This window comes from Oryctolagus cuniculus, chromosome 9 (genome assembly GCF_051225735.1).
Source record: "Oryctolagus cuniculus isolate XC-2025 breed Fujian yellow rabbit chromosome 9, ASM5122573v1, whole genome shotgun sequence".
NCBI classification, from domain to species: Eukaryota; Metazoa; Chordata; class Mammalia; order Lagomorpha; family Leporidae; genus Oryctolagus; species Oryctolagus cuniculus.
The window spans coordinates 72,625,234-72,859,677 of NC_142875.1; the positions used below are offsets into that span (position 1 = coordinate 72,625,234).

Consider the following 234,444-nt stretch of genomic DNA (forward strand, 5'->3'; position numbering starts at 1 on the left):
TTGGATGTCTCTTCACTCTGTTGTTTCCTTTGAGGACAGAAGCTTCTGAGTTTGATACAAGCCCATTTTGTTTACTTTTGCTTTTGTTGCCTGCATTTTAGGTCTTACTCAAGGAGTTGTCACCTACTCCATTGCCTCAAAGTGTTTTCCTTGTTTTCTTGTAACAATTTCATAGTCTTAGGTCTTAAATTTAGCTTTTCAATCCAATTGAGTTTTGTATCTGGCAACAGACAGGAACCTAACTTCATTCTATATCCAATTTTGCCATTGCCATTTATTGAAAAGACTATCCTTTCTCTAATGTTATTTTCTGGTCTGGGCACTTTTGTCAAAAATCAGCTGACTGTATTCATGGGGATTAAATTCTGGTCTCTCTATTATGTTTCAGTGATCTATGTGCCTGTTTTTATGCCAGTAGCATGCTGCTTTTATTACTATAGCTTTGTAGTATGCTTTGAAGTCAGACACTGTGATGTCTGCAACTTAATTTTTTCCCCACAATTTCTTTGTCTATTTTGGGACTTTTGTAAAATTCCAAGTGAATTTTTAAGATTTTTTCTTTAAAGAATGTCATTGGTATTTTGATAGGAATTGTGTTCAATCTGTAGATTGCTTTGAGTAGTAAAGATACCTTAATAATATTCTTTCTATCCATGAGCAAGGAACTTGTGTGTCTGTGTATGTGTATTTGTCTGTGTGTGTGTGTATTCATGATTTCTTTTATTTTATAATGTTCATGGTAGAGATTTTTCACTTAATTGTAAAATTATACCTAAATATTTGATTTTTTGATGGCTATTGTGAATGGGACCTTTTTCTTGATTCCTCTTGCCCAGTTCATTACTGATGTGCAAAAATTTACTTTTTTGTGTATTGGCTTTCTAACCTTAGACTGTATTCATTTATCAGGTCAAATGCTTTTTGCTAGAGTGTTTAAGCTTTTCCATGTACAACAACATGTCATCCACGTCAACAGGGATGTTTTGACTTCCTCCTTTGCAATTTCAAAGTTCAATTTCTCTTCCCAAATTGTGTCTCAAACTTCCATTAACAATAAATAAGAGTGATGAAAGTGGGCATCAGAGCAACTGAAGTCTGCCACACTAGCTTTCTTGGTGGAAATACACTACTACTTTCAGGAAGGGCCATGGGTGCTGAAATTGCACTACTATAAGAACTTTTAAAAGGGGGCGGGGGGGACTCCAACTTTTAGGAATTTTTAAAAGACTTATTTATTTGAGAGGCAGTTACAGACACAGGGAAAGGGAGAGAGCGAGCGAGCAAGCACTCCAATCCTCTGGTTCACTCCCCAAATGGCCGCAATGGCCAGAGCTGAACAGATCTAAAGCCAGGAGTCAGGAGCTTCTTCCAGTTCTCCCATGTGGGTGCAGGGGTCCGAGCACTTGGGCAATCTTCCACTGATTTCCAAGGCCTTAAAAGGGGAGCTGGATTGAAACCGAGGCAGCCAGGAATCAAACTGGCACCCATATGGGATACCAGCACTGCAGGCTGAGGCTTAACCTTCTACGCCACAGTCCCAGCCCCAAGATTTATGATTTTGAAATAGATTACAGCAGAGGTTTCTCTTCCCCAACCCTCTGAGATTCATCAAAATTCTGGCAGTTGTGAGTCGCCACACTAGTCTGGGTTTGCTTATATAGAGCACACTTGTTTAGATCTCTCAGGATACTGCGTTCACATGGCCCAAAGTGAACAATTCTTTGAGCAACATGAGAAACTTCAGTGATACTAGTTTTCTTTAACAGAATCTACTAACTTAGAATAGGATTATCCAAAAGTTAATAGCAAGCAATTTAACCACTTTAGAAACACGGAGAGAGATTAGGAGAGTAATCCTACTAGGGCAAGATTCTTAACTGCAGTGTACACACACATACACTTTTGTCACCTATGGTGAGATTACTTTACATGAGGAATTCTTGCAGTAAGTGAAATGCTTCTTGCAATAAAACTACCACCTGGAAACATTACTATACATCACTCTTGACTATTCCTGACTGTTGGTTCTCAGTATGGATACAAAGCACATAAACAAACATCGCCTTAGACTCAAGTAGTAGGTAAATAATTTAATGATAGAACACTCAAATTCTTCAAAACACATTTCTTTAAACACAATATTTTCTTTGGAGTACAGATCTAAAATGGTATAATTGAACCATGAATTTAAAAATAGAATGAAAAAAATCCTCCTGACTGAGATCTCCCGGCCTTACTCCCACTGCCTCAGACTGTTTCTGCTGAGCATGTTTAGGTAAGCCTAGAATAGACAATTTGCAAAGACCCCAAACCAAAAGGGCTGCTCTGCTGAGCTCCTGGGATGGAAGACGCTACAACAATTCACTTCCTGCAGGAAAGCAGCCCCTTCTGCTGTTTTGTTTCCATCCAGGCCCATTCATGGGAAGCACCACTAAGTAGCTACTGATCAGTAAAGTATGGAGAGAAAAGTCAAGTCAAAAATTGGTTTTCTCTTAAAAAGCAAACAGAAAGCAACTTCCAGGCCCACCCCTGGCCCATGTGCCGGCCCCTTCTTGCTTCTAGCACCATGGCTAAGAGCTGCCACTGAGGCCTCAGGGAGAGCAAAAAGCTTAAGGAAACCAGAGGTTTCACATAATGTTTCCATTCTGCCAGGATGGAGGAGATACAGGCAAGGACTGTTTCTGCTGTGTTGGCCTCTGGCTCTCAGCCTCCCAGGCTGCCTAACAACACTTTTTATTGAGAGAGCCTGCTGGTCTTGGAGCAGCAGAGGATGCTGAAGCACACTCCAGTGGTGACGAGAATGACCCTCCTACTCCACATGGCCAAAGAGCAGCTGCCCATCAGCAAGCCTGCGGGGATCAGACTAACAGGCTTGAGTGGTGGTTTTGGTTGATATAACCATACATTTGGCAGGTTTAATAAGGTGCTTCTATGTTCTATTGCTTTATAAAGTCACACCCCACATACAGTCATCATTATAACTTACTGAGAACACTTACCAAATGTAGGCAGCTCTTCACTGGGGACATATGCTGGGGAGTTTCGGACCCAGAGCTAAGCTGCAGGTGGGTCTGCCTATGGGGCAGAAGCCTGTGGTTCTTTCTAGATGACAGGGGAGGAGATCATCCTCCAGTTCTGCCCCTCAGTCACCAGCCAGTAAACAAAGACTTCTCTTGATTTTGGCATTCTTTTCCCTGGAAGGGTTTCCCATCAGTAGAGACAGAGAGGACAGTGGGTGTTTCAGAGTGGATCAACCATCCCAGACAGGCCAACAGGACAGCATGGACCCTACCCAAGCCAGAGGCGGTAGCTAATACCTATGCCAGCCACATGGGTCTTCACCAAAGCACAGCAGCTCACTCCTACCCCAGCGCACTACCACTCCAACCTCCAGCTGGGGGAAGTTCTTTGGGAGAAGGGAATTTGGTGAAGGCCACACTGCTTCCCAAAGGCCCTATCTTCCAGGCCACCTGCTGCAATACAGTTGGAGTATGGGCTGTGGTCCCATCTAGAAAATACATGGCACTAAGGTAGAAGGAGAGCATCTTGGAAAATCCAGGATGACTACTCAGAAATAGCAAGAATGTGGAAACCACACCAGGATGCAGGTTATGCCCTTAGTAATCTACATGGATGTTTTAGTTTTTAACATACCATATGAAAACTTTTGAATAACTTTAACCACTTAGCATAGTATGCAGGTAAAGCAGACTTTAAAAGAGACCCTGTATCTAGAATAGGTTAAGCAATTATTTATAATCATGTTCATGAAAAATAGTCACTTCTGGGTTTTTCTGTTGATAATTGAGATTTAACATTAAACCACACTGTTTCCATTCACTCAATCCCACCCAAACTGCATGTAATGCATCCAGGCTGATGCAAGTGCCCTGACAGAACCACATTCACCTTCGAGGTTGGGAGCAAAGAGCCACCTGTACTCGTACATTCTACCAAGGGCAAGAGCACCAGCTTTTCAATTTCAATACAAATTTTAGATAGAAATTATAGGATGTAAAAATCGAGGTCCTTCCATAAAGTTTAAGACTTAGGGCAGAAGAAAGGAAGACAAAAACAGATTTCCCAAGAAATCAGACTCATTCCACACAGTCTCATCCTCCGCGAAACCCTGAGATGAACTGCAGTCCTCATTCCCTGTGTTTGGATCCAGGCCCACCAAGACACTTCAGTATGCTTCGAACTGGCTCATCATCAACTTCCTGCTGTACTCGTAGGCCAAAAATAGTGCCCCATTGGCAGGAAATGCTCGAATCATAGTAGGTTTCAGTCCAGAATATAAGGCTGCTATTCCTAGAAAACAAAATGGCAGTCAAAGACCATGACAATCCCCTCTGTGGGGATACCCCACACAGTTCAACAACAGGGATCTTTACACTTACGAATACAGAAAACAGCACTGAAAACCAACACGTGATGGAAGGTTTTCCTAAACAAACTGACAGAAATAAGCAAGTATCAGGTCTCCTGGCACAGCGGAGTGATAACGTCTGTGTTACATCAGCTAGGAGGTGTTGACTTCAAAGCATCATCCCCTTTGACAAAATCCACACCTTAAAAACTCTATCCAGGTTACTTAGGCCAAAGAATTGTGCCAGGTCCCTGACCCAGGCACATTATTCTCAAGAATAATGAAAATAAGCTAAAAAATATGGGGAGGGGCGGTTTGGAAACAAAGACATAAACGTGGAGCCACACCCGGCCAGAGAGGGGACGAAGCATAGAGAAAAGAACGCATGTGAGCCAACCTCAGCAGGACTAGCAGAGGTGTGGGTGTCACCCTAGACACTGCTCTATTTCTGCCATTAGCAGACCCACCTTCATTCCTCACAACACTTAGCAAAGTCCCGGTAAATCCCGCTTGTTTGCCAGACATGGACATAACTTGAATTCTGGATTTAATGCAGTCCACTGGGTATACAGCAAGCCAGAGGCAAATCCCACCAACTCCACCACTTAACATCAAAGGCACAGGACCTAGAGAAGAAACACAGCAAATGGTATTTTGTCTTAAGAACAGACATTTCCAGAGGTCAATGGCATAGTGGCTACAGACAGGTGAAGCTAAAATTCCTACCACTGCAAGCACAATATGAGGGCACTGTGGAAGCTGGGTAGTAGGATTTACACAGGGGCTGCCTGGTCGGGAAGCCCTCGTGAGGGTTGTATTTCAGGTGCTCACCTAAGTGCTGGGGCCCCTGCAGCATCCCTGGGGCCCGGGCTAGAAAAACCACAAGCCCCAGCAGCATGGCAGTGCCTTCTCATGGTAGGTGAGAACTGAGGTCACCAAAACACAAAATTTTCTCAACCTGAAGGGTTTTAGTAGTTCAACACCCAAGAGCCCTGATTCTTCCTTTGCAGAAGAACCAAAACAACCAAGTCTGGATGCTCACCTAACCCCAGACAGACCCAACACACTGAAGGGAGACACTGAAGACAAACCCACTCACATGCCTCACACAGTGGTGCCAAGTGGCGGAACAGAAGTTAAAAAAGGACCACACAGCTCAATATTCGGCAACACAAGATGTACAACCCAGTCTTTTTTTTTTTTTTTTTTTTTACAGGCAGAGTGGACAGTGAGAGAGAGAGAGAGAGAGATAAAGGTCTTCCTTTGCCGTTGGTTCACCCTGCAATGGCTGCTGCGGCCAGCGCACCGCGCTGATCCGAAGCCGGGAGCCAGGTGCTTCTCCTGGTCTCCCATGGGGTGCAGGGCCCAAGCACTTGGGCCATCCTCCACTGCACACCCGGGCCACAGCAGAGAGCTGGACTGGAAGAGGGGCAACCGGGACAGAATCCGGCGCCCCGACTGGGACTAGAACCCGGTGTGCCGGCGCCACAAGGTGGAGGATTAGCCTATTGAGCTGTGGCACTGGCACGACCCAATCTTTTAAGCTTATTACAAGAGTCCTTCTAGGGGATCTCCCCACGGAGAGAGGAATCGCTGCTATTTCTTCTCCCCCTAAAATGGATCCAGAGCAATTAACCAATGTTACCGCAGTGAAGAAGTTTGGACCCTGCTGCCTCAGCCATGTCCTGAGGAGGGTGCTAGTGAGCACCTGCCACAGGGCTGCCTTTCACCATCCAGAAACTTCCCAGGGCCACATGGACTTGCCCTCACCAGAGGGCACAGGGAGCAGAGACTCCACCAGGAAGTAGACACCATCCTATCCCACTGCTGTTGATATGAAAGCATTTACCTAGTTCATCCTTTGATCTCCCTGATGCAAAGAATGATCGGCTCAGTTCATAGCCACCAAAGAAGAAGAAATAGCCTGGTACTTCTCGAAGTAAAGTGCTTGAGAGTCCGTGGTAGAAGCCCAAGGGACCATCCTTCCTAAGGATGCTCTTCACGACAGACCAAACCGTGCTAGGAGGAGACACAGAGCAAGAGACACAGTTACAGGGGGTGGGGAAGCCAGCAATCCACCCAAATCCAACCAGCAGCCCCGAGTACGCACTGGAAGGAAGTAGCTGATTTTGCAAAGGGCAGACCAGGAATTCTGAGAACAAAGGCATCCACCTCGGAAGGAGCTCTCTTGGAGAGGCACAGATAGTTATTATACAATGAGTTCTATCACCTAAACTGTTCTTGGTAAAGAACTTTCATGAAAATGGATGCAGACATTTCTAGAAGTCACATCACCAAGCTGTCAATGAGCTGACAGCCATGTCTTCAACAGTGAGTCAGTGAAAACTAACTACAATAAGGAGTTGTCTAAACTCAGCAAGAATAAAACAGAGCAGTATCTGCCCAGTCCTTTATCTTTCTCGGTTCCTAGTAACCTCAACCCTACTGGTGTGTTTTAGGGCCTATGTGTAGGTGTGGAGGGTTTGTTTTCCTTTTAGTGCAGAGAAATGAGCAGAAGAGGAAATGTTAGCTGAGGGCAAAGACAAAAGAAACACTTAGAACTGAACTACAGCTCCTGGGATGCAAAAACACCAAGACAAGGTAGCACCAAGAACGTGGTTCTTGGAGGAAGTGGACAGTGCCCTGTGACCAGGGCAGATCAGAGGCCTGCCTGTACTACAGCCAGAACACAGGACACCTCGTGCTCTCACTCTGCCCCCTCCTGCAGCAGGCACTGCGGCAGGTTTCATCCTGACTAGGAACAAGGCGAGGAATGCACATTCCAGGTGACTCTGTTCTCAGCAGGGCCTCTGCTTGGGGACACACAGAACCAAGCAGCACAAGCGTTTTAAGATCTTCCTCCTTCTGAGCGCTCCAGAGGACCCCATCAGGCCTCCCCCACTGGTCGGGCCTTTCCTGCGCCTCTCCCCCCACCAAACCCAAACGTGACCGAGTCACCCAGTGCAACACAGGGAACTGGCCTTCCCATCCGAGTCGTAACCTGAGCCACAAGTGCTCTTCGGGGTCACTACTGTGCCAGCCAGTGCTCTCTTTTCCTTGCAGGGTGCCTGTGTCCTTCTGGTACACCTCTCAGTCAGCTCCCATACCTGTGTGTGTTCAACCAGTAAGGACAGAAAATACTCTGAAAAAGCATTCTCTGTCCTGAACACATACAGACTCTTGGTCTCATCATTCCTCCCTAAACAAGATCGTGAAATGGCAAGGTATGGAGCATTGCCATAGCGTTAGGTATTGTGCCACCCAGAGGTGATTTAGAGCAACTGAGAGGGTACGTGTAGGCACTATGCAAACACTCTGCCATGTATGTAAGAGCTCAGGAGCACCCCATGACGGGGTCCTGGAACCACTTCCCCACAGATACCTAGGGCTGACTGCACCATCTGCAAATCACTGCCATGGAACCTGAGAGCAGGACCCGCGTGCTGTTAATGTGCTCTCTCTTATTCTGGGCACCAGTTACAAAGTCACATTGCTAGTACTGCACCCTGCGACGGCTGTCTGTGACACTGCGCGCATTCTGTATTGCACTGTTTAAAAGATTTCCACTCTTGGGCTTCCAGGCAATGACAGACAGATTCAAACAGGATGTAATGAATGTCAAGGGTGCAGAAAACAAGGCACCGTGACAAATCCCATTCTTGCTGGGCGAAGACAGACAGCTGTCATTCTGTCTTTTTTTTTCCCAGCAGGCTTCGAGTTAGCCATAGCAATGTCCTCGACCAGAACTTTGGCCAGCCGGATGTCAAGATTATGATTAGGAATGAAATAACAACTTTCTAATTCAGATGTCCTGCTGTGTCTGGCGTGTGCACCCTCGCAAGTGATGAGGGCCCACTCTCAATACTTGAGTTGGGCAGCAACCTGAACACCGGTGAGCTGCTAGACTTTCAAGGTTTTGCTGACTGTGTTCAGAGCTCGGACCCTTTGCAGGTAGGCTGGAAGGCTTGGGGAGGGAGATAAAGCTATGGGATCTGGGGTGCTCAGGCTGAACCCCTCTGTGAAACTTGGGAAAGGGCATGGAATATCCAGCTCAGATTCTAAACTGGCACTTGGGAAGGCTCAGCTCCTCTCTGGTTCAGGATGGTGCCTTAGGCACCGCAGGGGCCGAAAGGGAAACTGAGCTCGTGAATCCCCACTGCCGGGGTGTTAAACATGGGCCTCAGACATTCTAGGGGCTGGGACGGCCCTGAGACAAGCTCTCAGAAAACCATCAACTGGGACTGGGGCGGCAGCATCTAGAGTCAGAGCAGATCAATCTGCTTCCGCATGTGTGATTTCATTTTAGCACAATACAGTGAAAACCACACTGGCTACCCCAAGCAACAGAGCCGGAGTTGGTTCTGGGGGCGGCACTTACTTCTGGCTGTTGACAATCTTCCCTGAAGTCTCCATCTCGTGCATGGCCTGGAGGCGGCACTTCACCAGCTCCGTAGGGCAAAGCACCAGCGCGGCAAAGGCAGAGGCAAAAGACCCAGCGGCCGCGTTCTGCAGGTCGCTGCAAGCCGAAGCACAGGAGGCCTGTTACTCGTTACCCACCCCTCAAGCTCAGATGCACGTCCGGGACCACGGCGTGTGCTGTGGCTCTGATCCCCACCTGGGGACTTGGTGGATGATAGGTGCAGCATTTAAAGTCTCACAGCTACCACGAGGTGGCGCTTGAATCCCAACAGGAGTCCGCCCAATCACCACATCCAGACTCGGAGTTCAACACAGTATAATGGATCTTATGTCCTCGTCCCCCAGCACACTCCCGTGATGAAGCCAACCCCACAGCATGATGGCATTGGGAGATGGCTTTAGGGCAGGCATCAGGTGCAGTGGCCCCTGCATCTGAGGCCCCTCATCCACGATTCAGCCAACCACACACAGAAAATATCCGGGGGTGGGGGGGACTTCATGGCTACTGAGTATGTTGACATTTTTTCTTGTCATCACTCCCTAAGAGTGTTAACAACTATTCACATAATATTTATAGTGTATTAGTTTATTATAAGTAATCTGGAGCTCACTCAAGAGTCCACGGGAGGCTATGTGTGGGTGCTAACCACTTTCTACAAGGGACATGGGCATCCATGGAGTTTGGTATCTACAGGGGTTCTGGAACCAGTCTCCAAGTAACAGCAAGGGAAGGCTGCCTAGCTGAGGTTGTGAAGGTTTGGTGTTTGTTTGTTTGTTTGTTTGTTTTTGCCACAGTGTCTTGGCTTTCCAAGCCTGAAATACTCTCATGGGCTTTTTAGCCAGATCCAAATGCCTTAAGGGCTGATTCTGAGGCCAGAGTGGTTTAGGACATCTGCCATTCTATGAGTCTGCTGTGTATCCTGCTTCCCATGTTGGATTGTTCACTCCTTTTTAATTCTATCAGTTAGTATTAGCAGACACTAGTCTTGTTTATGTGATCCCTTTGACTCTTAGACCTATCAGTGTGATCAATTGTGAACTAAAATTGATCACTTGGACTAGTGAGATGGCATTGGTACATGCCTCCTTAATGGGATTGAATTGGAATCCCCTGGCACATTTCTAACTCTACCATTTGGGGCAAGTCCGATTGAGCATGTCCCATATTGTACCTCTCATCCCTCTCTTATTCCCACTCTTATATTTAACAGAGATCACTTTTCAGTTAAACACCTAAGAATAATTGTGTGTTAATTACAGAGTTCAACCAATAGTATTAAGTAGGACAAAAAAAATACTAAAAAGGATAAAGTATTTTTTTTTTTTTTGACAGGCAGAGTGGACAGTGAGAGAGAGAGACACAGAGAGAAAGGTCTTCCTTTGCCGTTGGTTCACCCTCCAATGGCCGCCGCGGCTGGCGCGCTGCGGCCGGCGCACCGCGCTGATCCGATGGCAGGAGCCAGGAGCCAGGTGCTTTTCCTGGTCTCCCATGGGGTGCAGGGCCCAAGCACCTGGGCCATCCTCCACTGCACTCCCTGGCCACAGCAGAGGGCTGGCCTGGAAGAGGGGCAACCGGGACAGAATCCGGCGCCCCGACCGGGACTAGAACCCGGTGTGCCGGCGCCGCTAGGCGGAGGATTAGCCTAGTGAGCCGCGGCGCCGGCTTAAAAAGGATAAAGTATTAAGTTGTTCATCAACAGTCTGTCCGTTTCACTTCTACAGGTTTCCTTTTTGGTGCTCAGTCAGTTGTCACCGATCAGGGAGAACATATGATATTTGTCCCTTTGGGACTGTGCTTCCTTGATCTTAACATTTCTTAGCTTCCTGAGCTCTAAGAGATGCTTGTTGTTTAGGCCACCAGTCTACAGTGTTTTGTTACAGCAGCCCAGGATAAGATACACACAATGGCAAACAAAATAAAGCCAAAAAAACTGACATATTTTCCCATAGTCCCACCAACACTGCCCCAAAATACACACTGTTCATACTACTGTGTAGTGGCCAGGTAAGATTTAAGTAAAACCAGGTTCTGGAGCAGGCATCGTGGCACAGAGGCTCAAACAACAACTTGGGACCTCCACATTCCATACTGAGGTGTCTGGGATTGAGTCTCACCTCTGCTTCCCATCCAGCTTCCTGCTCATGGCACCCTGGGAGGCAGCAGGTGAGAGCCTAAGTGCTCGAGTCTCTGTCACCCACCTGGGAGACCCAGCACCAGCTCCTGGTTTTGGCCTGGCCCAGCCCTGCTTGTTGCAGATTTGGGAGAGTGAACTAACAAATAGAAGACCTCTCTCTCTCTCTCTCTCTCTCTCTCTCTCTCTCGTGCTCTCATCTCTCTCTTCCCCTGCCACTCTTTCAAATAAGTAAAAAAAAATATGCTTTCAAAAAATAAATAAAATAAGTTCCAAAGCCATTCCTCCATGCCCTAAACCCAACCTGGAGCAACCAGACACATCACAGAACTTCCAGGGTAAATTTTTAACCAGAAAGTCATGGCATTGCAAAGATTCGCTAGTTCAGCCAATGACCTCCTTGACCTCAGCAACACAGAGAAGAAGAGGGTGCAAGGGCCCCAGGGGCAGGTGAAGCAGTGCAAATGTGCACACTCAGTGTTTTGGGTGGAATGGCTAAGCTGCAATCCCAGACTGGACCACAGGGGGGATGCACACACATCCAAGAAGTAGTCATCCTACTCATGTGGGTCACTGCAGACTCTGAACCTGCAGCCCGATGAAGGCTCAAGAGTAAGGAAAAGCCAGGAAGACTTGTCTGAGAGTTCAGGACACTCAGAAGACACACCCCCCACCCCCACCCCAGCCCTGACAGTGTTTCCTCTTCACAGAGCAGTGTCTGCACTTCAGGTGGCCGATCCTTCCCCAAGCAGGAAGACCGGAGCTGGTTCCCTGACCCTTTAAATGCCAGCTTCCTGCTGTTCCTCCTGGACCACCCTTCCAGATTTCCAAAAGCCCCCTGTCTGCCCTATGCAGAGGCCCCCTACCACCTTTCTCCAAACTACGAGCAAAACCACAAAGGGACCTCCCACATTCCAGGGTCCTAAAGGTTCACCAGTGTTGAGTATCAGCAGGAAATCAGGGTGGCCTCCACTCTTGGCCCTGGTTTCCTACTCCCTGGTGGTCTAGGCTCTGTGCCATGGAAGGATGTGAGGGGGGCTGTCCAGGGGCTGAGGCAGACTCTCACACACATGGGTTTCTTAGAAGAGTTGGCTTGTGGGGGAGCTTTCCTGCAGGAGAAAGACACTGTTTGTAACACAGACTTCCTTTTCACTTTAGAGAATCAAACCTAAGACCAGGAAGAGGCAGGAGCCAGCCAGGCACACAGGCGCACCTGCACACAGCTTCCCAGTACACGGACAGCGACCCATGGTTGTCAGTCTACTCCCTGCTCCTCGCTTCACTACTTCTCTTGTTCAAATTGAAGCTTCACGTCCTTTGTGCTGTCTTGCAGTCAGCCTGCTGACAGGCCACAGTCAAGGATGGTCAGGACCCAGATCCTGCAGAGTCTGCCAGAGCAAAGGTGCACCCAGGAAACCACGACAGCTCCTCAACCTAAGACGCAGAAAGTGCTCAGACACCTGACGGAGCACTGGCCTGTTACAGCACAAGGCCAAGGCCAGATCAGGTTGGCAGTGGACTTTGGCTTTCTAATAAATGCTTTCTTCTACCAGGCATACGGTGCACATGCACCTGGTTCTACATGGGGTGTAAATGTATAGAAGTGAAATTTAAATGGCAACAGATGCAGCAGGGGATGTTGGAAGCAGCAACTCTGTGTGTCACCTACTCCACAAACATGACCTGAACGCTCCCACTGTGTGAGACCCCGTCGGGTCAAAGGTCATGGCAGAACACCACGAGGAGCCATGTCAACACCAGGAAGAGACAAATATTTACAGAGTGATTGCAAAAATTCACAAAAGGCCCTCAGCAGCACGGCTCTCTCTTCACCCTCTTCATCACCCTCCTCTCTAGATCGGACCCCTACAAAATCAGCCGGAGCCCTGAGTGTGGGCTGATGGAAAGACCAGGCAGGGGCTCAGGGTGCAAGTTCTTCCACTCAGTTTCCTCATCTGTAGGAGATGGAGATGCCTGCTTTCCTGCCCTCATGGGGTCACAGTGAGGGGTGTGAGACACGACACACGTGCGATGCACACGTCAGAGTGTTGGCAACACAGGGGTGGCAATTCCTCAGCAGGGAACAAGCACACACTGTTCTCCAGGGTAGATGAAAAGTCTTCAGGCTCCAAACAGATCAGCGTGCTGGCTGCGCAACACTCAGCACAACAGCTTCTTCACCGCACAACTCATGGGGGTCTTGGCCGACTGAGTGACACCTACACGATGGGAACTCAATGTGCCAGTGTGATTCCTACAAGGTACCCTAGGTAGTATTCCCCAGCCCGTACTTGGAGACAGCAATTGGGTGTCCTCTGTCCTCTGGCCAGGGGGCTGGCCAGCTCAGAGGGGCAGGCTCGGTCCTTCTCCCAGAACTCAGCGCCACTTACTGTCTCCCTGTCTTCTCTCGCCTTTCTGTCTTTGCTAAGGATGCTAAAGAATTCAACCCCAGGTCTCAAAGACAAGGTCCCTCCCTCTGGTGAGGAAAAAGCTGCAGCCACCTATCATTTTGCCCGTTTGTTGTGGCACACCACCCTCCGTGTCTGGCTCATTTACTCCTTCCCTCCTCCCTGCCAGCACTGTGCTGGACACACAGCACCAGGGCACAGCCCGCCTCGCCTGCTCCACTGTCTCCTTGGGTGACCTTCATCAGTTCCAAGCCATTAAAAAACAAGTTTCAGAGTGCTCTGGGGATGCTTGTGTCCCATACCAGAAAGCCTGGGTCCAAGTCTCGGCTCTGTTCCTGATGCTAGCTTCCTGCTAACAAACACCCTGGGAGACAGCAGGTGATCACTTTGGTCCCTGCCACCCACTGGGGAGAACAAGATTGAGTGGCTGGCTCCTGGTTTCAGCCTGGCCCAACTCCAGATGTTATAGGCATTTGGAGAGTAAAACAGGGGGTGACAGATCTCTGTCTCCCATAAAGAATAAAATAAAAAAAGAAATTCTAAAGGCAATATATGGAGGCCAGCACTATGGCACAGTAGGCCAAGCATCCACCTGCAGTGCCGGCATCCCCTATGGGCAGCAGTTCAAGTCCCAGCTACTCCACTTCTGATCCAGCTCTCTGCTTATGGCCCAGGAAAGCAGCAGAAGAGGCCCAAGTCCTTGCGCCCCTACACCCACGTGGAAGACCCAGAAGAAGCTCCTGGCTCCTGGCTTCAGATCAGCTCAGCTCTGGCCAATGCAGTCATTTGGGGAGTAGACCAGCGGATGGAAGATCTCTCTGTCCCGCATTCTCTGTCTGCAACTCCATCTTTCAAATAAAAATAAATAAATCTTTAAAAAAAGAAAAGGCAACATAAGTTCCACCCATCACATTAGACTCCCTGCACACAAAAGGGCTCATCTTGCCACTCTGGGCTTCTCCTGCTGTGTACAAGGAATCTATTTAGAAGTGTGAGGCCTGCAGGTGCAACAGGGTTTCAAACTCCTACAAGGACCACCCATGAGATTGCCCCCCAGCAACCAGGAAGCTAATATAATAATTTTAAATGATATTGAGTACACCAATCTTCAAAGGAGGAATGGCTAAACATCCCAGTGGTTTCTGAATTCTTCTTAGTCTGCAGGATAAAGACCCAGTGGAAGACCACGCACACGCCCAAGGTTGATGCTTGGGAAGCTCAGCCGAAGAAAGATAGAGTCCCCTGCATCCTCTCAGATGCTTCTACCTTTCCTAGAATTCCAAGTTTCTCCTCAAACCCATGTAGCTCAGGCAACCTCTTCCAATACTGTTTTGCTGATGAAGTGGAAACCAAAACCTGAGTCCTGAGTTGCGCATCTGGTTTAGCCCTGCACTTCTGCCACAAGACCAGCAGCACTGTTACCGGCATTTGAGAAGCCTTCTCCAGAGGGACTGAAGTTAGGGGTGGGGCCCCTTCAGTGGCAGAGTCCCAGAGAGTCTGTTTAATGTGACACATAACACACTTTCCTAGTTTTATACCACCACAATGTATGGCTTTGTAATCAAAAGGCAGCTTATGAAAGAAACATTCTTCTCCTCAAGATATCACTAAAATCATGACCGTAGAGAGGCAGGCATTTGGCACAGTGAGTAAGCTGCCACAGTGCCTGGGTTCAAGTCCCAGCTCCACTGCCAATTCCCCCTTCCTGCTAATGTGCAGCCCAGGAGGCAGCAGGTTGGGTCCCTCAAGGAGCTGGGTCCCTGCCACCCACAAGGAAGACCTGGATTGAGTTCTTGGCTCCCGGGTTTGGCCCAGCCCCACTCTGGCTAGTGAGAGTACTTGGGGGGTGAACCAGCAGATGAGAGCTCTCTCTCTGTACCTTTCAAGTAAGTATTTTTTAAAAATCATGACCATTTAATGGTGTTTCAAATAACCAAAAAAGACAGAGTGAGCGTCCTGACTCACCTGAGCTTTGCCTGCTTGTCCAGTCCCCCCACTTTCCGTACCACCTGCTGGCAGAAGCCGTAGCACATAAAGAGCACCGAGTTCTCTGCGATGTTGGCGATTAGTGCTGGGCTGGTCCCCTTGTAGAAGCCGCGGACGCCCACCTGGGCGTAGGTCTTGAGGCAGCAGTCACTGAGGCCCCGGTACAGGTCAGGGAACGTCTGCATCTTCACCTTCATCGTGTCAAAAGGCTGCCCGGTCAGCACGCAGGCTGTGCCCCCTGGAACCAGGACACGGGACTTGTCGAGCTCCTGTTTTGCTGTGGACACGTGGCCACACCAGAGCTTGCCTCCACTTCCCCCTTAACCTTCCTTCCGGTCCAGTGAACAACTGAAAGCGAGCTCCCACTGTGTCCCGCACCCAAGTCCCGCCCTGGGGGAGCTCCAGCCATGTGCTCAGCTGCCCCAGGCTCAGTGTGTGGCATGTTTGGGGGCCTTGGCAACAGGGTCAGGGGCCCAGGGCTGGAGCCTGGCTTTGCTGTGAGATCCTGAGCTAGCAACGGAACCTAGGAGCCTCAGTTCCTCCCCTGTGCCCACCTCACGAGATGAGGGGAGGACCAAACAGAGATGGAGGAGTCAGGCTCAGCGCAGCACCTGCTACATGAGCGGTTAACAAACAGCAGTTACCGTGCTGGGAGGGAAGTGGAAGGGGAAAGCTGTGGAGAGCACAATGCCCAGTGGTGTCCATGGCTATCAGAAAAATAACAGAGGCCCTGGTGGTAAACATGAGCCTAATTAATCCCTGAAGACCCCAGGGCAAGGCTCCTCAGTTTCTGAGCTCTACCAGTGAATGCTTCATCTGTACACAGAGAAGGCACGTGCTGTCTCTTCATAAACCATCTGCCTACGTCCCCTCCAAGACTCTGCTGGAATCCGAGTGCCACTGAGGTGGTACTGGGAGGTAACTGAGCCCTGAGAGAATCCATGAGGCTCTCTGGGTGTGAGTTCTCACTCGTGCAGGAAGCTGACTGAGACAGCAGGTGCTCTCACCATAAGGCTGCCCCTCACAGTCTGTCACCTTGTGTGCACCTGCCAGCCCTCCTGCTTGCCACCACCCGCTGACGCAGCACAAGGCCCTCACCTGGTCCCCTCGGTCCACCTCAGCAGAGGTGAGAACCTCCAAGCCCTCTGGAGGAATCAACATGGGTTCAGGTGAACAGGGTGGGGAAATGTGTTTCAAAGACAGTCCCATCATAAAGACTTTATGGTGGTGGTGGTGGTGGTGGTGGTGGTGGGGTTGTTTGTTTCTAAGATATATTAGAAAGCAGAGTGATAGAAAGAGGTGAGATGAGGAAACAGAGAGAGAGAGGCAGAGACAGAGAGAGGTATCTTCTATCACTGGTTCACTCTCCAAATGGCCACAACAGCCAGGCTGAAGCCAGAAGCCAAGAACTCCACCCAGATCTTCGACTGGGACCCAGGCAACTGGGCTACCATTCTTTGTCTCCCAGGGACATTAGGAAGTGCTGGGACACGGGCTTCCCAAGCAGCAGCCTATCCTACTGCGCCACAAGGCCTGCCCCCGAGTGGTTTCTGATTGAGAAGAAACTTCACTGATCTACACTACCATATTCCAGCTGCGAAGGCACACTCAGCACAACAAAGTGGTGACTTCCTAACTCCTGCATCACTACCCAGGCTTCTCTGTAAGGCTTTGTAACTTCGCAGATCAGTGCTGCTCTGTTTCAATAATTAGCCAGTCGCCTTAACCACCTTCCGGCCAGACGCCGCACCCAAGCCGGCGAGGGCAAGAGGCCCCTTGCTGGGGCCTTTCCTCAGCAAACACAGATAGGGACAGTGACAACTCCCCGGCCCTTCGGAGCACAGGAACTGCACGAAAAACCTGCCTGCTGGGGGAAGATTTGTTTGAAAGGAAAAGGAGAGACACAAAGAACGCCACGCTTACATTGCACCCAGGTCACCTCAGGCCACAGCCGGCTCTGCCTTACAGACTAATCACTTCCACAGTCGGCTGTGGCCAGAAACCACCTGGGCGCCTCTGCTCCTGGCCACCGCCCACCAAAAGTCCCAACGCCCAGCAGTTTTGCATCAAGGAGTCAGGTCAGAGAGGCGTCAACCTGACCTTCACCTCCAGGGATGCAGAACTAAACCAAAAACAGCAGCAGAACCAGATCCTGGCCCTGTCTAGACACTAGCTTGCTGTGTAACCTACCCTAGAATAAGTCCACAGTCCCTCTCTGGGTCAGTGCGCACCAGAGCAGCAATCTCTAAAGGGTCTTCTACCTCAGATGGCTGGGGCCGGTGCTGAGGCACAGCAGGTGGAGCTGCTGCTGGTTCGAGAGCCAGCTGCTGCACTTCCTATCTAGCTCCTTGCTAATGGCCTGGGAAAAGCAGCACAAGACAGCCCAAGTACTTGGGCTCCTGCCACCCACAGGGAAGACCAGGAAGAAGCTCCTGGCAATGGCCTGGCTCAGCCCTGGCCACTGTGGCCACTTGCAGAGTGAACCAGCAGATGGAAGGTGTCTCTCCCTGTTGCTCTATAATTCTTTCAAAATAAATACATCTAAAAACTAAAACAAATAAAGACTCGGGCCCTCCAAAGTGGGACTACTACTCCTCATTTATGTTTCCACATGCCTTGATGCAGGTGAAGCTGCTAATGGACATCCCTGCCCAGCCCCCGACCACCACACACCTGCACAGAAGCTGGCTGTCAGGGATGTCAGCCCACCCACAGCAGCTGTGCATCAGCGAGGACACCAACCACGCTTACCAGGACAGTGCCAGTACATGCAAGGGCCCTTCAAGTTCACGGAAAATGGAACTGGAAGTGTATTTTGGTGCAAAAAAGTTTTCAAGTTCACACATACTTATAATTTATTCAAAATATGCATGTTCCACAAACTTGGTGAAGCACCCTCTAAAGACCTGATCCATGTTTATAACTGCCAGAGATAAAGAGAGAGAGAGAGAAAGGAAGAAAGGAAACCACCAGCAAATTTCTACCACACCAGGATCCCAACACCACCAGTCAGGTACATTTTAAAACTGACTGTAAATTATGTGTCCAGGGGTGCCCACATGCCCCCAGGCACATCAGCAGGAGAGGGGAAGCCTTTTCACTGTCACTACGGACCCCAGATCTTCCACCGGCTGCCAGGAAGACATTAAATACCAGGAGCTGAGCCCCTCTCGCCTGGTTAAACCCCCTCCTGCTGCAGGATGGAAAGAGGCACCCAGGGGCCAGCAGATGGTGTCGCCATCTGCACATTGGGCATCCCTTGCAGTGTGGCACGTGGTGGGGGGCACAGTGCTCAGGGCTTGGGGCTGCTGCTCTCCCCATGGCCACATAAGGGACTAACCCAAATGCACGCAGTGAGCAAGAGACCAGGTAGGGGCAGGGGCCAGGGTGGGACAGATACTAGGTGGAAGGCAGCCTAGTTCCCTGCTCGTGTGGCTGGGACACTCCTGTGGTCTCTCACCCTGGAGAGGCGCCCTAGCCAGGGCCCCTTATCAGAGTGTAATATGCTCTCTCCAGTCTTCCTCATTAGCCGACCTTTGATTCATGGAAAAATACTTTGTTCGGCTCTGAATGCTTTCTTCTTCGCAACTGGGTGGATGACAGGATGAGGGCAGTGTGGCCCCCAGTCACACTTGATCTGTGGCCCTGGGATAAGAAAGCAGTGGGCGGCAGGCTCTCTGCCACATGGGAGGCCAGGGTAGGGCAGGGTTTCCGTGTGGGAACCCCGAACAAGCCAGCATCCCTGTGACCCTGCAATGACACAGGTCCCTGGAGAACCAGGTTAGCAGCACGCGTGCCCAACTGTGTCACTAGCATCAGGCTGAGCTGCTTGCACTGTGCTGTAACCTCGGTCTCCCCTTGGGCTCAGGCCGCCAGGCTCAGCCTTCACAGAGTGCTCATTCCCTGCAAATCCATGCCCTCTCCCTTCCTGGCTTTATGACACAGTCAAGTATCGGTCTCATTTCTAAAGGCTGTCCTCCTCTCCTTCTCTGTGCTGGTAAGAACTCTAACTGGGGTCTCCCCGGGAAGACAGCAGGGTGTGACTGCTGCACCATGAAGGCCCTGACCATGGTCAGCTTTGGCGTCACCTCCACAACCCAGCCATGTGGACAAGGGACCTTATCTCTCAGCTGAGATGTTTTTTAATACAATAAATACTCTGCCTTCTGCTTTGCTCTCAGCAATATCACACCCCTGTTAAATGGATTCCCTCTGTGAAAGCACACTGCCTCTGGGGTGATGATGGTCAGATTTTCACACCACATCCACTCGATCTTGCGTAAAAGGTAGTGGAGGCACACTGAGAACTGGGGTTTCTCTAGGATTACCTGCAGCCCCGGCTGTGAGGTCAATGGCAGCTTGGATGGCGGGATTGGACTTCATGCTGCTGGTCTCGGTGAAGGGCAACTCCCTGGAGCTTATGACAAGCACCGCATAACCCTGGGAGGAGGCAAGAGCTCACCGTTAGCACAGCCCCCACAGCTCTCGTGCTTGACACCTGTGCGCCCCTCGTGAGGGCTGGGAAACACACCCCCCACTGCCCTAAAGGAAGGGGGCCCAAGGTGTCAGTGTAGCTCAATGATCAACTGCCCCCCCCCAAAAAAAATGACAGATCCAAATTCCTCTGAGCATCAAAGTTCCAGCCCCCAGCAGAACTTCAGTCACTTTCCAAGAACCTTAAAGCTGAGCATCGAATTAGTAACAGCCACACATATCCCAGACCGCAGCAGAAGAGTTTTTCAGGGGCCTACATTGAACTCTGTGTCCACTAGGTTCAGTTCTAAATTCAGACACAGCCCAGGCCAAGTGCCTGAGAAGAGGTCGAGACAGGTGGTCTAGAAAGGAGCACCCAGGCAGCCAGGGCTAGGGGACATGTGCCAGCCAGGTGGCCCCTCAACTGCACTAGGTGAATAATAAAAACATCAGGAGACAAAGGCAATTAGGAACAGCCACTTGTGCCACTGTCACTGTAAACTGCAGGGACGTCCTCTCAACAAAGCAGGAATGGTGCTCTTATCAGCACAGAGCACTCCAGCATCACCTGAGAGTCAGCAGGCTTCAGGGGGCCCCAGAGAAGCCAGGAAGACCTGGCCACAGAGCCACTCTAGAGTGCTACACCTGGGCCTTTACAGCCAAATCTGATAAAAACCACTGAGGGCACTTGTTAAATATGCAAACTGCCAGCATCTCTCCAGAAACTCTTGATTTGGTGGGACTGGGTTGTAACCTAGGAGTCTGAGAAAACTAAAGTCTATTCTCTATCTTTAAAGAAAAATCAACTGTTGTCAAGGAACAGACTTAATATATTTTGACTGGAAAACAAAGGAGGGGGCACAGCAGGCTAAGCTGCCACCTTGAGATGCAGGCATCCCACCTATGTACCAGTTCCAGTCCTGGCTGCCTCACTTCCCATGCAGCTCCCTGCTAATGGCCTGGGAAACACCAGAAAGCGGCCCAGGTACTTGGGCCCCTGCTACCCACACAGGAGATCAGGATGGGGTTCCGGGTGCTCTGGCTGCAGCCTGGCCCAGCCCTGGCTGTGGCAGCCATTTTGGGAGTGAACCAGTGGATAGAAGATCTGACTCTCCCCCTCTCTCTCTGTAACTCCGCCTTCCTAATAAATAAAATTAATTCTGAAAACCAAAAAAGGACAGCTCATTAACAAACATTAAACAACCAATTCTGTTACATGGTTTTCAAATTCTGATATGTATGCCGGCACTGCGGCTCAATAGGCTAATCCTATAGTCCCATTCGGGGCGCCGGATTCTGTCCCGGTTGCTCCTCTTCCAGTCCAGCTCTCTGCTGTGGCCCGGGAATGCAGTGGAGGATGGCCCAAGTCCTTGGGCCCTACACCAGCATGGGAGACCAGGAGAAGCACCTGGCTCCTGTCTTTGGATCAGCGTGGTGCGCCGGCCGGCGCAGCGGCCGTTGGGGGGTGAACCAACGGAAAAGGAAGACCTTTCTCTGTCTCTCTCTCACTGTCCACTCTGCCTGTCAAAAATAAATAAATAAATAAATAAATAAAAAATAAATTCTGATATGTAAGTGACTAACTCATGAACCCAAGGAACAATTTTCATTCCTCGTGACAGGAAGCAGGGGAGTAACCCCAGTGAGGCCACTCAGAGGAGGGGGCTGAGGAGCTTGGTGCTGATCTGACATAAATACCAACGTCCTTCTGAACACTGACGTCATCCTAAACGTCAGCAGAAATTTACAGTGGTCAAGAAGTGTTTCAACCACTAGATACGTTTTGCCAATGACTCAACTCCAAGCCACCAGCAACAAAAGCACAGTACTTCATAAACCAACTAAGAACAATTTACTGTACAAGTCACTGATCTTCTGGTATGGGGAAGCCTAGACACAGAGTATAGTTCACTACTTCGAGTAACCTCGAAGGAGCAACCTCGAGGAGATGGCAGACAGCAGGTATCTTCTTAGAAAAGAATTTCAGGGTCCCGATCCAATCTCCTCTTTCTCCAGAGAAAACTGAGACCAAAGGAAGACAAAGTCTTTTCCAAGGTCAAAAAGAAATGATTCAGCTCAAAAAGTCTCATCTTTCAAAGTCTATGCCTACAAACCAATACTGAATTCCAGAATACGCCAGGATGGAAACAACTGGGTAGCCAGGGGCACGCACAGAAGGTCCCTGGGCCTTCGGATGAATCTCAATGTGCTCATCTCATGAGGGTTGGACGCTTCTTAATTTGGAAGGAAAGGCACATCAGACCCACCCACACGTTCCATTTGACTCCAACCCCCTTCCTTAAGCCACAGGTAAATACAATAAACCCTTCAAATAATTTATCACCGGGTGCTAACTAACCCAGAGGAGGAGTGCAAAACCTCAGATTCTGCGAAGCTAGGGCTTGGACAAGTCAGGGCTTGGCGGCAGCAAGATTGAGCAGCATGCATTACAACTGCTGGTGAGTTGGCTCTACCCCTTGATAGAAAAACAACCCTTTCAACGTCCTTTGCCCCGCTTGCAAACTTCTCCATTGCCCGACTTCTGGAGAGACAGGGGCGCTGGCGACCACGCATGTCTCTGGTCCCTGGGGAAATGAACTGATCAGATGGGAGAACCCGATGAAGCCGTAGTTTCCCACCACGGGGCACGAAGCGCTGCGAGAAGATTCCAGCTTCAGGCCAAAGCTGGGCGCCCCAAGCCCGGCGCTGGGATGCAAACCAATTTGGCCGCTACGGAGCCCAGCGAGGCGCGCGTCCTACGGGGACTGGCGAGGAATAGGTCCAGGAGGCGGCTTCCAGGTCGTACTGCCCGGCAGCCCACTCCGCAGGCGAGAATCTCCATTCAGAAGCGCCGCGGGGCACCCCAGCTGCACCTCCTGGGGGCAGAGGAGGACGACGCTCCCCAGCCAGTTGGCCGCTGAGGGAAGAGCGCCAGGAGCCCAGCGCCTCCGCCGAGTCCGACCGGCCACGCCGGCGCCAGCGCACGGGTCCCGCGGCACGTGTGCAGAGGACTGGCCGCCTCCCCGCCGCCCGGGAAGGTCACGTCGCCGGGAGCCCCGGCCAGCCTAGCGCCCCGCACCCTCCTCACAGCGGACTCCCTGAAGCCGATCGTGCTCACCGCCGCGCCGTCGTGGCCGCGTCCTGCTCGGGCTCCACCGCCAGTGCTAGGCTTCCCCTCCGCGGTCGGGGCGGCCGCTTACACTCGCGATCTTCGCGGCCGGCCCTCCGCCACGCCCTCCCGCACAGTCAAGCCCAGGGAGCGCCCCCGCGGCCGGGGCGGGGCGGGGGGGGCCGCGCCCGGGCCAGGGCCCCTGCAGCCGCCGCCGCCGCCGCCTGGGCCGCCAGCCCGCGCGCGCCCCGCCATGCCCGCGCGCGCCAGGAAAGCGGAAGTCGGCGCGGGGCCACTGCGCGTTCTACGCGACTCTGGGCTCCGCTCCCTGGGAGCAGGACAGTTAGAAGGCCTGGCAGTGGCCTGGGACTGGTTGCCCTTCCTCTGGGTTCCCTGAGGGCCCCTCTGAGGGCAGGCTTTGGGTAACCTCCAGGGCTTGTGGCAGGGCTGGAGGTGTCACTCGAGACTGATCTGGTTATTCTTGCTTGTCCGCTAAGACTTTAATTTTAAATTATGGGTATAATTGAATATCAAAGCGCTGCAGTGATAGTGATTGACAAAGAAATCCAAGGAGCCACCGCTGTAGCATAGAGGGTAAAGCCGCTTCCTGCAGTGCAGGCATCCCATATGGACGCCAGTTCGAGTCCCAGCTGCTCCACTTCCAATCTAGCTCTCTGCTATGGCCTGGGAAAGCAGTAGAAGATGGCCCAAGTCCTTGGGCCCCTGTACCTGCTTGGGAGACCCAGATGAAGCTCCTGGCTCCTGGCTTCGGATTGGCGCCATCTCCAGCCATTGAAGCTATCTGGGGAGTGAACCAACAGGTGGAAGGCCATCTCTCTGCTTCTGCCTCTGTAATTCTGCCTTTCAAATGAATAAATAAATCTTTTTTAAAAAAAAGTCCACTTACTGCAGCAAATAATAGTAACTCCCAATTCCCCTCCCCAGAGGAAATCTTGACACACCAGTGCCATTCCAGAAAGTAGTCTGTTGAAAACTTTAAAGCAAGTTGGCTTTAGTTTCTGTTTTTTTTTTTTTTAAGATTGATTTATTTATTTAAAAGGCAGCGGGAAAGAGAGATATTCCATCTACTAGTTCACTCCCCGAATGGCTAGAAAGCCAGGAGCCTCTTTAGTGGGTCTCTCACATGGGTACAGGGACCCAAGCACTTGGGCCATTCTCCACGGCTTTCCCAGGCACATTAGCAGGGTTCTGGATCAGAATTGGAGCATCTGGGACTCGAACCAGTGTCACAGGCAGGGCTTAACTCACTGCCATAACGCTGGCCCCTCATCATGAATTCTATAGGTGGTAACTACAATTCTTTGGTATTTTATTAAATAACTGAAAATATTTAAGTACACTATTATACACCTGGAATAAACTAATTTATTTCAGTGACCTAGTCCAAAGTGATGCTATGAAGGTGCCATGACCTGATAATGAGGCCCTTATCAGAACCAGTGCTTCAGAATGCAAGCTTCTAGACAGTGGTTGAATTACAGAAATAAGCCAGGGATTTTAGATGCCTTGCCCAGAGTGACATGTGACAAGCTTAAGAGGCAGGGAAGAGGTCTTGCAGCAGAACCTGCATTAATAGCAGCCTGGGGGGCTGAGGGCCTGGCTCTGTGCCCTGGGGCTGTGGCTTTAGCAGGCTAGGAAAAATGAGACTCAAGGAAAATATAACTGAGGATGGCCTCAGTTCTCCTAATATAGGTTAGAACACAAGCCCAGATACTTGTGTAAAAGTCCCTGTGACCTTTAGTGAATCCCTTAACCTTTTGTACATCCCCATCATAGAATAACAACATCAGGGACCCCTCTGAATGACTTTGCTCCGCAAGGCTGCTGTGGCAGCATCTGCAACACCAGCATAGTGGAGCCCCAGTTTGAGGGTTGGCTGCTCTGCTTACGAGCCAGCTCCTTGCTAATGCACCTAGGAAGGCAGCTGGAGATGGTCCAAGTACTTGACCCCCCTGTCTCCTACGTGAGAGACTCAGATGGAGTTCTGAGCTCCTGGCTTCAGCCTGTGCTAGCTCTGGCCTTTGAGGCCTTTTAGGGGCTGAATCAGCAGATGAAAGATCTCTTTTTTTATGTCTCTTAGTTTCTGTCTGTGAAATAAATAAAATAAACATTTAAAAAATAAAAAAAAAAGTGTTGAGGCTGACACTGTGGTATAGTAGGTAAAGTCTACAGCAATAGCATCCCATGTGGGTGCCAGTTCGAGTCCTGGCTGCTCCACTTCTGATCAGCTCCCTGCTAACTGCTAACGTGCCTCGGAAATCAGCAGAGAATAGCCCAGGTAATTGGATCCCTGAACCAAATGGGGGATCTGGAGGAATCTCCTGGTTCCTGGCTTTAGCTTGGCCTACCCCAGCCAGTGTGGCCATTTGGGGAGTGAACCAGTGGATGGAAGATCTCTCTCTGTGTCTCTCCATCTATGTCTTTCTCTCTCTCTCTCTCTCTGTAACTTTAAAATAAATAAATAAATCTTTAAAAAATAAAAAAGAGAGGCCAGCTCTGTGGCGTAGCCAGCAAAGCCACCACCTACAGTGCCAGAATCTCATATGGGCACCAACTCTAGTCCAGGCTGCTCCACTTCCAATCCAGCTCCCTGATAATGTGCCTGGTAAAGCAGAGGAAGACAGACCAGCTCCTTGGGCCCCTGCACCCACATGAGAGACCTGGAAGAAGCTCCAGGCACCTGGCTTTGGATCAGCCCTGCTGTGGTCATTGTGGCCATTTAAGGCATAAACCAGCAGATAGAAGACCTCTCTGTGCCTCTGCCTCTCTGTATCTCTGCCTTTCAAATAAATCTTTAAAAACAATAAAGATAAAGAAGAAAGAAAGAAAGTGTCCACACAACTCTTGTCCTGGGGAAATTATCTAGGAATCTTTGGCCTCTTGAGAACAGCATTTTAGAGACAAATCACTGCTGTTTGTAGAGGTAGGTCAGAGCAATAGTATTCCAGTCTTGGGTTGAAAGCAGCAAACAAGGCAAGACACTGGCATCCCTTCTCCAGGTAGCTGCTTGCTGCACTTGGACTGCACAAGCTAGGGACATCTATGCCACTGGCTCTGTAGTGAGTGGTGACAGAGGTCAGAGGTGAGGGAACAGACAGATTGGGTACGTGGAAAAGTGAGGCTTTGTTATTGCATCAGAATTTCACAATGCTGGTTAATGACATTGAAAAGAGAAATAATTTCACAAAACCATTCCCTGATTCTAATATCATGCAGGTATGCTTCAACAAAGCATATTTCTTGGAGTTGAAATTAAGTCAAAACCATAGAACATCTCTGATTCAAATGTACTTTTAGTTAAAGAAAAAGAAGTGAAAATGGCTACTGGCTAAAAACTTTGACTCCCATTAGTGATCTTGGCTGCTAACATAAGTTTTGTTGAAAACTTGCTCAAATCCTTTTCGGAATCAGGTAGAAATTGTATTTGAAATAAATATAGGTTCTGATTTCTATCTATGTAGCATAAAAGGGGTGATATACAACTAATGAAAGAGTGGCTCAAATGACATTTTAAATAGGGATAACTTTCCTTGGTAGCTTTCAAACATTATGAAGAGAGAAAGAGAAAACGCTTGCTGTGGGGATCGAGAGCCCTTGCTGCCCTTGCAGAAATCCCCAGCAAGGCTTAGTTCAAGTTCTTGTTTTCCTGAATATAGGAATACAACCAGGAGATGTAGGTAGAGCTAGGCAGAAAAGCAGGATTTATTGAAAGCAAAGGGATAGTACACACTCAGACAGGAGTGCAGGGAACTGCAAGAGAGAGAATTTCCCCAAATATAAATATAGTCCAAAATATAAATCCCAAAGGAAGGCCCCAGGGGTTGAAGTTGACATAACGTCTCCCTAAGGGGGTGGGAAGTGGAGGCTGCAGGCAGCTTTAGAGGGGTAGTAAATGATTTTTAGAGAAACAAATGAGCCAGGAGAACACACATGACCTGGAACAAAGTTCACCCGAGCGCTGGGTGTGGTGTTTGCTGTTTGGTGTCTTCTCGGTGATATGTGCTTCATCGTGCTTGGTTAAGGACATCTGCATAGGAAGATTGGCAGGTGATTGCCCTCCTGTTCAGCAGAACTGGTCTTTAGAAACCTGTCCAGCACTTGTTGCTCCCTGGGTGCTCTTGGTGTGAAGTCTAGATGTATTATTTTCTTCTTCTTTTTAATTAGAAGGCAAGTGAGTGTACTTGCAAAATTTTTTAAAATCTTTTAAATTGTGGATTAACCTGTAATACTTGCACATTTTTAAGAGTATGATGAAACATTTCAACACCTATACACAGCTTAACCCAGCTACACCAGGCAAACAATCTTTGCATCTCTGTATCTTTTCTTTGTGTTTGGAGCCTGAAGTATCATTTTATGAGCCCAATATCGTATTGGGCAGGATGATCACCATCATTTCTGCCTGATAAAATCCCTGCCATCCACCAAGACATAGCCACCTCATAACAGCCTTTCCCATCCCCACTCCTCCCTACAAGTCATTATTCTATAATAACAAACTTTCCTTTAGCACCTACCATGTGGGAGACACTGTGTCAACCTAAACTAAGTCCTTGACATTTAGAAGTGAGAGAAACCACCACCAACCCCAGGGAAATCTCAGTCCAAGCAGAGGAGGAAGAAACCTTTTCTCTTGTTCCTTGATGTCTGTGGGAGTTTGGCTCCAAAACCCACTCCTGGCAGATGCTCCAATCCCTTGTACATAATGCCGTTATTACTTGCACATCCTCCTGTATGATTTAACTCATCTCTAGATGATTTATGGTACCTAATACAATACAAATGCTAAGTTCACAGCTGAGGAACCTGCTGAAATGGCGGGCCAACTGTGATGATAATTCAGGGAATGCCGCATGGAACAAGAAGGGTGTGGGAAGGGCAGCCATCTAGAAGGATACGAAAGATGGTTTCAGAGGAGGCCCGCTGAGGACATCTCTCAATCAGGTGTCAAACACTATTGCCTTCATAGCCCCCACCCCCAGGGCCACCTGAAAGACCAGTTCCAGGAATTCACCTCCCCCTGCTGCCCCCTACCCCCACCTCATCCCAAGCCCTCCTAAAATCTAAAAAGGCCCAGCCCCTGGGAGTCAGAACCTTCTGACATGTGTCCCATCAATGTGCACACAGGCAGTTGGTCACCCACCTCTGCAAATTTGTTTATTTATTAAAGGTATATTTACTTATTTGGAAGTCAGAGTTACACAGAGAGAGGAGAGACAGAGAGAGAAAGGTCTTCCATTCACTGGTTCACTCCCAAATTGGTTGCAATGGCCAGAGCTGCACCGATCTGAAGCCAGGAGCCAGGAGCCAGGAGCTTCTTCTGGGTCTCCTACGTGGATGCAGGGGCCCAAGGACTTGGGCCAACTTCTACTGCTTTCCCAGGCCATAACAGAGAGCTGGATTGGAAGTGAAGCAGCTGGGACTTGAACTGGTACCCATATGGGATGCTGGCACCGCAGGTAGCAGCTTTACCCACTGCGCCACTGCACTGGCCCCTGTGAATTTATTTTCTCTGAATAAATTTGGTCTGGCTGTAAATTCGTACACTGCCTCTGCTCTATTCTACATCTCTTTTCCTAACAATGTCCTTATCACGGAAGGTTTTGCAAGGCACATGGTCCCTTGTTTGGAGCATGATCATCCGCAGGTGCATCACTCAGGATACCTTAGCTGTGATCAGCAGCAGCTAACTCTGCCCACTGACGCAGAAAAAGGGCTGCCTAAAAGAATACTGAGTCACTCTTATCTATGGTCACTGAATGGGGACCTGGGTAGTGTCCTGAAAACAAAGCCCTCCCCAGCCACAGAACTGACTGCTGTGAAAACCACTCCTGCTCCAGCCTCGACAGCTATGCGTTGTACAGGGGGAGCTGCTGCCCCTTGTGTGCAGGGGCCCTGGCCTTGTCACTGGTGTTTTTCCAGAGCAGGAACCTTCATTAGCAGCTTTAGCTGATGGCTGCCTTCCACGTCATAGCCACTGCTGGCTCATGTGGATGTCAGCTGACAGCTGGAGCTTGGACGCCTCCGTGGAGATGTCTGGCTTCCATCTTGGACAGGCACAACTTACTCCTGTAGCAGGAAATTTGCTGAATGTGAACGGAGTTTTGAAACAATGCCCTCAGCCTATATAAAGCATGCCACAGGCCCTCCCCAGACAGAGTGAGTGTTCCAGTCACAGGAAACAGCACGTGTGGGGAACTATAAGTAGTCTGGTGTATTACCGGTCATCGGGGTGTTGCCGGAGTGAGTCCCGTGGGTTCTTTTCCTCAGTTTGGTATAGTAATAAAAAGCCGGAAAACAATTTGCAAAGAGGCAGAAACTTTTATTAGACAGAAAAGAAACTTTTATTTGATTGGCAAGTGACAGAGAAAGCGTCTGGTCATAGAGGAGACCAGGCAGAATGCCCAAGTGGGACACTGGCTTTGAAGAAGTGTCCTGGGTTTTTTTTAAGGTGTTACTATCTGTTCATTGGGTCATCCTATTGTGGGTGCACACGGGACAGGGAGTTTCATATATGTATGTTGACTGGCTTGGGGCTCATGGAGATAGTGAGGGTCTCCTGGAGACTGTCTTTCTCCTTAGGGGCTCAGCCCCCTCCTCTGCTAGCTCTGGGTGGAACATTGCTTGAAGGCATGGTTTAAAACCGCAAGGTCACCCAAGATAACCAGAGCCTCCTGGAGCTGGTCCAGCTCTCCCCAGGTGCTCAGCCCCTTCCCCTGCCAACTGTGGGTGAAAGATTGCACCCACCCTGAAGGTGTGATTTAAAGCTGCAAGGTCACACATGCAATACAAGAAGCTGTTAGTGGGGGAGATGCCAGTTGGTCTAGAGACAGGCTTTCCAGCCACAGCTGACAGCCTGCTTGTGAAGGACATTCTACCTATGTTGTAGTCAGGCATACAGGATAAAATTGAACAGGTTTGTGAGCTGGAAGACCACACTTTCATCACGCCCCTGTGTGACCTCATGCCCCTGTCTGGCCACACCTCTGTGCCCACCTGCCAATCAGGTTAATTAACCACCCCCCTTTGGAAATGGATAAAAGGCCTGGAACACAGTGGGCCCAGCCCTTCTTTTTGGCCTTTTGCCATTTCAGCCCTTGCTGTCCTGTGCCTCCAGGGTGCGTGGCCTTCGGGCTACCCGCCCCTTGCTTTATGGCCTGCATGCTCCTCCACGTGGCTGGCTCCTGGTAGTCGGTATGAATCCAGATTTTCTTCTCTCTTTTAGATAGAGCTCTCACTCTCCTATGTGTTTCTCTCACTAAATAAAAAGCTTAAAATTTATTTTTCAACCTTGTTCATTTATGCCAGTATTTAGAATTCTCTGAATATTAGGCAAGAACCTACACAGGCTTATTAATATTGGGAATTTATTAATAAGCACATGGTGATATCATGGCATCCCATATTCTGATATCACTTTTGTCTGAAGGGCCCGCAGACTCCCAGCTCTACTGGCTGGCCTCCTGGTGTACACAGCAGGTGACTGGGCTGGAGCAGTGGGCAGGCACCACCTGCAGAACTCTCACGGCCCGGTGGTTCCTAACGGCAAGTACTGACTTGTATTTTATTTACCGTCCCCGTGAGGTGCCAGAGCTGTGAATTACTCCTTGCTCTTGCTAGGGCCCTGCCCCTGGTGGGTTTTGTAATAAATCTACTAGATTGTGCTATTGTTGAATTTACTTGTATGAAAGTTGCAAGTGGAGCCTGCGCCCTCTCCCGCCCGCCCGCCCTCCACCGCCCTCCACCGGCCCGGGGTCTCTTTCCCCCTTCCTCCTCCGCCCGCCCGCGGGGCCCCCCTCGCTTTCCCGCCCGCCCCTATTGTTCCACCCCCCCCCCCCGGCCTCCCGCCCTTCCCCTTCCCGCCCGCTTCCCCTTTCCCCCTCAGTCGCCTCGCGCCTGCAGTTTTGGCTTCACCCCCACCAGTGACCAAAGACTTGACCACTCAGAGTCCAGCTCCCAAGAACACCGCTCGAAATGGACACCGGTGTGATTGACGGTGGATTAAATGTCACTCTCACCATCCGGCTACTTATGCATGGCAAGGAAGTTGGTAGTATCATCGGAAAGAAAGGAGAATCTGTTAAGAAGATGCGCGAGGAGAGTGGTGCACGTATCAACATCTCAGAAGGGAATTGTCCTGAGAGAATTATCACTTTGGCTGGACCCACTAATGCCATTTTCAAAGCATTTGCTATGATCATTGACAAACTGGAAGAGGACATCAGCAGCTCTATGACCAATAGCACAGCTGCCAGTAGACCTCTGGTTACCTTGAGGCTGGTGGTTCCTGCTAGTCAGTGTGGCTCTCTCATTGGAAAAGGTGGTTGCAAGATCAAGGAAATAAGAGAGAGTACAGGGGCTCAGGTGCAGGTGGCAGGGGATATGCTCCCCAACTCAACTGAGCGGGCCATCACTATTGCTGGCATCCCGCAATCCATCATTGAGTGTGTCAAACACATCTGCGTGGTCATGTTGGAGTCCCCTCCGAAGGGCGTGACCATCCCGTACCGGCCCAAGCCGTCCAGTTCTCCGGTCATCTTTGCAGGTGGTCAGGACAGGTACAGCACAGGCAGCGACAGTGCGAGCTTTCCCCACACCACCCCGTCCATGTGCCTCAACCCTGACCTGGAGGGACCACCTCTAGAGGCCTATACCATTCAAGGACAGTATGCCATTCCACAGCCAGATTTGACCAAGCTGCACCAGTTGGCAGTGCAACAGTCTCATTTTCCCATGACCCATGGCAACACCGGATTCAGTGGCATTGAATCCAGCTCTCCAGAGGTGAAAGGCTATTGGGCAGGTCTGGATGCATCTGCTCAGACTACTTCTCATGAACTTACCATTCCAAATGATTTGATTGGCTGCATAATTGGGTGTCAAGGCGCCAAAATCAATGAGATCTGTCAGATGTCTGGGGCGCTGATCAAAATTGCGAACACAGTAGAAGGATCTACTGATAGGCAGGTTACCATCACCGGATCTGCTGCCAGCATCAGCCTGGCTCAATACCTAATCAATGTCAGGCTTTCCTCGGAGACGGGTGGCATGGGGAGCAGCTAGAACAATGCAGATTCACCCATAATCCCTTTCTGCTGTTCACCACCACCCATGATCCATCTGTGTAGTTTCTGAACAGTCAGCGATTCCAGGTTTTAAATAGTTTGTAAATTTTCAGTTTCTACACACTTTATCATCCACTCGTGATTTTTTAATTAAAAGTGTTTTAATTCCTTTCTCTGTTCAGCTGTTAATGCTGAGATCCATATTTAGTTTTATAAGCTTCTCCCCGTGGTTTTTTTTTTCTTTTTTTTTTTTTTTGGCTCATGAATTTTTCTGTTTGTCATGGAAATGTAAGAGTGGAATATTAATACATTTCAGTTTAGTTCTGTAATGTCAGGAATTTTTCAAAAAAATTAAAAGATGGACTGGAGCTTTTTCTTTGTGAATAGAAAAAAAAAAAAAAGAAAGTTGCAAGTGTACATGACTGAGCTCCCACCATCACCAGCCAACAGTAGGAGAGGAATTTAGAGGGGTGGAAGATGGTTTGTCATTAGTCATAGACAAGCTGTGGGGAGCTGCATCAAGAGGCCTATTCCAGTGGAAGCTGGGGTGTATTTCCTTAGGAATTTCCAATTTTACCATGAGAATAGCAAGGGAGTGGTGATTTCTCCCAAGCTATAGTTTATTGTGAAAATAAGTCATCCCTTCTGGATGACTGTTGTTTTATCTAGAGCAAGCCAGACTGGACAAAGGATTGCAAATCAGGTCTTTAGAAGGGTTCTGTCCGCATCTAGTGACTGATTGTCAAGGTTTTTTTTTTTTCCAAAATTGTTTAAAAACCCCAGTACCTTCAGCTTCTTCGGGTTTTGCCTTTCTTGGAGCCCCCTCTATGCCACTCTGGCCAAAGGTCTCTGACTCTAATAAATCGTGCTTTTAAACCTTTAAAAAAATAAAGAGGCCTATTCCTTCCCCTTCACAAGATCAAGTTGGGGGGTAGTCACCAAAATCTGGAGGGACATACAGTTGAGCTGTCTCTCAAGATGGACACTTGTGGAGCTATCGCTTGAGCTGCCAGCCCTACAGCCCTCTGGGATGCAGTTACTGCCCCATCAGAGTGGAGCACAACAAGCAGGTGTAGGGAGAATGTGGTGGGGGTCATGGACCAGCCGGAGTACACAGGTCTAGTGTCTGAGGGTGGGCAGGTGCAGGCTGCAGGTGGGAAGGTGTCCTGATGAGGGAGCAGAGTTCTCTGTGGTCTCCAAGCCTGCACGTGAAGGACAATGCTAGCTGCAGGAAGAGAAGGAGTTCCTGGGCTGCCTGAGGAGATGCAGGCGGTGCTCCCCCGCAAAGAGGGGGTTGGGGAAGGCTAATGACTGACAGCCTCGGAGGGCATGCTCAGCCATAGAAGGCACCAGGGTGGTCCTGTACACTAACTCTCCCCTACAAAACTCCAAACCGCCACATCTAAGGGGCTCTCACAGGGTCCAGGACTCCCAGCAACAGGTGGAACCAGAGCCAAGGCCCCCTGTAGTGCCAGGGGCCAGTAGCTGGTGCACTGGGTTAAGCCACCACCTGCAACACCTGCACACCACTTGGAGTCTACCTCCCATCCAACTCCCTGTTAAATGTGCCTGGGAAAGCAGCAGAAGATGGCCCAGCTACTTGGTCCCCTGTCGTCCTGTGGGAGACATGCAGTTCAGGGCTCCTGCCTTCAGCCTAGAATAGCCCCTGCTATTGTGCTCATTTGGGGAGTGAATCAGTGTATATAATAAAGGATCAGAAAACTAAGCATGCTCTGACTACTCTGTTTCAAAATGCAGCCCAGCTAGCCGGCCGCGGCGGCCATTGGAGGGTGAACCAACGGCAAAGGAAGACCTTTCTCTCTGTCTCTCTCTCTCACTCACTGTCCACTCTGCCTGTCAAAAAAAAAAAAAAAAGAGAGAGAGAGAGAGAGAGAACAGGGTCTAGAACCAAGTTGCTCTACCATTAGAAGTTGTGTAGCCTTAGGTAAATTATTTTTCTGGGCCTTGGTTTCTTTATAGATTGGGAATAAGAGTAGTGTGTATCTCTTACAGTCTTATGAAGATCCATGAGTTGACGAAGTTAGGAACATACAGTGGTGCATGGCCAAAGTTCAACATGGCTGAAAGCAACAAGGGACAGGGTGCACTTAATGCTTTCCACTGAGCAGAAATTTGTCAGTCAGTCCATTATAAAAGGGAGGTATAGGAATACGTTTAGATGTTAAGAGTCTTGGAAGTAGCATCTGTTTCTTTATGCCATTCCAGTACAATATGCCTGTGAACCTAAATCCCTACTAAAATAATGCTGATCTATTTTTATTTAAATCGGTTTTTAGAACTCTATAACTTCAAATGTCAAATTCATGAATCAGCTATACTGATTCCACCAACCAGTTTCAGAATTTTGTTCATTGCATGCCCACTCCATGGAAATTGCTGTACCTGGCAATACATTCTTACATTTTGCTGAGGGGGTGAAATGTCCACCTGCAACAATTTGACAAATTCCATGGAACAGGACCTCAGCTTAACCTAGAATATACAAACCAATATTTTTTAAAAAAATTTTTATTTACGTATTTGAAAGGCAGAGTTACAGACAGAGAAGAGAGACAGAGAAAGAGATCTTCCCTCCGCCGGTTCACTCCCTAAATAACTACGATGGCTGGAGCTGGGCCAGTTCGAAGCCAGGAGCCAGGAGCCAGGAGCTTCTTCCAGGTCTCCCACATGGGTGCAAGGACCAAAGCATTTGGGCCATCTTCCATTGCTTTCCTAGGCCATCATCAGGGAGTTGGATGCAGCCGAGACTTGAACTGGTGCCCATATGGGATGCCAGCATTGCAGGCGTAGGCTTAACCTACTACACCACAGCACCAGCCCGTATACAAATCATTATAATGTCATGTCAGCTTCCATGGTTATTTCCTACATCCAAAATATGTTATCATATCATTATGTTACAAGCATTTTTCTCCAGTAAAAAAAAATCTGAATTTAGACACACTGCATTTAAATATTTATATGGCACTCATCACTAGATATTTAACCACTTATAAAATTTTTAAAGGCTTATTTATTTATTTGAAATGCAGAGTTACACAGAGGCAGAGGCAGAGACTGAGAGAGAGAAAGAGAAGTCTTCCATCCACTGGTTCATTCCCCAAATGGCTCCAAAAGCCGGAGCTGGACCACTCCGAAGCCAGGAGGCAGGAGCTTCCTCCAGGTCTCCCACGTGGGTGCAGGGGCTCAAGGATTTGGGCCATCTTCTAATGTTTTCCCAGGCCAGAGCAGAGAGCTGGATAGGAAGTGGAGCAGCTGAATCTCCAACCAGCGCCCATATGGGATGCTGGCACTACAGGCGGCGGCTTTACGTGCTACACCACAGCGCCGACATCCCCAGTTATAAACTTTTAAAAAGTGCTTTCATGGTGGTTAAGGTGCTGCCTGGGATGCTCACATCCCATGTCATAGCACCTGGCACGAGTCCCAGCTCCTTCACTTCTCATCCAGCTTCCCGCTGGTGCACATCCTGGTAGAAAGCACATGATGGCTCAAATACTTGGGTCCCTGCCACCCATGTAGGGGGCCTGGATTAAGTTCTGGGCTCCTGGATTCAGCCTGGCCCAGCCCTGGCTATTGTGAGCATTTGGGGAGTAAACCAGCAGATGGAGGATCTCCCTTTGCCTGTCTGTCTCTTTGTCTCTGTGTCTCTCTGCCTTTCAAATTAAGTGAAAATAAATGATTTTTAAAAATTGATTTCATTAAGTTAATTATTCTGGGAAATCACAGACAGACACAACCACCAAAAGGTCACACAAATAAAAGGCTATGTGTGTTCTTTCAAAGGCCCAGGACACCATAGCCCAGCGATTAGCATACAGGCTCTGGAGTCAGACACCTGCAAGGAAAATCAGCCTCATTGCTGCTCCCAGCTGCATGGAGTAGAAAAGATCCTTTAGGGGAAGGATGAGGAGGGGAGATGGTTCTACCAGCTGATGCTCAGATTGCCATTTTTATGCTCCATATATTTGCACCAATGTGGGCCACATTCTAAAGCTCTTCTCTGCAGTAGGATTCTTTCCCACTTTGCCTAAAGTGGTAAAACATGGCTAATCTTCATGTGAAGAGACATTATTCAAAGTATTTCGTCAACATCTCTGTTCCAAGCTAAGCCCTGGAAATTTGGAGATGGAAAGCAAACTGTCATCTCCCAAGTACCTTATAATGCAGTGAGGGAAGATGGTTTCATTGAGAATCCCAGCGCCACCTTCAGGGTGCCGGGAGTAACAGGAGAGGTCACCCAACCCAGCCTGGAGACCAGAAAAGACTTCTGCAGGGGGTGACGCTGAGCCTTGTGGTAGGAGTAGGAGGTAGGCAGGACAGACAGAGGGAACAAACTGTACAATTGTTAGGAGGGTAAAGAAGGCCTGGCTAAGTCTGGGGGCTGTGTTGGCTCAGTGCAAGCCAGAAGGAGAGGTGTCAGGAGAAGGGTTTGCAAGCAGACAGGGCTGATTTTGAAGGGAGTGTAGTTTATTCAAAGGGCAGTAGGGGAAGCTGTTGAGTCGCATAGACATTCTTTGCGATGTGAACAAGCCTAATGGGAGGTGGCTCAGAGAGGGGTTGAGATTCTGGAGTTGGATCACCCAGCCCCTGAAGCCTGACTCTCCTACTTTTCAGCTTGGTGAAGGTTGAAGCTCCAGTAAGCGTCAAATTCCACAGCTTAAAATGAGAATTTTATGCCGATAACACAGATAAGTACAGATTACAATGTCTAGGCTAGGAAGTAACAAATAAATGCTAGCTACTGTTATTATTGATTATTTGAATAACGGTTTCCTTATTTGTCTCTTTTTAAATAATTGAGCAACGACTAAATGCAATAATTTCATAACCACATAAAGAATTTAAAAAGTTATGCCCTCTGGGGCCGGCGCAGTGTAATAACAGGTTAAGCCACTGCCTGCAGCACCGACATCCCATATGGACACCAGTTTGAGTCACAGCTGCTCCACTTCCGATCCAGCTCCCTGCTAATGGCCTGGGAAAGCAGAAGAAGATGGCTCAAGTGCGTGGGCCCCTGCACCCATGTGGGAGACTTGGAAGAAGTTCCTGGCTCCTGGCTTCAGCCTGGCCCAGTCCTGGCCATTGCATCTATTTGGAGATTAAACCAGTAGATGGAAGATCTTTTTCTCTTTCTCTTCCTCTGTGGTGTGTGTGTGTGTGTGTGTGTGTGTGATCCTCTATATTTAACTCTGCTTTTCAAATAAATTTTATCTTTAAAACAACAAAAAATAAAGTTGTGTCCTCTAATAAAAATATGAGCATTCATTCATTCATTCATTCAGTAAATACTGATTGTGAATGAGGTACCAGGAACTTTTCTAGACTCTAGGAACAAAGAAGTGGACAAGGCTGACCAGCACCTCTTTCCTCAGATAGCTTATATTCTAGGGGAAAGCCGACAGTTAATAAATAAACAAAATGAGTAACAACTGGGCCAGCGCTGGGGTGTAGTGTGTAAAGCAGCTGCCTGTGGCATCAGCATTCCCTATGGGTGCCAATTAGAATCCTGGCTGTTCCACTTCCAATCCAGCTCCCTGCTAATACACCTTGGAAAGCAGTGGAAGCTAGCCCAAGTACTTGGACCCCTACACCCATGTAGGAGACATGGAAGAAGCTCTTGGCTCCTGACTTTGGTTTGGTCCATCTGCAACCTTTGCAACCATTTGGGGAGTGAACCAGTGGATGGAAGACCCTCTCTTTCTTTCTTTTTTTTTTTAAGATTTATTTATTTATTTGAAAGTCAGAGTTACACAGAGAGAGGAGAGGCAGTAAGCTGCTGCCTTACTCCCCCATTGGCTGCAACGACCACAGCTGCGTCGATCCGAAGCCAGGAGGCAGGAGCTTCTTCCTGGTCTCCCACGTGGGTGCAGGGGCCCAAGGATTTGAGCCGTCTTCTATTGCTTTCCCAGGCAGGGAGCTGGATTAGAAGTGGAGCAGCCGGGTCTCGAACTGGCGCCCATATGGGATACTGGCACTTCAGGCCAGAGTTAACCCTCTGTGACACAGCACCAGTCCCAAGACCTCTCTTTCTGTCTCTTCCCCCACTCCACTGTAACTCTGCCTTTCAAATAAATAAATAAATCTTTAACAAAATGAGTAACAAGATCTAGACATTTCATGAGGGCAGGGAATGCATTTGGTCTGTACACTGAAATGCCAAAGTGCATAAAGCAGAGCCTACTATCATGCACTCAGTGAATGAGCTAAGTGGATGGAAAGAGATTATTTCAGACAGTGCTGAATGCCAGGAACAAGGAAACAGGGCAACATGGCAGCATGAAAAGGTTGGCTCCATCAGATATGGGGCACTGCTGAGAAAGTGACTGCAGGGCTAAACTAGAATGACATACATGTGCCAATCATGGGGCAGTCTTTGGGAAGAATATTCCAGGGAAAAGAATATCCCATACTGAAGCTAACAGGCCTAAGGCAGGGCTGTGTGGTGCCTGTACCAAGAACAGAGAGAAGGCCCCAGCTGCTGGAACTTAGTCAGCAAGGGGAGGGGAAAGATAGGACAAGAGGTCAGAGAAATAGCATTGTCACAAAAGGCTGACTGAGTTAATGCGGAATTCCATGAGACATCTAGGTCAAAGTCATGCGTCTGCACCAGGACCAATTTCAGTTCCTTTGCAGCCTTGTCCCAAAAGGTGCTTTGTTTCTAGAAAATGCATGTCAAGGTGGGCACTGGGAGAAAATGACTGGAGAAAGAAAAGCATTTTCCATTTTTAGGCATCATTTTTGTCATTCATAAAGATTGCTCTGGGTAACCCCACAGGTTATGGTTTTACATTTTTTAAAAAAACTATTTATTTATTTGAAAGTCGGAGTTGAGAGGTAGGGAGCTCTTCCATGAGCTGGTTCACTTCCCAGATGGCCACAAAGGCCAGGACTGGACCAGGCTGAAGCCAGGAGCCAGGAGCTTCTGGGTTTTCCATGTGGATGCAGGGACCCAAGCACTCGGGCCGTCTTTTGCTGCTTTCCCAGGCACATTAGCAGGGAGCTGGATCAGAAGTGGAGCAGCTGGGTTGTGGCAGGTGGCTTTCTGATTAGCCCAAGATCAGAGGTTAGCTTTAATTAAAATATGAAACAGAAAGGAGGATGTATTTTCTTTACAGTTGCAGATTAAGGCTAGTTACAAAGTTAGAATGTCAAAAAGGGAAAATTTGTGTTCATTACGGTCACCTTGTCATAACGTATTTTTAAAAAAAACCTCCTTGATGGTCACCAAGCCTTTTGAGAACATAGTGAACTCTGCGGGTCTTTTTCTCCCAAAGCAATGCAAAATAGGGTTAGCTCAGCAGTTTTTGCGCAAGTGATTACTCCCTCAGCTTGCTCACCAGTCCCGCCCAGCTCAGCTCACCCTGCCTGACCTCAGACACCGGCTCCACCTCTGGGACTAAAATAGCCTATAGGGTGGAGTCCTCTGAAAGCTCCGGATGAGGCCGGAACACAGTTACTGGACTCTGTTGCCCTCCGGAGTACGAAAGACGAGGGCTGGGGAACGGAAGGTAGGACGGGGGAAGTGTTTGGCGACGGACGCACTATTCCGGGTGCTCTCTGCTCAATTTCTCTGTCGGCTATGTTCCCTAGGGTCTCGACGTTCCTGCCTCTTCGCCCCCTCACCCGCCTCCCTTTGTCCTGTGGAAGCCCGGAGGCATCTGCGATTGCGGTCGTGCTGCTCGCTGCTCCGCCCGGAACAGTTAGGTACAGTATTTCAGCGCTGTTGGCCACGCGAGTCTTAAGGCAACCCCATCCTCGCCCTCATACCTTCTCCGGCTTCCTGGGGTCCTTGTTGGAACCTGCAGGATCTTAGAAGCCGTTGCGTTAAATCCTATCAAACAGAAATCCCAGAAAGATAAGATGACTTATCCAAGGTCGCGGCGCGTGGGGAACATCTGCTGTCAGGTGCTTTTTTTTTTTTCCCTCCACGCCGTGCTTCAGTCCTCCATTCCTTTCTCAGCCTATTAAATGGATCCCAGAAACGAAGCTGTTTCATTTTCGCCTCCTAAGGCTCCTTTCATGGACTCAGTCCTGCCGCCTTCATTTATATTTTGGTTCATGATTGACAGTGCTTATGGTGTGTCAGTAGGATGTTAACACCCTAATAAGAACCCCCTGGGCCATATAGTTCCACCGAGTAGGTAATTCAAGAAAAATGAACAGCTCAAGTCGTGAGGCGGGCACAGAGTGCTCCATTTATATAACAAGTACTTGCTGGGGAAGCAAATGGGGATTCCTAACCATTGTAGGAGAGATTCTGTAACCTTTGTGCTTGCAGCTGATGGAGACCACTGGTTGGAGTTAGCCAGGACAAAAAGGAGTTGTGGGTAGCATACTTCTTTTGTTGTTTATCCTCTAAGAGCCTCATGACTATGAAAACCCAGTCACTCTGCATATATTCCATGCGAGGCTGTTTGGGGCCCATTTGTGTACATACAGCGCTGAAGCAGGTTGGTAGCAACAGGACTGCAATTATCAGCTGCAGGCAGGAAGAACATTGCACGGGTAGAGTTAGTAAGATGTGACATGATGAGGTGCTGGTGGCGTGGTGGAGAGCGTGTTGGCGTGGTTGGCGATCGTGGAGGAATAGATTTGAGAAAGGTTTTTAAATGTGTCATAGTTTTTAGAGTACAAAACTATCAATTTGTGGTAGAAGGTCCATTCCATACAGATGGTGGAAAATGGCAAATCATTGTGAGAGGAGCTCTTGAATTGGTTTTGCACTTGACAAGCACTTCATGAAAGTGGGGACCATGACATTCTTATTTACCAGTGTACCATCAGTGCCTCGAGGGCCCGGCACAGAGCAAAGTATTCACTATATTTAATGAATGACCTTATAGATTATATCACATTTGTTAGTTTTAAATGTTTTTTAATATGATACCAAAAAAGGGCTTTAATCTCACAGAATAAAATTAGATACTTGGACTGCTTACACAGTCTTTTACATGGTTCAGAAATAGCTGCCATCGTTCATGTTCTTTTTCATAAATGTATTTTACAAAGAGCAGAATGGCAGCCCTGGCCACTGAGTATTCTCTTTTCTGTTCCATTTTAGCTTAGCTTACTGTTGAATAAACTTTTCAGTAGGCCCTGAATTTGGACTGGACACCTACCCCAGGCCCAGCACACCAAACCAATGTCGAGTTTGATCACAGCAATTGAGTGTTTTTTCTTTAAAGACTTAATTATTTATTTATTTGAAAGGCAGAGAGAGAGAGGTCTTCCATCTGTTGGTTCACTCCCTAAATGTCTGCAATGGCCAGAGCTGAGCCTATCGGAAGCCAGAAACCAGGAGCTTCTTCCAGGTCTCCCAAGCAGGTACAGGTGCCCAAGGACCTGGGCCATCCTCCACTGCTTTCCCAGGCCACAGCAGAGAGCTGGGTCAGAAGTGGAACGGCTGGGTCTCAAACTGGTGCCCATATCTAGCTGCAGAAGGAATTATTTTCAGGGTATTTCTTCTTATTTCTTCTTATTGATTGAAAAAAAAAATTTTTTTTTGACAGGCAGAGTGGACAGAGAGAGAGAGACAGAGAGAAAGGTCTTCCCTTTGCCGTTGGTTCACCCTCCAATGGCCGCCACGGCCGGCGCGCTGCAGCCGGCGCACCGCGCTGATCCGATGGCAGGAGCCAGGTGCTTATCCTGGTCTCCCATGGGGTGCAGGGCCCAAGCACTTGGGCCATCCTCCACTGCACTCCCTGGCCGCAGCAGAGAGCTGGCCTGGAAGAGGGGCAACCGGGACAGAATCCGGCACCCCGACCGGGACTAGAACCTGGTGTGCCAGTGCCACAAGGCAGAGGATTAGCCTAGTGAGCTGTGGCACCGGCCTTGAAATTTCTTTATTTCCATATTGTTTCATTATGACCTTTTTGAAGAGGTATTATTGTATCATGTTAAGAACGAGGACTTGGCAGTCAGATTTGGATTCGAGAATAATAAATTATCATTTATTAACCACGGCAAGTGTTTTCCAACCTTTTTGTGTCAGGGAACACGTGGAAAATGGTAGTTGTACTGAATTCTGGCATAAATAGAGAGAGGCAACAGACTTGGGAGCACCAGCAGCCCCTGGTTTCTCCTGGCCATCCAAAGACCAGGTGATCAGTGTCAGCACACCCATCTGCATTTGTGGCACACTGGTGGGGCTTATGTCTCAGTGAGCTCTGCACCACATGACTATGGGCAAGTTACTCCTCTGGTTTTCAGTTTGCTTACAGCAAAATGGGCATAATACCTGTCTGATGTGGGTATGAGAGTGTGTTCAGAAAATATGTAGCACAAGGTTAGTCCCTTAAAGATATGCTAATGGTAAATTGCCAGTGTTATGTCCATTAATAATAATTACAAAAGCAAATAGAAAGGGCTTGAATTAAAAACAGTTTGAAAATGCATAGAAGCATTTTTATGATTTATTGCTTTATTATTTTGTACTATATTTTTCATTTTTTTCTTTAATACATCTTCTAGGGCAAAAACTCATATCCAAAGATATTTCAGCACGAATAATGTAGCCAACAGCAAAAAAGATGAAAAGTCTGTTTCCAGCGACGAGATTTCCAAGACGAATTCAGAGAGCTCTGACAGAACAAAGGAGAACACGAAAAAAGACTTGTTGGATATTATTAAGGATATGAAAGTTGAATTAAGCACAGTGAACGTACAGACAACAAAACCACCCAACCGAAGGTTTCTGGAAGGTGAGGAGGCTGTAATTGGCAAGCTTCAAAGAGCTAAAAAGGATGGCCCAAAGAAGAGGTAAAGTGAATTGCAATTTGAATGTTATTCTTTGGAACCTCAGCTTTTTCTGTTAGTTAAAACTATTTTTTTAAAGATTTATTAATTTATTTGAAAGGCAGGGTTACAGAGAGGCAGAAAGAGAAGTTTTCCATCTGCTCATTTACTCTCCAAATGGCCACAATGGCCAGAACTGGGCCATTCTGAAACCCGGAGCCAGGAGCTTTTTCCAGGTCTCCCATGTGGGTGCAGGGGCCCAGGGACTTGGGCTATCTTCCACTGCTTTCCCAGGCCATAGCAGAGAGCTGAATCAGAAGTGGAGCAGCTGGGACTCATACTGTCGTCCATATGGGATGCTGGCACTGCAGGGGTAGCTTTACCTGCTATGCCACAGCGCTGGCCCCAAAACTATTTTTAATTAGAGTACTTAGGAAGATCTGAATTAATGAAGAAAAGCTATCAACTTGTAAACACAGGGACTCTAATAATCGAGGAGAGGAAGAGTAGTGATCTAATTGAGAGTTCCACGTGTTCCCTTACATATTCATTGATGTTGTTAACTGCCATTTAGTTGCCTCTTGGAACTTTAGTTAATGATATTCTTACATCTTGATTTTAAGGTAGCTTCATGTTTGTCAGGGACTTGCTAAATTTGACATTTTTCATTTTAGGAATTCTTTCTGGGATAGAGTTGTGGCATGTGGATTATAACTTGCAGATGTGTTCCCTTGGCCAGTAATTTTCTGCTTCTTATGCGCTTCCTTAATGGGTACCTTTCTGAGGGTACCTTAGAAAGTTCATGGAAAAATGGAATTAAGATAAGTTTATTTTGGTGCCAGAACCTTGTAACCCAGGCATAGTTTTTTCTTAGTACACATTTTCCATGAACTTTAAAAGATCCCATGTAATTTCTTGTGTTTGTTGAGTATTGGTTCATTCATTCTAAAAGGCAATCAGTGATATCTTAGCTTCATGTTACAGTTTAAATGGCAATGTTTTGATTTAGTGATATATAAAAAGATGTATTTTGATTTGATGACATAATCAATTCAAAAAATAAGGTATGTAGATTTAGGAAACCCTCACTGACTTATCAGAACAAATAGATAATATCAATTCTGGTTTTCAAGAATGATTTAATATTTTTATGGAACTTCATAGTTTCTAACCTATATTAAAAAGTACCTGGGGAAAGTATAATTTGGTGATAGACAGTAAGCTAATTCAGATAGTGAGGACCTGTAATAGATACCTATTCTTCTGTTTAGCAAGAAAACAATTATATATATATATAGGTTTATAGAAATAAATAGGGGGCCGATGCTGTGGCGCAGCGGGTTAAAGCCCTGGCCTGAAGCGCCGGCCTAGGCACTACTTTTAAGAGAGCAAAGACCTAAGATAAAATTAGGGAGAAGAGCATGCACATATCTGAGAGATGATTTCTATTTCAGAAATAAGGGCTAGAACTGCATAGGCTTTGAGTCTGTAGTGTACAGTATCCCTCAAACTTCACATATGTGTTTATTTCATCAGATATTTCTAGAAACAGAATTGCTAGGTCAAAATATTTGCATAGAGTGTGGTTATGTCACCATATTATCTGCCAAAAAGTTGTGCTAATTTAGGTGTCCACTCACTACATGTGCCATTGTCATAAGTGGTGGCTTAACCTGCTGGACCACAATGCTGACCGGCAGTTATATTTTTATTTTTTAAAAAGATTTATTTATTTATTTATTTGAAAGTCAGAGTTATACAGAAAGAGAAGGAGAGGCAGAGAAAGAGAGATCTTCCATTGGCCGGTTCATTCCCCAATTTGCCGCAGTGGCTGGAGCTGCACTGATCTGAAGCCAGGAGCTAGGAGCTTCTTCCAGGTCTCTCACGCGGGCACAGTGGCCCAAGGACTTGGGCCATTCTCTACTGCTTTCCCAAGACATAGCAGAGAGCTGGATCAGAAGTGGAGCAGCCGGGATACGAACTGACACCCATATGGGACGCCAGCCCTGCAGGCGACAGCTTTACCTGCTACACCACAGCACTGGCCCCAGCAGTTACCTTATTTTTATGGCAGAGGCTTAACCACAATTTTTATTAGTTAAAACATTTCCAATTATGAAACCATTTTATTGAATGCATGGTTCTGTAAAATGCTCATCTATAATGGTCTTTGCATATTCTGATCAAATACATGTATTAAAATTTGAAAGTGAACTTCACTAGTAGTTTTTGAAAGAAGTACAGTAGCTTAGAACAGGTTTAAGCTTTATTCACAGATAATAGTTTTGAAAGTAGAGCATTTCTTTTTAATTGCTGTATTTCCCTTTTCTATTTTTCTTTTATTTCTATCAGAATTTGGATCTTCCATATCTTGGCAAAATCCTTGCAGTCTTTATCCAACAACTTCAGGTGTTTGGGAACTTTAATTTACGTGTTAGATAATAATAATAATAATAATAGACCATGACAGAGAAAGACAGGTATAATAATATACAATTTGAATCCCACTGAAGGTGGCATTTCTAAAAAAGGAAGGGAGGCTGGGACTGAGGGAGGGTAAGGTGGGAAGTATTCTGTTCTTAACACTGTACATGTGAAATACATGAAATTCATCCCCCTTATATGAAAAGTTATGAATATTTAAAAAGATGGCAATTCAAAGAGGGTTGAAAAGTTATAAATCTTTTTTTTATTTCTGGATTATTTTCTATTAACTTACTCCAATTTACTTGGGAGTAGTTTTTTAAAAGCTTTTTCTTATGGAAAATTTAAAACATGCGAAGTAAACAAAATCATGCAATCAACCCTTTTTCATCTGTGGCAATGGTACAACACAGTAATAAGCCTTTGCTAATTATCTCTTTCAGAGATAAGCCTCTGAGTCCTGAGTTGGTGGCAGCTGCGACTGCTGTGGCAGATTCTCTCCCTTTTGACAAGCAGAAGACCAAGTCAGACCTGCTCAGGCAGCTCCAGCAGCATGAGGAAGCCTCGTGGGCACAGAAGGACCGACAGAGGCCTAAAATTAGGTCAGTGAATCACAGAGTGTTGTCTGTAAGATTTACATCTCAAGATAGGTGATTTCTTGTCAGTGGTATACATAATATGTACATTTATATATAATGTACTTCATAAATGGAATTTTAGCCATTTGATTTTTAAAAAAACTTGTATCTTAAGTAAGATTATAGCTTTTTTTTTTTTTAGGATTTTATGTATTGATGTGAAAGGCAGAGTTACAGAGAAGCAGAGGCAGAGAGAGAGAGAGCGGGAGGGAGGGAGGGGGTCTTTCATCAGAGAGAGAGAGGGATAGGGAGGGGTATTCCATCCTCTGGCTCACTCCCCAGGTGGCTGCGATGGCCAGAGCTGCACCGGTTCGGAGGCAAGAGCTTCTTCCAGGTCTCCCACGTGGGGACAGGGGCCCAAGGACTTGGGCCATCTTCTACTGCTTTCCCAGGCATTAACAGAGGGCTAGATAGGAAGTGGAGCAACTGGGACTCAAACCCGTGCCTATATGGGATGCTGGCACCGCAGACAGCGGCTCTACCTGCTACACCACAGCGCCGGCCCCAAGATAATAGCTTTAAAAAGATCAATCAAATGGTTAAACTTGTTTTAGGAAGTGTTACAACTTCTTGTCCTCAAAAAAGAAATGTTAGATTAAGTAATTATTATTAAAAATAAGTAAGAAACAACATGATAGCCATTTTGAGAAGATTAATTTTTTTGGTTAGATAAAATCCTGCTTGTATTTTTTATTTATTTATTTATTTATTTTTGTTAAGATTTATTTATTTATTTAAAAGGCAGAGTTACAGAGAGGCAGAGGCAGAGAGAAAAAGAAAGTCTTCTATCCGGTCATTCATTCCCCCAAATGGCCACAATGGCCAGAGCTGGGCTGATCCAAAGCCTGGAGCCAGGAGCTCCTTCTGAGTCTCCCACGTGGGTGCAGGGACCCAAAGACTTGGGCCATCTTCTACTGCTTTCCAAGGCCATAGCAGAGAGCTGGATCAGAAGTGGAGTAGCCGGGACTTGAACTTGTGCCCATATGGAATGCTGCCACTGCAGGCGGTGGCTTTACCTGCTATGCCACATCACTTGCCCCTAAAATCCTGGTTTTATACACACTATGGTAATCTCTAAGCCCGTTTACTTCTCTTTTTCCTTTTGTTCCTGTGTGTGAGCTAACATTTTTCCAGATGCACTGTTTACCACTCAATTCTACCAGGTTATATTAAGTTACATTGTGCTATACATTTGCTGCCCAAATGTAAAAAATGGTGGCACTACTTTGGAGAGTAATCCAGATCAGTCCTTCCCAATGAGTGTTTGTGCTAGATTTACCTCAGGAAGCTAAAAGAAAACATAGAGGGGCCAGCATTGTGGTGTAGCAGGTTAAGCTGCTGCCTGCAATGCCAGTGTCCCATGTGGGCACCTGTTCAAGTCTACTGCTCCATTCCAATCCAGCTACCTGCTAATGGCCTAACAAAAGCAGTGGGAGATGGCCCGAGTACTTCAACCCTTGCCACCCATGTAGGAGAACAGAATGGATTTCCAGGCTCCTGGCTTTGGCCTGGCCCAGCTCTGACTGATGCCACTATTTGGGGAGTGAACCAACAAATAGAATCTCTCTCCCTCTCTTTCTCTCTCTGTAACTCTGCATTTTAAACAAAAATAAGTAAATCTTTAAAGGAAAACATATAGGTAGCTGAAGCGTCAGTTCAGTGACTCATTTTGTTTGTGTTGAACAAATGTAAGGCAACAGGTAAGTGTGGCTAGATTTTATTTTAGTTTAGTGAGGAATCTAGGTGATACACAGATAATGATTGGCTTTCCTATCAGCTTCTCTGGTTGTTTGATAATTTTTCTTTTTCTTTTTTTTTTTTTTTTGACAGGCAGAGTGGATAGTGAGAGAGAGAGACAGAGAGAAAGGTCTTCCTTTTGCCGTTGGTTCACCCTCCAGTGGCCGCCACGGCCGGCGCACTGCGGCTGGCGCACCGCACTGATCCGAAGGCAGGAGCCAGGTGCTTCTCCTGGTCTCCCATGGGGTGCAGGGCCCAAGCACTTGGGCCATCCTCCACTGCACTCCCGGGCCACAGCAGAGAGCTGGCCTGGAAGAGGGGCAACCGGGACAGAACCAGGTGTCCCAGCGCCACTAGGTAGAGGATTAGCCTATTGAGCCGCGGCACTGGCAAATAATTTTTCATAATGACAACTTAGGTTTTGTTTTTTTAATAAGCTCCATCCAGGCCGGCACCGTGGCTCACTAGGCTAATCCTCTGCCTTGCGGCGCCGGCACACCGGGTTCTAGTCCTGGTCGGGGTGCCGGATTCTGTCCCGGTTGCCCCTCTTCCAGGCCAGCTCTCTGCTGTGGCCAGGGAGTGCAGTGGAGGATGGCCCAGGTCCTTGGGCCCTGCACCCCATGGGAGACCAGGATAAGTACCTGACTCCTGCCATCGGATCAGCGCGTGAGCCGGCCGCAGCGGCCATTGGAGGGTGAACCAACGGCAAAGGAAGACCTTTCTCTCTGTCTCTCTCTCTCACTGTCCACTCTGCCTGTCAAAAAAAAAAAAAAAAAAAATAAGCTCCATCCAGTTCAAGACATTTTTTTTCCCCAAAGGCAGAGTGACAGAAAGGAAGAGAGAGAACCATCTGCTGGTTCACTCTCCAAAGGGCCATAATAGCAAAGGCTGGGCCAGACTGAAACCAGGAGCCAGGAAGTCCATCTCAGTCTCCCATGCGGGTGGCAGAGTCCCATATACTTGGAACATTTTCTTCTATCTTCCCAGGCACATTAGCAGGAAGCTAGGTTAGAAGTGGAGCTACTGGCACTCGAATCAGCATCGGAATAGGATGCTAGCATTGCACACTACAGCTTAACTCACTACTACACAACTCTGGCCCTCAATTTATGTTTTAAATTAAGACCTGAAGAACATAAATTCTAATGGTCAGGGCCGGCACTGTGGCACAGCAGGTTAATGCCCTGACCTGAGGCTCCAGCATCCTATATGGGTGCTTCTTTGAGACCTGGATGCTCCACTTCTGATCCAGCTCTCTGCTATGGCCTGGGAAAGCAATGGAAGATGGCCAAGTGCTTGGGCCCCTGCACCCATGGGGGAGACCTAGAGAAAGCTGCTGGTTCCTGGCTTCAGGTCAGCAGAGCTCTGGCCACTGCGGCCAACTGGGGAGTGGACCATTGGATGGAAGACTTCTCTCTCTCTGCCTCTCCTCTCTGTGTAACTCTGACTTTCAAACAAATAAATCTTTTTAAAAAAAATCCTAATGATCTCTGGTATGTGAATGTTAATAAGTCATTTTTTAAAAAATTTAAACCTGTTCTGTTTGAGCACATAAAAGTACAATAAGAATTAAGTAATATGAGTCTGCAATTTAAGAAAGTTTATTACTGTCCTTAGCTAACATTTTTAATGCACTTGACCTTTTTATTATTTCAGTTTCAGGAACATAATTTCAGATATGAAAGTTGCCAGACCTGCTACAGCTAGAGTTCATATAAGACCAGAGCATCAGATTCAGTTTGACGAAGGATCTGACAGTTCCCTTGACCAGAAGACTACTGATCTTAGAAAAAGGTACTCAGGCTTTGCAGTGTGTTGTTTTGTTTGTGTACTTCGTTTGAATGTTACCTGTAGATCAACTTACTGTGTGTACATATCATTGCTGATAGGTACCTGAGCATTGACATCTGTCTCCATACTCTCCATGGACTATTTCCTGGAGCAGGAAAGTGTTCTGAATTTAACAGTTCTGCATTTTTTTTATATGGGCCCTGCCTCACATCTGTGCCTGCTAAATAGTGGTACGCTGATTTAGAATAAATAAAACTGACTGAATTCTGAACAATTGAACATTTTTATAAGAAGCATTATTTTTCATTCTGAATATGTTTGTAACACTGAATATTTATTTACCCTTTATATCACTATAAATGATCATCTTTCCTCATACCTTAAAAATGCTAAACCATGCCTTACATAGTTACTTTATAATTAGAAGTTGTTCTGTATTTATGTGAAGTTTCTGTTCTTTTTTTACTGTAAGCCCAAAAAATGTGATTGGGGTGGAGGAACCAGATCTTGTCATTAGGAAGAGGATATGCTTATAATCGGAGTATTTTCAGTGCATTGTGGTTTTTTTTTTTTTTTTAAGCATCATCTCAGGAGCATGACTTCGCTCTTTCTGGGTGTTAAATTACAGATTTGTACAGGATGATTGGAAAAGGTTGACAACAATCGACACAGGACATTCAGGAGGTTATAATGACTTTAGATTATTATTTGAATAACTAAGTTAAAATGACTTATTACCTATGATGTATTATCAAATAAAATAGAAAATGTACTTAGGGTTTTACTTAAGACCATTTAATTGAATCAGTTAATCCTCAAGCATATTTAGCTGATTCTGTCTTCTTACCATAATTGCATGTGACTTCTTGAAAATGCCATGTTGTAACCTGGCTTCTGATGCTATTAGCTGCCATTAAAAATTAGGAAGCAGCAAGGGAGAAGCTAAAGAGAGGTTTCTGTGCTTATGATCACAGTTTAAAACCACAGGGAGGCCGGCGCCGTGGCTCACTAGGCTAATCCTCCGCCTAGCGGCGCCGGCACACCGGATTCTAGTCCCGGTTGGGGAGCCGGATTCTGTCCCGGTTGCCCCTCTTCCAGGCCAGCTCTCTGCTGTGGCCAGGGAGTGCAGTGGAGGATGGCCCAGGTGCTTGGGCCCTGCACCCCATGGGAGACCAGGAAAAGCACCTGGCTCCTGGCTCCTGCCATCGGATCAGCGCGGTGCGCCGGCCGCAGCGCGCCGGCCGCGGCAGCCATTGGAGGGTGAACCAATGGCAAAGGAAGACCTTTCTCTCTGTCTTTCTCTCTCACTGTCCACTCTGCCTGTCAAAAAAATAAATAAATAAATAAATAAAAAATAAAAAATAAAAAAAAAAAAAAAAAAAAAAACAGGGAGCCAGTACTGTGGCTCAGCATGCTAATGCTGTAGCCTGCACACACTGGTCCATGTGGGGACCGGTGTGTGTCCCGGCTGCTCCTCTTCCAATCCAGCTCTCTGCTATGGCCTGGGAATGTAGTGGAGGATGCCCCAAGTGCTTGGACACCAGCACCTGTGTGGGAGACCCGGAAGAAGTTCCTGGCTCCTGGCTCAGATTAGCCCAGCTCCTGGCTCAGATTAGCCCAGCTCTGGTCATTGCGACCATCTGGGGAGTGAGCTGGTGGATTGAGGGCCTTTCTCTCTGTCCCTCTCTCTGTCAGTGGCCCTACCTCTCAAATAAATAAATAAAATATTAAAAAAAAAATCTAACCACAGGGGACTAAGGGGGAAGCAATGAAGAAATAACAAGTTGTTCATCTTATGACTTAGGTAGGATTGGGGACAGCCCGAGAAAATCCAGACCTAAACTGACACCTTCTATTAGAAGCTGAGGGGCCTGAGTCACAGACTGCTAGCTTAGGAGTCACGCTGGCCTCCCCCAGAGTCTTGGCACTGCCATTAACTAATTCTGTGACTGGGACACAGGAGCTTCCATCAGTCTGTTTCCCAAATATCCATCAAATACTGAAGAGAGAAAAGGATGCAAAGCACTGAGGATGGTTCTGGAGCACAAAGGCCTTTGTTAACAAATACTTGGAGACCTGCTGAAGAAGAACTTACGTGACTTGAGATTACTTTCCCTGAATTTTCACTTTTTCTAGTTTCCTTTAGCAGAAAAAATTTTGATCCATGGAAGAATCTACAGTTTATAGATTGGGTTTTAACCTGTGATTATACTCATATGCATGGATTTCAAAATTTTTTTCCAACAAAATAAACTCATCTTTTAATTCCATTACCATGAACTCTTTTTTTTGCATTTTTTAAAAATTTTGTTTAAAGAATACAACTTTATGTATTTAATACATGCAAATTTGAGAACACAGTGATTCTTTTCCTTTCCCTCCCTTCCTCCCTCCCACCCATATTCCCTCCTTTCTTCCTCCTTCCTCTTCCTTTACCGTTCTTTTTTTTTTTAACTTTTATTTAATAAATATAAATTTCCAAAGTACAACTTTTGGATTATAGCAGCTTTTTCCACCATTCTTATTTTTTTAAAAAGATTTATTTATTTATTTGAAAGTCAGAGTTACACAGAGAGAGAGAGAGAGAGAGAGGTCCTCTATCCACTGGTTCACTCCCCGATTGACCACAAAGGCCAGAGCTGCACCAATCTGAAGCCAGGAGCCAGGAGCTTCTTCTGGGTCTCCCACATGGATGCAGGGGCCCAAGGACTTGAGCCATCTTCTACTACTTTCCCAGGCCATAGCAGAGAGCTGGATCAAAAGTGGAGCAGCCGGGATGCAAATTGGCGCCCATATGGGATGCCGGTGCTTCAGGCCAGGGTGATAATCTGCTGCACCACAGTGACAGCCCCATTCATTCAATTTTTTTTTTTTTTTACAGAGATCAATTTTCAGTTAATTTTTTTTTAATTTTTTATTTGAGAGAGTTACAGACAGTGAGAGGGAGAGACAGAGAGAAAGGTCTTCCTTCCATTGGTTCACTCCCCAAATTTTATACTCATAAGATTAACCCTATACTATATAGAGAGTTCACCGAATAGCATGAACAAAAAAGAAAAGGAACAAAAACAAACAAGAAAAACATTGTTGCTCTACAGTCAAGGCAAGGGCTGTTCAAAATCATTGTATCTCAAGGTATTAGTTTCGCTCCTATAGATTACCTTTTAAGTCTGGCATTAGTTACCACAGATCAGAGTGACCATATGGTATTTGTCTTTTTGTGACTGGCTTATTTCACTAAGTATAATGGTTTCTAGATGCTTCCATTTTGTTTCAAGTGATAGGATTTCATTTTTTTCTGCTGTGTAGTAATCCATAGTGTATATATACCATAATTTTTTTTTTAATCCAGTCTTCAGCTGATGGACATCTGGTTTGATTCCATATCTTAACTGTTGTAAATTCAGCCGAAATGAACATGGGGGTATAGATTGCTCTTTCATATGCTGATTTCATTTCCTTTGGATAAATTCCCAGGAGTGGGATGGCTGGGTCATATGGTAGGTCTATATTTCAGCTTTCTGTTTTTTTTTTTTTTTTTTTAATATTTATTTATTTTATTTGAAAGAGTTACACAGAGAGAAGGAGAGGCAGAGAGAGAGAGGGCCTCCATCCGCTGGTTCACTCCCTAATTGGCCGCAACGGCTAGAGCTGGGCCATTCAGAAGCCAAGAGCTGCTTCCAGGTCTCCCACCCAAGTGCAGGGGCCCAAGGACTTGGGCCATCTTCCACTGCTTTCCCAGGCCATAGCACAGAGCTGGATTGGAAGTGGAGCAGCTGGGACTTGAACCAGCACCCATATGGGATGCTGGCACTGCAGGCAGCAGCTTTACCCACTACACCACAGTGCTGGCCCCTATATTCAGCTTTCTGAGGTATCTCCATACTATCTTCCATAGTGGCTGTACCAGTTTATATTCCCACCAACATTGAATTAGGGTACCCTTCTCCTCACATCCTTGCCAGCATTTGTCATTTGTTGATTTCTGTACGTGAGCCATTCTAAGGGAGATGAGGTGAAACATTGTGATTTTGATTTGCATTTCCCTGATGGCTAATGATCCTGAGCATTTTCTCATGTGTCTATTGGCCATTTAGATTTCCTCTCTTGAAAAATGTCTGTTCAGGTCCTTTGCCCATTTCTTGACTAGATTGTTTGTTTTGTAGTTGTTGACTTGCTTGAGGTCTTTATAGATACTAGAGATCAGTCTTTTATCAGTTGCATAGTTTTTAAATATTTTCTCCCATTCTGTCAGTTGCCTCTTCATTTTGCTGAGTGTTTCTTTTGCAATGCAGAAGCTTCTCAGTTTGGTGTAATTCCACTTGTTAATTTGATTGCCTGTGCTACTGAGGTCTTTTCCAAGAAGTCTTTCCCTATGTCAGTGTCTTATAGGGTTTCCCCAGAGTTCTCTAGCAATTTGATAGTATCACATCGTAAATTTAGGTTTCTGTAAGGTGTAAAGAAGGGATCTTGTTTCATACTTCTGCCTGCAGAAATCCAATTTTCCCAGCACCATTTGTTGAGGAGACTGTGTTGGCTCCAGAGGTTGATTTTTTGCTCCTTTGTCAAAGATAAGTTGATTATATGTGGATTAATTTCTGTAATTTCTATTCCGCTCCATTGGTCTATACGTCTGTTTTTGTGCCAGTACCAGGCTGTTTTGATTATAACTGCCCTGTAGTATGTCTTGAGGTCTGATATTTTGATGCTTCCAGCTTTGTTTTTATTTTTTAAGATGCTTTAGCTATTTGGGGTCTCTGGTTTTCCATATGAATCTTCGCATCATTTATCCTAGATCTGAGAAGAATGTTGTTGATATTTTTATTGGGATTGCATTGAATCTATAAATTGCTTTTGGTAGTATGGACATTTTGATGATGTTGATTCTTCCAGTCCACAAACATGGAACATTTTTCCACTTTTTTATATCTTCTGTTTCTTTAATTTTTTATTATTATTTATTTATTTGACAGGTAGAGTTACAGGCAGTGAGAGAGAGACAGAGAGAAAGGTCTTCCTTCTGTTGGTTCACTCCCCAAATGGCCGCCACAGCCGCCGCTGCGCCTATCCGAAGCCAGAAGCCAGGTGCTTCTTCTGGTCTCCCATGTGGTGCAGGGGCCCAAGCACATGGGCCATCCTCCACTGCCCTCCCAAGCCACAGCAGAGAGCTGGACTGGAAGAGGAACAACCGGGACTAGAACCCGGCGCCCATATGGGACGCTGGTGCTGCAGGCAGAGGATTAACCGAGTGATCCACGGCGCTGGCCCCTATTTCTTTAATGTTTTATAATTTTCATCATAGAGATATTTGACATCCTTTGGTTAAATTTATTGCAAGGTATTTAAATTTTTTTGTAGATATTATGAATGAGATTGATCTTAGAAGTTCTTTCTCAGCTATGGTATTTTCTGTATATACAACGGCTATTGATTTTTGTATATTGATTTTATATGCTGCTACTTTTATGAGTTCCAAACTCTTTATGAGTTCCAGTTTTCTCTTTGTGGAGTCTTTGGGATTCCCTATATATAGAGTCATGTACATCATCAGCAAATAGGGATAGTTTGACTTCTTCCTTCCCTATTTATATCTTTGATTTCTTTTTCTTGCCTGGTGGCTCTGACTAAAATTTTCAAGGCTATGTTAAACAGCAATGGTGAGAGTGGACATCCTTGTCTGGTTCCCGGTCTTACTGGGAATGCCTCCAATCTTTCCCCATTCAGTAGGATGCTGGCTGTGGGTTTGTTAAAAATTGCTTTGATTGTGTTGAGGAATGTTCCTTCTATACCCAATTTGCTTAAAATTTTCATCATAAATGGTTTCAGCGCCAGCCTCAGCGCAGCTCGCTTCACAATTATGCTGGGTGCATAGGAGGGTCCCACAGATGACCATCCCTGTCGGCTGCTTTTGAACTGCCGTGGTTGCCCCAGCTGACTGGGGGGAGGGTGACCTCAGTAGTTGCTGGATGCATGCTCAAAAGCTGGAGCAGCTGCTACTTGGTTATATCCAAAAATGCTACCAACCTTCCACAGCTGGCTGCAGGTCACTGTTGCAGGGGGGAGAAAGGGAGAGAGAGAAAGACACCGCATCTCCCACCCCGCCCCCCTCCCCCGAAGTAGTGAGCAGTCACCCGGTTGCCTTGGGCAGGACTCAAAAACAGTGTAGTTCACTAAGCTCTCCTGCCAGCTGTATCAACAGCAGTGCAGGCCCATCCTATCTCACCTGTTTTGCCAGGGCTGGCACTTTTTACCCCAGATCCAAGCTGCTGTGTTTTTTGTTTTATTGCTCCTTGCTCCTTATCTGCAGCTTCCACACAGGTCCAGGCTGTTTCTAGTGCTTTTGCAGGACCTCCCACTGCAGCTTCCCCTGCGGCTTTACCCTGAGAGTACGCTTTCTCCACTTCTTTTATATTAATTTTGCTTAGCCTAAATCAGACCACCCTGTCGCTATTCTGCCATCTTGGAACCCCTCACAAACTTTTGTAGTACCCTTGTATTTGTTCAAATAAATAAGCGAATTGATGTATAAAGCAGTTGATTGAATTATATCCAAGAAAAGTTATCTATTAACTCTCTGACATTAATTTGAGTAATTAAAAATACAGTACTTTATCTATCAATTTTTATTACTTTTTATAATTTGTAATTAATCATTACAGTGTTTTTAGATTTTAAAGACAAATGTTAAGTTTCAATGGCTTCTACTTTAGCATATTTTACAGCTTTCCAGATTGAGCTTTCTAAAACCTGAATATGAAAGAGATAAAAAAATTAGGGCAATTTAAATTAATCTTTTCCTTTAGGTGTTTAGAAAAGTAAAGTGCTTTAACTGGTTTGTGGTATTGTGAAGCAGAAATTCAAGTGCACTGTTTCCTGTTTTACTTATGAGTCTTCTAACCATGTGGCAGTTTAGCTAAAATGTCTAGTGTGTCAATGGAATTGTTTTAAATTTCTACATAGAATATTTCATGTAAAATTTTTTCTTATAAACATTTTTGTTGATATTTTATAAATATTCCACTAAGATATGTTTTTTCTCTTTTTAGTATTAGAAAAAATTTATTCAAGGGGAAGAGGCTTAATATTTTTGACTCTAAGACACTTACTGAAGAAGCACCTGAAGCAGGTTTGTTAAGAAAAGAATAACACTATTTCTCGTTTGTAGAAACATACAAAGAATGTTCTATGAAATCTTTAACATTTTGGTTGCATCAGAGTTGAGTATTTTAATATTCTGTCTTGCTGTGGCCTGGATTCTGCTTATGAATGTAGTTGTTGACATTGCTAGTCCTGGCCAGCTTTCCCCTTTGAAATGTTGCATTCTCTGAGACAGTGGGAGGCAAGCACCATCAGCCTCATGAGTGAGAGGTAGAGAGTGACTACTCTTTTTTGGATTAGAACTTGAATAAATACCTAGCATTTGCAGTGCAACTCTGTGCTGTTACATGAAGACAAGGAAGCTGGGGTTCCTGCTTTTAGTCAGCTTATGACCTAGAAAAGGGGGCAGCATTCACAGAGCTAGCTTATTGCAGTGATTTAGTGATTGTTCAGGAGATGGGAAGAACAACTGGGGAAATGTATTTAGTAGACTTTTAGTGTGTTTTTCTGAACACTTGGTTAGTCTTTGTCACCTTTTCTTGTTTGGGTAGGAAGTCAAATCCTTCACATTTGCCATTTCAAGTCTAAAAGAGAAAGAGTGCCCTCTTGATTAACATTAAATTTGGCTTATGAATAAGGTAAATGAAGGTCTCCAGCTTATAAGCAATAGGTATTCCTGAAGACTAGAAGTAGGACTGGCATTGCAGCATGGCAGGTTAAGCATGCCGTGCCAGCATCCCATATTGGAGCACTGGTTCAAGTCCTGCTGGCTCCACTCCACATCCAGCTTCCTGCTAATGTGCCTGGGGAAGCAGCAGAAAATGACCCAAGTACTTGGGCCCCTGCATCCCATGTGGGAGACCAGGATGGAGTTCTTGGTTCCTGGCTTAGGTCTGATCTGGACCTGACCCTTGTGGTCATTTGGGAAGTGAACCAGTAGATTGAAGATCTTTCTGTGTCTCCTTCTCTCTCTGTCATTCTGCCTTTCAAATAAATAAATCTCTCTTAAAAAAAGAATGAAAGTTAGCTTTATGGATCTTGGTAGAAATAATATATGTTATTAGGTTCCTAGCCAGCCTCCAATGGCTCATTTAATCTTTTTTTTTTAAATATTTATTTATTTGGAAGGCAGAGCCACAGAGTGGCAGAGGTAGAGAGGAAGAGAGAGAGACAGACAGACAGGCAGACTTCCATTTCCTGGTTTACTCCCCAGATGGCTGCAATGACTGGAGCTGTGCTGATCCGAACCCAGAAGCCAGGAGCTTCCTCCAGGTCTCCATGTGGGTGCAGGGGCCCAAGAACTTGGGACATCCTCCAGTGCTTTCCTAGGCCATGACAGAGAGCTGGATCAGAAGTAGAGCAGCCAGGACTCGAACTGACACCCATGTGGGATGCTGGCACTGCAGACGGCGGCTTTACCCGCTATGCCACGGCACCGGCCCCTCATTTAATCTTATTACCAGCTTCTTACATAAACATCAAAGTCAGACTCCTTGATATTAGGGGCTAGATCTTATTCATATTTGTATATCCTGAAGCACCTAGCCAAATACTTTTAAATAATAAGAATTAGTTATCTTTTTTTATTATTGTTACTTACTTGAAAGAGTTACAGAGAGTAGGAGAGGCAGAGAGAGAAAGAGAAATCTTCCATCCACTGGTTTACTCCCCAGTTGGCCCTAATAGCCGGAGCTGTGCCTATCTAAAGCCAGGAGACAGGAGCCTCCTCCAGGTCTCCAATGCAAGTGCAGGGGTCCAAGGACTTGGGCCATCTTCTACTGCTTTCCCAGGCCATAGCAGAGAGCTAGATTGGAAGTGGAGCAGCCGGGATTCGTACTGGCACCCATATGGGATGCTGGCATCACAGGCAGCAGCTTTACCTGCTATGCCACTGTGCCGGCCCCCAGGAATTAGTTATCTTAAATCCATTTTTTGGGAACAAACTGAGCTGTAAAATATGTATTCCTAGATTAAATTAGCTAATGTTTGTTTGAACTGAAGGTAAAGGAACACCCCTTTCTTGTGTTGTGAAACCTGCACTGTGCTGCGTGTGATTAGAAGGAAATACACATTGCACAGGCATACAGAATGAATCGCCTCCACCCTATTCAAGTGACATCTGTTCTAGTTGCCCTAAAAAGGAATTTGTGGTCAGGGTATCTGCTATGTCCACTGAATGATCAGCCTTGAGTTCCTCAAGGAGCCAGATAACTTTTTATTAAAACTGAAATTAGGGGCCGGTGTTGTGGTGCAGTGAGTCAAGCTGCTGCTTGCAATGCCGACATCCCATATGGGCACTGGGTGGAGTCCTGTCTGCTCCGCTTCTCTGCTAATGTGCCTGGGAAGGCACCAGAAGATAGCCCAAGTGCTTAAGCCCCTGCCACCCACTTGGGAGACCAGATGGAGTTCAGGCTGCCAACTTCAGCTTGGCCTAGCCCTGGCCATTTCGGCCATCTGAGGAGTGAACCATTGGATGGAATTTCTCTGTCTCTGTCTCTGTCTCTGTCTGTCTTGCTCTCTATGTAACTCTGCCTTTTGAATAAATAACCCTTAAAAACAAAACAAAATAAAAAACTAAAATTAGCTGGCAAAAAGCACTAAAGATTTATGTATTTTATAGAGTATCATCAAATGCTTATACTCTGAGGAAAATAATCCAAATTTATGATAATTTAATGAAGGTACTATTTTAATAAGCTGTACTTCAATAAATCTAAAGAATTGTCTTTTGTTCCCAATTAAATATGATAGTAACAGTATTGAAACGTAAATCTAGCAGTTGTGCGCTACTATTTCCCTACAACCTAAGATAACTCTCAAAATATAGTTGGTATTCAATAATCCTTTGTTGATTACCTGAATAAATGAGTTTTTCCATCCTTGAATTCCGGATCTTATCCCTCACTAAATTCCTACTACCGCCACAAAGGATGTAGTCACAAGCCTCACTGATCTTGTAGAGTCCTCTACAAATGATAAGCAGTATAGCTTATTGGGAAAAGATTTGACATGGGCAGATCTGATTTCAGACTCAAATCCTGCCATTCTTAGCTCTGAATATCCCTGTCTCCACCTATGGAAGGGTGGCTACTATGTACATTTTAGGATTAAATGAGATAATATAAGTGTCAGGGTCAGTTCCGACACTACATTAGACATTTTGTAAATGATTACATCTATTACTAAATACAATAATGATAATAATGTGATGGTGATAGAGACATAGGTTGGTCTGTGTCTACCAAGCCCCCCCTCAAAAATCAATCAAGATAATTAAATTAGCTTGATGATTGTGTTTGTTCTGTAAATCCAGTTAACCCTAACTGGGTGATCTTTTCTCTACATCAGGCCAACACACTTAATGTCCATAGGTTGATGTGGCTACATAAAGGCTCAAAGAAAGTTTCAGAAGAAGCAAAATAAGACTTACCTAGATAGAAGAATAAATGAGCTATTTGTTTGGCTGTTTTAGGAGACTTGGCAAAAGTGGATAAAGAGGTAGTCAGAATAAATCATACCTGATCTATGCTTTCAACCCAGAAATTTTGTATGAATATACATGAAAGTGTAACTTCAAGGTTATTCATCATTACAGTGCCAGTCTCCAGGCAACCAACCATTGATCTACTTTGTTTCTAAAGATGGTTTGCATCTCGGGATTTTATATAAATAAAATCATACAGTATGCACATTTTTGCACCTTCTTGCACTCAGTGATTTGAGACTCAAGTTCTTGCATGTAGCAATAATTCATTTTTATTTAAGAGGAGCATATATTGTATAAATATATAACATTTTCTGTCTGCTTACCTGTTTTTTTTTTTAATTTTTTTTTTAATTTTTTTTTTGACAGGCAGAGTGGACAGTGAGAGAGAGAGAAACAGAGAGAAAGGTCTTCCTTTGCCGTTGGTTAACCCTCCAATGGCCGCTGCGGCCGGCTCACGCGCTGATCCGATGGCAGGAGCCAGGTGCTTCTCCTGGTCTCCCATGGGGTGCAGGGCCCAAGCACTTGGGCCATCCTCCACTGCACTCCCGGGCCACAGCAGAGAGCTGGCCTGGAAGAGGGGCAACCGGGACAGAATCCGGCGCCCCGACTGGGACTAGAACCCCGTGTGCTGGCGCCACTAGGCAGAGGATTAGCCTACTGAGCCGCGGCGCCGGCCTTGTCTGCTTACCTGTTAATGGACATTTGAGTTGTTTGCAAATTAGAACCCATGGGGCCGTCACTGTGGTGCAGTGGGTTAAAGCTGTGGCCTGCAGTGCCAGCATCCCATATGGGTGCCAGTTTGTGTCCCAGCTGCTCCACTTCCTTTTTTTTTTTTTTTTTTTTTTTTGACAGGCACAGTGGACAATGAGAGAGAAAGAGACAGAGAGAAAGGTATTCCTTTTGCCGTTGGTTCACCCTCCAATGGTCATTGCGGCTGGCGCACCGCGCTGATCCAAAGCCAGGAGCCAGGTGCTTCTCCTGGTCTCCCATGCGGTTGCAGGGCCCAAGGACTTGGGCCATCCTACACTGCCCTCCTGGGCTACAGCTGAGAGCTGGACTGGAAGAGGGGCAACCGGGACAGAATCCAGCGCCCTTACCGGGACTAGAACCCGGTGTGCTGGTGCCACAAGGCGGAGGATTAGCCTATTGAGCCGCGGCGCCGGCCTAAGCTGCTCCACTTCCAATCCATCTCCCTGCTGATGCACCTAGGAAAGCAGTGGAAGATGGCCTAGCTCTTTGAGCCCCTGCACCGGTGTGGGAGACCCGGAAGAAGCTCCTGGCTCCTGGCTTCAGATCAGCTCAGCTCTGGCCGTTGCAGTCATTTGGGGGAGTGAACCAGCTCATGGAAGACCTCTCTCTCTCTCTCTCTCTCTCTCTGCCTCTGACTCTCTGTAACTCTGTCTTTCAAATAAATAAAATAAAATAAAATAAAATAAAATATTTTTTTAAAAAAAACAAAAAACAACTTAGAATCCGTGTTTGGCTGTTAGAAGTAAAGCATCTAGGAACTTTCATGTGGACATTTGTTATATTTTCTCTTGGTTAAACATCAAGAGAAAATGACTATGTTGAATGATAGGTGTCTTCCTTATTTTTTAAGAAACAGAGAGAGAAGGCTCTCATTCATTGGCTTACCCCCTAAATGCCTGTAATAGCCAAAGCCAGGAGCCAGGAACTCAATCCATGTCTCCCACTTGGATAAGAGGAACCCAAGTATTTGAGTCGTCATCTGATGCCTCCTAGGGTGTATATTAGCAAGAAGCTGTAATAGGAACAAAGCCAGAACTTGAACCTAAGAACCTCAATTTGAAATGGAGCAGTCTTAACCAGTGTGTCAAATGCCTGCCCTAGATAGGTGTATTTTAAAAAAAAAAATTTATTGGGGTCGGTGCTATGGCGTAGTGGGTGAAGCCATCACCTGCAGTGCCGGCATCCCAAATGAGCACCGGTTTGAGATGCAGCTGCTCCACTTCCAGTCCAGCTCTCTGCTGTGGCCTGGGAAAGCAGTAGAGGATGGCCCAAGTCCATGGGCTCCTGTACCCACGTGGGAGACCCGGAAGAGGCTCCTGGCTCCAGATCAGCGCAGCTCTGGTCATTGCAACCATCTGGGGAGTGAACCAGCGGATGGAAGACCTCTCTCTCTCTTTCTCTCTCTCTCTATTTCTCTCCCTCTCTCCCTCTCCCACCCTACCTCTGCCTCTGCCTCTCCTCTCTCTGTGTAACTGTGACTTTCAAGTAAAATAAATCTTTAAAAAAATTATTAATTGATTTTTAAAGATTTATTTATTTGAACAGCAGAGTTAGTAAGAGAGAGAGAGAGGGTGGTGGGGGAGACAGAGAGTGAGCTCTTCCATCTGCTGGTTCACTTCCCAAATGGCTGCAATGGACAAAGCTGAACCAGTCAAAAGCCAGGAGCCAGGAGCTTCTTCTGGATCTCCTACATGGGTGTAGGGGCCCAAGCACTTGGGCCATCTTCCACTGCTTTCCTAGGTGCATCAGCAGGGAGATGGATTGGAAGTGGAGCAGCTGAGACTGGATCCCATGCCCATATGTGATGCTGGCACCACAGGCTGCAGCTTTACCTGCTATGCCATAGTGCCGTTCCCAGGTGTATTCTTTTTAAGAAACTGTCAGACTGTTTTATTCTTTTTTAAAAAACTTTTATTTAATAAATATAAATTTCGAAAGTACAGCTTTTGGATTACAGCGACTCTTCCCCCATAACCTCCCTCCCACCTGCAACCATCCCATCTCCCACTCCCTCCCCCTTCCCATTCTTCATCAAGATTCATTTTCAATTATCTTTATATACAGAAGATCAACTTAGTATATACTAAGGAAAGATTTCAACAGTTTGCAACCATACAGATACACAAAGTATAAAGTACTGTTTGAATACTAGTTTTACCGTTAATTTGCATAGTACAACACATTAAGGACAGAGATGCTACATGGGGAGTAAGTGCACAGTGACTCCTGTTGTTGATTTAACAATTGACACTCTTATTTATAACATCAGTAATCACCCAAGGCTCTTGGCATGATCTGCCAAGGCTATGGAAGCCTTTTGAGTTCACAGACTCTGACCTTATTTAGACAAGGTCATAGTCAAAGTGGAAGTTCTCTCCTCCCTTCAGAGAAAGATACCTCCTTCTTTGATGGCCTGTTCTTTCTGCTGAGATCTCACTCACAGAGATCTTTCATTTAGGTCATTTTTTTTGCCATGGTGTCTTGGCTTTCCATGCCTGAGAAACTCTCATGGGCTTTTAGGTAGATCTGAATGCCTTGAGGGCTGATTCTGAGGCCAGAGTGCTATTTAGGCTATCTGCCATTTTATCTTTTTTTTTTTTTTTTTTTTTTTTTTGACAGGGAGAGTGGACAGTGAGAGAGAGAGACAGAGAGAGAAAGGTCTTCCTTTGCCGCTGGTTCACCCTCCAATGGCCGCCGCTGCAGCCGGCGCACCGCGCTGATCCTGGCAGGAGCCAGGAGCCAGGTGCTTTTTTCCTGGTCTCCCATGGGGTGCAGGGCCCAAGCACCTGGGCCATCCTCCACTGCACTCCCTGGCCATAGCAGAGAGCTGGCCTGGAAGAGGGGCAACCGGGACAGAATCCGGCGCCCCAACCGGGACTAGAACCCGGTGTGCCAGCGCCGCTAGGCGGAGGATTAGCCTATTGAGCCACGGCGCCGGCTCTATCTGCCATTTTATGACAGACTGTTTTCTAAGGAGGTTGAAAGAGCTCTTAAATTTAAAAAACAAAATGGTTGAAAAATGTCATATGATGATGGTAATAATCCACCGTGATATTAGCTTATTCATGAGATTCATTATCAGGATTAAATGAGCTAATGCCCAGAAGTCATTTAGCACATTATTATCATTGCTGTTTAACTGCTTTCATCTTTTTTAACTATTTATTTGAAAGGCAGAGCGGTAGAGAAGGAGGGAGGGAGGAAGAGAGACAGAGACACAGATCTTTTTTTTAAACATTGATTATATTTACTTGAAAGAGTTGCAGAGAGGGAGAGACATGGCCTTTGTCAACTGCTTTCCTAAGCACAATAGCAGGGAGCCAGATCAGAAGTGGAGTAGCTGAGGCTTGAACTGGCACCCATATGGGATGCCATTGCTGTAGACAATGCCTTAACCCGATATGCTACAATGCTGGCCCTTAGGCAGAGATCTTCTGTCTGCTGATTCACTTCCTAAACAGCCACAACAGCCAGGTCTGGGCCAGACCAAAGACAGGAACCAGAAGCTCCATCCTGGTCTCCTACATGGCTGGCAGAAGCCCAAGAACTTGAGCCATCTTTCACAGCCTTCCCAGGCACATTAGCAGGGAGCTAGATTAGAAGCGAAGTAGCCAGGACTATTGTCTTTTATCTCAGTGAGCTTTCATTATACAAACATCCTTCAAAATATTAAAGGGGAAAGGGAATTAAAAGATATATTTGGCCAGCGCCACGGCTCACTAGGCTAATCCTCCGCCTGTGGCGCCGGCACTAAAGGTTCTAATCCCAGTTGGGGCGCCAGTCCTGTCCCAGTTGCTCCTCTTCCAGTCCAGCTCTCTGCTGTGGCCCGGGAGTGCAGTGGAGGGTGGCCCAAGTGCTTGGGCCTTGCACCTGTGTGGGAGACCAGGAGGAGGCACCTGGCTCCTGGCTTCAGGTTGGCACAGCGCACTGCCCGTAGCGGCCATTTGGGGGGTAAACCAATGGAGGGAAGACCTTTCTCTCTGTCTCTCTCTCTGTCTAACACTGTCTGTCAAAAAAAAAAAAAAAAAAAGATACATTTATTGGGGCCAGAACTGTGGTGTAGCAGGTAAAACCGCTGCCTCTGGCACTGACATCCCATATGGGTGCCAGTTCGAGTCCTGTTTCTCCACTTCCGATCCAGCTCCCTGCTAATGCTCCTGGGAAAGCAGTGGAAGATGGCCCGAGTCCTTGGGCCCCTGCACCCACCTGGGAGACCCAGAAGAAGTTCCTGGCTCCTGGCTTCCGATTGGCCCAGCTTTAGCTATTGTGGCCATTTTGGAGTGAGCCAGCAGATAGAAGTGCTCGCTCTCTTGCTCTCTCTCTCTGTCTTTCTTTCTGTATCTTTGCCTTTAAAATAAATAAATTTTTAAAAAATATACATTTGCTATAAAATTTTGAAATCCATGCATAACTTTCATAATTATGTTTTCCATGAACTTTTTGAAGATCATTCATATGCATGCATTTCAAAATTTTTCTGTACCAAAATAAACTTATCTTTTACTTCCCATTTTCCATGAACATTTTGAGGTATGCTTGTATACTTCTTTTTTTTTTGATAGGTAGAGTTATAGACAGTAAGAGAGAGAGACAGAGAGAAAGGGAGGTATGCTTGTATACTTTTTAAGAGTATCAAGATCTACAACATTGGTCTAATTCCAGAGTTATTATAATGTAATAAGAAAAAAGATATTTTGGCTTGTGCTTATTTAAAATGTTTTTGTTACACAGAAACACCACCTTCGCTTTGGGATATTGAATTTGCTAAGCAGTTGGCTGCAGTAAATGAACAGCCCTTTCAGAATGCGTTTGAAGAGATGATCCAGTGGACCAAAGAGGGGAAACTGTGGGAGTTCCCAATTAACAATGAAGCAGGTAAGCATTAGTTTCAGAGGTTTATGAAATTCAGCAGTTGGGATTATCCCTGCCAGATGTTCAGTTTTATAGTCTAGATGTTTACATGAATTTCAGAACATTGTATGAACATCCTCATGGTGTCCTAAAAGAAATTGGACAGTTGTTGAAAAAAAAGAATGTGAGAATTTCACTTAATTCTAGATACTTGATAAGGAAAATGAAGAAGCAAAGTTGTGTGGCAAAAAATGCATCATGGAGGCCAGCGCTGTGGCATAGTGGATAAAGCCGCTGCCTGCAGTGCTGGCATCCCATATGGGCACTGATTCCAGTCCCAACTGCTCCACTTTTTATCCAGCTCTCTGCTATGGCCTGGGAAAGCAGTAGAAGATAGCTGAAGTGCTTGGGCAACTGCACCTGTGTGGGAGACCCAGAGGAAACTCCTGGCTCTTGGCTTCGGATCAGCACAGCTCCAGCCATTGAGGCTATATGGGGAATGACCCAGTGGATGGAAGACCACTCTTTCTCTCTGCCTCTGCCTCTCTGGAACTCTCTGCCTTTCAAATTAAAAAAAAAAAAAAAAAAAAATGCATCATGAGTTAAGATATAAAAGGGCTGGGAACTACAGGTGAAGACAGTTTTCCAGCTGCTGGGCAGGATATTAGTCAATGTGAGCTTATGGTTCATTTTTGGAAACTATTACAACGCTTAAAGTCTTACGTTAGTGTCTTTTTAGTCATAAAACTATTGCATTAATGAGATGAGATGCAAGATACTTGCATATATGTAAGATATTTGAATATGCCACTGGAAGCAAAAATGTTAAGAGGCTTTGGAAGTCTTTGTGGAATGTAGATGCTCTGAACTAACAATGTAATATTATGTAGTTTCTTGGGTATTTTCTGGAGAGGTACCTTTTCCTCAATCAAAAGGAAAACAGTATTACCGTGCTATTTTTTTTTATTATTATTACATCCATGTTGTCATCAAACATGCTAATTGAATTTTACAAATGCATTATTACTTAAAAGAAATGTGTTTCCTTTTTTTAAAAGATTTATTTATTTGAAAGAGTTACAGATATCTTTTTTTTTAAAGAGTTATTTATTTATTTGAAAGGCAGAGTTACACAGAGCGACAAGGAGAGGCAGAGAGAGAGGTCTTCCATCTGCTGGTTCATTCCCCAATTGGTTACAACAGTTGGAGCTGTGCCGATCCAAACCCAGGAGCCAGGAGCTCCTTCCAGGTCTCCCACACGGGTGCATGGTCCCAAGCACTTGCGCCATCTTCTGCTGCTTTCCCAGGCCATAGCAGAGAGCTGGATCAGAAGTGGAGCAGCTGGGATTTGAACCAGCGCCCATATGGTATGCTGGCACTGCAGGCAGCAGCTTTAGCTGCTATGCCAGAGCGCCAGCCCCCAGAGAACTCTTCTGTCCACTAGTTCACTCCCCAAGTAGCCACAAAGGCCGGGGTGGGGCCAGGCTGAAGTCGGGAGCCAGTTGCTTTTTCCAAGTCTTCAACTTGGATGGCAGGGGCCAAGGCACTTGGGCTGTCTTCGGCTGCTTTTCCCAAGCCATTAGCAGGGAGCTGGACATGAGCTATCTCCTATATGGGATGCCAGCATAGCAGATGGTAGTTTTATCTGCTGTGCTGCAATGGTAGATTAGCTAGTTGTCGCAAACATCTAAATAAGTCTTAAGAAAATATAGTTCATGGTTTAAACATCACAGTATTATGGTTTCATAATATCTTCATAAAGTATATTCATAATATGTCTTCATAAAGTACAGTTTTCTATAGGAAAATTTTAGAAACTTACAAATTCTGTAGTATAGTCTCAGTATTTTGTATACAAAATACATTATAGGCTATAACATCATACAGTATAGGCTATAACAAGGTATGCTTTCTTCCATCTATTACTTTAAAGAATACATTTGTGTGGCCAGAGCCCTGGCGCAGTAGGTTGATCCTCTGCCTGTGGTGCCGGCATCCCATATCGGAGCCAGTTCTAGTCCTAGCTGCTTCTCTTCCAATCCAGCTCTCTGCTGTGGCCTGGGAAAGCAGTAGAAGATGGCCCAAGTGCTTGGGCCCCTGCACCCGCGTGGGAGACCAGGAAGAAGCTCCTGGCTCCTAGCTTCAGATCAATGCAGATCCGGCCATTGCGGCCATTTGGGGAGTGAACCAACAGAAGGAAGACCTTTCTCTCTCTGTCACTGTCTGTAACTCTACCTCTCAAATAAATAAAAATCTTTAAAAAAAAAAAAAAAAGAATACTTTTGTTGGAGCCAACGTTTGATGCAGAGGTTAAGGTGCATCCCACATGAAAGTGCCTGGGTTCAAGTCTTGCCTCTGCCACCATTAGCTTCCTGCTAATGTGAATCCTGGGAGGCAGCAGGTGATGGCTTAAGTACTTGAGTCCCTGCCACCCATGTGGGAGACCCAGATTAAGTTCCAGGCTCTTGGCTTCACTTGTCACACCCTGACTGTTGCAGGCATTTGGGAAGTGAACCAACAGATGGAAGATCACTCTCTGTCTCTATCTCTGTCTTTCTGTCTCTCTGCATTTCAAATAAATAAAAATTATTTTAAAAAGAAATATACTTGTCATATATTATGGTTTCTGTATTCTTGAAGGTGTCAGGGTGAGGTAAGAAACAAAGACTTCGTAGTTGTACAAACCTGAGTTCAGGTCACAGCTCTGTCAGTTATTAGCCACTCTTGTTTAGTGCACACATAAGTAGGATCACTGTCTTCCTGGTAGAGCAATCCTTTGTGTCATGTTCCTCTTTCTCCCTAGTAATTTTCTTTTCTCTGAATTCTACTCTGATACTCATTTCTCTACCTTTTTTTTTTAATTTGAAAATCAGAGAGAGAATGAGCTCCCATTCACTGGTCCACTCTCCAAATATCTGCAGTATCTGAGACTGGGGACCAGGCAAAGCGAGTAACCAGGAACTAAATCTGGTCCCTTAACTGAGTGGCAGGGACCTAAGTACTTGAGATATCACCTGCTGCCTCCCAAGGTACACATTAGCAGGAAGCTGGAATCAGGAGCCAACTCAGGCACTCAGATATGAGATGCAGATGCCTCAAGTGATTTTTTAACTACTATATCAAATGTCTGCCTCCATTCATACTTTTTATTTTTTTTTAAAGATTTATTTATTTATTTGAAAGTCAGAGTTACACAGAGAGAGAAAGAGAGGTAGAGAGAGAGAGGTCTTCCATCCACTGGTTAACTTCCCGGATGGCCGCAATGGCCAGAGCTGCACCTATCCAAAGCCAGGAGCCAGGAGATACTTCTGGGTCTCCCATGCAGGTGTAGGGGCCCAAGGACTTGAACCATCTTCTACTGCTTTCCTAGGCCATAGCAGAGAGCTGGATCGGAAGAGGAGCAGCCAGATCTAGAACCAGCACCCATATGGGATGCCGGCACTTCAGGCCAGGACTTTAACTCACTGCGCTACAGCACCGGCCCCCATTCATACTTTTTAAAAAACTAATCTTACCAATTTAAACCTTTTTTTCATCCTGTTTACTTTCAATCTACCTTGTGTTTGAATTGAGTTTGTTGCAGACGGCAAATAATTGGGTCATATTGTAATATTCATTGTATCAAACTTTTGTGTATTTAGACCTTTACATTTCAATTGTTGATTTGTCAGTATTTAAGTCACCCATTTTATTTTTGTTTCTGTTCACTTTCTCTATTTCTCATTTCTCATTCCTCTATTGGTCTTTTCTTGGCTGCCTGTGGGCTACAATTCCATGTTTCACTTAGTTGTTTTAAAATAACAGTTTGTATAGTTTTTAATAGTTTTTAGATATGAAATATTCATTAATAATAATTATATCTACATTTTGAATATTTACAGTATGCAAAGCATTATAAAAGAGCTTTAAATGCTTTGTGTCTATATAATCTTTACTAAAGCTTCTGGAAGATGCTGTTTTATCTTTATTAAGCCTGAGGAGCTAATTAATTTGCCCACAGTCACAATTGATAAATTGATGAGCATACCTAGGACTCCAGAGTTCATGGCTGTAGCCGTAATATTAAATTACATCATTAGTATTAATTTTATGATACAAGCTTTACATTAAAAATTATATTTTTTGTCTCATCCCCTAGGTTTTGATGATGATGGTTCAGAATTTCATGAACATATTTTCTTGGATAAACACCTGGAGGGTTTTCCAAAACAAGGACCAATTCGCCACTTCATGGAGCTGGTGACTTGTGGCCTTTCCAAAAACCCATATCTGAGTGTTAAACAGAAGGTTGAGCATATAGAATGGTTTAGAAATTATTTTAATGAAAAAAGTGACATTCTAAAAGAAAATAACATACAGTTCAATTAAGATGTTGGAAATTTCTCATTGGATACTATAAATAAAATAATTTTACTAGAAATTTTCCTATATCATTGCATCTGATTTGATTGATATGTTTTTTAATATAATGGTACTTGAAAAATATTCTTGCATGAATAAAAATCATCAGCATTTATAGATTCAAAAGAACATCAGAGAACTAATGTTTTAGACAAGTCAGTCCCCTAACCTATTTGTTTCATTCAGGAATCATGCTTCTTTGAAATACAGTAGTTATTAGCCATTTATCTTATGACATCAAAGAGTGCTGTTATAACAATTGAGATGATTTAGTGATAGACTTACATGCATGGAATATGTATGTTTATATATACATGTATTTATATTACCTATTTCTATTTTTTTTTGTATATTTCACACTAAATTAACTTCTCAGTGAGGCAAGTACAAAAATGTTGAGAGAAGTACAATTCAGGGAAGAAAGTGCCTGTGACTTGGAGAACTGAGAAAAGTGGTTTGTTCATGTGATAGGACACTATGGAAGTGAAAATGATGGAAGCAGAGCTGAACACACGAATGTAGATGAATTTCAGAAGCAATGCTGAGTGAAAAAGTTGTCATAGGATGCATACAATATAATACCAGCTTATAGAGTTCAAAAAACAAATTTTAAATATAACTCCTGAGACCTATAAATGTGATCAAGTTCTAAAGGAAAGCATGGGAATGATAAGCACAGCATAGTATTTCAGGAAGATTGGGGGTAGATTTTGTGAACAAGGAGGGACACCTAGGAGCTTCAACAGTAATCTTTCTCATCGTGGCTGATAGGCTCACTGGGGTCAGCTTGCTTGTTTGCTTACTTGCTTGCTTTCTTTCTTTTAAAAAAAAGATTTATTTATTTGGAAGGCAGAAAAAGAAAGAGGGAGGGAGAGACTGATGTAGAAAGATCTTCCATCCACTATTTTACTGCCTAAATGGTCTCAACGTCCAGAACTGGTTCAGACTGAAGCCAGAAGCCTGGAACTCCATCCAGGTCTCTTACATGGGTAGCCCCAGTACTTGGATCATCTTCTGCTGCCTTTCCAGTTATCATTAGGAAGCTGGCTCAGAAGCAAAATAGCCAGGACTGGAACTGGTGCTCCAGTATGAGATGCTGGCATCACTGTAGGAGGTGGTTTATCTGGGTGAGCCATAATGCTGGCTCCTATCCTGCTTTCTAAATCACAGATATTATTTTGTATGTAACATTTCATAATATTTTAAGGAATTAATTGAAATAGGTGCATCATGGGAATATATGCAGAGCTTAGCCAAAAAAAGAATCACCGAATTACTTGATTCCAGGATACTTCCTATACAAAAACAAGCTAACATTCATAGAATGTTATCTAGAATGAAAAGGCCATCTGTATTCTTTTTTTTTTTTAAAGATTTTTATTTATTTATTTGAGAGGTAGAATTACAGACAGTGAGAGGGAGAGAGAGAGAGAGAAAGGTCTTCCCTCCATTGGTTCACCCCCCAAATGGCCACTACGGCTGGAGTTACGTCAATCCAAAGCCAGGAGCCAGGTGCTTCTTTCTGTTCTCCCATGCGGGTGCAGGGGCCCAAACACTTGGGCCATCCTCCACTGCCTTCCTGGGCCACAGCAAAGAGCTGGACTGGAAGAGGAACAACCGCAGCCATATGGGACTCCGGCGCCACAGGCAGAGGATTAGCCAAGTGAGCCACTACACCAGCCCAGGCCATCTGTATTCTAATAAACTGAGATAATCAAATAGGAAATTCCACTTTTAAGGATGGTGTTTGTTATATACTTGGAAGTGGTTTGAAGCGTTAGTTTTTTTTTTCCCAAAGAAATCTTTTATTTAATGAATTCAAATTTCGTAGGTACAACTTTAGGAATATAGTTATTCTTTCCACCGTACTCATCCTCCCACCCATACTCCCACCTCTCCTCCTCCTCCCTCTCCAATTCCCAATCCCATTCTCCATTAAGATTCATTTTCGCCGGCGCCGCGGCTCACTAGGCTAATCCTCCGCCTTGTGGCGCCGGCACACCAGGTTCTAGTCCCGGTCGGGGCGCCGGATTCTGTCCCGGTTGCCCCTCTTCCAGGCCAGCTCTTTGCTGTGGCCAGGGAGTGCAGTGGAGGATGGCCCAGGTGCTTGGGCCCTGCACCCCATGGGAGACCAGGAAAAGCACCTGGCTCCTGCCATCGGATCAGCGCGGTGCGCCAGCAGCGGCCATTGGAGGGTGAACCAACGGCAAAGGAAGACCTTTCTCTCTGTCTCTCTCTCTCACTGTCCACTCTGCCTGTCAAAAAAAAAAAAAAAAAAAAAAGATTCATTTTCAATTAACTTTGTACACAGAAGACCAATTTTATACTAAGTAAAGATTTCAATAATTTGTACACACACACACACGTGCACACACACACAGTGACACCAGTCTGCAACAGCCCAAGCCACAGGCAAAAAAGCTGCAGAAAGAACCTAGAGGTAATCCAGCTTGGAGTCCTGTGGGGGATAGTGTTACTGCCAAAGCTAGAGGAGGAAAAACAAAGTGAGGAGGTGCACATTTTCTCTCTCCCCGATCACCCTGCAACTGTGTCCTGTAATAAGCCGATAGTGAGTGAGCGCCATTTCAAACATATGTAACAGCTGCGTCAACTCAAGTCTGTGCCCAACAACCAGCCAAGTGGAAACTCCTAAGATGTGGGGAGAACAGACAGGGTGCTGGATGCTTATGACTATGGGAGGCTTGTGTGCCAGGACTGTGAAAACACTGAGGCTGCATGGGAGGACTCAGCTGTGACTGGGACTTTGGGCAGTCACTGTGGGAGGCTCCACACAAGCAGGGCTCCCTGGTTATCTGGTGTGAGACACTTCTGGGGAATCTGAGCTTACCCTGAGGACTGCTCAGATCCTTTGTGTGGTCCTTTTGGCATAGCAGACAAATAATATACCCACTGGGGCTAGCACCCAGGCATTGATCCCCTTTGAGGGTGTGTCTAAGGTGACAACACCCTTCACCCTGGAGCACTGAACAGAGCTCCTTGGCCACATCCATCACATGCCTCTAGGTATTCCCCGAAAGCTGACATTCCACTAATCTCTACAGACATAGTCCAAAGATAAAAGCCGCAACAGCAAAAAAACAAGAAACCAATGATCATCTCCACAAATGCCAAATAACCACTGTACCGATTCAAGAAATTCGAGAAATAAGAATCAGAAAGATAACATGATGCCCCAAAAAGAACACAACACTTTAATACTAGATTGTGAAGATGATGAGATGCAAGAAATGGAATTCAAAAAATTGATCATAGGATTACTTAGAAGTAATCAGAAGCATGAACTAATGAAATCCATACATGACATGAAAGAAGAATTCATGAAATTGAGATTTTTTTTTTTGACAGGTAGTTATAGACAGTGAAAGAGACAGAGAGAAAGGTCTTCCTTCCATTGATTCACTCCCCAAATGGCCACCATGGCCAGCGCTGTTCCAGTCCGAAGCCAAGAGCCAGGTGCTTCTTCCTGGTCTCCCATATGGGTGCAGGGGCCCAAGCACTAGGGCCATGCTCCACTGCCTTCCCAGGACACAGCAGAGAGCTGGACTGGAAAAGGAGCGACCAGGACTACTACCCGGCGCCCATATGGGATGCCAGCGCTGCAGCGGAGGATTAACCACATGAGCCATGGCACAAGCCCCTGAAATTGAGATCTTACAGAGAAATTAAAATGAAATTTTGGAAATGAACAATTCAATAGAAAAAAATTTAAAAATGCAGTGGAAAGCTTTTTTTTAATTTTTTTTATTTTTTTATTTTTTTGACAGAGTGGACAGTGAGAGAGAGACAGAGAGAAAGGTCTTCCTTTGCCGTTGGTTCAGTGGAAAGCTTTAACAACAGAATCAGTGAGGCAGAAGAAAGGATATCCAACTTAGAAGACAAAACACAGGAAATTATACAGTTAGACCAAACACAAGAAGAGGAAATCAGAAAACTAAAAAAAAACACTGTTGGGAATCTACAGGATACTATCAAACAACTGAACATATAGGTTCTAGGAGTTCCTAAAGGCATGGAAGAGAGAAAGGATTAGTGAAATAATAACAGAAAACTTCCCTAATTTGGAAAAAAGGGACATCCAAGTACAGGAAGAACATTAGAACTCCTAAGAGACTACTGGGGCTGGCGCCGCAGCTCAATAGGCTAATCCTCCGCCTGTGGCGCGGCATACCAGGTTCATTTTTTTTTTTTGACAGGCAGGCCAGCGCTGTCTGTGAATGGCTGGGAAGATCTAATTCTAGGGTACAATATTAAGAGCGCCATCTGTGTGCTACTAGTGATAGGCTGCACCCTCCAAAACTGGCTTTATTCAAAATAAAAGTGATATCTTGGTCTCCACGGGCAAGGCTCTGTTGTCTGTCATGTAGTCCAGAATGTGCGTAGGAAGAGGCACGTTTTCTACTGCCTCCTATACTTTTTTCTTTTTTTTTAAACTAAATACCTAATTCTTACATTACCCTTTGTCTTCTTTCTTTATTTCTATAAAAACAGAGAAAGAGAATATGATAATATTTTTTAACTTTTATTTAATAAATATAAATTTCCAAAGTACAGCTTTTGGATTACAGTGACTCCCCCCACCCCATAACTTCCCTCCCACCCACAACCTTCCCATCTCCCGCTCCCTCTCCCATTCCGTTCACATCAAGATTCATTTTCAATTATCTTTATATACAGTAGGTCAATTTAGTATAAATTAAGTAAAGATTTCAACAGTTTGCACCCACACAGAAACACAAAGTGTAAAAGTACTGTTTGAATACTAGTTATAGCATTAATTTACATTGTACAACACATTAAGGACTGAGATCCTACATAGGGAGTAAGTGCACAGTGACTCCTGTTGTTGACTTAACAATTGACACTCTTATTTATGGCATCAGTAATCACTATGATAATTTTTTTTCTAAAAATTTTTTTAGTGTTTTTCCTAAAATTTTGTCTTTTGAAAAAGAAAACAGAAACAGGAATGGCTTGAGTTTTCTATCATGCATAGAATTAGAAGTCCCTGGGGCCACTGTTAAGGCACAGGGGGTTAAGCTGCTGCCCATGATGCTGGAATCCCATATGGGTACCAGTTCAACTCCCAGCTGCTTCACTTCCCATCTAGCTTCCTGCTAATGTTCCTGAGAAAGCAACAGCATATGGCCCAAGTTCTTGATCCTGTGCACTCACATGGAAGATCCAGATGGATTTCAGGCTCCTGGCTTTGGCTTGGCCCAGACTTGGCCATCTGGTGAACAAACCAACAGATAGAAAATCTCTCTCTCCCTCTCTCCTTCTCTACCTCTCTCCCTTCCCCCCCTCTCTCTATCCATCTCTCCACCCCCGTGTGTGTGTGTGTGTGTGTGTGTGTAACTCTGCCTTTCAAATAAATAAATACAATCTTCAAAAGAAAAAAAATCCTTCTCTTTTTGGCTGCCAAAAACATGAGTCAACAGCCAAAAAAATAACATGATTTCATGACTCTTCCTGAGATTCAGTAAAAGGAAACTTAATAGGTTTCAAAATAAAGATCTACATTACTACCAAAAGTAAAAAATGGATAAGATCCTAACAGCCAAAATGTGACAGCAAACCAATGTCCATCAGTAGATGAATAAACAAAACGTGGTACACACCACATACAATGGCTCATTCAGCCTTAAAAAGAAATAAAATGCTGCTGTTTGCTGCATGGATGGACTTTGAGGATGTTATGCTAGGTGAAATCAACCTGTCATGGAAGGACAAATATTGTGAAGTCACTTAAATAAGGTACAAATTCATGGAGACAAAAAGAATGGTTGGTTGCCAGGCCCTGGGGCGCAGAGAGGGAAGGATGGGGAGGAGTGTTTAATGGGTGTAGAGTTTCTGTTTGGAAAGATGAGTTCTGGGAGTGGATGGTGGTGATGGTTGTATAACACTGTGAATATACTTAGCACTACTGAACTGCACACTCAGTAGTTGGGATGGTAAGTTTTATATTATATTAATATGATAAGGTATAGACCCTGTGTATAATGAAGACATTCCAACCATTTGAAGGAGAAATGCTCTATTCTCAAGCTCAACAGAAGATCACACATCATCCCAGGAAAGAGCACAAGGCAGCAAAGGGATCAGAAAGCTGGAGGGACTCGTGTTGGGTGATTTACACAAAAGGTGCAAAGACTGGTACAGGATTCACAAATGCTGTCCGCCCAGGTTCCACTAACGTTAACAACTTACATAACTGTAGTTCAGTGATCAAAATCCAGAAATGAACTTGCATACTATGCTGTTAAAGCACACCATGCCTTCCCCCATGTCCTTTGTGTGTTCTGGGATGTGATCCAAGATCCCATGCTGCCTTTAGCTTGCTTGCTTTTAAAGATTTTATATATTTGAAAGACAGAGTCGCAGAGAGAGAGAAGCGGGGGGGTGAGATTGATCTGCCAGCCACTGGTTCACTCCCCCAAATGGCTGCAATGGCCAGGGCTGTGCAGAGGTGAAGCCAGGAGCTAGGAGCTGAGGCCAATAGAGGTGACTGCTCCGTAGGTGTAATCTATGGGTACTCGTCATCCTTGTTCACCATCATCATCATCACAGCCACCACTGGCCAGAGGTACTTTACATACATTATGTCACTGAATTTTTGCAACACCTTGTGAAGTAGGTGTTCTTCCTGCTCACAGAGATTTAATAATTTTCCCACGGTTGCTAGGTAAGTAAGTGGTGCAGCCAAGACTTAACTCCCAGATCAGCAGAATCCAAAAAGCAAGTACTTTTTCTCTTTCTCCTCAAGAATAATATTAGGGAAAGCTTTGTGGCACAGTGGATGAGCTGCTGCTTAGGATGTCCATATCCTGTATTAGAGTACCTGGGATAGAGTTCTGCCTCTGCTTCCGATTCAGCTTCCTTCTGATGCACCTGAGAGGCAGCAGAAGATGGCCCAAGTACTTGGATTCCTTCTGCCCACATGGGAGACCCAGGTGGAGTTCCTGGCTCCTGGCTTTGGCCTGACTGAGCCCTGGCTGTTGCAGGTCTTTGGGGAGGGGGTGTTGGTCAACCAGCAGATGGAAGCGTGCACTCTCGTGCTCATTCTCTCTTTCTCTCCTTCTATCACATTGCAATATCCAAATAAATAAGTGAATAAACCTTTAAAGAATGGCTTTTAGGAACAATTATGTGGATAATCTGGGAATTTCTTTTAGACCCTGTGAGATGCACTGAACCCATGCATAGGAACCTTTCAGTGGATTAGGGTTAAGTAGGGAATTAACAAGGCAATCAGAGTTTCTAGAGACTAATTCAGCAAGGTTATTTGGGACTGAGAGGGAAAATTAAAGCAAAAAATAGGTGCCAGTGCTATGGTACTGCGGGTTAACACCCTGGCCTGAAGCGCCAGCATCCCATACGGGCACTAGTTCTAGTCCCGGTTGCTCCAGCTCTCTGCTATGGCCTGGGATAGCAGTGGAAGATGACCCAAGTCCTTGGGCCCCTGCACCCACGTGGGAGACCCAGAAGAATCTCCTGGCTTCAGATCAGCACAGCTCTGGCTGTTGTGGCCATCTGGGGAGTGAACCAGTGGATGGAAAACCTCTCTGTGTCTCTACCTCTCTCTGTAACTCTGTTTTTCAGATAAATAGAATAAATATTTAAAAAAAGCAAAAAATATAAGTGGAAAAAATGTCACAGTGACCATAGTGAACAAAAATGTTTTTAATGAAATACTAAACTAAAAAGAGCAACTAGGAAGAGAAATAATTTTTCCGGCATCATTGTGGGCATCTAGAAAATTGCTCTTTCAGATTGCAGCTCAGCTACTTGTAGACCTGGGATGGTGATTTAGGATGCTGATTTCTGACTTTAGGATTCTGATTTCTGACTTTGAGTATACATGTTTATCTAACTCCTATACCTTCACCAAGAGGGATCTGGAAAAGAAAGGGGAGGAAGGAAGTGAGGTGTGCTATATGGGTGGCTGCTAGAAATCTTAGGTTGGAAATATTGTCCTAAGTGAAGTTTATGAATTAAATAGATTGAAATTCCCCATGTGCTCACTGCTCCTCATTACTGTGTAAAATCTAAATTTCCTTAACAGCTTACAATTGAATTTATTTGAGAGAGAGAGAGAGCACTCCCATTCACTGGTTCACCCCCCAATAGCCCACAACAGCTGGGACTGAGGCAGGTTGAAGCCAAGAACCAGAACTCAGTCTGGGTTTCCTATGTGGGTGGCAAGACACAAGCACTGGAGCCATTACCTGCTGCTTCCTACAGTGCACAGCAGCAGAAAGCTCTAAGCAGGAGTGCAGCTGGGACTTGAACCCAGGCACACTGATAGGGGATGTGGCCATCCCAAGCATTTTCCAGCTGCTAAGCCAGATGCCTGCCCAAATCAAAAGATTTAAATGCTATGAAGATCTTTATTAAACTTTCAGAGATACTATAAATTAGGAATTCAATGACCTATGCCACCTGAATTTACTCTGGCTAGTGTGCACCGAAGCCACAAAGCTGTGTACGCAGGCTGTGGCCACTTGTGTACTGAAGCTTGCCTTGAGGGTGCAGGCCAAGCTAAGAGGAGGCAGGAAGCATAGCATTTCAAAACTGAAGCATTTCAAATGCCTGTCTGTGACGCCCTCATTTACCAGTGAGGAAACTCAAGGTCCAAGGAGTGCCAACAACTTTGTTGCTAGTTGATGGCCCTGGCTGAGCTGAGTCTCCAGATGTCAGACAGGGGCCCAGCCGTTTGATCCTGTTTCTCTGCACCTAAACCACTGGCTTGAGCAGGTGAGGGTTATTTTCTGAATGAACAACAGTGAGTTCAATAAGCTCATGAGAGAAGTAGTATGCAAATCATTTTTAAAATGTCTTAAAAGTTTGTAAAGCACATGGTCTTAGACACAAGTGGAGCAGTAGGAGGGGGAATTCTGCATCATCTCGGCGCAGACAGCGGCAGCAGGATGTGGTTTCTAATGTGCACTAGAATAATAGCTCTTCAGTTGAAGCTTATGCTTATTTTGTTTTTATTTGTCTCATTCATTTTTATGTATTTTAACAGTTTATTGTCATTGACATATAAAAATCATGTATACAACATGTTAGGTGTACAACCTGATATTTTGCTGTACAGATATGTTATGAAATGATTACCATAATCAAGCTAATTGCCATACCTAGCCCTCCTACATAGTTAGCCTTTCATGGGTGTGTGTATTTATTTTGTTCTTGAAATATTTTTAGATTTATAGAAAGGTGCAAAGAATAGTACAGGATTCACAAATGCTGTCCACCCAGGTTCCACTAACGTTAACAACTTACATAACTGTAGTTCAGTGATCAAAATCCAGAAATGAACTTGCATACTATGCTGTTAAAGCACACCATGCCTTCCCCCATGTGCTTTGTATGTTCTAGGATGTGATCCAAGATCCCATGCTGCCTTTAGCTTCCTTATTTTTAAAGATTTTATTTATTTATTTGAAAGACAGAGTCACAGAGAGAGAGAGAGAGAGAGAGAGAGAGAGAGAGAGAAGGAGACAGAGGGAGAGAGAGAGGGAGATGGAGAGAGAGAGAGAGAGATTGAGAGATCTACCATCCACTGGTTCACGCTCCAAATGGCTGCTATGGCCAAGGCTAGGCAAGGCCGAAGTCAGGAGCCAGGAGCTTCATCTGGTCTCCTACATGGGTGCAAGGGCCTAAAGTCTTGGGCCATCCTCTGCTGCTTTCCCAGGTGCATTAGCAAGGAGCTGGATTGGAAGTTGAGCAGCTGGGGATTGAACCAGTGTCCATATGAGAAGCCAGTGCTATAGGCAGCAGCTTAACCCACTGCACCACAATACCGGCCCCTCTATCTTCCTTAAAAATGTATTTATTTTTTAATTTATCTTTTTGTATACTATTTTGTTTAATTTTTAAATAAACACTGAAGAAGCCATTAAGCTTTTGTTGGGGCACAGTTAGTAACAGAGAGCTCACTTTTTTTTTTTTTAAGATTTATTTGTTTATTTGAAAGGCAGAGTTACAAGAGGCAGAGACAGAGATCTTCCATCTGCTGGTTCACTCCCCAAATAGCCGCCATGGCCAGAGCTGAGCCGATTCAAAGCCAGGAGCTTCTTCTGGGTCTCCCATGTGGGTGCAGGGGCCCAAGGACTTTGGATCATCTTCTGCTGCTTTCACAGAAGCATTAACAGGGAGCTAGATAGGAAGTGAAGCAACCGGAGTCCATATGGATGCCAGCACTGCAGGTGGCGGCTTTACTTGCTATGCCACAGCACTGGCCCCAAAATTTATTTATTTATTTGAAAAACAGAGTTACAGAGAGAGAGGGAGGAGACAGAAAGAGAGAGATATTCCATCTCTGGTTCATTCACTCCCCAGATGGCTGCAATGGCCAGGGCTGGGCAGCAGGGGCACAAGTATTTGGACCATCTTCCACTGCTTTTCCAGGTGCTTTAGCAGGGAGCTGGGTCAGAAGTGGAGCAGCTGGGACTGGAACTCGTGCTCCTGTAACACGCCAGCGTCACAGGTGGCAGTTTCACCTGTTGTGCCGCACTCCAGCCCCTGCATTTAGTTTCTATGTCTCCTTAGTTTCCTCCAATCTGTGACACAGTCTCTCCTTGTCTTTCATGGGCCCTCCATGAGCACGGGTCAGCCAATTTGTAGAAAATTCTGCAATTTGGGTTTGTGCAACATTTGTCTCGTGATTGGACTGGGGTTGTGGGATTGGGGGAGGGAGACCATCAGGTGAAATGCTCTTTTCATTATTTCCTATCAGGGGCACATGATGGCTGCCTGACTTTTTAGTTATGCCTACCTTGGTCATGTGGTTATGGTGGTAGCTGATGGGTTTCTCCACTTCCAAGTTACTAGTACCCTCCTCCCTTAAAAAAATATTTCATTACCTATTTGAAATGCAGAGCAACAGAGAGAGAGAGAGAGGGAGAGACAGGGAGAGATATCTTAAATCCGCTGGTTCACTCTGCAAATCTCTGCAACAGCCAGATCTGGGCCAGGCCAAAGCCAGGAGCCAAGAACTTCATCCTGATCTCCCATGTGGGTGATCAAGACCCAAGTGCTTGGGCCATCCGTAGCTACCTTCCCAGGTGCATTAGCAGGGAGCTAGATTGGAAGAGAAGCAGACAGGACCCCAAGAGACATTCCAATATGGGATGCCAATTTTGTAAGCTGCTGTGCCAAAACCCAGGCCCCTCTTTTGCCCTTTGAAATTGATAAATATCTCACCTACTGATTCAGTCCGCAAGAGCCTGCAATAGCTGCGGCTAGGCCAAGGCCAAAGCTGGAAGCAGGAACTCAGTCCAGGTATGCCATGTGGGTGTCAAGAACCCAACTCCTTGAGCCATCACTGCTGCATCTAGGGTGCACAGTAGCAGGAAGCTGGAGTCAAGAGCTGGAACTGGGAATGTAGCCAGGCATCGTGATGTGGGAGGTTGGCGTCTTACCCAGTAGACTGAACACCTGCCTCTACACTTGCCTTTTAATTCCATTTTTCATGAATTTTGTGATGTCCCCTGCGATGTATGTTGGGGGTCAACAGGACGTCCCAGCCATGCTGTAATACTGAAGCCGGCCCTGGGGCAGGGAAGAAGAAAAGTTTGAGACACGCAGATGAGGAGACGGCAATAGTGAGAGTAGTTTAAGAAGGAGCTGGACAAGGTGGTGGGAGCAATGGTGCAGAGTCTCGAAAGCTGTGTTGGGTTTTGTGTGGAGGACATGAATAGCACGAGGGTCTTCACAGCCCACAGAGCCTCTGCTGAGACCCCAGACTCACTGGTTCATGCATAACTGCTTTCAGAGGCCTCTGCCTCTCCTCGTATTCCTGGCTGTTCTGAGCTGTACCCGCCACACTGACCTGCCATCACCTGCTTCTGTGCCCATCTCCCAGCTCACTGTGAGCCCCTTGTAAGCTGACTTATTCTCCTATCTCCAGGGCTAGCACAGACCAATGTCTGATAAATAGAATAGAGATGAATGAAGTAATTCAACTGCCTACTCCTGGAACACAGTTTTCAACATGAGGTACAGGGACCCACAGTGGTGATGGTGGTAGAGAGTCTGTTGCTGGAACTTGAATGGGAGATGCCTGTGAACTTGGATAGGAAAAAAACTGCCTCCTTATTTCCACTCTGCTGTAGCTGAAAATGAGCATTTCTTTCAATTGCAAATGTGGTCAACAAAGCACAATAGGATTATTAGCAGTAGCCAGGATGGTCACCACCAGAAGTCATGGCTATTTTCATATCACATCAGAGTCATTGCAGATACATGAAGCTATAATTTATATTCATGACTACTTCAAAATTATAGTAATTATTATACCTGACACTAGATCTTGTTATTTATGTGCCAATAAAAGAATAATTTTTATTATTGTGTCACAGGTTAAAAATATTTTGATAACTATGTTTCAACATAATTTGCTTTTTTGTAATTCTTTTTGTTCTATTTTGTGCTTTTTAAAAAAAGATTTATGTATTTATTTTGAAAGAGTCACAAAGAGAGAGGGGGAGAGACACAGAGATCTTCCATCTGCTGGGTCATCCCCAGATGGCTACAATGGCCAGGGCTGGGCCAGGCTGAAGTGAGGATCCAGGAGCCTCATCTGGATCTCCCAAATGGGTGCAGGAGCCCAAGCACTTGGGCCATCCTCTGCTGCTTTCCCAGGCTCATTAGCAGAGGGCTGGATCAGAAGTAGAGCAGCTGGGACTCAAACTGGTGCCCATATGGGATGCCAGCATTGCAGGTGGTGGCTTTACCTGCTGCACCACAATATTGGCCCCTATTGTGTGCTCTTATGAACATTATTCTGAGGATCCCCATGGATTTCTCCAGAAAAACCAAAGAGGTCCTTGTTACAAAGAAGCACCCTTGGGTAGATGCTGTGGTTTGCATATTTGTTCCCCTGAACTCTGGAATTTAGTCCCCAAACTCACATGTGAATGACACTAAGAGGACAAAAAGTTAATCCAATTAGGGTGTTTAGAGCTAGGGACTTTGGGGAGTGATTGGGATATAGATTAGGTCAGGAGGGTGCAGCTCCCATGACCGAATCCCAGCAGATTTATAAGGAGAGGGAGACTATGTCTATATGGACACTCATGCTCCCTGTCTCTTGCTGGGTGATGCCCTGCACTGCCTCAGGACTCTGCCAACAAGAAGGACATTGCAGAGGTTGAACCAATGGGCCCTGCCCAATCTTGGACTGTGAACTTCCAGAGCTATAAGCTAAGGAAACCTCATTATAAAAATTTATTTTCATGGGACTGGCACTGTGGTGCAGCGGGTTAACGCCCTGGCCTGAAGCGCCAGCATCCCATATGGGCGCCGGTTCAAGACCCAGCTGCTCCACTTCTGATCCAGCTCTCTGCTATGGCCTGGGAAAACAGTAGAAGATGCCCAAGTCTTTGGGCCCCTGCACCCGTGTGGGAGACCTGAAAGAAGCTCCTGGCTCCTGGCTTCGGAGCAGCACAGCTCTGGCCGTTGCGGCCATCTGGGGAGTGAACCAATGGAATGGAAGACCTCTCTCTCTCTCTCTCTCTCTCCTCTCTCTCTGTGTGTAACTCTGGCTTGCAAATAAATAAATACATTTTTAAAAAATGTATTTTCTGCCGGCACCATGGCTCAATAGGCTAATCCTCCGCCTAGCGGCACCGGCACACCGGGTTCTAGTCCCAGTTGCCCCTCTTCCAGGCCAGCTCTCTGCTGTGGCCAGGGAGTGCAGTGGAGGATGGCCCAAGTGCTTGGGCCCTGCACCCCACGGGAGACCAGGAGAAGCACCTGGCTCCTGGCTTCGGATCAGCGCGGTGTGCTGGCAGCAGCACGCCGGCAGCAGCGGCCATTGGAGGGTGAACCAATGGCAAAGGAAGACCTTTCTCTCTCACACTATCCACTCTGCCTGTCAAAAAAAAATTTTTTTTTCATGTTCTTTGAAGGAAAAGAGAGACAGAAAAAGATCTTATATGCACTGGTTCACTTCTCAAATACCTGCAAGAGTCAGGGCTGGGAAAGGTTGAAGCCAGGAGCCCAGAGTTCCATCTTGGTCTCCCACATGGGTGGCAGGGACCCAAGCCTTCACTTGCTGCCTCTTAGGATTCACTTTAGTGGAAAACTGGTTTGGAAGCAGAGGAACTGGGATCAGACCCAGGCTCTTGGATATGGGATGTTGGGCATCCTAACCAGCATCTTAACCACTGTGCCAAATGCCCACCCATAAACCTCTTTTCTTTAAAAAGTTAACCTGCATGGAGCATTTCACTACAGTAATGAAAAGCAGACTAATACGGCGGAGTTCTAGGAACCCTGCCCGAGAGCATGGCATATACAACCTTTTGGGCCACACTTTTGTAGTGGTGTACTGCAGTGTACATCCAGGTGTCATGGCCTAGCTGCCCTGCTTTCTGACACAGGCACCTTCTTCTTTCCCCACCCCACCCCATTCTTTCCATTCTCTGTTGGAGAACCCACTTGTGCTCATAATTTCCATCCTTATTTCCATAAGAACAATTAACCTGAATACCCAGCCAGTCCTTTCTCTGAGTCCCGGTCAATCATTAACAGCCATCTGTATATCTGGTTGAGTGGCCAGCATTATCTAGAGCCCTCCATCTTTCTCCACACATTACCTCTTTTCCACAATGACTCCCTTCTCCTATTGTCTCAAGAGCAAAACACAGCTATGACTCAGTGCTCTGTCTCCTAAGCTTCTGCTATTCAGAAAACAAAACTCCGCCAATGTCCGGGTATGAGATTGTTTGTGTGGTTTTCACTTTAAACCATTTTAGATGTGTGGGTATATGTGTGTAGATTAACATTAACCTGCCCCCTGGCTGATTGCATGTGAAGTTTCCTAATTAGAAGCCCATACTCCTGGGGGAATGAGTTAGCATTTGAAGGACCCCAGTCCGAAATGCAAAATGTGTTCTCTACAGGCCCTTAAAATGAAATGATAGGCTGTCTGGGCCTTGCTTCCAGGATAGGGGTGCAAAAAAGTGATGACGCCTGTGAAGGAAGACTCGCCTTGAGTTGGTAATCATAAAATCATTTACAATTCAGCTTTGCAGGGTCATTTAAAAAGAGGAAGAGGGGGAATGTTAGCTCTATAACTTCCAAGGACCGGGTTTGAAAATGTATTTGTACCCAACACAAATTGGGAAGACCTCCAGGGTCCTAAAGGTCCTGCCAGGTAAGGGACGCACTTTCCTTCAGTGCAGTGCAATGTTGTCAGCAGAGGTGTCCAAAGAGCAGTGTTTCTGATTTGTTCCCCTCCCTTCTCACATTCGCTCATTATATCATCCATCCATCCCCACTAGATGAATAAAGGATAGTGAGAGTAATGTGTGTGTGTATGTGTGTGTGTGTGTGTTTATTTGTGTGTGTAACAACTTTCTATCTTCTGGACTCCCAGAGCCAGGAAGTTAAGTCCACCTTGGCTCAAAGGGACCCAACTGGGGGAAAGTCTATTGATTCTCCTTGCCTGCCTTGCCATAACTGTGGCTTTTCCATTCTGCATCACAACCTTTTAGCTCAAATGCCCACCATCAGCTCCTTATGTCATTATGTTCTAACTTAATGAGACAGGATCTCTGTTGGCCATCTTGTCTCTATTTGGGTAGAACCTCTACCTGGAAGCACACCACAGTGTGGGGTTAACCTGTGGCTAAGTCTCCTCGGTTTGAGTGCCCTCTCTCCATTTCTATAGCTACCTCCATTTCAATAGCTATTGTAGAGTGAGTAGGTGGAGGAAAGGTGCCCCTTTGAAACCTGTGAATGGGAACATTTTGTAATTGAGTGTAACAGAGGCACAGCAGGAAAAGCTGCCACCTGCAGTGCAAGTCTCCACTTCTGATCCAGTTCTCTGCTGTGGCCTGGGAAAGCAGTGGAAGATGACTTGTCCTTGGGCCCCTGCACCCACATGGGAGACCTGGAAAAAGCTCCTGGCTCCTAGCTTCAGACTGGCTCAGCTCCAGCCATTGCAGCTATTTGGGGAGTGAACCAGCTGATGGGAGACCTCTCTCTCTCTCTCTCTCTCTGCCTCTCTTTAACTCTTTCAAATAAAAAAAATCTTTTAAAAAAAGTTGGGTGTGACAGAAAAATTACTGGACGTATTCAAATCACAGCCTTAACTTTCACAATCCTGCCTGAGAGAATGGGCATCACTCAACATCCTTGAACTTCAGATCCCTTATCTGTAAAATGGGTATGATAATCCTTGCACATATTTGCTGTAAGAAATAAGGCAGATAAAAGGAGTAGAACATTGAGCCTGATATATTGCAGGTGCTCAATAATGAACAACAGGAGTGAGTATTTTGGCCTAGCAATTAAGATATAGGTTGGGATGCCCATGTCCCATATGGGAATGTCCAAGTTCAATGCCTAACTCTGCTTCTGAATCATTTCCTGTTTATGGTGACTCTGGGAGACACCAGCAGTCGCACAGGTAATTGGGTTCCTGCCACTACTGCGGGAGAGCTGGATTGAGTTCTTGTCTCCCAGCTTCAGACTGGCCCAGCCCCAGACAATTGCAGGCATTTGAGGGAATGAACCTGTGGATGAGAGTTTCTCTCTCTCTCTCTCTCTCTCTCTCTCTCTCTCTCCTCTCTGCTTCTCAAATAAAAATTAAAAAATTTAAATAAAATCAGGTGCCCTCCAAGGGGAAAACACAGCCTTTGATAACCCTGCATTGTTGAAATGGCAAACTTCTGGGAACATAAACTGGTATAGCCACGGTGGAATACAGCATGGTGATACCTCAGAAATCTGAATATAGACTTACCATATGACCCAGCCATCCAGCTCCTGGCAATTTACCCAAGGGAAATGAAAACAGCATATGAAAGAATAATCTGTACACCCATGTTTATTGCAGCTCAATTCACAATAGCTAAGATACAGAATCTACCCAAATGTCCATCAACTGAAGACTAGATAAAGAAATGATGGGATGTATATACTATGAAATACTACACAATGGTAAAAAAAGAAAGAATCCTGTCATTTGCAACAAAATGCATGAAACTGGAAAATATCACACTTAGTGAAATAAGCCAGTCCCAAAAGGACAAATACTGTATGTTCTCCCTGATCTGTGATAACTAATAGAGCACCTAAAAGATAATCTATAGCAGTGAAATTGACACTTTGAGCTGCAATGACTTTGAACAGCCTGGTCTCAACTGTTGAGGAACAGTTTTGTTTTGTTTTTCATACTACTTGTTGAACTCCTTAGTATAGAGTTAACCCTATGTGTATAGTTAACTGAAAATAGATTTTAGTAAAAAATAAGATTGGGAGGCCAGCACTGTGGCACAGTGGGTTAACACCCTGGCCTGAAGCACCGGCATCCCATATGGGTGCCAGTTCGAGACCCAGCTGCTCCACTTCCAATCTAGCTCTGCTGTGGCCTGGGAAAGCAGTAGAAGATGGCCCAGGTCCTTGTGAAACTGGAAAAGACCCCCTAAAATTTACACTGAAATGTGGCCCCTTAAAGTTCCCTAGAAATGCCATCTGGGGTGTCACATGTGCTACCGGAATTTGGGGTGCCTTACGATTTCATCACGGGCTTATTACTAAATCCCTGATATTAATAAGCGCAAGAGGGTTCTTGCCTAATATTTAGAGAAGAATTCTAAATACCGGCACAGATAAATGAGGCAGCATGGTACATTTTAAGCTTTTATTTAGTGAGAAAGATGCATAGGAGAGTGAGAGCTTTATTTAAAAGAGAGAGGTGAATGGGGGTTCATACCGAACACCAGGAACCAGCCACGTGGAAGAGCATCTAGGCCTGTATCTGGGCCAGGAAGCCTAGAGTCCATGGCCCGAAGGCCATGCGCCCTGGAGGCGGGGCTACAGCAAGCCCCCTCCTGGCAAGAGGCCACACTTTTAACCAGCTTTTAACCCACTTCCAAAGGGGAGTGGTTAATTAACCTGATTGGCTGGTGGGCACCCAGGTGTGACCAGTTAGGGGAATGAGGCCACTCAGGGGCGTGGCAAAGGCATCAGGTAGGGGCATGAGGTCACACAGGGGCGTGGCAAAGGCGTGGTCTTCCAGTTCACAAATCTAACAATTTTAACCTGTATGCCTGCCTACTTCATTTGGGCTCCTGCACCCTCGTGGGAGACCTGGTAGAAGCTCCTGGCTTTGGATCAGCGCAGCTCTGGCCTTTGCGGTCAATTGGGGAGTGAACCAGCAGATGGAAGACCTCTGTCTCTCTCTCTCTCTCTCTCTCTCTCTCTCTCTCTGCCTCTCCTCTCTCTGTGTAACTCTTTCAAATAAATAAATAAATCTTAAAAAAAAAAAATAAGATTGTGAACAGCAGAGGGAGGAGGAAGAAGAGCGGGAGTGTGGGTGGAAAGAATCACTATGTTCCTAAAGTTGTACTTATGAAATACATGAAGTTGTATTCCTTAAATAAAAGGTTTCTGGGGAAAAAGAAAAATGGTGAACTTCACACGTTTATACCTTCTCACATGCTGTTTCCTCTGATTGGAGTCCCAAACGGCCTCTCTAATGGGAAGGCTCCTTACCATCCTGAAGAACACAGCCTAGGGGCATCACTTCCAGGCTTTCTAAGGGGAAGCAGGCCTGATCTTCCCTCTTGCCCTCAGGCAAGTGTGGGCCTCAGCCACAGGTTCTCAAGTGAGGTCACCAAGGTGGCAAGCCAGGTTCCACAGCGTCCAGCTGTTGTCACCCTATATAAAATATCTAGTGCCTCAGGGCAGGTATTGGGCACAGCAGTTAAGATGCTGCCTGGAATGCTGGCATCCCATATCAGAGCGCCTGGTTCAAGTCCTGGCTTTGCTTCTGGTTCTGACTTCCTAGTGATGCACACCCCGAGAGGCAGCAGGTGATGGCTCAAATACTTAGGTCCCTGCCGCCCGTGCTGGAGACCCAGGTGGAGTTCTGGGTTCCTGACTTCAGCCTGGTCCAACCTGGGCGGTTGTAAGCATTTGGGGAATGAGCCAGTGGATGGGAGACTCTCTCTCTCTCTCTCAATAAAATGAAAAAAAAAAAAAAAAAATCGGTGTGTGTGTAGCACAGTGATTACATCACCAGTTGACACACTTGCTTCCCATAATGGAGTGTGTGATTCAAGTCCTGTCTCCTGTGCTTCCAGTCCCGCTTCCCGCAGCAGATGACGATTCAAATACTGGAGTCCCCGACATCCATGTGGGAGATCTCGATTGAGATCAGGCATGGTTATAAAATATTCGCTCCCTGTGCCTTCCCTTCCCCTGGAAGCTGTGCTGATACTTACAGTCGAGTCAAATTGATAAAGTGCCTCTGACCTTCAGCTGAGAGATGAATGCTGGTTTCCAAATTCTCCACTGCCTGTGAAATTCTAATGGCTGCATTTGGCTTAGGAGAGCTGTCAGCTGAGGCAGCTTCCCCCTAGAGGATGACTAATAATGGCACTTATTAAGATTGAAGTTAAAGTGCCTAGAATTCAAATTTGGGCAGGACATCTTAAGATAAGCCATGGTTTGGGACATTTTAAGTATATGCCTTGACTAACTCTTCACTTCTCACTTCACGATTTGAAAAACAAGAGGTGGAAATAAATGACAGAAGTAGACGTTATATGACACATTGCTTCATAGGTGTCTCTTCAATGGATCTTAAAAGTAGGAGAAAAGAAGGCAGGGTGAGCAAAGCTCCAGTATAAAAGATTGCAAACAGCTCAGAAAAACCTGGAGGAGCAGAGAAGTATTTTTGGTCTATTTAAATTTCCTGAGGTGATTGGCTGGTTTGCAGGGTATAAAACTGTGAGAATTAACTCTCACTGTCAAACCTGGCACAAGGTTGCAGGTAAAATGATCTCACGTGGCACAGTTTTGTCATTCGTCTGCATCTCTAGTTTCCCTCTGGCTTTGCACAACCAGGCACACCCCTCACTGACAGAATTGGAACCCACTGAGGCCCCTCCCTGTGCTCCCTAAAACCTCCTCCTGAAGTTGGGCCTGGTGGGCTGTGGAGGATTTGCATTTTCTCCTCTTGTCCTGGATAAGAGCAGACAGAGAGCTCTAAGCCACCCCAGGGACCCCTTTTGCCCCAGCTGGCTGCTGGTTCTCCCCAAATACAACAAAAATTGCTTCTATGTGAAAGTTGCTGTTGCAAAATTTGTCTTATTCGCTGAAGCAGGGCTGCTTTATTAGGGAGAACATCTTTCTCCACATTTAATTTGTAATTGCTCTAGCTTCGCTGCTTCTAGCCCCCACCCCCTAGGGGCCAGCTGTGCCTGGTGACTATTGCACCCTCTGACCTATGTGGCATAATGATTCTCCATCAGCCCCGTAGGCACTGTGGGCTTTGTGATCATGGCTGTTCATCAGTCCACTTCCACAATTACTGTCACTGCTCAAAAACCCACTTCTGCAGATTCCAGCTTCCTGCTAATGTGCACCCCGGATGACAGCAAATGCTTGCGTTCTTGCCACCCGCATGGGAGACCTGGGCTGAGTTCTGCACTTAAAGACTTTGATGTTTCATTCCTGGCTGTTGGAGGCATTTGGAGAGTGAACTAGCAAATTGGAGCTCTTTCTCTGTCTCTCTGCCTTTCAAATAAATTTTAAAAATTTGAAAATTTTAATAAAAAGAGTTTCCCCAATTGAAACCAATGTAAGTTTTACCCAGCTAAGCTAAATATTAGAATAAAAGGCATAGACAAATTAGACATTTAATGTTAAAATACAATTTTATAATGAACAATTATGAAAATGGTAAAGACTTCATGTTACTTTTCTGTTTTTTCTTTTTCTTTTTTTTACTATGTTACTGTTAAGACTTTATTAAAGTGAATTTTCAAAGGAAAAAATTTAAGGGCAGCTAAAAGATTCGACTTCTCTGAGTTTACTTTTTCTCTACAACTTGCTAGCCCCTTTTGCAAATTGTTACTAAGGCTATAAACCACTTGGGGGCGCCAAAACACTAGTTTAAGGATTATTTTAACACCTTATTAAAGAGCGTAAAGATGTTTGGGCAGATTTTTTGCCTCTTTGAAGAAGAAAATGATCATGGATGCTGGCAAAGAAAAGAAATGGTTCAATTAGAAGATCAAAACTAACTGACAAGTTACCATGAACAAAAGCTATGTTTCCTGTTGCTGAATGGCAACACAAAAACTTCATGCTTGCTTCCTGGCACCTCATAACTTTTGTGGGCAATTGAGTAGAGCCAAACAAATGGCAAACGCAGTTGCACATGGCCTGCTATCCATTTTGATGGTTTAGAAGACGTGACTCTAGAAATCTACTTTGTATTGGCCGGCATTACAGCACAGTGGGTTAAGCTGCTGCTTGCCGCACTGGCATTCCATATCTGAGGGCTGGTTCAGGTCCTAGCTGCTGCACTTCTGATCCAGTTCCCTGATAATGTGCTTAGGAAAGCAGAAGATGGCCCAAATGCTTGCGCCCCTGCACCAACGTGGGAGACCTGGAAGAAGCTCCTAGCTCCTGGTTTCAGCCAGCCCTAGTCCCAGCTGTTGCAGTCATTTGGGGGAGTGAACCAGTGGATGAAAGATCTCTCTGTGTCTCTCCCTCTCTCTAACTCTGCCTTTCAAATAAACAAATGAACGTTCAAGAAAAAAGAAATATAGATTGGAATGGCTTCCAGAGAGATCGTTATTTGAGCAGGAACAGTTTTAGCCACACATTTGTGGAGTGGCGAGAGTATATGATAAGGAGTGGCCAGATGACATTCTTGGGTGTTGGGTGGCATATTTTTCTGGATACAATAAATAACAAAGGCTCTGCTCATTAATTGGAAGCCAAGACCAACACTGTGAGAAAATGAGCATACTGTTCTAAGAAAGGGAAGGCTTTAAAAATTATATTTACTTTATTCAAAAGAGTTACAGAGAGAGGCAGACACACACACACACACACACACACACACAGAGCTGATGTGAAACACAGGGCCCAGCCTGGCAGGTCCGTCCTGGGGTAGGCTCTGCCCTCTGTCCCTACAAGGGGACAGCCCTGGACTGCAGGCGAGCAGCGGTAACGTGAGCAGAAAGGAAGGCAATGGAACCCAGGTAGTACCAGCTTCAAATGCAGGCCTTTGAGAGCATGTTGGAGCGAGACCTGGGAGGTTATCAAGCCTAGGAAGGGAACTCATTGAATGTCCTCAACCCAAGCAGGCAGATGGCAAACCCTGAGAGGAAGGGCTAGCTCACATTAGCCATTGTGATTCCAAGAGGCCCCATCTGAGGGCAGCCTGGAGGAAGCCAGTGGGCCATAGTCTGGATGGACGGATGCAGCCGCCCCCAGGGAGAACTAGTCTGGCACAGGGACGCCTCTGAGAGCACCAAAGTGGGGCTGGGAGCCGGGATTGCGCTGGAGTTTCTGGAGATGGAAAGGAGGGTCTTGTGGTTCTGCAGGCCCTGTGGAGGATGCCTGAGGATGCCTGCCTTGCCCTCCACTGGCTGGTCTCCTCCTTCCTGTGTGTAGCAGGGGCCAGAGGGAAGGAGTGCTCGGATGGGTGCGGTTGAGCTGCTCTGCGCGACCAACTGGAAGGTGCTATAAACTCCAGAGGGAAGCAGGGTCACGCTGGATTCTTGCTCGGGAGAGAGTTCTCTGGAGCACCAGCAAGAGGATCTGCAGATAAAGAAGCCCTGTAAACAGGCCTGCACTGCCTGTGGCTAATCCCACCACCCGCACCTTTCTCTCATTATCTCAGTGGGCGCCCACAGCAGGAGAGCACTGTTATGCCAATAATGCACTGACAGAGACTTCCCGACTTCCCGAAGGAAGAGCTGGAATTTGAATATCATCTACTGCAATTCTGATTACTTGCATTGAAGAGTGTTTGGTTGGTGACAGAGGGGTCATAAGTATTAGATCTATTAATTACAGAAACACTATGAATTACTACTGGTTAAAAGCAAAGACTGCCTGGGTTTGTATCCAAGCCCCCAGACTTGCTAGCTCCGTGACTTTGTGCAAGTAGCTTAACCAACCTCTCTCTTTAACCAGCCTCAGTTTCCCCATCTGTAAAATAGTATCAGCTCCATAGGGTTTAGTGAAGATTAAACTCCTGGCATTTGCTAAGTGCAAGTTACATGCATTCCTTTGTTCATAAACCATGCATCAGTGCAGTGGGTTTGTTTTGACTTTGGCTCTTAAATTGCACTTTCTTTATTTAACCATCCTTTGAGATTCAGGTCTTTTCCTTTCTCAACTGAATGTTCAAAACCCAAGCTAACTTTCAGAACTACATAATCCATCATTTAGCCAGTGCATGGGTTAGCTCGGGCTGCCATGACAGAACACCACAGATAGGGCAGCTCGAGCCACAGACATGAGCTTTCTCAAAGTTCTGGAGGCTGGAAGAGCAAGATCAAGATGTGACTGCTGGAGCAGCGCTGTGGTGTAATGGGTTTAAGCTACCATCTGCAGTGCCTGCATCCCATATGGGTTGGACTCCCAGTTGCAGCCCCAGCTCTTCCATTTCCAATCCAGCTTCCTGCTAACACGCCTGGGAAAGCGGCTGAAGATGACCCAAGTCCTTGGACCCCTGCATACATGTGGGAGACCCAGAGGAGGCTCCTGGCTCCTGGCTTTGGATCAGCCCAGTTCCAGCTGTTGTGGCCTTTTGGGAAATGAAGCAGCAGATGGAAGATAATTCTCTCTCTCTCTCTCTCTCTCTCTCTCTCTCTCTCCTGTAACTCCAGCTTTCAAATAAATAAGTAAATCTTTAAAAAAATCCAAAAAACAAAAATGACCAACGCTGTCATTTGTGACAATACAGATGGAACTGGAGGCCATTAGGTTAAATTAAAAAAAAAAAAAGCTAGGTACAGAAATACAAGTAACATTTAAGCTCGTTCATATGTGAACTCTAAAAAAGTCGATCTCATAGCAGTTGATGGTAAAATAGTGGTTCCTGGAGGCTGGAGAGAGTAGAGGGGAAGGCAGGGTAGGACAGACTGGTTCGTGGGCCCTGAGTTAGACAGGAGGCTGAGGTTCTGTTGTTTCACTGCACAGTAGGGACAATGATAACAATAGCTTACTGCAGTCTTTTTTTTAAGCTAGGAGAGAGAATTTTGAGTATGTACACAATAAATGACAAATGTTTGATTAGAAAGATAATTTACCTTGATTTGAACATTACATGATATATGTATGTATCAAGACATCACACAGTACCCCAGAAATACGTGTAACTCTTATGTGTGCATTAAAATTTTTAAAAAGATTTTATCAGCAAAGGTAGCTAAAAGGGTCCTTGCTAAGAAAAAAAATCTTTCACATTTTAAAAATTTTTGGTAGCAGTTATAATATAAATTGCCTGTATAATTTTAGCAACTTTTAAAATTTACTAATTCCAGCTCCTCCTGGTTTCTAATTTAAGATGTTTCCATGGTTATCAATTTGTTTATTAGTGACTAAATTTTTTGTGTATTTTAATTGGGCTGTGAAAATAGGGTGGCATTTATGATACCTTTTAATAGAACCCTGGTGTGCAAACACACACACACACACACACACTGACACATAGTTTTATGGTACATCTGCCAAGAATACCTAATCTAGAAATAACTGCAGAATCTGATAGGATAGGTGGTGTGCCTTGTCAGAAATACTTTGTTTATATGAAGAGATAGGAATCCCTTTTAATTGTGAAACTGAACATTAAAGTTAAGTCATTGCCTTATTCCTAAATATGTATTTAACTAGAGGCAGAGAAATAATAAATTCAGGGGAAGGAAAGCTTCTGGACTCAGGAGTTGTCATATTGTAATCCCCTCTGAGTGGAACACTTGTCTGTTTTTGAGAGAATTTATTTTGGAAGACTCTTCGGTCTTCTCTTCTTGAGAAAGACACTTGTCTCCCTTTTTTTATATTTTTTAGAGCAACATCTAACACAAAATACACTGGGGATACTGAATGAGATTAGTTTTTTAGAATTTTACCCAAAAATGCAGTGGGTGTTCGGTCTAGCTATTAGGCCACCATTTGGGACACCTGCATCTCATATCAGAGCAGCTGAGTTCAAGTTCGGGCTCCACTTCCGATTCCAACTTTTTGTTAATGCTCACCCTGGGAGGCAGCCAGTGATGGCTCAAGTAGTTGAATCCCTGCCAATCACGTGGGAGACCTGGACTGAGTTCTCAGCTACTGGCTTCAGCCTGGCCCAGCCTCTCCCCTTGCGGGCATTTGGGGAGTGAACCAGCAAATGGAAGTCTTTCTCTTTGTGGCTCTCTATCTGCCTTCTACATAAATAAATAAATAAAAATAGTTTTTAAAAAGAATTCTATCCAAAAGAAGAAACACAGAAAACCAAAGAATGCATGGTATTGATTCTCTGTTTCAATTATTTTAGAGAAATTTGCTCTATTGTTAAAGTTGTTGTATTGCTTTCTATACTGACATTAGCTGCTAAGTTGAACCTGCCAGTCTCCTCATCAACTAAGCCCCCGAAATGAGTCAGATAACCTTATTTTTAACTGCTTTTTAATTGCCTGCTGAGACTGTCAAGAATAATGTAACAGGATTTTCAAAGCTTTTATAGGAAAGTGTTGGTGTATCAGATCAAATGAAAAGATGGGTCAAACATTCAGAATTCTCAACTTCTTTCTGTGTACTTTTGTTTTTCTTTTGAAGTTCATGGTTGCAGGCCATGGGTAAGTGGTAAAAATCCCTGCGGTTAGAGACCTTCCCTCAACTCTTGCTTTGATATCCCCTGGACAGGACACACATGGCTCCTGAATTCACAAAGGGCTGGGGAGATTTTGGCAACCAGCGTGCACAACATGTGAGCGTGAAGGAGCTAGAGTATGACTTGGAACAAACAGCAATGATTCAGAAATCACGGATTTACTTAAGTTGAAGTAATTTGTATAGTAACAAAAACCGGCCCACGAGGTTGTACCGATGTCAAAGAACAAACATTTTATCCCTGTTTCAAAGCACTTTAAGACATGATTTCAATCCTTACAATACCTTTTTGAGGTATGTAGGTGGCAAGTCATAAGATAAAAACTCAAAATGCAGAGTAAATGGAACACTACTTAGGGAATAAAAGAGCTTCTGGTCGTGCTCTGTTGGTTTTCTGCTTTTCTTGAGAGATCCATTTGTGATTTTGCTTGATTATATTTTCCCTATAGGACAGCTACGCTGGCATATTGACAAAGGGCTACGTGAGTTGTAGCCAGCTGCCCCGTATCCTCAGCTCTCTGCTTACACCAGCCCTGGCTGGAGGCGGCCGAGGGACGCAGCTTCATCACTTCCAGAGGCCCTGCAGTTGGGTGGAGCCATCTGTTCTTCCCCACCCTCTTTCCCAGGTCTCTGTGGGGCTTCCAGGATGGCTGCGTTTACAGTGAAAAGTGAAAAACCGAGTCGCGTTTCAAATGTATAGATACCAAAGAGGAGAGACAAGACAGGTGAACGTGGGATGATTGACTGGTTTTGTTTCCCTTGGTTACCGTGTATGAGTGAGCATCCATGTTTCACCTCTGCGGATGTCTGCCCTCAGTGGGACGCCCAGAGCAGTGCTCACCGGTCCTTACACCTAGAACTCCTCCTGGTTTCCCCTTTGTGATTGGTTGGTAATTTAAAGTGCTCTGGGTGGAGGGGAATGCAGCTCAGGTGAGCTCTGCCTAGCCCTGGCTGGCTGTGGTCCCGAGCCACTGCCCAGTCCCGTCTACCATGTGAGGCTGCAGAAAAGAGGCTGGAGAAAAGCTTAGCTAAAGGCTGTTCCATTTTTTCTTTTTTTTAATGAAAACTTGGGACATTGACATCCGATCCCATCCCATTCCTGCAGTCCATTTTTCTAACAGTGCTTTAAAAACAGTTCCAATATTTTGTGTTCACTTGGCCGTAGAAGGGGAGATTCCAATTCACAGTGAGACTATCTTCCATATAGAGAGGTTGCTGTTAGTTTTGTTTACTGCCTCATGAAAGCAAACTTAACGGCTTTGAACAATCCCCACGTCGGTACAGTGGTGGAACCAAGTTAAATACTACTGCACCATTGATGCTGTAAAATAGATGTTCATTTTCTCTAACTCCAAGCTTCTGAAACTCAGCTGAGGGAAGAAAGACTTTGAGAAAAAAAAAAAAATCCAGTGCTGATCACATTCTTTGGTGGAGATAGAGCTGAGTGTGTCTGTTGAACTCGGTTTCCTGTGCCTTGATTCAGGATAAGGAGAGCACTGGAAAGAGTCCAAGATAAACCCACCCTCTGGAAGGGCTGCTGGCTCTCGTTTTATATAGTCTGAGGCTGTCTGTTGAAAGAAGCTAGTGCTAATGGCTTGAAGTTCCCTATATCACTCCTGTTACACAAATGCAAACATCAGCATCATGGAGGTTTATGCTGTGTCCAGGCTTCCCTCATGAACATAAACTGGGGTCAGACAGAACTGATTGCTGACCATGACACACACACACACACACACACACACACACACGTTCAAATGTCAGTTTGCTGGGGGAAAGGTTGAAAGATCACACTGGAGGCAGAAAAGCTGTATTAAATAGGAGATGAGCTGTGGGTTTGGCTCATGTTAGGTTCAAGTCTGATCTATAATTAGATAAGCTTCCAAGATAGACTCTTATGTAAATTTCTTAGCTCTTTTTGTACCTCAGTTTCAATTTCTTTAAAATGTAAATGAAAATGATCCTTACATTATTGGTTTGTTTGTACGATTGATTCAGATAACAGCTGTAACATGCTTGATCCATAGTTATTGGTGAAAAAAGTAGAGTTTCTATTAACATTGGCACATAAAGAAAATAATCTCTATGTGTATATTCTGGCTCTTGGCAAAAAAATGGTCTATAGATTAGAACTGAAAGCATTTTGAAACAAGATATAGGTATCAACTTATGCATCATCTTGTTTCAGATGCAAAAATCTGAAAAACAAGAGGAAGAGAGTTCAAGAGGCCTGGTCTTGGGCTGAGGGATGATTTTTCCAGGTTGGAATCTTCCAGAATTCAGGCAGGCAACACAACTGTCAAACATTCTGTTTTCAATTTGTTGTCGAAAACACAGAATTATTTAAAGTACATATGGTGTCACATGCGGAGACAAATCCATTCTTCCTCCAGCACCGAATCAGCAGTCAGCTAACTAGAAATTCAATTTTTAAACATTAAACTTTAGAATATAGAATATGTCTTAGGTTTTAAAGGCTGTATTTGCTGCACAATAGACACCTGATATCCTGGAGAAATACTCTATTCTTCTGTGGCACGGCAGACTGTGTATGGGTGGGCCCCGTGAGTCAGCCAAATGTGAAATTTGATAAACTCTCACCTCTTGCTTTTACACCCTAACTGACACAGTGATGACCTATCATATCAAAATACACGGACTCCAGCCACACAGCCATGACTTCCCGTGACCGATGTTATCGACAAATGACAAGCAACATGGTGAGTTGCTGTGGAAGGCTATTTCTTCTTCCTACCTTCTTCATCACCGGCCTCGACTCTCTTCCACGGTAGTTTGTTTCCAGTCACATTGGACTCCCTTTCCCTGCTATAATGTTTTGAAAATAGAGTGATTAAATTTTTTTTGGAAAAAAAAAAAAACTGGATTCTTATAAAACAGCAATTAATTTTTTACTGCTTAACTTGAACATTCATGCACACTAGTTTTCCAAGTAAATAAGTAAAATGCCTTGTTCAACTTCTTTTCTGCCAAAAACCTACTGCCATCTGTGTTCTCCATGGTAGCATTTTCCTAGTTAATACATATGTCCCCCTCTTCTTTGGGAGCATGTGAGGAGCTTTAATATGACAAGAAACAGAAATAAAAGAGTGAAAACACATTGTGTTTCAAACATGAATTCAAGCTTCAGATTTGTGACATTCGGAGAACTTGAAATTTCATGTGCCATCAATTAATTTTACAGCAAATGCATGAGTCCTTGATGTTAGAAAAAATTCTAATTCTAATGTGGATGCAGTTTGAAACTTGGGAGATATACTGTGTTATCTCAGAGATGCTTAAGGACCTAGAGTCTAATGTAGGCTGAATTTCATGCAATAATCTGAAAATGTCTAGTTAGAAAAGGCCATGTTGGCTGGCGCCGCGGCTCACTAGGCTAATCCTCCACCTAGCGGCGCCGGCACACCGGGTTCTAGTCCCAGTCGGGGCGCCAGATTCTGTCCCGGTTGCCCCTCTTCCAGGCCAGCTCTCTGCTGTGGCCAGGGAGTGAAGGATGGCCCAGGTGCTTGGGCCCTGCACCCCATGGGAGACCAGGAAAAGCACCTGGCTCCTGGCTCCTGCCATCAGATCATCGCAGCGCGCCGGCCGCGGCGGCCATTGGAGGGTGAACCAACGGCAAAAGGAAGACCTTTCTCTCTGTCTCTCTCTCTCACTGTCCACTCTGCCTGTCAAAAAAAAAAAAAAAAAAAAAAGGCCATGTTGTGAAAGGCGACACAATAGAAGTCAGAGGTTTGGTCTGAACACTGGCAGATCTGAATTCTGGTCCCAGCACTTCACCAAATCTATAACCCTGGACAAAGCCCTTAATATCTCAAAATTCTCAATACTGAGATATTCTCGATACCCTGTTTTTTTGACCCGTAAAGTGAGGGGATTTACCAATAACAATCACCCACAAATCCATCATCCAGACACAGCCACAGGTAACATTTGAGCTGACAGCAGTTCCTCTGGACCATTTAAATATAGTGTCACCAGGGGTCAGCATTGTGGTACAGAGGGGCTAAGCCACCTGCCGAGATGCCAGCATTCCATATCAGAGTGCTGGACTGCAGGTTTGAGTCCCAGCTACTCTGCTTTGGATCCAGCTCCCTGATAAGAAACCTGGGAAAGCAGTGGAGGGCGACCCAAGTACTTGAGCCCCTGCTATCAATGTGGGAGACCCAGATGGAGCTCCTGGCTCCTGGTGTTGGCCTGATCCAGCACTGGTGGTTGAGGCCATTTGGGGAGTGAACCATTGAACAGAAAATCTTTCTTTCTCTGTCATTGTGCTTTTCAAAGAAATAAATCTTTAAAAAACAAAACAAACAAACATAACAACAACAACAACAAAATGGGCCCATGCTGTGGCACAGTAGGTTAATCCTTTGCCTGTGGCTCCGGCATCCCATATGGGCGCCAGTTCAAGTCCCGGCCGCTCCTCTTTCAATCCAGCTCTCTGCTATGGCCTGGGAAAGCAATAGAAGATGGCCCAAGTCCTTGGGTCCCTGCACCCATGTGGGAGACCAGGAAGAAGCTCCTGGTTCCTGGCTTTGGATTGGTGCAGCTCTGGCAATTGTGGCCATTTGAGGAGTGAACCAATGGAAGGAAGACCTTTCTCTCTGCCTCTCCCTCTCTGTCTGTAACTCTACCTCTCAAATAAAGAAATTAAAAAAAAAAAAAACTTAAAAAAAAAAACTGTGTCACCATAATTGTTAAAATGGCATTTCAAAATCTTTGTCAACACTTTCATTTTAAACGATTGTGCAAAACTGTAGGTTACAGATGTTGTACCATTTTCTATTGGTGGTTATTTATGTTATATACTATTTATTTCAGTATTCTTGCAGAGAGTCACAAGAAGTGACCCACTAACACCTAAAGTGAAGGAATTGAGTTTATTGAATCTGACAAACATTGACTCTTCACAACAGAATTGAAAACGAATCTCTGGGGGTTGGTGCTGTGGCGCAGCGCCACCTGCAGTGCTGGCATCCTGTATGCACGCCGGTTTGAGACCGGGCCGCTCCACTTCCAATCCAGCTCTCTTTCCTGGGAAAGCTGTGGAGGAAGGCCAAAGTGCTTGGGCCCCTGTGCCCACGTGGAAGACCCAGAAGAAGCTCCTGGCTCCCAGTTTCAGATAGGCCCAGCTCTGGCCATTGCAGCCCTTTGGGAAATGAACCAGCAGATGGAAGATCTATCTCTCTTTCAAATAAATAAATGTATATAAAAAAAAAACTAGGAAAATCAATTTCGGGTTCATGCTTCTCTTCTGTTACAAGTTAGAAGGCATCAGTCATTCTTACCTGGGATAGATAATCAGTTGTAGCCTCCATCCTTTGCCTACGTAGAGTAAGATCATCAAACCCCAAGGTCTAGTGACCAGAGCTCATGTTCCCATGCCTGTTGATGGCTCATTTATTTAGTTTTTCGACATCCAGATTTTATTCAAAATGACTATGATATTTGTATTTTTCCTGCCTTAGCATTTCTTACATTTCTCACACAATCTTTTTGTATAATTTCTCCAAGTAAATACTGTCAATACCCATTGCTGATTATAGAAAAACTTAATCTTAACTTTGATATCAAATATCATGTCAAGGAAAATATGCAGTTTTTAAAAAAGATGTATTTATTTATTTGAAAGGCAGAATTACAGAGAGGGAGAAGGAGACACATAGAGAGAGCGAGATCTTCCATTTGTTTGCTCACTCCCCAAATGGTTACAACGAGTGGAGCTGGGCCAGGGTGAATCCAGGAGCCAGGAGTTTCCCCCTGGTGTCCCACATGGGTGTGGGGGCCCAAGGACCTGGGCCATCCTCTGTTGCTTTCCCACTCGCATTAGCAGGGAGCTGAGTTAGAAGTGAAGCAGCTGGGACTCAAGCCAGTGCCCACATGGGATATTAGCACTGTAGGCTGTGGCTGTAACCCGCTCTGCCACAGTGCTGGCCCCAGTACGTGGTTTTTGATCTCAAGAAATTTACCATCAAAACAATGGACTCCAGGGACTGACAATGTCGCACACTGGGTTAAGCCACCACTAGTAATGCTGGCATCCCATATCAGAGTGCTTATTCAAGTCCTGACTGCTCTGCTTTGGATCCAGCTTCCTGTTAATATGCCTGGAAAGGTAGCAAATGATGATCCAAGTGCTTAGGCCCCTGACACTCACATGGAGACCAGATGGAGTTCATGGCTCCTGGATTTGGCCTGGCTCAGCCCTAGCTGTTGCGGCCATTCGGGAATTGAACCAGAAGGTGAAAGATCTTTTTGTCTATGTCTTTCTGCCTTTAAAAGAAATAAATAAAATTTAAAAATTCTTTTACTTAATACCATGGACTCCAAAAATGCCATCCCATATGTATGTAATAAATGATAACATTTAAAGAAAATCATTCCTTGAGAAAAGTGAATGATTACTTCTGATATTATTACCATTCAATAGGTTAGCTTTTGGAACACTTAAGGTTTTGTTTTTGTTTTGTTTTTTAAGATTTATTTGAAAGGCAGAGTGACATAGAGAGGAGAGACAGAGAAAACAAGACTCTTCCATCTACTGGTTCACTCCTCAAATACCTGAAACAGCCAGGGCTGGGCCAGGCTGAGGTAGGGGCCAGGAACTCCACCTGGATCACCCATGAGTGGCAGGGGCCCAAGTACTTGGGCCATCACCTGCTGCCTCCTAGGCACATTAACAGAAAGCCAGACTGGAAGCACGCTGCAGCTGGAACTCAAACAAGACACTCTTATATGGGAGGTGGGTGTCCCATGGTCACCCATGGTGCCACAACATCCAGGCAGACACTCAGGTTTAAAGACCCGAGGCTCTGTGTGTGTGTGTTTCCAGATCATTATTTTCTCTGGGCAAATGGGAGAAAGGCTATTTCAGAGTCGTAACAATATCTCACAATAATTCAGACAAAATATTGGAAATGAACAGTTGTTGAAGGGAACATGAAGTACGGAGGGACGGGCCGTGACTAAAACCTAAGCATGCAAAATTTTTCACTTATTTTCCTGGACTGAAATGACCTACTCTGAGGATTAACACCCTGGAGCTCTGTGTTGGTGAGAGGTCTATGCAGAAGTCTCTGCCTGGGAGTTGATCAAAGGCAACCATCTCTCATCTTCCTGTTATGGACAAGGCAGCAGGTACCCTGAAAATCCAGCATAGGAAAGAGCATCCCATTGGTTGGTGAGATGGTCTTTGTGAGGATAAATTTCCCTTTTCATTTTAATTGTCCTTACCTGACATGAAACATTTTTCCTTCCCTATTTTCCTCCCAGTTGGCCACATTCAGCAACTAATAAGTGATAATCATTAGAAAGAACCTTCAAAGCAAACCGCAACCACAGAAAATACCGCAGGAGCAAAGAAATGAATTTTTCCTCTTTAAGCAGAACCAGTGCTGACCTAAATACTTTGACATCCTCCTGAGAGGGAAAACATTAATTTTTTCTTTCCTTTTTTCTAAAATGTATATTCATTTTTATGTAGTTGAAAGGCAGGCAATGGAGAGAGAAAAACACAGAGAGAGCGTGTCTTCCAGCCACTGTGTCATTGCTCAAAAGTCCACAATGGCTAGGGCTGAGCTAAACCAATGCCAGAAACTCAATCTGGGTCTCCAGTATTGAGTACTCTGAAGTACTCTGAAGTACTCTGAAGTATTGAGTCATCAGTGTTGCCTCCTAGGACAGGTATTAAGAGGAAGCTGACTGGAAGTGGAGGTGAGACTCCATCCTAGGCACTCTTGGGTGGGATGTGGGCATCCCAAGAAGTGACTTAATGCTGAACCACCACCATGTGGCCCCAACACTTACATTTTTGAGTAAAAAAAAAAAAACTACTTATTTTATATTCTTTTTTCTTTATCATATTCTTGTCATTTTGTGGGTGTGTCTGCTTTCTTAATCTTTTAAATCAAACTTTCATTCAACTCAGTGGAGTTCATAAAACTGAAATTACTAAGATCTGTGGGTTGACTGGAAGGAAATACATCACAGAATTACAGCAACTTTAGTCATATTGGGCTAACAAGATACTTACCATTTTCTATGTATTGACAAGGTTACTGATGGAAAAGCAAGAAATTGGGAGTGCTGGCCTTGACACCACCCACCACTGTATGTGTAACCTTCGGTAAATCATGTTCTATCCCTGCCTCTTGTTTTTTTAACATTTAAGTCAAAAAGGTTCAGAGATGATCTCCAAGTTCACTTTCAACGGTTATTTAAGTAAATATTTATTTATTTATTTGAAAGACAAAGCAATAGAGCAACGGAGACACACAAAGATCTTCTATCCACTGGTTCATTCCCAAATGGTTGCAACAATGGCCAGGGCTGGGCCAGGCCAAAGCCAGAAGCCAGGAACTTCACCCAGGTCTCTCAGGTGGGTGGCAGGGACCCAAACACTTGGGCCATCTTCTGCTGCCTTTCCAAGTTCAGTAGCAGGGAGCTGGATACCAAGTGGAACAGCTGGGACTCAAATCCATGCTGCCAGACAGGATGCCCAGATTGCAGGCAGTGGCTTAACCCACTGTGCAACAACATTGACCCTACTTTCAACACTTAGGTTTTGTGGGTCTCCCCGAAAAGGTTGGTTTGGTACAGCACTTATGGAGGGCAATGTGGTAGCATCTTTTATAAGAACAAATGCATATACGTGCTGACCTGGTGGTTCCCATTTCTGGAAATTCTTCCTACATACTTGTATGCATGAAAAAATGATAGTTATTCAACAATTCCTCACAGAGTAGTTTGCTGAAGATAGGGAAAAATCAAATGTTTAGCAACACCCTATGGTGTTGCTAAATGAATTCATATTTATTTATTTTAAAGATTTATTTTATTTACTTGAAAGGCAGAGTTTTTTTTTTTTTACAGAGAGAGAGATCAATCTTTTGTCTGCTGGTTCACTCCCCAAATGGCCATATTGGCTGTATTTGGGTTAAAGCCAGGAGCCAGAAGCTTCTTCTGGGTCTCCCACATGGGTGCAGGGGCCCAAGGACTTGGGCCATCTTCCACTGCTTTCTCAGGTGCCATAGCAGGGAGCTGAATCGGAAATGGAGCAGCCAGGACCCAAACCAGTGTCCATATAGGATGCCAGCATTGCAGGTAGTGGCTTTACCCACTATGCCATAGCCCCAGCCCTTAAATTGATACAGAAATACAACAGTATAGTAGGCAGTTATGGAGACTTTTTCCTACCTGCTTAAAAATATTTATTTATTAATATGAAAGGCAGAGACAGAGAGCCATCTTCAATGTGCTGGTTCACTCCCCAGGCAGAGTGGGAGCTGGGAAGTCAAACCAGGTCTTCCACTTGGGTGACAGGGATCTAACTACTTAAGCCATCACATGCTGCCTCCCAGGCTACATAGCAAGCTGCACTCCGAAGCCAACTCTGGACTTACAAGTGCAGGCACACATAATAGATATGCCAATGCCTGGTCCCAAGTCAAATAAAAAAAAAAAAAAAGCTAACTGTGACATTTAAAAAAACAACTGGGCAGGATACCCTCAAAGATCAAGGATTTCGGGAAATTGTGTAGGGAAAACCCCTGAACGAAATATTCTCCTCTCATCCAGGCCCTGACAAATAAGATTGGAAATGAAGGCCCAAACTGCAGTTGGCTTTCTTCGACGAGAACGACCCACTGGGGGCACTTTGGTGGGGTGTGACTATCCGAACCCCGGTGGCTCCTGCACAGCGAAACTGGAAAGGCTGGGGTTACAACAGTAGTACAGGGCCACCTGCCTTCGAGCTCATCATCTGGGTTACTGAGGTCCCCTAGCGGCTGGCAGAGGAGGGCCGTTCACATTTCCGTGAATGTCAGACACCACTACAAGAGCTTGGGAAGCAATCCTTAACCGCAGTCCATCTGGCTCACCATTCCCACCCTACCGGCCCCCAGTATCAGTACGGAGTTGCTGGACAAATGGATTACGAAGACACAGGGGCCCGGACCAAGAAAAATGATAGTGAGACTACAAAGGAAGAAATAAATCTTTCTTCTAAATCGTTTCTAAGAAGCCTACTTTTCTTTTGATCCTTTTTTTTTTTTAAATTGAGGAACTACTTAGGGATTTTTTTTTTTAAAGACTTGGGAGCAGTCTTGTGGACAAGGTATTTAAAACCCTAATGTCCATCTTCCATCCTGAAGTGTTCCCATCCCTCTGAAAGGAAATGCCTTCTGTATCCTTCCAATAAATAAATAAATAAATAAATAAATAAAACAAAATAGAACTTGAAAACTGTCTAATGCTCCCTGAAGACACAAGGGTAATTGTGTTTCCACCTTTGGCCCCACTGCTCCCGGACAGGACGTCCCGGACCTGGAGCCCAGATGGAGCAAGGTGGGGAGGTGGGGTGGGAGTGACTGATGGACGCAGCGGGCAGCCCCACAACCTGGGGGTGGGGCAGCGCTGTGGTCAAGGCTTCGGTCTCAGCCCCTCTCGCGTTTTTACTCAACACTTCATCACTTCTAAATAAAAAAGGAAGTAAGCCAACTGTTACACTTAATTACGGGCAAGGAATAAATGGACAAAGTGCTCGCGAACTTGCTCTGCCGACCCTTCGCCGCGGCCACCGCTGGCCCGGTGGACAGTGCAAGGCTGGCGCGCTAGGGCAGAGTGTCCCAGAGGATAGGAGACCCAGGGACCCTGTGCTTGCCCAGCCCTTTCCCTCATTTCTGCCCTTTTAGGTCAACAATGGCAGAATTCGGGCCGGACGACCAGCCCCGGGGGCGGCGCGCGCAGGTGGGTTCCGGCGCGGGGGCGGCGCGGCTGGCGTCCCGTGCCGGCAGGGACCCGACCACAAGGCCCACGGTCTCCCGGGGTGGGGACGGGGAGGCGTGTGCGGCCCGAGCGGGGGCAGGAGGACTTGACCGAGCGCAGCGAAAGAAAACGCTGCACGAAAACAAACCCTGCCGACTTCCCCGCACCGCGCCGCGCGGACCGCGTGGGTGGAGCGGAGAGGGGGCGACCGAGTGGAATTCCGCGCGGCCGCCTCCACCCCGCCCCGCCCCGCGCCCTGCCCTGCCCTGCCCTGGTCTGGGCGCCGAGCGGAGGTCGGGGCCACGGCAGCCGCTCGTTCCGCTCGGGCTTCGCCAGTCCACGGCTCGGCTCCCCCGTAGTAAACAAAGTGTCGCCGCCGCCTCCACGTTGGTTTGCCTCTCAGCAGTCAAAACAGTAAGAGGGCGAGAGACTCGCAGAAATACTCGAGAATTACCAGAAAATAATCACAAAAAGAGAGAGAACGTGCGTGTGCGCCAACGAGAAAAACACCCCACTACCCCCCTACCAACCCACAGCCGCCTCCTCGTGGAAAACCGGGCCCCTCCCCAGCCCTCTCCCACTGGCTGCTTGGGCGGCGGTGCCGCGCGCCCATTGGCTGCGCGGGCTGTCAATCGGGGGCGGGCCGGCGCGCGCGCCGCCGCGGGCGGGGGGCGGTGGCAGATCCCGTAAGTCGGGCAGCCGCGTAGTTGCTGCTGCCGCCGCCGCCGCCGCCGCCGCCTCCAGCGCATTCAACAGGCAGCTGCGCCGCGCTCGCGCCGCCGGCGAGAGCGAGCGGCCCGCGGTGTCCGTCCGTCCGTCCGTCCGTCCGTGGCCCTGTCAGCAGGAGCGCGGCCCTGGAGCTGCCCGGCTCTGGCCAGCCGTCCTGGTGGTGCAGCGAACCCGGAGCAGCCTTGGATGTTGATGGACCCACGAAGTTAAGTTCTGGGCTCGCGCGGCTACTCCGCTGCTCCTTCCTCCCGGTTTCCGTCAGCTCGCGGCACTGACTTCGTCCTCCCCCCATCCCCCCAGGATCTCGGGCCAGCCTTTGCGCCCCCTCCGCTCCGCGCTGCGCTCCCCCCCTTCTCGGCTCTCCGGCGGCTGGGGGAGGGGCGGGGGTCACCATGGCCGAAGCGCCTCAGGTGGTGGAGATCGACCCGGACTTCGAGCCGCTGCCCCGGCCGCGCTCGTGCACCTGGCCGCTGCCCAGGCCGGAGTTTAGCCAGTCCAACTCGGCCACCTCCAGCCCGGCGCCGTCGGGCGGCGCGGCCGCCAACCCCGACGCCGCGGCGGGCCTGCCCCCAGCCTCGGCGGCCGCTGTCAACGCCGACTTCATGAGCAACCTGAGCCTGCTGGAGGAGAGCGAGGACTTCCCGCAGGCGCCCGGCTCCGTGGCGGCGGCCGCAGCGGCGGCGGCGGCGGTGGCGGCGGCCGCGGCGGCTGCCACCGGGGGACTGTGCGGGGACTTCCAGGGCGCAGAGGCGGCGGGCTGCCTGCACCCGGCGCCGCCGCAGCCCCCGGCGCCCGGGCCACTGTCACAGCACCCGCCTGTACCCCCCGCGGCTGCTGGGCCGCTCGCTGGGCAGCCGCGCAAGAGCAGCTCGTCCCGCCGCAACGCGTGGGGCAACCTGTCCTACGCCGACCTCATCACCAAGGCCATCGAGAGCTCGGCCGAGAAGCGGCTCACGCTGTCTCAGATCTACGAGTGGATGGTCAAGAGCGTGCCCTACTTCAAGGATAAGGGCGATAGCAACAGCTCGGCGGGCTGGAAGGTGAGCGGCCGGACCGGGGCGCGGTGGGGCAGGTGCGGGGGTGGCTGGGCGGGTCGCGCGGGCGGCCGAGGGCGGGTGGGAAGTGGCAGGTGCGGGGGCTTGCCCGGGCGGAGGGGAGGCGCGCGCGCGCCGCAGAGTTGCGGTGGGACAGGCACAGGGGCGTGTTGGGGGGGAACTGAGGCGTGAAGAAAGTGCGTCAGGAACTGGGCGTCAGAGCGGGCAGGAAAGTTTGCCAGTCAGAGAGAGAAGGTTTCACGCGGAGCGGCTGCCCCTTTTGCCTCCCGGACCTCCGGCGGGGAGGGCGGCTCCTCTCCGCCCTCGCAGCGCGGGGCCGTTTCCGCCGCGCCGAGCGGTGGAGGGGGCGGCGAGGGGGGCACCCAAACCCGGGGGGCACGGCTGCAGGTGGAGGGGACAGCCTTGGGACGGTGCGGGGTCGGCCGCGCCACTTCTGGAGGCCGATGCGCTTTTGGCTTTGTTTTGGTTTTATCCCGGGTGGCCTCGGGTGCTGGGGTCCAGGCGCGCCGAGCCCGAGGGAGCGCCTCCGACACGTGCGAAGGGGCGGCCACCGCCTGCGGAGCGCCGGCGCCCGGCCGCGCGGGGCGAGCTAAGTTCAAGTGTGACCCTCGGCGGGGGCGGGCGCCGGCGGCGGCTGGGGAGGGGCCGCGGGCGCAGGAAGCGAGCGCCTTTAAAGGGCCAGCGCGGCGGGCCGGCCCCGGTCCACGCAGGGAAGCGCCCCAAACATGGGCTTGGCCACGGTGTGAGGCTAATAATTAGAAACACGGAGGCAGGCCAGGGTGGGTGTGTGTGTGCGCGCCCGCGCGCCTTTTCTTGGCCTCGCCACCTCAGTGTTATGAAGCGCTGGTGCGCCGGTGAGGGCCGACGCAGGGGGTTTTGTGACCCTTGCGGCCGGGGAAGTCGCAGAGGAGGTGCGCGTCCGGGCCACGGCAGGACATCCTGAGCGAGGCTGGCAAAGACTCGGGTGGGGGGTGGCTGGCGCATCCCTTCCCCGCCTTGAAGGCCGCGGGAGGACGCGCTCGGCGCGGGCCCCCGAAAGCCGACAGTTTCTCACGGTTTTGGATGTGAAAAGACTCGCTGCTTGAATCAGACCCCTTTCTCGCCTCGCCTGGCCCCTTAGCGTGACTGTACGGCGTAACACGGAGTGGTCTTCCCCGCGCGAGCGTTACAGCGACTGGCTCACATACCCTGTCGGTTCTGTGGTTAATGTGTCAGAAAGGTCAGCTTCCTCACATCTTATTGAGGTTCCTTGGAGAAGGAGTCAGGACTTTATTTTTCCTAACAGTGTTTAAGAGTAAAAGTATCACTTATAACCTCATTAGTAGGCATTACGTGCAGTTTTGCCAAGTGGTTCGTAAAAGTAAAGTGCCTTCTTGCTGTAGGCTCCTTGTATCTTGTGTTCTCAGTCACAAAATGAAGATTGTCAAATCCAATTTCACTTAGTATTGGAATTTAAGTACTTGACTGATTTGCTCATCTATCAATTCTATTTAAGCTATTAAAAAGCATTTGCAATTAAATTTTTTTTTTGACATTCAGAGTACTGTGTGTACTTAGCCATTCTTTCACGTCCTTGGAAATGGATACAACTTACTTCAACTTGCTGGAGTAGCTTTCTTTAAAGATAAGGGCAGTGTTTCAGGATATTTTTAGTTTGCCTCTCAAGGCATTGTCAAGGTATTCTGACACTAGGAATATAACTTAGAACTTTTTAAGGCTTAGACTTTATATGTATGTAAACTCTAAGGTCATATCACCCCCTTAACCATTTTCTTAAGTTCTTGTTTTAACATTTTTTTTTTAAAGATGCAGGTATAATTTTGTATTTTAAAATTGTCTTTAGGAGAGCTATTAAGTGCTGAGTAGGGACCATGTGCTGAGTGGCAGCTCCCAGAGGGAACTCCGAGCCTGGCCTTGGGAGGGAGTAGTCTGTGTTTGTCAGATGAGTAGATGTTTCAGGAGTAATGAAGAATCAGTTGGTGCAAGTCAGATTCCAGCAAGTGTATTTTCAGTTTGAGTAAAAGGGTATTTTAAGGAAAAAAAAAAAAAAAACCTGAACTGTTCTAACTCATAACTAGTCTTCTGGTTAGACATTTCATAAAAATGAGTTACTTGTTAAAACCGAGTTTCACTCTCAGATCTGAAAGACTCTCTTGCTCTGAAGATTTATAAAAAGGACAAATTGTACTATGTGACTTTTAAAAAAAAATCCTGTTCTAAAATGCAGATTAGCCAAAACTTAACTGTTTTAGGAGAGGCTGTTTTGGAACAAAATATTTCCTGTGATTTACTACTGGGAATTAAAGCGAATCTTTAATTAAATATAGTTTCTTGTGCTTGACTTCCTGGGGCCTGCCTGAGAATTTGAAAGTCATTTGCATAGGACCGAAGAGTTGCAAAGCTGTTAGAGTTCAAAACCTTCTTGAATAGTTGCCAGCTGGCTATATTTGCGGGATATACATGTAGTGTGTGCGGATGATATGTTAAATCTCATACACTTGTTTTAATATTGGCTAGAACTGTCATGAGGTCACACACAAAGTAGAACTAAAGACTGGAAAATCTGGGATCTTTTAAGGCTGGTGCGGTATTTATAAATAGTGAAACTCAATTTCCATGACTTGTTTTCTCATATAGAAAGTTTTCTAAAGCTTGGGAAGTAGTATTGTGAACTCTTTTTTTTTTTTAATGGCGGTTTTGAGTTGACTTTTTTGGTTTTGATACTATTTGATGGAACATATAATTTAGATTAAAAATGCTTTGACTATAACCGTTATTAATGGTACTTTTAGACTGTTTTTATTGTGAATTAGCTCAGATATTCTTTAATTGAGAATGAAATTTATTTTGGTCTGGTTTGTGAACTGACAGTATATTTTTAGATTCACATCTATTCTGTGATTGGGGTTTTTTACTCCACAGATGTGTAATTTAGCCACTGAGATCCCATTAGGAAGCTGGCTGTCTTCTGACTGCATAGCCACATTTAAGTTAATCCTGGTGAGAATGATTAGAGGGCCTGAGAAATCTTCTAGTTTGTCAGTGAAGTTACCTTAAAGGAAACCATTTTTTGGTAGTCTGGCGGAAATTTGAATATCTGTATTTTTAGAGGCCAAAAGTTAGCCTGAATCTGCAGTGAATGTCTTAACGACTAAATCAGTTTATGTTAAAAAGTTCCAAAATACATGCTAAATTTGAATGCCTTACGTGACATTCAGAAGAACCTTCTTTTTGCCTTTTACATACGGTTACATACGGTTTTGTGTCAGTTGTTTGGGAGGATGGAAGGGAGAGTAGCTCCTGTTTTTGAGTAATAATCAGCTTTTTTTTTTTTTTAAAGTGGCAAACATTTGAGCACTGAAGAGAAGACATTTTAATTTTTATGTAAACTTTAAAAAAGTTGAAGTTCTTTGAGACCCCCCCAAATTGTCAAAAGGTTGTCATGTTGGCAGTAGACAGACATGTCCTGGATTCCATGCTGTGCACAGGGAATGTTCTCAATGTCTGGCTGAAGTCCGGCTAGGCCCAGGGCAGGAATACTCAAAGGTTAACTTAGAATCCCTGGTAGACTGCAGGTGTTTTACCTGTCTTCATCCAAGCTCCCAAACTGCAGTTTGTGGTAGGCTTGGGAGCTGCTGTCTGTATTTACCGGGAGCTCGAGCTATTTGCATTTTTCTGGCCCACTCTGCCCTTGGAAACTACCCAGTACCCTGGCATAATGGGAATTTACCTGGTATGCTTTTGTTTTTGAGGGAGGGGGTTGTTTCTGTGTGTGCTGTAGCTTTGGAGCTCCCTGGAATCCTCTTGGAAAGACAGTGCGAAATTCATAATGATTGGAGAGAGCAGAGTTTCCATTGTGCGGAAGGCAGCGTAGATTTGTCCCTGCTTCCCCAGAGTTCCACAATTTACATTGACCTTCATAGCAACAATTTGTAGAGAGCTGTCCAGACTCAACAGGATCTCCCTTGGTTCAGGTAACATTTTCCTTGGTGCACACAAGATTTTGAAGTTGTGTTGTGAAACAGAGAGGACCAGATGAACTTGAAAAATGTTTATTTTGATGTTGAGTTGAGGAAGGCTTGTATCCCAATGGATGTGCTGTATACAAAGAGATGTGTAAGAACTCTTCTTTTAGCTAATTGCTAGCTAACAAGTCAGTCAGTGGCACAAGCATTCTGTGTTACTTGTTGTCTTCTAAGGAACATAGGAAACTGAACTTACATTTTTGTACATTGATAATCTTACACAGTTCAGCCTTTAAAAGACAACACTTTTTCCCGCTGGTATTCTAGTTTACTCAACTCAGTCTGCTTACAGTTTCAAACTTGTGAGATAAGCATCACAATGTTGAATATTGGGTGAATTATGCTTGCTGCTTGGAAGGCATTTGGCCACCTTCTGTTTTTCTTTATCCATCTTCAAGAGATAAAGGCTTAGAAAAAGCAAAAGAGTAAAGCAAACTGGATTTGCTATTAAGCCTAATAACAATTGGGAAGCTACATCTGTGGCTTTTTTTCAGCATGTCAATTTTTACTTTACCTAAATAAGGGCGTAAATTCAACGTGAGTCCTTTATTTCAAGTGAGAGCTGTGAGTGTTTAGCCTTTGTAACCCTGATTCTGGTTTTTGTTCTGTTGATTACTGAAACTGTACTCTTGATGGTCGGGAATCCCTGAAGGCTGGGACAGTGAAGGATGTCTGAAGTGTTCCCTTTTCTCGACTTTGCTTTGAGCAACTGTTTCTAGTTGGGCTCTGTTGCATTGCTTTGTCTTATCTCCCCAACCCCCATTTTTTCTGGCTTCTCAACTGACTCCCCGTTTTTCCTCCTCTTACCTTGCTCCCTTGTTGTGGACTTTCCCTAGGTAACTTCCACCTCTATTGCCTATGTCCCAGTTACCCAAGAGCCCTAAATATCCCACTTTCACCTCAAATTAAACATGTTTGAAACCAAACAATGTATTTCCCCTTAATTCAGGATGTGATTCCCATCTTGAGGTCCCCATTAGGTTCCTGGTCTAGTTAGCCTTTTCCCTAGTTTTCAGACCTACATGTTCACTCTCTTCTCTGTTTAGTGTCCCCAGGGGTCTCTTAAGCTTTTCTTTTCCCAGCCACTGACCATTCCCCTAGGCTAGCTCTTATTTCAGGCTTGGCCATCTCATCCCTGGAACTTGGATATTTTCGCGTCCTTCTGGAAATTCTGCAGATCTTGCTTAGTCTGCAAGGATCAAGTCAGTTCACCAACTTCCAGTCTTGGCTCCTGCCCAGAGGAATTTTTGCCTTCTCTGAGTGAATGCTTGGTAATCTCTTAATTCACACAATTTAACTTGAATGTCTGCATGCTTTTGTTTCTCCGTTATATGGGTAGGGAGAAAAATACTTCCTTGGAACATGCATCTTTTATATTTCAGCTTTTGTTGTGTAATGGTTATCATAAAATGCATCATGCAGAATAATTTAAGTGGTATAAGTAAAAAACTGATTATTTCTGATAGATGTTCAACGTGTCCTCCACCAATTTGTTGAGAAATGTTACTGTGTATAAGATGTAGTGCTAGGTGTTTTTGAATGACATATGACTCAAAAGATCCAGTAGGGAGACTAGAAGTGACATGTAAATAATATGGTACCAGGTAGGAAGTGCCTTGAAGAATGAAGATGTGTAATGACACACTGAACTGGGCCTTGAAGATGGGAGTATTCCCCCAAGATTTCACTGTGCAGGAAGGTTGAAAGAATTATACATCGGACATCCATATATTTACCACCTAGTTTCTACTACTGCCAGTTATACTTGTTTTATCATAAGTTTTCCTTAATTAAATGGACACCCATCTTCCTATACATCAACTTATCCTTTTTTTTTATTATTTTTTATTTTTTTTAATTTTTTTTTTTTGACAGGCAGAGTGGACAGTGAGAGAGAGAGACAGAGAGAAAGGTCTTCCTTTGCCGTTGGTTCACCCTCAAATGGCCGCCACGGCCGGTGCGATGCGGCCGGCGCACCGCGCTGATCCGATGGCAGGAGCCAGGTGCTTCTCCTGATCTCCCATGGGGTGCAGGGCCCAAGCACTTGGGCCATCCTCCACTGCACTCCCTGGCCACAGCAGAGAGCTGGCCTGGAAGAGGGGCAACTGGGACAGAATCCGGCGCCCCGACCGGGACTAGAACCCGGTGTGCCTGCACCGCAAGGCGGAGGATTAGCCTAGTGAGCCGCGGCGCAACTTATCCTATTTTTAAAACTTAATTTTGAGATGATATTCTGGCATTCATAAACTCCTGAAAATAGGGGAAGCATTAGTTTCTCTTAGTGATAGAAATGCATAGGCTGAAAAGTAACTCCTGATAAAGGAGTGTCTTATCAAGTATAAACTTGGATTTTACGTATGTTAGAAAAGTAATACTGTGTTACAGGCTGAAATCATTTTAGGAATACATTTGTATACAAATAAAGAGATCCATGGAATGCAACTTAAATCTAGTATACAGCATTTGATTTCAAAACTGACATACAGAATTTCATAACACATAAAGGTGATTATGTAATTGACTTATGTTAATGGTTGGTGTTTATGAAATATTTAACTCTTTGCTTGTTGTGTTCTTTTTTCTAAATTAAAAAAAAATTATTTGAAAGGCAGAGGACCATGGTGGCGGTGAGGGAGGTGGCGATGGGATTTATTTCTTCTGCTGATTCACTCCCCAGATGCCCCCAGTAGCTGGGTCAGGCCAAGACCAGGAGCTAGGAACTCCTGGGTCTCCCATGTGAGAGGCAGGGTCTTAAGTACTTGAGCCCAATACCTGCTGCCTCCCAGGGTGTGTGCAGTTCAGGAAGCTAGATTGAAAGTGAATCCTTGGCTGGCGCCAAGGTGGAGGATGGCCCAAGTACTTGGGTCCCTGCACCCACATGGGAGACCAGGAGAAAGTACCCAGCTCCTGGCTTTGGAATGGCGCAGCACCGGCCGTGGCAGCTATTTGGGGAGTGAACCTACAGAAGGAAGACCTTTTCTCTGTCTCTCACTAACTCTGCCTGGCAAAAAAAAAAAAAAGAAAGAAAGAAAAAGTGAATCCTGGACACAAACCAGCCACTCTGTCATAGGATGCAGGTGTCCCAAGGGGCCACTTATCTGTGCCACAACATTTACTTCAGCTAGATTTGTTCTTCAAAATTAACTTTCGTGGCCAGGGTCCAGGAGGCAGAGTGATTCAAAGAAAGGAAGATTATTATATGAGAAATTCTGAATTGAAGTTAGTAACCTTAAAATGTACTTAAAGCAATTACAAGGTAAAGTTATGTTGGCTTACAAAGAAGCTTCAAAACTTAAATGTCAGTTATAATACTGCCTTGACTAATATTAGATATGCTTGACAGCTTTCTCATAATTTATTAGTATCCAGTAACCCAAGTGCAGGAATGAAGATTAAAAAGAGATGTTTTAGTGAATCCAAAGGAGGTTAAATTTGGAAGGGTATAAGTGAAATAACTGGATATTCAGAATACTTGGAATAAGTTAGACTAGCTTGTGAAGAGCTACAAGACAAAGGTTTATGCAGTACAAATTTGTATTATGGTATAGGAGAAGGACAAATGCAGATTTTAAAAATGATGAAGCATTTTAGAAATGAGTGTTGAAGTACAGAAAGCTGTTTTACTACTGTGTTGATATGTATAGTAGCAGACATTATTTTTTGAAAGATCCCCTTGCTGGAGGGTGGGAGATAGACTAACAAAAATAGATTGAGAAGCCCACTATCATACGGTGGGGTTTTAACATGCACATTACCTCCCACATGGAGAAAATAGCTTTTAGTGTGAACCAGGACATCACACTTGTGTGATTGTTAAACTAGTCAAAAATAAAAATCAACTAGGAAACAATATGGCTTTGCCCACTCTGAGTTTTTTTATTATTTATTTATTTATTGACAGGCAGAGTTAGGCAGTGAGAGAGAGAGGTCTTCCTTCCGTTGGTTCCCCCCCCAAATGGCCACTATGGCTGGCACGCTGCGCTGATCCAAAGCCAGGAGCCAGGTGCTTCCTCCTGGTCTCCCATGCTGGTGCAGGGCCCAAGCACTTGGGCCATCCTCCACTGCACTCCCGGGCCACAGCAGAGAGCTGGACTGGAAGAGGAGCAACCGGAACAGAACCGGCGCCCCAACCGGGACTAGAACCCGGTGTGCCGGCGCCGCAGGCCGAGGATTAGCCTAGTGAGCCGCGGCGCTGGCCTCCCACTCTGAGTTTTTACTGCTACTGATTTTGTAGGTCTAGTGAAGTTCAAAGTTACAGTTTGTCTTTGGTCTTTTTGATCTGTGAGTGGGGAGGTGGGTAGAACATCTTCAACCCTCAGCTCCTCATCTTGGTTCTCATTTTGAAGGGAAGGTGTAGGGTCTGAGCTCCCTGAAGGAGGAGAGGTAGATTTTGCTTTATAGCTCTCTTGGGAGGCAGACCATTTCTGTTAAGGTAGCATGTTTCTGCAGAATCTTTCTGGTGACTTAATTCTTAGGGCCAGCAAAAAGTGTTTCTGCCTTCTCAAAGAGTGGCACCTCTGAAGTGTTGTGGCTCATTTGTCAACAGAACTCCCATCTGGGAAGTGCTGTTGTCTCTAACAAACCTTACTTCCCTTACACATCCCTTGGCCAGCCACACTAAGAAATCTCGAGACTGCCACCTTTCAGTGTGACTTGGTTCCAACCTCTTTATATAGATCTTTGAGATCTCTCCAAAAAGGAGAATCTTTTTCTGCCATGAGATATTTTTCCTGATATTTGTCTTAATTACAGTTTTGTTCATTTGTGTGGCTTAAGTTACAGAACCGGTCCTGATAATATATAATATAAAATGACCTTAACAGCTGTAGAGATGCTACCCAGCTTCATCTGATTAAAGCTGTGCCAGGATGAGAAAGAGGGTAGGAAAAGAGGGGTGGCCTGTTTTCCAGTTGTTTTCTCTTGTCTGATTAAAGACATTTCTTGGCCAAGCAGATTTTTCTTAATTGCTCTTCACAAATCTGGAAAATGGGTCATGGTTTTATATGTATCTTTACTTTTATTATGTCAGAGTCCATAAGCATCTGAGTTGAGAACAAATGTTTTCTGTTTACAGCCATGGTTCCCCCACTTTTTAAAAAAAGATTTATTTACTTGAAAGGCAGAGTTACAGTGAAGCAGAGAGAGAGAGAGATTGATCGATCGATCAATCTTCCATTTGCTGGTTCACTCCCCAAATGGCTGCATCAGCTGAGGCTGGGCCAGGTCCAAGCCAGAGCCTGGAACTCCATCTGGCTATCTCTTGTGGGTGGCAGGAGCCCAAGAATTTGGTCTACCTTCCGTTGCTTTCCCAGGTGCATTAGCAGGAGCTGGGTCAGAAGTGGAGTAGCCTGGACTTGAACCAGCACCCGTATGAGATGCCAGCATTGCAGGCAGTGGCTTAACCTACTGTGCCATGAAGTAGGCCCCTTGGTCCCCCCTCCCCGCCCCCCCCCCCTTTTTTTTTTTAAGATTTTATTTACTTATTGAGATGTAGAGTTAACAGGCAGAGAGAGGGAGAGATAGAAAGAAAGGTCTTTCATCTCCTGGTTCACTCCCCAAATGGCCCAAATGGCCCAAGCTGGGTGGATCCAAAGCCAGGAGCCAAGAGCTTCTTCCAGGTCTCCCTTGTGGGTGCAGGGGCCCAAGCACTTGGCCCATCTTCTACTGCTTTCCCAAGCTATAGCGGAGAACTGGATTGGAAGAGGAACAGCCAGCACACAAACTGATGCCCATATGGGATGCTAGTGCTGCAGGTGGAGACTTAGCCCACTACATCACAGTGCTGGCCCCAGAGTCCCCTTACTTGAAGTTAACACTACTATCCTGTTCCTAGAGGGGCCTCCATTCTGGGTTTGCTTGGTTATCAGTTTGAAAGCAGTTCAATGAACCTGGCATCGGAAAGGGAGGAGGTATGTGGTTGCATTTTGTAACTGCTAAGAAAGCCAGACGGTGATTAGACCTCCAAGTCTTACTTAGATCCTAGGCAAGAGAGGAGTCTGAGGAAGGAAGGAGGTGAGGGGAAGCTGTTTTGGATGATGTAGGATAATACAGCAGATCTCTTAAGTTGTTTCTGAAGTCTTAGCTGGGGCATGGAGACACTGAGCCCTGCTTCTTCTATGTTTTCCTCCTCCCCTTTCATATCAGTTTTCCTTTTTTTTTTTTTTCTTAATTGGGTTTATTTTGTTATTTGAAAGAGTTACAGGGAGAAGTAGAGACACAGAGAGAGGTCTTCCATTCGCTGGTTCATTACCCAAATGGCCTCAGTGGCCGGAGCTGAGCTGATCTGATCTGAAGTCAGGAGACAGGAGTGTCTTCTGGGTCTCCCACATGGTTGCAGAGGCCCAAGGACTTGGGCCATCTTCTGCTTTCCCAGGCCATAGCAGAGAGCTGGATCAGAAGTGGAGCAGCCAGGCCCATATGGGAGGCTGGCACTGCAGGTTGGGGCCGTAACCCACTGTGCCACCCCCTTTTTTAATCATCAAAATGAGTGTTTTTCCTCCACTAGGCCCCAGAAAAACCTGCAGTGCAGATGTCTGAGAGAAACCTATAGGTTTGAGTACGGAATCCCCATGCAAGGAAGGATCTGGCCTTTATGATTGCATAGTTGACAAGGGTAAGAGTGAAAAAAGAAATGCATTTAGACTTCAAATCCACTTTGGAGAGAGAAATTATAATGGGACCATCTAATTCTCAGGCTTATAAATACTGTGTGTCCTTCAAAGCTTGAAAACCAAATAACCACATAAATATTTGGGAATAGTCTATACAAGTAAATGTCAAATGCTTCAGATAGTTTGGTTGCTTGGAAGCAAGGTCAAAGGAAATGGTTTGCATATGGTTTAGCTAGAGATCTTTATTTTGGCAGAGCCTTGGGTAGTGACAGTCACAATGTGGATTTTATTGTTCTACTGAAAGTTTTTTCTCGGTTACTCTCACACAACCTTAAGTGTAGGATTGTATAAATAACATCAAGATAGGTGCTTTCAGTCACCAGTTTTTGCATCAGAGGTGATGCAGCTTCTTAACTCTTGCAGTGAGGGTTAATTTGCAGAATCATCAGTGGGTTCAGTGTCAGGTTTCAGCCCTCCCCACTGCAATTTGGGTACTGAAGAAACCCAGTTACCTTAAGCCAAGAGTTACAGTTACTTCATCTGTGGACATCAGGAAGCTCCCTCTCTACAGAGCCAGCTCCCAGGGGGTGAGGGGGGCTGGGGAACTGGGAGAACTTGTAAGTATCAACTGAGGTTGTTTGTGTACTCAGTACCAAGCTGGCTGCATCTCTCTAAACTTCAAAATAAGATTTTTTTCTCCAGATGGGTAGGTATTCAGGTTATTAAGAAATTCACATGCAATGAAGGTGAAAACTGTCTGTGGATCATCCTAGGAGAGTTTTCTGTAATCTGTGTGATTGGTCTCTCCAATCTTTTAGGATATAATTTTCAGTGGCTCATTGTGACATTAGCACACCTGTTTTTTTAATTTCTTTTCAGTGAATGACATAAATATATAGATTTATTTATTTGAAAGGCAGAGTTAGAGAAAAGGAGAGACAGAGATCTTTGATTTGCTGGTTTACTCCACAAATGGCTGAAACGACCTGGACTGGGCCAGGCCGAAGCCAGGAGCTTCTTCTGGGTCTCCCACGAAAGTGCAGGGGCCCAAGGACTAACGCCATCCTCCTCTGCTCCACTGCTTTCCAGGCTCCTTAGCAGGGAGTTGGATTGGAAGTGGAACAGCTGGAACAAAAGGGGATTCAGGTGCTGCAGGCACCCTCTGCGCCCTTAGTGCACCTTGAACATGAAATTCCTTTGTTCCCATTCTCTTGTGTTACCTGTGTGCCGGAAGTGATTTCTTGAATTTGTGAAATTTTTGAAATAAAATGATGATGTAGGCCTGGACTGATTTTTATTATATGCATTTGTATTAAGGCTTTCATATTATGATAGAACACTAATTTTAAACACTTAGCATTTGATAGCTTTATGTTTTACAGGAGGTCATCAAAATGGTTTTCATTGCTTTTTTTTCTCTCCTATGGTATTTGGTGTAATTAAAAATTAATGCCAAGGAAATTTATCAGGATTAGAAATTCCTATAATTAGGCATGTTTGATGTGATTCACATCCTCTCTTTGGGTCTATGATTGGTACTTCCCCAACTGTGACCACACTGCTCTGTGGTAGCCTTCCTGTAGGATTAGATCCCAGTAATCCTGGGATGTTCCCTTCAGGTGCTTTTTATATTTCTTAAATTGCCACTTTTAACGTGCTTCATTGTCTGAGTTTGGTGTAGTATTTGATATGCTGAAAACATAACCCTAAAAAATAGAAAGCAGATTATTAAAGTAAAAATCTGCAAGTATAGTTGTCATAGACTTTAAGAATTCTGCTGCCTGCCGCTGGATGTATGGGTTGGCCCTGACTCTGTTACTGAGTAGTCCTGGCACTCTATTGCCACCCTCTCAGAGACTCTGCTACTTTCTGATCCTTTTAGCCTGAAATGTCCTCTGTAGTGCCTAACTCAGAAGTTAACATTCTCAATCTGTCCAGGCTAGTTGAATTTCAAACTATTTAGTATATAGTTTGAATATTAAAGCTGTGCCATTGCCATTGTTATTGTGATGCTTTATTTTGAGCTAAAGGCAGAAGGTGTGGGAGCTAAAATGAGAGAATATTATATTGATAAAGGTGTAGTCCATATTTATGCTGAATATTTTTCTCCCACAACTATTGGAGGGTGTATATTTGAAGTCAGTTTTTTAATTAATTACCATTTCATTATATGCCTTTAAATTATATTTCTAAGAAGAAAAATCTAAAAATAATAATTATTGTGCTATGTGATACCATTTAACAATGCAGATGGCCTTGGGTTATGTCAGATGCTGAACATATTAAAAAAGGGTCCTACTTTCTTAATAAAGAGACATTTTAATTTAAAACAAACCGGTCGTAGTTACAGTTCTTAGATTAGCCATGAATTCTGCCTGTATTTATATAAAAGAGGCAAGAAAGGAAAAAGGAAATCACTTTGAACTGCGGAAGTCCGCAGCTGAGATCCATTCTATACTGATTGACAACTTAGGGCTTCCAATTAATCCTCATTTACACTCCCCACCCACATTTGTGTTTCAAATAACTCACTTTATTAATTTGAATTTTTCCCCCAAATAACTCGTTTTAGAAAGTATTGGGGAAAGAAGTAAAGTAAGGAAGTCAGGGGGATGAAATGAAAACTTAAAAATTTGATTCTAAGGTAACGCATCAGAAGGCTTCTTTGCATGACTCAGTTCTTCTTGATCCTTAACCGAATACACCCATGGGATTTGGAGTGGTGACACCTCCCCCCGGTCATGTGCCCTCTCAATGTCTCTTTGTGGGCTTGCTGAGACTATTTCAGAGATTCTCTTAAAAAAAAAAAAAATGACATTGACTTTTATTAAACCAGCTCCCAAGCATGTGATGTGCCTTTTGCTCAAAACCTGGCTCCTGGAGAGGTGTCCTGTGGGTTTGATAGCTATCTTGTTACTCTGGCCTGAAACTAGTGAGCAGCGGCCTTCTTGCAGACTTAGGCAGGCACATCACTTCCAGGGCCTGCTAAAACAGAGCCTCGTGACTTGTTAGACCTCATTTATTGTGCAAATGAACTTGAATATTCCCAGAACAGCTTACTCTAAGCTTATAGGCTTAGAAAATTTAAAACCTCTTCCATCTTTCATCAGAATAAAGCTTTTGGATTCATAGTTTACTCGTTCTGGCTATAAATATAGTGATAGTATTTCAGTTTGGCCAAATATGGGGCATGACCTTTGACATCTGCTTGGCTATGCCTGGGAATGTAACATCCTTCAGTTTAGATGGAATTCCCTTGTTTTGTTTCCTGTGATAGTGAGGGGAAATACAATTTTTGGCTCTTTCAACCAGAGGTGGAGGAAGACAGGAAGAAAGTAAAATTGGAATGCATAATGGGGTATTAATGGCTATTTTTGCTGGGTGTGGCTGAATTGGTGTACTTTTATGGAAGTCAGACTGCGAGTAATTAATGAAAAATAATTTAAAAATGCTATAATCGTATTTAGTTGTTTTTTTTTTTTTTACTAACTTGACGTTTTAAGGTCTTTTAACTGTTTTACATTTAAGTACACATGGTAGAAAGAACTACAATCACTATTATGTCTTTTTGTTATGCCTTTGCTAGTCCTCAGTGTACCATACCAGCTGAGAAGAGCTTTAAAAGGGAACTTGATTGTATTTCTCCCTCAGGAGGGAAATATTTTGCTACTCCCAAGGAAAACTTTATGTCTGTGTTTCTGTTTCCTGAATGTAATCAGAACCACCGGCAATAATTACTCACTTTGAATTATCATGGAATTCAAATATCCAAATTTGATTCAATGGAGAGAGATGTTGAAATCGGAGTTTCACAGTAATTTCCATTTATTTATTTATTTATTTATTTATTTATTTATTTTTGACAGGCAGAATTAGAGAGAGACAGAGAGAGGGCGCTGTGCCGATCCGAAGCCAGGAGCCAGGTGCTTCCTCCTGGTCTCCCATGCTGGTGCAGGGCCCAAGCACCTGGGCCATCCTCCACTGCACTCCTGGGCCACAGCAGAGAGCTGTACTGGAAGAGGAGCAACCAGGACAGAACCGGCGCCCCAACCGGGACTAGAACCCATAGTACCGGTGCCGCAGGTGGAGGATTAGCCAATTGAGCCGTGGCACCAGCCACAGTAATTTCCTTTTAAAAGTCGTAAGAATCAGATTTTGCTTTAGATACTTTAAACACAAAGCATGACATCCCCCCCCCCCCCCCAGAACCTTGTGCTTAGTCTGTTAGCTTTTTCATGTCCCATCTAAGGCTGATATCCAGCGCAGACAAGTTGAAGCTCTAGGTTGCAGGGAGTCATCTGCGTTGTTCTCAGATATCCACTAAATGAAGAATGCCACGTGTAGCTTTCTGGGCCTCTGAAGGTAAAAGTCTGAATGGCTTATATTAAGAGGGTACTACCTCTTTTGGCTTACCTCTTCCTCTGCCTCCCTACTTTTTCCGCTTTTGCTTTTCTTCTTATTTTCAGCCCCTAATTTAAAATACTTGATTTGAATTAACTTCTCTAACCTGTTAATGTAAGCTAGGTGAAAATTTTCTCTAAAGATCATCTGCTGTTGCTGGTGTGAGTTTTATATTCACTATAGTCACTTCATTGTATTAACACTACCTTTGGAGATGGTCATTAAATTATGAATGGAACTGATCCCATGTGGAAGTGTTTTGCAGGTAGATTTACTGTCTGACAAATTGTCTCTGTAGGAGTTCTCTTGAGATGTTGGCATTCCCGTTTGTTTCACAGTTCTTGGATTTTGGCTCAGGGGCTTTCACATGTGGTGAACTGTATAATGGAAGGTAGAAAGAGTCAGACTTAGGTTTGAACAGATTTTAAAGCATCACCTGAGGCAGGATGCCCTTGTTTGGTCATTCGGAGATTTTGAGAATTCACTGTCTGCTACAATGCTGAAAGTTTGATTTCTGTATTGAGCCTGTGATTTCTCTTAAAATTCCCCCTTCTCCCATCTCTGGCTTGCTTTTAATTCTGGATTTGGTAGCTACACTGAATTAGCTTAATTTATTTCAGTTTTATGAATAGGGAGGAAACTAGTGTCAAAATGCAGGATCCCAAACTGAGCCTTCTGTTCTGGATGGGGAGTAACCAGTGTGAGAAGCACACGGTAGGGGGTTGACAGTGTCCTTTTCAGGGACACTGTGTGGTAGGGTGACGAGAAAGCTTGCACTGGCTTTTAGTTTTACTTAAAAGATGGGTAAACAAGATAATAGAGGCCTGTACATGCTTTTCTTTAAAAAGAAAAAAATAGGAGCCTGCAACAGTGGCATCAATTTGTGTCTCTGTGGCTCCACTTCTGATCCAGCTCCTTGCTAATGGCTCCTGCCACCCTTATGGCAGAAGAAGGTCCTGGCTTCAGTCTGACTCAGCCCTGGCCATTGTGGCCATCTGGGGAGTGAACCAGCAGATGGAAAATCTGTTTCTCCCTGTCTCTGTAGCTGTCAAATAAATAAATAAAATCCCTTTAAAAAATTAAATTATTTTAAAGGCAGGGTGCTGTGGGTAGGGGCAGATATAGACAGTGGCTGGGCTGGGCCAACAAGACTATGAGCTGGAAACTTGTACCAGCTCTCCCATGTAGGTGGTGGGGCCCCAACTATGTATTGCTTCCCAGGGTGCATATTAGCAGGAAGCTATAATTGGGAGTGGAGCCAGAAGTCGAACCCAGGCGCTCTCTTGCAGGATGAAGGCATCCCTTGTATTGTCTTAACCACTATTGAAACACCCGCCCCAAGGCCTGAATGCCCTAACCAGTGTTTGGAGAATGGTGGTAATGTGCATCACACTGGGCATTAATAAGCTACAAGCCACGTTAAGCAAGGTTCATAAAGAGGACATCCACAAGGAGAATTACTTAGGAGAGCGAGCTAAGTGGAAACTATGCTGTATATTTTAGCCTTTAAGCTAGAAATCTGTACGTGTTTGTTTTACACTATTTTTACTAACTTCAGTGCGTTCTGGTAAATAGGAGTCATGAAATGGTCAGGGGATGAGAGGGAAACCACTTTTCTGGTATCTGTTCGTCTGGATGTGAGAATTAAAGTTCCACTGAATCGATATCTACCCAGTCCATCCTGTTCTTTAACTTTTGGTAAGAGGGAGTACCTGCATGCAGGATACTGATCATGGTGTGGGTGTTGGGCAAGTGGGTTAGCCTGCTGCTTGGGACGCCTGCATCCCAGTGAGAGTCCTAGCTCCTCCACTCCTGATCCTTTGTCCTGCTAGGCAGCAGATGATGGCTCAAGTACTTGGGTTCCTGCCACCCACATGGGAGAACTGGATGGAGTTTCAGGCTCCTGGCTTCAGCTTGGCCCAATCCTGGCTGTTACATGCATTTGGGGGAATGAACCAAGCAGTGGGCAATCTGTTTCTCTGTCTCTGTCTCTCTCTCTCTCTGTCTCTCTTCTCTCTCTCTCTCTCTCTCTCTCTGCATTTCAAATAACTAAATCTTTAAAAAACCAAAACTATTCATGGGCATTTCAACATTCCAGGCAGACATTGTCATCAGCTGTTCTTGTTGAACTAAAAGTGCATTTGTGCTCTTCAGTGGTAAATCTTGAACTGTTTTAACAGGTAAACTGGTTTAACAGATTCTGCCACCTTCCCACACATCTGTGTTGAGTGCTAAAGTTACTAACTTTGGGTAGGATGGGATCGGCTGCTTTCATTCTCTGAAGTTCTGGTCTAAAACTTAAGAGATCTGGGCTGAAGTCCCTTAGATTAGTAAAAGGAGCTAAAATTCTCTAGGTGGGTTGTTTTTTTAAACTGAGTGGGGATAAGAGAGAATACTGCCCCTGTATGTGTTTGGTGAGTAATTCTGCCTATTGACATTTTATATGTTGGCCCAGTCAAACCAGGGTCTATGGAATTGGGATCCCCCATACTGAGGACTCTCAGCTCCTGTAAACCACCCTGGAGGTTTTTTTCTACCTCCTGTTGGATTTGGTCTGGCTCTCTCTGGCTTCTAATCAGTCCTCCTTTCATTCTTTCACTTCCTCTTCCCCTCACTCCCAGTAACTTTTTTCATTTCTATTTGAAGCAGCAAAGTCCCCACTCTCCTCATTAGGCCACACAGAAGCTTTGCCTACTTGGCTCCCTGTGTGGTGGGATGAGGTGTGAGAGGAAAGCTTGATGCTGTCGTAGTCACAGGTTGTTGGGGATGTTTCATTTTTGTCCTGTGTCAGTTTTGGCACCTGTAATTTTAGGTGGTGCCAGTGTGTCTACGAAGCAAGCTTTGAGATCCTTGTCCATAAAGGCACCAGTTAGATGTGTCTTCCAGCACATCCTGAGAGACTGTCTGTATGTCACCAGGGTGTTCCAGAACTGATGTTAGAGTCACTTCAGAACTGTCAGAATTCCCTCTACCATTTGCTTCTTACAGTGCCCTGATGGGCTCAGCCCAGATCTGTAAATTTGCGGCAGGTATTAGAGGAGCCTTAGATTCTAGTTCTAGATTGCTAACCAGATAGTTCATATTTAGACAAGACACATCACTGTACCAGCCTCTTCATCCGTGAAATGGGGTTAATGATGCTTCTGGGGAGTATTTGAGGTGCTCCGAGCAAGGAGCTGGGTAGTGCTGTCGCATCGCACAGTTCAGCATTAGCCAAAATACTGGAGCATAAAGGTCGAGGACCTGGGAGTCTGGGGCTTTCATTTTTTATTTATGAGTTTCATGACTATATGGAGTATTTTAAGAGGAGATCAGAACCAAAGAAAAAATCAAAACACTTAACTAGACCTGTCTTTCCTAACTTTCCTAGTTAATTCTATAGCAAGTTTGATAAAGGCATAATGGGAATATTGCATAATTTTCATGTTTTGGAAGAACTTCTGATGGGATGAAAGAAATACATAGCAGCGTGAAAAAGCAAAATATAAAATTGTGTCTAAATGGCTTCTAATCTTATGAAGTATCTCTGGCTCTGAATAACTACATCTAGGAAGAAATACACCAAATGTTTGAGTGGGTTGTACTAAGTATGGGAAATTACTTTTTCTTTATATTTTTCCTTTTCATCAACACACATTTAGTGGAAGCATTAAGGTTTTTGAAGTGTAAATGCAGTTTGTGATTTTTCAGTCTCCTCCTTGAGAGAATGTTGGAGCCAAGCAAGTGCTGAACTTTGAGAGGGCAATGTGGGCAAGTAGACTTGAGAGTTCTTTATGTGCTACGGAGCAAGACAGGACTGAGCCGATGTTGGATTCCCAAGGGATAAGATATCCAGGTTCTGTGTGGCGACAGCCGCAAGAGATGCCTTTGCAATGATGAGGCAGACTGGGGTACACTGTAGCTTCATTTCATTTTGACGGTGGTAATGTGCTATGTTTAGAATGGGTTTGGGTGCGCTTGTTACACATCCCAGAAATTCTTAGGTGTATGCAAAAAAAAAAAATCTTTAGGATTTTGCTTGTTTTACAAAACAGTGATGTTTTGTGTGGCTGGCACCGTGGCTCCTTGGTTAATCCTCTGCCTGCTGTGCTGGCATCCCTTATGGCATCCTATATGGGTGCCAGTTCAAGTCCTGGCTGCTCCACTTCCCATCCAGCTCTCTGCTATGACCTTCCCAGGCAGTAGAGGATGACCCAAGTGCTTGGGCCTCTGCACCTGCATAGGAGACCTGGAAGAAGCTCCTGGCTCTGAATTGGTGCAGCGCCAGCCGTTGCGGCCATTTTGGGGGTGAACCAATGGATGGAAGACCTTTCTCTCTATCTCTCTCTACTGTCTGAAACGCTATCGCTCAAATAAATAAAATCTTAAAAAAAAGAAAAAAATGTTATGTTTTAGTAGCTATAAAGAAATAGCTAATATTTATTGTGTGCTTACCATGCCCTATACTTCTGTCAGTGCTTTTTATGTATCACTTAATCTCATATGACATATAAGGTACATTTTTATTACTTTCCTCACTTGTAGATGTGGAATCTGAGACAGTAAAGCTAAGTTGTTTGTCCAATTTCAAGCAGTAAGTGCTGTCGGGGATTTTAATCTAGATCTCTGGCTTAACCACTTCACTGTGCTTCATCAAAGATGGTGATTATCTTTAGAATCTTGGAGGAAAACTAAATTGGATATACTAAGGTAAAATAAAATCAATGTATAATCAGTTAATTCACAGAATCTAAAAAGTCAATGTATATGCTGACAGTTTGAAGATAGGGATCTTAACTAGTTTGGCTAGCTAGCAAACTAGACTCTTCAATGGATGGAAAAATACTTTCATATAGTGAGTCTTTGGATTAGTGGATTTTCTTGTCCTCCAAGGAGAAAACGTTGGGTCCATTTGTGGTGATGATTAATGTGTGGTTAGGGGGAATTGACCAAGTGACCCAGTCATAGCTCATGGTGGCAAACAGAAGTCACCTCATGGTTTCCTCTCCAGATTGGGGAGGGTGTGGGATCTAGTGGGCCCCACCGTTGGTTGTTACTCCTTTCACATACTGCTTGGAAGACAGAGGAAAAGTACTTCTTTTTACAGGGCATGGACTTGTCCTTGTTGATGCTGTAGGATAGAAATAGAAGTGACAAACATTGCCCCATTTGGACAGAAAAGAGAATTCTTGGGGTTAGCTTAAGTTTCAGGAAGGCTGTAAGCCATGTAAGGGAGAAGGACAGTATGAAATTTTTTCCACATCTAGCATTTTTCTGTTCAGTCCTATTTAGTTTGTGGTACCAGCTCCATTGCCCAGGTAGAAAACAGACCACAGGAGGCTAAGTGACCTTCCTGGTCCACCCTCCTACAGTTTGGAGAACCTGAGACTTAGGCATGTGGGATGCCACAGCTGTCCTTTTCCCCTTCTCATCATCCCATGACCTGTTTCTGGGGAATCCCCTTCTTGAGAAAGTCTTCAGGTTTTACTTTGGAAAATGGATAGAGTGGTGTGGTTCAGAGTCAGAGTTTGCTTGGCTTGGTCCTCATCTCCAAACAGCGGTCATCCTCCCTTTCGATTCTTTGAACTCCTCTTACCTGTGTTGTTTGTAAGAAGTGGTAGCACATTCATTTTTTCTTGGGCAAATGGTTCCTAATGGATAAGATCTGTGTCATTTAATAAGGATTATGTAGAGGGTTATTAATACTTGCTTTATTAAAAATAGTGAATTTATGTTCAATTAAGTAAAAGGGCTCCTCAGGCCAGAAATCCTATAGTGTTTAGAACTTGGAATGTGGTCGCCAAATCTGTGCAAGGCTGTTAAGCTAATGCTTGGGCAAATTAACATCTTTGTATGGGTTTCCTTATCTGAAAAAATGAGAATAGTGCTATCTGGGACTATTGTGGGTGTTAAGAGATTGTGGTTGCCACATAGATAAAACTTATTGTCCACCCCCCTACCTCCTCTGTCATTTTACTTTAAAAAATTATTTTTCTGAGAAATAGAGAAAAGACAGAGTGATCTTCCACTCTCTGGTTCACACCTAAAATGCCTACAATAGTGAGGGCTAGGCCAGGCCCAAGCCAGGATCCTGAAATTCAGTGTTGCCTCCCAAGGTGCACATAGTTAGGAAGCCGAAATTTCAAGTGGAGCTGGGGCGTGAACTCAAGCAGTCCGATAAAGGGTGAGTGTCTCAAGCAGCATCTTAACTGCTGTACCATGTGCTGCCCAACCTGATTCCCGCCCCAGCAGGCATTTTGTTTGCAGAGGTTTTCTGGATAAAAGGGAAAAGAGAAACAATTCTAAGTATTTCTGCATTGATCCTTACAAAAGACAGGGCCATTGATCCTTAACTACCCCTCACATCCCTCTAGGGGATGTTTGGCAATTCAGGAAACATTCTTGGTTGTCATAACTTTGGGGAGGGTTTGCTACTGGCATCTGATTAGATCAAGGATGCTGCTGAACCTCCTCAATGCACAGGACTTGCTCCCGCAGCAAAGAAATACCCTGCTCCGAATGGTAAGGGTGTTGAGCTTGGGAAATGCTGCTCCGGGGAAATTTTATTTTTTTGTACACTAAAATCTTCTTTGTTATTTACTCAGTAACTTCAAACAGTTGAAACAAGCAAGTGAGGGAATTCTACACTTAGTTCCTATCTTTATTTACTGTACCTTAAACTAGAAGAATGATGTGGGGCCCTGCTGCGTGGGAGATGGAAGCAGGGTTAGTATGTCAGAGGGTGAGGCCTCCTCTTCTGTCAGCCTGGAGGCTTGTGACCTTGCTGTAGAGATGGCAGAGCTGTCGTTCTGGCTTCGTTGGACCTTCTTACCTGTCTCTCTTGTCCCTTTTTGTTGTCCCAGCTACTGCTCTGGGGTTATTGAAGTCAGTGAGCTGTCTCCTTCCTCTCCTAGCTTCCACGCCCCTGCAGAGAGAAAGCAAAAAAGTCTGCTTTCGAAAATGGGTTTAAACAATTCTTTCAGTGTTTGAACTTTTGTTGATTCCTAGAAATTCCTAGTGAGTCTTTGACTATGCAGCAGTAGAAAGTATTTTTCCCTTCTTGTTATTTACCCCATCCCACCTTTTACAGCCTCCTCTCTTTAAGTCAGGAAAACAGGAGGCCCTGAGTGCTCACCAAGGACAAGGAGTGTGTGCGGCTGGGGGTCAGTGTGTGCTGTGACAGAGGTGGACAGACCTGCAGTCCTCACTTGCATTTGCTGAGGCAGCCACAGATGGTGTCTTGCATTGGCAGCGGTTCCTTTTGAATCAGGAGTGAACCTTCTGATAGGAGATTTCTTACACATTAGAACTTTAAAAAGAGCAGCTGCCCATGGTCTTTGGCTGCTTTCTCTCAGGTCCTCCCTTCCCTTCCATTTCCATCATCTTAGCTGAGCATCTTCCACCTCATCAACTGGGTGGAGCTCTCTCTAAACCTCCTGCCTACAGTCTCAGCGCATCACCACTTATCTTATTTCCATTTCAAAATTTCCCTGGAATTTTTGTTTTAAAAATTTTATTTATTTTAGAGATAGGTAGATAGACCATCTTCTTGGTTCACTCCCCAAATATCCAGGAGCAGGGAACCCAATCCAGGTCTCCTTTGTGGGTAGCAGGGACCCAGCTACCTGAGCCATCACCTGCTGCCTGCTAGGGTGTGCACTGGGTAGCAGGAATCTCGAATGGAGCTGTCATTGAACCCAGGCACTCCAGTGTAGGATGAAGGTGCCTTTAACTGGCAGCTGAACTGCTACATCAAATGCCTGCCCCCTCTGCTGGAAGTTTCTTATGCACCCCATGTCCTAGGGTGAACATATTTTGTCTCTTCTTCTCACTATGGTAAAGAGTGCATGTGTTTCTTAATGTGGGTGGCTGCCTTCTCATATCCTCAAATCCTTGATCCTTGGGGTGTATGTAGCTGGGCCTAACACTCTGTTTTCCTGGCTGTTTTATTTCCTCACACCTATACCAATCAGCTGCTTCTGCTTTTCCTCCTTGGATCCTTCCTCTATCCTCCTAGACTGTCTCTTTTGCCACCTCCTCCACCAATTTCGTCTTGAGTTCCTCTGCAGTTGTTCAGACTCTCTTCCATTGCTTCCCTGTAACAGGGTGTATTCTCCAGTGGACGGTCTCACAAATTAGCCTCTCGCTTCTGCCCTGTCTCCCCTCAGACTGCAGGCTCTTCCACGTGGAATTCTGTTCACTTCTCTGTCCTGGAAGCCCCAGAGTATAGTTACAGGCATGAGACAGACATTAAAAAAAAAAAAAAAGAAAGAAAGAAAGAAATGACATGACAGTTTTTTGATGGAGAAGTAAAAAATTTTATTTTTTCATATTATATCATTTTTAAAAGATTTATTTATTTGAAAGGCGGAGTTTCAGAGATGGAGAGGCAAAGGCAGAGAGGAGTTTTTTGTTTTTTTTTTTTTTTAAGATTTTATTTATTTATTTGAGAGGTAGAGTTACAGACAGTGAGAGGGAGAAACAGAGAAAGGTCTTCCGTCTGTTGGTTCACTCCTCAAATGGCCGAAGCTGATCTGATCTGAAGCCAGGAGCCAGGTGCTTCTTCCCAGTCTCCCATATGGGTACAGGGGCCCAAGGATTTGGGCCATCTTCCGCTGCTTTCCCAGGCCATAGCAAAGAGCTGGATTGGAAGAGGAGCAGCTGGGACTAGAACTGGCACCCATATGGGATGCCAGCGCTGCAGGCAGAGGATTAATCTGCGCCACGGCACTGGCCCCCAGAGAGAAGTCTTGTACTACTGATTCACTCCCCAAATGGCCACAGTGGTCAAGGCTGGGCTAGACTGAAGCCAGGAGCCAGGAGCTTCATCTGGGTCTCCCAGGTGAGTGTGGTGGCCCAAGCACTTGGGCCATCTTCTGCAGCTTTCTAAGGTGTGCTAGTAGGGAGCTGGATTGGAAGTGGAGCAGCTGGGACTCAAACCCAGTGCCCCTATGACATGCCGGCGCTGTAGGCATCAGCTTAACCTGCTATGCTACAGTGCCTGCCCCTTATCACCTTATTTTTAACATTCCTCTGTTAACTCTTCATAATGGTGATGATGCTAGACGTTCTCAACCGGCTTGACATGTTTTTCTGGTACAACTTTTAAATTAGTAGGTCCTTAAATTATCTGATTCACTGTTGTCATTGTACTAAATTAACCTTACTATACCAATCCTTGACATTATAGAATCCAGAAAAAGAAAGAACATTTCACAGTATTCCTGTTATCTACCATTGAACTATGCCAACAGAAAACTAAATTTTAAGAATTCTTTTAAAATATGAAAAATAGAAAGTGGCCAGGCGTGTCATTGTTAGCCAAATAGTGGTCTGTTGGTGGTAAAAATGTGTACTGTAGCTTAGAAAGGAAATGACCTAAGTATGGTACATCCGAACTTTCAATCTCATCTGAAGTTATTCCATAATTTACAGATAAGCATAAAGCTTTTCGAAATTCTAGAGTCTAGGTTATCTGCACCATGCATTTGGCTGTTCTTCCCATAAAGTTAGCAGTTGTTCTGGAAATCAGCATATAGGAGTGGTTAAGAGCTTAGGTCTTGCTAGTCACGTTGCCTGGGTGAGGCCCTACCTTCAGAACTTAGCAGCTTAGACACTTGGGCAACTGGCATCACTGTGCTGTACTTTTCTCATATGAAAATGTATAGTAGCTCATAGATCATTGTGAGAACTGAATAAACTATGAAATGTGTGCCAGAGTAGTGTTTAGCATGTAGGAAGTGTTTCATAAATGGTAGTTGTTGTCATTAGCATAGAACAGAGTATATGCAGAAGGCAGAAAATAAGAGGCTGACATTTTTTTGAATTGGTTAAAATATGATGGATAGGAGGACTAAGGCCAAGGGTGAGATCTCATTGGGGACCTGTTGTAGGTAATGGGGACCAGGATCAATAGCTGCTGCTCACCCTGCCTGTATTGAGTGGGAATCAGTCGTATTTTGACTCCAGACTTGCTGCACTTATGAGTGAAGTTCTTAATCTTTATTGCTCACTTACAGATTGGGGTAAAATGATGGGAGGTTGTTGTAAGGACTGTGTGAGTTAACATGAGTGTAAAGATGCTTAAAGAATAATGTCTGGCATGTAGTCAGTGTTTAAGAAATATTGTTCATAATTACTGTCATGCATTCAGCATGTACACTGGGCCAGGTACTGTTGAGGCTTGCTGTACATATTATTTCATTCTCATAGCAACCTTTGTCCTTTTTTCTTTTTTTTTTTTTTTTAACAATTATTTTATTTATTTGAAAGAGTTACAGAGAAAGGTAGAGCCAAAGAGAAAGAGGTCTTCCATTCTGCTGGCTCACTCCCCAAATGACCGCAATGGCCAGAGCTGAGTTGATCCAAAGCCAGGAGCCAGGATCTTCTTCTGGGTCTCCCATGCAAGTGTAGGGGCCCAAAGACTTGGGCCATCTTCCACTGCTTTCCCAGGCCATAGCAGAGAGCTGGATTGGAGGAGGAGCAGCTGGGTCTCCAACCGCAGCCCATAAGGGATGCTGGTGCTTCAGGCCAGGGCGTTAACCCACTGCACCCCAGCACCGGTCCCCCCCTTAAAGCAACCTTTGAAAGTAAGCATTATCATCACCAATTTACAGTCTAGGAAATGGAGATCAGGAGAGGTAGAGGACCTTGTCCAAGGTTGTGTAGCCTGTTGTGGCAGAGGAGGAACTGGTCTGCTTCTTCTGCAAACATGTTCTTCTATGGGTCTGTGACATGCATGAGGTCGGTCCCCAGGGAGGGACAGCAGTTACACAAGTGCAGTTCATCCTGATGGTCAGGACCATAGTCAAGCTCCCGAGAGTGGGCAGGGTAAGCCTTTGAGCAGAGGGCAAAGGATGGGTGAAGCCATCGCCCTTACCAAGAGGGTGTGCCTGATTGACAGAAGCTCTTCCTGCAGAAGGGACCAGCCTGCTCAGTTGTAGAGGTCAATGATTAGAACTGATGAATTTTAGTTTAGGGGATTGCCGAGATGTGGTATCTTTGAAATTTTTGTGTGTAAAAATACTTTGCTATAATTGTGAAAATGTTTTGATTATAGTCTTAGCAGGATAGTTGCTCAAGGATTATAAACCTGACTGCAAAAATTTCAAGAATGTGTGACAAGCAGATTATTGAAGTTGAGTAAAAACACAACTGACCAGGATTTTTTTCTTTGTTTAAAAAGATTTATTTATTTGAAAGACAGAATTACAGAGAGGCAGGGGCAGACAGGGAGAGAGGGAGGTCTTCATTCACTGGTGCACTCCCGAGATGGCTGCAACGGCTGGAGCTGTGCCGATCCGAAGCCAGGAGCCAGGAGCTTCATCTGGGTCTCCCATGTAGGTGCAGGGGCCCAAGGACTTGGACCATCTTCTGCTTTCCCAGGTGATAGCAGAGAGCTGGATTGGAAGTGGAGCAGTCGGGATTTGAACCGGTGCCCATATCGGTTGCTGGCACTGCAGGTGGCGGCTTTACCTGCTATGCCATAGTGCCAGCCCCGGATTTTTTTTCTTTTAGAACTGCCTCAGCAAGGTATGTCTCCTTTTCATCCCAAGGATTTTAGTACTAAACTATAAATATTTAAGACTTGGCCTCTGTGTTAACACACTTTTATTAGAAACATTTAAGTTCCTCCTAAAGTTTATAATATAATGGTTCTGTAAAGCAGCAGATTGATATTAAGCAATTTACAGAAAAATTTTATCATCTTGAATTCACTCCTTTTTTCCTACTTGAAACTAAAGAATCAGAATGAATGGGAACCAGCATTTTTCTCTTTTTATTTGTTATTTTTTAATTTTTTAAGATTTTTAAATTTATTTATTTGAGAGGTAGAGTTACAGACAATGAGAGGGAGAGACAGAGAGAGTGGTCTTCCATCCACTGGTTCACTCCTCAAATGGCCACAACGGCCAGAGCTGTGCTGATCTGAAGCCAAGAGCCAGGAGCTTCTTCCAGGTCTCCCACGAGGGTGTAGGGGCCCAGGGACTTAGGCCGTCTTCTACTGCTTTCCCAGGCCATCGCAGAGAGCTGGATTGGAAGAGGAGCAGCCGGGACTAGAACCATCCATATGGGATGCCGGCGCCCTAGGTGGAGGATTAACCTGCTCCACATTGCTGGCCCTTTAATTTATTTTTATTTGAAAGACAGAAAGGGAAAGAGAGTCACAAACTGAGATCCATCTTCTATCCATTGTTTACTGCTGTAATGCTGATAAAATTCAGGGCTGGGCTATCCTGAAGCCAGGAAAATCCAGCTCTCTTACGTGGAAGGCAGGAATTCAACTACTGGAGCAATCACTTGCTGCTTCCTGGGGGTGTGCACTAGCCGGGAGCTGGAATTGAAAGTAGAGGGGGAATGTGAACTCAGGCACTTTGATGTGGGTATCCCAAGTGGTGTTTTAACTGCTGTGTCAGATGCTTGCCCTGGAACCAGTGTGTGTGTATTTTTGTTTGTTAATGTGGAATTAGGCCTTAAGGATTGATTGAAAGCCTGTTCTGGAAGCATTTCTGATGTCTGATACTCATCTAAGGCAGATAGAATAATTCCAGATGCTCCACAAGTTGGATGTTTGATTAAAAATAATAAATGATATGTGTTTAGAGATTCAGATTTTAATGAGTGATGCTAGATTGACATCAAGTTTCTAGAATATTTTTTATTGAGAAGTTGGTACCAAAGGTGCTTTTGTTAATACACTTAGAGTGACTTACAATTTTTTTTTCCTGCAGCTTCTTAGGTTTGTATTCATTGTATTGAATGCAGGACTATTCATTTGTCAATGTCTAAGTGAGATTTTGTTATTATCTATATAGCAAGACAATTATATATGCTTGTGTATAGCCTTGTAGACAGGAGCCAGTTAAATGCCAAGTCCTGTTGCAGATCACTCCAGGACAAAGCAGAGCTCTATGCTGATTGGGAAAACTCCAAAAGGACTTCATTATGGATGGTTTATTGGAAAAGGAAAACTTTCTTAAATTCTTCTGTAAAATCACACAACTGTGGAATGTGGAGTATCCTTCATTTCCTGTCACATACCTGTAATGTGGGCTAACAGTTTGATGTTCATGAGCTATTGTCAAGACTTCAATTGTAAAATAGCTAATTAAGGGAGTAGGCGTGAAATTTCTCATAATTAAGTTTCCAGCTTTGATAATGAGTGCCTTATTTGGTACAGTGCTGTGTAACTTTTTTTTTTATGACTCTAGATGCTTGACAAAATATGTATAGGATTCGTTTCTCTTCTCTTGCCAGGTACCTGTCTTGAGGAAAGTAGAATTCCTATAATATATCATAAGAAGCCTTGTAAATACTTTCCTTTGCCATTCAGAAAGTTACTGTGACTAAGTGTGTTTAGATATGGAATAGACAAGGCCGGCGCTGTGGCTCACTAGGCTAATCCTCTGCCTTGCGGCGCCGGCACACCGGGTTCTAGTCCTGGTCAGGGCGCCGGATTCTGTCCCGGTTGCCCCTCTTCCAGGCCAGCCCTCTGCTGTGGCCAGGGAGTGCAGTGGAGGATGGCCCAAGTGCTTGGGCCCTGCACCCCATGGGAGACCAGGATAAGCACCTGGCTCCTGCCATCAGATCAGCGCGGTGCGCCGGCCGCAGCGTGCCAGCCGTGGCGGCCATTGAGGGGGGAACCAACGGCAAAGGAAGACCTTTCTCTCTCTCTCTCTCACTGTCCACTCTGCCTGTTTAAAAAAAAAAAAAAAAGATATGGAATAGACAGACATCCACATTCATATTTTCAAAGCTACTGAGATAGTCACATACCATATAATTCACCCATTTATAGAGTAAAATTCAGTGGTTTTAGTATTCACAGTTTTGCAGTCATCACCACAATCAATTTTTGAATGTTTTTGTCACCCCTAAAGAAACCCATACCCATTGCCCACCACTTCTCATTACCCTTTATGCTCCAGCTCTGAGCAGCTACTCACCTGCTTTCTATGTTTGCGAATTTGCCTATTCTGAACATTTCCTATAAATGATGTGAACACTTGTTATTTTTTCTGTAACACTTGTTATTTTCTGTCTTTTGTTTTAGGCATCCTAGAGGCTGTGAAGGGGTATCTGATTATGGTTTTATTTCTCTTTTTTCTGATAACTAATTATACTGAGCTTATTCCTATTTGTAGATCTTCTTTGGGGGGGAAATACTCAGATCTTTGACCTCGTTTTAGATTGTATGGTTTGTCTTATTATTATTAAGTTTTAGTAGTTCTTTATATATTTTAAGTGTAAGTCTTCCTTATACATGTGATTTGCGAATAGTTCCTCCCATTCTGTGGGTTGTCTTTTTAGTCTTTTTCTACGTTAACTATTTGTAAGTGTATGGATCAGGGACAGTAGTATATTTACATTATTGTGCAGCCATGGCCACCATCTATCTCCAGGGCTCTTTTCATCTTGCAAATCTGAAACTATTCCCATTAAACAATGACTGACTCCCTACTCTCTGTCCCTCCTGCACTTGGGCTACCCTCTTTTATTCTCCGTGCCTGTGAAATTGACTACTCTAGATACTTTCTATGAACTGAGTCAAATACAGTGTTGGTCCTTTTCTTACTGGCTTATTTGCCTGGGCATCATCATCTCAAGGTTTATCCATGTTGTGGCGTGTGACATTCCTTTGTATGTGTATAACCACATTTTATTCATTCAGCTATAGGTGGACCCTTGCGTGGCTTCCTCTTTTGGATATAGTGAGCAATGCTGCTTCAAACATGGGTGGTTGGCGTCCTTTGAAGCACAAAGTTTTTAATTTTGCTGAAGTCCATTTATCTTCCTTTATTTTCCCTTCTGTTGCCTGTGCCAGTTTTCTTCTAAGATTTTAATGTTAGCTCTTAGCAGGTTTTTGATCCTTTTGAGTTAATTTTGGTATATGCGGGGAAGTTCCATTCACATTTAAAGAACATTTCAGTTCTTAGGCCTGCTTTGGTTACGCTGGAAAATGGGAGAACACAACTTCCAGCAGGGACCCCTTTTCCTTCATGGCACTGCTGTTCCACCATCTGCTTGGCCTCTCTTGGCCCTCATGAATGAGAACTCTAGGGCAAAGATTTTGGCAATAATTATTTTGTATCTGTTCCATTTTTTTTTATTCACCATAGTGGCTTCATTCTACTTATTTATTATTATTATTAATTTAGTCAAAATTCTCCCACACTTAAGTAAGCCTCACTGGGGGGCATTACCCCTTGGCTCTCCTTCCCAACCACATTGCATTGAAGAGATCCAGAGGGAATCTTGGTGTTGTACCTCAAGCAGCTTCCCTCCCACTGGAGAAATGAAAAGAGTTAAACAAAGCAAATAACAGAGTGGTGCTGCTGAAGTATGTAGTCTTCACAGTACTTAAAGGGGAAAATAGAGAGTTTTGGGCTCTTTTCTTGAGTGCCAGACCAGTCCATTAAAGGACAAGCCTTTCCTGGTTTTTCCAATGTTGACAGTTTTTGCCCTGCAGTAGGAATAAATTGGAAAACAAACAGCTTCAGATTGTTTTTAAAAGGTTCCCCATGATACAGAGAAGATTAGCATGGCTACTGTGCAAGGATGACATGCAAATTCGTGAACCATTCCATATATTTTTTAAAAAAGTAAAAAATAAATAAAAGATTTCCCCTGGCTTACATGTGTATAGACTGTACCTGGGTGTTTGGTATAATCAGAGATTCTCAGGGTTTCAGGTCCCCTTGTTTAAATTAATAGTACTTGAAGTCCTAAAGCAAGATGCTTAGCATTGTGGGAAGACTAGAGTTCCTGGTATAGCTATTTACAATTCAGACCGCTTTTCCTTACTTTTTTTGAGATAGAAAGATAGAAGGTATTATTGAATATTTTTAGGTGGTAGGTGTTATTTCATAACTTAACACTAAATGATGTGTTCAAATGTTCTCACCATGTCGTGTGTTGATGGGCTTGAGGGCTGAGCAAAGACAAAGCATAAACTCAGCTGTGTGGTGTGCTGGAGCCTGCCTGACCTCCAGTTCCCATCTGCATTGCAGGCCTCACAGTTTCAGAGTGATTTATACTCTCTCCAGTAACACATTATCCCCCTCCCCCCCGATTTATTTATTTGAAAGGTAGAGATTCACTCCCCAAATGGCCACAGCAGTTAGGTCTGGACCAGGCAGAATCCAGAAACTAGGAACTCCATTCTGGTATCCCATGTGAGTGGCAAGAGCCCAAGCACTTGGGCCATCCTCTGTTGCCTTCCCAGGCACGTTAGCAGATAGCTGGATCTTAAGAGGAACAGCTTGAGACTCCGATATGGGATGGCCGCATTGCTGGTGTTCCCTTAACCTGCTGCACCACAGCACCAACCTCCACCAACGTATTTAATCACTCTGAAACTTCTCATTTGTACTTCTTGTTACAGAACCCAGTGTCTCACAGGGAAACCTTGAATGTGTGGTCTCTTCCCAGGTTTTAGCCTAGGCCCGCAATCAGCTGTGCAAAGGAATGGCCACTGGTGGGTGGGCCCCATGTCTATACACTTCTAGCTAGGCAGGTTGTGATATCTTAGGCAGTTCAAAATTCGTTGTCATGTCATGACTATTATTTTTTTTTTAAAGGTTTATTTATTTATTTGAAAGAGTTACACAGAGAAAGAAGGAGAGAAGGAGAGGCAGAGAGAGAGAGAGAGAGAGAGAGGTCTTCCATCTGCTGGTTTACTCCCCATTTGGCTGCAACGGCCAGAGCTGTGCCAATCCGAAGCCAGGAGCCAGAGGCCTCCTCCAGGTTTCCCATGTGGGTGCAGGGGTCCAAGGACTTGGGCCATCTTCTACTGTTCTCCCAGGCCATAGCAGAGAGCTGGATCAGAAGGGGACCAGCCAGGACTCGAACTGGCGCCCATATGGGATGCCAGCACTACAGGTGGCAGTCTTATCTGCTACACCACAGTGCCGGTCCTGACCATCTGACTATTATGTTTCATAACCATTGTGGTCTAATCATTGTATTCTATTGATTAATACTGAATTCAGGTATTGATCTTAAGAGCAAGGCTTTGGGCTGGCTCATAAATATTAGACATACACAGGTTGTGTTCTTTGCATTAAGTGTGTCCTGTTCACAGGCTGCCCTTGTGAATAAGCTTCTAGACCACTGGTGGCCTCAATCTCTAGTTGTCCTATGTGAGTTCCTTCAAGTGGGAGGTGAGTCTTATTTTCAGAGAAGGCGCCTGGGGGACAACTTGGGAGAAGGTTGAGCCTACAAGGCATTAGGTATGTGGAGGTAATGACATGTAACAGCATTTTGTGTTAATTCAGTTTACAAAATACCCCCATATGTAATTCCTCCATTAACTTGATCTTAACAACCACCCTGCCAGTGTGCACCCACATCTTGTGAGTAGGTGGCCATATCCCCATTCCACAGGTTAGGACACTTGGCTTCTCTCTGAGCATGTGAGTTGGCATAACCAAGATTTGAGTCTAGATTGTTTGAGTATAAGTTCCACACATCCCTTTTCCAGGAAGTCACATACAGCAGAAGACAAATAGAGATAGCATAGTAAGCTCTTCAGGATTACAAGAGGCAAGTGGGAAGGGTTCAGCAAAGAGATGAGAGGACTACATGGTGACGTTTGTTGAGATTTCCTGTGACTGCCCAGAAATATTGAAATCTTTCAGAATATTCATGTGACGAAAAAGCTTTATTAAGTAATCACTACCAAGTATATCTGTACTTTATGGTGTTCAGTTCGATAAGTTTCGACACATGTGGTATACCTAAACTGGTGAAACATTACCGTATTCAAGAGAATGAAATGGCCGTCACTCTGAAGTTTCCTTTGTACCTCCTTGATGGACTTTTAAAAACAAACTTATTTTGAAATCTTTCCAAAAGGTAAGTTCAAAAAGCAATTTAAAAAACTTGCTTTATATTTCTTACCCAGATTTGCCAGTTTTTAATATTTTGCCACATTTGATTGAATTTTGTGTGTGTGTGTATATATATATATGAGCATTTATACACATACACATATTTTCCAAACCCATTCAAGATAGTTCCTATAAGTGGTGGTGCTGTATTCCCTAATGATTCAGTGTTTATTTCTAAAGAACAGGAGTATTCTCTTGGATTCATAGTACAGCTGTCACATTCAGGAAACTTGCTAATAAAATATTTGGAAAAAATTTCATCTGAAAGGCACAATGACAGAGAAAGAGATGGGAGAGGGGAGAGATCTGCATTTGCTAATTCACTCCACAATGTCCTCAGCTGCTGGGGCTGTGCCACAACTAAGCCAGAAGTCAGGAATACTTGGGTTATCACTTGCTACCTCTCGGGTGCATTAGCAGGGAGCTGGATCAGAAGTGCAGAGTAGCTAGGTTTTAAACCAGGCACTCTGGTGTGGGTTGTGTGTGTCCCAGGCAGTGGCTTAAATTGCTGTGCCGCAATGCCTGCCCCTATAGTATGCTTTAATTCTACTTTTATTCCATGTTCTAGTGTCCATAATAATGACTTCATCGTGATACAGGATCCAGTCTGGGGTCACACAATTTATTTGTTTAAAGATTATTTATTTATTTATTTGAAAGTTAGAGTTATACAGAGATAGGAAGAGACAGGGAAGGAGGGTGGGGGAGAGAGAGAGAAATAAAGGGTAGGAGAATTGGGAGTGATTTCTGGAGGCCTGTATGGGTGGAAGCTGTATGGGAGGGGAGTACTGGTAAAATTGTTTGGATACAAATGAGCCGCAGAAGCAGCCGAGGTGATTGCCTGGTTCTATTGCTCATGATCTGGAAGATTAAAGAAATAGAGAGGAAGGAGGTGTAAAGATAAAACTGGGAAAGGGGTGTTTTGTGCCTGAGAGTTGTGTGCGAGCATGCCTTCCTGTGGGACAATATAACTCCCCTGATGGTTACTCTGCATAGAAAAGAGGTTGTGAGATTTTAGGCATTTTGGCCAGATTGAACTTTATTGCATGAGATGCCAGTTAAGTCATCCTTGGGCACATGTTGATTGTTTAGGAATTGAGGCTGATGTCATGGTCGGGGCAGAGGCTGGTGGTAGTTCAGGGAAGTTCATGGGTTGGAGCGTATGAGAGTGCATCTAGGCATCTTTCCTCAACTAAGAGTCAGTAAGGACCTTCCCCTCAAGGGAGGTTTTTCAAGGGGAGGTGTTGGTGGGGGTTTATCACTTTGTTACATAATATAGTTAGCATTGATGCAGAGGTTTAACAGTTCACCAAGTGGAAGGAGTTCCTGAGGCGGGCGGCGGGGATCCTTTGTATGGTACTGTGTAGACAAATAGGCGTCTTTAGAGACATGGAATTCCGTTCATAACTGGTGTGATGCAAAAATGCATTTACTATTTATTCTCTAAAAGTGAACAGAGAACTTTTCAGGGTGTGAGGCAGAAGCTGTCACTGATAGGAGGCTTTAGAAGGTGGTGGGTTTTCAGTTTTATATGCTGTTTACTGCTTTGTTAAAACCATTTTAACTGCTTGAGAGTCCAAGCTGTTTACTATTGCCTTTGTGAGCAGCCTTTGTGAGCAGACCTGGGAATATTGCAGCCTTCCTAGTGTTTAAAACAATGGTTTGAGAAGTGGGGTTAGTTAAGAATACATTCTGTTACCAGAATGTCTGGCTAGAATTTGTTTTTCTATTACTTTATTTCATAGACTGTGTCATGTAGCAGGCATTTTCTAAATACAAAGCAGTAAGAATGAAAAAGGCTTTTCTTTCTTCCCTGGTCTCTAGGTACATCATATGAACTCTCAGTGCAGTTTCAGCATCTGTAAAATAGGGCCAATGATCTGTACCATCCTGGATTGTGGTTTTTTATTTGTTAAAGATTTATTTATTTACTTGAAAGAGTTACACAAAGAAGGAGAGGCAGAGAGAGAAGAGAGGTCTTTCATCCGCTGGTTCACTCCCCAGTTGGCTTCAACAGCTGGAGCTGTGTCCATTGAAGCCAGGAGCTTCTTTCCGATCTCCCACGTGGGTGCGGGGGCCCAAGGACTTGGGCCATCTTCTGCTGCTTTCTCAGGCCATAGCAGAGAGCTGGATTGGAAGTGGAGCAGCCGGGATTTGAACCATTGCCCATATGGGATGCTGGCACTGTAGGCGGTGGCTTTACCTGCTATGCCACAGCTCCTGCCCCCCTAGATTGTGTTTTGCAGTGTGCCTGCTAAGGTATGTCTTCCAACAGTAATAAGAAGGTTAGTACCTATATAAGGGTTCTGTCACATGCCACATTTTCCTTTAATTTATGCCTAAAATATTTGAAAGTGGAGGTTATCTTTTTTTTTTTTTTTAAGCTTTTTCCCCCCAATGAAACCTTTCATGCATTTCGTAAGTACACTTAGGGAATATGCTGATTCTTCCCACCGTACTCACACTCCCACCCCTCTTCTGCCTCCCTCTCCATTCCCAGTCCTGTTCTCTATTTTTTTTTTTTTTTTTTTTTTTGACAGGCAGAGTGGACAGTGAGAGAGAGAGACAGAGAGAAAGGTCTTCCTTTGCCGTTGGTTCACCCTCCAATGGCCGCCGCGGCCAGCGCGCTGCGGCCGGCGCACCGCGCTGATCCGATGGCAGGAGCCAGGAGCCAGGTGCTTTTCCTGGTCTCCCATGGGGTGCAGGGCCCAAGCACCTGGGCCATCCTCCACTGCACTCCCTGGCCACAGCAGAGGGCTGGCCTGGAAGAGGGGCAACCGGGACAGAATCCGGCGCCCCGACCGGGACTAGAACCCTGTGTGCCGGCGCCGCTAGGCGGAGGATTAGCCTAGTGAGCCGCGGCGCCGGCCTCCATTCTCTATTAAGATCCATTTTCAATTAACTTTATACACAGAACACTAACTCTATACTAAATAAAGAGTTCAACAATTTGCACACACAAAACTGTTTGGAGGTTGTCTTATATAAAATGGTCTCAAGATCGCATAACCACTTTCCCTTTGTGGTAATTGAGTTTAAGATAAAGGAAATGTTAAGATTGTAAGAAGCTCTGTTTTATATAGAATTTTCTGCTGAGCCATATATTAATTTTCTGCTATTGCCATCGTGAGTGTTAACAGTGGGAAATTGTGGACATTTTCTGAGCGATACTTAGAATTTGTTGGATGTACTAGAAAAGCAATCCAGTAACATTGGAAACTACAAGCAGTATACATCGTCAATACCGTATTTATTTTCTTTTGGTGGAGAGAGTTCTCTTGAGAATTTTTGGGTGACAGATTATTATTTGTCAGATTATCAAAAGTTTTTGGATGGCATCAATGTGTTTATCAAGTTAGTTCTTGGTCATAATAAACTTATTATCAATCACGCCACATTTGTATAGTCATGGTAATGATTTTGTTTTCATTTTTCCCCTGCTATAAGTCCAGATCAATGTAATATATTAATTTATGATTATCTCAGTTCAGTGTGGTAATACCATTGCATTAAAACTGTAAGCAATTTTGCCTTTACTAATCATCCACTTAATAATCTATTACAGAGACAAGTGCTTCATAATTTCTATTAGTTTAAGATTATCCAGTCAGAACTTTATATGGTGCTCAAACTTTTTGTTACTTTCAAATAGCATTTTAAACCATGTTTTATGATTGTCAAAGAACCTTGAATTCAAAATCTTAATGAAGTTGATGTAAATTTTCTTCCTAGTGCATTGCCAGCAATGTTGTCATATATATTCCATTGCATGCATATCAAAAAGATATTAAGTCAAGGCAATAGGTGTTCCATACGCTTTAAAAATTTCCAAAAAATTATTTGAATGGAACTGATAAACTTTAAAAAGCTGTTAAATGAAATTGCCTGGCCAACCACCATTTGCTTTGTGATGAGAAGTGTACTTGAGTGCTAGAATTCTCTTCCGTCCAAAAGGGTACTTGAGTGCTAGAATTCTCTTCTGTCCTCTTTAGTCAGAGTGTCATTCTCATGATATGAAGCAGAAGTAGAAATGATACAGGTAACAGATTAGGGCAGGAAATACCTGATAAGTGTTAGGTATTTGAGTATTTCTCTTTGGTACGAGTTTTAGGTGTTGTAAAGCAAGGCGTTGCCAGGTCTGGTAACCTCTTATGAAGCTCCTGTAATACAGCATCTTATATACTCTTAGGAACTTCCTGGGTGATGCATTTTTGCAGCAATATTAGTTATCAACAGTTTTGATCGCTGCAAGCCTGGTTTCTGTTGATGATCAGGCTACAATGTGGTGACAGTTCCCAGGTGCATGAGATCTTAGAGTTGAGACCAGATCACACATTCCCTTTCAGCTTCTGCAGAGGGTAACCTGGTCTGTTTATCTTCAGGGCTAGGGAGCTACTTTAACCGTAACTTCTTGAGCAGGACCATGTTTCAGTGTCCTTTTCTTAGAGGTGCCAATAGAGAGCTCAGCCCCTCTAGATACAGTGTGATCAGTTCACAGTGCAGGGGACTTTCATTTTCTCTGATCATGACATGTACTTTGGTTAATGCAGCCTAAGACGACAATGCCTTTTTCAGTATTTCTATCAACCCTAGTGGTTCATACAAAGCTTTACAGTCAAAAGAAACAGTTCTTTGCCTGCCTCCAAATGCATTCCTTTAGTTTCTCACTTTTTATTTTTTTCTTAAACTCTGTTGAACTTCCAGTTTTATGTTTATTTTAAATCCAGCATTTTAACTTGTCAGTGTAATTTAATTCTGTTGTTGACTTTATTGCTTATCTCATTTTATTTCTTGTTATTGGCAAGTTTGTGGGTCTGTATTCTGGGTTATCATGTGATATACAGAGGAAAAAGTTTATTTTCAAAACAGTCAGCTACAGTAATAACTAATGTCCACATGATCTCCAGCTTTTGTTCATAGAGTGGCTTACAATGGGTAAATGTTTAAATGGTCATAGTCGGAGAACTGCATCTTAATATAATGGTTGTTATTTTTCAGAAGCCAGCTTTTCTGTTTTCATTGTTGCTCTTCGCTCTTAACGGTATTGTGTCATTTTCCATTGGAGGACTTGGAGGAAAAATGAATACGTGCAAATTAGGTGGTTTTTGTTTGGATTTAGTTACCACCTTTAGTAAAAGGTTTTCTTTCACCTGAGATTTTGTCTATATGAATGGGGTACCACAGCAGACATAAAGTCATAAAATGATTAGTGTGGCCTTTAGTCTTTGAATGACACCCGATAAGATTCTTGGGAATTCTGTTGTCTGAAGAAGTTATTTCTTAATGAGTAGAGCAATTCCTTCTTCATGCTTACTTACAGCTCTAGTAATTCTGGAGGGTGTGGGCAAGATACGAATACACTAGACAATAATTTCCAAAGAGTAGAAATTTATCAGTAATTTTAAAGATGAATTTTCAAAAATCAAAGAGTTGTATACACATGATGGGTATTACCTCTGTTAATCATCACAGTGATCCATTAACCCTGTTTTAGAGTTGATGAAATGGGCTCAGGCAGTAGTGAGATCTTGTGGAGCTGGCAGGAACCTTGGCGACTTTGTTTGGAGATCTTTGACTTGGGAAAGATAGATTTGCCTCCTGCATAGATGAGACTGCTTGAGTGGCTACTTTGAAAGTTGATGCTGATGTCTCAGAATGTCTTGCTGGTGTTCAACCAGTTCACTTGAAGATAGTGGTGCCTAAATAAACACTCCTTCCACAAGTCTAGCTCTTTGCCATTTGTGAAATTTGAGATTTTCATTTTAGGATGAAGGGTAAGTTTTTAATGGGATATAGGCTGATAGTACATAAGAGGTAATGTGAAGCTCATTTCTTTAGGAGAAATTATACAGATGTTATGTAATGCTGTATACAAATGTTATGCAACTCTGAGGAATGAAGTTAATACTTCAGATATCTTTTGAGTAGACCCTAACATAACAGACAGTAGTCTCACAACATACTGTAGGGCTTTCTGCCATGGAAATAAAGATTGAGGTTAATCTGTCAGCAGGTTAATGGGATAGCTACTTTTGTTGAGTAGTTATTTTGTGCCATATGTTCAGAGCATCTTGAATGTGAATTCTTACTCTCCATATAAGGTAGACAGTTTCCTTCAAAGAAACCAAGGCTTAGCTATTTTATTTAGATCACATAGTTAATAAAAGTTGTAACCTGAAATCAATTCCACATTTGCCTACCTCCAAGGCTGTTGTTAGGAGTACTTTTAAATATTGCACCATTCTAGGTTTCATAATTCTGCCATTCAGTAAAGTGAAAATTACGTCCTTTCTTCCTTTATGATTCAACCAAATTGCCTGCCATAACACTGTCCTAAAAAAATGGAGCACAGCTCTTAGGAGCTTAGAAGAAAAAAGTAGACATTTTAGTATGTATTGTTATTCTGCATATATGTGTGTGTGTGTGTACACACACATACAGTTTTAAAGATTTATTTACTTTACTTGAAAGTACAGTTACAAAGAGAGAAAGAGAGGCAGAGAGAGAGAGGGGTCTTCCATCCGCTGGTTCTCTCCCCAGTTGGCTGCAACGGCCAGAGCTACGCCGATCCAGAGCCAGGAGCTTCTTCTGGGTCTCCCATGTGGGTGCTGGAGCCCAAAGACTTGGGCCATCTTCTACTGCTTTCCCAGGCCATAGCGGAGAGCTGGATTGGAAGTGGAGCAGCCAGGATTTGAATCAGTGCCCATATGGAATGCGTGACTGCAGGCGGTGACTTTACCCACTATGCCACACTGCCAGCCCCTGTTCTACATATATTTAATGTTCCTAAGTCTTGAACTGTCTGGAGGCAGTGTGTGAACAGTAGATGTAGTTGTGGTGGGTATATGACATGTTGATTTCTATTTCGCTGATGAAAGAATGAGACCTAAAGTGTGTGTGAGATCCAGACCTCTCCATTTCATGGTCCTCATAAATTTTAGGTGAAATCTGTAGACAGGTTTCTGAGATAGCCACCTTTCATTGAGTCCTTATTTTGTTGCAGATGGGAAGAGCGTCTCTAATTTGAATTCTTTCCCTTCTCTCCAGAGAATTTCACATGTAAAACATCTCATTTGTTGTGCCCATGGATGGTACAGAAAAGCATTTTGGTTGCAGAGGAAACCCTGAAATTAAGAATGGGACGCCAGGGGGTGAGCATTGTGACACAGTGGGTTAAGCCTCTGCTGGGAACTCCTGCATCTCATTTCACAGAGCTCATTTGAGTCCAGGCTACTCTGCTTCAGATCCAGCTTCCTACTGATGTGCCTGGGAAGGCAGTGGATGATGACTCACAAAGTACACCCACGTAGGGACCTGGATGAATTCCTGGCTCCAACCCTTGGTTTCGTCCAAATCTAGCTGTTGGCAAGCATTTGAGGAGTGAACTAGTCAATCTGTCTCCCTGTCACTCTGCCTTTCAAATAAGAGAATAAAATACCATATTTGTTTTTGCTTCCTTCTCAGTCATTGTTATTTGAATCCTTTCCCCCCTTTTCAGATCATGATTTTTTTTAACCCCAAGTGGCATCTTAGATGTTACTTCTTTCTGTACTGTCGTTCCTTCACTCACACACACGTTAGGAGTGCTGGCCTATTGAAGGTTGTGTACTGTGTCTCCATGTGTCTCTTGGGTGGGACTGAATTTCCTCTCTTGCCATTGGATGCTGGGGACATAACCTATTACTACTTTTTGGGGGAGGTGTGTCACAAGAATCTGAGATCTGATGTGATTTCTTTCCCCTTTCTCTTTTCAGTGATCAGCATTGGCCTTTGCCTTCTTACTCATAAGGGATAGATTGCTCCCTGAATTGCCATTTCTCTTCCTGTCATCCCATTTGAAACTTGTACAGAGAAGCATACTTTTGTATAACATTTAAAAGTGTTGAGTTATTTATGTTTAAAGTGACTTGGCTCCAGCAGGGAGGGGTGTGGGATTTCAGGACAAGGGAACTCTAAGAAGTTCATGGAAAAATGGAATTAAGAGGTGATGTGGATTTTCCATGAACTGTTAGAAACTCCTTTGTTATGTGTTTACAAGTTTGGGTAAGGAGAAGGGATTTAGTTGAAGAAAGGACACCTGGGATGCTTTCGCTGTGTCAGGTGTTTCCTGTGAGAATCCACCCTACTGGTGCATTATGTTGGCCCTGGAGGTTGGTGGTAGGAGATACAGATGTTACCTGCTTCTTTGTTTCTGTCTCCATCTATTCCTTTCCCTGTCTGAGGCTCCCAGTCTAGACCACCTCGTAGTACCAGTTTATTCTTTTCATCCCTTTTCTCTGTGTGTGTTTGTTTTTTAGATGTTTTCATTTGTTGGAAAGGCAGAGTTACAGAGAGATGGAGACATGCGCACACACAGAAAGAGCATGTGCTTCTATCCAGTGGAATGGCCACAGTCCCCAAAATGGCTGCAATGGCCAGGGCTGGGTCAGTCTGAAGCCAGGAGCCAGGAGCTTTTCTGGTTTTCCCAAGTGGTTGCAGGGGCCCAAGCACTTGGGCTGTATGCCTGTGCTTTCCCAAGTGCATTGGCAGGAAACTGGATCAGAAGTGGAGCAGCTGGGACTCTACCCAGCACCCAGACGTGAGGCCAGTGTGGCAGGTGGTAGTTAAACCTGCTGCGCCACAGTGCTGGCCCCACAAAAAACACTTTTGGTCCAGGAAGAGACTTTTTCCTTTCCCTCCTCACTTCACATCCAATTTATTAGCTAATTCTGTCATCCTTACCTTCAAAATACATAGGCACCTTAAGAGATCATAGAAAAATGGGATGGAAAAGTAAGTTCATTTTAGTGCAAAAATGTTTGAAATCCATGTGTAGATGATTCATAATACACATTTTACATAAACTTTTTGAAGACTCCTTATATAAACAATTTCAAAGCTTTTTTTTTCTCCTGCCTTGAAATATGCTTACTTTTAATTTCACTTTCCATGAACCTTTTGAAGCACCATCCTCGTATATCTAAGTGCCTTCCACTTCTTGCCTATTCTATCCTGCACCCTGGTCCAGGACACTATAGTTTCTCACCTTATTGGTTACTGGCCTGCCAACTTCTGCCCTTGCTTCCCTGTCTTCAGTAGAGCCAAAGTGATCTTCTGCTTTCTGCTGTGCCTGCCTGGCTCATTGAGCAAAACAGCTGAGGCTCCCTCTAATGGCCTATGAGGCTCTCTGTGGCCCAGTCCCCCAGTCATTTCTCTGCCTCATTTCCTTCTCCTGTGTGTCCTGGTCAGACTGGCCTCCTTTCAGGTCAAGCATGTTCCCCGCTCAGGGCTTTGGTATCACCCTTTGCCTGTGGTTGGAACACTCTTCTTCCCAAGTTGTCTGCCAGTGACTTCTGTCAACATCACTTCCCTCACTCAGGTGATCCCTTCTCAGTGCCATCTTCCCTGATGACTCCTGATCATCATTGGCATCGCTTCGCCAGTGTGTGCCGTCTACCCTTCTCTTTGCTTTGTATTTCATAGCGTTTGTTGGCATCTATCTCTGTATGCGTTCTCCTTGTCTCTCTCCCTACTTACAGAGGATGAGTCTGTAGGGGCACACAGATTTTGTCTGTTATGTTCATTCCTTTGAACTCAGCAATTGCTTGTTTGCATGAATGTACTTCTCTGCTCTGGGTTCACTTTACCTTTCTGTGTTACTGGGGTGACTGGAGGTGGTCATTGGGAGCATGAGACACCATAATGTCTTCTGGAGCTTTGGAAGTGCTTCCTCACACAGTGCCTTGCTTGGCCTTCTTGCTACTTGATCATGGTTTTTTGAGCTAGGAAGGGGTGAGCTTCCCAGGAGAAAGCTGTGTAATGAGATGTTAAATAATGGGCCTTATTTTATACACAGTTGGAATCCAGGAGGTTCTGGATGAGGGGCTGAGGGGGTATCCATGCTCCTCTTGTGGTTCTCTCAGTCCTGTGCAGATAAGAGGGAGTATTACTATGATTAACATGCTCAAGCTTTCTTCTCTTCAGGGCCCAGAGTAGGGTTTCCACTGCCTGTGCAGCGCCCAGAACTTCTGACATTCTCGGGGACAAAACTTTGTATGTGATTTGTCTCCCTCTGTTCCTTACTTTTTCCTGCTTACTAAATGGCATGGGTACTGACTACATTTTCAGACCTTTTACAACTCCAAGGACCTTGAGTTGTGTAGGCTGTTCGCTCTGGGTAGCATTTGTGGATAAATCAAATGTGACACCATCACATTACAGAATTGTGATTTGAAAAGGGGGTGGGAGGATCCTGTTCACCTTGGTGCACTTGCGTTTCCAAGTGAACTAATAAGCACATAACCTGGTGGTTAAATGTGGTCTAGCTGTAAAATTTCCAGTCACTGGAAGAAACTGGGGCATTGGGGACCAAGTGTTCTGCAAAAAATTCACCTTTTAGAAGCATCCTGGCATGGCTGGGTGGACTTATACAGAACCGCTAGTGCCAAGTTAGTTCCTTGGGACTTTTACAACATTTGTTTCTGTATTGATTTTTGTACTTATTCCTGAAACAGAGTGGCCACTGAAATCAGGAACTAGAACTACTGGAAAATACCTTTGAAAACCGCTGTTTCATGGTACAGAAGAGCTAGTGGTTCAAATGCTGGTGATTGGGTGCTGTCTCTCTTTCCCTCCCCATTGTTTATCTTTAAAGAGGGTCCTCATTTACTTTCTCTTCTCTGTGTTAAAGTTCTTTACAGGCCATTGGAAAAACTAGCCATATAGTGGAGGCAGCCTTGAGGGCCCAACTTTAAATTGTGTGAAATATATCCTGGCAGGCCTGGTCACAGGGTCCTAGTAGGAGACTGTACATCTGAAAAGGCACAGCTGCCAGATGCCCTGGTGTGACCCATGTTCATTTCTGCTCAAGTGACTTCAGTGTGCTTTCTCTTTGGGGACCTGTTTTAAATGCAGATGCTGACACCCCACATCATCTGCTAAACTCTACCAAGTGAGAGGAAATTCAAATTCATAGTATCAGTGACTTGGCCACACCGACCCAATGCTCAATAGGCTCTTAAATTGGAGAGGCAACCATATACAGTAACGCTGTAGTTGTAGATAGGAGCACAGTTGCTGCTGCTGTGGGAACTGCAACCTCGAAGTTGCAGACTTTGATGTAATTCAAGGCTCAGACTTAGTCTCTGTGTGTGTGGTAACTTTTTTTTTTTTTTTAAAGTAAACTGAGGAGAAAAATTGATTTAGATTGGTGATGGGTTGGAGAAGCAGACCATAAAATGAGGAGGCCTCTTGCAAACCACATGTAGCTGTGTCACATCCGTGTTTGCCTAAGAACAGGCCAGAGACTTGTTCATGCTCTTTCTGCTTCTAGCTGCTTCTCAGGTAGACCCTGCCCTCTGATATACATACAACTCCAAGAAAATGGATACCTTCACTTGTGAGTGTTTCAGTGACCTAGTGATGATCCTCCTGTAGAAACAGGGTTTTCATGTGTCTGGTATACTTTCTGTATGCAGATCCCAAGGCTCCAGTTCTTAGAACCACTCATCATCTCACAGCTTTCTTACAACTGTGACTGATAAAAGTTCACTACTTTGCCTCTGGCTGCTGAAAAGAATATGTGAACAGGGAAAGCAGAGTTTGTGGGTCATTTCCTCATTTACAAAGTTGCTGTGGGTCCACTGTGACACAGTGTGTTGGGCTGCCACCTGTGACACTGGCATCCTGTGTGGGCACCAGCTTGAGTCCTGGCTGTTCTGCTTCCCACTGAGCTCCCTGCTGATGCACCCGGGAGGGCAGCAGAGGATGACTCAAGTGCTTGGGTCCCTGACATCCATGTGGGAGGCTGGGATGGAGTTCTGGCTCCTGTCTTTGGCCCGGCTCATCCCTTGTCATTGGTGGCCATTTGGATGCCACTGGGGGCCAGCGGTTGGAAGATCTTTTTCTCCTTTCCCCCTCTCTGTAACTCTGCCTTTTAAACAAATAAATCTTTAAAAACAAAACAAAACAAAAGTTGCCATGAAAATTGTAGATCAACAGATATACCAATAATGGAATTGTCTTCCAAAAAACAAGAAATGTGCCTTAGATGGTAAAATTTCTTGTCCACAGAAGTGGTAGGGCCATCTTTCTTCATGAAAGAAATCTCCTTGGGCACTTTGGCATGTATATGTATGTGTGTATATTTGTAATACATACACATGTCAAGAGTCTCTTCTGTTTTCTATCTTAAGCTTGAAAACCTGTCGTATCATTCTGATAATTTAATGGCATTCCTAGGACATCCACCCCCTACCCAATAAGTGATACCATTTATGCCCAAGGGGCCAGTATGTGTGCCTGCCATGCTCTGTCCCACTTGATCTTTATAGATGCTTGTGGGAGAGGTTGAGAAGCCCAGGGTTCTCAGGGAAATAAAAGGTCTCCCTGGTGTGACAGCTGATAAATGGAGGATGGATAACTGGAACCCTCAGGTCTGTCAGTGCCTTTTCTGCTAAGAGCCTTCCCACCCTGTCCTTGATATGGCCTGCAAACAAAGGCAGGGCAAAACATAGCCCCCTAGTTCTTAGAGTGCTTTTAATTATTCACTGTTGATATGAACTCTAGTAGCTGTGATGGGAGGAGGGTGATAATAAGGCTCATCAGATGGTGCAGAGTTTCTGCCTTTTAAAACTCATTTGTGCTTGAGAAGAGTACTACTCCCTACTTCTTACAGTCGCCCTTATGTGTGTTCTTTCCTGCTGTACCATTCCTGTTTTAGGGGCATAAGAAGGGTTCCATGGGGAGCAAGTGGACAGCTCAGAGTGTGGGCTGTCTTCAAGCAGGGTTTGCTTTCTTCAGCAGTATTTCAGGGAGACTGATGGGAATCATGGGCTCACTCCCTCAATGTCATAAATCAGCAGAAACTGTGATTTTTTTGTTATTTTCACACGTATTTCACGCTGAGAATCTTATATATGATTCTAAATTTATTGGTCATATCTTAAGATACACAGTGTACCTAATATTGGCTATGGTGGTATCTTAAAATCTTCTCCTTTAGTAATGTACTGAAGTCTCTGTAGTAGACTTGTAGTACAATTTTAGGTACAATGACATCCTAAAGTGGTATTCTAAATGATCTCCAGATCCAGTGAGGTCGTAAAGAATATGTTTAAATAACAGGACAGAAAGAATGACACTCACTGTTCTGAAACTGTATTGCTCATTCATTTTAGTTATATTGTCCCCAGGCATGATGGCTTTATAGTGTATTTACAATCTAAATACCGCTGTTTTAAGCATTTACTTTTTTTTTTGAAAAAAAAAAAAAAAGATTTATTTATTTGAAAGAGTTACACAGAGAGAGAAGGAGAGGCAGAGAGAGAGAGAGGTCTTCCATCCACTGGTTCACTCCCCAGCTGGCCACAATGCCCCGAGCTGCGCTAATCCGAAGCCAGGAGACAGGAGTGTTTTCCGGGTCTCCCATTTGGGTGCAGGGGCCCAAGGACTTGGGCCATCTTCTACAGCTTTCCCAGGCCATAGCAGAGAGCTGGATGAGAAGTGGAGCAGCCGGGATTTGAACCATTGCCCATATGGGATGCCAGCACTGCAGGCAGCAGCTTTACTTGCTGTGCCACAGCGCCAGCCCCCAGCATTTACTTTTGATAAAGATGTGACTTTTCTTTTAAGACTTTGGGTTCTGGTATTGTGTATAAATGCATGTAGTTTTATAAAATCTGAAAACTTTAATGGATGGCGATAAAAGGTTTTGGCTGTCTTTTAACAGCTTTACCATGGGGTTGGCCATTTAAATAAGCAGCATTTTATCTTGATGAAGTGAATGCATTTAATTGGTTATCTTGGCAAGCCAGAATGTTTGTTAGTCACAAACTTAATTTTCTGAGTGTTTATATTATTTTTACTTCTAGTTGTTTGTGAACTGTTATTTTTATAGACTATATTGAAAACATGCCTTTTAAAAGTGGTTTGTAATATAGAGCTTTCCTAATAAGAAAATTAAAATAAAAATGGTAAAGCGGAATGACTTAGTTATTTTTACATTTTCCTGTAAAAACAGCCTCAGTTAAGTGAGCCACAATGAGCCATGATGTATTTCCTCTGTCAGGATGGAAAATAAGCCATTTATTATTTCAGGTCTGACTCACAGTGAACCTGCTGACACTGGGATGTTTTAAAATCATGATCATAAGGAACAGGTTAGGGCAGAAACGTGGACGCTGGGCCTGGGATTACCTGCTTATTACAATGTTTTACAACTTGGCTACTTTAGGTTTTCTGGCATGGTGTCTTAAACCTCACACACTAAACACCCCCTTGTTGTACAATTATTGCTTGCCTGTTTTAGATGGTGCCAAATAGACAGATGCCTCATCATAATTACCATTTTTTAATTTCACTGTTATAGACCTACGTATAGATAGATATATATAAATACATGTATATAAATAGGTTGTTATCTGCTCTCCCTCCCCCACCCCCCAGAAAAGCATTCCAGATGTCCTTAGTAAGGATGGGCAGCTGAAGAGTGAGGGATGTGCTAGGTAGCTACAGCATGTCCTCACTGCCCTAAAATGCATGCTGTAAGATAGGCGGCACTGCAGAGAAAACCAGTTATATCGAAGGCAGTCATCAAAATTGTCAAATTGTCATATGGTAATAGATGTGCTTTATCAGTACATTAAATGACAAGATTTAGTGGCAGGTCACAGTAATTTTGAGTAGTGAATAAACAGTAGCTTGAATTTCTGACAACTATAGTGTAAAGATACCAGCTCCCTGTTGATGTCCAAGTCACAGACACTGCCAGTATGTAAAACAGTGGTTCCTGAAAGTGAACATGTGGTTTTTCCTGTCCAAGATCCAATCCAATCTCCTGAGTTTTAGCCATGGTTAAAAACCTTTGGCCTTAAGGGATTTTTCTTCCCCCTGAAAACTGTCTTCAGATGTCAGTTTGAATATGTGCAAATGCAGCCTTCCTTGAAGACAGTGCCATTATACTATCTTGGTCTGAAAACAGGGAGGGACGTTTAATGCAGTTCTCCTGGCCACATTCTAATTACGAGTAGTCAAAAACGGGAAAGGGAGCCTTCCATTTCCCAAGAAAATCACCCACTCTTTTGACATCAAAAGATGGATGCCCTCAGACCTGTGTTTTCTGTGGTGTTATATAAATGGATTTGTAAGTAATCATGTGTCATTGTATACACACTCCAGGCAACTAGTACTGGCACATGTAATTTTATTTCAAGACTACTGAGCTTCAAAAAGTTTGAATTTTTAAAAGTCCATACTTTTTTTTTTTTTTTTTGACAGGCAGAGTGGACAGTGAGAGAGAGACAGAGAGAAAGGTCTTCCTTTTGCCGTTGGTTCACCCTCCAATGGCCACCACGGCCGGTGCGCTGCGGCCGGCGCATCGCGCTGATCCGAAGCCAGGAGCCAGGTGCTTCTCCTGGTCTGCCATGCAGGTGCAGGGCCCAAGGACTTGGGCCATCCTCCACTGCACTCCCTGGCCATAGCAGAGAGCTGGCCTGGAAGAGGGGCAACTGGGACAGAATCCGGTGCCCCGACCGGGACTAGAACCCAGTGTGCCGGCGGATTAGCCTGTTGAGCCACGGCACCTGCCATAAAAGTCCATACTTTTTTCAAAGCACACATGAAACTTTTTGAAGATGCCTTATGTGTGTGTGTGTGTGTGTGTGAGAGAGAGAGAGAGAGAGAGAGAGAGAGAGAGTGTATATAAGGTGGAATACTAGCATTCTTTCCAATGAATTTTTCTAAGAAAAATAAAGGAAAGAAATTAACCTTGTCAGTACAAGCAAAAGGAAAACTAAAAAGTAGGTTCCCAGTTTGGTACTTTTTTTTTTTCCTCAAGATTTGTTTTTGTTTGAAATGTAGAGTGAATAAAGAGATAGATCATCTTCCATCTGCTGGTTCATTCCCTAAATGGCCACAGTGGCCAGGGCTCCTCTGCCAGGCTGAAGCCTGGAGCCCAGAACTCTGAGTCTCCCCTGTAGGAAATAGGGGCCCAAGCACTTGGGCCATCTTCTGCAGTTTTTCCAGATAGGTGCATTAGCAGGGAGCTAGGTTGGAAGTGGAGCAGCCCCGACTTGATCCAGTGTTCTGCAACAAGATGTTGGCGTTGCGAGCAGCTGCACCACAGTTCTGACCCCTCTAGTTTGGTATTCTACCCTGCAGATGACTTTATTGCATGATGTGTTTTTCTATCCCAATATAATTTTATTTCAGATCTATTGTTCTTCAAAAATTGCAAATGATAGCAATAACTAATTAAATTAAATAGTTTTTTTTAACAACATTGAGTTGTATACTGAACAAAGAAAATGGCAGAATTAAAAGCCATTTACTTTGAGTGTCATCATTTAATGTTATGTTGATTTTGATAGAGGCTCTTAAATACCAAAAAGAAGTGTATTTCAACATTTATTCCAGCTGAATATTTTAAAACAGCTTTTAAAAAAATTTTAGTACCTGCATTGAAAGATACATGTACTCTCTTCCCACCTATCTGTTAAGAACCATTATATGAGCTGAAAATCATTTTTTAAAATAAATTTACTGTGTTTGTGACAAATCTTACTGTTTTGAAGGGAGAAGGGAGATATTTAGTGAAGTGGTGCTGAAGGAATGACTTTCTTTCACCCTCTTTATAATTCCTACCTTAAGAATCAGTAAAACACTTGGAGGTGACACTTTAATTTGGGGAGATGTTCTTTGAATAAAAGATGGCCTAGAGAAATTAGTTAAGATGGAAATAAAAAAGAGTAGAGTGATTGCTACTTTTAACAATGAGCTGCTGTTCTTCAGTGCAGAGACATGTGTTTTTGTACTTGAAGCATACGACCGTGTATTAGTCAGCTTTTGCTGCACACCAACTACCCACAAAATCTCAATGGCATACAGCTATTTCTTTTTTGCTCACATGTGTGTGGTTGGTTGCATGAGGCAGCCCGCTTGAGGACCTGACTGTGTAAGGTAAGTTACTATCTAGGGTGGGTTCTCATGGTGGTGTCAGATGTGCAGAAGGACAAGCCTTGCTGCACAAGTACAGGGGTACATCAGATGTGGAATAATCAAAATTATGAGTTTATTTCGCTGCAGAAAGTTTTTTTAAAATATATGGAAATTTGTATTATGAAAGAATTATCTATACATAGATTTAAACTTTGTTTTAAGATTTTATTTGAGAGGTAGAGTTAGACAGAGGGAAAGACAGAAAGGTCTTCCATCTGCTGGTTCACTCCCCAAATGGGAGTTAAAGAGAGGCAGAGGCAGAGAGAGAGAGGTCTTCCATCCGCTGGTTCACTCCTCAGATGCCGCAACAGCTGGAGCTGGGCTGATCGGGAACCAAGAGCCAGGAGCTTCTTCCAGGTCTCCCACACGAGTGCGGAAGCCCAAGCACTTGGGCCATCTTCTACTGCTTTTGCAGGCCCTAAGCAGAGAACAGGATCAGAAGAGGAGCAGCTGGGAAACAAACTGGCACCCATATGGGATATAGGCATCCCAGGAGGAAGCTTAGCCTAGTACACCACAGCCCCAGTCCCCCCAAATAGTTTTTGTATCAAAATAAACTCCCAGTCACATCTGTCCCTGAAGTTTTTGGAGTGCTCTTGTATGTTTCATGCCTCTGCTAGCATCAAATTGGATACCATCTTGCTGGCCAAAGTAACCCTGAAATCATAAGGCAGGGAAATACACTTTACCTACCAAAAGGCCATGGGAAATACAGCTACCAGAGAGTGAAGAATTGGGACCAATACTTTGATCACAAATGCCAAAAATGTTGAGGGGAGTGTTTGGTTTTGAGATTATATGGTGCTACCTTATTGTTTTTGGCTTGGGTCATTTTCTCTGGCCTAACACTAATTCAGTTTTTCAAGTGGATGTGGGCTGAAGTTAATACATGGTGGGAGACATGTTACTATTAATCAGGGAAGGAACACAAGAAAGGGGAAGAGATGAGCTGAAATTTAGAGATTTGGGTTCTAAATCTGGCTCCACTCCACAGGGACCGGCTGGTGCCCCAGGCAATTCGTGTAGTCTTTCTGACTTATACTTCTGCTGTGAAGTAAAATACCCTGCTAATCCGTCTCCTCTGCTCTTCCTACCACGAGAATAGAGATTTGATTTCCTTCTATAAATGCAGTTTTCATGATTAGTACCTCCAGTTTCACCTGTTAGCCTGTGTTGGAAGAGTACAAAGCTTGTAGAAGACCCAAATTCAACAAAACTGACTTGAGTAGCCAACTAGGGTTAAATATTAGACAAGATTAAAAAACACAGAGCGTACAGAGACTTGGTATGTGACATGATATGTGCTGTGCTAAATGATATGGGTATTGACTGTTGAATGCTGTATTTGGGGTTGTAGAATCCTCTGCTAGACTCTAAGCTCTCTGTGGGCTTTACTTCTTCCTTTATTCATAGTGCCTGGTGAAGTGTTTGACTTGTAGTAGAGCACACTTGGAACAAATGAAGAAAGAAGCCCCAAATATGAAATGTAGGTGGGAATAAGAAAAATATTGTTTCTGTGGTGTTCATAGTTGGTGACTAGGATGGATAGCCCTGCTTCCGAGGACTTGGAATGGTAGGTGATCAAAGGATGGCAACGTTGGTGGACTCATTTGACCTCCTGCTAACCTCAGATGTTGTTAGGCTCTTAGGGTGCAGCAGAAGGATGAGTGTTTTCAGCCTTCTAGTTTTCTTTGGAGAACAGATGTATAAACAGTGGCAGCAACATGTGTTTCAGGCATGTATACAAGGCATAGGAGAGCTGGGTTGGAGGCATTGGGAGACTTCATTTGGAAGAAATTTGGGTCCTGTCTCAATTGAAGTGTAGGGAGAAGTTGGCCAGATGTAGGAGTTTATTGAGAGCCACCTGGGAAGTGTGGAGTGGCACAACATATTTTGCGGGCTCAAATACCAAGTCTGAAGGAGACACAAGGCTGCTGAGGTGGGCCAGATCTGAGAGCCTTGCAAGAGCTTGATTTTTTACCTGGTGGAAAAAGAAGTCACTGAGCGGTTTTAAGCAGGGCCAGGGTTGTGTGATCAGTTTTTCTGTTTTAGGAAAGAGGAATAGGAATGACAGTGAGTTGGCCAGGGAGGAATGAGGGACCCTCAGGCTGCAGTATGACTTGGAGAGGATGTGCTGGGCTGACAGCGGCAGGTAAGCTATCTTGTGGTCGTCTACTCCCACAGCCTTCATTCATCTCCTTTGTTACCCTGTCTTCACCATCCTCCCACCCGCACCCTCTGTGACAGAGAACATGATGAGGTGTCACTTAAAAACCTCTTTTCCTAAGCTGACAGAAGTTGGTGTACTAGTTCTGAAATGTTGCTAGTCCTTGAAGTAGTCTATTTTTGGCCGAGAGTTCCAGGTGACAGGATAGGTGTGAAATGATAGAATCTGTTAGGAATATTGTCAAGTTGATATGTCTGAAATCACCTTGTTCACTGAAGTAATGGATGTCATTTTGAATTTCAGTTTTTACATTGGCTTTATTTTGCATGTGAAAAATAGTTTTTATAGTATTTTGGTTAAGTAGAACGTGATTTTCAGTAAATTACTAAGCATTAATACATCAGAGTATCTTTTCTGTTGTCCTAGATTTGTTGATGTTTTTGTTACTGCTTGGTCTATTTACACCACTAGCTTTAAACACCTGTGAGCTGATATTAAGAAGTACAGGGGGTTTTGAAATTATTTTGCACCAATGTAAGCTTCTAATTCCATTTTCCATGAACTTTTTGAAGTGCCCTTTTAGTTAGTGTCAGTGGCATTATTGGTACCATTTGCGGCATCCCTTACTGGTTGGTTGAGCGCAGCCCTGCATCTCCATTGATCACCAGTGATGTTCCTTTCGTGCAGTCTGTGATGACACGGCCTCTGCCTTAAGGGGCTAACTGGTCAGAGCTTACATAGCTGCTGTACATTGCATTGTCATAAAGTGAAGGGGGGAAGTCCAGCTCTCTGCTGTGACCCGTGAAGGCAGTGGAGATGGTCTAAGTGCTTGGGCCCCTGCACCCACATGGGAGACCAGGAGGAAGCACCTGGCTCCTGGTTTCGGATCGGCGCAGTGCACCGGTTGTAGCGGCCATTTGGGGAGTGAACCAATGGAAGGAAGACTTTCTCTCTGTCTAACTCTGCCAGTCCAAAAAAAAAAAAAAGAAGGGGGGAGTACTCTGGGGACTTGGTGACCAGAAATGTCACTTTGGAGGACACACCAGAAAAAAATAAGGTCCATGCTTAAGATGGGTACCAAAGCTTGGGTAGAGTTTCAACAGACTGAGGCTGTATTTGGGCCGGACTGCAAGGAGATTCAAGGTGGTAAAGGCAGCCTGAACAAGGGGATGGTGTTGAAGGTCAGTGTGGTTGGAGTTAGGTTATTGACCATAAGACTGGAAAAGAGACAGTTGTGTGTCATCATAGAGTAGGGAGCTGTGAAACAGGGAATTTTCATGTCTGTATTGCTGATGGTAACACTGTTAAAGTAGCAACTATGAAGCCTTGAGCCACGTAGAATAATAGAGCACCTGCAAACAGATGGAATTATCCTCAAAATATCCTGGAAACATTCACTTGTTCCTCAATCAGTGAATAAAATGATATCGTAAGGCAGTGAATTTTGAGTTGTACTTGTCTGTTTAGTTATTTAATACCATAAACATGTAGCAGTAACTGTATTCTAGTGTTACCTTTAAAAAAATTATTTATTTGAAAGGCATAGTTATGAAGAGAGAGGGAGAGACAGAGAATGAGAGATCTATCTGCTGATTCACTCCCTAAGTGGCCACAACAGCTAGGGCTGGGCTGGGCCGGGCCGGGCCGAAGCCAGGAGCCAGGAGACTCCTCTGGATCTCCCACATGGGTGCAGGGTCCAAGCACTTGGGCCACCCTCTGTTGTCTTCCCAGCCCCACCAGCAGAGAGCTGGATGGGCAGTGGAGTAGCCTGGTCTCTAACCAGTGTCCATATGGGATGCTGGTGCTGTAGGCAGTGACTTAATCCGCTGAGCCACAGTGCTGGTCCCAGTGTTGATGTTTCTCTAGAATGTGTGGTTTTGCTGACTAGACCAAATGAATGACAGTGGATTAAATATCAGTAGTCATTTGGAATATTTGAATTACCAGTTTTGTCTACCTGAAACAATTTTAACATAAGTAAGCATAACTTCATGAGAATGTCTATTTCTTTATTATAAATTCAGAGCATAAATTTAAACTTTTAAAAATATTAAGTTTTTTTTGAGTAAATGATGAATAACATCACTATCTGCTTTTACTTGTTTTATTTCTAGTAAGTCAAGAAATACTGAGGTGAGCATTTGGTCACATTCCATATCAAAGTACCTTTGTTTTAAGACCTAGATCAGCATTTGATTCCAGTTTTCTGCTAATGCAAACTCTGGGGGGCATTTCACTGGGCAACTGGGATTGAGTTTCCTGGCTCCTGGCTTTGGTGTGGCCCAGCCTTCCCTATTGTGGGCTTTTGGAAAGTGAGTCAGTGGATGGGAGATCTGTCTGTCTCTGTCTGTCTGTCTCTCTGTCTCTGTCTCTGTCTCTGTCTGTCTCTCTGCCTTTGAAATCATACATACATACATACATATGTACTTTTAAAAGGAATATTTATTGGTTTTTAAATCATGAGGGAAAAAAGACTTACTTAACAGTGTGATTATTCATAACAAAATCTGCATTCTTGAGGCAGTTTAAGGCCCAAAGGAAAGTTTGGGCGATACATGAACCCATTGGATTGTTAGTAAGAAAAAATTAGTATTCAGCTTGTTTTGTTCTCTATAGTGTTAAATAAATACACATTTGATTTCTGTCTGGGGAAAAAAGTAACATCATAGCCTAGAGGTATATATATAGAGGTCTTATACTTAAGACTTTAGGGATGATGGTAATATTTACAGATATGTGAGCAAATGCAGAGCTGTCTGGTGTAAAGTCATACTACCTTTATGGCATTTTCAAAAAAGAAAGGTTCCAAAGAGAAAGGCTCATGGTGGTTAAGTGGCATCACCTTTCAGTTATCTGAAGAATGGGTGATGTGGGCCTACCTGCCTTCCCATCAGTGCTGGCAGCTTGCTGTCCTTGCCTGATGCCAGAGTGACACTGGGCTGACAGCAGCTAAATCAATTCTGAGTGTAAATAACACGTGGTAAGATAAACATGCTATGTATTTCAAAGACAAGAAAAATTTTTAAAAATCTGGCATCAAGGTAATTATGAGATAATTTGAAGTTACACATGATCACATTAATTAACATGAACACACATGTACATGCATACATCAGATTTTCTGAAAGATGGACTTGTAGGAACAGGAAATATTAACTGGTGTACATTTTTTTTTTTTTTAAATTTTTTTGACAGGCAGAGTTAGACAGAGACAGAGAGAAAGGTCTTCCTTCCGTTGGTTCACCCCGCAAATGGCTGCTGCAGCCGGCGTGCTGTGCTGATCCGAAGCCAGGAGCCAGGTGCTTCCTCCTGGTCTCCCATGCGGGTGCAGGGCCCAAGCACTTGGGCCATCCTCCACTGCCTTCCAGGGCCACAGCAGAGAGCTGGACTGGAAGAGGAGCAACCGGGACAGAATCCGGCGCCCTGACCAGGACTAGAACCGGGGGTGCTGGTGCCGCAGGCAGAGGATTAGCCTAGTGAGCTGCGGCGCTGGCCAACTGGTGTACATTTATAAAGTGCTAATATCAGTGCCTCTTTGGTGACAAGTCTTGTTGGTTTACTTAATTTTAGTGGGATTGGAACAGTTCAAGCAGGCAAATTCTGTCACTTTCAACATAAGTCACACATTTAAAAAGTCATCCTTTAGTATTCCCTGTCTTTGTCCCTATTTGGCACCTGTCTGAGGGCAATTTTCTGTGGTGGCATCAGCACCTACTGTGGCAACTCTCACCTGCCCTTGACTTTCCCAGTGTGCATCGCATTAACCTCTGCTCATGATTCCTCCTTAAAACACCCCTCCTGGTTGTCACTGTATTTGAGCTACCCCTCCAGTGTTATAGTGGTGTTCTGGTTTTCATGGAACTCAGTTGTACTGTTTCCAATATCTCTGTTTAATGACACTTATTTCCCAAATTAATAAAAATAAATATTAACCAATTAGATATGCTTTGAACTTTTTTTCCTTTCCTCAAAAGTGGGAGGATGGAGAGAAACAGAAGGGAGGCTTCCCAAATTTCCTTTGAAAGCTTTTGTCTCATGTACCTTTTCTCTCTGTATACTGGGCTTAGTTTATTGCAGATGCCTTGTTTAAATTCCAGACACTATATTGTGGTTCACTGTCCCAGCCCCTGTGCTCACATTCACTCAGAAGATGAGGAGAGAAAGTGTGACAGTACCAACAGTCAGGGTGCAGGTTCATTAATTTGTAATTAGTAAGAAAAAAAAGTTTTGAAATTTTAATTAGTTTCTACCATGTTGGAACTAAACGTAACTTAAAAGCAGAATGCTTTTCGTTTTGCTTTAGTGATGGAACTGTTGTTTACATGAATTTTGCTCTGTGTGATTTCACTTGATACCTCTTAGGTGTGAAAGGTTATTTGTGTATAATTTCATTATTACCTATAACATAGATATCTCTCAAGATTCAGTTTTCCCTTATTTTTAAATTTCTATCATTTGAAGATTTTTTAAAAAAGATTTATTTATTTGAAAGGCAGAGTTACAGAGAAGCAGAGGCAGAGAGAAGTCTTCCATCCTCTGGTTTACTCCCCAGCTGGCCACAACAGCAGGAGCTGCGCCGATCTGAAGCCAGGAGCCAGGAGCCAGGAGCTTCCTCAGGGTCTCCCACGTGGGTATAGGGGCCCAAGGACTTGGGCTATCTTCTACTGCTTTCCCAGGCCACAGCAGAGAGCTGGGTCAGAAGAGGAGCAGCTGAGATTAGAACCGGTGCCCATATTGGATGCCGGCACTGCAGGCAGCGGCTTTACCTTCTAGGCCACAATGACAGCCCCTCTGTTGGTTTTTAAAAACAAAAAGTCTGAACTGAGGTTCTTGCAAATCAGTATGTTAATGATGAAACTTACTAGTGCAAAGGTTCTTAGTTATTGCTCTGCATTTTATTTATTTATTTTTTAAAGAGTATTTTTTTTTAATTTAACAGATAGAGTTAGACAGTGAGAGAGACAGAGAGAAAGGTCTTCCTTCTGTTGGTTCACCCGCCTAATGGCCGCTACAGCCAGAGCTACGCTGATTGGAAGCCAGGAGCCAGGTGCTTCCTCCTGGTCTCCCATGCGGGTGCAGGATCCCAAGCACCTGGGCCATCCTCCACTGCTCTCCACAGTAGAGGGCTGGACTGGAAGAAGAGCAACCTAGACCAGAACCTGGCACCCATATGGGATGCCAGTGCCGCAGGCAGAGGATTAACCAAGTGAGCCACGGCGCTGGCCCCGCTCTGCATAGCAAAACAAGAAAACATCTTCTGTAAATATGTGCCCCCCAGAATGCCAATTTGACAGAGAATCCATTGAACCACTGGAGATTTTAATAGGAATTTCAAACATTTGTTATATTAAAGCTTTATTGAGCGGTTCAAAATGTTGATTTGTACAGATATGGGGGACTTGAGAATGATTTTGACTAAACTTGTATGTATTATTTAAAAATTAGCATTAGAGAAAATTTGAGAAATAGGGAAAACCAATCATATTTGTAAATGAGAATATTCTCTATATTCTCTGTCTCTTTCTCTAAAGGTGTATTTGAGAGTCTAGCATTGTGGCATAGTGGGTGTAAAGCCATTGTCATCCTATATGGGTGCCAGTTCATGTCCAGGCTATTCCATTTCTGATCCAGCTCCCTGCTAATGGCATGGGAAAAGCAACAGAAGATGGCTCAAGTGCTCGGGCCCCTGCCACACACATAGGAGACCTGGATGAAACTCTTGGTTTTGGTCTGGCCTGTTGGCCATCTGGGGGAGTGAATCAGATGAAAGATCTCTGTCAATCTCTCTGCAACTTTGACTTTCAAATAAATAAATACATCCTGATTAAAAAATGTTTTTGATAGAGTAATGAGAGAAAGAAAGAGATCTTCCATCTGCTATTTCACTCTCCAAGTAGCTGCAATGACTGCGGCAGGACCAGAAGCAGGCTGAATCTAGGAGGTAGGAACTGCATGTGAATCTTTCATGTGGGTAGCAGAAGCCTAGATACCTGGGCCACCTTCTGCTTTCCCCAGGGCCTTAGCAGGAAGCTGGATCAGGATAGGAGCAGCCTGAGCTCCAGTTCTATCATGTGATGCTGGTGTCAAAACTGGTAGCATGGCCGGCGCTGTGGTTCAGTAGGCTAATCCTCCGCCTCACAGCGCCGGCACACTGGGTTCTAGTCCCGGTCGGGGCACCGGATTCTGTCCCAGTTGCCCCTCTTCCAGGCCAGCTCTCTGCTATGGCCTGGGAGTGCAGTGGAGGATGGCCCAAGTGCTTGGGCTCTGCACCCGCATGAGAGACCAGGAGAAGCACCTGGCTCCTGGCTTCGGATCAACGTGGTGCGCCGGCCGCGGTGGCCATTGGAGGGTGAACCAACGGCAAAGGAAGACCTTTCTCTCTGTCTCTCTCACTGTCCACTCTGCCTGTCCAAAAAAAAAAGAAGGTAGCATAACTCCCTGCTGGCCTAGCCCATCAGTCATATGTTCAAAAATTAGAACTTCTGTTAATGTTTTAAGCAGTGCTTCTGGTTTCTTTTCTCTGTATTGTTTTTTTAAAAAACATTATTTAATGCCACACATAAAACACGCCAACTTTTAATTGATAGTAAATCCAATTAGCAGATAACATAAAATACAATTATTGGCAGCATGATTGGGAGTGGCTTTCCCTTTTGTGTTATCTCTTGTCATCATTTAGAGAAAAGAAACAAGCCTCTCTTAGGGATTCCCATTTACTGTCCTCCAAAGACTGGCCTTTAATGAGCAGATTAATTATTTGTAATCTTGTCAAGGTTACTGAGCTGGCACAAGGGGAAGATGAATGCCAGGAAGGGAAATCAGAGGTGCCGAGTTAAAACCTGTAGCCATGGGATAACTGGGTCTGCACGTGCTGGATGCACTACAGAATCCTACTTCCAAACATTGTGGTAACATTAATCTCAGATTTCCTGTCTCTTTTGAGGAAGGATTGATTTTAGATCATGTGGAAATTTCTGATGATTAGGAAGACTAAATAAAACTCTGTTAGATTCAATTTGGGAAGAAATGTGTATGCCCAATTTCTCATGGATTGTCGCTAAATTCTTCTGTGACATGCAAATTGAGTTAGAAGTTCTGAGCATCAAAAGCCTGTTAGGAGTAAATTAGACAGTTTGGAAGCTCCATTAACTCTTTCAGTGTACTAGGCTACTATTTAGTCTACCCAAACAATAATTTACTAAGTTTAGTATACCTAGACAGTAATTTACAAAATAATACCTTGAAGATTTTGAAAAGAGTTAATGAAGTTCCTCCTTTGTATTTTCTGGGAGAATCCAACTCAACATTTGTAACAGCTAGACTTGAAGAAGAGCATCTTTAAGTTGAATGCCTACAAGACAGGAATTGTTAGCTAAATTTATGCTATGATCTTTTGATTTTGCTTTGTGAGTGTTGTGGAGATTGAGTTGTCTTTGCCTTTTGTTGGTACCCCCTTCTCTCTCTCTCTCTCTCTTTTTTTTTTTTTTTTAATATATTTTTGATTGAAAAGCAGAGTTACATAGAGGCAGAGAGAGAGAGTGTCTTCCATCCTCTCCATTACTCCCCAGATGGCCGCAACAGCCGGAACTGCTCCAATCCAAAGCCAGGAACAACTTCTGGGTCTCCCATGCGGGTGAAGGGGCCCAAGGACTTGTGCCATCTTTCACTGCCTTCCCAGGCCATAGCAAAGAGCTGGATTGGAAATGGAGCATCCAGGATTTGAACCAGTGCCCATATGGGATGCCGGCACTGCAGGCGGTGGCTTTACCCCTTCTCTTTTCGTTGGCTTCAGTCTGGGCTTGACACAGACAAGTGGCTTCTGGAGGCTCATGTACTTTTTTCTTGTTCTTCACCCTGTACACATTTCTACATCTATCATTTTGATCAGTGAGGACCAAATGGCTGCTTACTAGTTACTTAAATTTATCTTCCTCTGTGAAACTGTTCTCTTCTGGTTTCGTACCATAATTACTGCCATTACTGGCTTTCAGTGCAGGAACCTTAGGAAAAACTCCCTTCTGTCTGCATCAAGATGAGGCTTCATGGAGTCCCTGCCCCCACATTGGCCTTCACTGTGTCATCGTTTCTTATCGGATCACTGCACTGATCCTTTCGTTGCCTCAGTGCCTCCAATTTCCGTCTTCACTCTGAGCAAGTTGCCGCATCATGTTCTTTGATTATATCATCTGTTGCTTTGAACATCTTCACACACTGCCTTGAGAATAAAATCTAAATCCTTTTTTATGGCATTCAAAGCTAGGCCCATTTTTCCAGCTTCCTTTCCTGCAGATTTCCCTACCAGCCCAGCCCATGTCCTGGGGCACTTCTCTCCCTCCTGCTTATTTTACTTATTCTGTTCTCCCAGCCAGGCATTTCCTTTTCCCTGTCCACATTGATCTTTCTAGAGCTACTTAGTGAAAGAAGCTAGGCTTAAAAAGGTACAATGTGCATAATTCCACTTGTGTGGCTTTCAGTAAAGTAGCAAAACTAATGTATGTACCTGTGGGGAAGGGACTTGTGACTAGGTGGGTTCTGAGAACCTCCTGCTGGGTACTGGTGATTATATGGGACATATAAATGTAAAAAGGCACACAGATGTAAAAGCTTTTCCACCTGTAGACAACATGTAGGAAAAGTCCCCCCCCTCCCCCCAATCTTCTGGCTACCAGGGATACATCCATTGAGTGAAACCTACAGGATAGTGCTAGTCAGTGTAAGGAAGACTTTCTTAGCAGAGCTGTTAAAATGGGTATAAATGATTTTTCTAACTTCTTTTAAAGCCTACAGCACCTGGTCTTTCTTGGTGGTCTCTCATCCAAGTACTAACCAGGCCTGATCCTGCTTAGCTTCCAAGATTAGATGAAATTAGGCATGTTCAGGGTGTTGTGGATATAGACTTAAAAATGGTTTTAAATAATAAAACATCTGGTTATGATGATGCTTAGCAAACTTTAACTTATGTGTATGTATGAATCACTTGGAAATCTTGAGACCTGAAGTTCTGCATTTTGTTTTTGAAAGGAAGAGATCTATTCACTGGTACACGCCTCCAGTTCCCGCAACAGCCAGGGCTGTGGTAGGCAGAAGCCAGGAACCCAAGCAATTGAGCCATCCTCTGCTGCCTCCCAGCTTTGGAGCATCAGCAGGAGGCCTGTTCAGAAGCAGGAGAGGCATTCCAATATGGGATGCTGGAGTCCCAAGCCGTGGTTTAACCTGCTGTGCCACAGTGCCCGCCCCAGAGGTTCTGCCTGTGTAACCAGTTCCATTCCCAGGTAGTAGCAGTCTTGTCCTGGAACCACACTTGGAGTAGCACAGAGTTAGGGGTATACTCAGGTTTAGAGATGTGGCATTATGAAGGGCAAAACAAGAACTTAGCTCATAAAAACACCCCACAAATTTGGATGGGTAGTGACCTTGTGAACCACACTTATGTAAATATTCCTGAAGGAATCCATTCAAGAAAGTATTAACCCTTAAAAGCTTTGGTGTGGTGTTCTGGATTTTTTTTTTTTTTTCATGGTAATGGAACAAGATTGGTTGATGTGTGGTTGGATTGTTTTGTTTTTGTTCCCGATCATAGCAAGTGATGTATCAGTAGAAATGGTCATGAATTTGGTCAGAATTTTTAGAGAAATTTAGAAATAATTCTGAATCCATTGTGTTAGTGCCCCTACTGAAAACAACAACAAACTAAACTGAAAACACCGCTGGTGATATGCAGCCCTTGCCCGTTCGCCATGTACACTACTTGACAAACATCACTGCTGCTGTGCCATGCACCATTTCAAGAGCGAGCTGCACGTCCTCACCCACTGCAGGTAGATTTCCATTCCCCTCTGAACTGGGGCTCTTACGCTTTTGTTCCCTTTGCCTGTCATAGCTTTGACTGGGTTGAGAAAGATTTTGTGGCTTGTCAGTCTTTAATTGACTGTCCGTGACTTGAAACTGCAAAAAGTCCATGTTACAAATTGAAAATGAGATCCCAGCCCTTTGAAGTTGGGCCAGCAGTGTACACAGAGGACTTGGCCCTTGCTCTGCCCACCAGCCACTGTAGCAGGTTAACAGGAAGACTGTGGTCCTGCCTGAAGGCTCCTGGGCACATTCCTTTCTGTTTGGGGACTGAAGCACCGGACACACACATTATTAAATTACTTAATGAAGAATTTGTAGCACACCTCTGATCCCTTTGAAAAGGCCCTTTCAGCTGGAGAAGGGCGTGTGGGCAGTGTGGGAGAGGAGCTTTCACACTGGTGTATGGGGCCCCTCAGATGCCCCAGGGCTGGCTGCTCCTTTCTGGTCTGAACTGGCAGAAGAGACTCATGTAGGCTCAAGGGAAGGTTGTTCCTAAGGCAGGGTCCTTTACCAGTGGAAAACAGTGTTTCAGCCCCGTCTTTGACTAAGCATTGCCATCCACATTGCGATACAAGAGACCTTACATAAACTACAATTGGAGCCTCCCGTGGTGGGCTGTCATTTATAGGTCGTGCTCACTTATCGCAGTGCAGCTCAGGCTGATCCAGGACCTGCCTCTCAGAAATGCATGTGTAATTGAATTACATAGATGGTTCTAATGACAAAGGTGATTCAAGTCCCCACCACACTGTTAACTGGGGAGATCTCTGAGAGAATAAACTCGAAGGCAGGGAGACAAGGGCTCACTCCTGTCTCACATCAAACTCTTTGAGCCTTTTTCTCTATCTGTGGTTATAACAACAACCACAGTGTTGAATATAGCACAGGGTTATTGTAGAGATTGAGATTTTATACACACACACATATGTATGTGTGTGTAGTATGTGTGTGTGTGTATATGTGTGTGTGTGTGTGTGTGTGTAGATATATATATATTTGAAAGGCAGGGCGACAGAGAGAGATGGATGGAGAGAGGGGGAGGGGGAAGATATTGATCTTCCATCCTCCCGTTCACTCCCTAAATGGCCAGGGCCTGACCAACCTAAAGCAAGGAGCCTGGAACTCTATCCAGTACACCCACTTGGGTGGCAGGAGGGCCATCTTCTGTTGCTTTCCCAGGCACATTAGTAGAGAGTTGGATTGGAAGTGCAGGAGCTGGGACTTGAACAATGCTCATATAGGATGCCTGTCTTGCAGGTGGCCCCTGAGTGAGATAATATATAGGAAAAACTGTGAATATTAAGGTACTAGTTGCATGCAGCTGTGTGTATACGGTGGCCTTCTGGGTTTTTGCTTTCAGTGAAAATGTGATCACTGCCAAACTGGTGGCAGAAAGGCAGTCCATTTCTTCCCGCATCATGTTGGGCAGACACTGGCTCAAGAAGGACACATCTCCTTGATGTGGGGAGAAGGCAGCTTTCTCTTTGGGTTACTGTGCTGTCTTTTGACAGAATGAGGATAATAGGAGTCAGAAAAGGAGGGAAGAATTAATGTTGAGATGGCATTGTGGACAGAGGAGATAATGGTTGTGCATATGATTTCACTGGTCTTTCCTGAATTCCTCAGTGATGTTTAAAAAATGTGACTGGCTTGGCAGTTAAGCTTAGTGCCCTCAGTGTATATAGTGTATATTTAGTACAGTGTGAATTGGGACTGGTCACCTCAGTTGGAGAAGGGTGGCCTGATGGTGACAATGTCAGTGTCACCATTGAAGGCTTGCTGGGCAAGGCGCTGAGCTGCTGGGCACACCAAGCACATAATCCCACTGGAACCTCAGTAGGTGGCTATTGTCCTCATTTTATGTTGAGGAAACAGGCTTAGAGAGCTTAAGTAATTTGCCCAGGGTCATAAAACTAGTAACTGGCAAGGATTTCTGCCAAGATCTTAGACTCCCAGAACCATACCTCTTCCTGAAGCTCATTTTTAAAGTTTTCTTCTTTAGAGATGGAGCAGCCCACAAAGGTGATGAGAGTCTTCAGAAAGCCTGTGTTTTCACCAGGGTATGTGGCAGTGCAGAAAGTAATGTCAGGTAGTACTGATAATAATTAACGTGCCTGGATGAGAGCAACCATGTTCTATGGTCATGGGTCCCAGATTCCCTGTGGGCTTAAAGAAAAAGGTTCTAGACTCCTGAAAAACTACAGAACTCATTGGGTTTAATTTCCTTTTCATATAAGGAAAGATTAGCGTCCGTGCAAGTGAAGCTCTTGGTCTGTTTGGCCCACTCAAAAAGACTTAAATTCATGATCCCCAACTCTGTCAGCCCTTACTGCCCCCTTATCCTTTTATAAATACTTGGGCTGAATTCTCTCTGACCCCAAGCAAATTTTGTTGCATTACATAATCATGATGCTATGGACTGAATGCTTTTATTTATTTTTTTTTTTTTTAATTTTTGACAGGCAGAGTGGACAGTGAGAGAGAGAGACAGAGAGAGAAAGGTCTTCCTTTGCCGTTGGTTCACCCTCCAATGGCCGCCGCTGCAGCCGGCGCACCGTGCTGATCCGAAGGCAGGAGCCAGGATCCAGGTGCTTTTCCTGGTCTCCCATGGGGTGCAGGGCCCAAGCACCTGGGCCATCCTCCACTGCACTCCCTGGCCATAGCAGAGAGCTGGCCTGGAAGAGGGGCAACCGGGACAGAATCCGGCGCCCCAACCGGGACTAGAACCCGGTGTGCCGGCGCCGCAAGGTGGAGGATTAGCCTATTGAGCCACGGCGCCGGCCCTGCTTTTATTTTTATTTACTGGACTTAACACTACCCACTTTCCCCAAAAAGACATTACAAATTGGCACTTTCATAGAGCCTACCACTAACCAGAAAGAAGATTCGTTATGTCAGTTTGTAGCCAGCAATTGGAATTGTGAAATAAACATACCCTGAAATGTGCCTTTCATACCTTCTGCGTTTTATGACCTTGCTACGTAAAGCATAACATCTTCAGGGAGCTTTTTAGAATCTCAGGGCTGGGAGTGGGTGTGTGGCCGTTAAGATGCCTGTGTTCTGTACTGGAGTGTCTGGGTTCCATTCTTAGCTGTGTGCATACCCTGGCAAGTGGTGGTGATGGCTCAAGTAACTGGGTTCCTGTCATGCACATGGGAGACCTGGGGTCAGTTCCTGGCTCCAGTCTTGGTCCAACTCTGGCCACTATGGGCATTTGAGGAGTGAACCTCTTGATGGGAGTGCTGTCTCTCACGTGTATTTATTTATTTTCTCTTTCTCTCTCTGCCCCTCAAAGGAAAGAAAGCAAAGAAAAATTCAGGTCTGTCCCCACACATAGCAGACCAGAATCTGTATTGTGACAAGTTTCCTGGTGATTCCTGTGCGTGTTTGAGGATGAGAAGCACTACTTTTTATTGTACCAACCCCCCTCCAAGTTACCAGTTAATCGTATTGAACGGGGCTTTTTTCCTTCTCTGCAAAGTCAATTTTGAGGATGAAATCCTGTGTTTTTAGGGTAGGCTGTGAAGTACTGAAGTCTTAAATATAGCTGTTCAGCATCAAGGGGTCTTTTGCCATTTTTGACAGAGTCTAACCAATTTATTAAACCTCCTAGTCACTTCATAGCATTTTTTTCTTCATAGTGTGTTTATACTCCATCTGTTAAATAAAGCTGCTAGGGTGTTCCTCCTCTTGAGAGGAGGGAGGTTTCATCTTGGGCTCATAAAAGTTTAAACCAACAAACACATATAATATCTTCTGTAGATACCATCCAAGATAGAATCCAGTTTGTGTTACCCAGGCAGCCCTTCCTCCTCCTTCACTTTGTGTTTTTTCTTCGAGAGGAGTATGAGGTGAGCACCTAGAAAGGTACTGCCCACCAAGGCAGGTCAAACTTCTCCACTTACTGTCCACACATCTTGCTTTGTCAGCAATCCAATTTGGGCAACCGAGGCCCGATTTTCATCACTTCCCAGTCTTGTGACCATGGGCAAATAATTTTTGTCTTTATGGGCTTCCTTCACCTCCAAAATGAATGAGTTGAATTCCAGACCACCCCTCCAGCCAGCTCTTCCGGAACCTCTGCACAGACTTGGCGACACATCCTGGTACTGGTCTGTTTTCTGCTGCTAGTAATACAATAACATGGACACAGTAGTTAGAAAGAAAAGGGGTTTATTTTGCTTACTGTTCTGGTCCCTCTTAGAAAGTCACCAGGATTCAGTCGACTCAAAGCGGTGCCTTTATGGGATGCCAGCATAGCAGGCATGCACTTAACCGGCTGTGCCACAACGCGAGCCCTGAACTTGAAATATTTCTAAAGCCCACTACATAATGGTAATAACTTATTTGCTCCAGTTTTACCTTAACTATGTAGGAAATACTACTATCCTGGAGTGATTATAAACTGGTTCGTGAGACCCTTGGGGTGAAGTGTTTTCTAATTGCTGGATTACAATGGGTTGAGTTTAAATAATCTCATTCAGAATGTCTCCATCTGTTTTGGAGGCATCGTTGGTGTTTTAGTTATCTTAAGCTCTATAATCATAATCTTATGGAGATTCTGACATGATTGTTTACTATATTGGTAACACTATAAACCTTGTATCTTGTTTTTTAGCTTGTTTAATAATGTGGGGCCCAGAATTGCTCCCTGCCTCCACACATTCCTTTGTTATTTCACAGCAGGATAGTAGTGGCCTGCTATCGTTGAGAAGCAGTGAAATTACTTAAGGAATTGGGAAACAGGACTGGGGATTATTGGAATTGGGAGAAAAGAATTCTTTTTCAGTGTTGAGTTCTTGCAAAGAACGGTCTGTGGCCAAGGGTTACTCCTTCAGGAGCTTACATTCAAGGCAGGGGTCACCTGACACAAAAGTTCTGGTTGTGTTCCTCTAAGAGGCAGAAGAAGAGTATGGGAGATATTCAGAGAATGTTCTGGAGGAATGTAACAGTCAGGGCCCCCTTCTGGTTTGGTCTTTGTTCTTGCTTTCATAAGTCTTCAAAAAGAGAAAGCTGTTTGTCCTTATCCTAGGAATACAAATCTGTTAAATTTTTTAAGATTTTATGGTAATGCCCTCAAAGATGTGGCAAGCCTAGTTCACCAAAAAAAAAAAAAAAAAAAAGGCACTGCAGCCAGGAAGCAACTTACTCTGGATCCGAGGTTTTGAAAAGGGCTTACTAGTTTATTTAGATGGAGGATAAGGACACAGGTCCTCACATTGTTTGTAGTAATCTCCCGGATGAGGAGGTGAGGAAAGCATTGAAGATTCAGTAAGATAGGATTGTTGTACCCAGATTGCAGGAGTAATGTGTGAGTAGTGTTGAAGGGTGAGGACACCAGTGTCACACTCTCTGAGAATTCAGCCAGCCCAGTGGCTTCATTCAATCTTGTGACTTAAAAAAGGATCTTACCCACTTACTGAGCTATGGTAACCAATAATTTCTAATAGTTTTTGGCATAGTTTTAAGTTACATACTATACCTGGGAAAAATATACAACTAGCAGCTCATAGCAAATGTATGAGGATTAAGAGATTAGACATAGAATAGCACCAACTCTTTTAGTTCAAGCCTCCTCTTAATTGAACATTTAGTTTCTTCAACAGAAACTCGATAAACAAAAAGTGATTGGGAATATGTTGCAGCCATACCTGGAAATACTGGTAATGATTTTGACTTAGAGGTTCCAGTGCCTATTCTATCAAAAGCAGAATTTCATAAAAGTCACTAAATGAAAAGGCCATCAGGATTAGCCATTTTCATTCTGAGATGCACCTGAGGCAAGGCTGAGTGTTCTGTAGAAAAGTAATGTTTATTTTGGAGTTCCTGAATAGATCAAAAGTTGGCAAATGTAGTGTTTTACGTAGAATCATGTATGGATTCCTTCAATTAGCAGTCTTGTAAAGAATATTCATGTATTCATCCAGTCATCGTGGATTAAATATCTAACCTGTACCAGGCACAGTCCTGGGTGCTGGAGACCCACCCTCATGTGGAGTTTACAGTTCCAGCAGCAGTGGAGACAGATAATAATTGGGTAAGTATAATCTATAAAGCACATCTTGGTGATACATACTTTGGAAAAAAGGAAGGATCCTTAGGTCTGGGCGGCTTCATTGAAGTAAATGTAAGAAACACCTGCAAAGGTGAGGTCATTGGAATATTTTCATGCACCTGTATCATCAAAAATAAACATTTAGGAAAAGACTATATGGTGTATACACGGTGCCATTTTGACAGGGGGTGGGGCCCAAAGGCAGGGAAAATGGCTGAATACTGAATTGGGAGACATTTTATATGGAAAGAAATGCTAACTTCAGGTGCGTGAATTTTGTGTTGAAGGTTTGATGAGATTAGGTACCTTCTATCGCTAGAACTTCTTGCTCGAAACATTTCCCAATTTCTGTGGGCCAGGGATCCTGGGGCCAACTTGGCCTGGTGTCTGGAAGGGAGGAGATGACCTCGGGACTGAATGTCAGGGGGCGGAGATCAGGGGGCATTTTAGAAGTCATTTGCCACGTGAGGTCTCTCAGGAACTCTGTGTCCCTTCTAAAACATGAGCATTTAGAGTGGCCTTGAGGCTGGAGTCGGTCAAAGAGTCACATTTCTTCTTGCCGCCGAGGAAAGGAGAGAAACTGATTTCTTGACTTTTCCATCAGCTACTCAATTAAATATAACATCTATTGCAGGGAAACAGGCCTTAATCAAAAAACAGAAACAGCAGTAAGATCACAAAGAGGCTGGTCCTATGGTCTTAAGTGTTCTCAGTTGTAGCCTCGGCAGAGTGCACTCTACCGTCCGTCCTTCCCAGCCCTTCTGTGTGCTCTCTCTGCCTGACCAGCCAGGTGAGGACAGCACCAGGATTCTTGTTCTGGGCCTCTGACAGCCTTGCACTATAACCTCTTGTCATCCTCTCCACTGCTGGAGATCTCTGTGCCTTAAGTTGCTCCACATTCTAGTGTCCCTCTATTTGGTTTGCAGTGTTACCCACATCGGCTGAAGCTGCTTGCTGAGGATTGTATCTTTGAATGGGGCTTGCTTCCTCTCATTCTCTCTCCTGGACCTAGTCCTGGTGCTCTGTGTTTGGAGAGTGGGGCCTAGCTAACAGGAAGCAGCATCACTGTCCTCCACCAGCAACAAGCTCCCACCCTGCCCTCTTCCAGAATGTCCCCTCTCGGTACTCCCCAAACAGGACTCCCCCTCCCACGTGGTACTTTTTTTGGGGGGGGGGGGGCAGGAAGGCCTATTTCCTTCTCTGTTGTTTTCTAGAACAGAAATGAGGGACCTCTGAAGTGACTGTCCTGCACGGGACATTGCCAACCCTCTTGCCCCACCCACTGTGTCCTCCACTCCCAGAACTCCCTCCAGAACCTGAGTAATGTGTTCTCTTCAGTACCTAGTACTTTAAAAACCAGAAGGGATTAAAAGGAAGAGGGGAGTAGACATTAAGTAGAAGAGGATTTTTTGGCAGCCAGCTTAGAAAGTAGAACGATAAGTGAAAAATTGTGATCTGAGCAATTCAGTATTTTTGAAAGTTTCAATACTGCTATGTGAGTGAGATGTTTACTTAATCAATGCAGGGCCCACCCTCCCCGATTTTGCTTTCACAGAGAATAAAAGCTGCACAGAAGGCGTCAGTCTAGAGTGGCATGTCATTTACACTGCATTTGTGTATGTCTCCGCCTTCACATCAGGCTTCCACAGACCGGCTATCTGAGCCAACAGGGCAGGCTGGCAACTCAGACTAATGGGAAAACATGTACTGTGGAGATAGAAGACTGAACTTGACCTGTTGAGGGTTCTGGTTTTGTGCTGTGTGGGGTTCATCTTCAGTATTTCAGTAGTTCTGGTTCTGTTATCACACTTTATAGAAAAGATTCTATCTCATGGAGTATTCTAAGATTTGGGTGCATTTCTAAGAAGCACTCCTAGTTTTTTAGACTTGAAACCTCAGGTCGCCAGGCTGATTAGTGACACCAGGTGGAAATGAAAAGATACATTTATTTTGGTGCAAACATTTTTTTGAGATCCATGCTTAATTATCTCATTCACATATCCTTTGAATTGGGAGGGGTTGGGCAGTGCCACACCAGTAGCCCCTGTGTGGTGAGAGGAGAGAGGTTGTCACAATACATATTTACTGTCTTTTGTCAAATCTTATTTCTTGGTTGAAAATCATGCAGAAGAATAAAGCCTTGAAAACTCTGGAAGTTATTAGTATTTCCAAGCACCTCCTACACATTTGCTTTTTCTGGTCTTGTGCAGTCAAGCTCCATGACCAGCCCCAGAAAGCTGATGGCTATGGCTCTTCCTGCCCTCACTCATGTCAGCCCAGAACAGCTGAGCATCCCCTCCCCCTCCCCATCCCCAACAATGGGACTCCTCAAAACTGTTCCTGTGTTGGCATGCAAAAGCACATTTCCTCTTTCTTAACTTCCAGAAGGAGTTAACTATGGTGCCTTTGAAACTTGTTCTGAAACAGAAGAAAATCAGAGGATTTTGTTAATCTATTCTGATTTATTTAGAAGGCATCAGCATTCATTATTTGACTTAAGCTAGTGGTTAATTAACCAAACTAGAACATGTTTCCTTTTTACAAATTCAATACTGAGAGAGTAACAAAGAGCAAATATTTTACAACACTGATCCTTGAATTTTACTCTGAAATATTTTATTTTGCAGGAAGTTCTGATTTTAGTGACACTTAATAGTCTTTACTATTAGCAAGTTTTAATTTTAAATAAAGTGGCCTGGAAGTGAAAGTTGTTTCTAAAAATAGTATAAACTACTTACATAAGTTTTTTTTTTTTTTTTTTAAGATTTCTTTTATTTATTTAAAAGAGTTACTCCCCTCTTCCAGGCCAGCTCTCTGCTGTGGCCAGGGAGTACAGTGGAGGTGGCCCAAGTGCTTGGGCCCTGCACCCCATGGGAGACCAGGATAAGTACCTGGCTCCTGCCATCGGATCAGCGCAGTGCGCCGGCCATTGGAGGGTGAACCAACGGCAAAGGAAGACCTTTCTCTCTGTCTCTCTCTCTCACTGTCCACTCTGCCTGTCAAAAAAAAAAAAAAAAAAAAAGTTATGGAAAGGCGGAGGCAGAGAGAGAGAGAGGTCTTCCATCTGCTGGTTCACTCTCCAGATGGCCGCAACGGCTGGAGCTGCGCCGATCGGAAGTCAGGAGCCAGGAGCTTCTTCCGGGTCTCCTACGTGGGTGCAGGGGCCCAAGGACTTGGGCCATCTTCTACTGCTTTCCCAAGCCACAGAACTGGCGCCCATATGGGATGCCAGCACTGCAGGCCAGGGCTTTAACCTGCTGTGCCACAGTGCAGGCCCCCATATAGTTGTTGGTGAGGATGGCCTTGACTGGGGAGAAATTATAGGTTTCTTGCCAGTCTCTTCTTGTTTTAAGTTGGTGAGAATTGTATTGAGTTGGATTAAAATTCTTATGAGCACAGATAGAATCTTCTTTCTTGCAGTCATTTCTCCATGATTGCCTTGACTGCCCTTATGGGCAGTTGGCCTCAGGGACACTTTTAAATCACCTCTGTTGAGGTTGACTTTGTGAGGGGCTTTCTCTTTGTTTTACTAAGGAAGACTCGGTATTTGCTTGTTCTGATTCTTAGGAGAAGATCTGGTTGTGGATGGCTGTCATTAGGCTGGGGCCTTCCATCAGTGTGAATTGAGGAAATTGAGTAAATAGGAAATCATCGTACTTTTTCCCAGTCCCTTTAAGTGCAGTCTTCTAGGGTGTCTCTGGCTTGAAGTTAAGTCCATTCCTTAAGAAATCTTCTACTTTCAGTACAAGGAAGAAGGACAAAGATGCATTTTCCAGGACTTCCTGTTAGCTGTGATTATGGAGGGTTTAATTCTCTCCTGCACACCAGGTATGAAGCTCTTCAGTGGAAAAGGAACAGGTAGGCAGGAAATTTTATGACATCGTTTGGCTTATTCAGAACCAGGTGAGTCAAGGTTTGGCAGCAAGAGAGAGAGGCCTGCCCGTTCTGTAGATGTCTGACTTTACTGATCATTTTGAGAGGAAAGCTGGGAGAGGAGCATTCCCTTAATCCTTCACTACTCAGTTTCTTTAGAGCTAAATGGACATTTATTTACACATAGGATTCAGTTTGCCTGAACCGCTAACCCTTTGTTAATTGAATTTCTTCCTTGATGTCCTGGACTGCCTCCTGCATCATAGGCGATTCGGGGATATATGGAGCATAATACAATACTCTGGGTTATGTAATTTGAATATGATTTGAAAAGCACCCTCCTTTTTATCCTACAAAAGTTAGTGCATTGGTTCCTTTCACATGGAAGACCCCTCAGTTTACCTGCGGGGGAGTCAACCTGGGATAGCACAGAGGCTGAGACCCATTTCCACTACCAGCCCACCCCAGCCAGCTGCACAAGGTGAAGAAAGGATGCTGTGCATGCCAGACAACACTGTGGTTGGATGGGTTTCCTAATTAATGTTTCCTTAAGTGAAGACTTCTGTTTTATTTGCATTGCCAGGCTATTTGGTAGAAACTGCAAAGGAATGAAGAAGGAGCAGTGCATCTAAGTTGGCAGGCAGAAAGAGTAGGGGAAGTATTCCTTGGTTGGAAGGTGGATATTTCCTCCAGGCCCTGGAAGGAGGTTGGGTTCTTTCTAGTGAGCCATGCTCCAAATACAAAGGACCACTTGTGGACCATCCTAGTAATTATAATACTAGCTTTTCTCTCCATTCTTGAATCTTTTAGGAAAAATTACTTTTTATTTGATTCCTCAACCAACAGTACCCAGCTTTGGAGAAGGAATGAAATGTGGATAGTTATATTTTTCAAAATTTACATTTGAAGAAGATTAAATACTGTTTGGCTCATCTGTACTTCATTTCATTTTTATGTTCCTTCCTCTGGATAGCTGATCTCTCACTACCTGCCCCATGCCGCCTTCTCCCCATGGTCTCCTCTGCTCCCTTTTTCTAATGTACTCTAAGTCCTTCTCAGGCAGAGTAGGTCAGGCAGGTACACGTGTCTTTAGGGAAGGTGGGGGTGGGGGAATGGAATAATGAGTCCTTCTTACTTTGGATTCAGCAGTTTAGCTCTGGTGCAGTAGGTGGAGTTATTCTTGGAGCCCCAGTTTGAAGATTGCTGTGCAGAAACCCATCTGTGCCACTGGTTGCCAACATTTCTGGTACAAATATTGTCATTTGCTCTTGAGGCAATCTGCTATTTCAGTCCTAGATGCAGTTTTGTAATATGCTGGGCAAAATAGCAGAGAAAAAATATCTTAAGTGGTGGTATAATCTTCAGTTTAAAAACACTTTAGAAATGTTTCCAGTAGAGGATTGTTCAACGTGTCTCCTTTCTTCGGCTGTAAACACAATCTAAATTCATTTTTCCTCACTTGCGTGAGCCATAATTCCCCTTGTGCCGATTCTGCATGTCAATAACTTGCATCCCCTGAAAGGAAAGATGGAAGAATAGCGTAGTCCAGATAAAAGGCTTATGTAATCATGTTTCTTTCAGATTGTACTATGTAGAGATTTAGCATATATCATGTTTGTTGTGTTGATTAGAAATTGATTAACTTACTTAAGAGTCACTTGGTTGAAATAATTTCAGACATGATACTGGACAACTATTTTCTGTCCAGTAATCTTTGTTTTTTAGGCTACAAGATTTACGTCTGCCACACAGGCTGCTTAACATCTCTGTATGCTGTGTTGCCTGTGCAGAGTGGGTGCTCCCTGAAAGTATAAGGAGCTCTCCAGAAACTGAGGACAGGGATGTGCTACTGTTTCATTGGGCTTTTGCCCTTAAGCCTTTCTTAGAGAAAGCCCATCCTGTGGGAAATAGTACATTTCCTTCTGTTTCTGTGGCTTTCTCGTTTTCTTCCCAGCCTGATACATAGTGAGAAATCTGTTTTACAGTCTGACTCATTGCACACACATGATACAAGAGTTCTACAAAATAGTATTGTGCTTTCCCGTTTATGTGAAGCATGCTGGCTCTGTTTTACTAATTAAAAATAAATGCTGTCCTCAGTCCTCTAAATTGATTTCACTATTTTATGGGTTGTGGTCCAGAGTTTTAGCTTCAGGGTATTCCCATGTTCCTTGTAGACGTTCATGTCACAGCAGCAGTCTTAAAGTTGAGAGGTAGAAGCATCCATATAGGGAAGATTGGCTCACAGAGCAGCAGGGAGGAGGGAGCTCACAGTTCGTGACCACACTCTGAAGGGTTTGGTAGGTAGTGAAGTGAGCCCTCTCAGGATAGGTCTCAAACATGGAACTAGTTGAAATCATATACCAATTTAAAAGATCCTAAAAGACACAGCTTGTCTCTTAAATCCTGATGTGACAGACTAGCCAGGATGGTGTTTTGCCCTCCTCTGGACACCTTGTTACGTAGATTTTGCATTCAACCCTTGAAAGCTTGCAGCTGGCTGGGTTTACTTTCCTTAATGAGGTTTCATGCTCCTTCTAGATTAACCTGAGTCAGGCTCACCTGACCTCTGCCCAGCTGTCTGCAGAAGCTTTGATCCCTTTGAGAGTATATTCCCTTTTGGTTTCCTCAAAGAAAACACAAATTCCACTTGTATCCTGGAGTCATCAGATGGGTTGTCAGAAATGTAAAGGAATTTCAGGTGATGCCAGAGTTTGATAAGAAAGCAGTGGGCTTTCCCTGAAAGGCCAGAGCAGTTGCAATGAGTGTGATCTGGCTGGGATAAGGCTGTACTCTGTATCAGTGTCTCCCACTGGGGCCATGACTTGCAGTCATTTTTTCAAAATTCCATTGTGAAGTTGGCTGTGTGTGTGAGTTCAAAGGAAATACTATATATTAAAGGGGAAAGTGGGGGAGGAAAATTCCAGGAAATTGAAAGGTGAGGTTGACGTTCCTCATTTGCTAACACACTGCTTCTGTTTTTCTTTCTGAAAAACAATGATGACTTAGAAATTGATTCCAGAACGAACTTTTATCCATAATCTCATAATTATTTTTAATTTTTTAAAAAGATTTATTTATTCGAAAGAGTTACAGAGAGAGCTAGAGATAGGTAGAGAGAGAAAGGTCTTCCATCCATTGGTTCACTCCTTAAATGGCTGCAATGGCTGGAGCTAATACAGTTCAAAGCCAGGAGTCAGGAGCTTCTGGGTCCCACGGACCAGGGCCATCCTCCACTGCTTTCCAAAGCACATTAGCAGGGAGCTGGATCAGAAGTGGAGCAGCTTTTTCGAATTAGCGCCCATATGGGATGCCAGCACTGCGGGCCAGGGACTTAACCCACTGTACCACAATGCTGGCCCCTATAATTAATTTTTAGACATCTTTTCTTAAACATATAATGAATTGCCTCTTACTGTTTGGTGTTAGTGACTACAGACATAGTGTTTTTCAAGCTTGTCCTTTTTCTCAATTTTAGCTTTTTTAGTTTTAATCAGTTCAGTACAGTTGTAAGAATATTAACAGTATTCCCGTTCTCATACCTTCCCCCTTTTTGCCTCCTGTCCTTCACTTCTGAGATAACATTTCTAATTTACATTATAGTCAAGGGATTAATGCTCCACTAAAAGAGTTTAACAAGTAAAAAGCAAAAAGACCTAGTTTTTTTGAAATATAGGTAAAGGTTGTAAACAATAATCAGATGGAAAAAATGACCATTTTACTCACAATTAGTTTGACAAAGGTATAAAACAGACTTACCTGTGACTGAGGTACTTGTTAAACAACATCCTGAGACACCCCCTCCCCAAATAAGAGTGACACAGTTGACTTTTTTTTTCTTAAGATGTTAGAACTGAAAAGAGACTTGGATATGAAGCCAGTCCCAGTGTTCCTAGACCTGGTGGCCATCAGCAGCATGATTGTGTTGATACACATTCCTGGGCCTTACTCCGTCCCTATCAAATCCTAATTGTCTGAAGCTTCCAACCATTGTTCTGAGTGGCAACCACTCATCTACTCAGCATCCCTTTGGAAAGGGTAATTGACTTGATGTGCCTCATTAGGGGGAGGCTGGTTAATAGCAGAAGAAGTCCTCTTCTGATTGCTGCTAATAGTTTACATTTGGGGTACTGCCTAGGTGAGTGGGGAATAGTTTTGAGATGGGTAAGCAGGGTCCCAGTCCTGGAGGTGCTTTTCTCACAGGATGAGTTTGAGGGTGGCAAGAACCATTTGGGAAACTTTTCAAGCCACATACAGTGCTAATCCAGCTGTCAGATAGGCACACATGTTGGCAAAGGGATATGGAGCCAGCTTACATTGTTCCCTTCTTGGCCATTTGGCCTTGTTTTACATGAGTACTTCAAAAAGTTATGGGAAAATAGAATTAAAAGGCAAATTTAGAAGTGGGTGTTTGGCACAGTGGTTAACATGCAGCCCCCTTGGCACCAGTAATGTGCCAAGGATAGAGTTGCTGCCTGCAGTGCTGGCATCCCATATGGGTGCCGGTTGGAGTCTCAGCTGCTCCACTTCTGTTCCAGCTCTCTGCTATGGCCTGGGAAAGCTGTAGAAGATGGCCTGGGTTCTTGGGCCCCTGCTCCTGGCTCCTGGCCCAGCTCTGGCCATTGTGGCCATTTTGGGGAGTGAACCAGCAGATGGAAGACCTTTCTCTCTCTCTGTCTCTGCCTCTCTGCCTTTCAAACAAATAAATCTTTAAAAAAAAATGCAGCATCCCATATTGAAGTGTCTGCCTCCAAGTCCAAGCTCTCCTTCCAATTCCAGCTTCCTGTTAATATATCCACTGGGAGGCAGCACGTGATGGCTCAAGTAATTGGATTCCTGCCACTCATGTTGGAAACCCAGACTGAGTTCTGATCTCTTGGCTTTGGCCTGGGCCAGCCCTAGCTGCTGTTGCGTGAGTTTGGAACCAGCAGATAGAAGATCTCTGTATCTTTGTCTTTGAAATTAAAAACAAAGCAATAAATTTTAAAATTAGATAAGTTTATTTTAGAACAGAAAATTTTGAGGTCCAGGCATATGTGGAGTCTTCTAAGAGTTCAATGAAAAATGTGTATTATGAAAAAACCGCGGGGCTGGCGCTGTGGCCTAGCGGGTAAAGCCGCTGCCTGCAGTGCTGGCATCCCATATGGGCACGAGTTAGAGACCTGGCTGCTCCACTTCCGATCCAGCTCTCTGCTATGGCCTGGGAAAGCAATAGAACATGGCCCAAGTCCTTGGACCCCTGCACCCACATGAGAGACCCAGAAGAAACTCTTGGCTTTGGATTGGTGCAGCTCTGGCTATTGCAGCCAACTTGGGAGTGAACCAGCAGATGGAAGATCAATCTTTCTCCCACCGCCCCCCTTTTTCTTTTTCTCTCTGCCTCTCCTTCTCTCTCTATAACTCTTTCAAATAAATAAATCTTAAAAAAAAAAAAAAACCACAGTTCTCAAAAGTTTTGTCACTAAAACTTTTAACTCCATTTTACATGATCTTTTTGAAGTACTTTTGTAGAATTTTATAAAATATTTCAAACATCCAGAAAGGCTTAGAGGCTAATGTAATTAGTACCCAGATTCCACTTCCCAGTTTTAACAAATACCACCCATCTTGCTATTAATAACCTTCCTGCTTCCCCGGAGACAGCCACTAATTCCATAGTTGCTTTTCTGAGAGCACCTTTCCTGCCAGAAGCTTGCTTCTTGGCTAGGAGGACATGTATGGGCCAATAAAGTCTATGTAGGATTGCCTTTAAAAAAAAAAAAACAAACACTTTACATAAATGTTACCTCTTAACATAAATATCAGAACTTGATTTTCTTTTAAAAATCAGCACTATGTTTTTGAGATTTATCTGTGGTTGTTAGATGACCTGACATGGCCTCATATTTAAGAATAAATTCAGGAAATTGAAGCCAGACAGCTTGAAAACCTTAATGGAAAAAATGCAAGAAGAAGTGGGTGGAAGAGAGTTTCTGTTGAATTTTTAGTAAAGAGCATTGTCATTTATGGGAAAATAGTTGATTTGTGCATTAATTTGAATAGCATGCTATCAGCCAAATGAGAATTAACCGCATCTTGTATGAAACGCTAATTGTTTTTATTTACTATGGATGTAGTTACTGCAGTTTGGTCCAGACAGGTGAAAGTTAAGATTTGTGGCATAAAACAGGAAGCAGATGGGGGCTAATTAAAGTTCTGTTGATGATAAAAGGGTGACTGATCAGGGAGCAGCTGGTTTCCCAATTTAAACACAATTTGTACTGCTCTATGTGGACATCCCCCTGCAAGTTCTCATGATCATCTTTCAGAGGTGAAGGCATGTGTTTCAACAACAAGTGTGAAGGCCATTGTGGCTCTATTTGTGCTCACTTTTTTTCCCCCTCCCTAAGTGCCTTTAGGCAGGGTCTCTACAGAGTTTATCCAGGAAGAGAAGGGATCCCAAAACCTGGACAGGATTTTCAATGATGTGCTATCCACTCTGGACACCTGTTGTGCCTAGAAAAGCCTGAAATCCTTTCTGTATTCTCCAAGAAAGTGCTCATGCGTTTGCTTTTATTTGAGGTTCATTTTTATTCCATTTTTTATTTATCCCATCCTCCTTTCCTGGTGGATTTTAAAATATTGACAGCCTGGCTATAACACAGGATGGCCCAGGTCCCTCTAAACCAAGGGCTGGATTTCTCCATGCAAAGGTGACTGCTAAGAGGTGCTGTGGAAACCTCCTTGGGCTTCACCTGCTTCTGAAATGTCTTTGAGCTTCTGGCCCTGAGAAGCTAGGGAATTCTGAACTTAATGTACCCTGCATGCCTTTCACCTTCAAGTGAAAGCCTCTTGTTGCTACTGCTAATAATAGTTGCATAAAAACATGAAGATCCAGAGCCTTGTATATGTTTTGCCTAAAGAATTCACCAACACTACTTTATTATTATTACTATGTCCAAGGTTATGTGAGGTTTAACTGGCCTAGATTCATGGGTTAGGCATTGCTTGAAATTTTGTATCAGTAATACCTAATAAGTGCTTTCCAGGCTTATTTTAATCCTTACAAAAATCTGTTGAGAGCTACTATTACCCATTTTATAGTTGAGTAGATTGACTTCTGGAAAAGTGGCTCAGCCAAGGTCATACATTTGCCAAGTGCCATGCCTGGGTCCAGGATCCAGGTTTGTCTGACAGTAAGCCCAAGCTCCTCAAGAAGCACTATGTTGGTTTTGTGTAAAACTAGTATTCTCCTCCGGCTTAAGGAAACATGTCTGCTGGAAAAACAAAAATCTTAGGACATACATTGCAAATGACACTTATTTGGTTACACAAATACAGACATACATCAGCTTGTGCATGCACATCTATGTATAAGTGTATCTAGATTTCACTTGAATATATTCCATTATTTTTGGTTGTACACATAAGAGAAAAACATGCAATTTTTGCTTGTTGCAGCAGTGCAGCTTTATTATGATTATAAAAGGTAATACATGGTTTTTCTCTAACAGTAGCAAAAAGACGACCTACTAAGATACACTAAGAAGTGAAAATCCGTATCACATCCACCACCCAGAGGCAGTATCATTATACTCATCAGGATTGCCTTGTAAAAGAAATAGTGGGCTTTATGGAGTCATATAACTGGTTATTAAGAGTACTGTTTATTTTACTACAAACAGTGGCAGTGGAGGTTTCAGGGATGTCATGATTGCTGTTTGTTCCTAAATTTTGTATAGAAACTCCCTAATCTAGATGCTAGTTTTGTATAGTAGCTAGTTCTAGTGTAGTACATTGATTAGTTCTATTTACTAGACTAATGGGGAAAGCTGTGTGTGGGTAGATTCATTTCCATGACCCTAATTGCCTCTCTGCTGATGTCTCTGTAGTTACCATGTGAGGAGCGGTGTCACAGCCAGAGCTAGCGTGTTTTGCTGCTTAGGAGAGGTCTGAGGATTTTTCTCATTCTGCTCCCTTCTTAGCAGATCGACCTCAAACGCTCTCCTGCCTTCTTTTCCCTTCCTCCTCCGTCCTGTATCTTATTTCCCTTCTCTCCCTAGAAGCATTTATGGAGGTAGAAGAGAAATTTGTTCAATTTTTTTGCCCTCATAACTCTGCAGTATGCAATTTTAAATGATTTTTAAAAACATTTGTTTCTTTGAAGGGCACAGTGAAAGAGAGCATTCACTGCTTCACTCCCAATAGGAGAGCCTTGCGCATCTTTTGAAGGTACCCATGTTGACTATTACTGTACGATGTTTGGCAGACAGAAGTCAGTCGTGGGTCTTGCTTGTGTGAGTAATCAGACCTGACTTGCATAGTCTACATCTGCTCGTCTTTTTTTTTTTTTTTTTTTTTTTTTTTTTTAAGATTTTATTTATTGATTTGAGAGGTAGAGTTACAGTGAGAGGAAGAGACAGAGAGAGGTCTTCCATCGTTGGTTCACTCCTCAAATGGCCGCAACGACCGGAGCTGCGCCGATCCAAACCCAGGAGCCAGGTGCTTCCTCCTGGTCTCCCATGCAGGTGCAGGGTTCTAAGCACTTGGGCCGTCCTCCACTGCCTTCCTGGGCCACAGCAGAGAGCTGGACTGGAAGAGGAGCAGCTGGGACTAGAACCGGCGCCCATATGGGATGCCAGTGCCACAGGCGGAGGATCAACCTACTGCGCCATGGCGCCAGCCCCTGCTTTGTTTTTCAAAGAATAAGAGGCACAGGTCTATCAAGTCCTATAGAACACCTGTAGGGCTACACGGACTGGTGTGTTCTTTGACAGGAAGGTTAGGCAGCTCTGGGGCTTTCAGTCATAGCTCCCCACCTTCTGCGCTGGGCCCAATTCTAACATTTCAGAAATGTATACCACTTTACACTTTTTGAAATTATGTCCAGTACAGCTGTTCTGTAAGTTGGTTAAGGCAGGCATTGCTTTTCCATTTTACAGACAAGGAAGCTGAGCCATTTGGGTTATAAAATTTGTTCAGTTAGGCATATAGTGATACAGCCAGATTTAGGTCTTCTTCCTCTTGACCACCATCTTACCATTTTCCACAGTTGGCGCCCCTAAACACTGGTTTCCTAGTGCAGTCTGTCACGAAGCTGGTCAGAAGAATGTGATGTAGCGTGAGTGGGTGGATGTTTGTGCATGCACATTATTCTGTCCCAAAGTACAAGTTAATGGGGGATTTTGCTGTGAGGTTTTTGTTTTTGCTTTGCTTTGTGTAATAACATAAAATTAGTGCGTTGAAGGCCCTAAAGCCCTGCAGTTAGGAATCCTGTTTAAGTCTGAGGGACCAGAGTTTCACAAATGTATTTCTTCAGTGAATTATTTTTACTCTTAAAGGAACCTTTACTTTGTGGAACACCTGTTGAGTACTTTACTCGGCTGTCCTGTGCTGCTTGTCTTGATGTTATCATTGGAGTTGCTATGGGAGATGCCAGTGGTTAGAGGGAACTCTTCTTTGGGGACCCTGCAGTGGAGAATCCAGGAGCTACCACTCCATGAGCAGTGGTTGGAGATGCTTTAGGAGTAATGATGAGCCTGGAGGTGGGGTGGGGATAGAAGGCTGGCTGCAGGGAATCCTAGTCATTGTGTCACCAACAGCACCAGGCCTCTGGTATTTATATTAAGGGGGATTTTAATAAGAAAATACAGTCTGTCTGCAAGATCAGCTGTGTTAGGGAAAGATCATGAACTGTAGCCTGAGTGACAGCCACAATGTTTGGAAGCCTAAGGATGGAGTTGAGAAATTTGGAGCCAGCTCAGCACACTGCTGCATCTATGCATAGCATTTGACAAGGCACATTCCTGAGTGAGGCTATATGCATCAACACCCTCCCCACCCCCACCTTTTCTTTACTATTTAATCTTCAACTAGGCCTACAGTTGTTGCTCTTGTTAGATTGGTGACTGCTGGGGCATGGGGGACAGATGGTGGTAAAGGTGCCAGTGGCAGTCTGCATTTATCTCATGAATCAGGTCTACTTCCTTTCAGCAGAAGTAGAACTCCTTGGTAAAACTCTTGAGCTGAAATCTCAAACTGAGGCAGTGAATCAGTCTCTTAAAACTGAACCATGGATGTTACACTGGATATTTTCTTCTTCCTTTTTGTCTGTGTGTCCTCCTTGCCTTCCTCCCACCAAGGACCTACCTGCTTTTCATCCAAGCAAAGCAGTTCCAGGCATTGAATGTTGATCAAAAGTTCACACACAATAATTTAAAACCCAGAATATAGAAACTCTAAAAGAGTTTCTTTGTTTGCTTTGTGTGGTTGGGTAGGGAAAATAAAATTATCCCAGTAGGAAGAATGGCTGTAAAACATACTATGGAATAGACAGGAAAAATTAATAACTTAAATGTGATATTTTTCTCAGTCCATGTTCCTTAACTGCTCCCATAAAATGTTTGGACAAAGCACAAAGCATAGACTCTGTGACCTATGTTTTACAAAATATTTGAACTATGCTGATGTTTCTTTGTTCCCTAGTAATTTTGTGACTTTTAGACCTGATTGCAAGTTGTGTGGCACTAACCTATTTTGCAACAGGAAGGGAGGAGAAAGCAGTTAGAGGCTGGAGGCAGAGCAAGGTGAGTGGGATCTGCTGAGATACATGCCACAGTCACATGCTTTTTTTTTTTGACAGGCAGAGTGGACAGTGAGAGAGAGAGACAGAGAGAAAGGTCTTCCTTTGCCGTTGGTTCACCCTCCAATGGCCGCCGCGGCCGGCGCGCTGCGGCCGGCGCACCGCGCTGATCTGATGGCAGGAGCCAGGAGCCAGGTGCTTTTCCTGGTCTCCCATGGGGTGCAGGGCCCAAGCACCTGGGCCATCCTCCACTGCACTCCCTGGCCACAGCAGAGAGCTGGCCTGGAAGAGGGGCAACCGGGACAGAATCCGGCGCCCCAACCGGGACTAGAACCCGGTGTGCCGGCGCCGCTAGGCGGAGGATTAGCCTAGTGAGCCGCGGCACCGGCCCACAGTCACATGCTTTTACGATGTAATTCTGATGAGGGGTAGGGGGATCAACTCTTTAACAATGAAGCTTCCAGGATGTTGACTTTGGCTTCTAGTATATGGGTGTGTGGTGCCTTTCATGATGATGGGGTGCGATGGGGGACTGTGGGGAGCCTGCACTATCTCATTGTGTCCTCATACCCATGCAGTCTAGCTTTGGGTTAGTGTTGGTCCTGGATCTCTTTACATACCCAGTACAGGGTGTTGATTAAGTTGTGAGTAATTTGTTGTCACTTTACCCATGTTTATGTTGAATAATCCATGGTTACATTGTAGGGCATTATTTCCTTTAATTTCCTTTTAGCTGTTCAAAACAAGCTGAAAGATGTTATGGTCGAGCCTAGACAATGACCTCAAGAAACAAAAATAAACCTTCAAAATGTAAGAACCGGATTTGTATGCCAAACGTGAATGATGGATAAGATGTGTGAAAACATGGTAGGCTTCATAAAGAGACTTAAATTTGTTTTCAAAACAAATGGTCCCTGCTCCTGGGTCCTGCCCTCTGGCTCTGAAAAAAGTCGAGAGATTATGCCATGAATTTCAAAACAACCAAAAATCATATAAGTCATGAGACAGAAAGCAAATAGCTGTAGCGGAACGGATAAAGCCGCCGCCTGCTGTGCTGGCATCCCATATTGGTGCCGGTTCGAGTCCTGGCTGGTCCACTTCTGGTCCAGCTCTCTGCTGTGGCCTGGGAAAGCAGTAGAAGATGGCCCAAGTCCTTGGGCCCCGGTACCCTCCTGGAGACCTGGAGGAAGCTCCTGGCTCCTGGCTTTGGATTGGCACAGCTCCGGCCATTGCGGCCGACTGGGGAGTGAACCAGTGGATGGAAGACCTCCCTCCCCCTCCCTCTCTCCTCCCCCTCCTCTCCCCCACCTCCTCCCCCTCTCTCCCTCCCTCCCTCTCTTCTCCTCTCCCCCCCTTCCTTCCCCTTTCCCCCTCTTCCCCCTTCCTTTCCCTTTCCCTCCTCCCCCTCTTCCTTCTCCTTTCCCCCTCTCCTCCTCTCCCCCTCTACTTCTCTCCCTCTCTCCCTCTCCCTCTCTCTGTGTGTAGCTCTTTCAAATAAATAAATAAATCTTAAAAAAAAAAAAAAAAAAGGCAAATAGCTGCTTGAATGTAAAACCCCATCATTTTCAGAGAGAGAGAGCAAGGAAGTCCTGAAGATGCCACTTAAGTCTAGAGCGTTCCTCCTCTCCACATCAGCCACTCAGACAGACTGCAGGGTCCAGGGAACAGAACCAAGTCCACTTTTAGGGTGGAGAAGAACTCTGAGATGCCGTCGTAATCTGTTTTGTGTTACTGTAACAAAAATAACCAAGGCTGGGGAAGATAAAAAGAAAAGAGGCTTATTTGGATCATGGTTCTGGTGGCTAGAAATTCTAAACAGCATGCACTGCCTTTGGAGGGCCCCCTGCCTGTGATATAACATAGCAGATGGAATCGCATGGATAGAGTGAGGTCACATTGGCAAGAGCAGCAGCAAGTACACAGGGAGAGACAAGTCTCTCTCTCTTCACCTCATACGAGATGAACATAGTATTTCATTTTCATGGAGATCATGAGGCTGCGCCTCTGAAAGATGCCACTGCTTTTCATACTGCTGCATTGGGACCAGGCTACCAGCACATGACGCTTTGGAGGACAAGCTGTATCCACACCCCAGCAGATGCTTTTACTTAATCAAGAGAAATTTATATGCACATAAAAATATAGACACCCACACATATTTAAATTTTTGGGTAATCAAAATATCTTTCTGCTTTCCAAGCAGAGCCCTGACTCTTCTTCCACCGTCTGGATAGGAGACATGTTTGGTGTTTTTCCCCTAGGTTCTGTTTGTAACTTGGGTCTCTTGTCTTCTGAACTTTGATTTGCTGTCCTGTGTATTGCATGGAGGATAAAACACATGTACTTAACTTGTTTTTTTTTTTTTTTTTAAGATTTATTTATTTATTTGATAGAGTTACACAGAGAGAGAAGGAGAGGCAGAGAGAGAAAGAGGTCTTCCATCTGCTGGTTCACCCCCCTAATTAGCCTCAACGGCCAGAGCTGCGCTTAACCAAAGCCAGGAGCCAGGAGCTTCTTCCGGGTCCCCATGTGGGTACAGGGGCCCAAGGACTTGGGCCATCTTCTGCTTTCCCAGGCCATAGCAGAGAGCTGGATTGGAAGTGCAGCAGCCAGGACTCACACCGGCACCCATATGGGATGCTGGCACTGCAGGTGGCGGCCCTACCTGCTACACCACAGCTCCGGCCCCCTAACTTCTGTTTTAAGGTGTCCCTCTCCCGAGCTCCCACTGTATTGCTCTCTCTTCTTCCATATCTAAATTCAAATACAGATATACAGACCTTTTTTCTCTCTTCCCTAGACATGCCTTCCCTCACAAATACTAGTGACTAATAATTGGGTACTTTGTACACACTGAACTTTTAGTACTCCAAAATAGGGTAAGTACTGTTAATATTCCCCCTCTTAGAAACGAGAGAACCAAGGCCCAAAGATAGCAAGTCACTTATCTGAGACCACTCAGGGATGAGCACATATTGGTGACCCGATTGGATTCAGGGTCTGGCTGGGTCTAGATCACCACATTTCTAGTGTGCTTAACCAGTTTTGATCCATGTCTTTCATCATATCAACAATCCCTTTTCCGTTTTATCCAGCAATCCAAATTCTGCCTTTTCTTCATGCCCCAATTCCAGTTTAAGGTCTTGCCATTCTTGTTTTGAGCATATTCATTCCATCTCACACTTTTGTGTGGTCAACCATCTATACGAGCATTATCTTCTTTGTTGTTTCCAAAGTACCTAGTGTACAATAGGGGCTTTATTGAGTGGGAAATGTTTGTTGAGTGGAAAATGCATTGATCAGTATGAATTTGGCCGAGTAAAAAGTTCCTAACTTATGTTATTTAAATATACATGGAAATAAGTTAATTTTTGAAATCACAGTGGGTTGAAATAGTTCATGTTAGATACACTTAAACTAGGCTTTGTTCGGGGTATTCGCTAAGTTTGGATGGATTTCTCAGTGATAAAAATTGAGGTAAAGGGCAACCAGCATTGTGGCACAGTGGGTTAAGCTTCCAGCTGCGACATTTAACACCTTGTATTGGAGTGCTGGTTTGAGTACCAGCTGCTCTGCTTCTGGCCCAGTAATGTACCTGGGAAAGCAGTGGAAGATGGCCCAGGAGCTTGAGCTCCTGCCACCCATGTGGAGTTCTAGGCTCCTGGCTTTGGCCTGTTCCAGCCCTGGCTATGGCCATTATGGAGTAACTCAGTGGATGGATGATCTGCTTTCCACCCCGTGACAATGCCTTTCAAATACATAAGATAAAATAATGGAGTTTAAGGGTTGGTATAGCAGTGAAGACTCTGTTTGAGACACCTGCATCTCATATCTATGTACCTGGGTTCAAGTCCTGGCTCTTGCTTTCAGCCTAGCTTTCTGCTAATGTGAACCCTGGAAGCCAGAGTATGAAGACTGAGGTATTTGGGTCTGTCCCCCATGTGGGAGATCTAGAGTTCTGTTTGGCCTGATCCAGCCTGAGGTTTCGCAAGCATTTGGGGGAGTAATCCAGCAGTTGGAATTAATCAATCTTTCTCTCTCTTCCCCTCTCCTTCTCTCCCACTTCTCCCCCCAATTCTAACAAATTAGTTTTTAAATGAACGTAAGAGGTAAAAGCTCATTTTTGTTTTGTTTTCTTAATAGAAATGACTGACTCAGAGTCCTGAAGGTCCTTCTGCCTTGGTGCAGGCCTCCATTCCCTGTCTGCCACAAGCTTGGGCGAGACTGACTGGATTTGTTTTGTTGCAACCATAATTCTGGACATGGACCTTGTAGAACAGATATATATCTTAAGCAACTACATAATCCAACCTAGATAAACAACTAAATAACCTAACCTAGAACAAAATTTTAAAGGAAATAGTTTGCCCCCTCCCCAAATTTCTGTTCTCCCAGCTGAATTTACAGCTCCTTTGAGGACTAAAATGGTTATCTGATATGCTGACTGGTATCCCTCTTTATGATTTATTTGATAAAAATGCATGATAGACTTCAAAAATGACTAAAATAAAAGACTAGTTTTTTGGAGTGTGGATAGGGTCCCACTGAGAATGATTGTTTTAAACTTTGGTTAATGCTAATAATGCTGAACCATCTGTTATAATCTTAAGTAGTCAGAATTTGACTAAGTTACTTTTCTCAGTATTAAAAATTATGAGTAAGAAAAACTAATACCAAAAGAGACATGTTGTGTTATAGAAAAGTAGTTTTTGAGAGGAGGTGAAATGCTGAAGTATTAGACTAATCTGTTTAAGCATTTGTGACAGTAGAGCCAATAATTTCTTCTAGAAAACCTTGTAGGTTGTTCTAGAATAGGTGTGGAGAACTTGGTTCTACCAAGGGCCATTTGGATATTTATAACATTCATAGGCTGTTGCAAAGTTACCAACTTAAGAAAAATAGCCTGCTATATAGATTTATAGAATTTGAAGTCCTGCCTGCAATTTCATGGGCCTTATATGGTGGGGCCAGATATTCCCCACCTCTGTTGTAGAACATCATGACTTTCTAGAACAATTTTCTTTCTTTTATTTTTTAAAGATTATTTATTTATTTATTTATTTATTTATTTGAAAGAGTTACAGAGAAAGGTAGAGACAGAGAGAGAGGTCTTCCATCCACTGGTTCACTCCCCAGATGGCTGCAACGGCCAGAGTTGTGCCGATCCGAAGCCAGGAGCCAGGAGCTTCTTCTGGGTCTCCCATGCGGGTGCAGGGGCCCAAGGACCTGGGCCAGCTCCCACTGCTATCCCAGGCCATAGCAGAGAGCTGGATTGGAAGAGGAGCAGCCAGGGCTTAAACTGGTGCCCATGTGGAATGCTGGTGCTTCAGGCCAGGGCTTCAACCCTGCGCCACAGTGCTGGCCCTAGAAGAATTTTCTAATATGCTTGAAATTGTTAACAATTACAATGATGCTTTGTGTTTTCCAAGCATGTTTTCACTTGATCTTCACTCTGCACCTTTAAGAAAAGATTTATTTAGTTAAATGGCAGAGTGAGAGGGAGAGACATCTTTTTTTTGTTTGTTTTTATTTGAAAGTCGGAGTTACACAAAGAGAAAAGGAGAGGCAGAGAGAGAGAGAGAGAGAGGTCTTCCATCTGCTGGTTCACTCCCCAATTGGCTGCAACAGCCAGAGCTGTGCCGATCCGAAAGCCGTAGCCAGGAGCTTCTTCTGGGTCTCCCATGTGGGTGCAGGGGCCCAAGTGCTTGGACCATCTTCTGCTTTCCCAGGCCATAACAGAGAGCTGGATTGGAAGTGGAGCAGCCAGAACTCGAACCGGTGCCCATATGGGATGCCAGCACTGCAGGCAGCGGCTTTACCTGCTACGCCACAGTGTTGGCCCCGAGAGACATCTTCCACCCACCAGTTTGCTCCCTGAAATGGTTGTAATAGCTGGAGCTGGGCCAGCCCAAAGCCAGGAGCCAGAAACTCCATCCTGGTCTCCCACATGGGTAGTAGGGTCCCAAGCATTTGGGCTTTCATCCACTACCTTTTCGAGCTGCATTAGCGGGCAGGCAGATGAGAAGTGAAGTAGCTGGGACTAATTCACACTCCAGGATGGGATGCCATCATCACAAGCAGCTAGTTAATCCGCTGTGCCACAATGCGGGGCCCTTCACAGTGCACATTTGGGTTACGTAGTACTGAGGCATCAGGGTACCATACAGCCCAGGTTCACATCCTACATCTCAGGATCACATTATACAGATCATACTCATGTGTGGAGCTAATGGCCTGACTGGTACACAGACAGAGAAGCCTTGACTTTGGGGTCTTTTCTACTGAACCATACTGGCAGATTCATAATTTTAAAACAACATGGAGAAAACACACCTTTGTGCATCCTCAAATGTGCTAATGCACATATTGTGGAAGAAAACTATAGCCACAGTTCATTGTATCCTTGAATGTAGTAACAGCTTGGGGGAGAGGAAGACATTTGTACCACAGTAGTAGCTAATCAGTTCTTTTATAGAGGAAATTCAAAGTGGTAACACTAAAAACAATGAGGACTAAAACTCCCAAGAGGAACTTAAGGTGTACCGTTACTAATCATCCACTCAAGAGCATCCCCAATTTTTCATTGGTTTGAATCATTCTAAGCAATGTTTGCTTTAGTCAGTCAGTCATGCTGTGTTTGCTGGATTCCCTGTGTTTAAGATAGAGCTAAGTGTACAAAATTCTCTTTTTTCATCCCCAAATAGCAAATGTGTATTACATGTAGCCAGCACATTTTAAAAGATCAACACCTTCCTAAAAAGCATATTCATAACTTCTAAAGGCAGCTGTGAGGTTTTTGTCTTTGCAGATTTAGAAAGGCGATCTTGTATGTTTGATTCATGATTGCAGTGTTGTTCATGTTAGCAAAAAGGACTTGGGTTCGAACTGCAGCATTAGAGTAAAAAGGTTAATACAAGAAAGACTCAGAGTGGTGAGAGTCGTTAGTCCCTTAAGCAATGTCCCTTGGGTGGTTAAGGGATCCTTTTTGTCCTACCTGACATTTCTCCTGGGAACCCAAAGAATTTGCAGTTCTCCAGGTCTTCTAAACCCGAGTCTAGGGCCATCTCTATTCAGGGCCTTCCAGAGTCCCCTTCAGCCAGGCATGATCCTGCCTCTCTTGACCATGTTTTTGTTAGTGATGCTCACACGGATTTGCAGCTTAAGCACAAAGTTTAAATCCAAGTTCTTGTGGGCATCACTGCCACAAATATGCTTCTGGTGGGTGCCAGTAGTCACTGATACTATAAAGGGGTCACTGCTTGCCTTGCAGGATCCTTTTTTGTTCAGTTGCATTTTCAAACAGAGGAGTGCCAGCTTTGGGGTAGAAACTTAGCCTTAGGATTAAGAAAAGTATAGGTTGTATGTTAGGTCTGTGCTGATGGTTTAGGATGGACACAGTGTGGATGACCTTGAAGCATCATGGGATTTGTAGGCCTTTAGGTAACTTTAATGAAGGCAGATTTACTGAAATATCTGTTTGGGGTTCTTTCAGACTTCTGGAATAGGTCTGGGCTTTGATAGTGCTGAGGGAGCAGCAGTCTGTTTACGAGGTCCTCTTGTCTTAATGCTTATAAAGAAGGTGTGGAGAGTGGGGCTGTCACCTAGATGACCTACTGTGTCTTAGAGTCATGGCCAGCTTGCTCATATGGATCCCTGATGTCTGTGGGAAGCCTGGGAGCCCTAGCTTGGACTCAGGCTCTCACAGTGGGAGAATTTTACTTTAGCATAATCCTGGGCCCAAGTAATTCTGCTAGAATTGGGTCAGCGGATAAATTTTGGATTTTTTTTTTTTTTTGGATAATTGTTTCATAACTCCCAAACAATGTAACTTAGCTGTCATGAGTTGTCACTGCATTAGGCTTCCTAGTCAGAGTGATAGGCAAGCTGTTTTCAAGATTCTGTATAAACCCTCCAGGGAAACCCTACATTGCAAGTAATATATAATTCAGAGTATTATACTTTATTGCAGTTTGCTGCTCTTATTTTGTAATCTGGATTATCATATCTTGGTACCAAAATAGAAAAACCTTGTGAACTTAGACTTTGTGCTTTAATTCTATTTGCTAAGAGCAGGTCTTAGTGAGTAAACCATGTAGCCAGTGGATTGATTATTGTCTAAATTTCCCAAGCAATAAACAAGTCCAGGATAAAAAGCAATGCTGATTGTACATCCTATGGGTGAGATGTTGTCCTGGAGATTTACATGCATCACAAGTTTGTGTTTTTGACTCTAAATTTATTTTTATTTTTTTTCTTTTTTTTTATTTAGTAAATATAAATTTCCAAAGTACAGTTTATGGATTACATTAGCTTCCCCCCCATAATTTCCCTCCCACCCGCACCCCTCCCATCTCCCGCTCCCTCTCCCATTCCATTCACATCAAGATTCATTTTCAGTTATCTTTACATACAGAAGATCGATTCAGTATATATTAAGTAAAGATTTCATCAGTTTGCACCCACACAGAAACACAAAGTGTAAAAATACTGTTTCAGTACTAGTTATAGCATTACTTCCCATTGGACAACACATGAGGAGTAAGTACACAGTGACTCCTGTTGCTGACTTAACAATTTGACACTCTTGTTTATGATGTCAGTAATCTCCCTAGGCTCTAGTCATGTGTTGCCAAGGCTATGGAAGCCTTTTGAGTTCACCGACTTCGATCTTATTCCGACAGGGTCATAGTCAAAGTGGAAGTTCTCTCCTCCCTTCAGAGAAAGGTACCTCCTTCTTTGATGGCCCAGTTCTTTCCACTGGGATCTCACTCGCAGAGATCTTTCATTTAGGTCTTTTTTTTTCCCCCCAGAGTGTCTTGGCTTTCCGTGCCTAAAATACTCTCATGGGCTCTTAAGCCATATCCGAATGCCTTAAGGGCTGATTCTGAGGCCAGAGTGCTATTTAGGATATCTGCCATTCTATGAGTCTGCTATGTATCCCGCTTCCCATGTTGGATCATTCTCTCCCTTTTTGATTCTGTCAGTTAGTATTAGCAGACACTAGTCTTGTTTGTGTGATCCCTTTGACTCTTAGACCTATCAGTGTGATCAATTGTGAACTGAAGTTGATCACTTGGACTAGTGAGATGGCATTGGTACATGCCACCTTGATGGGATTATATTGGAATCCCCTGGCACGTTTCTAACTCCACCATTTGGGGCAAGTCCAATTGAGCAGCTGACTCTAAATTTATATCCATAAAGTTTTCCATTGACTTTTGTAAACCATTTGGTCTCATACCTTGGATATAGTTTAATAAGAGCAAGATTCATGGGCTCACCCCTGTAACTCTGGCAAAAAATACTTTAAAGTCATGTTAGTCCTTTAAAGCTTTACAAAACTTTAAAAGTATTGATATTTGTTTTATGCCCAATTTACGTTTTTCATCAGAAGAGAATAGATTCTAATGTGTTCTTTGTTTTTGGTTTTTATTTTGCCTTATTCTGGTAGCCAAATAGATAAGGTAGTTAATTGCATTGCAATGTTGTGTGTTTATAGAACCATTGCAGATTAGAAAAATGGGGATGGCCTATAAAATAGACGAAGATTTTCATTAGGAAGCTGCAGAATCACTTTAGCACAAATGAGTTTCTTGTTAATATTCTCCTATGGTGGGGCCCTATGTGTCTGAAACAGCCATTAGGCATGAGTGGCAAAAAAGAGTTTGTATTCTGGGCAGTTAATTAAATCAAAGTTTCAGAAAGGATAGGCCCCTCTAGGTTCCCAGATGGGCAAGGTGGGGGAGTTGTGGCTGTCTTTGTGGACTTTGGCAATTGTGGACTTTGACAATACCTCTTCTCTATGTCTCCCTGAGGAGAAGGCTCTGAATGGGTTAAAGGGTCACCAGGGATGCTGGCACACTGCACTGAAACTAAATTAATCTCAAGAGAAACAAGCTCTACTTTGAAATCCTTGGTAGCCTGCAGATCCCTTTAAAAAAAAAGAACCAAGATATTTAAAAAAATTTTAGCTAAATGAAATTTGGTCCCTGGATATCCTCCACTGGGATCTTATTAGCTAGGGTTGATGATACTCATTTGAGAGTTGGCCTTGCTGGTTTGGATGTCCGTGTTAGGCTCAAGCATATTAAGTATGAGTAATTTGTTTCTTTAGGTAGATCCACATTGCCAACTTAACACTGAGGTTACAGAAAGTGGGTAAGATAAATGGCTCATGATCTGGATGGAAGGCAAGTTGCTTATATCTAAGAGGACTCAGATCCAATCTCAACTTGCGTTGTTTTGGGGTTTGTCTTGTATGTAGAGCACGTGACACTGATTAATAGGAGCCTTCTGTTTTCATATTCTAAAAATAAAGGGTTTTGCCCTTCCTTTCACAAAACTAGCTTAGATGAAATGTTTTCCTATGGGACGTACTTAAATTTTATGGTAATGGGGAAGCACTGCTTTTAATTACTGCCTCTGAGAAACAAAAAGCTTGGTATAGTTTAATATCATCAAGGACATTTTCTGTTCTATTTCTGAATTTTTTTTTTTTTTTTAAATCTTGAGTGTGAGAAGTTATGGCTTAAATTTTGCTGAGATGTATTTAGGCTTTTGGCTAAGCAGTATCAGGTAAACTGTGAGTGTCCTTCGTTTTTTCAGTTGCAGAACTTCCCCCTCCCAGTCTTCTGGGTAGTGGTGCCTCTGCCTTCCTTCTGTGTCTCTTAACACCTTAGTCACCTGTTATCTCTTTACCAAACTTCTCGTTCCATAGCATTGCCCCCCCCCCCCCGAACATGTTTGAGAAGAGATGAGAAAGTGCATCATTCCAATAATTGACATTGTGGGTACAATCTCATAGCAGTTACCTGGAAAATCTCCTCCTCCTTGAACAGCCTCAGGAACACATGTGTGTTCTGACAAAGGTCCCCAAAAACAGAAGACAGACTATGGTAAACACTCAATTTTTAAAATTTAAAATGAGATCTTTCAGTTGAAGGATTGCAGCTCAATTGTGAGGATGTGGGAACAAGCTTGAGGAAGGCTCTCTCTTAAACAGGAAGTTTGTGATGAATGACTTTTAATCACCTAGTAGCCATTCGTGATCGCTTAAAAATTCCTGTTTATATATTCCTTTCTTTCCTAGAGCAAAATGGTCCATGTTCATTCTTTAGATTTGTTCGAGGTATTGCACAGAGTACTTCCATGCATACTGCCATGTAGCCCCTCACAGTCCTATAGAAGCAGGCTTGGTGAGACTGGAGTGACATAGTGGCCCAGCAGCTAGTCCTACTCTAGATCTGGCCAAACACACAAAACTTCTCATGACATCTTTGGGTTCTCATGTTTGTTTGTCTTTTTGATGTTGTTTTACATGAGACCACAATCTCCCACATTCTTTTTTTCAGTGGAGGCTGCCTTAATTTAGTCATATATTCCTTCCTTTGGGATGATTTGAGTCAGATAAACTGGAGCTAAATATGTGTCAGTAGTGGCTTGAGAATCTATAGCTCAGGATTGGATTGGCTGGCAAGAGTGACCTTGCAAGTTCTAGTCTTTGTTTTGTATTTCTTCTAGGACTGAAGCCCCATGTGGTTCCACTTTTTGTAAATGAATACTCATAAGCTTTCCATCTGCATTTTAATGTCTCTGAACTCTGTTTTCCCTAACATAAAACAAGGGTGTTAGACCGCATGACCTTGGCAGTACCTTCCGGTTTTCTGAAGCTGCAAGTTTCTATCCATAGCCCTAGGTCACTGGAGAAGCTCAGAGACCTCTGTTCAAACAGGGGAAGGGTGGAGATGTTCTTTGAGGCATTCAGGCGAGAAGGAAAGGGCTCTGGGGAATGCTTGTGGCTTGCTGGGAGGGTAGGGCCACATGTCTAGATGAGCAGATCACAGCAGATCTTCTGTTACAGCACCTTTTAACCTTACTTATGTACTATCACTTGTTAAAAGAACCATTGGCTAGAGGTCATGTGTTTTACTTCTGTTCACAAGCAAAATGGTTAAAATTGTTGTTTCACTAGTAGCTATGGTGGGAACTCAGTTTTGTTTTTTTTTTTTTTTTGTTTTTTTTTTTTGTTTGTTTGTTTTTTTTTAATATTATTTGGAAGTTAGAGTTACACAGAGAGAAGGAGAGGCAGAGAGAGAGAGAGGTCTTCTGGTTCACTCCCCAGTTGGCCGTAATGGCCAGAGCTTTGCCAATCTGAAGCCAGGAGCTTCTTTTGGGTCTCCCACATGGGTGCAGGGGCCCAAGGACGTGGGCCATCTTCTGCTTTCCCAGGCCATAGCAGAGAGCTGGATCAGAAGTGGAGCAGCCAGGACACGAACCAGTGCCCATATGGGATGCTGGCACTGCAGGCGGCGGCTTTACCTGCTATGCCACAGTGCTGGCCCCAGGGGAACTCAGTTTTGAATAGAGATTTTCCTACTTTCTCTTTAGTCTGTTTTCACTTGTGGAAGTGCAGGAAGAGATGGTATGAAAGACAGGAAGCAGGAGGAGGGAATAAAAACTATGCAGGAGGCTATATAACAATCACAAGCATTGAGAAAGTTCACAGAAATTAGATAAAATGCTTTGGAAAAAAAATCTAGTTTGTCTAGCATTTTGAAAGAATTTCTAGAATTTCCAGAATAACAAGTTCATTTAGTCATATGTTCCAGTCTCTTAATGTGAGGTTCTTTTTATTGGATCTGGTGTCCGTTGACCACACCCTCAGACAGGCAGCTGGGGGAGTCCCTGGAGACCTTCTGTGTTCCTTGCGAGTCCTCACAGCCTCTTTACACACGCTTTCCCTGGACGATGTTCACATCTGAAATTCACACTTCAGCGGCTGTGGTTTCCTGCCACAAAGAGGAACCCACTGGAATACAAGCAAGTCATAGTGTGTACATTTATCACCTGTTGAGGCAGAAAAATGAGTTTTGTAAACTATTAAACAGAACTAACTCTGCCCCTCAAGGTGCACGCTTGTAACCTCAATCTTGAATATGTTCCTTTGATTCTTAACAATGATGAAGCCAAGGAGATGGTTTTTCATCCAGCAACAGTGTTGTAGGCATAGTCACCAAAACCTTGCTTTGAGCTCTAACTGGACAAATAAATTTCAGGTCCTCAGTTTCTGCAGAAATGGGACCAATAATACCTGCCTCATTTGTCTGTTCCAAGAACAAAGTTGATTGTGTTGACAGCAGTGAACTATGAAAGATGTATGAAAGGCCACGGTTTCCTGAGCTGGGTGCATTCAGTTTAAGTTGCTGGTATTATTTTATTGCGGTGAAACATAAAGACCAGTGTGATATTAGAAATGCCAAGCAGGAAGACAAGTGGAATGTAGCAGCAGTGGGAAGACCCCTGGCTGAAAGGTGGTGCTCTCCTCACTGGCTGAGGGACGGGCTGGGTGCAAATGAGAAGGCAGCACAGGTCTGAAAGCAGGACTGGGGAGGGGGAATGAGGGTCTAGAGAAGCTCAGAGTGGAGAGACCATGACCTGGAAGAGGGCCAAGCTTCTCTGACACTGTTAAGGGGAGAGACTGCAGGCAGAGGGCAGGACCAGGCCATTTTTTCAACCTGGGCTCATGGTGATGGTGGAAGTACCACAGAGCGTTGTCTACAGTCTATTCAGGCCTAATTCTGTATTTCCTCCATCTTTGGTGGGACCTTCAGGCTCCTAGATGTCTACTGGAATAGCCTATTTGTCTTTTTTTTTTTTTAAAACCAGTATCCATTTTGATATAAGTTTACTCATTTATAATTTAAATTTAAGTATGGACAGCATATTTGTGAACATGAGTTTTAAAAGAATGAGACAAAAAAATTTATAGTAAATGGAATTGTAAAGATATCCTTGATTTCAGTCCTGTATTTCAGCAGCGGTTTGATAATTGCTTTAGACGGTGAGGCTAGGAGCCTGTGGGGAGGGGCTTTGGGAGGTGGGGTGGTTTCTGGGGACTGGTCTTAGCACATAACTTCTCCCATCCACATAGGCAGTTGAAAAGGGGAGCTCTGGAGAACCACTCCCACAGAGCTCTCTTCTGGGACCTGTGGCTGCCTCCCTGCATACACTGGCCGTGTCCAGCACCCTGAGAACCCCTGGCCTGTGTGTGTTATACGGACCACAAGGCTCAGCAGCAGCACCTCCAGAAGGCTTACGGAGTGCAGTGACACTGGCTGGCAAAGTACATAGAAAAACCTACTTTTGTGTTGGAGTTTAGTTCTGAGGTAGTAAGTAGTATTTGAGAAATTGTATACCCACCCACCGCCCCCTGCACCAACCAGTTTTGCCCATAGCTAGCATGTATAAGCCTCATGTCATTAAGAGACTATAAAGGTGTGATAATAAGGAAATGAGATGAATGTTTATTATATAAGTAAGCCTATTATCCTAGCAGTGATAACAGTGACATCAGCTAATACAGATTGAGGTAGGAATTTCACATGTATTATGTCCATTAATCTTTGCAACAGCCCTGCAAAGGTAAGAACTCTGAATCCATTCAGCAGACACTAGAGTGCCTACTTGGCAATTGTGCCGTGAGTAGCAGCAGACAGGCTCCCTGTGCTCACTGTGAATAGGATCATCAAAAAATGCTCTGGGGAATGGAGGGACAGTTAGGCTGAGGTGGAAGCTGAGGGAGGGTATGTGTGTGTGTGTGTGTGTGTGTGTGTGTGTGTGTACATCATTTCTGGAGGCCAGGCTCTGTTTGTAATTGCTGCTTCTTTCTTTCTTTCTTTTTAAAGATTTATTTATTTGAAAGGCAGTTGGAGAGTGATATTCAGTCTGCTAATTCACACCCCAATTGGCTGCAGTGGCTAGGACTGGGACTAGCTGAAGCCAGGCATGCCTTCTGGGTCTCCCACATGGAAGGCAGAATTTTGACCATGTTCTGCTGCTTTTCCAGGCCCATTATTAGGGAGTTAGATTGGAAGCAGAGCAGTTGGGACTCGAACTGGTGCTCTGATACAGGATGATGGTATCGTAGAGATGGCAACTTAATCCACCAGCCCCTCTAATTGCTTCTTATGTCCTTCACTGCGCTTGGTGCAGAATAGGTTCTAACAATGTTAGTTGGCATGAATTGGTACGTAAATTGATGGGGAAAAAAGGAATATCTTTTGTAGGACATCATTACATCTTCCCTGTAATAATTTTTGGATGTCAGTCAGTAAACACCCATTGAATATATCTTGTATGCAGAGCATGGTAGGGGTTATTAGGTTAGAAATTAAAAACAGATTTAGTCCTTGCCCTTTAAGGAGCTCAGAATCTGGACTGTAGAGTGTGTAGAATAGAACACCCAAGAATTACAAACAGCCAGCAAAACAGGTTGAGTAAGCTAGTACACCTTGTCCAGGTCGCCTTTCCAGCTCCAGCCTCCACAATCTGCAGAGCTCAGTGTTGTACCTGTGGGGTGGCTGGGCATGCGAGTGGTGGGGGTGGGGGAGTGTGTGCAGAGAAGTACAGTTGGTGAAGAGGAGATGGGCTGACTTGGCTTCTTCATGCAGCATTTGGGTAAGGGATTGACAAGTGCACCAGCCTGTGTCCCCATGCCCTCCGGCTCTTCAGGTTCAAGAGCAGAGTGCCTCAGAGCCACACAGCTGGGTGGACTGCTGTTCCACTCAGCCCCAGCTGTGCCTGGCAGAGAAGTGCAGACACAACATCATTAATAGCAGCACATATTTTTACAAGATTTACCTCTTCAAACCCCGCCCCTTAAAAATCATAGCTTCTTCAATGTCCTGCTGGCTGTGTGAAAAACAGGAATTTATGTAATGAACCTTGCACAGTGGACCTTTTCCTGTTCGGAAAAAAAATTTTTTTAATTGTTGGCATAGTTAGGAGACAGCTCTGTTACTCAAAGAGCGACCTGAAATGTCCTCTTAGAAAAATACGTAGTATGATGTTTTGATAAGTAAGGCATTGCTGTGGCTGTTTCATAAAGTCTGCATAGTGAATTAGTGTGTGTCCCACTTGAGTTAGTTGACACGTCTTGGACTTTTTAATGATTTCATTATTATGTCTTCTGCAGTCTTACTAAAAATGCCACCCCCTCCTCACACTTGCAGTGATCTCATGGGGTCATCTTGCAAGTTTCAGAACTACACCCCCTGTACCCCATGTCATTGCAGGCAACCAGGAAACTACTATCTGGGATGATCTGTCTTCCCCTTTATCATTAACTAAATGTGACAGGGAAAGGAGTCAAGCTTCCTCTCCTGGAGATTTCATGGGCGCTTATCTGTGTGTCTATTGTGTTCCAAGAACAAAACTGTCATGATGGAATATTGTGCAAATGCACAAACCTCCAGACTCTAGAAGTTGTTTCAGGGGACAGGGTTGGAGTATTTGGCCACATTCCAGTACTACACCGGGGACAGGCCCACTTCTTTTAAGGAGGAACTGAGAACTCAGGTTGCTGGTACTGATGGGCATAGCTGATAAGGCTGTGGCTCTGTGAGCATGCATGCGTATGTGTGTAATGGATTTTCTCATAGGATTTTGGGAATCTTATAGGAATGGAATAGGGTATGACAGAAATACAGTCATTGACCTCTGGGGGATTCTTGTATGGTGTTGATGCCCCTAAATTCTAGTTGGCTGTAGATAAGAGGTGGGACAGGAGGTGGATGGATCTTAGACACTGTCGCTGCCATGTGCTCACACACCTGCTCAGCATCCAGCTGGGAAGTGGCTGCTCATTTGCTGCGCTCTGTGTGCTTGGCAGGAGGGCTTGTCATATAGCTGCTGTGCGTAATCCTTGAGCAGAATTACTAGAGGGGGTCAGGGGCATTCTGAACTGGAGGCCTCTCAGCTCCAGCTTTCGGGCCTCATTCTGACTTTGTATCTCCTTTCATAAAGTAAGATCTCTCACTCTCCCTTTCTGTTTTTTCTCTCCTTTTAATGAGCAATGGCTTGACCTCATAGTTGGAGTTGGAGCAAGGCCCCATCCTGCTGTGCAGAGATTCTGCTGTGGTGAAGTGGTTGGCACTCAGGCGCTTGTGTCCCATGTACATGGCATGAGGATGTGGGCACTGTGGCTGTGTCCCTGGCTGACCACAGATCCATCCAGAGCCTTTTTGTGGTCGAGGAGGGGAGGAGCTGCAGAGACACTTGGTACTTGGTCAGCTAAGCCTGGCACCCAATTGACAGAGGAGGCCAAGGACACCCTGAAGCTATGTGTACAGTCCTGCCCCCAGGGGTCTGAGGTACCCAGAATCTTCCTCCTGAACTTGAATCAGCCCCTGAAGAATGAGACTGCGACATGAAGGGATCGTGACTGTGCCCTTAACTGTGCTGGGGCAAAAAGTTGTTAAGACCAAGGGTCCTTCTTGTTAGACGCTGAGTGTTTAACAGGCTCTTTCAAATGCCAGAAGCCTTGCTGTATACCTGTGGAGTAGGTGAATCGTGTTGGGCCTTCCTGGTCTGTATCTGACCCACAGTGAAAGGTTTTTTGTTTGTTTGTTTTATTTTTGTTTTTTAAGATTTATTTATTTATTTGAAAGAGTCACACAGAGAGGAGAGGCAGAGAGAGAGAAAGTGGTCTTCATCTGCTGGTTCACTCCCCAGTTGGCTGCAATGGCCAGAGCTGCACCAATCCAGAGCCAGGAGCCAGGAGCTTCCTCTGGGTCTTCCCACATGGGTGCAGGGGCCCAAGGACTTGGGCCATCTTCTTCTGCTTTCCTAGGCCATAGCAGAAAGCTGGATTGGAAGTGGAGCAGCCAGGACTCGAACTGGCGCCCATATGGGATGCCGGCACTGTAGGCGGCAGCTTTACCTGCTGTGCCACATTGCTGGCCCCTGAAAGTTTATACTGAAGCTCTGGTCCCATTTGCCATATATTTGCAAGTTGTTTCAGAAAGTTTGTTAAAATTGGAATTAAAATTTATTTTGCTAAAAGATATTGAAATGCTTGCATGTGAAGGCTCTTCAGAAGGTTCATGGAAAATGCATATTATAGAAGCATTATATATAGCATTCAAAAATTTATTGCCAAATTAATTTTTATGTGCCTAATGGACTTTGAAGATGTGAATGAATCAAGGCCTTACAACTTTGCAGGCTTTCATTTACCAGCTAGGAGTACATCTTGCTTCATCTATTACTTTTTCATAATTAGCCCAATAATATAAACTTTCTCACTTCATCTAAATGACATTTTCAATCTGAGGAGAATTGACAGTAGTTTGAGGGTAGAATGGAAGGGCTATTGATAGCACTTTGATGCAGAGTACTACATATTTGCATTGTAGCTAAGCAAAATATTAGTGGTTTTGAAACCACTTCCTGTAATTTCCTTGTAAAATATAGCTACATAAAAAAGCCACTTATAATCAAGCCTATTTTGTCCCCACATTAAGATATGGATATTATTTTCAAGATAACAGGCTATTCTTCCTCTGTTGGTTTAAGAGCTTTGGTAGTGGATTCAGAACTGTTAGGGCTGTTGAGATTGAAATTCATACTGTAAACTCTTAAAACTATACCTGTCTTTCATGAAATTTTTTAAAATATTTATTTGAAAGGCAGAGTTAGGGAGTGGCAGAGGCAGAGAGAAGGGAAGTCTTCAGTCTGCTGGGTCACTTCCCAAATGGCTGCAATGGCTAGGGCTGGGCCAAACTGAAGCCAGGATCCAGGAGCTTCTTTGAGGTCTTCCACATGGATTCAGGGACCCAAGCACTTGGGCCATCATCTGCTGCTTTGCCAGGTGCTAGCATTAACAGAAAGCTGGATTGGAAGTGGAGCAACTGGGACTCAAACCCACGCCCATATTGGATGCTGGCCTTGCAGGCGGTGGCTTAACCTGCTGTGCTACAGCGCAAACCTCCAGAAACATGTTTTTAATATAAGTTTTCCCAGTGTAGGAGTTTTGTAATTCTAATATCATGTTTTGTTTTACAGAATTCAATTCGCCACAATCTGTCCCTACACAGTAAGTTCATTCGTGTACAGAATGAAGGAACTGGAAAAAGTTCTTGGTGGATGCTCAATCCAGAGGGAGGCAAGAGTGGAAAATCTCCCAGGAGAAGAGCTGCCTCCATGGACAACAACAGTAAATTTGCTAAGAGCCGAGGCCGAGCTGCCAAGAAAAAAGCATCTCTCCAATCTGGCCAGGAGGGTGCTGGGGATAGTCCTGGATCTCAGTTCTCCAAATGGCCAGCAAGCCCTGGCTCTCACAGCAATGATGACTTTGATAACTGGAGTACATTTCGCCCTCGGACTAGCTCAAATGCTAGTACTATTAGTGGGAGACTTTCTCCCATTATGACCGAACAGGATGATCTTGGAGATGGGGATGTGCATTCTATGGTGTACCCACCGTCGGCTGCCAAGATGGCTTCTACTCTGCCCAGTCTGTCTGAGATAAGCAATCCTGAAAACATGGAAAACCTTTTGGATAATCTCAATCTTCTCTCATCACCAACATCATTAACTGTTTCCACCCAGTCTTCACCTGGCAGCATGATGCAGCAGACACCATGCTACTCGTTTGCACCGCCAAACACCAGTCTGAATTCACCCAGCCCAAACTACCAAAAATACACTTATGGGCAATCCAACATGAGCCCGTTGCCCCAGATGCCTATGCAAACACTTCAGGACAACAAATCAAGTTATGGAGGCTTGAATCAGTACAACTGTGCACCGGGACTCTTGAAGGAGTTACTTACCTCTGATTCTCCTCCCCATAATGACATTATGTCACCAGTTGATCCTGGGGTGGCCCAACCCAGCAGCCGGGTCCTGGGCCAGAATGTGATGATGGGCCCTAATTCGGTCATGCCAGCCTATGGCAACCAGGCATCTCATAACAAAATGATGAATCCCAGCTCCCATCCTCACCCTGGACACACTCAGCAAACGTCTGCAGTAAACGGGCGTGCCCTGCCACACTCGGTGAACACCATGCCTCACACCTCGGGTCTGAACCGCATGACCCCAGTGAAGACATCTGTACAAGTGCCTCTGCCCCACCCCATGCAGATGAATGCCCTGGGCAGCTACGCCTCAGTGAGCAGCTGCAATGGCTATGGCAGGATGGGTGTTCTCCACCAGGAGAAGCTCCCCAGTGACTTGGACGGCATGTTTATTGAGCGCTTGGACTGTGACATGGAGTCTATCATTCGGAATGACCTCATGGATGGAGATACGTTGGATTTTAACTTTGACAATGTGTTGCCCAACCAAAGCTTCCCACATAGCGTCAAGACGACGACACACAGCTGGGTGTCAGGCTAAGAGTTAGTGAGAAGGTAAGTCTACCCCATTCTCAAAAGGCCTTTTGAAAAACAGAACTTAGAGGAACTTACCAAGCGTCTTCCATGGTTAGTTCCTGTTTGATGTCAACTGACTGCCCCTTGCAGAGAGGTATCTTTTGTTGTTCATTCTCAGCCTCTTTTGCAGCTCATCAATTTTCCTTTTGAGTTTAAACATAAGGAAGCTTCCTGAAACCCCTTTAAAGATTTTCTTTTGACAGTTAGATGGCTGCATCTTTTCAGTAGCTCTTCAATAAATTGAATACATTTGATAGAAATCAAATGCTGGGGGATTTTAAAGTGAAATTCCATTGAATGATTTCAGAGCTGTTTGAGAAAGCTCACAGTTTATTCCCCCCTTCTAAGTACATCTGTCACTCTAATATATTAAATTGAATTGATTTTAATTTGGCTATATTTTCATTGTGTGTGTGTGTTTTTTTCCTCTAGGCTACACTTAAAAGTACTTCGAATTATCTGACAACAGGAACTGAGAGAAGCAGTCCAAAGAAGTCTTTCACCCTTCCTTTTAGTTTTCTTGATTAAAAAAGAGAGGAGAGGGGGAACCCTTCCCTTTTTTTTTTTTTTTTTTTTTTTTCCTTTCGTCAGACTTGGCAGCGAAGACACTTTTCCTGTACAGGATGTTTGCCCGATGTTTGCAGGTTATGTGCTGCTGTAGATAAGGACTGTGCCATTGGAAATTTCATTACAATGAAGTGCCAAACTCACTACACCATATAATTGCAGAAAAGACTTTCAGATCCCGGTGTGCTTTCAAGTTTTGTATATAAGCAGTAGATACAGAATTGTATTTGTGTGTGTGTGTGTGTGTGTGTTTTGTTTTTTTTTTTTTAATATCCTTTTGGTCCAAGGAAAGTTTATACTTTTTGTAATACTGTGATGGTCTCATGTCTTGAGAAGTTAAACTTTTGTTTGTACTACCTGTGTTCTGCTGAACTGACGAATCACAAAGAACCAAGATCTTCTCTGCACCTCTGCTGAGCAGCTTTGGACCTGTTCGTGATGCCACAGGATTCACATGAGAACCAAGTAGCCTGTTTTCAATCTGCTGAATAATGGACTTGTCAGACTTTTGGGGGGAGAATAGATTAAATGCCAGCCTTGTACAGGTCTTTTCTATTTTGTTCATTTATTTTGTTATTTGCAAATTTGTACAAACATTTAAATGGTTCTAATTTCCGGAAAAATGATTTTTGATGTTATTGTTGGGACTTGAGATCATTTTTGGAATAGATATTGAACTGTAATGTTTTCTTAAAACTAGAGTCTACTTTGTTACATTGTCTGCTTGTAAATTTGTGGAATCACAGGTATTTGGGGGTAACATTCATAATTTTCATTTTGTATTTCTAACTGGATTAGTACTAATTTTATACGTGCTTTAACTGGTTTGTACACTTTGGGATGCTATTTGGTGATGTTTCTGACTGATCTTAAATCATTGTAATTAGAACTTGCATATTCAACGTTTCTCGCCCTGTTTGGGCAAGAAAGTGATGTACAGTTTAAGGACACTTGGCGTTTCATATATATGAGAACTTAATATGTTTTTATGTATGTATTTTAAAGAAATTTCACCTGCTTCTATTATTATTCTGTGAACCATGTGCACTGCCTAGTGTTGAGTCTTTGGATAGAGGCCTGTGTGTTGCATTGTTACGTCGTTCCTGGGAAGCCTTGTAATGTTTATAGATCAGAGAGGGAGACCTAAAGCAACACTTCTTTGTCAGATTAGAGATTGTGATAAGCTTAACCTTTTTGAGTTAAGCTGCAGCACAGATTCTGCCTCATAATTCTTTGCTCTTTTTTTTTGAGCAGCTGGAGGTTGATTTTTTTTTTTTTTCTAAGCCCTGTCTTGAGGAATCATGTCCACACCACGCTCACTCTCCATCCTGCTCTCCCTTTTGTCCAGCAGAGGACTTAGCACACTGTGGAAATTTAAGATGAAGGGGGAAACCATAAATAGAACTTCATTGATTTTGTAGAATGCTTTGGTATACCTAAGTACAGATGGCTACAAAGTGGAATACAACTTGTTTAAACATTGAGACAATTAATTTAAAAACCAACAAGCCATCTGTAAGTTTGTGCATTTGAATTTATTTTAAAAGCATTAGCTTCAGTTAAGAATTGGAGAATTTCTTCAGACTTCAGCAACGTAAATGATAATTCCTATCATTATGTTTCAATAATTTCCAGTTAACTGACCAAGTTAATTGGCTTTGCATCCCATTCAGTCCATCAGTAGTTTCAAGTCATGGGGAATGCCCAACGTGGTCACAATAAAAGAAACAGGTGCACAGTAGTGCTTCTCCTGCCTTCTTGTGAAGCCTCTGATTTTTGGGTACACAGCCCAAACCATACACTCTGGCTTGGTTTTTCCTATGTGTCTAACAAGAAAACAAGTGGTCCTGATAGATTCCCAGTAGCAGGTCAGCTCTCTTGTAAACTTCCCTCCATGGCTCTTACTAGTTTGAAAACTGGCTAAACAGCCACCGCTCCGAAATGACTAGTGTTAGGAAACCTTAGTTCCTTTAAGTAGTGCCTGGTGTGTCTGTAGTAGAACTTGTTGGTGCCCAAGTACTGGTGTTCTCATCTTGTTTCATCACTGTTCCACAAGCAGCCTCCTAGCTGTGTTTGCTCATTAAAGAGGCAACAGCTAAAGTAACTGTAAAAATCAGACTGTTTCCTAGAGGGACTTTTTAGAAAGATGTTTCTTCCTCCTCATACCAGCCTCCCCTCCTCAAATTTTTCTTTGTGTTGAAATCCTAACAGGAATCCTGATAGCTCCCTGGGGTACAGCAAAGGCCAGGGAAAGGCATCTTGTCTGTTTTGAAAGCAAACATTTTGCGGTCTCTGGTAGCTCTTTTCTCTGTAAGAATACTGACTTTCCAGAGTAACCAGTATATTAGGTATTGTACATGATTGCTTTGTGAAATGTGCAAATGGTATCACCTATGCAGCCTTGTTTGATTTATTTTCTCTGGTTTGTACTGTTATTAAACGCATATTGTATTATAGAGCTATTCAGATATTTTAAATATAAAGATGTATCGTTTCCTTAATATAGATGTATGGAATATATTTAGGTATTAGATGCATTACTTGGAAAGTTCTGCTTTGACAAACTGACAAAGTCTAAATTAATTAGCAAGCTTATCCCAGTGAGCAGTAAATCAATGGAACATCCCAAGAAGAGGTTAAGGACACTTAAATTGGCAACAGTTCTCCAAAGGTATGCAGTTTGAACTGGATATACGTTACCAATACTCTCCCCTCCCTTCAACGCCTAACATGCTTGAAATTCAGCTCTTAAAAGTTCTTAATTTATAACTGATTTTTAAGTGAGAAGTTCTTCTTGTGGTTTTAATTTGTGAATAGTCATTCAGTGGTTCATGCAGAGTTGGCAGCCCAGCCTGACAGATGGCACCTCCTATAGGCAGGGCCCTGCATGGCCACGTAAGTCCCGTGAGGATACAGTCACGCCCTCCCTCATTTCACTACCTGAGTTCAGTAGCAGTGCAGAGTCCATGTTCCTGTTCTGATCCTCTGAGAAGTGCCTGATGATGCTGATGTACTTACAGACACAAGAACAATCTTTGCTATAATTGTATAAAGCCATAAATGTACATAAATTATGTTTCAGTGGTTTGGTGTCTTTCTTTTCTAATTGCACAGAATAAGCTCTTTGTTATGGTTTGTTGTTGTTGTTGAGTCAAGTACTTGACTTGAAACCTTATTAGCCACAGGGTCATGGTTTTTCAGGTCTGATACTTCCTTTGGTGGAGAAGGGGAACAGCCCCGGTGGGACCAAACCATAGCTACCCCTGAAATGAAGAACAAGTACACTGGCAACAGGCAGTCCTGGGGTAATTCATCTTTGGAATGTCTGAAACTACATCCAGCTAGTTATTACTAGGCTTATTAAATCTCATGTCAGAACAGACTGTGCTAAAGGTAAAAACGCCTTGAGGGCAAGGTAGCAGTGTCCTGGTGAGGGGGTCCCAGAGCAGGGCACCATGGATGATGTGGAGGCGTCAGTGGCTTTCCCAGGCCACTGGGGCTGCAGTCACTGTGGTACACCTTGCTGAAGCAGGAAGATCAGCCCTGTAGGTGGGTGCAGATCGGAGGTTTACATTTGTACCTTAGGGAAATGCCTATGAGCTAGCATTAGATTAACACAGCTAAAACACAGTTTTAAAATTGGCTTAAACCCAGATTCTTAACTCTCTGACTCTGCCTGGTAGGTAAGTGAGTTAGAGAAGCAAGGAATAAAATTATTCTAATGTTCCCTTTAATTGGATACCAGAAAGCCAGTCCAATTAACAGGATTCTTCTCCCCCCACCACACCCCCTTTTCCCACAGTGGGACCATTTCATTAAAGGACACACTAGTTAGAAATCTGGTTTGTAGAACAGATAAAAGCATCCACTCCTGTACCTTGAAAGCCTGTGCACAGATCTGTTTGAAAACTGCTGACCTAATCCAAATGCTGAAAAGCACCTTGATCATTCTGCCTGGACTCAAACTGGCTGTCCTTCCTCCCAGCCCCTTTAATTTATATTTATTTATTTTCTTTTTATTTGAAAGGCAGAGGCAGTTAGAGTTTTCTGTCTGTTGGTTCATTCCTCAAATGCCCATGACAGCCAAGGCTGGGCCAGGCTGAAGCTAGAAGCCCATAGCTCAATTTAGGTTTCTCATGTGAGCAACAGGGACCCAAGTACTAGAGTCATCTGCTGCCTCCTAGGGTGAACATTAGCAGGAAGCTCAAATCAGAAGTTAAGGTGGGATCTTCACACAGCCACTCTGGAATGGGATGCACATGTCCCAAGCAGTGATTTAACTCACTACACCACACCCCACCCCTGGCAGGCTCCTTTCATAACCCTTTCCTTTCATAAGTGCACAAAGCACTTAACACAAAACCATGTCCGTAATGCCATCATTTCTTGAAATCACTTCCAAGTTCTGTATTATTCTGTAAGAGGAAGCAACACAGCAGGGGGGTTTCCCTGATCTCAAGGTGCTTGGGACTCAGTTCCTTAGGGGGAAAGACTGCCTTCCTTGGACAGTTTGTAGGCCCCTGCTGTGACCAGAGGTGATGGTGGCATCAGGCTTTGTACCTAGGACTGATTTCTCCAACTGTGAGCCATCTACACCAAAGGACTTTGCCTTGGCTATTGTTTCTCCATGTTTGAGATGACCTATAGCAATGGTAGTGTTAGTTAAACTTAGAGTGGTTACTTTGGTTAGCCAGGGTAAGTGGAAGGCAGCCCCAAGTGATGGACTTACCAGGCATCTGTGAAGTAGATGTCACATAGGTGCCAAACCTGGTATCTTTTGATCAAGCTTGTTGTGGGCCTGTGAGCCTGCAGATTGTGGCCTCTAAAATATGAATGTGCTCATAGTAGATTTCCTTACTTTACTGTTTGATTACTTTGGTGTAAAAATTGCTCTAGTGATAAACAGATGGATTCAAATGTTTTCAAGGTTAAGTAGCTGTAAAGTTTCTGGTGGGATAAGAAGGGAGAGCATCCTGGGTGGTAGTAAATAGGATAAATCAAAAACTTCATCAAGAGAGTTTTGGTGCAAAAAAGTTTTGGAATAAAGTCATAGCTTTTTCATAATACCTGTTTTCTATGAACTTTTTGGAGCTGCCTTGTATGCAATTTCAAGGCTTTTGCATCAAAATAAACTTTGAATTTTTTTCTATGAACTTTTTGAAGTACCCCTCCTTGTATCAGGAAACCGGATGTGAGAAGGAGCTGAGGTGAGCCCTGAAGGCCTTGGGATCCTTTGAATAAAGGAAGCTACAGAGTCCTGGGTTATTGAGAAGTTAAAAGAGAACTTTGGGTTTTTGAAGCCAGTCAGGAGAGGAGGCCAGCCCTGGGCAGTTGAGCTGTGGGAAGTTGAAGCTCCACATAGAGAAGGTGTTCCCCTGTTACCAGAAGAAAGGCAGAAAGGAGATGGGAGCCAACCTTGCATTAAAGCCAGCTTCCCTCTGCTTGACCTGTGGCAGGACACTGACATCCCTGCCCCACCCCCTCTGTATTCCCCATGGACTCAAAGGCTGAAGGAAATTCATTGTCATGAGTACTTAGCGTATTCACAGCTCCCAAAAGGAAAAGTCTTTGAACCAGAAGCCACTACACAGCTACATTCTTAGAAAGAGGGTGCCTTTGTGATGGCTGGTTCTTAATTCCTTGCATTTTACCTTATGAGCTCCAGTGGCCAGAAAGCAGCTTGAGAATTCCTGCAAAACATGAGTTGTAGACAGTGGCATAGGGATACCTTGGGTTCCTGTAGTTGGCTAGCGTATCCCCACACAATTTTGGAATTGTAACATTACTCGAATTGCTGCCCAAGTGAGATAACCTTGGATAAGACAGTTACTTAAAATAGGGCTTGCAGTGGGTTCCTTTTTTTAATTTTATGTTTGTTTATTGAAAGGCAGGGATAAAGAGAAATTCATGTGCTGATTCACCATTAACAGTTGGAGCTGGACTAGGCCAAAATCAGACTGGGTCTCCCACATTGGTGTCAGGGACCCAGCTACTTGAGTCATTACCTATGTCTTTACCTCAAGGGGGCACATGAACAGGAAACAAATCAGAAGTGGAACCCGGGCTTCCCAATATGGGGAAGACCCAAGTAGTTTCTTAACCACTGCACTGCATGGCACACCTCTGCAGTGGGCCACTTTAAGCCAGGTTTTTCTCCCTGGTGAATTGGGATAGAAGGGAGATCCATTTGCACTTTTGGGCTTGGTGCCAGAAGAAGGCAGAGAGACTCAGTTCTGGGTCTGTGCTGGTGTTGAGGACACTGGGCTGGGAGTTGTTTGCAGAGCACTAAGCTGTGATGCTTGGGCAGCGATTTCCCCACAGATAGGTAAGTCGAGGATACCTTCTGCTTGCCTTAGGGGAGTTGATGTGAGGATTAAGGGTGAGGTAATGTCTGTGAATGGCTTCCTGTGTCAGGGAGAAAGACTCAGGATGAGCAGGTGTCAGCTTGGGTAGGAGTGGTTCTTGGAGTATTTGTTTTCTTCAGTGGGGTTTGTGGACAGTCAGCGTCTCCCTGCAGGGTAAGAGGGAGAGCTGTTTGATTCATTTCCAGTTCCTCTGTTTTCCTTCCATCTCTTCTATTTTTTTTTTCTTTTAAAGATTTGTTTACGTGAGAGGCAGAATTACAGACACAGAGGTCTTCCATCTGTTGGTTCACTTCTCAAATGCTGCAATAGCCGGGAGCTGGGCCGATCCAAAGTCAGGAACCAGGAGTTTCTTGTGGGTTTCCCACGTGGGTGCGAGGGCCCAAGGACTTGGGCCATATCTGTTTTCTTTCCGAGGCCACTAGCAGGGAGCTGGATCAGAAGTGGAGCAGCCAAGACTTGAACCAGTGCCCACATGGGATGCTGACATCATAGGCAGCCGCTTTACTCCCTACGCCACAATACTGGCTCCTGTTCTCCATCTCTTAAGCAAGGGAGTACGTGTAGACAGTTCGCCAGATCCAGGATCGAGAGAGTCAGGAAGCTGCTTTTCTTTTAGTAACTCTAGAAATACTGCTAGTAGTTCATTGTGAACCTGTGCCTAATACAAATCAATGGTGGTATCGGTTTCCCAAAAAGTTGCCCACAGGGACCTATGTGTACTAAGGTTATTTAGAGACATTTTCGCTTACTTGATCTCATGCTAGGCTCAAGGTGTCCTTCCTTGTTGGTCCATTTGTAAGGCAAGGAGAGGAGAGAAAAAGACACATCAAGGGGATATCATGGTGTGTTGGCAATCACCCAGTTCCCAAGCATGGATGGTTAAACTTGCAGGAATTTTGTGAGCTGATTTGAAATACCTCCATTATTAACAATTTAACGAGATGAACTTAACTGCTGAATCTGTTATATTTAAGAGCAGAGTAAATACTCAAAACTCCCAGCACTTCCTGATTGCCATGCTACATTGGCTTGTCGTTTGCTTGTCTGCTGTTGAGGTTACCCAGGTCTGTTCTCTCAGTGTGGTGGGGACACTATATATGGTGTGCCACTGCTGTGCCCAACCTGCAAGAGTTTCAGCTTCAGATGTCTGAACAAAGGTGAGAGAAGTGGTTTAATGTAAGTGAAACAGTATTTGTTGAATTATAAGTCTGTTGAGAAAATAGTGGATTGAGAAGCAAGCCCACCTATCAGCTCCTGGCTGAATTGCCAGCCTGCATTGGTGACAGCTGAGAGTGGCAAACAGCAACAACAGCATTCTACAATCGGCTGACCCTGAATTAGCGGTGTAGAGTACTGTGTGTTTACTTGTGAATTGGGTATATTACACATCCTTTATACCAGTGAAGTTGTAATAAAAATTATACGGGCGAGGGGGCATGCAGGATTTCCACACAGAGCATGTTGATAAGCTTTTTCCAGAACACCACTTACTGGGTGTGTAACGTATGAAGACCTGAAAGGGCTGGAGAGTGATTTGGGTGGTGGATAAAAGTGTATGGGAGGGGAATAAGGGGAAAGGAGAATAGGTTGAGGGAAGGTGCAATAGGTACTCAAGCTGTGGTGAGATGTAGGGCCCTCCCTAGAGTGGGACGGGCCAGGGAGATGAGCTCTCAAGATTGGGTGCCAAATGCAAATTAGATGAGAGCCAGCCCAAGGGACTGCAGGCCTCCAGTCTCTGGTGCTGCAGACTTTAATGTGGGTGAGAATCCAGGAGGCTGTGGCTGGTAGATGGCAAAAGTTAGGAAAAGGTGCCCTCAGACTAACTGGATTCTGTAAGCATGAGCACACAGGCTTTGCACATGAGGGTGGAAAAGAGGAAGATTCTGGAGTTGGAAAAGGAATGCAAAAGATGATAGTTCTGCTTTTGAGGCTCATTGTCAAGAGGGAATAATTACGCCAGCTGACTGGAGTTTGTGGGAATGAAATGAACCAAGTTAACCCCTGTCACAGTGCCTGGCACACAGAAAAGGCTCAAAAAAAAAAAAAATACAGATGACCAAATATTGTGGTTTGCTCAAGACAGGCGGTCGATTGTCCCAGCGTAATTATTAAAAGTTCCTCTTGTCAATCCCAGTGTTGAGATTTGGAGGGTTAATCCACCTTTACACTATCAACAAGCGGCTGCTAATTCTGAGATTGTTGCATTAGGAGCCTCTGGGGGTGAGACAGCTGGTGGGATACAAGGGTAGGTCTGGAAGAAGCTGTCATGAACTAGAAGAGGGTTGTTATGAAGGAGTGTTGGTCTGGTGTGCAAGTAGCTTAAAGTATGATATATGCCATATGCTATGATCTGAATGTTCGTGTTCCCCCTACACGCACACCCAAAAATTCAGATGTGGAAATCATAACTCCGATGGTGATGGTATTTGGAGGCAAGGCCTTGGGAGTGGGGTGGTGATTGGGGCATGAGAGTGTAGCTGTCACAAATGGGATGAGTGTCCATAGACAGAGCCCAGGAAGAGCTAGCCTGCCCCTGCAGCCATGTACAGGCACAGTTAGAAGGCGCCATCTATGAACTAGGAAGTTAGCCTACACCAGACACCAGTCTGCCTGCACCTTCACCTTGGACTTGCCAGTCTCCAGAAGTGGAAGAAATACATTTATGTTCTTCATAAATAACCCGCCTGTGTGGTGCTCCCCAGCCTGCCTTTGCATTTTTATCTCCTCCGCACCTAATACACCAGTCACACTCAGCCATTCTTTTTCACGCTTCCAGCCATTGCATGGCTGCAAGTTCTGTTTATCTGGAGTGCTGCACAGCTCTCTTTGTCAGTCAAGGTCCACCCTTCTACCCTTCAAAGCCAACCGACTGCTACAGCAGAGTTAACACAGGTGAACTATATGAGTGCAGGACGCCTTTTCCAAATACACACATGTGGCTGTTGTTGAGCTCTGGCTAGATAATAATGATTCTTAATAATTCAAGATGACCCTGCAGGCATCTAATGAGATCAGAGCCAGGTCTGACTGCCTTTGGGTCCTTACCAGGCTCCCGGTGAGCCTAAAGCAACTGGCCAGTGCATTTGGCTACCGGACACGGCCAAAGGCATTCCTCTTTGGCAAACCCGTCTATATCTGCCAACATTCCAGTGAATTAAAGGCAGACCAAGAAGCCCAAAGTATTTTGACAAGTCTGGAGCTGCTATTCACCGTCTTCAACCAGGGAAAGTACAAAGGCAGGAGAGGAGTGAATGACCCGTGATGGAATGTCTGACGGGGCTCATTGGACAGAGGTGACTGGCAGCAAGGCCCTTTTCTGTGCTACTTTCTTGTGGGTCTGGGATGGAGCCAGCTTTTGGCTTAGCCCCCACCTCCAAAATTGCCGTCAGCAGGACCGGCATGCTGGAGGAGGGTTGCAGGTCATAGGAATGGCTGGGTTGTGTTAATCCTGGAACTGTTAAATGCTCTGCGTTTAAAATAAAAGCATCTGGCCACCTTCAATTAAATGGTTTGTCTTTACACCTCCTCACCTGAGAAGGACAGAAGCACTGCCCCTTGGAGTTTTTGTTTTAGTACTGTTTGTTGGGGGATGTCCCCACTTCTCCCCAACAAAAGGGGGTTGGATAAAATAGGGGCTTTCACATTCTGATTTTTAAAAAAATATTTCAGGGGGCCATCGCTGTGGTGTAGCAGATAAAGCCACTGCCTATGGTGCCAGCATCCCATGTGGACGCTGGTTCGATTCCCGGCTATTCCACTTCAGATCCAGCTCCCTGCTAGTGTGCCTGGAAAAGCAACAGAAGACCACGCAAATGCTTGGGACCCCTGCACCCACATGGGAGATCCGAAAGAAGCTCCTGGCTTCGGATTGGCTCAGCTCCAGCCATTACGGCCATTCTGGGAGTGAACCAGTAGATGAAAGACTGCTCTGATTCTTTGTCTCTGTCTCTATTTCTCTTTGCCTCTGCCTTTCAAGTAAACAAATCAATATTTTTTTTAAAATTTCAAAACATTTAAAATAATCAACTTTTGGAATATTTTGAAAGAAAGTGTCCTTCAGAAGACAGAAGTTTTTTCTATCTCATTCACCACACCTTCCCAAACACCTGCGAAACAGTTTATAAAAAAGAAAAAGGAGATACTTCTGAAGTCAGGCAATGTAGTTTTGAAGTAATTGTGAAGTTGTGATAAAACATATACCTGAACAGGAAAATTTCACTTATTCTTTAAAAAGAAGAAACATTTATTGGAAAGACAGACATGAGAGACTGTTCACCTGCTTGGTTCACTTCCCACATACCAGCAACAGACAGGGCTGGTCCATGGCAAAGCTAGGAGCCTGGAACTCAACCTGAGTCTCACGTGGGTGGCAGGGACCCAAGTACATGAGCCTGCCTCACAAGGTGTGCATTAGCAAGATGCTGGAATTGGAAGTGGAATTGTGACTTGGATCCAGGCACTCTGATGTGGGATCCAGCCTCCCAGGCATCGTTTTAACTGTTGTGCCAAATGCCTGCCCCTCATTTATCCTTTTGAACACACTGCCTGAGACCTCAGAAGTTCTTAGGGCCCTATTTGTATTGTAAATCAACATTTAAGCTTCCATTTTCCTTCGTGATTCCTTCTTCTGTGTCTCAAATAATTGATATTCCATTAAAAGCATGGATATAATTTTCAAAACCTTGGACTGGGCAGGCTGGAAGCATTTAACAGCTGTATGGAGTCTCATGTAACCATCATGTGCCTTTTTTTGGAAACAACAATCTGAGCAATTGTCCTTGTCTTTTGTAAGAAAATCACATGATTAAAAAATAGATGACTAGCAATAACTGTTGTCACTTGGTTACTGGCAGGAGTAAGGAGAGGGAGGAAGACATAAGACAAATGCTTTCTTGGACTCCTCAGCTGCACCAATCTGCAAACCTTCCTGGAGTCAATAATTTCCTTTGTCATTTCTGGGTAACTATAAAAAGGCTTCGGAATGTTTCCAGGCCTGGGTATTCTGTTGTGTAAGACTTTTGGAGTCTGTTACCTTCTTCACTCAAAGGGTTGGCTCAAAACCCAGCCATTTGCTCCATGCTAGATCTGACTCTTGGGGAAACTGATAGGAAGCAAATGAATGAAAATTTAGCATCTGTTTTGGACAATAACGTCCCCTCTGGGATTAGAATCTCTTAATGTATTCGACAGCAAAAAAAGTCTGAGTCAGCTTTGGCTCCCAAAGGTGCTGTTTTGACCATCATTGGTGAAGTGTTGTAATGAACAATCTGCCTCCAATGTCCAGTCCGGGGAGGGGCTGCCCGTGTGCCCCTGGAGCGAGAACTGCTCATGTGGGCAGTAGGGAGGCTCCTGTCACCTGGTAGACTCCAGAGGATGAGGGCCCCAGTGCACAATGTTTGGAAGAGCGAAACCGGGCACTAGTCAGCACAGAGAAGGTGCTGGAATTGGGAGTTTCTCTGCTCGAGGAGCTGATACTGTCTTCTAGGGCAGTTCTTTTTTTTTTTTTTTTTTTTTTTTTTTTTTTTTTTTTTTTTTTGACAGGCAGAGTGGACAGTGAGAGAGAGACAGAGAGAAAGGTCTTCCTTTTGCCGTTGGTTCACCCTCCAATGGCCGCCGCGGCCGGTGTGCTGCGGCCAGCGCATTGCGCTGATCCGAAGCCAGGAGCCAGGTGCTTTTCCTGGTCTCCCATGCGGGTGCAGGGCCCAAGGACTTGGCCCATCCTCCACTGCACTCCCGGGCCACAGCAGAGAGCTGGCCAGGGCAGTTCTAAAGCCTTGGTAAAGCAATAACTGTAATTACGAAAAGTGGATGGCTTATTCGGAAGGGCCTTGATTCAAAAGGTTTTATGATTTTAATAGCATTCTGCATTTGTAATACCTTCAGTCAAAGGATAGCAGACACTTGTGCCAGGGCTAAGTCCTCAGCCTCCTTCTGAATTACAGAGTAGAGCAAACCCAGGCATTCTGGCCTGCAGACCAGTAGAATCCATGCTCTTTGGAGGGGCATGGAATTCCTGGGGACTCTGGAGGGGCCTGTGGCTATGAGCGGGCTTCAGGAGTGACATAGGGCATTTCCCCAGGTGTGAGCTGCTAGCTGTGGACCTCGGAATGACACTACTTAGGAAGAATTGAAAAATGCAAATTCCAAGGTCCCCTTCCCCAGACCTGGGAATCAGAATCTTAGATTGCAGGGGATGGGAGCAGGGTGTGGAGAGACGTATATTTTAAATATTGCAAATGATTTTTATAAACACCAAGGTTTGAGAACATCCTCTAGTCTACCAGAATGCCTCAACATTTGCTGCTGTTCATTCCCCACAGTTAAGTGGATCCACCAAGCACCTGCAGCGTAGTGGACCCTTAGCAGGTGCTAGGGACACTCCGAGGCATGAACAGGACAAACATGTGGCCTTCCTCTTCAGGCTTGTTCTCTCCTGCTTTTCCTTAGACCTGTAGTGAGGTAAAGCATTGTATTTTAAAAAAAATATTAATTTACTTAAAAGGCAGAGTGACAGAGGAAGAGAGGGAGGGGAAGAAGAAGAAGGAGAAGAAGAAGAAGAAGGAGAAGGAGAAGGAGAAGAAGAAGAAGAAAGAGAGAGAGAATGAGAATCTTCCATCTGCTGGTTCACTCCCCAAAAACCCATAACAGCCAGATTGAAGGCAGGAGTCAGGAACTCCATCCAGGATTCCAGGGACTCAAGTACTTGGGCCATCATGTGCTGCTTCCCAGGGGAGATTAATTGACAGTAGAGCAGTGAGGACTCCAATCAGCACTCCGATATGAGATGCAGATGTCCCAAGAGGCAGCTTAGCCAGCTACCCCACAGTGTCCACCCCACAGTGAGGTTTACCCGAAAAGATGTGATGATGTATTCTTTTAAAAATAGGATACTTAGGCCGGTGCCGTGGCTCACTAGGCTAATCCTCCACCTGCGGCGCCGGCACCCCGGGTTATATTCCCGGTTGGGGCGCCAGATTCTGTCCTGGTTGCCCCTCTTCCAGTCCAGCTCTCTGCTGTGGCCCGGGAAGGCAGTGGAGGATGGCCCAAGTGCATGGGCCCTGCACCCGCATGGGAGACCAAGAGGAAGCACCTGGCTCCTGGCTTCGGATTGGCACAGCGCACCGGCCATAGCAGCCATTTGGGGGGTGAACCAATGGAAGGAAGACCTTTCTCTCTGTCTAACTCTGCCTGTCAAAAAAAAAAAAAAAAGAGAGAGAGAGAGAGAGAGAGAGAGAGAGAAAGAAAGAAAGAAAGAAAGAAAGAAAGAAAGAAAGAAAGAAAGAAAGAAAGAAAGATAAATGTTGGGTGACACCTGGCCCTGCAACTCCAAATTTGTAGCGTTCCTCAAAGGCTTTTTCCTGCCTCACCTGCTGTGGGTAGACAGTATGTCTGCCTGTTCTCTATGTGCTCACAAACCAGACCTCATGGGCCTCTCATCTGGTTTGGAGTCTGCCTGGCGCAAGGATCAATCCCTGAACAACACTGTGATATGGCATTAAAGGAATTTGAGCTAAAGGACAGACCTGGAAACCCAGCAAAACACAGCCTATTTGATCTAGGGTGGCCACACAGCTGAGCCCAGGTGTTCAGGTCCCAGGCAAAGAGCAATGCCTTCACCCCTTTCCTCTCTTTTTTAATAGCTGCAGGACAGGAGAAGCAGTTCTTCCTGCAAGATGGTTCAGGGACAGTAGTTGGGCCCAATTGTTGGCCACACGATGGACATCCCATATGGAATGAGCTGTGCTGTGGTTCTGGCTCCTGGGCCAGACGTTACCTCCCATGTAGAGGCCTGTCTCAATTCAGGAGAGGAAAGAGCAGTGGCCACCAAGGTTGGAGCTATGTCAGGCAAGGCCGGATACCTGCTGAAGGAAACACATAGGGACTTCACCTGGGTGGTGTCCTCAGAGTTCTGCTCCATCCTAGGAAATGTTCCAGTTCACTTGACATTGCTACCCTGTGGCTGCCTGGCGTTTTTCTATGTTGTTTGTAAAATGTCCCTGAAAGTAGGCTGTAAATCAATCTCTAGCAAAGAGAACCATATCCAGCACAACCTGACCTTGTCCAGTGACTCAGGGTCACCATTAGAAACCTGTGATTGGGCAGAGCTGGTGACCACAGATGCCCTCAAGGCTGTTGAGGTGGGACCACGGTGAGACTCCGTCCTTCCTTTCTGTTTCCTTCTCTCTTCTCCTTCCCTCCCCCCCTCCCTCCCCATTCTTTAACTGGGAACATTTCAAATACAAACAGAAGTGAGGATAATGAAGAGGATAATGAGCCTCCTTGAGCACTCATCACTAAGGTTAAGTCATTATCGACTCAAGACTCAACTTGCTTCATGTATACTCACTCTCAACCCTGGATGATTTTGAAGGAAATCCACGTATCATAGAATTTCACCTGTAAATAAAGTAATAGATACTTTAGTATAGTATAATATTACAATATAGAGAGGTATAATAGATAAGAATTCTTTCTAATTTCAAAATATTCTTATTGACATATAAATTACATACAGCCAGATCCTCAGAATGCAGGCTCTAAGTATAACATTAAATATAACATTTGAGTCAGTTTGACAACTTCATATCAAGTTACAAATATTTTTGTCATCTCCCTCCTTTGTGTTTCTTCTCTGTAGCAACCACCGACCTGAATTCTATTCATACTGCTTGTTATCCTGAAATAGACTACAAGTGGGATCATATACTGTACTATGTACTTTAGGCTCCTGACTTCTTTCACTCAGGGCATTGTTTTTGAAATTCATCCTTGTTGTTGCTTGGATCAGCCCTTTGGTCCTTTATTAATTTTTTAAGAAAGATTTATTTATTTATTTGAAAGGCAGAATGACAGAGAGGGGAGACGGGGAAAGAGCGAGGAGAGAGAGAGAGAGACAGAATAAGGTATCCATTAGAGAGAGAGAGACAGACAGACAGAATATGGTATCCATTGGTTCACTTTCCAAATGGTTAAGCCAGGCTGAAGCCAGAAGCCAGGAGATCCATACTGGTCTCTTGCATATATGGCAAGGACCCAAGTACTTGGACCATCTTCTGCTGCCTTCCCAGGCACATTAGCTGGAAGCCAGGTCAGAAGCAGAAGAACCAGGACTCGAACCTGCACTCTGGGATGCTGGCATTGCAAGTGGTGGCCTAACTCACTGCACCACACCATCAGTCTATTTTATTTTATTTTATTTTATTTTATTTTATTTTTTTGACAGGCAGAGTTAGACAGTGAGAGAGAAAGAGAGACAGAGAGAAAGGTTTTCCTTTTTCCGTTGGTTCACCTCCCAAATGGCCACTATGGTCAGCGTGCTGCAGCTGGCACAATGCACCGATCCGAAGCCAGGAGAAGCCAGGAGCCAGGTGCTTCCTCCTGGTCTCCCACGCGGGTGCAGGGCCCAAGGACTTGGGCCATCCTCCACTGCCCTCCCGGGCCACAGCAGAGAGCTGGACTGGAAGAGGAGCAACCGGGACTAGAACCCGGGTGCTATTTTGTTGTTCAGTTTATCCATTCCATTGATGGTCGTTAGACTGTTTCCAGTGTTTACATTTTGAATGAAGCTGCTATGAACATTCTTGTGCAAGGAATTTTTGTGGAGATTTGTTTTCTTTTCTCTTGAGAAAATACTTAGGAGTGGGATTGCAGATCAAATGTCTATTTTTAAAAAAGATTTATTTGAGAGGTAGAGTTACTGACAGAGAGAGGGAGAGACAGAAAGTCCTCCATCTGCTGGTTCCCTCCCCAAATGGCTGCAACAGCTGGAGCTGTGCCGATCCAAAGCCAATAGCCGAGAGCTGGATTGGAAGAGGAGCAACCGGTGCCTCAGGCAGAGGCTTAGCCCACTATGCCACAGCACAGGGCCTGATCATAGGTCTATTTTAAGAAAATGCCAAATAGTTTTCCAAACTGGTGGTACCAAATATTCTCCTCTCTCACCAACAATGTATGCAGCAAGTCCAGGTTGTTTGGATCCTCTCCAAAAGTTAATGTTCATCTTTTTTACCTTCAGCTGTTTAATGTGTGTACTGAGCCTCATTATGATTTTAATTTGCATTTCCCTGATGATTAATGATGGTGAGTGTTTTCTTCATGTGCTTTTTGGCCATTTGTATGTCTTCTTTTATGCCATGTCTATTCAAGTATGTTGGCCATTTTAAAAAATGGGTTTATCTTTTTAGTACTTTGACTTATTTGTTGTCTTTTTTTCTTAAAAAAAAAAAGATTTATTGATTGGAAAGGTAGAGGGAAAGAGAGAGAGAGAGAGAGTCTCTTACTTGGCCATTCGCTTATGCTTTCCCAGGCATAGTAGCCAGGAACTGGATCAGAATCAAAGCAGCTGGTCTCAAACTGGCACTCTGATATGGAATGCTGGTGTTGCATGTGGCAGCTTAACCTGCTGCACCACAATGCTGGCCCCTCTTTGTTGTCTTTTTATTCAGTTGTAGGAAGTCTTTATATATTCTGGACTCAAATATAGGTGTTATGTATATTTGTAGATGTGTATAGTATCAACATATTAAGACAGATACATAGGAGGTCTCAAAATCTCCATGGAAAATGTGTATGATGAAAAAACTATTCATGGATTACAAATTTTTTTAATAAAAATAAACATCTTTTAATTTCATTTTCCATGAACTTTTTCAAGTCCCCTTAGATATATGAGTATTAAGATAATGTATTGAAAGATATAAATAGAATCTATATTTTTGTGTGTAGCGTATATTCAGATATAGGTTTGTACATATTTCCTCATAATGTACCACCTATTTTCTTGAGAGAGTCTTTGATGGATATTAATTTAAAATTTTTATGAAGCCCAATTTACTATATTGCTCTTTCTGTGTCTTTTACTCCTGTATTCTGTTGTTTCCTTCTAATTATATTTTTGTTTACATATGAGATCAAAGACTTAAAAAGGCAAAACAACAACAATAACTTCGGTATTGTTATCACAGTTAAAGAATAAAAAAAGAGGTTATCAAACATCCAATAAGCACAAAGTTGAATTTTCTCCATTAATTTCTAAATTTTCCTTACATTTTTTATCAAAGTTGAATTCAAATACTATCTGTGTGTTGTAATTGTATTGCTATTGTGATCTGTCTTCCAAGAGTTTCTTAATCAGTGGGTTCCCTCCTTCCCTTTTTTGCACTTTGTTAAAGAGACTGAATCATTCATCCGTAAAGCATCCTACAGTTTGGATTTTCCTGGTTGCATCTTCTTGGTACCATTAAGTATATTTCTCTGTCCCCACATACGCTGAAAACTAGTAGGCAGATCTAGGGGCTTGGTTGTATTCAAGGTCAGTTTGTCTGTAGAATTCTTGAAAGTATTCTGTAGATAGACAGAGTGGGGAATAGGTGATGTCGTTGTCTGTCTTCTGTTTGCTGTTAGAAGCCATTAGTGATCACTGTTAACATCATTATTTCTTTAGGGTTAAAACCAACGATATTCTAAATCTATCATTTCTTCTACATTCATTAGCTGAAAGCTTCAAGGAAGAGAATTCCCTGAAATAGCTACCTAGATACCCTGTAGACTATCTTAAAGAGCTGTAGGAATGCAGTGGCAAAGAGTTATGAATCTGCCTTACAACCATTCACTCAAGCCGCAGTGGTTGCTGAGGGATGTTTACGGCAATTGTGGTCATCCCTGTGTGCTGAGCACTTTGGGGCAGATTCTAACCTAAACACTCAACATTCTGCACTCCTCAGGGCCTCCAAGGTGGGGATTTTTATTCATAGGTCCTTCTGGTCTTTGCTATAAGATACTATATTAAAAAAAAGATTGATTTTATTTATTTGAAAGGCAGAGTTATGGAGGGAGAGAGAGTAAGAGACAGAGAGAGCAAGCTTCCATCTGCTGGTTTACTCCCCAGAAGGCTGCAATGGCCCGGGCTGGGCCAGTGTGAAGCCAGGAGCCTAGAACTGCATCAAGGACTTCCACGTGGGTGTGAGGGGCCCAAGCACTTGGGCTGCTTTCCGCTGTTTTCCCAGGCTATCAGCAGGGAGCTGGATGAGAACTGGAGCAGTTGGGACACAGACTGGTACTTATGAGCTGCCAGGTATTGTAGGCAGTAGCTTAACCGGCTGGGCCACAGCACCAGCCCAAGATTATAGATTTATCTGATGATCTCTGGTCTCCTGGAAGCATATCTGCCAGGCCACTGTCTCCCATGCTCATATGTGGAACATTTCCCTCATCCTTTAAATTTTTAGGTTTGAAAAGATTTCTACTGTTAAATGCCTTTGTCTGTGTGAACTAATATGAACCCAGGACAAACATTCATGTAATAGGATGCTGACTATTCCCATTAAGGTTGAAAGAGAAGGGCATAGCTACAGTGTGAGTAATCCTAACTCTGGCTGCTTACCGAGTCAGTCCAGAAGTTTAAACAGAGTAGTTACTCCTCACAAAGGCTCCATTTCCTCCTTGGTAGAATGGGAAAAAAATAATAACACTGGGTCAGGACTTTGTGCCAAAGAGGTATTTCCTACTATAGAGCCGTGGAGACAGCTTGGGCAGATGGTGGGGTCTGTATCAGCTTCTGTATAATAAATACGGGGTGCTTCAAAAACTTCATGGAAAACTGCAGTTAAAAGATTTTTTTTTGAACCTCATGCCTCCGAAGTGTCTCCAAGAAGGTTATGAAAGTGTATATTATAGAAAAGCTATACATGGATCTCAGATTTTTTTGCACCAAAATAAATATACCTTTTAACTGCAGTTTTCCACAAACTTCCTGAAGCCCTCCATAGAAGAGAGCAACATCCCAGAGACCACACGCTTTCCCGGGAGAGCCCTCGTTATAGCTCCTTCAAGACTTAGTATCTTTCTAAGCAGAAATGATCTGAGTGACTTGATTTTTGAAGGGAATTATTAGAATATTTAAAGTTAACTTTGACCTGAGAAAACAAAGTGTTAGGAATTGAAAAGCCACTAAGTTCATTCGGCGTAGAAGCCCCCTTTGCAGGGATGAGCGCCATTCAGTTGGTTCGTGGGTGTGCATTCTTGCTTGCACAAGAGAGATTGTTTCTTGTGCCACCTTCTGCTTCCTGGCCTGATTCCCTGCCACAAAAATGTCTTCCACATGCCCAGTAGTTTCCACCCCTTTGCACATTTAATTCATCCATAAAGCACTCTATTTTCCCTCAAACCCTCACTGAGGATTGCTGTTGGCTTTATTGAAGATACAGATTTTTTGGTTAAAGAATTATCTTATTTATTTGAAAGGCAGTGTTACAGAGGGGTGGGGGGAGTGTGCACTTCCAGTTGCTGGCTTACTCCCCAAGTGGCCACAACAGCCAGAGCTGGGCCAGTCCAAAGCCAGGAGCCAGGAGCTTCTTCTGGGTCTTCCATGCGGGTGCAAGGGCCCAAACACTTGGACCATCTTCTGCTGCTTTCCCTGGCACAATAACAGGGAGCTGGATCAGAAGTGGAACAGCCAGGAATCAAACCGGTACCCATCTTGGGTGCTGGCATCACAGGTGGCAGCTTAACAGACTATGCCACAGTGCTGGCCCCCTATGCATCCCAGATTTGCCTGCATGGCCCCACTGTGTGCTTGTTGACAGCGCACTCTTTCCCTTTCCCGAGTGTCCTGGTTGAGTGATCCGTACTTGGGGACCCTGCCTATAGGCAGATCCCATTCCTTTTCTTCAGGCCCCAGGCATGAGAAGGGTGGACATGAGCTCCAGGGAAGAAAGAGCATTACAGTGAGCAGACTGAGAAAAATGCAGCTCTCTCTGGCTGGACAGATCATGGTGTCTCATGGCTGTCCCTGTCTGACATGGTCAATGACATTGGGAATACCACCCTGTTCTCTTTTTAAAAAAGATTAAATATTTATTCCAAAGATGGAGCAACAAAGAGGGACAGAGATCTTTTATTCACTGGTTCACTACCCAAATGGCTGCAACAGCCTGTGCTCATTCAGGCAGAAGTCAGGAGACAGGAACTCCATCAGGGTCCCCTACATGAGTGGCAGAGGCTCAAATACTTGTGCCACCTTCCACTGCCCCACCAGGCACTTTAGCAGGGAGCTGGATCAGAAGTAGAGCAGTTGAGACTTGAGTCAATGCTCCCAGACTGGATGCTGGCCTAATTCACTGCACCACAGTGCCAGAGCCTGGGCTTGTTACTTTTAATAACCAGGAAACATCACTTCCCTTTCAAAGCCACTACAAGTCAACCATGATGCAGCCCATGTCAAGCCATTTGAGCCAGAATGTAGCAGCCGCCAACATGTCCCACCTCAGCCTATCCAGCTGGACCTGAGTTACTGTTCTGCAGAAGGAGGCCAGATGCTCCAAGGTATGCATTAATGCTCCAGCACCTTTTGTCTAAGCTATTATGAGTCTGTGATGGCCATGGATCTGCTTACTCCAGACAGGTGTCTCAGTACTGTGCCTGTGTACAATAGTAAACCAGCGTAGTCCAGTTAGTGGGGCAGGAGGGGAAATTCAGCTTGATTTGGCAAACAAAAACTACCTAAGATCTTCTGATAAATGTCCTAAACAGGATTAGCCTGGGTTAGAGGGGTGATGAGACACAGTTGAAATAACTGAGTGTCTTGCCCAATAGTAATTCTACTCAAATAAGGAAAGACAGGTAGTTGAGGTCTTAAGCGTGTTCAACCTGGGTACCTCTATAGGTTATCTGTAAGTACTGTTCATGAATTACTCTGGCTGTTATTCATTCATACATTCTGACAACGTAAGGATTGGGGCCAGCATTGTGGCCCAGCTGCTTAAGCTACCTCCCGCACTATCAGCATTTCATGTAGGGAATGGTTCAAATCCCGGCTGCTTCACTTCTGATCCAGCTCTGGGAAAGCAGTAGAAGATGGCCCAAGTCTTTGAGCCCCTGCACCCACATGGGAGGCTCAGTTGCAGCCATCTGGGGAGTGTACCAGTGGATGGAGGATCTCTCTGTTTCTCCCTCTCTCTCTAACTCTACCTTTCAAATAAATGAATAATTTTTTAAAAAAAGTGTGAGAATCAAGATAATCAATCTGATAACATCTTAAAAGGTATATAAATATTAACTATCATTGAGCACGAACTATATTTGTGACATTGTATTATGAGCTATGGAAATCAAAGAGCAATAAGACATATCTTAAAAATGCTTCTACTGTGGTAAAGAAAAATCACAGTAACACAACGAGATACCAATGGTCAATGCTAGAATGACTTGAGCAACAAAATAAATAGTAGTAGTATTTATATTTGTCATTTAAATATAGCCCATTATACAAATCTATAACTAACACAATTTAATATAATGATGCATGCTGTTATATATGTATATGTTACATTTAATATTAACTGTTATATAAAATAAATACAAATATCCTTGAGTTCAAACTGATAAGCCACCAAAATGAGTAAAGGGGAGGAGGGAAAACATTTCCTTACATGAAAATTCTTTGAATGAGTGTGTTTGTACAGAGAATGAGCAAAATATAAGACCAGCCTTGAATATTACAGTAATAATTGCTGTAAGAAAATGTATCGATGGAGTCGGCCTTGTGACACAGCAGCTTATGCTGCTCCCTGTAGCTCTGGCATCCATATGGATGCCGGTTTGAGAACCAACTGCTCCACTTCTGATCCAGCTGCCTGCTAATACACCTAGTCCTCGGGCTCCTGCATCCACATGGGAGACCTGGAAGAAGCTCTTGGCTCCTTGCTTGGCCCAGCCTTGGCCATTGTGGCCATTTGGGGAATGAACCAGTGGAAGAAAGAGCTTTCTCTCTGTCTCTCTATCCCTCCCTCCTCTCCTCCTCCCTCTCTGTAACTTTGCCTTTCAAATAAATAAATCTTAAAAAGAAAGAAAGAAAACAAAATGTATGGGCAAGTGGTAAGTTAGAGTGCAAATATTTAAGGAGAAATAGGATATTTTCATAGTCTCAAAGTATCTCCTGCCAAATAATTGTTAATTTTCAAGGGGGAAAGTTAGTGAGGTTACAGTGGAGAGTCCTGGCAGATTCTGCCTTGGCCAAGCGATCAAGGCAAACCTCAGCAGCAGTCTCCTGATGGACGCAATGAGAAGGGCACTTCCCCTCTGTAGGATTCTGGCTGGCAAAGTGAAACCTAAGCTTGTGATGAGAAAATGTCACTCCAACCCAAGACAGGGAAGCCTACAAAATCCTGGACCAGTAGCCTTCCAAAGGGTCAACACCCTGAAAGACAGGGTACGCAGGAATGGTCCCAGGTTGGAGGAGACTAAGGGAACGTGAGGATTAACTGCAAGCAGAGATCTTGGATTGCATCTGGAAACAGAGAAAAAGGACATCAGTGGAAAATCTGGTGAAATCCGAATAAAGACAGTAATTTTGGTAATAGTATCATACGTAAATTTCCCTGTTTTGATTATGCAAGTTGTTAACGCTGGGGGAAGCTGGAAGAACGGTCCACAGAAACTCTCTTTACTACATTGACAACTCTTCTATACATCTAAAATTATCTCAAAAGGTTAGAAAAGAAAGAATAAAAAGAATGGACAGTCATCCATGGGAGACTGGTTCTAGGATGTGCCCCCCACACTAAAATCTGCAGATGCTCAAGCCCCGTATGGTTTTGTATTTGCATATAACCTACACAATTCTCGGTATATTTTACATCAGTCTTAGATTCTTATAATGCCTAATGTGCATCCTATGTGTATAGTTGTTACGCTGCATTGTTTAGGGACTAATGCAAGAAAAAAACTGCACCTGTACTGAACAGGTACAGACTTTTTTTTTTTT

At 44.5% G+C, this 234,444-nt stretch overlaps 4 protein-coding genes and 1 non-coding gene across 9 annotated transcripts; 4 read left to right on the forward strand and 1 right to left on the reverse strand.

Annotated features, from left to right (window-relative positions):
• Positions 1-2,075: 2,075 nt before the first annotated feature.
• On the reverse strand, positions 2,076-23,060 carry SLC25A15 (solute carrier family 25 member 15). Of its 3 annotated transcripts, none has more exons than XM_008274503.4 (7): positions 22,906-23,060; positions 19,643-19,754; positions 15,294-15,552; positions 8,748-8,885; positions 6,219-6,388; positions 4,837-4,995; positions 2,076-4,311 (listed from the first exon to the last, which is right to left on the reverse strand). In XM_008274503.4, the coding sequence occupies exons 2-7, from the start codon at positions 19,695-19,697 to the stop codon at positions 4,187-4,189; spliced, it is 906 nt and encodes a 301-aa protein (XP_008272725.1). In that variant the 5' UTR covers positions 19,698-19,754; positions 22,906-23,060; the 3' UTR covers positions 2,076-4,186. The 3 variants fall into 3 exon arrangements, with proteins under 3 accessions (XP_008272725.1, XP_089160346.1, XP_089160347.1); XM_089304220.1 differs by having other exon boundaries at positions 22,147-22,928; XM_089304221.1 differs by lacking the exon at positions 15,294-15,552 and having other exon boundaries at positions 22,906-23,023.
• A 7,691-nt stretch (positions 23,061-30,751) lies between these two features.
• On the forward strand, positions 30,752-32,387 carry LOC100356497 (poly(rC)-binding protein 2). The gene has a single exon (XM_002721096.6). The coding sequence runs from the start codon at positions 30,892-30,894 to the stop codon at positions 31,978-31,980; it is 1,089 nt and encodes a 362-aa protein (XP_002721142.1). The 5' UTR covers positions 30,752-30,891; the 3' UTR covers positions 31,981-32,387.
• A 6,994-nt stretch (positions 32,388-39,381) lies between these two features.
• On the forward strand, positions 39,382-69,936 carry MRPS31 (mitochondrial ribosomal protein S31). 3 transcript variants are annotated; one of them, XM_089304225.1, is made up of 8 exons: positions 39,382-39,514; positions 39,597-39,710; positions 42,477-42,764; positions 45,608-45,766; positions 49,196-49,333; positions 56,377-56,456; positions 65,397-65,540; positions 69,655-69,936. In XM_089304225.1, the coding sequence occupies exons 3-8, from the start codon at positions 42,640-42,642 to the stop codon at positions 69,882-69,884; spliced, it is 876 nt and encodes a 291-aa protein (XP_089160351.1). In that variant the 5' UTR covers positions 39,382-39,514; positions 39,597-39,710; positions 42,477-42,639; the 3' UTR covers positions 69,885-69,936. The 3 variants fall into 3 exon arrangements, with proteins under 3 accessions (XP_089160351.1, XP_069905058.1, XP_089160350.1); XM_070048957.2 differs by lacking the exon at positions 39,382-39,514 and having other exon boundaries at positions 39,529-39,710; XM_089304224.1 differs by lacking the exons at positions 39,382-39,514; positions 69,655-69,936 and adding an exon at positions 65,878-66,107 and having other exon boundaries at positions 39,529-39,710.
• A 37,141-nt stretch (positions 69,937-107,077) lies between these two features.
• Positions 107,078-214,391, forward strand: FOXO1 (forkhead box O1). Its single transcript, XM_051831745.3, has 3 exons — positions 107,078-108,130; positions 209,378-210,729; positions 211,183-214,391. Exons 1-2 carry the CDS (start codon positions 107,483-107,485, stop codon positions 210,713-210,715), a joined length of 1,986 nt encoding a protein of 661 aa, XP_051687705.2. The 5' UTR covers positions 107,078-107,482; the 3' UTR covers positions 210,716-210,729; positions 211,183-214,391.
• On the forward strand, positions 138,648-138,754 carry LOC127487192 (U6 spliceosomal RNA). The gene has a single exon (XR_007913758.2). It is a non-coding gene; the product is annotated as a U6 spliceosomal RNA (small nuclear RNA).
• Positions 214,392-234,444: the final 20,053 nt, after the last annotated feature.

What these genes read in the sequence shown, in the direction of transcription:
- SLC25A15 (XM_008274503.4), bottom strand. Translation starts at nt 19,697, where the DNA reads ATGAAGTCCAATCCCGCCATCCAAGCTGCCATTGACCTCACAGCCGGG. An exon ending in CCTCACAGCCGGGGCTGCAG is followed by an intron (nt 15,553 to 19,642) that starts GTAATCCTAGAG and finishes TCCTGGTTCCAG; the next exon opens with GGGGCACAGCCTGCGTGCTG. An exon ending in AAGTGTTGTGAGGAATGAAG is followed by an intron (nt 4,312 to 4,836) that starts GTGGGTCTGCTA and finishes TTTGTTTTCTAG; the next exon opens with GAATAGCAGCCTTATATTCT.
- MRPS31 (XM_070048957.2), top strand. Translation starts at nt 39,586, where the DNA reads ATGTTCCCTAGGGTCTCGACGTTCCTGCCTCTTCGCCCCCTCACCCGC. An exon ending in GCTCCGCCCGGAACAGTTAG is followed by an intron (nt 39,711 to 42,476) that starts GTACAGTATTTC and finishes TACATCTTCTAG; the next exon opens with GGCAAAAACTCATATCCAAA. An exon ending in AAGGATGGCCCAAAGAAGAG is followed by an intron (nt 42,765 to 45,607) that starts GTAAAGTGAATT and finishes TATCTCTTTCAG; the next exon opens with AGATAAGCCTCTGAGTCCTG.
- FOXO1 (XM_051831745.3), top strand. Translation starts at nt 107,483, where the DNA reads ATGGCCGAAGCGCCTCAGGTGGTGGAGATCGACCCGGACTTCGAGCCG. An exon ending in ACAGCTCGGCGGGCTGGAAG is followed by an intron (nt 108,131 to 209,377) that starts GTGAGCGGCCGG and finishes TTTGTTTTACAG; the next exon opens with AATTCAATTCGCCACAATCT.
- LOC100356497 (XM_002721096.6), top strand. Translation starts at nt 30,892, where the DNA reads ATGGACACCGGTGTGATTGACGGTGGATTAAATGTCACTCTCACCATC.